This window comes from Gymnodraco acuticeps, unplaced genomic scaffold (assembly GCF_902827175.1).
Source record: "Gymnodraco acuticeps unplaced genomic scaffold, fGymAcu1.1, whole genome shotgun sequence".
Taxonomy (NCBI): domain Eukaryota; kingdom Metazoa; phylum Chordata; class Actinopteri; order Perciformes; family Bathydraconidae; genus Gymnodraco; species Gymnodraco acuticeps.
Window position 1 is genome coordinate 3,873,223 of NW_022990047.1, and position 288,358 is coordinate 4,161,580.

Genomic DNA, 288,358 nt, shown 5'->3' on the forward strand with positions numbered 1-288,358 from the left:
ACATACAGGGCGTCCTGGACATACAGGGCTTCCCGGACGTACGGGGCATCCCGGACGCACAGGGCGTCCCGGACGTGCGGGGCGCCCTGAGCGTGCAGGGCTTCCCGAACGTGCAGGGCAACCTGACTTAGCAGGGACACATTTATACAGACCCGAAGGTTTACGACCTGGACATACAGGGTTAGACATGGCAAGAATAAACATGAGCCGCGGGGCGAACATACGTGCTGACATGCTAAGAACCACCACCAGTTATATGCATACGTACCAATTTTTAAGGTTGGAGAGACCTTTGGATAGCCAGCACGGCACTGAGGTCCGGGCGAATGTAGGATGAGAAAGCGGAGGAGGACCACAGTCCGAGTTGTTGCAGGGATGAGGATGAGATGCCTTGATTAGCAGCGGAAGTAGCTGCACCTATTCTAAATGAATGCCCTGTGTATAGAAGGGGTGATAACCTGGATTTAATGAGAACTTGCTTTAAATAGTGATTGAACTGTCCTTGAGTTAAGGGAAAATTCCCTGAGATAAGAAATAATGGTGAGAGAGGATTAGAGGTAGGTCTAAGCTGTAGGAATTTGATCATGGATTTATAAGGGCAGAACTGGGAGTCGTTGCGGGCGGCGATGACAGAGCAGGCGCCGCCGCATTTGGAGTGTTTAAGATATAAGCTAAAATGGCTGGCGTGAAAGGATATGTCAGAAAAGCTGATGTCTCGATTGGAATCGAACGTAAGAGAAGCTGTGGTAAATTCACCTGGTCTGAGGAAAGCATAAAAAGCTAGGAGAAATAGAGCATCAAGTAGCGCATTGATATAAGGGGAGAACAACCCACTTCTAAGTTTGGAGAGCATAAGGCGTAAAGTGGAGAGTGTAATAGGACGTCTCCGGTCTAAGACGGGGGGAAACGTTTTAATAAGACCTTTGAGAATGAGTTTGACTGACTGGTTTGCGAACAGGCTGGGAAAGCCGGGATCGAAACAGCGAACATTAAACTGAACTCCTGCTAAGAGGCCCCGGATGTATTGGGGTTTGAGGTGGCGATCAGTGGCGCAGTAGCACATGAAGGCGCACACGGTGGAGATGAGAACAGGTTTAAGTGTGATGCCTACGGAAAAGCAAAATAACGCGAACGTTCTCCAAACGAAATCGTATGTTTTGAGGGTGGACGCGGCTAAGCCCTTCCTCATAAAAAACCTGGCGGATTCGTGGTGCCTTGCTAGGGGGCTTCTATTTAGAAGAGAGAGAGGAGATGCAGGGGAGGAATCCTGACAGGTTGAGCGCTGGCTCCTGGGCAGAGGTTCCGGAACGTCTGGAAGTGGAAGCGAGAGAGGGAATCAGCCACTGAGCCACACGGGAACGTGACGGGAACGTGACGAGCGGAGATGCGGAAGTTGTGGGTGATGGGAGACCACGTGATGCTTCTCATGAACGGCATGATGTCGCGGCACGGGGAGCGCGCTTTATTAATCCCGACCACTGATTGGTTGTCACAGAGTACTGAGATCCGCTTCCGGGGCCAGAGGTGACCCCACACGTGGCAGCAACAGCGATCGGAAAGATCTCATGCAGAGCGGAGGAAGAGCATGGCTGGGGAATGACGGAGGCCACGAGCCTGCGAACCACTCTCTCTGGAAGAAACCCCCCCAAAACCCACGGATGGGGCAGCGTCCGTGAAGAATCTCATGGAGTCGGAGGAGAAGGTGACGCCTTTTCTTCTCGGAGTATTGCGTGTAGCGACCCCTATTGGGCTTGTCCGGAACACTGGGAACGTAGAGGAATGGAAAGGACCGATTAAATATCCTTTGTAGAGCTCTTTTTTTTTTTTTTTTTTGAGCTGAGAGACTATGGTGGGTTCTTTGGCGGCTGACTGCAGGTTTTTTGCCACTAAAGTCACTGAGAGGGGAGAAGGACCCCTACCCTGAACCCTTGAGAGAGCCCTGACAAAGATAATCAACGAACGCGGGATTTGGGTGAGTCGAAAGCGCAGCTGCTAAGTGTGTGGTGTTAATGGGAGTCGAGGGGTGATGTTTTAAAAGGTTTTTCTGCCACGTTGATTCTGGCGCGGGAAAGGGGGCCGGCGCCTGGGGCAAACTGAACTCGGGTGAGCATCCCTGCAGGTACTGCAAATGTGAAGAAAAGTACAGTAAGGGTAAGAACACACGTTCTCATTAAAAGAAACGCAAATCTTGTTATCCCTTTGCTTGATTGCCTGAAGGTTTGGTTTATTGTTCCCGGAATACTGCGTGGGGAAGACGCTAGACCCGGAGAGGGGCACTGAGGGGCAGAGCGGAGAGGTGTGGCCCTGCGCTCCGCAGCTAATGCACGAGACGACTTGTTGCCCGCCGGTAGCCATTACGAGCAGCTCGGTATCCAGCACGGACCAGTCCAGGCGGATGTTACAATGAGCTAAGTGTTGCGCTGCTTTGCTGGAGAAGCTTTTATGGTATTGATAGAACACAGATTTCCCGTATTTGATGTGAAGATCGCCAATCATGGCCAGATAAGCATCTAACTCCAATCTCCTTCCAGGGTAAACTGCGCAGAGGACATCGCGGAAGATGCTAAAAGCTACCAGGAATTGCCCTATAGAAAGGTCTTTGAGGAGCCGGGGGTCTGCGGATTTAAATACCGCAGTAATGCTTCCTCCCGTGGCGATGGCTTTGTCGCACTCCGGGGAAGGCAGAATAAGGCTAACCAAATTAATGTCTTTCCCGTCGAGGATTTTTGCTCTGAGCCGTGAGGAGATGTTAGCGGCTTGGGGAATGTAGGGCCTACCTGAGGGAGGAGCCGGGAGGGCGGAAGCCAGAGAGTGAGAAGGAACTACCGTGCCAAATGCAAGATCCTGACCCGGCGGGGCCACCGAAGAGGTTGATGCTCCGGCCTGGCCTCTCTCCATGGACTGAAGGCGAGCGTCGATTAGCAGCATAGAACTTGCCAGAGATTGCAGTGTGTTGGCTATAGGCTGCCATCGAAGAGGGGCTGAGTGCCGGAGCTCCCGGGCTGAGCGGCGCTGGGTTGGGCGGCGCTGGGCGGCACTGGAGTGAGCCTGAGGAGTGGAGGATTTCTTGGCCGAGCGAGCTCCTGGAGGACTCGCTTTTTTAGACCTTTTGCCCCCGCGGCCACAAGAGCGCCCTCGCCCTCTTCCGGGGGGGCTGGCTGGAGCTGCTGGCCTGGGCTGGGAGACCGCACCGGAGGCTTGGTCCGACAGCTCACGGAGCTGGGAAAGCAGGAGATCTGGGGCTGGGGTGATGCCCTGCTTCCGGAGATGGGCGACGAGGAATTCTGCCTCTGCTGTGCGAGAGCCGCTGCGGGCGCTCAGACGAGAACTGAGGCGACGGTGGCTTGAGGAGTTTGACGCTTCCTCTGGAAGTGCATCGGAGACGGGATCGAGATCCTTCGAAAAAAGTAGGTCCTCTGAAGAGTCTGAATTAGACATGTTTGAGGTTTTTGGTATCGAGTGTTTAGGCGTAAGAGGAGTGTAAGCTACCAACTTACGCGTTGACACCTGGAAGACAGCTGATAGAAAAGGGGAGAGCATATATAGAGGGATTAACAGGTGCGATAATTAGGCTTGTGAATGGAGGGAAGTGATAGGTTAGCTAAGGAGTGGCGCTCCCTGTCATCTAGTGAAGGGAGCGAGTATTGCCATGACGTGCAATAGGGAGTGATAGGTCTTCCTGCCTGAACTTGTGCTAAGCTTCACATAGCCACAGGCACAGTTCAAATGTAGCCTACTTTATAATATTTAAATAATTTTTTAGCAACCTGATAATTTTCCTGAATGATGTGGACCGGTAAAGAGTTCCAGCTGACCCATGGCTCAGTACATGACTGTTTTCTGTCCCATATTTGATTTAGATTTGGGTAATACAAACCTTCCTTCTATTGTATGTCGTGTTTGATAGTTATGTTGAGCATATTGCGCTATAAACCTTTGTGATAATATATGTGGTGAGTGAGTCACTGTAATATTTCTGACAAAATTTAACAAAATATAAATTGACCTCTGTCTGACACTGAACCATTTCAGTGTCTCCAGCATTTCAGTTACTCTGGTTCTGTAGGAGCACTGCAGTGCACATCATGCTGCCTTATGTTGTGCTACTTGTAGTTTGTATAAATATTTTTCTGCAGCACTAAACCATATAACCAAACAATAATAAAGCTGCGACAGAACCAAAGCATCCAGAACTTGTCTACTGACATCTATTGGCAAATATTTTACAATTATTTTTACAAGTGACACACCCCTTCCTATTTTACATACAACATTATCAATTTGTTTAGACCAAGATCATTTATGATCCAGGGTTATACCTAGCAATTGTGTCTCCTTGACCTGTTCAATTTGAATATGGTTTAAATGTAGTTGCAATTTTGGTTTACCTTTAACTGATGATTTGATCCTATTAATAAAGATTTAGTTTTTCCCGCATTAAGAACCAACTTATTATTTGTAGGAGCCATTTTGTGGGTGATGTTGGTGTGTCAGTTTATTTAAGTTATATGTATAGTGCAATATTATTTATGAACACTGGGTGGCGGGGTTTAGCTGCACCGGGTGTATATAAGGAGGTCATAGGTGACAGGAGATGGGGGGGACACAGTAGGAGAAGAGCATACCGATTCCACCAGCCCGGCAGATGCTCATAGAATCACTAGAACGCTAAATTAACCCTGGTATGTAAAGACGAATAAACACCATCATAAACCACAACTAAGGACCGGAAAATCATCTGTTTGTGTCTGCGTCTGGATCACTTTTCAACCCTTCTGTGAAAGTAACGGCAAAAATATATAGGACACAGGAAAAGGAAATTGCCATTACATTAAGTGGAATCGCACTTTTGAGTGAAACTGGACAATTGGATTCACTTCAAATTGGATTAAGGATCGTTTTCGGGGAAAACAAATAATTGGATTATTGCACCATCGACTTCTCATCACGGATCAGCTGCACACGCCACAATCAGCTGGAGATTGTTCCCACCTGCGAGGACCGAAGAGGCTGAGAGAGGACTGGGAAAGCGGCCGGGTATGTGCAGCGTGATAAGTAGATTGTAAAAGAGATATTAAGCTGTATTGGACAATGGCTTCGTAAATGGATATGGTGCTGCAACATTGTCAGCTGTTTGAAACAGCGCGCTGTCAGCTAACGGACAATTCCTGAGAACGAAACTTAAAGGGACAGTGAACATTAATCATGTCTGTGACATCTGACGTTACGTCACAAGATGGCGCTGTTGGACTGCAATCTGTGAGAGAAAAAAGGATTATCACTCACACTGCCAAAGGATTGGAATTGTTTATTGCAAACTGCCAAAAAGCAAGAAACTTCAGTTACAAACAAGTAAAGAAGTTAATGGAAGTACTGAAAGAGCTTATGAGCTCAGAAGACAATAGAAAGGAAATACAGTTGAAACTGGTTGAATTTAAGAAGTTGTGTGATTAACTAAAAGAAAATCACAAATCATTAACTGACCTTCAACTGCCTGAAGAAGAAATGGGAAAGCAAAGGCAGTGGCTGCAAGAAAAGATGCATATATTTGATGGATTTATACAAGATGCAAATGTGTGGTTATCTGAGAGTGGACAGGCAATTAGACACTCTATTGTGGGAAGTGCAATAGAACAAAGTGTCAGCTCAGATGATATCGGACCTGATGACAGCATTTCAAATGCATCACACCCTCAGTCAAAATACAAACCTGGTTCATCACACGCATCATCTACCTCTTCTGCTCGAATTAAAGCCCAGGCAGAAAGGGCGGCTTTAATCGAAAGGGCGGCAGCACTGAACAGTCAACATGAGCTTGATGTACAAGGGGAACAATTAAAACAACAGTTGGAACAACAGGTGAAACGGAAAAAGGAACAACTGGATATACAAACTAAGCTGGCAGAAGCCAATGCCAGGCTAAACGTGCTCAGCATGGGATCAAGACACACCTCTAGAGCATCAGATGGGATGAGCTCTTACTACAGAAACCCTACAGCAAGATTTAACGTACAGGCCACTGAATTCTTGCCTCATCAAGCCCAAACCTCTATTCCCAGACAAAGTATACAGACACATGTGCAGGGACATGTTGACATCACACCACCTGTAATCAACAATGGTAATCAAGGTGACATCTATAACCTAATCCAGAGGCAAAATGACAACACTGCTATGCTGGCTCAACAACATCTCACTTCTACTTTACCTCCAAGAGACATTCCTGTTTATGACGGTGACCCATTGCAGTTTGAAGCTTTCATCCGTGCATTTGAAAGAGGAGTAGAGTGGAAAACTAATGATGAAAGTGACTGCCTGCATTACCTAGAGCAATACACTAGAGGACAACCACAGAACCTAGTGCGCAGCTGCCAACATCTGCCTCCAGCTCAAGGTTATCAAAGGGCAAAACAGCTGCTTAAAGAACACTTTGGTAATGAACATAAGATCGCCACTGCATACATGAACAAAGCATTTACCTGGACAATGATCAAAGCCGAAGATGTGAAAGCACTGCAAGCCTTCTCTTTGTTCCTAAGAGGTTGTTGCAATGGAACATCTCACCTATATGGATGAAATGAATGTTGTTTCAAACATGAAACACATACTTCAGAAACTACCCTACAAATTTAGAGACAAGTGGAGGAATAGAGCATGTCAGGTACAGGAAGAGCGTGGGCATCGAGCTACATTTCCTGACCTTGTTAGCTTCATAGAGAGGCAAGTGAAGATACTGTCAGATCCTCTGTTTGGAAGCATCCAGGATGATAAACCAACTGCAGCTATCAAAACTGTTATCTCTACCTTTTCAAAGGGAAAACCAAGCCTAAGAGCAAGTAGTTTTGCAACAATTATTACCTGCCCAAGAACACCAGTGCTAGAACATGCAACAACGAATGGAATGAAAATACCTCCATCAAGCCACAACTCCCTACATTTGTGTTTGTTCTGCAGAAGAAGTGGTCACTCATTGGAGCAGTGTCCACACATCCTGAAGAAAACACACAGAGAAAGAATGGACTTCTTGAAAGGAAAAGGGGTGTGTTTTGGATGCCTAAAAATAGGACACATGAGCAAACACTGCCACAGTCGTTTGACATGTTATGTGTGCAATCAAAGTCATCCTGAAATACTCCACATTGAACAAAAAGGCAAAAGAGAGGAAGCAGAACACACAAAACAGAATGGGAAGCCAATGGAAAGTAATAGTGTCATCTCACCTCATACATGTGGTCACATTGGGGCCGGTGATGAAAACTCCATCTTCTCCATTGTACCAGTACAAGTAAAGAGCCACAAAGGGGACAAAGTGTTACAAACTTATGCATTTCTGGACCATGGAAGTTCATCCACCTTTTGCACAGAAAGTTTAATGAGGAGGCTAAACCTCACAGGACAAAGGACTAACATTCTCCTAAAGACAATGAATCAGAGAAAGATTGTGTCTAGTCATCATATCTCAGGTTTGGAAATATCGAGTCTGGACGAAAACAATTTCCTTCAACTATCCGATGTGTTTACACATAAAACCATGCCTGTTTCCAAGCACAATATTCCTCTACAAGAAGATCTGGAAAAATGGCCTTACTTAAAGGACATCAAGATTAATGAAATTGCTTCTGGCATTGACCTACTCATTGGGACAAATTCTCCTAAGGTATTGGAACCTTGGGAGCTGATCAATAGCCAAGGAGAAGGACCGTACGCTGCAAAGACCCTACTGGGGTGGGTCTTCTATGGTCCCCTAAAAGGAAGCAACGACAGCAGAGATGTTAATGGCCACCCTGCTGCTGCTGTTAATCGGATAGCCATGGTACACCTAGAGGAGCTATTGGTCAAACAATACAAGCATGATTTCAAGGAAAATACAAGCAAGGAAACAGAGGAAATGTCCAGAGAAGACAAACAATTCCTGAACATTATGAATCACTCTGCAAAAATGTCAGACGCCAAAGAGGATGGCGATGATGTAGCGGACGCCAAAGAGGATGGAGATGTTGTAGCAGACGCCAAAGAGGATGGCGATGTTGTAGCGGACGCCAAAGAGGATGGAGATGTTGTAGCAGACGCCAAAGAGGATGGCGATGTTGTAGCGGACGCCAAAGAGGATGGAGATGTTGTAGCGGACGCCAAAGAGGATGGAGATGTTGTAGCAGACGCCAAAGAGGATGGAGATGTTGTAGCGGACGCCAAAGAGGATGGAGATGTTGTAGCAGACGCCAAAGAGGATGGAGATGTTGTAGCGGACGCCAAAGAGGATGGCGATGTTGTAGCAGATGCCAAAGAGGATGGCGATGTTGTAGCAGATGCCAAAGGAGACAGTGATAGGGATGTTGAAGGCAAAACTGAGGCCCCCCAAGAAGAAGAAGATGAGGGTCGGGATTCAGGTGTTTACTATGAAGAGGCAGAAGACGAGCCTTTTGAAAGCCAGCCGACTTCAGACTCCTGTCACAGCATGCCTGACTTCACAGCAGATGTCGAGTTACACCAATCTGACGCAGTGCCTGAGGAAGAAGCGAAGCCTGTGGCCGAGAAAGTGAAAATGTCAGATGGACACTACTGCCTAGACTTGCCATTCAGACAAGAAAATCCCAGCTTGCCTAACAACAAACACGTTACCGAGCAGCTCATCTGCGATGTTGCTGCTATGGTAGCAGGGCACCGGCTGAACCCAAGTGACAGACCTGAAGAAGTGACTGACTCATCAATGCAGGAGCCCTATAAGGAGAGGCTTGGAATTGGGTGAAAATATAACCCACAGGTTTTCTCGACGCTGGACGGGATGGCAACACTACTGCTTCAACCTAAGAACAGCAAAGACTGATGACCCTTAAAATAAGGGAGAAGAAAATAAACTAAAAATTATTTAAGAATGACATGCTAACACATACACACCATTTGTATAGCTCCTTTATTATTTATTGGTAATTGTTTTTGTTTTCATACTAAAGCCAATTAGGTGTGTAGGAGCCATTTTGTGGGTGATGTTGGTGTGTCAGTTTATTTAAGTTATATGTATAGTGCAATATTATTTATGAACACTGGGTGGCGGGGTTTAGCTGCACCGGGTGTATATAAGGAGGTCATAGGTGACAGGAGATGGGGGGACACAGTAGGAGAAGAGCATACCGATTCCACCAGCCCGGCAGATGCTCATAGAATCACTAGAACGCTAAATTAACCCTGGTATGTAAAGACGAATAAACATCATCATAAACCACAACTAAGGACCGGAAAATCATCTGTTTGTGTCTGCGTCTGGATCACTTTTCAACCCTTCTGTGAAAGTAACGGCAAAAATATATAGGACACAGGAAAAGGAAATTGCCATTACATTATTTATGACCCACTCGGATATCAGTAGTAGATATTTTTTCACAACATTTGTCAACTCTCTTGTAGTTGATGCTGCATAATATATTGTTGAGTCATCTGCAGACATTACAATTTTAGCTTTTTCTAACACTAATGGTAGGTCATTTGTAAAGATCGAAAATAAAAGTGGTCCCAAACAACTACCCTGAGGTACTCCACAAGTGACTGTCTTCATCTTTGAGAGACTTCCATTTAAAAAAAACAGTTTGATTTTGATTTGTCCGGTAACTTTTGAACCACCTCATATCAAAATTAAAACCATATTGTTCCAGCTTGTGTAACAACAAAGAATGGTCAATGACATCAAAAGCAGAACTAAAATCAAAAATCAATCCATTAACTTCCTATTATCTAGTTCGCTCTTCCAGTCATCTGTCATCTGTCATTTGTCGGTGCATGTCAAATGACCAGGTCTGTAAGCATGTTGATACAGTGTTAAGTCAGTTACCTTCAAAGTATTTTTGTATTCGATTGAAAATTATTCTCTCCATTATCTTTGCTAACGCTGATAACACACTTATTGGGCGGCTATTTGTACCAGAAAATGGTCCAGCTGGATTTTTGGAATCATTTTTGCTATTTTCCATGCCTGTGGGCAAATACATTTTTCAATACTCAAATGTATAATATGGCAGATAGGCTCTGCAAAAAAATTAGCAACATATCTAAGAAATGTACCAACTAAATGATCCACTCCTGGTGGTTTATCATTACATTTACCTAGTAGACATTCAACATCTGTAATTGTCACTTTTTCTATTTTATATGTACACTTCTTATTTTTCATAATTAAATCATTTATTAGAAATGTGGAGTTACTATTTATAGTTTGATTCATATTTCTCCTCAAATGATTGACTTTATCAAGAAAATAATCATTCAGATAATTAGCTATTTGTACTGGTTTAGTCAAAAAATTCCCTTCCACCTCAAGATATGTTGAGGTGGATTTTGGCTTACGGCCCATCATGCCATTTACTAAACCCCACAGTTTTTTCTTGTCATCCTTTATATCTTTAATTTTATTTCCACAATGCAATTGTTTTTTATTTGTATTTAATGCTGTAACATAATTCCTTAACCTTCTATAAATGTGCCCATCTGACTCATAACTACATTTTTTAAATCATCTCTTTGTTTAATTAGATCCCTTAATTCCTCATCTAACCAGGGTGCTCTAAAGTTCCTAACTGTTTGCTTTCTAAGTGGTGCATGTTTATCAATCACCTGCATAAATAACAAATTAAAGACATCAAGAGCATTATCTGGATCGACTTTCTCAAAAACATGTTTCCTGCATATCTGTTGAACATCCTGTATAAATGACTCTTCACAAAAATATTTTTTTGATCTCACAATTACTTTTGGTCCTGCTTTTGGCACCTTTGTCTTTCTCACAATAATTATTAAATTATGATCAGTACACCCTACTGGAATTGATATTGCCTGTGAACATACATGGCTAAAATTAGTAAATATATGATCAATACAAGTTGCACTTGTAGTCATATTATCTCTTCACATAATATGACTAAAAATATAGTAAAGCATGCATGTATACATCTCTAGAATGTTAAAATATCAATCAATCAATGTTTATTTATATAGCCCAATATCACAAATGTTACATTTGTCTGATTGGACTTCACAGTTTTGTACAGAATATCAAATAAATTACAAGATACAACCTAATCATTTAAAAGCAACTTCAATTGCAGCAGTGGGCTATAATTACTGGTAAATGTTTATTTAATTGATGATCAGCGGATCAAAGTAATTCTAATTAGTTAATTCTCCTGTTAATTCAACCCATGTTATATCTTAGTATTGTTGGTTGTTTATGCTAGGTCTTAGAGTCAAAGGAAAGCAAACTATTCCGTTTTCTTGCAAATTCATGATAAAATATAAATGTCCCTTTTGGGTGCACTTGCTAGTAATGCATCATATTCTGGAGTGTTTTTATTTTGTAAATTGTCTTTCCTTTTCTAAGGTGTAGTAGTATGGAGAAAATGTAGTACGCGAGTAGGGAGTGCATTGACTGCAACATTTACAAGAGCTTGTATCGTCTGTGGTTGTTTGGATATTTGTAGTAGGTGATGTATGACTCGATGGGTTATCGCATGTGTTGTTCAGTATGTCTCTGGGGGTTGTAAAAATATAGGGCTTCATTGTTATAATTAAATAAACAAACAAACTACTGAGGCCAACAATGATGTCATGCAAAAGTAGTTCCACTATCCTGAGAAATACTGAAAACTGCAGTTGAGGCAAAAGTATTGTTAAGCCGTTTGGAAAATATTCAAGCACAACACATAGTGGCTGTTTCTACAACTTTCAACTGGCCTGATAGCAGTCTGAAGTGCTGTTGGAATAATGCAATGTTTTATGAGCAAGTCAGTTAATTTCTAAAACAAATGCATCTTATTCAGTCATTGAAATAACAGTTTTGCAATGCGTAATTAAAAACCGTTCTGTCCTAAAGAATGGTTAAAGCAAGCCTTTTAATCAAGCCTAATCGCTTACAAACATCGTTTTTTGCTTTTATAATCAGTACTGTCCTTTAATACTATTAAATCCACTCAGCTTGCGAGAGAAGATACAGATAAGCAGAACCTTTTTAACTCTTCTCACGTTGAATATTAATGTAACTAAAGCTTTAAATACATTGAAATTATTTAAGATTATAATGTAAGGCAGACATTGTGTTAATGGCTTTGGGAACATAAGCAGTGTTGTGCTTCATTACTGATTCATGCACTATTCACTGTGAAGAAGTAAACACAACCACATTGCATTATTAGCCAAGCTTATATACAATCAGAACAAAGCCAATTCTCCATATTGGAAGTAGCAGTCTGTGGCGGGGGGGGAAACAAAGAACCAGTTAATGTAATAATATGTAATGATTTGTGTTCAAGCTAAAAGGGTAATGGTAATGTAGGCTGCATTTGCCTAATTACGGTACACATTTTAGATTAATAAAAGAGCTATTACTTTATAACCAGAAATGTACATTGTTACCTTACTCATTAACTGAAATGGTTATTTTATTACATTATCAGACATTAAAAGGTCCCATGTCATGCTTTTCCGGTTATTACCCGTCCCCTTGTGTGTTATGTAGCTTTTTATGCATGTAAAAAGTCTGCAAAGTCACAAACCCTCAAAGTACACCCTGTAGCGAGTAAAACTCTAACACAGAAAATACCTGTCTATGCTGCCCCAGAACGCCTCGTTGGAGATTTTCTTTTTTCATTTTTTTCTTCCGGGAACCAAGTGACGTAACGACGATCCCAATGGAGCAATTGGTCCAAATGGACCAATCCGCGGGGCTCCTCACACACACACAAAGCCTTATTTGTCTCAGCTGCAGCTCCGCGGATTTCTCAGCCTGGACTCAGCCTGAGACAGTGGGACACGGAGAGGCCTGGCCAGGCTGCGGGTGTGTGTGTGTGTGTGTGTGTGTGGCCTAGCATTACTATACTTGTGGGGACCTAAATATGTTTACACGGTCACGTGTGGGGACTGGCTTCCCTTATGGGGACAAAATGGAGGTCCCCATAAGGGGAATCATTAATTTTAGGGTGAAGACTTGGTTAGGTTTAGGGTAAGGGTTAGGCATGTGTTGGTTATGGTTAGGATAAGTCTCCAAGAAATGCATGTAAGTCAATGTAATGTCTCCTGAAGTGATGTATACATGGTATGTGTTACAACCCGGCTCGTGGGCTGTAACATAAAGCAGGGAGGCGAGACGAGAGGTAAGAATATATAGTTTATTGTTTAAACACAACACTAAATGGACACCAGCAATAAGTCCCCGAAACTGGCGCAGAGAAAAATGCCCAGAGGAGTGAGCCCGACGTATCCGGCTGGGCTCTTTTGAAGGCTTCCGGCCAGGCTTATGCAGCTCCTCAAACAGGTGCAGCTCGTCAGGCAAAGGAACCTGCAAACACAAACACACACACACAACCAGACGGCACCCCACATGGTGTGGAGGGGTCGTCACACTCCCCCCCATAAGAAAGGAGTTCCACGAGAACACCGTTAACTACCTAAATAGCTAGGAGTGAACCCGGAATGTCCCTCCAGAAACCGCAACCTAGCCCCCGGCAACAAACCCAAGACCTGGCCCCCAGGTCGCTACCGAACAGGCCCACCCGTCCGACACGCGTGACATGATCTAACATGCCGAGACACATCTCTCCTCAACCCAGGCCAAAAGAAATACCGCAACAGGTAACCACATGTTTTACGGACACCCAGATGTCCCGTCTGCCCATGCGCTTTTCTGAGGACCTCCCTGCGAAACCTGACAGGAACCACAATCTGATACCCTGGCCCACCAATAAAGCCTTTCCCACGTGACCACCACTTTCTGACCAGCAATCCCCCATGCAGCTGACAACCCCTGGTGAGACTATTTCCATCCTCGGTGGAGAGAACCGCCTCAAAAAACGGATTGAGGGAGACATCCGCTTTCTGCTCCATCGCCAACTCACTGCGGGATACCGACAACAACAAATCAGGAATAACCACAGAATCTCTCGCACTGACCTCTTCACCCTGCTCAGATCCCTCCTGTGCACGGCTCACAGCCCGTGTCACAGAACAAGCCACAAACACTGCAGGAGAGCACCTGGCATTCTCCTCTGCCTTAACAATCACAGTAGGTGAAGGTAACTTCATGGTAGGCGGTGGACCCTCAGCCCACACACGGCTGCCAGCCAGGCCGTTACCCAGGATAACATCCACACCACCAATTGGCATTACAGGACGGACCCCCATGGCGACCTCACCCTGCACCAGACGTGAGTTAAGCACAACAGAATGCAGAGGAATGGGCACAATATTCATTCCCATCCCTCGCATCCGGACAAAATCCCCAGTTCCAGATTTGTCCGAAAATGGTAACACAGAGCTCAGAATGTATGAGTCATACGATGCAGTGTCTCTGAAAATCTTTACCGGCACGCTGATATCACTTCCCACCAATGACACGTATCCGGTTGACACAAATGCAGAAAACACTGGATCCTTCCACCCGCATGGCTCATTAATCTGCTGACAGGGAGAGATGACAGGTAACGGCACCACAGACACAGCACAAGCAGCAGAGTTAAACTGGCCTACACAATTCCCCCTTTTAGCCTTAGCTTTTGGACAGTCAGCCTTCCAGTGCCCTCTCTCCCTGCAGTAATGACAGATTTCCGAATCACCCTGTGGCTGACCTCGCATCTCACTCTCACCCCAGTGCGGATTAGCTCTCTCTTCCCATCTCCCTGCACGATACATACCCCCTTCATCCTGGACCCTGAAGTCGCGACCGCCCCTGTGCGTTAACACATAATCATCTGCCAGAGCAGCAGCCTCTGCAGCAGTTTTCACCTTACGCTCGCTGATGTAAACAGTAAACAGCATTTTTAAATTGCTCCAACACCATCAACTCACATAATGCGACATACGTACCCACTTTCAAAGAGTTACATACCGAAAAAAGTAACCAGATCCCTGGCAAACTCAACATGGGTCTGTCCGCTAGACTTCTCCCAGGACCTGAACTTCTGTCGATATGCCTCAGGGACTAACTTGTATGCCTTTAACCAGTGGTGTAGTGGGGATTTTTTTTACTGGGGGGACGCTATTTTAATTAGGTAATCCCAAACAATGCCACACAAGTGCGCACGCGCGAAGTGCACTCACAACACGGGCAGACAGGCCCAAAGAAACTACCGGCATGCTTAGTCCTATAGTTGCTGTACTGCAAAAAGTAGACGGCGCTGCGCTCAACACACACACAAACTCAAAACCATGGACACACTGGCATATAAATTACATAAACAATGTATAGGCCTAAATTGCATAAACTACAGTATTGCAACTAAGCAGACGATGATCTGGACTTGAAATTATTCTGATTAGGCCTAGCCTACATTGCAAATAAGCAGACAGCGCTGCTTTTCACACACACACACACACACACACACACACCTTGCGTTTTGAAGACTGATAAATCCGAAATGGATGAACAAACTTTGCAGCCCAGTTTCCCAGCTTTGCAGTCTCCACTGGTATTCCTCTTGTTTCCTCCGCCACATCTCCTCCGTCCATACCTCTGGGAAAGGTGAGCTTGAGCTAGCTAGCGGAATGTTGCTAGCGCAGCTAACGTTGACGTTAGTGCTAGCATTATCCACGTCTTTAGGCGGCTCTTCTGATGATGTAGTGCTAGTAGCAACTTCACTTGCTGCTAGCCTTTTTCTTCTTGTGAATTATATTCTTTTTAGAAAATAAGTCAAGTAAAAAATGTTTGCCTGCCATTATAGAGCTTTTTCGTTAGCATTCTTGAGGGAAAGAGCTACCACAAAATCGGCGGGCAGTGAGTGGGACACACCCCCAGCTCGCCGCGGGGTCATGAGCGTGATGATGAATCATAATTCTTTAAGGAAATCGTTTTTATTTTGTATTATAATTACTGTGAAATGTATTATGTTTTTGTCATTATTACAACAAATACACACTTGCAACTGATAACACTGGCAATGATTTTATATTTATTAGACTATTAAAAAAAAGATTGTGCTCCAAATAAGTGGGGGTACGGCGTACCCCCGCGTCCAACGCCCACTACACCACTGCCTTTAACACAGCAGTCTTAAGAGTCAGATAAACCTTGCTCTCTGCCACCGTCAGAGCAGAGTAGGCTTCCTGGGCTTTACCCGTTAACCAGTGGTGGGCCGTCAGGGCCAGCAAGGCCTTCTCTGCTGGCCTAAACATCATCAGAATATAAATTTAATTTTGATATATTTTTTCCACAAATATGTATTAAATTATTCCCCATAGTCTATTCTTTTCATTTCATAGCTTTCCTCTTGGTTGCGCTGCTTCCAGCCTCAGAACAAGATTTGGAGGGCTGGCCTTTATGTTAGAGCTTGTATCCAATCATATTTCAGCCATAATGTGTTGCCAGGGTCCAAGAAATCTGCCCTTAGGCCTTCAGAATCAACAGTGCGGGCGCCTGTAGCTTAAAGTGAACGGAAACAAAACTGTGGCGTTAACCAATCAGATTTTGAGTTGGCGACAACGGGCCAGCAAGCAGGCGTACGATGACGTCAGCACGTGCACGTCTTTTGATTGGATACGCACTATTGAGAGGCAGAGCTATGTAGAGCTAGCAAACTGAACTTGAATTTGAACGAGCTAATTTGTGTAGATTTCTACAAGCTGTTTTTTTTCAACCCACAATGGCTGAAGGAGGAGAAGAGATCGATTTGGTCGCAGATATAATTACAACGCCATTTTCAAGACGAACTTTTCAAGAAAAGCTAGACATTGTGAGAAGAGAACGGCCAACCCCGACGCTAGCGAGCCTATCACAGCGGGGAAAAGGGTTTGTCCGCCACTTTCAAATCACTAACTACGAGCGGTACCCCTGGCTCACAGCCTCCGAGAGGCACTGCAAATTGTACTGCTGGGAATGCCTGCTATTTGCAAATGATCGATTTGGTGTTTGGAGCCACACTGGATTTGCAAACTTGAGTTGTCTAACCAAGGCAGCAACGAGACACCAAAGCACGGCTGGGCACTTACAAGCAATGGTGCTTTTGAAAACCTTTGGGGACACCCGAGTGGATCTACAGCTCAACGAACAAGTGCGACGGGAAACGGAGCTCCACAACGAAAGGGTGAACAAAAATAGGGAAATATTGAAAAGACTAATTGATTTTGTCCTGTTTTTGGGTAAACAGGAACTTTCATTTAGGGGACATGATGAAAGCGCCGAGTCCAGAAACAGAGGAAACTACGTGGAGCTTCTTTCTTTGCTTGCTGAGAACAACACAGACTTGCATTACCACCTGTCCACAAACAATAATTCAGGTAGGACGGTGTCGGACATCACTGAAGGCCTAGGTGTGAAATGCACGGCCCGCCACTGCCGTTAACACCAACCCAGTCTCACGGCATTTCGTGTTCACCAACACGATTTTTAATCTATTGATTCGTGTTCACCAACACGATTTGCCCCTTTTTTTCGTGTTGCACAGCACGATTTTAAAAGCAATGTATTTCTACTGCTTGCAGCACGTCTTTTTCTCCGGTCGGGTCGAGGAAGACCGGAAGCTGTGTGGTTCATAAAAACATGTTCTTACTCAATATCAAGCCACAGTTATTGTTTTTATTTGAAATCGTATAATTTCGGACTTTTGTTGCCGTCTGTGAGGAAAATAAATGGGGCTCAGAGCCTCAGAATACGGAAATCTGTATTTTAAAATATTTTTTTCCTTCTAATTCGATATTCTTTTCAAAATAACACACTGTTATTTACTCACCAATAACACAATTATCCTTGCTTTTATTTATTGGTTTAATTCCATAATCTCTGGCTTTTTTGGCTAATTCGATATTCTTTTCAAAATAACACACTGTTATTTACTCACCAATAACACAATTATCCTTGCTTTTATTTATTGGTTTAATTCCATAATCTCGGGCTTTTTTGGCGTCCGTCAGGAACTGAATTTCAAAATAAAAATAACCGGAAACAGACGTAGGCCTATAAGGGACATTTCGAGCATCATTGCGATTGTCAACATTTCTGAGTTTAGGATGGCCGAAGACACTACACTACCCATAATCCCCAGCTATCGTTTAGGACTACAGTCCCTGTAAGGTTGCAGAGCGTCAAACAGCTGTGTGAAATGGAACGAAACCACGCCAGACTATCCAAAACTGGAATCGAACGCCCCCCCAGAACTACACATGCTGGCTATTGTGTTTCGCAAAATGTTCTATGGGACGTCTCTACTGAACATTTTCGTTTTTCCCACAATTAGAAGTTGCCAGTATTAAACACATTGGTGTTATCAAATGTAAAACATATAATTAATAAATGGGTGAAAATCGCTTGTGTCCATAATGCGCAGCATTAATACCCACATGACAGCTCATTGTTACTTTGTAATTCTACTCCACTACAATTCAGAGGTTAACCTGGTATTTTTACTCCACTGCATTTATTTGAGTTACTTTGCAGATTCTGATTAATTATGTGAAATATAAACAACCCTTAAATCAGACTTTAGTTACACCTGAGTAAAATGCAGGTAAGGTGATTGTCAAGTGCCAACAATCAGGAGAGATATTTGATAGTTGGTGCTTGAGAAGACTAAACATGTATCTGCAATTGACATGAATGGAAACGAGTAATAAAGTATATTCATTACTCGTTATTCTCTACTAATAGTTAATTAAAGACTGTATATTATGGCTATTTTGCACATCCCTTTCAAGATTTTCAAAGGTGTATTGACATCAGTGGCGAGCCGTCAGGGCCCTCTAGGCCCTCTGTGAGGGCCTAAGATATTCTAAAAAATAATATTTGAGAACATTAAAAACATTATATGTTGTTACATTTTTCATTAGTTTTACCAAAATAACTTGATTTAATTGTATTTAAAATAATATTTCCAAATAAATAAATCCTTCGAATCTGCCTGTTCAGTTTCTGTTGGAATGTGAAGGGTTAAATGCCGTCTCTGCGAGTTATGTGAAGACGGGAGAGCTTGTTGGTCCCTCTCTACATTCACAGAGGGCCCGCTATAGTAACTCAACGAGAGAGTAATGTCAAATGACAGTACAATTGACCAATCATATCTTCCCTTTAAATGGGCGGGCTTTATTTTCGCGGACTTTATGACAAGTTCCGCCCACTGTGAGGTCTATAGAGGCTTCTCAATACTAAAATGTCCCCTCCTCGACTCCCCTCCTCGGTTCCCCTCCTCGAGACTTAGACCCGCCCACAGGAGATGCGAGCGGAGGACCGAGGAGGGGAACCGAGGAGAGAGGAGGGGAAGCAGCAGACGTTTAAAGAAATGAGAACTCCTCTCCTCTGAGCGGTCATTTTAAAGAGACGTCCGTTCATTATTACGTGGCAACAGCTGTCGAGTGTTTTGTCATAGCACTGTATCTCTGTTAGATCAGCTGAACATTGTTCCCCCACATATTTACTTTGAATTCATTGAGAGTGCGGTATAATGAGACAATAACAGGCTACAGATGCGGACACACACACACAAATATATGTATATAAATATATACAATTTAAAGTATGAGAGCACTCTCATAATAACGTAACACAATCAGAGACTCTCTCTGGTCGCTGAAATGGGGAATTGAAATTACGGGCCAAAAGTTGTATTTACAAGTAGGCCTATTAAAAGTAAGCAGAAGACACCAAACCAATTGAGACCCGTCTGTCCGCCGCATTTACGCACTGTACCACACACACCTACACACTGTACCACACACACCTACACACTGTACCACACACACCTACACACTGTACCCCACACACACCTACACACTGTACCACACACACACCACACAGCTCCTAAAGCATAAGCCGTTGTGTATTTTATTATGTGAAGCAATGGTCTTAGAAAAATATCGACTCTTTGTTTGTAGATATCTACTAAACTAAAGCAAATAAAGAGAGTAGGCCTGTTATACTGAGTGATATATATTATACACACTGCTCTGCTTTCTGCATGGACCTTACAGCTGTTCTCTCTGGAAACATCGCGACGCGATGAAAGCAGTTTCTAAAATAATATCCAGGGGATGCATGCAGAGCTGTCATTGGCTGAGATAAGTCCGGCCGTGCGTCACGCCTCCACCGTTGCCGGAAATGCATCCGTGGAGGAGCCGTGGAGGAACCATCAGTGTATCCTCGGGTTAGAGCTCCTCCAGAGAGCCTCCTCGACGCTCGATTCTCGGTCCTCTGTGTGCATTTAGAGAAATGAGACGTCCTTCAAAATGGCGCGCTGAAATTCATTTCCGGGTCACTACCGGAGGACCGAGGACCGAGGAGTCGAGGAGGGGAAATTTGAGTATTGAGAAGCCTCTTAAGCAAGTGGTGCAGTGACGCGTCCTATAACCCGGAAGTAAGCTGCGCTCGGATTCCCTCGACAGAAAGCAATGGCATTTCTCCATAGGATTTTGGAAAATAGCTCGAAATAAGGTCTGTGGAAAACGAACCTGTTAGATAAATGCACGTTTTGTTCAGCCGGATAATATCCACATGTCACTTTTATTATTTTCGAATCATAAATCTAAATGATAGATTTATGATCGATAGATTTATGATTAGCATAAGTTCGTTCATGATGGCTCATGTCAGTGATAGTGATGACATCGTTGCGAAATTATTAACCGAGTCATTTTCAAGATTGAGTTACAATGATAAACTGGAGTGGCAAAGGATCAGCTGCATGACCCGCCATCAAGTGCTTCATCCAAAAGGACAGGAGGATGGACTTTGTGTTTAAGTGATTTGATCATCAAAGGTAGGCCGAAGTCATTTTCAATGTGGGCCGCCGTGCCGACTTAATTCATTTGCAATTGTTACTTGGCTGTAAGTAAGGGAGCCTGTCATGATAGGTGTTTATATAAATGGTGTTGTTTTGTGTGGTAGAGGGTCGCTGTCATTGATGCGTTTTGCACCCCGGGCAGCTGTTTTGATATTCCGCTGAAGTATACGCTGTGACGTAATATCTCTCCTTTTTTTTCGAGGGAAGGGGGGTCAGAGGGCCTAGGTATAAAAGTCACGGCTCGCCACTGATTGACATATCATATACACAACTACGGTGTAGTTATGCAATGAATGAAACACTTGGGTCACAGGTTCCTCAACAGTGCATTACAAGACATCTATCAATATGTGTGTACCTCCACCATTAAACTGTCATATTATGCACATTTCTTATTCTATCTACATACATAAGAGTATAATTCATATGTATAATATCAGTTAAAATAAGTGCTTCAACATAGTTAACATTGCAGGAAAGCAATATATTAGACATTAAGTACTTTGTCAGGCTTAATATTTATCTGTAGATAGATACCCCCAAAGTTTTTTTCTTATTTAAAAGAAGACCTTAATCTGTTATTTAATGTTTAAATAAAGGTTAATTCGTTTTTCTGTTTTGCACCTCCTCCTATTAATATCTTTGTACATTCTGCACTAAACTGTTTTATTGTAGAGATCACTTATAGTATCTTCTTGATTTTTTATATTCTATATTTATACTTTCCCCCTATGAAAGTATGTACTCTTAATATTTTTTTAATCAAATAAAACACAATAATTCAATAACGTGCTTTAACCACTAGGCGGTGCACACAAGGTACACACAGCCATAATAACTTTGTATTATTAGTATGGCTGTCAAGTTAACGCGTTAATAACGAAAAAAAAAATTAACGCCACTAATTATTTTAACGCGATTAACGCATGTGTATTTTTTGTCCTCGGTCGCTCCGTAGTTTCAGAGCGTATCGAGTTTAAAATACCATCTACAAGCTGATGCTGACAGCCCCGCTCCTGCCGCCCGCTTGTGGCAGACTACACTTCCACGCTCACCGGCAGGCACCGACTGGCTGTTGGGAGGACCGGGAAGGTGTGTGTATGTGTGGCCCGAGCGAGCGAGAGAGAGACCTTACGTGCATTGTTGTTGTTAGCATCTGGTGCTAGCTAGCTGCGCTAACGGATATGGAGCTGTTTAAATGAAAACAGAGGAGCGACATTTCGCCACAACTGCGCCGAGCACTTGACTTTATGCAGGAAGCCAGACAGTGGGACATTGTACGAAAAGTCAGCACACTCAGCACGGATAGTGCGCAACATGATTGCAGCGTCCAGGCAGCTCCCGTTCGAGCATATGAGTAGTTATACACATACCACTTTCGTCTCATTAGTATGCATATAAAGTGACAGGTGGTGTGACAGGTCACACCTCTCCCTACTTATTAAGCCCCGCCCCTTATGGCTAAGCCCCGCCCCCTCCCGCGGAAGCCCTGCCCCATAAGGTCCAACGATTAACAGTCCGTGGCTTCAGCTGCGGGAGATGCAGTTTACGCATAGCTCCCCCTCCACAGGCGTAACGTATTTACGTAATTTGAAACTGCTACTCGATTCGATTGGCTCTAACGATTCAAAAAAGGTGTCAATCACCCAAATCGACCAATGAGTTCCAGAGATAGGAGCTTGCGTAAGTATAAATAAAGGCAGTATAGCTGGTTTATGCACGCCCCACTCTTTTTACACAGCATACTAGGCTATAGCATAGCATAGCATGTCCCCCGGCGACAGGAGAGCAGAGAATGGCAGATCGATCAGCGAAACAGCAGGATTTGTTTTCTTTGTCTTCATTGTAACAATGGCAGCCAGAAAGAAGACTTTTTTTTGTCCGTCGAGGAGGCATTGGACATCGTATTTCAGGACTCTCCGTCGGAAGATAGTGATCTCGTCACGCACAAAGGGGACAGTGATTATGAACCTCCGTCACCGGAAAGGTAATCTCTCTGTTTGTATCTATTACTTATTTATCTGGTGTAAGAGTATTCATCTGTTTTTATCTTTTTGTTATTTATTTGGTGTAAGAGTGTATTCATCTATAGTAATTTCACACACGTGACAATAACACGACGGCATCCATCTTGTGATATAATGTTCTTTCACACACTCAACAACAAAGAAGATGGATGATTGATTGATTGATTGAAAAGTTTATTAACAGCTTGTATATTGGGTACAGTACAGTACAGCTCAAAACATACAATTGTTAAGGGGATGCAGACCAGAGAAAGACTTTCGTCTTGTTTACATCAGGGTCCCCCATTTCCAATTCATCATGTCATTTAAGACATATAAGACATATTTGACATACAGATGGCTTATTTACAATTGACATACAGGTGGTTTTTTTACATACAGATTGCTTGTTTACAATTTTCATTTTAGATTTCGTTCTAATACATCCTGACCGGACATTTAAGACATACCAAGTCTACAGATATACAGTTAGTAACAGAGTCTAAAATGCAAGTATATACATAGATGGGGGGGGGGGGAAGCTGTCCATTGAACGACAGGTTGAGATTTGTACCATTACCGGGGCCAGTTTTGCAATGCTCTCCCCCGAAGGTGCTCTTTAAGAGAGGTTTTGAAGGTAAGTATAGTTTTACTTTCCTTTACAGTTGTGGGAAGAGCGTTCCACCTTGATGTGGCATAATTGCGAAACGTGTATTCCCCCTTTTTTGTGCCAAATCTGGGTTTCACATGATTTGTGGAGCTCCCTCTGGTGTTATGATCATGGTATTCCTTGACCTTTGGGAAGAATTTTGACATGTACATGGGTACCATAGAGGTGTAGTGGATGCCGTTTCTTGTTCTTGTTGTTGAAAAATACAAGACATGTTGAATTTAACACGGTATTTCATTTAGCTGACGCTTTTATCCAAAGTGACTTACAACTATATATATATATATATATACACACGCATATATATATACATATATATATATATATATATATACATACACACATATATATATATATATATATATATATATACACGCATATATATATATATATATATATATATATACACACGCATATATATGACAGACAGAATATTAATGTTAAATATTGAACAGATTATATGAACCCCGTCTCACATAATTTACACGGTATACATTTTGAGTGATATAATGTTATTTCACACACTCAAAATTGATTTTCTGCTGTTGTTGTAGAGAAATTATTTCTGATTTGAGTTACATTTTTGAAAGTACAAGCCAGAGAATGAATCTATTTGTTTTTTCCACATTTGTTTTCACAGTGAGGAAGGCGATGAGGATATGGCTTCTGGATGCCCGAGTATTATGGGGAAGATGCCACCAAGGTCAGGAGGTACTGCAGCAGGTGCTCTGATGCTGGCAACTGAAGTGGGAAGACACCTGTGTACTGCAGGAAGTGTCAGGTCCCTCTGTGCTTCACTACCAAAAATAACTTTTACAGGGCATGGCTAGACTTACTGGAGTAATACTGTAACATTCAGGATTTGTATAAAGTTTTTTTTACCCAAAAAATGCTTGTTGTATAGTGTGTTGCTATTTTTTTTTAATAAATCTGCTCCAGTTGGAGTCAAATGTTTCCTAAGTTTCCTCATTTTTATTGTGCAAGTAACATGCATCTCATGCAAAGAGGGAACTTCCCACACACTCCCCACACACACACACACACACCCACTTAATTTGTTTTTGTTTTTTTTAACAATAATTATTATTATTTTGTTATGGAATGAATACCTATAGTGATAATTAAATGTTGTACAATGATTTTTACAGTCTGGTACCTGAAAAAGGTTAAATGGCACTGATGGAACCAAATGTACCCAAATGTGCCCAAAGCTTAGTCCGCTTGGACTTTTGTTTGCTAAATCTCTCTAAAAAGGTCAATTCTCACTTGTTTTGCCTCAATCTTGATACAGGGTACTTATTATATGTTATACTTTGGATTCCTAAAGCTTTTAGGCTACTAACCCATCATTCAAGGGTGGTTTTCACTATAAGTAATGGGTTTTATTTGGGCAGAGACAAAAATGTACACTTTTTGACTGTTCCATCTGGATTTACTCTGACACTGAAACATCTTTATTGATTCTGACACTTCTACATCCAACTCACAGATGTGACCTTGCTTTGATAAAAGAAATTATTCATATAACCCTTTTAGAAGTTAAGTTATAGTCCTTTGTTTTGGGTATGTCATTTTCGAGCCTGAAACCTGAAAAACAGGCTTGGGGCTTAAGAGGTTAATAGTGATACCTAAGGATATTCTCTTTTAGTTGTATGGATTTGTGAACTAATGTGTAATTACTTTTATTAACTATAATTGCACAGGATCATTCTAAGAAGAGTGAGGGGGCTAATGAGCCAGCACCATACCTCTTCTATGCATTTTCTTGACCTGTATCTGATCTTGAAAAACTTGACTCTTTTTAAAAAAAGTTATTTTTCATCTATCATTTTCAACCATGCAGCAAGAGATCAAATTTAAGAATAAGTAATAGTTTGTCACGATTTTACGGGAAATAGTCAGTGCGCGATGTCACATCTTAAAGACAGCTTGAACTGGATAAATGGTTAGTCTTTTTTCAAACATACCGTACGTTCTGCATGTTAGTATATCTGGTCAATCGATTTAGACCCTACTGCCCTCAATAGGGAAGTCACGCTTTGGGAAGAGGTGTTTCATTTCACAGATCCACCTTGATTTGTTGTTGTGAAGGAAGAGGGACGGGGGAGGAAAATTCAGAGGATGAAGAAGCAGAAAACATAACTTGTTTTGTAAAACGGACAGCACGTCAGTTTCAAGAAAGACGACAATAATTAGTAGTTAGACATTTTGGATATCGTTCGTTCTGGCAGTACTATTCCGGGTCATTGGGAAACTTTTTGGGACCCATTTAAAACCATTTAAAAGAGAAATGTTCTCTGTCGTTCTTAATGCAAAAACAAATCATCTCTACTCCCTTTGGGTGAAGTCCAGGAATGTTCTCGGGGGGAGTGGACACTTGCTGTTACATGGCATAAAGCTTCTGCAGTGTGCCAATAAATGTATAGTTTCCCTAAAGCTCCATACATTCACACATATTGACTAATGACTCAGCACATGAGGGGTAAATACAAAACAAATCTAAATATCACCAATTATTCCAGAATGTGACTAGAATAGAGTCTAGAGAATGGACCCAGGCTTTGTCTTCAGCCACCAACTAAATAGGGGCGTGCTTTATTGAATCACCAGTATGTTACTCACCATTGAAGACAGTGTTGAGGGGGGCAAGCAAAGTGTACTCAGCGGCAGATTGCATGGAAGCAGAAAGGCATAGCTCAGACACCATGTCTCCAAAGGTTGACTGGGAACTTCCAACCAGTTCCATCACCTGTTTAGCTTGAGGCACAAAGGGAATTTAAACACCATTAAAAATATGGATTACAGAAAAACAATATATGTATTAATGTAGTAAATCGGGTAATCATTAATAAGGGGAAAATGTGCAAGTCTAACCTGAGTCTGGCATGAGCACTTGATCAATAAGGTGGATGACACCATTGGTGGTGACAATGTCCTTCTTGAGCACCATCTTGATGCCATTGACTGTTAAACTCTCACCATCACAGCCTTGAAATCAAAGTAACGCTTCTAAAAAACATATATTTTAGAAAAGTAATGTTAGTCATGTCAAGTTATCAAGACTGCTGTGTTTCATCGAAACAGTGTTAAAATCACAAACATAAAGAAAACGAATTCCTTACAAATTAATGAATATTTTACCTGGTTAAAAAGGTTTGCATCCATTAAAGTGTAACTAAAAGTATCTTAGTAACACAAGAAAAGAGAATAAAGCATTGATGTCAACAAAACTGGATTGCTCCATTATAGTAATAAATGTTTAAGGTTTTGCATACATAAAAAGTGTATCTTACAGTTCCTTTTGTGAGAGAATTACACACAAATATGCAGAGTGTCACTAAAAAGTTTTACACAGGGACTGACATTCTGTATGGGGGGTTTCACACCTGAGCTGCTGCGGGGGGAGGGCGTTGAAAAGGGGGTGACTATGTTTGGCTCTCGGGGGGATGGTGGGTTAAGAGTCACAGTCTTAAAGAAAATCTGGTCAGAAAAAGTATTTAACTTTCTACCAGTTGTAAGTTGTCATACATATACAAAAAAAAGTAAGAGACTTACTGTTTCCTTTGTGAGAGAATTACACATAAATCTGCTGAGTGTCTGTAAAAAGTCTCAATCTCAAAAACTGCAGACAGCTCAAGGAGAGACTTGAAAAGATCCATGCAGAGTTGGGGGGGGGGAGAAGAAGAAGACTAATAACCAGCAGTTGACTGAAGCCAGGCACTTTTTTCTTTAAAGTAAAATAAAAATGGGAAACTACTATGCAAAACGCTCTGTATATATTGATCAGAATGTAGTCAATACCCTTTTAATAAGTGTGGTGATGAGGACGATTGAAAACAGAACGAGTAGTGAGCCCTGTGTAAACAGAATGGCTGAAGTTTGTAAACTGGAAGACATTTTAGATATCGTTCGTTCTGGCAGTACTATTCCGGGTCATTGGGAAACGATTGTAAACGAAACATTTAAAGTGGTCCTGGAATCTTCATTTTCCGAAACATTCTGTAACATTATCTCAGAAATTAAACAAACATCAAAAGTGTATCATGTGCTCTCAGTGTATGCTCTGTTTGTAGATGTAATGCATCTATGTGCAGAAAGCAGCATACACATGAATATTCTGACTGAAGTGAAAAAACTCCATCACGATATCTCCAGTAATATGGGGAATTCTAAGCTGGAGACGGTCCTGCGGATGTTGCAATCAGTATAACTATTTGATTTTTGTGTGTGAAAAAATAAAAAAGTGTTTTTTACATTTAAAAACTGTTGTCTTCATTATAGCAAGGGGGAGCATGTCTGATACATGTGTATTACAGTCCTTCTTTTTGTGTTTTTCAGTGTTTTTCTGTGTGTCTGTACACAAAAAGCACAAATCATTTCAAACAAACCCTGAATCAAATTTAGAGAGGACCATTAAGAGTCAGATTCTTAATGAAATCTACGGACACAAAGTACTTCATTATCTACTTTTCAGCTTTTATACACAAAAGTGTATCCTTCAGTAACTTTCTCAGAGAATTTAAGCATACATCTGCCAAATGTTTCAAAAACAGCCTTGTTTCACTGAAATAGCCTCAAAATCACAAACTGCCATTAAGAGTCAGATGCTTTTACGGAATCTAATAAAACAGAGTATTTTCTACAGATGACTCCTCCCACTCAACGCAATAAGTCCCATCCCACTCAGCAAATCATATAAAACTAAGGACCCCCACTAAGACGACCGTTGAAAGTAGCCATGAATCTGAGAAAAACCAAGTCTGATGTAGCCTCCCCTTATTATCACCAGGATAACGGATATGGGCTTAATGACTGGATGTTACAAAGTAAGGGAGAGGATGTTCCCGAAGAAGAGCCCGCCTCTATATCATATCCATGTAAGGTCTTTAGGACAAAAGAGGACCACGATAACATGACATATGAAGAATATCTTTCTTTAAAAGAGGGTATTATAGATAACCTTTATAGAAACAGTATATCTCATACCACTAGCCAAGATCGCAAATGACAATTAGCAGAAAAGAAAAGAAAAAGTAAAGAAAAACGAAGAAAAATGAAAAGGAGAAGAAAAATGAAAAGCAAACGCAGAATGCGAATGAAAAGAAAAGGACGGAAAACCAAAAAGACAAAACGAAGGAAGGTGAAAAGAAAAAGGAACAAAGTGAAGAAATGTAATGGTGTTGTTGAGTCATTACCGGATCATAATAATCTTATAGATCATCTACCGCTAACCGACTGCTGCGAATGTGTTGAACAAATACCAAAAGCAATGGCAGAGCTTTGCTTCAATATAATGAGAGAAAAAGCACGATACTGTGGAATTGCCCAAATTGGTGACAGTGCCAGAACATGCATTAAAAGACTGTTGAAGGATCTCTATTCTAGTATCGGTTGTCATTACATCGAAGGATATGCCAAAACGTGTGACGACATAGACAAAGCTTTTGAAGACAATTATATGGTACCTGTCCTTACAGCTAAACAAATCCTACGCCAGGTATTCAACAGACCACAGGAAGCACAAGAAGCCCCAGAAAGGATTACATTCAGAGCTAATAACGGTGAAACCGAAGAAGAAGCAAAGCAGATTATAATCGTTGCGGGTGAAAGGATAGAGAATTTGCATGTGATGTTAATGCATTTATCTTATATAAAAAATGCATTTGTTTACTTCCAAGAGACCCCTAAACATCTACTTGGGCAATGTGAATTGAACGATAAACCAATCACTGTCAATGAAACGCGGAGAGAGGCAGCAGTGCAAATCGTTAAGTCTATTACCTTGTATGCACTACGACATTAACTTGGTAAAATGTAATGTGTTTTTTATGAAAGTGTGTTGAATGTTGTGTTTTCAATTAAACAACCATTACAAAATGAAAATGTGTTTTATTTTGCTCTCATATATAGTAATAGTATTGTAAACGAAACATTTATAATAAATCTGTTGGTGTCTTCGACAGGCAGCCTGCAGTCCGTTGACTACTTTCACTCTATGCCGCACATGCGCTGAGCTTAACAACCAACAGGGGCCCTGCATGCATAGCAAAGAGGAAAGAGCATTAACAGGGGTTTGGGTGACCCCAGAATTCACCAAAGCCCTGGACATGGGGTACAAGATGACTCAGATCAGAGAGGTGTGGCATTTTGAGAAGAAAAGTGACAGCATTTTTGTAGACTATATACACACATTTTGAAGGGTAAACAAGAAGCATCAGGCTACCCTTCAGAGGCAGCAACTGTAAACATACTTGCACTGTAGAGACCAACTGAATTTACAGTCATTCGATCTGAGTTTTCACACCATGAGACATAGTGAGAGACAGGAGAAACATTCAAAACCGTTATTCATCTGTATGATCAGATTCTTTGACAAACATGAATCACAGTAACCACAACCTTTTCAAGTGGCAATCCAGTAAGTTGAAATAAAGATGCAAAGTCTCTTTTTCTAGTTTGTAGACATTTTTTATTCAAATGTATTCTTATTTATTTAATGTACTGAGAAAACAAAATGTACAATATCAATTGAACATGTCGATTTTAATGTTAGTTTATTTTTCTAAGTTTACAAAATGGATTTTTGAGTTACTGTTTAATATTTAATTCTGTTAGTTTTACTTACCTACAAGTGATTATAATATGACAGTGATCATTTTGGTGTTTATTCATTTCAAATACTTGATGACTTTTCACTTTGTGCTTAGTTCTTTAAGGTTAAATGACCTTATATATAAACGAAGTGTTTTCACTTATCTTTTTATGTCTTGAGTATATTGTATGTTGCATTATTGGAGAAGCTTAGGACCCAGGGTTAGGTTTAGGGTTAGGATTTTCATTGCCTAAACAACGCTGTTGTGCATACAGTATGTCAATACAACTTGGTATGTTGAATTGAAACTTGTGTATATGTTGTCCAACAGTATAATCAACCAGTGCTGCTATAAGCTGCCATCACGTCTCCCCCTGCCACGGAGCGTCAGGGCATTGGAGATGATGGACAACCTGAATCCCTCTAAATCCATCTGCCCAAAATGCTATGCGAGATGAGGCTCAAGCCACACCTGCAGGAAAAGTGCATAATAAATAAATCACTAAAAGTCAATATCACTCTGTTATTGACACTTCTGTTAACAATGTTACCATTGAATGTCTTAACTTTAAAAAAAAAAATGGTTTAAAGGAGTATGTATGAGGAATTATCAGAATACCTTTATTCGTCCCACAGAGAGGAAATGCATATTTGTTACAGCAAGTGAAGAGTCAAATATAGTAGAGGAAATAAGTATTTGATCCCTTGCAGATTTTGTAAGTGTACCCACTTACAAATAAATTACTGGTTTATTTTAACAATGAGAGTAAGAATATCAAAAAGAAAATCCAGAAATTGACATTATATAAAAGATAAAAATTGATTTTCATTAAACTGTGGGAAATAAGTATTTGATCCCCTTGCAAAACATGTCTTAGTACTTGGTGGAGAAACCCTTGTTGGACAGCACAGAGGTCAGATGCTTCTTGTATTTGGTCACCAGGTTTGTGCACATCTCCAATGCCCTGACGCTCCGTGGCAGGGGGAGACGTGATGGCAGCTTATAGCAGCACTGGTTGATTATACTGTTGGACAACATATACACAAGTTTCAATTCAACATACCAAGTTGTATTGACATACTGTATGCACAACAGCGTTGTTTAGGCAATGAAAATCCTAACCCTAAACCTAACCCTGGGTCATAAGCTTCTCCAATAATGCAACATACAATATACTCAATGTTGTGGAATATTTTCCAAGACCCATAACTTTGACCCAGTGTATCAGTTCAAACTGTCCTGACTGAGCACAGGCACCTGTAACCTTGGCTGCTGTGCTCTCAGTGTTTTGTCTCCCTGTTCCTGCCTGTTGGCGTCAGCTGATAGAGGTGTTATCATTCTATCTTGTTATGTAGCATGTTGATGATGCTCTCTGAACTAGCTAAATACATGGGTCTGGGGTAGAGTTCTTCAGAATTGACGTGGCAACTCTACCGTGAAGTCAGAACCTCTGACTCTTGGACTTGTGATGTGAATCCTCCGGCCGTTAACTCCAAATAAACCATCATGTGTTTGACATCAAAGCTACTGCTCTTCCCGTGTCTCCTTCCTGAGTCGGTGACTCCATTGCATGCTACACAGAAGTTTCCTCTACAAATTGGCGTTGTCGGCAGGATGCCAATAAATCTACAGATTCTGGTAAGTGTGATTTTCAAATCTACTTTGGACATTGCCTTATCAGAATCTGTGATTGACGGTATCCTAAAATTACCTGTGAAACTGAGGCGGCTGCGTTTCCTTTTGGTTAATGAACATTTGGGGATGATAAACCCAGGGAATCAGTGTCTGGGGACTCAGTCCTGGCTTATTTCCTCTGTGTGTGCTGCTCGGGACGGAAGTGCCATACAAGCATGCACAGCTCATGTTTAAAGAGACCTTAAAGAAAGGGCATCAGTGAGGTGGAGCTTCTGTGTGAATTGAAAGCAATGCAAAAGATTTGTACTGGACAAATCGCCGGATTTTGAGGGTCTTAGCGGCCAAACATAGCAGTTGAAAATAAGCAGCCAGAGATATTTACTGCTATCACCTCTCTGTAAAAACACGGCTCCAGCTGCAGCCTTGCGTGTGTGTGTGTAAAAACCCTCACCGTGTGTGTGGGGCTGGAGCAGTGCAGGCTGAGAGGAAGAAAATCACAGTTTTTGTCTAGGTTTTAACTCACGGCACCACCGTCCTTCAAACGGGACGGTCTAAAAGCACTCGTTGTTTAGGACCGCTTTTCTCATGGTTAGACGGGCCAGCGCGAAGTGCGTGCATCACCCGATGCGCTACGGCTCTCTGGAGCAGGTAGCGGTCAGGAGTGCATACATACAATTATAGGCTAATTGATCAGAGGTGTGTAGTGGCAAGCAAGCATAGGCAAACTGTGTTTCACCTTGAGGTGAACTCGATGGCGAGTAGATATAGGCTGGTCGTACGGACTACAGTCAACTGAGCTGTTGTTTGGATAGAAAGGGCAGGGAAAAAGTCTGTGGGCTCCGATCGGGGGGGCACAGCGCCACTAGAAACAAATAGCCTAGTGGTTGTCGCAAGAGGATAAGCTAGTTACCGCTCTTGGACGGCTTTCAGGCACCGATAAATCACTTGTATACAAGGGTGAGGCGTGAGAAGACGCCCCACTAATTCCCCACCCCCTCTAAGATCTCTCTAAAATCCGGACTAAATTGAGCTGGATGAGCTTTGCTGTCGCGCTGGTGTTTATTACGAGTTCATGTTTTGTTTGTCTGATTGTTTGTATGGGGGGTCTATATTGGTTTGTCTCGCCGTCTTGTGTATGTTTTGTAACAACTAATAATGAATCAGTCCATAGACAGGGTAAAATGAACTAAACTTTAATTATCTCACCAAAAGTAAATGACCTGAGAAAAAAAAAAAGTGTTTTTATGTCCTGCCTCTGAGTGTGCAGGGAAAAATGTAAACAAGAAGCCCACTGTTCAAGGTGATCGCTAGGTGTAAGAAGAAAATAAGATTATATTGCTTTAAGAATCCATTCTTAGATGGTATTGCTGGTATGTTAAGATATCTTTGTGACCTTGTATAAACCCTATGCCCCGTCCTGCGCCCCGAGACCCTCAGAGACCTGCCTGAGGAGATCAGAGTTGCAAAATCTGTTTTTGTAGGTCAATGTTGTATTATTTGTTTCATTTATTCTTAATCTATGTATTGTATAGTAATAATGAATAAAAACGTAATGTATTGAACACATTCCGAAACAAAGCAGATAAGCAGAACAAGACTCAGACATAATACTAATTGTTGTTGAAACCTTTTGCGCTGTTGCAGCAAAATGGAAACTGTGTTAATTATTCTGTTCCAACTGGCCACTGGAATCAGGTAATTAATATAAGTTGAAGTTCAATTACAGTTTTAAAAATTGTTTAACATTCTTTATTAAACTGCTTCAAATTATTTCTAGTATCAACCAATTGGTCTCCATAGACAATACTAAAATTAAAATAGTTGTTAAACTACTGACAAGTTTTCTGAAACCGAGCTTATGAACAACAGAGTAAAGGTTGCTGGTTAAGCCAGGATCAATATATTTGTTGAAGTTTTTATTGTGTGCATAATAAATGTGTTAAATTAATTGAGCAATTCTTTAAAAGTATAATGTTGCAATTTCTTTAAAATAAGTAATTACAGTTACAAAATAGGTGTTGTTTTCTAAGGGCCTCTCTTTCACAGGCACTTTGAATCATAACATTTCCAAGTCCTACAGAGATCAGTATCACTTTGTGTTGCAAGCCAAATCCAGGGGTTCTACTCGAGCCCAATTTTAAATACCATAAAGAAAAGTATTGAACCCAGCTCGAGCTAAATGTATTTAATTAATGTGCAAGTGTTTTGATTTATTTAAAATGTTCCAGTCTAGCTTCCTTCGAGTTTAATATAAACAACAGATTGGTTCTCATAACATTCTCACTGCTGTGCTGTCCCAAATGTTTTAAACCTTGGGCAGACAAACACACACACACACACTTTGGATGAGTAATCACTTCATCCAAATTGTAAATTGTTGCCTTCTTTAAAGTTATTAGTAATTCAAGATTAATTATTAAATTAAATTAGGTACATAACATATAATAAACAAAATAACTTTGACTTGATCATTTTGTTCACAACATTAGACCTTGTCCTCTAATCTCTACTAGAATAAGATAAGTGTGCATGTTTGGGTGTGGAACACTCCTGTGATGTACCTAATCTTCTTATCCTTTTCATTACAGAGCTGGGGAAATGGTGTATTGCTTAGATTCGGATCCGTGCAAAGTCCAATTATGACTGACTTTAGTTCTAATGTTAATTTGATTTCAACCCATAAGTAATTATTTAGATTAACTCAACATTTCACATGATGATGGATTAGTGCTCCACATTTTTCCCACTAATTTGTTGTGCAATTAGGCCAATGGTATAGAGAGACATTGATGACCTTGTGTCCCTTTTGTTGGTACGTGGTTCCATTCTGTCTATGGCCTTGGACGGCTTCACTAAGAATCACCCAGTTCTGACACAGTTCTGAGTGCAGTCACAGAGATGCTATGGCTGCTCTACATGAAATGACATTAATGGTCTGGTCTGAGAATGGACACCATTACCTGCTTCCAGAGACAATGCCGCTCCTCAAACTGAACAATACTGTCTCACGTGGGCCACTCCCCCCACCAAGCCATGAACTGAAAGATTGACATCTGCTTTGAACACCTGGAAGCCTCCCAGTCACACCAGCACCAACCCTTGGGTCAGTCAGATGGGACTAACGGCTTAACTTAGGGCATTTGGTTCAGAAATATGACTCTCGTTACCGCAGAGTGGGTTGTTTTTTTAAGGCTATTCATACTGCTATGCAGAGGATGCCTGTAGGTTGGCAAGCTGTTAAAAGCCCCTACTATTTTTAAAATAGGTCTAATGTCAGGGGCCTCTTAATGTCTAGTTCTACATGTATTCACATTATATGGACAATGTTTCCACCTGGTGAAACTGAAGGCTGCACGGTACTCAGGCTACAATACGACCATTCTGTTCTGCTCTAACAATTCAATTGATAGATTCTACATCAAAACAATTAGCTTTTATTGTTTCCAATGATAACGTCATTTTAAGTGGAGGAATGCAAACCAGTTTTCAAATGTAAGGCTTTGAATGTGTTTGACATTTCTCAGTAAAAACACCCTCAGACACCCACTATCATTTATGCTATGCCTTCAGTAATAACTCAGATGTTAAGGGGAAGAAGCTTTTCCTCCCAAATCAGATATGCTTTGTTTTTTTAACAAAGGTATACAGTTCCTGCATAATATATGTTTCTCACAATTGTTTGTTTTTTTGTAAGCTGCACACAGGTGATACTGAGTCTTCTCGAGTAATAGATTACACCATGCTTAAATAGACTCCTAAGTTATTATTTCATATGAGACATATGTAAGAAAAGGGAGGGAAGAGTCAATTATATTGAGTAATTGATTTTATATTGGAACATTTATTTCTCAAACCTGTTTAATGGAAGAGGAAAATATTTCTGATAAACTAATATGTTATCAAACGGTAAATGGTGAATTAATATAACATTTAGAATCATTGAGAAGGGGTGATATCCGCAGGGACTAGCTCACCTTTAAATTACAATAACATTTCTCTACTTTGGACTGATGAGTTTATGATTCTTGCATGTTAAATGACTAACACAAACCTTAAATTTATGCATGTGCATGTCTCAGGAAGGCTCCCAAATAATTCTGAGGGGCCTATCCTATTTTTGTATTTAAATGATAATGTGCTAATCCATTACCTTGAGTTGTCTGCACTCAGGAAAACATCCCTATCAAGTGTTAACCCAATAACTACAGTAGGACAGCTCTGAAGGCCAAGGGTCAGAGAGAGAGCTACATGGGTCCACGCCAGCCACTGCAAGGTCTTAGTCACCAACAAAAGTAGATGACAACAAGTGATGTGTCCTAATCACCAACAAAAGTAGATGACAACAAGTGATGTGTCCTAATCACCAACACAAGTAGATGACAACAAGTGATGTGTCCTAATCACCAACTTGCACCACACTTGCACTAGATACACCAAAACACACTACACACAAGGTGTCACAAGTGAGTGCCAGCTGAGCGGTTTCATATGCTCTCTGGTTCCTCGTTTGTGTTACCGGTGTGCGGAGTCTGACTGTCCGTGTCACAAAATCGACCGAAGGAATACACACACACACCCCATGGAGCATTCCCACCTCGTGATGACGGCTCGCCTGGGAAAACGACAACGCAACCGTGAGCAATACAACTGGCCTGGCCCAGTGATGCGGGGTTTAGCTCGCCACAAGATTACGTTTGGTTGTGCGGCGACAAGCTCTATCAAGTTCTGGCTCCCCTCTGGATAGGTACATGCACTCTAGTGGATGTACATTTGTGCATTTACAAATGTAATAATTCAAGGTTTAAAAATGTTTAATCCTTCCTTTCCAGGTTTTTACAAACGTCTTTGAATATTTGCCTAACTTTTCCTTTTCAGATTTTGAACAATGTACTTGACTAAAATGAATGTATTGATTTCACTAAGTGCCTTACTCTTGACTAAAGCGTATTTAAGTAAACGTAAAAGTAATCCTAAAATTGAGGACACTGCACTTTTGCAGATTACAGATTGATCAAATCACCAGTGTGAATTATATACTCTAACTGTGAATGTTTAGCTGGATCTCTTACGATCCTGAGTTTTAAAATGCTTTTGACTAGTGATTGCCTTGAAGTAAATCTTTAAAGCGGCAAGCTGGTTTTGATTTTATAGTTTGATGAATGAAATTAACTAATGGTAAATGATAAAAGATATTAGTTTAAAAACAAATATTTAGCCATTGTGCACCTGTGTTTTATGTGTGTTCATTATTATGCTTTTGACAAAAGATGATCAAACACTGATGAGAGATGATTTTTCCTATTATGATTGGCTGTATCAATCATTGTGATTGAATGTTTCAATCTTAATGTGATTGTTATTGATGTAATTGATGTTGTGTAAGTCCACACTCAAATATGAAGATTCCCATTGATTTAAGTATTGAACTAAATATTATTGGACTAAGGGTTTTAGATTATCAAAATTGATAAAAAGAAAGCAACTTTAGATTATCAAAATTGATAAAAAGGAAGAAACTGTTGTGGAATATTTTCCAAGACCCATAACTTTGACCCAGTGTATCAGTTCAAACTGTCCTGACTGAGCACAGGCACCTGTAACCTTGGCTGCTGTGCTCTCAGTGTTTTGTCTCCCTGTTCCTGCCTGTTGGCGTCAGCTGATAGAGGTGTTATCATTCTATCTTGTTATGTAGCATGTTGATGATGCTCTCTGAACTAGCTAAATACATGGGTATGGGGTAGAGTTCTTCAGAATTGACGTGGCAACTCTACCGTGAAGTCAGAACCTCTGACTCTTGGACTTGTGATGTGAATCCTCCGGCCGTTAACTCCAAATAAACCATCATGTGTTTGACATCAAAGCTACTGCTCTTCCCGTGTCTCCTTCCTGAGTCGGTGACTCCCACTGCATTGCTACACAGAAGTTTCCTCTACACTCAAGACATAAAAAGATAAGTGAAAACACTTCGTTTATATATAAGGTCATTTAACCTTAAAGAACTAAGCACAAAGTGAAAAGTCATCAAGTATTTGAAATGAATAAACACCAAAATGATCACTGTCATATTATAATCACTTGTAGGTAAGTAAAACTAACAGAATTAAATATTAAACAGTAACTCACAAATCCATTTTGTAAACTTAGAAAACTAAACTAACATTAAAATCGACATGCTAACCTCCTGTTCAATTGATATTGTACATTTTGTTTTCTCAGTACATTAAATAAATAAGAAAATATTTGAATAAAAAATGTCTACAAACTAGAAAAAGAGACTTTGCATCTTTATTTCAACTTACTGGATTGCCACTTGAAAAGGTTGTGGTTACTGTGATTCATGTTTGTCAAAGAATCTGATCATACAGATGAATAACGGTTTTGAATGTTTCTCCTGTCTCTCACTATGTCTCATGGTGTGAAAACTCAGATCGAATGACTGTAAATTCAGTTGGTCTCTACAGTGCAAGTATGTTTACAGTTGCTGCCTCTGAAGGGTAGCCTGATGCTTCTTGTTTACCCTTCAAAATGTGTGTATATAGTCTACAAAAATGCTGTCACTTTTCTTCTCAAAATGCCACACCTCTCTGATCTGAGTCATCTTGTACCCCATGTCCAGGGCTTTGGTGAATTCTGGGGTCACCCAAACCCCTGTTAATGCTCTTTCCTATTTGCTATGCATGCAGGGCCCCTGTTGGTTGTTAAGCTCAGCGCATGTGCGGCATAGAGTGAAAGTAGTCAACGGACTGCAGGCTGCCTGTCGAAGACACCAACAGATTTATTATAAATGTTTCGTTTACAATACTATTACTATATATGAGAGCAAAATAAAACACATTTTCATTTTGTAATGGTTGTTTAATTGAAAACACAACATTCAACACACTTTCATAAAAACACATTACATTTTACCAAGTTAATGTCGTAGTGCATACAAGGTAATAGACTTAACGATTTGCACTGCTGCCTCTCTCCGCGTTTCATTGACAGTGATCGGTTTATCGTTCAATTGACATTGCCCAAGTAGATGTTTAGGGGTCTCTTGGAAGTAAACAAATGCATTTTTTATATAAGATAAATGCATTAACATCACATGCAAATTCTCTATCCTTTCACCCGCAACGATTATAATCTGCTTTGCTTCTTCTTCGGTTTCACCGTTATTAGCTCTGAATGTAATCCTTTCTGGGGCTTCTTGTGCTTCTTGTGGTCTGTTGAATACCTGGCGTAGGATTTGTTTAGCTGTAAGGACAGGTACCATATAATTGTCTTCAAAAGCTTTGTCTATGTCGTCACACGTTTTGGCATATCCTTCGATGTAATGACAACCGATACTAGAATAGAGATCCTCCAACAGTCTTTTAATGCATGTTCTGGCACTGTCACCAATTTGGGCAATTCCACAGTATCGTGCTTTTTCTCTCATTATATTGAAGCAAAGCTCTGCCATTGCTTTTGGTATTTGTTCAACACATTCGCAGCAGTCGGTTAGCGGTAGATGATCTATAAGATTATTATGATCCGGTAATGACTCAACAACACCATTAAATTTCTTCACTTTGTTCCTTTTTCTTTTCACCTTCCTTCGTTTTGTCTTTTTGGTTTTCCGTCCTTTTCTTTTCATTCGCATTCTGCGTTTGCTTTTCATTTTTCTTCTCCTTTTCATTTTTCTTCGTTTTTCTTTACTTTTTCTTTTCTTTTCTGCTAATTGTCGTTTGCGATCTTGGCTAGTGGTATGATATATACTGTTTCTATAAAGGTTATCTATAATACCATCTTTTAAAGAAAGATATTTTTCATATGTCATGTTATCGTGGTCCTCTTTTGTCCTAAATACCTTACATGGATATGATATAGAGGCGGGCTCTTCTTCGGGAACATCCTCTCCCCTACTTTGTAACATCCAGTCATTAAGCCCATATCCGTTATCCTGGTGATAATAAGGGGAGATTACATCAGACTTGGTTTTTCTCAGATTCATGGCTACTTTCAACGGTCGTCTTAGTGGGGGTCCTTAGTTTTATATGATTTGCTGAGTGGGATGGGACTTATTGCGTTGAGTGGGAGGAGTCATCTGTAGAAAATACTCTGTTTTATTAGATTCCGTAAAAGCATCTGACTCTTAATGGCAGTTTGTGATTTTGAGGCTATTTCAGTGAAACAAGGCTGTTTTTGAAACATTTGGCAGATTTATGCTTAAATTCTCTGAGAAAGTTACTGAAGGATACACTTTTGTGTATAAAAGCTGAAAAGTAGATAATGAAGTACTTTGTGTCCGTAGATTTCATTAAGAATCTGACTCTTAATGGTCCTCTCTAAATTTGATTCAGGGTTTGTTTGAAATGATTTGTGCTTTTTGTGTACAGACACACAGAAAAACACTGAGAAACACAAAAAGAAGGACTGTAATACACATGTATCAGACACGCTCCCCCTTGCTATAATGAAGACAACAGTTTTTAAATGTAAAAAACACTTTTTTATTTTTTCACACACAAAAATCAAATAGTTATACTGATTGCAACATCCGCAGGACCGTCTCCAGCTTAGAATTCCCCATATTACTGGAGATATCGTGATGGAGTTTTTTCACTTCAGTCAGAATATTCATGTGTATGCTGCTTTCTGCACAGAGATGCATTACATCTACAAACAGAGCATACACTGAGAGCACATGATACACTTTTGATGTTTGTTTCATTTCTGAGATAATGTTACAGAATGTTTTGGAAAATGAAGATTCCAGGACCACTTTAAATGTTTCGTTTACAATCGTTTCCCAATGACCCGGAATAGTACTGCCAGAACGAACGATATCTAAAATGTCTTCCAGTTTACAAACTTCAGCCATTCTGTTTACACAGGGGTCACTACTCGTTCTGTTTTCAATCGTCCTCATCACCACACTTATTAAAAGGGTATTGACTACATTCTGATCAATATATACAGAGCGTTTTGCATAGTAGTTTCCCATTTTTATTTTACTTTAAAGAAAAAAGTCCCTGGCTTCAGTCAACTGCTGGTTATTAGTCTTCTTCTTCTCCCCCCCCAACTCTGCATGGATCTTTTCAAGTCTCTCCTTGAGCTGTCTGCAGTTTTTGAGATTGAGACTTTTTACAGACACTCAGCAGATTTATGTGTAATTCTCTCACAAAGGAAACAGTAAGTCTCTTACTTTTTTTTGTATATGTATGACAACTTACAACTGCTAGAAAGTTAAATACTTTTTCTGACCAGATTTTCTTTAAGACTGTGACTCTTAACCCACCATCCCCCCGAGAGCCAAACATACTCACCCCCTTTTCAACGCCCTCCCCCCGCAGCAGCTCAGGTGTGAAACCCCCCATACAGAATGTCAGTCCCTGTGTAAAACTTTTTAGTGACACTCTGCAGATTTGTGTGTAATTCTCTCACAAAAGGAACTGTAAGATACACTTTTTATGTATGCAAAACCTTAAACATTTATTACTACAATGGAGCAATCCAGTTTTGTTGACATCAATGCTTTATTCTCTTTTCTTGTGTTACTAAGATACTTTTAGTTACACTTTAATGGATGCAAACCTTTTTAACCGGGTAACATATTCATTAATTTGTAAGGAATTCGTTTTCTTTATGTTTGTGATTTTAACACTGTTTCGATGAAACACAGCAGTCTTGATAACTTGACATGACTAACATTACTTTTCTAAAATATATGTTTTTTAGAAGCGTTACTTTGATTTCAAGGCTGTGATGGCGAGAGTTTAACAGTCAATGGCATCAAGATGGTGCTCAAGAAGGACATTGTCACCACCAATGGTGTCATCCACCTTATTGATCAAGTGCTCATGCCAGACTCAGGTTAGACTTGCACATTTTCCCCTTATTAATGATTACCCGATTTACTACATTAATACATATATTGTTTTTCTGTAATCCATATATATATATATATATTTTTTTATAAATGGTGTTTAAATTCCCTTTGTGCCTCAAGCTAAACAGGTGATGGAACTGGTTGGAAGTTCCCAGTCAACCTTTGGAGACATGGTGTCTGAGCTAGGCCTTTCTGCTTCCATGCAATCTGCCGCTGAGTACACTTTGCTTGCCCCCCTCAACACTGTCTTCAATGGTGAGTAACATACTGGTGATTCAATAAAGCACGCCCCTATTTAGTTGGTGGCTGAAGACAAAGCCTGGGTCCATTCTAGTCACATTCTGGAATAATTGGTGATATTTAGATTTGTTTTGTATTTACCCCTCATGTGCTGAGTCATTAGTCAATATGTGTAAATGTATGGAGCTTTAGGGAAACTATACATGTATTGGCACACTGCAGAAGCTTTATGCCATGTAACAGCAAGTGTCCACTCCCCCCGAGAACATTCCTGGACTTCACCCAAAGGGAGTAGAGATGATTTGTTTTTGCATTAAGAACGACAGAGAAAATTTCTCTTTTAAATGGGTCCCAAAAAGTTTCCCAATGACCCGGAATAGTACTGCCAGAACGAACGATATCCAAAATGTCTAACTACTAATTATTGTCGTCTTTCTTGAAACTGACGTGCTGTCCGTTTTACAAAACAAGTTATGTTTTCTGCTTCTTCATCCTCTGAATTTTCCTCCCCCGTCCCTCTTCCTTCACAACAACAAATCAAGGTGGATCTGTGAAATGAAACACCTCTTCCCAAAGCGTGACTTCCCTATTGAGGGCAGTAGGGTCTAAATTGATTGACCAGATATACTAACATGCAGAACGTACGGTATGTTTGAAAAAAGACTAACCATTTATCCAGTTCAAGCTGTCTTTAAGATGTGACATCGCGCACTGACTATTTCCCGTAAAATCGTGACAAACTATTACTTATTCTTAAATTTGATCTCTTGCTGCATGGTTGAAAATGATAGATGAAAAATAACTTTTTTTAAAAAGAGTCAAGTTTTTCAAGATCAGATACAGGTCAAGAACATGCATAGAAGAGGTATGGTGCTGGCTCATTAGCCCCCTCACTCTTCTTAGAATGATCCTGTGTAATTATAGTTAATAAAAGTAATTACACATTAGTTCACAAATCCATACAACTAAAAGAGAATATCCTTAGGTATCACTATTAAACACACCATTTGACTGTAGAGGATGTCGGGGGTTTTATGATTTCTCTCACACTTGTCCTGACTTGTCTTCAGAACTGTCCAGACTGTTCACAAAACTTTTCACGGAACTCTTTAGAGCAAGGAGGGGTTAGAAAGATTGACATTACTTTTTTTTAAATATATGGTTGCTATATTTCATGTTATTTGCAAGTATTTGTAAGTTACAGTCAATACTGTATACAGGATTAGGGGCACAGGAAGTGGTTAGGTGGCGGGACATTGATCCTATGCATACTAATGTGATTTATTTTTAAATTATTTTGTAAAACCGGTAGGGGCAGCATTTTTATTTCTCATTTTTAAATTATTTTAATATTTTATTTTGAAAACCGGAAGTGGGGGCGACCGGTAGGGGCAGCATTTTTATTTCTCATTTTTATATTTTATTTTGAAAACCGGAAGTGGGGGCGGGACATCCGCCGGAAGGGGGCGGGACTTCCGCTGGAGGGGGAGGGGCTTAATAAGTAGGGAGAGGTGTGACCACACACACACACATATTGTTGTGTATAATATTCATGAGAATATTTGTCATTGTTCAAATGATAATAAACATTAGCATAAAGCATATTTGTCCACTCATATGTTGATAAGAGTATTACAAACTTGAAAAAATATTCCTCTAAGATACATTTAGAACAGATCAAAAATGTGCGATTAACTTGCGATTAACTATGGACAATCATGCGATTAATCGCGATTAAATATTTTAATCGACTGACAGCCCTAATTATTAGTGTAGGACACTTTTGTTTTCGTACAACATCTGAAAATGTGTAGTTGTATGCATGCTTTCACATAATTTTACAGCATATTGCTATACTATTTCAGACTCAGTATTTACATTCAAAGAAAATCAGTAATATCTTTAAAAACTACAGTCCTTTTATATCAGCTGTGCACCGTTATGGTGTAAATATAACCTATCTGTGAATTAGATCAAATGTAAAAGTCAGCCGAATTAGTGTTGATACTGCAAGGAGACTTATTGTGTGAAGAGAAATTGAAGATGTTGTTTAATTGTTGAATATATTTATGATCCACGTCAAGTATTCAGTTTCGGCGGCATTTTCTCAGTTTTTCCAAAGGTCTTCTCATCAGGGCTCTATAAATAAAGAACTACGGCAGATCTGTAATATACAATGCAGCCGAACAATGTATTACAATGCCGTTATGTGATGACTTTCAAAGAGAAAAGCAAGAGCGCTCGGAATTAAGTATTATTTTAAAAGGTTTTCCGGATTTCATATCATATAAACACCAAATCCCAGCATGCATTGCGGCTAAAACATCCAATAAGCGAGCTTAAAACCATAGCTGAGGATCTTGGGTAATCGCTCGAAATGCCTACGTCTGTTTCCGGTTATTTTTATTTTGAAATTCAGTTCCTGACGGACGCCAAAAAAGCCAGAGATTATGGAATCAAACCAATAAATAAAAGCAAGGATAATTGTGTGTTATTGGTGAGTAAATAACAGTGTGTTATTTTGAAAAGAATAACAAATTAGAAGGAAAAAAAGATTTAAAAAATACAGATTTCAGTATCCTGAGGCTCTGAGCCCCATTTATTTTCCTCACAGACGGCAACAAAAGTCCGAAATTATACGATTTCAAATAAAAACAATAACTGTGGCTTGATATTGAGTAAGAACATGTTTTTATGAACCACACAGCTTCCGGTCTTCCTCGACCCGACCGGAGAAAAAGACGTGCTGCAGGCAGTAGAAATACATTGCTTTTTTTTTTGCTGTGCAACACGAAAAAAAGGGGCAAATCGTGTTGGTGAACACGAATCAATAAATTAAAAATCGTGTTGGTGAACACGAAATGCCGTGAGACTGGGTTGTTAACACACACTGTAACAATAAGGTCCCCTAAGCGTCAGACCACTCTCTGGTCTCAGCTACACGTTCGAACAGCGAAAAACGGAGGCACTACCTGCAAATTACTGCCAACGTCAAATGGAGTAGCTCTACCAGGGATATTAGAGGCCTGACCTGCACCACCAGCAGGAAAACCCAACCTCCGCTCCTCTAACTCAAGCCTTTTAATTTCTACATCCCCCCTTATTTTTTCCACTGCCAGCTTCTCCATTTCTGTTTGAAACAGCAACAGTCTCTCTCTTTGCTCAAACGTCAGCCCTGCATCATGGCAGCCAGACGTACTGCCACTGTCTCTGCTAGGATTAACAGTACGTTTTCCCCCTTTGAAAACACTTAACTCAAACAAATTTGCTCTAATAATCCCTCTTATGTTTTCCTTCATCCTCTTATCCCCAACATCCAAGCGGAAATGTTCAGCCACACAGACCAGCTGCTCACGTGAGAAGCCCTCCAGTAGCTCCTCTGTAGGCGCTCTCACAAACTCCTCCACACTCTCCATCATGACAACACTGAGTGCACGCTCACGCTACTACACAGTCACGCAACCGCGGCCCGTCCCTCTAACTGCCTCACAAAACCTAGCTAAACTCTCCGCTAGTCTTCAGGTGCTAGTCATGGCGGGTACTTACGCACTAAATAACGTAAACTCGGCGAAGCGACCGAAAAAACCGGCACCCCACCCGCAGCCTCGGCGTGCTCCTGAGCCAATAGCTCTAACCACTTTCACACCACACTAATAGCCCCCCCCTGCGACCTCCAAGGGAGACCGTACTGAAACCTAACAGGGACAATACCAACGGTACGTGACTGCCGTGAATACAATAATCTGTGTGCCACCCTTACTGTCGTTCACAACGAAATACTTACCCTCGTCAGGCTACTCCCAAACAATCAGCTGCACTCAGTGACAACAGCTGCGCGCAATCCATCCCCACAACGGACATCCAACACCAAACGCTCTCAGGTCCAAAGCAACGAACCCCCATATGTTAACCCGGCTCGTGGGCTGTAACATAAAGCAGGGAGGCGAGACGAGAGGTAAGATTATATAGTTTATTGTTTAAACACAACACTAAATGGACACCAGCAATAAGTCCCCGAAACTGGCGCAGAGAAAAGTGCCCAGAGGAGTGAGCCCGACGTATCCGGCTGGGCTCTTTTGAAGGCTTCCGGCCAGGTTTATGCAGCTCCTCAAACAGGTGCAGCTCGTCAGGCAAAGGAACCTGCAAACACAAACACACACACAACCAGACGGCACCCCACATGGTGTGGAGGGGTCGTCACATATGTGTGTGTGTGTGTGTGTGCGTGTGTGTGTGCGCGCGCGCGCTCCGGCCAAGCTCGGGCCAAACTATCACTGATATTCCGCTGTAACGGTGGTGGACCCATGAGAACGGAAAATTATTTAGAGAATACAAATATAAGATTATTTTGAGATGTTTTTGTTGTTGCAATAGTCGCACATATACTGTAGGCTACAACAGTGGTTCCCAAACTTGTTGTGCCCAAGGCACACCAAAGGACAAGTAAAAATCTCAAGGCACACCTATTGTGCAAAATAGCCCTTATAACACGTGTTATCACTAATATCATGTAAAATATCTGTAAATGTGCATAATTATTTACTAATGCCAAATAAAATGTGACAAAGACAACTATATTACTCATGAAATATTTATTAACGAAATATTTCAGATATTAATTTGAAATTTTATCAAATTGGCTTCATCAAAGCAGCAACACACTCATTTAAACCAGACAGGTCACAACATTAAAAATGAGGCAAAGGAAACTCAGCAGAAATTCAGCACAGAGAACTGTCAATGCAAGGAAGCTGCATTGTCTATGGTCGTGACTCGTGAACTACAAATTATAAATGTAACATTTCAGCAATCAGCATTGAAACATGTGCTATTGTAAATATTTTTGCCGACTTACAAATTAGTGAGATACATGTGCCTGTCGGGGCGCGCAGAATTTTGTAATCCTTGGTGGCACTGAGGAGAGGGCCACTCGCAAGTCCTGTTCAACAGAGAGCCGTGACCTCCTGTTGTTCTTCATGTAAACCAGAGTAGAGAACGCCAACTCCAGAGATGGGGTCGTTACTAATTTTTTTAAATATATTACATATTACTTAAAAAAAAAATATATATATTACACTACTTCGTTACGATCTACATAAAGTAACTCGTTACTTTACTCGCCGAGCACGTACAAACTGCACATGCGTGAGTGGCAATAACTTTCCTTACCAGCAGGCGGCGGTAGTGTGTATTTGTCATTCAAAACAGGCAACAACCGGAAGACAGAGAAGAAGAACAGACTGCGTGATATAAACAAACAACAAATAGCTGTGCGGTAGCTTCACCTTAGCATGTGTTCTTTGCAGGTGCTTGTTGAGGGTTGACGTGGTGTTTGCAGCAGTGGATAACAGCTTCTGGCCTGGACACAGTTAGCACCTCACCGTCACATTCCTGTCTATTCTTCGGACGAACTCAAAATAATGGGCATACCTCCACCCCTCGAAAGTTATCGCTGACTCAGCCATGTTTATGCAGCACTGCACGTGGAGATGTGGACGCGCAAGTCGCAATCTGGCAGCGGGGGTGCACTGACGTGGTACTGAAATAGCCAAATTGTGGTTTGAAAAAAATAACACCAGCTCACTAAATCATTCAAACGTAATGTTTACTTATATGTGAACTGTAACAAAGTTCAGTCAAAATATTGACAACAAAATCGGAGAAGCCGCTTGATCATGGAGGGCGAGGGGTGGTGGTGCATATGTTGCCACCCCAGTTGGCAGCTTTGTTTTGAAAAAAAAGTTTTGGCTCATCGGATATTTATGAGAGAAAATCCCTAATGTCAAGACAAGACGCGAGCCTTGTAAACCCTCCCCCGGCCCGAGCATGGAAATGTGATTGTCATTTGAACGGGACGGCGCAAAACGTGAAGCATTCGGTCTACAATGACAGGTTTGAACGTGTCACATGTTTTCAAGTTTTATTTATATAGCACATTTATAAACGATTTTTGGTCGAGCCAAACTGCTGTACATATAATAAAAATAGCCTACAGTAGAGACACTTTACAGCAAATACAACAGCACAGATTGTTCAGAATATCAGTATGAGAAAAAACGACACCCTCTATCCTTAGACCCTCACATCGTACGAGGAAAAACTTCCAGAGAAAACCCACAGTTTAAGGGGAAAAAATGGGAGAAACCTCAGGGAGAGCAACAGACGAGGGATCCCTCTCCCAGGACGGACAGACATGCAATAGATGCCGTGTGTAAATCGAAGAGATAATACATTTTACAGCATATAGACCGAATGTTAGGAAATGCATGTGTCTGTAATAAGAAGATGAATCCACGAGGATGTCAGCTACAATCCTGTGGAAGCCATCAGGGAAGCAGCATGACGAGACCCAAGGCAGGACCGCAGAGACAGGTTCAGCCACGACCCGAAGTCCACGACTTAATCCAGAACTCAGGATAGAGGATCCAAGACACAGGACTACAGCAAGAGGATCAGCCTCGACTCCGGATCCCGGCGTAGATATAGATACAAAACAAGAAAAAAGATTTGGCTGGGTTAATCGGAACAAGATAATACACAGACAGAGAGGGAAAAGGTCATTGGATAAAAGTTATTCTTGATAACCCTCTAGAAAGATCTCATGAACTTCCCCACTCAATCTATCAAGACCCGAGCAGTTCTATTAGATATAGGATAAGAAACGGAGATAGGGAGCACAACAACCTATCTCTTCGTCAGATGCACTCCCCCGCTTATCTAAGTGACTCTTTACCCCGTTACCCTCTACAAGGCCATAGACCAGCAGAGGGAAAATGGGGGGTGGGTAAGGGTTTTTAAGAATAAACCACAAGGGTCTAAAGGGAACAAATATGAAATATAAGGTACTATATTTTAAGTAATCCTATCTACTATTCCTATATTCGAATAATGTATAAACTATTTTATAAATACTTTATGAAATCCTATGTGATGTTATAAATATTAAAATAAAGAACTAAATGAATAAATAAATAACTAAATAAATAAATGAATAAATAAATAGATAATTAAACAAAAGCCAGAGAGAAAAAGTGAGTTTTAAGTGTTGATTTAAAAACCCCCAGGGTCTGGGCCGACCTCACATGGAGGGGCAAAGTATTCCAGAGCCTAGGGCCAGCCGCTGCAAAAGCTCGATGCCCTCGGGTTTTAAGCCTGGGCTTAGGCACTATCAACAGCAGCTGATCAGCCGACCTTAAGGCTCTGCCTGGGGTGTAGCGATGGAGGAGTTCGGCTATATAGGCAGGAGCCAGCCCATTTAGGGCTTTAAAAATAGAATTGGGGTGATATGGTCGCACTTTTTATGGCCAGTGAGAAGACGGGCAGCTGCATTCTGAACTAGCTGGAGGCGTCTAATTGAGGCCTGGTCCATACCCACATACAGGGCATTGCAGTAATCCTGTCTCGAGGTAACAAAGGCGTTAATAACCCTTTCTAGGTCTTTAAAAGATAAAAACGACTTGGTCTTAGCCAATAGTCATATTTTGAAAAAGCAGGTCTTGACTAGAGTGCTAACCTGCTTATCAAATTTAAAGGCGCTGTTGAAGGTCACTCCAAGCTTCATAACAGAGGAGAGGATATTTTTATTGAGGGAGCCCAGAATATCAACCGGGGAGACTGTTGGTTGGGGTCCAAAAAAGATGACCTCAGTCTTGCTCTCATTGAGGGTGAGGAAGTTTCGGCTCAGCCAGGATTTAATCTCCGTTAAGCAGTCCATCAACTGCTGTAGTGAGTTGGCATTTTGATTGAGAGGCAGATAAATCTGTACATCATCAGCGTAACAATGGAAGGGGATATTATGTTTTGTGAGAATTGAACCTAGGGGCAGTATGTATAATAGAAAAAGGATGGGGCCCAGAATCGAGCCTTGGGGAACCCCACAGGTAAGAGGGGCTTTGGCAGAGGAGAAAACACCTAACTGCACTGAGAAGCTACGATCCGTCAAATAAGACCTGAACCATGCAAGGGCAGAGCCTGTAATGCCTACGGACTGTTCAAGCCGTGACAACAGTATACTATGATCCACAGTGTCAAAGGCAGCAGTTAAATCTAACAGCACCAAGACAGCTGGGCTACCTGAGTCGGCGGCTAAGAGCAAATCATTAAAAACTCTTAAAAGGACTGTTTCAGTACTATGCATAGGTTTAAAGCCAGACTGACATTTTTCATGGAGACCATGCGTGGTTAAAAATGACTGCAACTGGGCGTAGACTACTCGTTCCAGGGCTTTAGATAAAAAGGGTAGCTGGGAGATGGGCCTGAAATTTGCGAGAATGGAGGGATCGAGATTTTTATTTTTAAGTAGTGGCTTAACCATGGCATGTTTGAAGGCAGCTGGGACACATCCTGAGCTAAGAGAGATATTTATAAGTAATAAAATACTTGCTCCAACTGATTCGAAAACATCTCTGAGAAGGCGAGAGGGAATGCTGTCTGAGGTGCAGTTTGTCGGCCGCAGGTGCTTCACTACATCCGAGAGAGAAGAGAGGGATACAGGCTCAAAATGGTCGAGGACAGCAGGGCACAGAAAGGGAGCAGGATCTGGGGTAGCACCAGTATAGGCTAGCCTAAGAACGGATACTTTTTCGATAAAAAATGTAAGAAATGTATCGCAGAGAGTAGTTGATGGCACAATTGGAGAAGCATCACAAGGATTAATGATCGAATTGAGGACATTAAAAAGAACTTGAGGTTTATGGCTGTTTTTGGAGATTAACAGAGAAATATACTCTGTTTTGGCTGCTTTGACTGTCGTCTGATAATCGGAAAGGCAAGCACGAAGAATTTTTAAGGAGACATGAAGTTTATCCTTTTTCCATTTTCTCTCTGCACGCCTGCAAGCGCGAGTACAATCATTGAGCCACGGCTCTAAGAGAACTTTGTTGGGTCTAAGCGTAAAGGGAGCAACGGAATCCAGTATTAGTGTGCATGTCGAATCAAACAAAGAGATAAGCTCATCCGCACTAAAAGCACAGTTCACCTCTAATTTACAAATCGGATAAGTATTAAAAGCATCTGAAAACTGTGAGGCAGTCAAGGGGTTAATTGAACGCAGGCAACGCGCAGGAGCACGTGATTTGACTCCTACAGAAGGGATCGAGGTTGTAAACAGAACCGGTAAATGGTCTGAGATACGCGTTCCTGCACAGATTTCATCCACAGAGATAGACAATCCGAACGATAATACTAAATCTAAGGTGTGTCCTTTATCGTGTGTTGGGCCAGCCACAGACTGAATAAGACCGAAACCAGAGGTTTAGACTTGCAGCACACATGGACATTAAAGTCTCCGCAGATCAAAACACGATCATATTTCACCATGATCCCGGACAAAAAGTCAGAAAAGTCAGTTATGAAATCATTATTGTACTTTGGTGGACGATACACGACTGCACAGAGTATAGGCGAGGCTGGGTTCAATTCAAAAAGCTGCAACTCGAAGCTAGCATAGCTAGTTACTGGGTGAAGCAAACGTCATTGGAGATTAGCTCTAAACACTGAAGCTATACCCCCACCACGGCCGGTGGTACGGGGGGAGCTGAAGAAAGTACAGTCGGGAGGAAGAAGTTCAGAAAACGGTACATACTCGCCGGTGTGGACCCAGGTCTCCGTCAGGAACATTAAATCCAGATCATGAGAGGTGAAGAAGTCGTTTAACAGGAACGTCTTGTTTGCTATTGACCTAGCATTTAGCAAAGCCATGCAGAGTTTTCTCTCCGGGCTAGCCGAAGGTATAGTGCGTCTCAACTGACGAAGATGTGCGTGTTGAACGCCGCCCGGACCGGGAGCAGTCAGTCGGGCAGGAGGAGCTGCCAGCGGGCCCAGCTCCGGAAAAACAGGGCGAATCCACCGAACCCTCGGATGGCGTGCAGCGGGAGGGCCATGACATCTGATGCGTGGATAAGTCACGGAAGAAGCCGTCAGGTGTGCTTTTTGATGGACAAGCGCGCCACCACGCTTTCCCTGTCGTTTAAAGCGCTTTCGGTGAGGCAGGATGCAGGGCAACCGGCGCAGGTAGGTGGGAATATCTGACAGTAGAGGGGGGGGGGGGGGGGGGTTTACGGTTGCCAGATATAGGTTTGGGCAGCAGTATAAACTCCAGTGAGGGTCTAACGGGCCGGCCACACTACAAGCGTAAAATTCGCTTCCAACGCCCCAAGATTTACGCTTGGGGCGTTTCTTCGAGCCCCGCGACCAACAACCAATCAGAATCTCCATGTGAATCTCCCGCCCCGGACATACAAAGAGAAAAACCCCGGTTCTTCTCCACTATTGCTAAAATGGATGCCGTCTACAAAGGGGGGAATACCACCTTCTCGTCCAGGAGCTCCGTCTCGATGACCGCCTTTTTCAGAGGTACTTCAGGATGAGCAAGGAGGTGTTCGACGAGTTGCTCGGAAAGGTGGGCCCACTGATTACAAAGGTGGACACCCATCTGCGTATGTCAATCGGCCCCGCCGAGCGACTCGCCATCTGCCTACGGTACGTTTTGTGTATTTCTACTTCTTTAATCTGACTCTGTATAGAAGGAGAGAGAATGCACGAATGATGACTGAAGTCTGTGATTTAGTTCAGATGGGTAACATTAATTAAGATATCTAGGTAAACACAGTATTGCTCCCCTGTGTACATGGCGTGTGTGTCTGTGTCTGTGATCAATGTGTGTGTGGGGATCTGTGTGTCTGTCTGTGTTCAATGTGTGTGTCTGTGTGTCTGTGTTCAATGTGTGTGTCTGTGTTCAATGTGTGTGTCTGTTCAATGTGTGTCTGTGTTCAATGTGTGTGTCTGTGTTCAATGTGTGTGTCTGTGTTCAATGTGTGTGTCTGTTCAATGTGTGTGTGTCTGTGTTCAATGTGTGTGTCTGTTCAATGTGTGTGTGTCTGTGTTCAATGTGTGTGTCTGTGTTCAATGTGTGGAGGGGGGGATCTGTGGTCTGTGTGTGTGTGGGGTCTGAATAAATATATTTTGTAATCATGTATATATCTTTTTTTCTCAGGTACCTGGCAACTGGTGACTCGTACGTGACGATAGCCTTCAGCTATCGGGTCGGGCGTTCTACAGTGGCAGTCATTGTCAAGGAGGTTGCGGGGGCCATCTGGACCGCCCTGGTCGAGGAGTGCATGCCGGTACCACAGGTGGAGGATTGGAGAGCCATCGCTGCTGGGTTCCAGGAGCGCTGGGAGTTTCCCAACTGTGTTGGTGCCATAGATGGGAAGCACGTCGTTATCCAGGCTCCAGCAAATGCAGGTTCCCTCTACTTTAATTATAAGTCCACCCACTCCTTGGTACTGCTGGCTGTGGTGGATGCTGAGTACCTGTTCAGGGTAGTGGATGTTGGAGGCTTTGGGAGGAGCAGCGACAGTGGGAGCCTGCGGAATTCTGCATTTGGAGAGAGCCTCCGAGACGGCAGTCTGCAGCTACCACCTGACACCGTCATCGCAGGATCAGAGCGGCGGGGCCCTCTCCCCCATGTCTTCGTTGGAGATGAGGCATTTCCGCTGCTGGACAACCTTCTGCGTCCATTCCCTGGACGTCACCTCACCCGTGAAAGGAGGTTATTTAACTACCGCCTCAGCCGTGCCAGGTTGGTGGTTGAATGTGCGTTTGGCATCCTCTCAACCCAGTGGAGAATGCTCAGGCGTGTCATCACCACCAGCCCCGAGGTGACGGAGTTGTGTGTGAAGGCTGCCTGTGTGTTGCATAACTTCCTCCGCAGGAAGACCATTGATATGCCATCACGCACACCTATCGCAAGGTCCACGGATGAAGTTACTCCAACCCTGCGATGCACCGAGGATGGGCTCCAACAATGCCACACGGCAATCCATCCAACAGCGGGAGACCTTCTGCTCCTACTTCAACGAGGAGGGGGCAGTGCGATGGCAGGCAAATGTGGTGTAGGCCCATATTTGTCTCCAAACCAAAAAGCTCTTTTAAGAGCTACCCATTTTCTTTAAAAAGCAAATATTCCAAATGAGCCATTTTAAAATCAACCATTCCTAATAAACATGTTTCTTGAATTGATATCATGATATAACTAACAACCTTTTTCCTTCAGCCCTGTTTTTAGTGATAAACCACTCATAATTTTCATCAGGGTTTCACCTGAATAATTACAGAAGACAGCACATTATATATCAACATACAAGAAGCTCCTGGTATGTTGTAACTGACAAACCACATGAACAAGTCAAGACACAGTATAGCCATAACATACTTTTAAATAACTTTTATTTATGTGATGTTGTGTGTGATGAGTGATGAGTGTAAAAAGATGTAATGTGGATCAGTATCAGTATCTAATTAATTAATTATTAATGTCCATTTCTGTGGCCTCCAGGACCGCCTCTTGTAGCTTCATTTTCAGTCTCATGCTGCTCGTCCTGCTCAGCTTTTGCATTGCAGGCCAGAGACTCCTTAAAAAAAGGAGGTCCTCGTCTTCCACCTCCACCACTGGTGGTGGGGGTGGTGGTGGTGGTGGCATGGCCAGCATCGGGCCTACGGCCGACAGCAGGTTCTCCTCAAAAGGGGACATCTCCCTTCCCCTGCTCTTCTTCCCCCGGAATGCTGGCACACTGGCCGGCACACCGTCTGGCACACTGGCCGGCACACTGGCCGGCTGACTGGCCGGCTGACTGCTACCTGGCTCTGGCTGGCTTTCCAGACTGTCATCCAGGCTGTCACCCATAGAGTCTTCCTCTTCTTCTGCTCCGGTGGGTGGAGGCAGGGGTTGCCGGGGGAAATTGCTGGACGTCTCACGGTCCAGCATGAAGGGCTTTAAAAAGCTCATTACTGCCGCGAGACGCCAGGGCTTAGATCCCCCGGAAGCCCCTGCCCCGCTACTTTTCCCTTCCTTCTCCAGGATCCTCTCCCTGCGGTATCGGTCCCTGAGGGACTTCCAACGCTTTTTGCACACTTCGTCTAATAAAATGAAAATGAAAGAATACAGTTAATTTCTTGAATTTCAGAAAATGATTGCTCCATTAATGAAAACCAAATCCCTTTCAATTGCATACAAGGTTTTACATGTCACACTTTATCAGAATCAAAAACAGGTTTATTGCCAGGTAGCTTTGCACATACTAGGAATTTGACTTGATGTCATGGTGCATATATACAAAACAAGAAATCTAATATAAAACACAACATGTATTGTACAGTTAAATTGCAAAAAGATAAAAATTAAATAAAGCAGTAATTTACATGGAAATAGAATGCTAGGAATGAATTTTTGCATATATATATATAACTAAGAAATGTGAAAGGAGTATGACTGTGTGCATTAATGTAATGCAATATAGTCTATGATGTGGCAGCGGATGATTAACATGTATGTGATTAATGTCTATGGCGCTATTTTATGCTAAATATACCGGCTATGTTTCATTAGCTATGTTAACATGAAGTAAACTGGATATAAAATCCCCAAACAGGCGAAAACCTACCAGTTTCCCCCACTGTCTCTGCCACCTCCTTCCATGCCTGGTTCCTCTGGTTTCTATCCCGGTAGGTGAACAGGGTCACATCAAATAATACAGGGTGATTCGCTACCGCTACGATTATAACCTCGTCCATTTTATTTCAAATATAGACATGAACGGCGGGATATCTCAGGATATCTCTCCCAGCGTATGCGCGGTTTTTGATTGGCTACGGCTTGAGCTGTCAGATTTTCTGAAACGGGATTTGATTGGCTTACGCTCACTTGTCAGGAACGGAGAGAGCGTTTCGTGCGTAAAAAGTTCAACATTGTTCAACTTTTTACGCGCGAGACGCTCTCAAAGTTACGCTTGCCTTCCCGTGATGCAGTTCGGCGAAAACGTGAGCGGACGTGACGTCACCCCATTCAAAGTGAATGGGCAGACGCACTAGAGGCGTAATTTTACGCCTGAAACGCTTGTAGTGTGGAGGGCCCGTAGGTGGAGGAGAGCTTGGCAATCATAGACAAGCAGAGCAGGGACATTCTGACAAACATAAAACAAAAACAGGATAGCTAAAGGCAGAGAGCTGAGGGAACGGCATGCCGACACAGTTGCCATCTTGAAAATCTAATGTAATGTTTTAACAATCAATTACTTAAATAAGCCTTTGATTATGTTCCGGCCCGCCATCGAGTGGCTCAGAAACAATTTTACTTACAAACTTACTTGCCGACCCCTGGCCTAGAGGGTAGTTTTAACTTCTTTATAATTAGAAAGCTACGCATGAGAAAGTTGTATATGTTACTGTCTAGCTATTAATTCAGCTAATGTCAGGTTTTTAAAAATAATGACTGCTTTTCTAAGCTTTCTGTAAGAGTCACTCCATATTACCAGGCCACAAGCTAGCTGGATACATACTTCTGTGTATTATAACTGTCACTGTATGTTTGTGTTCCATAACTGTTTTGTTTTAAATAAGCAGGAGATTTCATGTTATATAATTCCCCCAGTAATCATTTTAATAATATTTTGCTTTTGTATTCTCTAAAAAGGAAAATCATGTATACCAAGCATTTGTTATTTTTGTATGGTAGTGATATTTATTTGAAAGACTAATCACCTGTTCAAAGAGCAGACATTACATTGAAGAGTTAGAGGTTTACACCAGTTTAATTCCAGGCCTGAGGGTGCAAACCCTTTGATCTGGACATTCATCATCCAAATGCATTTTATTCCTGCATGGAGCCTGAGATTAATGAATTGGCACTGTTAGGAGGATTGTGCCTCTTAAGACCTGACCTTCAAATGCAGCAGGCTCACGGTTATTCAACACATTGCAGACTATAGAAGAGCTTTGCTATAGGGCAAAATAAGTGTAATTTATACGTTAATAAGTGGACTACTCAGTGATGAACTGAACGTATGTACAGTTCAAGTGCCTGACGTATTTCATCAAGTGGATTAGTTTTAATGTAAGATCTACAGAGCGCACTCTGCATGACAAAATGGTGATACTCATTGTGTAATACAGATACTGATACTAATTAATAAGTGTAACTAAACAAAATGTTATACAATAATTAAATACATTTAAAGATCCTTCATCATCAGTCCATAATGTAATGTAATTAACGTTCCAATTGTTCAGCCAATAAAGGCACTGTGATGTCACAACACTATCCTGCAAATATTTCAGAGCGAAAATGTTGTGTTAACAAGTTCAGGAATTTTGTCCACAGAAACAACTATTTAAAAAAAGGGGCACTTTATAATTTAACAGGACGCAAACCGAAGGCTGAGTTTTATGCCACATGATTAAACTGTGGCAGATATTGTAACTACTGTGCAACATCACTACTAGAATATGAAAGGGGTGGAGTAGTACTGATGAAAAATTATACTTTTAGCTTAATTATGGCGTTACCAAACTCCAGCTAGTCAAATTTGGCGGATAGCTGCTTAACACAGTGGAGATTTTAGCAACTAAGAAACCATATATTGCTTTCCCAGACCAAACCAGATCTTAAAAAGGTATGTAAATATTGGACTAAATCCATTAAGTGGACAGAAACACGAAAGCAAATAAAGACTAATGTAGATGCCAGTTGTGTATCTTTAGAAAGTGTTTGGTAAAATGTTTGCTATATCAACTTTAAAACTAGCAAGATGTTTCCACTGCAAACTAACTTCAAAAAGTTCCCTCTCCAGTGTTTTGAGATGAAATACACTTCATGATTAATCAACACACTCTCACTCCCTAAGCGTCCAGGAGCGACGTTTGGTCAGTGTCCGTGGCCTCCAGTTGTGACGCTCCTAGGCTCCTTCAGCGTCATAAAGGGACGCAAATAGCTTTCAACTGATTGCAATGTATTCCCATCTGCGGCGGGATTTGACGCTCATGGAAGCACGGCATTCGTTTGTGTCGGCTGCCCTTAAAGGCAATGTGAGCGTCCATTCCCATTGGATAACGGAGAATTGTACACCCGGAAGTAAGTATTCCTCTTACTGTCGATTGATTTTACAGTGATATCTGCACTACTCATTGACTAAAAAACACCAGATTATCCTTGATAATTACACAACATTGATTGGTTTAAATTGTGTGCAATGCTTTTGTATTTTTCCCCTTCGATTCGGAGAAACAAATATTTTTTCGGAGTAAAGGATAGCAGAAGACACTACACTACCCAGAATCCCCAGCTATCGTTTGGACTACACCATGTGCTCTGTTTGACAAACCCCGTTTTTTTCACTATTCATTCCAATGGCTGGCGTCTATGTCACGTGATCTTCAAATTTCTCCCTGCAGAAAAAGAAAACATGGCCGAATTTCGTTTTATTCTCGGTGGAAAATGCCAATTTTAAAGTTAGTTTGGTCATTAAAATGCGTTTTGATGTAATTTGATGCGAGAAATATGAGTTGTTATTTCAGATTATGTGTGCAGTGGATGTCCATGATCTTTAGTTTGCTAGTTATTACGAAGATTACTTCAGGAAATCGCGACGTTTTCATTGTTACCAAGGTGGTTGCTAGGGACGCTGCTATCGATATTATTTATGTTATGTTGTGTAACTGTTTAATGGTGTTATCTTTATTGCTACCCCCTTCCCCGTCAATGTATAGTGTTGGTCCACAGCGCAAACATATTAGTTTAACAAAATCCGCATCTAAAGATAGCCTACGTTATTTCCCCCTGTGCAATTTCAGTCTCACATCTCACAGCACATCGTCATTAACAAATACCGGAAACAGACCGAAAACGTTTTTTAAAATAAAATAATACTTTATTCCGAGTGTGCTTGCTTTTCTCTTTGAAAGTCATCACATAACGGCATTGTAATACACGGTTCGGCTGCATTAAATATTACATATCTGCCGTAGTTCTGTATTTATAGAGCCCTGATGAGAAGACTTATAGACAAACATGAGGAACTGAAAACGTGACGTGGATCATAAATATATCAGCCATTAAACAACATCTTACATTTCTTTTCACACAATACGTCTCCTTGCAGTATCAACACTAATTCGGCTGACTTTTATGTTTGATCCAATTGGTAGATAGGCTGTATTTACACCATAAAGGTGCACAGCTGATATAAAGGGACACCTAGTGGTTAAAGCATGTTATTGAATTTCATTATTTTTATTATTAGATATTAATAGGATCCCTATAAAGTATATTCATTACTCGTTATTCTCTACTAATAGTTAATTAAAGACTGTATCTGATGACTATTTTGCACATCCCTTTCAAGATTTTCTAAGGTTTATTGTCATATCATATAGGCCTACACAACTATGGTGTAGTTCTGCATTGAATGAAAAACTTGGGTCGCAGGTTCCTCAATAGTGCATTACAAGACATCTATCAATATTTGTGCATACCTCCAGCAATGTTAACTATGTTGAAGCACTTATTTTAACTGATATTATACATAATGTATTATACTCTTATAAGATGTATGTAGATATTTCATCTCCGGCCTTGTCAGGTATTGAACAATCAATAAATAAAGAACACAGAATTGTTAAATATAAAACACAGAATTTGTGTGATTATACTAAATGATTTACAAATAAACACCACTGCATATTTACAACTGTTACACATGCTGATGTAACGCAAATGTTCCAACTTGGGATCAATAAAGTATATCTTATTTTAAGCTGATCGATGGCTACTGCCATATTTGCAAAATTTGCCTCTGAACCTTGACAAGTGCATGTTTCAGGCTTATCAATTAATGTAATGTAATGTTATCAATTAACAACAGGGGTCACAAACATAAGACCAGCTGTTAAATAAGCTCTTCTGACCTTAGCTGGCATGTGTGTATATATATTAATGCTGCCCATTATGGGCACAAGCAATTTTCACCCATTTATTAATTATATGTTTTAAATTTGAGTGTTTCCTATCCCCTAAACCTCCAGGGATGTACACAGTTTAATACTGGCAACTTCTTATTATGGGAAATACGAAAACGTCTTTTAAAACTACAACTCCCAGTAGAGACGTGCCATAGATAGAGAACATGTTGCGAAACAGAATAGCCAGCATGTGTAGTTCTGGGGATGGGGTGGGGGAGGGGGGGACGCGGTGGACCCGTTCAAATCCAGTTTTGGACAGTCTGCCGTGCATGGTTCCATCCCATTTCAAGTGCTGTTCGAGAATCGGCGTAACCCTCGGAGCACACTCTCCAATCACAGAGCTTGAGGACTATCACGGGGTTTGTCAAACAGAGCACATGGTGTAGTCCAAACGATAGCTGGGGATTCTGGGTAGTGTAGTGTCTTCTGCCATCCTTTACTCAGAAAAAACATTTGTTTCTCCGAATCGAAGGGGAAAAATACAAAAGCATTGCACACAATTTAAACCAACCAATGTTGTGTAATTAACAAGGATAATCTGGTGTTTTTTAGTCGATGAGTAGTGCAGATATCACTGTAAAATCAATCGACAGTAAGAGGAATACTTACTTCCGGGTGTACAATTCTCCGTTTTCCAATGGGAATGGACGCTCACATTGCCTTTAAGGGCAGCCGACACAAACGAATGCCGTGCTTCCATGAGCGTCAAATCCCGCCGCAGATGGGAATACATTGCAATCAGTTGAAAGCTATTTGCGTCCCTTTATGACGCTGAAGGAGCCTAGGAGCGTCACAACTGGACGCCACGGACACTGACCAAACGTCGCTCCTGGACGCTTAGGGAGTGAGAGTGTGTTGGATTAATCCATCTACTACTAACATAACTGCAGTGCCTACATTGCAACATGAATAGAGTAGTCAGTTGCATAAATTCTGTTGTGTCCAGTTGTACAGCAGTATCAATGATTTTCCACATGTTTAACTAATGTTTTTTGGCCTCTTTCTGTCATACCCTCAATCGGCTATCTAATAACAGCAACATGCCAGGAGAGATATACATTTAGGATTAGGGCACAGCATGGTGTATGGGTTATCCACTTGTTTCTTTGACTGTGCCAGTTGCCAGAAAACGCATTTGTAAAACTCATGAATGTATTTTCTTTGCACCTGATATTTCGTCTCTGTAGCCAATTCACATAGATCCAGGACATTTGCTCTTCGGAATTTTAAGCATCTCATTTGCCGGTCATCATCATGTGCAATAAAATCAATACAATCTCTATGCTGCACCTCAGTCTTGCATTGGCAATGAGCTCAAACAGTTTCAAATCACTCAATGTGTATCATTATGCAAGAGCATTATGCACACATATTCAGAACCATTTAAGTTGAATGTATTATACTTGAATAATTCATCACTGTAAAAATGGTCATTGTTGTTGGTGCGCATTACTCAAAAGACCTACGGTGACTAATCGATTCATATTTTCAGGAACGTTAGTGGGGTATACCAAAGTCTGCATATGTTATCCCACTCTAGTAAGAGGACAGAATACTGAAAACATCCAACAAACATAATATCAGGGAACTTTATGGCCAGTAAAACAGAAAAACTAAACGCAGAGAGGAACAGAAAGATGGACTGATAGTAATGGACAAAGCAGACGCGGAGTCACTCCAGCCAATGTTCTATAAACTGTCTGGGAATGCAATTCATTTATCTGATCCCTGATCAGTGAAACCATTGCATGGTCTGTATGGGTGAGAGAGTTCAGTGAGTACCTCCAGTAATAATGGCCATCTAAGCTTTGCCTCACTGGCAGACCATCCATGCGTTTGTGTCTCTTGATGGATAGGGAAATCTAGGCCGTTTCTCAATGTCGAGTACCTGCTGCAGAGCCACTATTTCAAGTATACTACGTCATCGAGTGGCGGGGCGGACTGGGGGGAAAAAGTGGCCCGGGGATGAATTGACAGACAGGCCCACTTAATGCGCGGCATGTATCGGCCGGCCGGCGACGAAAGTATATTACTTAACAAAAAACCCTATGCATTTTATGTTATTTTGGACAATTATAGCAAGATAGTTACGCCATATGTTTAGTGATTTTAATGTTATCAGATCATTGATGCAATAACATTTTGACCCAATTTGCCTGACTTGACACATGGAATAAAACATGGGCGTAGGAAGCATCCTCAATGTGGGTGAGACAATTTAACAGGGGGTGTGGGCAGGTGGTGGACCTTACCTCCTCTAGGGGGGTCCGGGGGCAAGTTCCCCCAGGAAGATTTTTTTTTAAATGTTGAAGTTAAATGCATCAATCTGGTCCATTTTGAGAGCAAAATTAGGGACTACATCTATGACAGTCAGTAGGGGCTTGGACTGTGAGCCACACGGCATCTATTGCACGTCTGTCCGTCCTGGGAGAGGGATCCCTCCTCTGTTATTCTCCCTGAGGTTTCTCCCATTTTTCCCTTTAAACTGTGGGTTTTCTTCGTAAGTTTTTCCTTGTACGATGTGAGGGTCTAAGGACAGAGGGTGTCGTATTGTCATACTGATATTTTGTACAAACTGTAAAGTCCACTGAGACAAATGTAACATTTGTGATATTGGGCTATATAAATAAACATTGATTGATTGATTGATTGATTGAGCCGTAGGGTCGCCGGTTCAAGTCCCCGACCAGACCTATTTGGAGTGTGGACTTCTACTTGGAGAGATCCCAGTTCACCTCCTGCCGTGGTGCCCTTGAGCAAGGCACCGGACACCCCCCTTCCCCCCTCACTCCCATTGCTCCGCGGGCGCTGTACAATAGCTGCCCTCTGCTCCTAGTACTAGACTCCTGGCACTAGGATGGGTTAAAAGCAGAGAACACATTTCACTGTGTGCTGTGTGCTCTGCATGTGTGACCATTAAAGAGGGTTTCATCCCTCCCAATTCTTCTTCTTCTTCTTCTTCTTCTTCTTCTTCTTCTTTTTCTGGTGCATGCTGGGAGATTTTGAGGTGTGAGAGAAAGAGAAGAGCGAGACTTTTTCGTTATATTTTCCGTTTATTTTGGTGTAATGGGTGTTCATTTAATATAGTTTATCGGTGGTGGTTTGATTTGCTTTACTTTTCGTGCTTTTTGGTGGTGTTTTGTGGGCTTCTCCTGCCGGTGTCTCGCCGGCCAGCGTCTGACGCCATGGTAAATGGAGAGTTTGCCAAACTCACGAGGAAGCACGGCATTAAAATCTCAGCCGGCTTCCCATGCACTGTGGAGGAGATCGGGCTGGCTGTGGGAGAGAAGGTCGGGCCACAGCAGCATTAAGTCCCTGGCGCGGATGAACAGCGCGGTGGTGATCTTTATGGATCAGGTGGAGAAGGTGAACCGCGTCATCGAGACGGGCATCGTGGTGAGAGAAATGTTTTTACAAGTACAGCCGCTGATGCTTCCCGCAACCAAAGTTGTACTGTCTAATGTCCCTCCCTTCATAACTGATGAGTTCCTCAGTAGAGAACTGTCCAGACACAGGAAACTTGTTTCTCCCGTAAAAAAGATGCTGTCTGGATGTAAGTCTCAGTTACTGAAACACGTAGTGTCTCACCGCAGACAAGTGTATATGATACTGAACAATCGGAATGCGGAGCTTAACCTCCGTTTTTACGTTAAAGTAGATGATTATGACTATGTGATTTTTGCAACATCATCAGTTATGAAGTGTTTTCGTTGCGGGGAGGAGGGGCACACCATGAATGCCTGTCCGAGGCGCGGGGATCCGGCTCCGCCTGGTCCGGATGACCCGCAGGCTGGGCCGGCCAACGCGCCAGCGGCGGGGTCGTCCACCGCTGCGCCGGGACCCCCGGCTGTGCCGGGGCTGTCCGTTGCGCCGGAGGCGGACTGCCGCGCCGGCGGCCGGTGCGCCGGTTGTAATGGAGCAGCAGGTGGCTGCTGCTGAGGGAGGGGTGTCATCCACGGTGGCGGCCGCTAACGCAGCCGCTACGGTGGTGGAGGGCCGCCCTCTGGAGGCGGCCGCTGCTGCTGACGGCAATGCTGCTCCTGAGCAGTCAGCGGTGGCGCGCGATGTGCCGTCGCGGACGCGGAGCGGGCGAGGGCGCGCTGTACAGCGCGGTTCTGCTGCTGTGCCCGGCTTGCGGTGCGGTGGTGTTGCACAGGGTGTGGACTGTGGGTGATTATGTCCAGGAAAATGAGGTGGTGGTTTTGTGTGAAGCAGAAGAAAAGGGGGATGGGAGAAAAAAAGATAAAAAAACAATTACAAATGGTGAAAAAAAACCTGGAATAATCAATGAACCACAAGGTGATTTGGTAAAAGAAAATGTAGGGACAGGTGAAGTCAGTAAAACACAGGAGGAGGATATAGATAGGGAAACACATTTGGACAAAACAAGAGAGGAGAAGAAAACATGGGGTGAGCAGGTGGAGGTTGCTGAGATGGAGGAAGAGGAGGTCGCAACAGAAATGATAAATAAAAAAAGACTGCTACTAAACGCAGGAAAAATAAAAAGGATGTATCAACCGTTGCAAAAAACAGTAAAGTAGTGAGTGAGGGAAAGGAAGAAAGAGAGCAAGAACAGGCGGATGAGAGTTGGGATGATTGTGTGTCTGACAGCAGTGATGTGCCAGGTTTTTTGAGCAGTAGCCAACAACAAAAAATGTACTCGGCTGAAATGATAAAAAATTACCTGGTGCAGACAAAAAACCAACATAATGTAATCATAGAAGAATATTTCCCAGATTTGTCCGTTTTTTGTGCCTCAGCAAGACTCCACATAAGCCGCAAAGAGCAGTCTGTCCTGGATGAGCTGGAAATATACAGACTAAAAATAATTGTTACTAAAGTAAGGAAGCAAATGGGCAGCGTTGATTTTAAAAACCTCAATGTCTGTGTTTAATTTATTTGTTTTTATTTTTGCTTTTAACATCTCACTCGAAATGGATACTTTTAGAGTGGGAAGTTTAAATGTAAATGGAGCCAGAGAGGAAAGAAAGAGGGCTTTAATATTTCAGACTGCAAAAATAAAACATATCGATGTCCTCTTTTTACAAGAGACGCACAGCGACGTTTTTAATGAGACGGACTGGAAAAAGGAGTGGGAGGGGGAAGTTATTTTAAGCCACAACACCTCTCTTAGTGGGGGGGTGGGCTTCCTCCTCTCCAAGTCTTTTAGTCCTGTCTCTCTGGAGGTCGAGCATTTTATCAATGGGAGGTTGCTTTTAATAAAAGCACGGTTTGACCTTTTTACAGCTGTTTTTATAAATGTGTATGCTCCAACAAACGGTACAGAGAGGAAGCTGTTTTTACTCAAAGTTAATGATGTTTTAAACGGTTGTGCCACGGAGGATTTTTTATTCTTGGGTGGGGATTTTAATTGTACAGAAAATGCATCTTTGGATCGCAACCATGCAGAGCCGCATCCAGCATCCCAGCATGCTCTGAGGCAGCTGGTCCACTCCCAGGGCCTGGTGGATGTATGGAGGAGGATGCACGCAGACAACAGGCAGTACACCTGGTCCCACATCAGAGAGAATAGAATCATCAGCTAGACTAGATCGTTTTTATTGTTTTAAGCATCATTTTAATATTTTTTAAATGTGCAGCATATCACCTGCTGGTTTTACGGATCACTCTTTGCTTTTATGTAATGTTTTTATTAGAAATGTTTTACCCAGAAGTGCATATTGGCATTTTAACTCGGTTTTAACATTTGATAAACATTTTAAAGAGGCCCTTATTTATTTCTGGAGTGTTTTTAGGCAGAGGAAGGGAGATTTTAGCAGTCTTAGGCAGTGGTGGGACCATGGTAAGACTGAGATAAGATTGCTCTGCCAACAGCACACCCTCAATGTCACACAAGACATCATTAGATCTATGAAAGGCCTAGAGAGTGATATCGTGGAACTAGAAACAATAAGTGAGACCACAGGAGATCGAGGATATATTGAAATCCTCAAAGAGAAAAAAATGGCTTTAGCCAACCTGCTGGACGTCAAAGTTCAGGGTGCACTAGTCAGGTCCCAGTTCCTCAACACCAATGAGATGGATGCTCCCACTAGCTTCTTCTTCGGCCTGGAGAAAAAGAATGGGCAGAGGCGAGTGATCCACTCACTGCTGTCAGACACAGGGCAAGAAATAACAGAGCCAAGCCAGATCAGGAGGCGAGCTGTGAGCTTTTATTCCACCCTCTACACAAGCGAGTATGAGGAGGGGGAAACTCTGTCCGAGGGGTTCTGCAACGAACTACCTCAGGTCTCCGAGGAGACCAACTCACAGCTCGAAGGGCCGTTAACGATCCAGGAGCTGCAGACCGCCCTGCAAGGCATGCAGGGACGGCGGGCTCCTGGTATCGATGGCCTCTCCGTAGAGTTTTATAAAGCCTACTGGGACGTCTTGTCACATGACATTTTAGACGTTTTTAATGAAAGTCTGGCCTCTGGCTCGATGCCGATGTCCTGCAGGAGAGCGGTGATCACGCTGCTACCAAAAAAAGGAAACCTGCAGGACATCAAAAACTGGCGCCCTGTGTCTCTGCTGTGTGTGGATTACAAACTTCTGTCCAAGGCTTTGGCCACCAGGCTGGGGAGGGCTGTGGAGCAGGTCATCCACCGGGACCAGACCTACTGTGTGCCCGGCAGGTCCATGGTGGACAATGTCCACCTAATTCGAGATGTTTTGGAGGTCTCCAGCTCATTGGGCATTAATACTGGTCTGATTTCTCTAGATCAGGAAAAGGCTTTCGACCGCGTTGAGCACAACTTCCTCTGGAAAGTAATGGAGAAGTTTGGGTTCAGCGCTGGTTTCATAGCCAAGATCAAGGTGTTGTACAATACGATTGAGAGTGTGCTGAAGTTCAACGGTGGGCTGTGTGCTCCGTTTAGAGTGTGTAGAGGGGTCCGACAGGGCTGTGCTCTGTCTGGCATGCTCTATGCACTCTCCCTAGAACCCCTCCTAAACAAAATACGTTCCAAACTGCAAGGGCTGTTTTTACCTGGTTTTAGTAGAGGCATGGTTTTATCAGCATATGCGGATGATATCATTGTTTTTATTAGAGACCAAAAAGATACAGACATTTTAGTTAACATCGTGAGGGATTTTAGTTCAGCATCGGCAGCGAGGGTGAATTGGAGGAAAAGTGAGGCCCTCGCTGTCGGTGAGTGGAGTGGTGGTCTCCCAGTTCTTCCCCAGAACATGATATGGAAGAAAGATGGGCTAAAGTACCTGGGTGTGTTCCTGGGTAATAAAAGCATAGTCCTGAGGGACTGGGAGGACGTCATAGGAAAGATAGAGGGAAAACTGTCCAAGTGGAAGTGGCTGCTCCCTCAGATGTCTTTTAAAGGTAGAGTGTTGGTTTTAAACAACCTTGTGGCATCCCAACTGTGGCACCGTCTTACCTGTGTGGACCCTCCCTCAGGCTTACTAGCTTACTTACTTATTTTGTGAGGGTCTACACTGGGTGCCACAGGGGGTGCTGTTTTTATCTAGAGAGGAGGGGGGACAGGGCCTTATCCACCTGGCCAGCCGAACAGCCACTTTTAGGATACAGTTTTTACAGAGGTATCTGACTGGCCCGGCTGATTTGGTGTGGAGAGATGTGAGCACCTGCATTCTCCGACGCGTGAGTAACCTGGGGCTGGATGCTGCTCTGTTTTTAACTGATTTAAACATTTTAAAGTTAAGTGGGCTACCTCCTTTTTATCAGGGTGTTTTTAAATCTTGGGCCCTTTTTAACCATAAAAGGTGTCCAAAGACTGACTCTCTGTACTGGTTGTTGAAGGAGCCTCTGATTCACAAAGCCAGCTTGGACGTCAGCAGCAGCGAAACACCCGGCCTGACGGTGGCGCTGTGCCGATCCAAGACCCTGTGCCTTCAGCAGCTGGTGGATGCAGTGGGGCCGGAGCTGAGCGATGCCCGGGCCTTGGGCTCTCTGCTGGGTCTGCACTCTGTCCGGGTGGCCGAGAGGATCCTGCAACTCTGGAGCCAGATCCTCTCCCCTGATGACAAAATACTTTTAAGGAGCTACGGACAGGGAAGAGCCAAGCCGGACCCAGCAGACCCTTTCCCGGAGATCTACCTGAGCCCAGGGCTCGGAGAACTGACCGGCCCCCTGCTCAAGGTCGCAAACCAAGGACAAATGACCATCCACACAGTTGACAAGAAAACAATATACATGAACATTGTAAAGACGACCAACAAAAATGCACTGAAGGACAGGGCCTCCACTGTGTGGAGCACCAGACTAAGTGCAGGAAGCGGACCAGGCCCACAGTGGAGGATTTTATACAAACCTCCCATAAAAAAACGTACTGCCGACCTCCAGTGGAGAATTTTACACGGTGCCATCGCCTGTAATTATTTTATCTCCATTATTAATCCTGCTGTTTTTAACAAGTGTCCATTTTGTGGTTTTAGAGAGACTGTTTTCCATGTTTTTATAGAGTGCAAGAGACTCACGGGTTTCTTCTCTCTTTTAACATTGGTTTTTAGTCTTTTTAGTATAGCTTTTACCGAGAGTGTTTTTATCATGGGGGCTCCATATAAAAAGACGAACAAGGAAAAGTGGCAGCTCCTGAATTACCTCTCTGGCGAAGCAAAAATGGCCATTTATTTAAGTAGGAAAAACAGGGTTGAAAATAAGAAAGGGGAAGAGGCAAAAGCGATCTGGCTGTGTAACATCAGAGCCAGACTCTGGCTGGAGCATCGTTTTTATAAACATATTGGAGACTTGGATGCTTTTAAACAGCGTTGGTGTTATGAGGATATTGTGTGTTCTGTGGTGGATGAGGATTTGCACTTTGCACAAGTTTTTAAGACATAGGTTTTAATGTATTATTTTAAGTGATTCGTTTATTTTATTGCACAATGAAGCACTTTATTGATCGAATGTATAATTGATCGTATGTAAATAAAGTGTTTTTGCAAAAGTCAAAAAAGTCTTCTTCTTCTTCTTCTTCTTCTTCTTCTTCTTCTTCTTCTTCTTCTTCTTCAACACCCATATAAAACAGAACTGTAAACAGATTTACTTTTTCTTTCAACATTGATTTGAACAGCAAGTGGAGGCAAAAGTGACTGCACCCAAAACAATAAACCTGCTAGCTAACTAGCCTAAACTCAGTAACAGAATGTGGGCAACACGTTCTTCTCCACAGCCTCGCGACCTCTGAGTCAGACGTCACTTCCCCCTTTTCTATCCTACGGGTACAGCCGTACAGCCACTCCCCCTGAACCCTGTTGTAACAACATAATACACTTTTTGGGGATGCAGCTTGGGATGTGAGGACATGGCTTAGAAAGGGCGTGTCGCCTGCTGTCCTGCCAGTGTTGGCAGGACATTAATTAAAATGTCGAATTCGGACTTCATTTTAAGGACATTTCGGCCAGGGGTGTAGAGCTATATTTGTTTAAGCACCGGATTGGCAAAACAGGAGAGTGTGTGCACCAGTCTGCCTTAATCTATGTATTCATGTCTGTGACTCTCACAGTATCTGCTGCCCGCAGCTGTTTTATAGAAGGAAAACCTCCTTCACTTCATTAAATCTCTGCAGCACCAGGAGGGTTAACTCAGCCTCTGAGAAGAGGAGCGTGCCGTGCCTTTCACGCACCGCCTTCAATGTGTTTACCTTCAGAATCATTAGAAAGGCTAAAGAGCGGTGTGGCTGATGTGTTTTAACCACACACACCTCTACACACACACACACACACACACACACACACACACACACACACACACACACACACACACACACACACACACACACACACACACACACCTCTACACACACACACACACACACACACACACACACACACACACACACACACACACACACACACCACACACACACGATTTAAACGCAGACTTTTGTTCCTCCATGTTACGTTGTTATTGTTTCACTGAGCGGACCCGCACATTTTTTTCAAACGCTCCACTTTTTGGTCCATCTGCGCGGTTGTGTGCGCTGTGATGATTCGGCTGTACCTTTAGTAATGAATATTACATGTTGTGAGGAAATCTTTCCACCAATAATTCCAATAAGTAATCCAAAATGTATTCACTTCAGGTTTACGAAAGTAACTGTAATCAGATTACTCTTTTTTCAAATGTAACGCGAGCTGAATACAGTTACTTGATTTTTGTATTCTGATTACGTAACACCGTTACATGTATTCCGTTACAACCCAACCCTGGCCACACCCCACTGGGCTGGGCTGGGCCGGAACACTTACAAAGGTGGGCCGGTAGGATTTAGGCAAAGAAAAAAAGAAAAAAAAATTGTTGTCCTCCGGCCCACACACAGCACCGGCCCACCGGGGTAACTCCCGGTATTCCCAATGGCCAGTCCGCCCCTGTGGCGCCGAATGCTGGGCATTTAACATGCATTTGAAATAGTAGCTCTGCAGGAGGTTTACTCAACATTGAGAAACGGCCCTAGTAAGCTAAACGGTCATTCTTCTTCTGGTACTTTTTGGAATATAATAACAAACACTTCAGCTGCATTTGCACCACCGTGTGGACTGGAGTAGGGCCAACCCACATTCACACTTAAAATGGGAAAAGCAACAATACTGCCTTTTGCTGTCTTGTTTTCTAGAGTTTCATGCTCAAATGTCAACTACCCATTAAAGTTACATTTGAAATGGACATTTACATTTGTAAGCAATGATGAGGAATAAATGGCTTAGTCTTCATGGCACGCTCAGGCTGAGAGTGAGTGCCATCCCAGCCCTGGGCACACGCAGCATATTACACACTTAACCAGAGAAGGATGGCATTCAATGTATAGTATCGTTGACTTAGCTGGAACCTTTTTTATCTCTACTGTGGCACACATTTACTGTATCCGTACCAATCTTGAAGAAAAATAGAAATTCAGTTTGACTTTACTATACTATTAATTTGAAAATAATTAAATTGTGTATGACATTATAACAGACAGTTACTTTGTATTGTTGGCTTTTATCAATGGTCCCTAGCATTCAGTATTTATATTCAAGGTCATGTTTAGTCAGAAACCTTAAAGTACAACTGTATAATCAGATGTAGCTTTACTTTAATATGTTCAATAACCACCTGACAAAAACCGATGGTTTATATTTCCTTTATGTGCAGCTACTGACCATTCCTTACCTGCAATGACCCATTTTCACTAGATGACTATCAATTACTCAAGATTTCCTCACACAGCCTCAATGAGATTCTAAATTCAATATGGGAATTTCTTTGCAGCACTGTGAATGTTTTCACAGATTGAAAGAGTCTCAAAAAAGTTAAAACCATCATCAGTTGTTTTGATTGAATAAACAGTGGATTCTGAGATATGCATAGCTGCAGGACAGAGCTCCTTCACTGGGACCACAGCATTGATTTCCACCTCCATATTAGGGGTGTAACGGTACACGTTACCCGTACCGAAATTATTCGGTACGGGCCCTTCGGTTCGGTACAGGTGTGTACCGAAGTGTACCGAACGAATATAACGTTAAACGTAAAAAATTGAGAACGTGAATAACTTCTTGGAAGTAATCTCAGGTGCTGCGTCGCAGCATTCAGAGTAAATTGCTCACATTGGGTTCAACGCGTCATAGAGCGAGCAAGTCATTTCATTGGATGAGAGGAATACTATGAGAGCTGGTCAGAGGGATGCGTTCCAATGTAGTCAGTAATTTGAGGAACTGTCAAAAATTAATGGCGAACGCAGATAAAGTTGAGCTCGAAAATCCTCCAGCATCATTGAAGTCTCCGGTTTGGGAACATTTTGGTTTCGCAGTTACGTACAAGGATGACGGACAAAGACAGGTGGACCGAACCAAAGCTGTTTGTCGGCATTGTTCAACTAAAATTGGTTACGCGGCTGGCAATACATCAAACTTGCACACTCTTGAAAAGGCATCACCCGAACGTGAATATCACCGGTACCAAAAGAAAAAAGACTGAAGTGCAAACCCAACCCCCACTAGCATTTAAGCCTCCACCACTCGCAGAAAGATCAGACCGAGCCAAAGCTATTACAAACACCAAATATCCTTATGTTGCCATGTTAGCAAAGCGCTACCTGGCTGTATCTGCTACCTCTGTCCCTAGCGAGAGGGTTTTCTCCACATCAGGAGACATTGTTAGTGCCAGCAGATCTGCCCTTTCGGCAAGCAATGTGGACAAGTTAATTTTTCTTTAAAAAAACATGAAAATACAATGACAAGCAAGTCCTAATGTCAAACTGGCTGCTTAGGTGCTAGTACAGTACAGTTCAAATACAGATTATTTCAGTTCATCGAAATGCTGCACCTTAATGTTCATTTTATTATATTTTGTATTTATTTGAGTGAATATTCACAGTTTAATAATAATTAAAAACCCAAAACTAATAGTTTATGTTTTGTGAGTACTAGTACAGTAAAGTTCAAATACAGATTATTTCAGTTCATCGAAATGCTGCACCTTAATGTTTATTTTATTATATTTTGTATTTATTTGAGTGAATACATTATTCACAGTTTAACAATAATAATTAAAAAAAATATATATATGTTTTGTGAAAAAAAATTCTGCTGTACCGAAAACGTACCGAACCGAACCGTGACCAAAAAACCGAGGTACGTACCGAACCGAAATGTTTGTGAACCGTTACACCCCTACTCCATATAGATGACATGCAGCTGTGCATTGTCATACCACCCAATTATATCAGCCCTAAGTAGTTCACATAATTGATCACGTCAACTTCTGAATGTCACAGAAGCCCTGTGAGCTGCACAGAGGTAAAACAATAATTGTTTTTACTGCCATAAACTGTCCGTAAAATTTGAAACCAAACCCTGGAGCCACAGATTTTGAATCTGTCAACAAACAACTGAATTACTGTGAGATGACTGCAATTATTCAAAGATCCAATCATGATTGGATACTGAAAAAAACAAGAAAAACAGTACACCTGTTCACAAGTTGCTTCAATGGCTCAAACTCTGGCTGCACTATGTGTCAGCATTCAAAGGGCATGTGAGCTGAGCATTTATATCATAGCATATGTCGCTCATTCCATGCTACATTTTCTCAATACTAGCCCCCACACAAATTGAAAGCCCTGTGTAGAAAGGTTGCGTTCAATGGTAATCATGGCCACGGTTATTATTTGTGCTTATTTAATGTTTTATAGATATATGACTAGCATAGCATACAATTTACAACAGGCTTTAGAAGGTACATGTAGAGTAGTGTAAAGGTAAAAATAAATATTATTATCCAAAAGAAAAAATAAACCAGTGAGTGTTTAGGAGGGTTCAGAGCCAGAGTTCCAAACATTAAAGAGATTACATTAAATGGAGAACAGACTTCTTGAAATTCTGATAAAAACACAAGAATTCCACTAGACTTGATGTCTAAACTGCTTAGTTGTTCCTTGGCTGAGCGTCAATGTTCCTCACCTCTGAAAGCAACTTCCAAGGACCTGAGGCACAATCTTTACAAATTCAAACAAAACCTTTTGACAGGTCTTATCCGGTTAGGATTTAATGTTAAAGTCAAACTATAATGTATCACATTGTATGTATTTAGCAGTCTCCATATAAGTTCCAAATGTACAATTTGACATGGAAGAAATGTTGCCTGAAAGGTGCTGAAAAAATAAATGAAAAGATGACTTATTAATTAAGTACAACAATCTGAAATATGTAGTTAGGGTGAAAGATCTTGAAATGCACACATTTTAAAGACAATGGTTCTATGCATAACTAACGCATGATGAACAAGGTCAGTCAGTGCATCCTACTATCACAGTTTCCACGGGAACACAGACACAGTGCACTAGAGCAGCCGACGCCGCCTCCAGTGAACACCAACACAGAAAAAGCCTGAACACTATAGTTTTTTCTTTGTTATAGGTGTGCATGCATTAGTATAAGAGAAACAGAGAGAACAAGGAAAATGCACTATAGCTGGTTACCCACATCTACCATAGTGGAGCTGTATGTTTTTCTTTGCTGCTAACTACAAGCATGACACACCCCCCAGAAGTAGCTCTCTATATAGGCAAGAGAAGCTCTATGATGGAGACTGGGTTTTTTCAAGAGTGCGTGCTCAGAGTTTGAGTATTCCTGGAGAGCAAGAGGATGACAGTGGCTGCATTGTGACTCTACTCTACTCCATTATCCTCTTACAGACGTGTCCTGGTTATAAGGACACAAGCTGCAGTCAGACATATCAATTGCCTGCACTGGCGGGCAACTCTTAATCTACTAAAAAGACTATAAAAAGGTCAATTATAACAGTATCATGTGTTGTTCATATGTAATCCCTTCTGCAAGAAACTTGAATTAAAACAGTTCTTTGAAGGAGATCTTTTCAGAGCATTAACCAATATTTGAGAGATTAGCTGCAAGCAGCGTTAAATACATAAGACTGACTTCAGGGAGGTTTATACACTGAACAAAAATATAAACGCAACACTTTTGTTTTTGCTCCCATTTTTCATGAGATGAACTCAAAGATCTAAAACATTTTCTATATACACAAAATAACCATTTCTCTCAAATATTGTTCACAAATCTGAAAAAAACTGTGATAGTGAGCACTTCTCCTTTGCCGAGATAATCCATCCCACCTCACAGGTGTGGCATATCAAGATGCTGATTAGACAGCATGATTATTGCACAGGTGTGCCTTAGGCTGGCCACAATAAAAGGCCACTCTGAAACGTGCAGTTTTGCTTTATTGGGGGGGTCTGGGGGGGTCAGAAAACCAGTCAGTATCTGGTGTGAGGGGTAGGGTTAGGGTTAGGGTAATGTTGTGAATCGAGTGGCCCATGGTGGTGGTGGGGTTATGGTATGGGCAGGCGTATGTTATGGATGACGAACACAGGTGCATTTTATTGATGGCATTGTGAATGCACAGAGATACCGTGACGAGATCCTGAGGCCCATTGTTGTGCCATTCATCCACGACATCCATGAAAAATGGGAGCAAAAACAAAAGTGTTAAGTTTATATTTTTGTTCAGTGTATTATGTTAAGAGTGGTAAAAAGATTAAACATTGCACTCCTGTCCATGATTCCTAACGACTGGCCTGTCTGGACCTCATTTTTTGATGCTATGCTTGGCACAAACCACATCTTTGTGTTGGACAGCGCTGTGGCAATAATTACTTGTTGCCCTCTGCTGTAGTGATCCGGGGCCACCAATGAAATATGCCCTGCACTCACTTTGCTCTCCTATATGTCTGCGACCCTTTGGAAATGAACATCTCTCAGAGCCACAGTGCTTATTATTTCTCATTTTTGATTTTAACTAAAATCTCTAAAGTGCAAAAAAAGATGAGCTTAGATTTTTTAAATTTTAAATTGCCACATAGATGTTTAGGGGAGACCTGCGACCATAAAGAAAAAAATGGTGCAACTCAACCTGCATTGTGTATAGGACTACTTTACTGTATGTATTTCATTTCAAACCGGAGAGACGTGATGTATGGAATACATATTTATTGTTACACGTCATATGAATGAAATGATTGCCATGATAATACAACAGGAGAATGTAATGGTGTTTGGCGATTAGGCCCCGGTTTGCAGGATAATCATTTAGGAGGGAAAGAACCGCTCCGATGAAATCCCCGGGGTCTAGACACTGGTGGTGGTGATAAGTAGGTGGGACCGGTCTGAAGGACGAAGGTTTTAGCTTTGTCCTGGAGGAGACGGGAGGCGAGAGGGGTGGAGGAGGGTTGCGTGTGGTCACCTGAAATGACAACTGACAGGAAGGAAGAGCAGGCATTTAAGGAATTTAACATGTGCAGCAATTGGCTGCTGAGGGGTGACGCCCACATATTTAATGAGGGGGGAGAGAGCAATAGAGTGACGTGTAAGTGACTCATTGTTAGGTCTTCCTTATTGAACTTGCGCTAAAGCTTTAATTTCAAACCGGAGAGACGTGATGTATGGAATACATATTTATTGTTACACGTCATATGAATGAAATGATTGCCATGATAATACAACAGGAGAATGTAATGGTGTTTGGCGATTAGGCCCCGGTTTGCAGGATAATCATTCAGGAGGGAAAGAACCGCTCCGATGAAATCCCCAAAACCAGTGAAGTATAGAATACTGAGATGAACTGAGTTTCTTACCTTGTAGGGTGACTGTGGTGATCTGGGGATGAAATAATAGATTAACATATGTATGTGGCAGGAGGCCGGAATCACTGCCGGAGCTTACGGGTCATGCTGAGACTCTGACGGCCGAAATCAGTGCCGGTCTTATCTGAAAACGACCTGAGGGTCGCCTGCCTGGCTAGCAGGGCTTGACTACGCCGCCACGAAGGTCGAACGTCCTACCGAAGCAGGGATCTTGTTTTTTTAACAGAGACCGAAGTCTACGGTGGCCCACAGTCCACGAGACCGAAGTCTACGGGGACCCGCAGTCCACAAGACCAAAATCTACGGGGACACACGGTCCACACCTGACGTCGCAGGGTATACATTTTACACAGACACATTTGAGCACGGGCCTGGGATTAGATACCTGCGTGCAGGAGAATGTAGCCCGTGACATGTAGATGCAGCGTGAGACGAGACATTATTCCCTGTGGGCGGGGGCCCGCGGATTAGGACAGGAATGCAGTTTGAAATCCGATACCATAATGAGACATGTATACGTGTAAACGTGTTATGAACCACCACCAGTTATATGCATAGATATCATAGTTAGGGTATGAGAGATCTTTGGGAAGCCAGTACGGCGCTGATGTCCGGGCGAATGTACGTTGTGAAGGCGGAGGAGGACCACCGTCCTAGTTGTTGTAGGGATGAGGTAGAGAGACCTTGATTAGCAGCAGAGGTGGCTGCACCTATCCTGAAGGAATGTCCCGAGTATGATATAGGTGATAGACCGGATTTAATGAGAACTTGCTTGAGGTAGAAATTGACGGGGGCCATGACCCTGCAAACCACTCTCCCTGGAAAAAAAACCCAAAACCCACGGATGGGGCGGCATCCGTGAAAAACCTCATTGAGTCAGAGGAACACGCGAAGTCATCGTAAAATAAAGTAACTCCGTTCCAGTGGCGAGCAGGAGGGACCTGAACGTAGGTCTGAGCGGCAGCCTTCGTCTAAGAAAACGCAGTCATGGAGGTTGTCGACCGCCGATGCTGCGTCCAGGAGGCGAGAGATGAACGAGCGCCCCTGGGGGAAGTTGAGGTGTCCGAGAAGGGAGAGCAACTGTTGTGTTGCGATAACTTGTTGCTCGCAGTATGACTTGGTGATGTCCCGGATGCGCTGCAATTTGTCGGAGGGGAGAGACGCCTTCATGTCTATGGAGTCGAGGATGATGCCTAAGAACTCTAAGCATGTGTCGGGACCTAACGTTTTCTCTTTGGAGAGAGGGACACCTACTCCTGAAAGCAATGTTTAAGCTTGGCCAGTGAGATCCCTGAGCTGTCCTGTGGCGGGTTTATGGGGAGGAAGTCGTCCGGTAGGTGAAGGGTGGAGGGGATTCTGACGATGTTCAGCAGGATCCAATAGAGCGCTTACGAGAAGGAATTGAAAATGCAGGGGCTGCTTCTGCACCCGAAGGTCAGGCGAACGGCGAAATAGAGTTTGGACTCCCACTTAATACCGAACAAATTCCACTGAGACGGATGAATGGGGATGATTTTGAAGGCATCGGTAATGACCGCTTTGGAGAGCCAAGCTCCGTGCCCTGTGAACTTGATCATCTTTATTGCATTATCCACTGAGGCATAGTGAAGGGAAAACTGATCTGGAGGGATGATACTATTGACGCTGAAGAATGGGAAGGAGCGGGGAGCGGACAGATCGAAAATCAGCCTTTTTTCTTTTTTTTCAAAGTATTTGCGTGTGGCTATTCCGATGGGATTTGAACGGAACACTGAGAAGGGGGAGGAGCTAAAAGGACCGATTATACCTCATTCACACCAACGCAACTCCGGTTCAAGCTCCGTGCTAGAGCTTTTCAGGTTCAGAACCGGTTTCTTCGGTTTAGCGGAGGCTCTTTTCACACCGCCCAGAGTCCGACTGGTGCTGCGTCATTGCGTCATCGTTTGCGTCATGACGTAACCGTTTGCGTGCCTGCTTCATAAAGCCAAACCGCGCGGAAACCCCTCACAGCTGACACCGACAACAACAACAATGGCCGATTTGTGCTACAGCTTCCTCTGTACCTCTTCGGAAGACCAGATTCCCAGTAGGTAGCTGGTCTCTTCAGTGGACCACTGCTGCTTGTTAAGTTTCTCCATCGTTGTGTACAAGCTGGATAAAACGCGGGCTTATTGTTGTTGTTCAGGAGTTGATCCTGCCCCTGCCCCTGCCCCCGCCTCGACGTAAGCGTGACATATGTGGTGCTTTTGCTCTGGCCGGACAATTTTTTGGTGCTTGAAACGAACCGGATTCCGGAGCTAAGAGGCTGCTCCGCTGCGGTGTGAAGAGGAAAACCCGGTGCTTTTCAAGCTCCAGCTCCGAACCGGCCCCGAAACACCGTTGGTGTGAATGAGGTATTATATATCCTTTGAGAAGTTCTTTGTCGATGAGCTGGGAAACTATGTTGGGTTCTTTAGCGGCTGACTGTAAGTTTCTTGCTACAAAAGTCACTGTGGGAGATGAGAGGACCCCTACCCTGAAGCCTTGGGAGAGCCCTGACAGAGATAGTCAACAAACAAGATTTTACTTCCGATTGCATCCTTCTCTGGCTTTATCTGATGATGTAGGCCTGGAGATCCGGGCATACTTTTACCTGCATGCAACAAACAACATGGAATATTATGAATATGTTTTTATTTATCCGTTTCCTTATACTCCAAAACCAGCTTTCATTTATCAAGTGTACTAGAATGTGTGTATTTCTGGCATCATACTTTCCACCTGAGCCACCTTTGGCTACATTTTCCAGCAAAGCTCATATTTTTCTTGTATTTATGTACCTGCCGTTTCTTATTTAGTTCATGATACAATTTGTAACCTCTGCCATGCAGTATACTTACAGTGTTTTCTTCTCATTGATGAAAGAGAACACACTTTTCTTTGATCTCATTTTGAGCTTGTCTGCCATGATGCAGTAGCTGAAGGAGAAGGGCAGCTACTGACCTCAAAAGTGGAACTGTCATCTCTGGCTGCTTGAAGTCCCAAGGCAGTGGATGTTGTGAATAAGGGCACATTACATAAATTAATCATATAGAGATGCCTCTTCTCTCCCTTTTTATAAAGTTTTGGCTTTTGTGTTTACGAATGTAGAGTTTGTCTCTGTATTTTAAGTTAAGCAGAAAACTTGTAAAGCGGCCTGGTCTGGCCTTCTGAGTTTTGTGCTCCAAGTCTATACAAGCTTCCTTATTTCCTAGCGGATTTCCACTCCAACTGTATTTTTGGGGCTACATGTTTATCTGTTGGTTTTCTTGATGCCTAAACAGTGGATTTCATTATTCTTGTCGGGAAGTCTCAATTGATGAGGCAAGATGTCTCACTGTATAGTTAAGAGCTGCCATGAATATACAGCTACTCAGGAAACTGTGCAACTGGATTTTGTTTCTGCCTCTCCTGCCGGCAATTGCAAGATAGATAGTTTGCCATTGAAAAAGAAGACTTCATCTGCCCTTTGCTTCTAAAATAAATATGCATTCTGACTTTAGGGAAGCAGTTTGAGCAGTAGGGGAAGCAGTTAGGCAGCTTTTGGCAGTGATCTTTAAATATTTTCAAATGACACTGCTGATTAGGTTTCAAGACACCCACTGCTTCAGGTGGAGACTCTGCGACCTGCTTTAAATGGGAGTTATTATCTCAAGCATACTAAACTAAATATATTTTTAGTATCTTAGGCACAGGAATTAATAAATGGTTTCCTCTCGTAATACTCTTTAACTTTATAAGAAATCCCAAAAAAAAGAATCACTGCCATTTGCAAGGTGTAACTTTCTAAAAATATACGATAATATTCTTTATTTATTAACAGCACTGTATCTAGTCTAGGTTCCTTCCTACATGGAATATGGTTTAACAACATGTCTCTTAGCCACAGGACTGATTTTGTTGGTATAGCATTAGCAAATTCAGCCACATGGCATCAGTGCAAATTGCATTAAAACATAAAACCAAACCTATATCAAAAACATAACTTAGAAGAAAGAGTATAGGTAACAGGACTGTATGTCAATCTTAGAATTGTCTCAACAATAACATTTAGAAAAAAACTTACTTTAGCTGTTGTACTGTATGCATGGTTGCATGGCCTTCAGAGACTCAAATGATGCTACTTCCTGTATATCATGTGAGTTGTGTCACATGATCAACAGGAAGAATATGTCAGGGAAACGGGACTGAATGAATGGGGGCATGGGAACATGACTACATCTTTATTTGTATATAGTATGAATGTCAGACTGGTAAAATAATTGTATGTCCACATAGAAAAAGAGGCACACAATAAAACAGGAAATAGGCCAATTAGGCGTTAACACAACATGCTTTCTCTAAGCAGGCATGTACGTCTAGCTTGAATGTGATCATTTGAAAATTATTTTTAGAATTAAAAATCATGAAAATCGGGATTTATAAATCCTGATCTAACCCTGATATAAAGAGAGTATAATTACCTACGCTTTAACCTTTTTTGACAGTGACACACATTTTACAGACAATTTTCTATACAATTTAAAAATTATAATTAAAAAAAAAGAGCATACCAAACACTGTGCTGGAATTAAGTAGCCATTAATTTACTTGAGCCTCAGGAGCAGAATAAATAAGAAAATGAGGAGTTTAATGGTGAATTAGTGAGGAGCTAGTGGAACAGGCCCTGGGCTGTGTTTTGCATAGGCAACTATTATGAAAACCAACCTGTCACACACTTGAAAGGACAAACCAGTTGGCATTACAGTACACGTTGTAACACAGTGTTTCCTCAAGGTGGAGACTGCATGCTTTCGCTTGTTTATGAACAGATGACGAAAAAATGCTCCATAAATGTGAGGGGGTTGGATGAGCTCACCCCTTTGGTATTTAATTAAATGAGAACTTTTAATTTAGTTTAAGATCTATGTTTCATTCTTGCCATAATGTGTATGGTTTAAACAATGTTAGAATAAACAAATAGGACATACGTCATAGATACATGACTATACTGCAGGAATATATTTGTTTCATTCTTGAAATTATATAACTAACACATATTTTTCCTTGCTGAGGTTTTCAATTATTGGCTGTTGGGTTAGAATATCTGATTACAGATGTATTCCTAAGCAATTTAATTTTAACATTTTCGCGTGTGAACATTATTCTCATTTCAATTATCATATTGATGTTAACAGCTTTGTATTTCGACATCACACATACCTTTTTATATTGGTTTGACTGATGCTGCCAGTTCAGCAGCTTTACTCCTGATGTATTTATCTAATCATAGGCTCCTGTTAATTTGCTTCAACCTCCCCCTCTCTTTTTCACTCACTCTCTCACAAATATGAAGAGGAGTGAGGAAATGTTTTTCCGGTACATGTTAGTTGAATATCAGAAAATGTTCTTCCTAAAAGCTAGCACACCGAAATACTCACTGCATGTATGTTCAATATAAATGTATATACTATTGGTGGATGAGTTCTCATTCATAACACTCCGTTCGATGTCTCACTATGGGATGCGCCTCATCGCGGAGCAAACAGAAGCATCAATCTCATTACGCCAATCCTGATTGGCTGGTGATCTTGACGTCAGCGTCAGGGAAATCACCCCCTATAAGTAGCTTGCGCCACAACGCATGCGCCATTCAAACACCTCTTCTCGCTTCAGAGCACATCTCTATGGTAGCCGGACAAGCTTCACGGTCCACAGACTGAACCCAAATATCCATTTCGGTCGACGGGCGCTTGCCGGCTACTCCTTCTGCTTCGCAGGAAGACGGTAATTACTAACGCTAGTTATTGTTGAAATCGACCTCGCCGCTCTCTTTCCCCGGAAAGTAAGCTAGGTCTGACTTTTTTCAAGCTAGCGTTAGCTTGCTCCCTCACTACCGACACCACGGTAGCGAGGAAGTCTTTTCTTTTCTCTTCCCCACGGAGGAGGAAAGGATTAAAAGGAGCATACTGCCACACCAGTCAGTATTCTCTGGGAATAAAAGACCCACACCGTCCTTTTCTCCGGATTAAGGACAGGGTGGTTACCTCTTTTTCTCCCAAACTACCTGTTGAGAGCGGGTCCTCTCCACGCCACGAGGCGAACAAGATGGACGCCCCTCTCCCTCACACCAGAGGAGTCAGGGACTCGGTGGCTCGACTCTGCGGCTGCGGGTTGAAGATCTCGGGCACAGACACACACCAGGTCTGCTCGTCCTGCCTCGGGCTGGAACACGCCCGAGGCGCTATCGACAACCCCGGCTCGTGCGGACATTGTGTCCGCTTCACCGTAAAGAGCCTCCGCCGACGGCTAGCACGCCAAGCTAGCCTGTCGGAGCAGGAACCCCCCATGTCCTCTGACCTGCCGGCCGGCAGTCAAGACGCGGGGACATCTGCCACAGAGAGTGAACCCCTCTCCATGTCGGTCTGGGGCTCAGTATCTGAGATGGCCGCAGAACTGGATTCCCGCGCCCTGGCAGGCCGGGACCCGGTGGCGGCAAGACACGCGGGAACGGGACCCCACGCTTTACCGAGCTGGGGCTCCCGGTTAGACCTCACCATGGTCTCACCCGCGGAGGATGTCCTCGAGCTTCACTACGACGAGGACGAAGAGGACGCCTCGGTGTTCCTCCTGTCCGAGTCGGATGAACATGAAGAGGACATCTTCATGTCATCGGCTCAGGCTGCAAAGCCTGGAGCGAGGGCTGCTCTCCCAGACGATAGCACACCAGCTTCGCCCTGTCTGAGTATGGACCTGCAGGCCGTGTGCAAACGCGCTGCGGCCAGACTCGACATCCCGTGGCCTGAAATGGCCAAGGAGACCTCCAGGTCCCGCTACGAAGGGAAACATTTTCCCCAAGCAGCGCGGACAAAGAGGCAACTCCTTCCGGTCTTCCCGGAGATGTTGGATGAGGTGTCGGTCTCGTGGAGAGACCGGCCCTTCAGCAACAAGGTCCCAATCCAGGGTGCCTCCTCCCTAGACTGTGACGGAATGGAGAAGCTCGGCCTGCTCCGCATACCGCCCATGGAACCGCTGGTAGCAGCCCACCTCCTACCGAGGATGGGCCCGTCACCAAGCAGGAACCCCACGCTGCCGGCAAAGTCGGACCGATTTCAGTCGACAATGACTGAACGGTCCTACAAAGCCGCAGCGTTGTCCGCCAGGGCCCTGAATGTGGCCTCGCTGCTAACCGCTTACCAAGCGGAGCTCTGCGAGGACCTGTCGGGTAACCCGGGGGCAGCCACTCTGGACGAGATGGCAGCGGTCACAGACATCTATCTCCATGTCCAACGCTGCACCGTCCAGGCCACAGGTAAGGCAATGGGGATCATGGTGGTGCAGGAAAGAGCGAGATGGCTCAACCTCACCAACCTCCCAGACCGGGAAAAGGAGGATGTGCTGGATATGCCCATCGTTCCCGAGGGAATTTTCGGCTCCGCTCTTGCTTCCATGCAAAAGAGGTGTGAGTCGAAAAAGAGGGAGGACGAGGCACTCCACCTCTGCCTCCCTCGAAGGGTCCAGCCGCTGCCTTCGCAGCAGCAGTCCTTCGCAGCAGCAGTCCTTCGCAGCAGCAGTCCTTCGCCCAAGCTGCCTTGAACCCTGCTCGGTTTAAAACACCGAGAACGCAGAGGTCGCAGCCCGCCCCGAGTCCCCAGCCCAGGCTGGAGACGAGGGCGAGCTGGCCCAGAAAATCTCCGGTTCCGGCTGCAGCTCAGGCGCAGCCAACCCAGAATTTCGGCCAGCAGGCGAGGAAGAAGAAGCGAGCGGCGTGACAGCCCCTCCTTCTCCCCTCCGTGACAGAGCTGGAATTCCACGGTTCCCCAGCTCTAAATGTGTTACCGCCGCCTCGAGAGATGCCTCAACACCATCCTCAAGTCCGCAAAAACACATGTCACAAATCTGTTTGTTCCTCTGTCATTAAACATTTGCCGCTGACGCATCCAGGCTTCAGGCCGAGGGCGCAGCTCAAAAAAATGATAAGAAAAACAATAAAACCAATAAACAGCCCGTCAACTGTTCCCCTTCTGAGAGCAGCTTCGGCATCTCTCAAAAGGCGGATTACAGGCGGGTCTGTGAAGGCACCACCGTCACGCGCATGCGCAGTGCCGGCTGGGGTTTTAAAAGCACCACCGCCACGCGCATGCGCAGTGCCGGCTGGGGTTGTGAAGGCACCACCGTCATGCGCATGTGCAGTGTCGGTGGGGATTGTCGAAAGGGGGCACCACTGTGTTCAGACACTAGAGGGCCCCATAACACAACAAATAGAGACTCAGAGGGGAAGAGATGTGACATCTCCACTGGCTCTAAGGAGCATGCAGTGGAAGATGCTCACATCATCTGCTTGGGTTTTCAAGACAGTAACACAGGGCTACAGACTCCAATTCGCTGTCACCCCCCCTCGCTTCTCGGGCATTCTGCATTCGCAGGCCCGAGGAGAGTCAGCCCATATTCTGGAGAAAGAGATTCTCTCCCTCCTAGAAAAGAGGGCTATATCTATTGTACCCGCCGAGCAGAGTCAGGGCGGCTTCTATTCCAAGTACTTCCTCGTTCCCAAACGGGGAGGGAACGGAATTCGGCCAATACTTGATTTGAGGGCTCTGAACAAATATCTAAGAAAATATAAGTTCAGAATGCTCACTCACACATCTCTGCTGCGGCTCGTGCGACAAGACGACTGGTTCACATCAGTCGACCTGAAAGATACGTATTTTCACATCCCAGTATATTACCCACACAGGAAATATCTGAGATTCGCATTTCAGGGGATCTGTTATGAATACAGAGTACTCCCCTTCGGTCTGTCTCTCAGTCCAAGGGTGTTTGTACGATGTACGGAAGCCGCGATAGCCCCGTTAAGACAACAGGGTATTCGCCTGGCGACCTACCTGGACGACTGGCTGCTTCTCGCACAGTCGGAGCAGGAGGCTGTTACGCAGACAAATGTCCTCGTAAAGCACCTGCTCAACCTGGGTTTCATAATAAACACAGAGAAGAGCATGTTGTGCCCCGCGCAGACTATACTCTTCCTGGGTTTACACCTGAACTCGGTGCCCTTTTCAGCTCGCTTGTCAGCGGATAGAGTGAAAGCTTTCAGAGCTTGTCTCGCTCTTTTCCGGCTGCGCAAACATGTTCTCTTCAGATCATGCCTGCGATTGCTGGGGCTCATGGCGTCAGCCATCCTGGTCGTACGACTGGGACGCTTACACATGAGGGAGTTTCAGCGCTGGGTGGCCGCCCTAAAACTAAACCGATGATGGTGAGATGAGAGTGATGGTTACTGTGAAATGCGTAATGGCACTGCGCCACTGGCTGCACCCGACTTTTCTAGTACGAGGTGTGCCTATGGGTGCTGTCCTTTCACGGAAAGTGGTCACCATGGACGCATGTCTGACAGGTTGGGGAGGTATTTATGAAGGTCACCCGGTGAGGGGTCTCTGGAGCAGAGACCTCCAGCGGGCGCACATAAATTACCTGGAGCTTTTAGCGGTGTTTCTCACCCTAAAACGCTTTCTGTCTTTCCTCAGGGGACATCACGTCCTAGTGAGGACAGACAATACGACCACAATATCGTATATTAACCGCCAAGGGGGTTTGCGTTCTCTCCAGTTACACACACTGGCGCGCAAACTTATCCTATGGAGCGGTAGGCGTCTCCTCTCTCTGAGAGCGACGCACGTACCGGGAGTGAGGAACCTCGGGGCAGATCTACTGTCCAGAGGTATACCACTTTATGCAGACTGGACTCTACATCCAAGGATTGTGAGCCAGCTGTGGGTGCGTTACGGCAGAGCCGCGGTGGATCTGTTCGCATCGAAAGACAACGCTCAGTGTCAGCTGTTCTTTTCGATGCGCGATCTAAATGCACCGTTAGGCGTGGATGCACTCGCGCACAATTGGCCCCCGGGCCTTCTGTACGCGTTCCCACCCCTGGCTCTGATACCCCCAACTCTGGCCAGAGTGAGAGAGCAACGCCACACACTTATCCTGATAGCTCCGCACTGGCCAGCTATGTACTGGCTAGCGGAGATATATCAGCTGCTGTGCGGGCAGCCATGGCAGCTCCCACTACGCAGGGACATACTGTCCCAAGCGGGGGGGGCGATCTTTCACCCACACCCAGAGCGCTTGGCTCTATGGGCCTGGCCCGTGAGTGGTACAAATAGAGTGTGACATGACGCTGACCCTGGCAGCTGCCAAGCGAGCCAGCGGCACTCATGCACTATCTGTACAGTTTTCATGCACTCAGTTCGCCCCAGGGCAAACAGAGTGTGGTTGAAGCCTGACCCTGCCTTTATCTTAAGGCGGTCGGTTCGGGTACCACATTTGACATTAAGGCATCCTCCCCGCCACTGTATTCCTCCGGGGAACAGCGGCCGGATTTTCCGTGTCCAGCCCGTGCTTCACGCACGTACAGGGACAGATCAAGGGTGCTTTGTCATAATGACCAACCCCTTGTGTCCTGGGCTAACCCTTATAAGGGCAAGCCTGTTACTAAGCAACGGCTCTCCCACTGGTCTGTGGAAGCAATTGCTTTGGGGCTCATACGAGTCAGAGTTCGCAGGCACCCTCGGGTCCGCGAGCTCTTTCGACTCAGAGTCTGGCTGCATTCTGGACTCTGTCCAGGATGTCTCCCATCAAAGACATTGGTGCAGCGGCGAGCTGGTCCTCGCCGCTCACTTTTGTCTGCCTCCTAACAGGTTGGACGTTCTGCTCCCAGTGTGACTCAAGCAGTGCTGGGCACCTGGTTGAGTCAGAGCTCTACCTGTTAAGTTCTGGTTGGTTTGGTGATTTTCGAGATAAGCTCGTCTGGCAATACGGGAGCTACAATTTCCCATAGTGAGACATCGAACGGAGTGTTATGAATGAGAACTATAGGTTACTTACGTAACCCCAGTTCTCAGAGTAACATGAAGTGAGATGTCTCACCAGACGGCCCTCCTTGCTATGGTGAAGCGAGAAGAGGTGCTTATTTTGAATGGCGCATGCGTTGTGGCGCAAACTACTTATAGGGGGTGATTTCCCTGACGCTGACGTCAAGATCACCAGCCAATCAGGATTGGCGTAATGAGATTGATGCTTCTGTTTGCTCCGCGATGAGGCACATCCCATAGTGAGACATCTCACTTCATGTTACTCTGAGAACTGGGGTTACGTAAGTAACCTATAGTTATGAGCAATGTTTTTACACACCAAGTCAAGGTTGTGTCAAGGGGTCCGGGAGGAGTTTTGGAGAAATCTAACATGACATGTTACTTGTTAGATGCTTTTATCCAAAGCAACTTACATACTCAATACTGTGGACAATCCCCACAGAAGCAATTTGGGGTGAAGTGTCTTACCCAGGGACACAACGTCATGCTGACTGCAGTGGGGTTTGAACCTGTGCTCCCCTTATCCGAACACCAACACACTAGTCTCTATCCACTGCGCCACACACCTCCCTAATAAAATTGTCTGTCATTTTGTGAGAAATAATGTTTTTTTAGTTGGCAAATTTGAGAGAAAGAAAAAAGAGCCAGCCTGCCCAAGCAATATTATTTATGTAACAGGCAGCATTTTTTTAACTTTTTAATCGTTAAGACAGTGAGAACTGAAAAATACTAAACCAGATCCATGTTGCGATTGTATCACACCAGACATAAATGTTGCCAGTGGTGTGAAGTGGTTGGGTAAAAGCACACCCATCTCTACTATTACTTAGTTTTATTCCCCTTTTATCTAGGCCCTTTTTGTATCTGTTTTATGTATTTCAATCAGGAGAGACTTCATTTTGTTAAAGAACATTTATTGACACATGCCATAAGATAAATGTTAAGTCTTTGGCGATTAGACCCCGATCCTGAAATCGTATATCTAAAGGGGGAAATGCAGCCGTGAGCATATAGGGAACCCCCCCGGGGTCTAGACACATGGTGATGATGCTGAAGATCTGGATTTGATGAGGAGATGGGATGAAGAGGGGATGTGATGAGGTCTTTGGATTGGCTCTCCTGGCACTGGATATGATGAAAGGAGGTGGATGGGGAGGAGGTGGTCGGCAGCATTAAAACCTGAAATCACGCTGACTGCAGGAGAGGAACCATTTTAAAGTGTGGCTGCAGCACGGTGATTGGCTGCTGTAGATTGAGGTGAATGTAATAGGTTAACAGAAAGCCCGTGATGAGCTGATTATAAGCAGCTGCGGAGTGAATGTATACCAGTCTTCCTGAAAGAACTTGCACTGAGCTTCATATATGTCACACTGTGGGACTGCGAGAAACGGTATTTCAAATGTCTGTATGTATAACACATGTAGAATTATTGACAATAAAGCTGACTTTGAGTTTGACTGAACTCTTAGATTATAATTTCAACTAAAATGTTAATGTGCTTTCATTTATGAAGCGATTGATCCACCACTTCACCATTGCTGTCTTTTACTTTCTAATGATTGGCCCCAAGAGGATATTATTACTCTTTAGTCCAAATATTGACTGTTGCCTTGTACTTTGTGATATGACTTAATCATGTGATTATCACAATCTTATGTCAGTTGGCTAATTATCAAGTGGAACAAAAGCTCAGGGATGTTAATGATGAAGAAATTAATTGAAATTTGCAATCCTCTTGTTTGTCTTACTCTTAAATCTGGTCAGGATAAGATCACAATCAAATAATGTTTTACTAATACAGTTGTATTAGCTATCCATGAGATAACACAATATTACAATAGATTTTAAAATGACATGAGTAATTAATGTCATTAAATGTTCTTTGAGTGTTTGAGTAAGACACATATATTGATTAAAAGCATCAGATAGAAAATGCCACTAGATATTTTTTTTAATAAGTTATAGGAATGCTGAGTAGCCTACTTACATTTTAAAGGTAAGGAAATAACAGAATAAGACGGTAAATGTACCGTGTGTATCAGTAGTGCGGTGCATCATAAATTGTCTCGTATACTCAACATTGTATGGTCTTCATGGCTTTTCATGTCACTACAGTATGTCCCTAGAGCAATGGTAGAACAATGGTAGATGAATGCTTGAACTATCCTTGTACTTGCTGAAATAATTCTGGTTGCCATGTACTATATGGGTTGATCTCTGTGTTAAAAAAGTATATGAGTTGCATCATCACTATAGAGTGCCACAGTGACGCATCCTAAAACCCGGAAGTAAGTTAGCATTTTACCACGTCCGGTTCCTTCGACAAAAAGCAATGTAATTTCTCCATAGGAATTTGGAAAATAGCTGGAAATAAGGTCTGTGGTTGACAAATTTAAGACATATATCACGTTTTGTTCAGCCGGATAATATCCACATGCTACCCTACTTTTATAATTTTCGAATCATAAATCGGATTATCATCTAATGGACCCATGTCTTTCTATGGGTTACAAATGTTACAAATGTGCTAATGATGAAATTATAAAAGTAGGGTAAAAATCCTATGGAGAAATTGCATTGGTTTTTGTCGAAGGAACCGGAAGGAGTTTACTTCCGGGTTTCAGGATGCGTCACTGTGGCACTCTAATCTACACAATGAAACCATGTATTATAAATAGGTAGAAAAATATGAAATCACTACCTCAAAGATTCAGAATTGTTGCTATTTTTGATGTGCAATGGACACATTCATAAAGAAATAATAATCTGACCAATTGAAATTGCAATAATGGCATTGTAGATATTTAATAGTTTAGTTATGAGAATTTCAATGTTGGATCTCTATCAATACTCTCGTGGCACAGGGGGTGAAAGCAAGAATCAGACAATACAGAAAAACAACAATAGTTTATTTTTAACCATATTTTGTGTATGAACTACAAACTCTGGTCTCTATGATTGATCTCCATATCTTTTAAAGGTCATGAAATAATGTTTACATGAAAATCAATCTGATATTCTTATACAGTATTTTTCTCGTTTTCACTTTTAGAACAAGTTGTTGGCACATGTAAAATCAAAATCAAAATGTTTTTGTTTTTATTCTCAAAATGTATTTTTAATATAAATCTACCACTAAAACAGCATTCCCTCTCAGAAAAAAAAGAAAATAATGTGAAAAAAATAATATTGACCAACAATATTTAGATATCTTACATACATGAGACAGCTCGACCAAAATGCAACAAATTTACCATTTACATTTTCAGACAATTTACCTCCAACTAAAGGCAAAAGGGAGGATGGTAACACTCTTATGCAAACTGAGCAGAATTGTGATCCACATCCCACCACTAGGAACTCAAACACAGACTAATGGACACAAACCCATGTCTTTCTATGGTTTACAAATGTGCCAAACTCCACAGAAGTGTAATTTTGGGGAAAATGGTGAAAAAATGGCGAAAGCTTGATACAGGGTAATCAATTATCTCATTCCGTATGGACTACAATATCTGGGGACCCCATGTTAAGAATCTACCCCCCACATGAATCTTATATGCAGCACATTCAAAGTGAATAAATCAATGTAATGAAACATCTCCAAAAATATCTTGATAAGCAAATTGATTAGTGGGTCTCCATACTGAGTGGATACGATAACCTCCTTAATTTGCATCCCAGATAGTTGTAAAGCTCCAATTAATAATCTCCATGAAAGACTTCAACATTTGACGTGGCAGAAGAAGAAAAATGTGCTGGAAAAAAACAAATAAAATGCTGCTGTTTCCTATGGGACTATACTTATCAACTGACCTGAGGTGAAATTTGAAGTGTTATTGAAATGTTTACTTACCAGATTACATCATTATTAACCCCAATATTATCTATGTAATTAATTGTATCACAGAGTAGGAGCCCTGCTTGCATGAGTATTGTGGGAATAGTGCTTTAGATTATTATCTTGTTGTTCAATTTACTTCACTTTTCATATCCTAGCCATGATAGTTCATATCCTAGTCATGAGGACTGCTACTGTTTCTCATTTATTCTCCCAACTTGGAAAATACTGACTAAGCTAAGGGAAGAAGCCTACTTGTCTTTTAGGTCAAAGATCCTTTAGAGTAGAAAGCATTCAATCCATATAGGCTTTAATGCTGGCTGTAATAGGTTTATAGATAGATTTAATTTAGTTTAATTGTCTTTATTATGCAATGTGGGACAGTGAACTGTTGTTAAACTCATCTGTACTCTGCTTTGTTTAAAGATGATCAGAGGAAGGCGAGCCAGAATGGTTGTGTGTGGTTTTGACTTCTAGAAGGGTGGGTAGTGGGTGCTGTAACATGCATGGACTAACAAAAATACAGCATATAGGCTTGACAGTGTTCTATTTTAGCAAACAAAATGGTAAAATGTTACTCTTTGAAACCAAATGAACATACAAGTGGACAGCAGAGTCCACAAGTGCAAGTATGCAGCTGGGTCTTTCAGATGTTTCAGTTGATATGTTGATACTTTATTTCTGCTGTGTATCCACCATTTCTGTCATTCTGTTAACTGGAGTTCATGGTGACCCCAAAGAAGGTGCATACCAATATCTATCTATAATCAAACACAAACTGAATTAAGCGTGACAATGGCCTAACCTCTCATTACATATTACTGTAAAGGAAGCAATACCTGCCATTATTCCCTCAAACATAAACCTTGGGGCATCTCCCTCAGTTTTGGATCCGACAAATGTCTGCCTAACCTCTGAATTGTTTGATGCCTGACGCTTTTTTTCACAGTGGAAACCTTAAAATGGTTTCCAGTGGATGGGTGCCTGCAGAGCTGTGTTCTTCCAAAGCCCATGGACACATCAATTAATATGAAAATGGTGTTGTCGCAAAGGGAGAGAGGCAGGTGCAACCCAAACATCTGGTTGATGCCCAATCCCACACATTCACCCCTAAAGCATAAGCCCCATTGCCCAGGGCCAAGTCATTCGGTTGGCAGGGGCAGGGTGTGTACATCTGGGGCTGCCAGGCACAGTCCATGTGGAAATATGGCACAACGATGACAGGCAATTCTTCACTCCATCAGACTGCTTCTGACAGCACTCCTGCAGTAGTGCATATGAGGTAAGGGGTCCCAGCATATAAAAGGTGGCTTCAAAGCAATCATCTGCATATGCCACAATACAAACCACTGAAAGGAAAGAGTGAGGCCATGATACATTGGAAACAAGTAGTGGACTATTGCCAGAATTCAACAGCATCTATATTCAAGATTTCCCTATTTTTGCAATCACAATTATGAAGAATCTAAAGTACCTGTTAATTGCGCTCAAGGATCATGGCCCTCAGAATATAAATTAGTCTTAATGCAATTAATGGAATGTTCTTTATTATAATGAGAAGACGTCTAAGAGAACTGGAGTCAAAGCAAGTTGAGATTAGGAACACAAAGACAAATGTGTTTTTTTTCTTCAGAGTAAATCAATAGAATTTAATTTAACTAAAATGCACTTCTAATAGTCACCCTTGACTTTTACAACAGCAGAACGCAGGACACAGTTCCTTTATTTAAAAACTTCAGTCTATTGATGACAGAGCAGAGAATGCCTTATATGTATGTGACAGATATAATTTAAACAGTTAATTATGATTAAATTTCATCACTGAGAGTTCTGTCACTTACTATAAAAAATGAGCAAGGGTTTGATTCATCTCAATTACAGATGGTCACAAAAGATGTCATCACTTAATCCACAGCAGGAGAAAATCACTAATGTGCTCTAGATTCCTTTGATACATGGGGAAATGAAGTTGCTATCTCATCTGATCCAAATACAGCAGTTTACCAATAAGAACAATAATTTACTTTAGGAGGTTTTCTTCAACAAATGTCTTCAAACCGAGTTTGAAAAGCATATTAGTAAACCAATCTGTGAAATGAGAGGAAGGGCAAAACAACATTTGGTGCTGAAAAAATAATTGCAGAATACAGTTTTTTCTTGATTTAACCACAATAGTTTTTTCTTAAATAAATAACTTCTGTTTTGTAAAGACACTTTTTGAAACAGTAGACATACCCTAATTCCCAAAGTCATTGAATAAACATCACCAGCCACTGATTTGCCAAACACACACGTCTATTCCTTCGTGTTTGAGCCACAGTTCCACAACCAACTGTCAGTAATGTCCTTCCATTATACTATTCCAAGTTTTATAATGTCTCATTTTGAAAAAAATAATAATAATTAGATCTGGGTCTCTTGTACATTGTCTTTTGAGCTTGCCCGGATTAGCAAAGGTTCGTGCGCTGAGCTGTGTATGGAGTTCATAGTGGAGGCATGGTTGTATGCAGTCTTATAGGCGTTATAATGGTTGAGGTGCTCATGCTCAAGAGGTGGCAGGGTCAGGTGGCCCTCCATGCCCGGGCCCCCTGTTACACAGTCCTCGTCCACGTTGATGATCTCTATGGTGCGAGTGGTTGGGTGGTGGTTCTGCTGGTGGTGCTGTTTGCGCATCTTGTAGAAGATGATCAGCATCACCGCTGCCATGAGTGTGATTGCAACAAAGCAACCAATGATGATCTTGGTCGTCTTCATTACCTCATCCAAACCGTTCAGCAAATCCTCCCCGCCCTGCTCCGTGACAGGGATTGTGTAAGTCTTCTCTGTGGCACGTGTGGACAGTGGGGTCCGGACTGTGGTGGTCGTTGTAGAGGTCAGTGAAACAGACTCCCACGTACCAGCAGAAGGTGTAGGGCCCATTTTCTGTTGCACAGCGGTGGTGAAGCCTTCATGTGGTGTTTCTATGGTCTCCACTGTCACTGTGGTGAAGTAGCTGAAGCTGCTGTTCTCTGTAGAGGACACATTGAGCGTGGCAGAGGCTGTTGTGTTACCTGCAGAATTACTGACCATACATGTGTATGTGCCTGTGTCCTGCATGGTAACATTAGTGAAGTTCAGAGTTCCGTCATTCAGCACTGAGATTCGGATCTTGTAAGCACCGTGTGTCATGATGGAACCATTGGGTGTAATCCAGCTCACCGAGGTCAAGGAGTTAGCTCTGCATTTCAGCTCTGCAGCACTTCCCTCTGTCACATTTAGGTCTGTGGGGGGCTCCACAATAACAGGAGCGTAACAGTGAAAGTAGTTCTGGTCCAGCTCGCCAATGTATCTTCCCTTATGGTTGGATGGAGAGCTGCAGCGGGCACAGCAGCTGGTGTTTGCTGGTACCATCTCCTTAAGCCACCAGCTTAGCCATAGGATGTCACAGTTACAATTCCATGGGTTGTGGTGCAAGTGCACCCTCTCCAGGTGATGTAAAGGGGTGAATAGATCATGGGGCAAAAGGGTAAGATTGTTATGGGCTAGGTTGAGCTCCACTAGTGACTGCAGGTCATCAAAAGAGTTCCTTTCTATTATCTGGATCTGGGCATGCATCATCCATAGCTTCTGCAAATGGATGAGCCCTTTAAAAGAGCCGGGTCGGATGACAGTTAGCTGGTTCCCCGACATCTCCAGTTCATCCAGCTTCACCAGGGGAATAAGGTTGGGAATTTCCTTCAGATTGCACATTCCCAGATTTAAGTAGCGCAGATTGCTCAGCCCTTCAAAGGCCCCCTCAGATATATATGAGAGTCGCTTGAGCTCCCCAAGGTCCAACCTCCGCAATGAGGGCACTCTGTTGAAAGCATAGGAGGGAATGCTCTCTATGGGGTTATTCCTCAGCCAAAGCTCCTTTAGTTTGGACAGGTATTCAAATGCCCCGTTTGGGATAGTGGTGAGGCGGTTATCAAAAAGCTCCAAGGTATTGAGGCTGGCCAGTCCATTGAAAGCCCCCAGTTCAATTTTGCGTATGTGGTTTTTGCTCAGCTGCAGGATCTCCAGGTGTCTCAGATGCTTAAAGCTGTCTACCTTTATGACCTGAATAAGATTTTCTTGCAGATTCAGGTAGCGTGTGTTGGTAGAGATGCCATCAGGGACTTCCCGCAGGCCTCGTCGGGTGCAGATGACTTTGCTGAACTGGTTACTACAGGAGCAGGCAGAGGGGCACGTCTGAGCACGTACCAGCCCTGCCACCACCAGCAGCTGGAGGGCCAGAAGCAGCACAAACAAAGGGTCGGACAAGGCCCGGTTCCACCTAGGACCTCGCATCGTCTGCTGCTGCTGATAGGAGGTCATCTTGTTTAACATTCATAATTCATTGACTGGTCTTTCACTCTTTGGAATGAGGATAGGGGCTCACTGGAATGAAAGAGAGACAAAACGAAAGGGAAACACATTAGAAACTGTAGAATCGTAGAGATTATCAATAATTACCACTTACATTTTTTGAGAATTATACAAACACTTCTGAAAACAATTAATTATAATGTTTGGACCTAAATGATTTATTTAGGTTTGTGAGTCAGCTGCAGCCACTAATAATCACATATATAAACATCCACACACACGAATGTGCAACCTTGATGGAATGCCTCATATCCATCTCTGTTTCTGGGCACACTGTCCTCCCTGCACTCTCAACCTAGGATATATCTACCTTGTAGAGTAAGTCATTCGTTAGTTGTGACCACCTCAACGTTGTTTGCTTCCTGTAAAACTGGTGGATGTATTACATATTATTTTTCATCGTTGTCGGAAAAACAGCCTTTTTACCTCTTTAAGCGAAAGGGAAAAACACTGTGCAGGTCGGAAGTGAGTCACAGAGCTAGCACAGATAAAGAGAAACATTTATAGAGCCTCTAATCTACCTGACCTGAATGTTTTTCAATGTGGGAAGAAAGTGGAGCACATTGAGAAAACCAATGTTAACATAAAGGAACAAATATTTGATCTTCAACAGAAAGTGCTAGAAGTGAAATGACAGTAATAAACACTGTTGTTTAACTGCAAATTGATACAGTAAATATGACAGACAGTTACACACATATCTAGAAACAGAGTAATCACACATTACAGTATGAGATGCATGGTTTCTCTTGGATTGTGTGATGAATGAAACAGCTGTCATATTTAGAAAAGGTAATCAAAAGTAAGCAAAGTTATCAGGAGTCAATTGTCACTGACATTGTGAACACAAATTAACACATTTAGAAACATGGGAAAAGGGATTATGACATTTTGAAAAGGATCATTTTTCAGCCCTGATCCTTCAAATTGCACAAATCAGGACATGAAAGAACACAAAGGTTAACGGTGATTACAAAACACAAAGAGACAATTACAATGTGATTATACAAACTTATAGGAGTAAAACAGTTGTAGCAATTTCTGAACAGAATATAAGAGCTGTTGTGGGATTACAGTAGTTTCTGCTTCTAAACAGTATTATCAACATATAGCCTACTCTGAAACAGAAAGCTCTTCACGTAAGTACGGGCAGGCTGTTTCTGTAACTACTGATTAATTGCTTTATTACTGAGTCCATTCATTTTCCAATTACATAATTTAAATTCTAAGCAGAAATGCCTGAGGGTGAACAAAAAATGTGTTTCCACGTAGGGGTCCAGGCAAATGTGACGGGGATCACAGAGAAGGCTGAAAATCACATTCCCTTACGGCAGCTGTAATTTGTTAGGAATTTAAACCTTGCATTAAACAATTGATTATGGCTCAATCCAGAGTACAATATGAGGTTAATGCTTGCGATTTCTACTGACCTTCTTAAATATAAATGATTTCGAACAAACAATGACTTAGTTTTGAGACAAGAAAATGCTCTTTCAAGGTGAAATTTCATCAACACTATTTATGATCATTTACAATATCTGCTGCAAAGTTTAGAGTGATGAAAACAGATCCCAGTGAATAAGAAATCCATGAAACTTATTCCATTATTCACTCATCCTTTTTTCTTTAAGAGATCCAACCTTGGAAGAGATGAACAATGAATCAGCAATCCAAATGATGGCAGCAGAATAGATGGAGTTGATTCATAAAGCAAAACAATGCGTCAATGAAAGCGGCAGAAATGGATTTACATAGTGCAGTGAAAGAATTAGATGAAATGAGATAAGGAAAATCAGATTAAGACAATAATGAATTTTCAAACTTTTGTCCTAACAGATTATCAAGTGCCAGCTTTGTCTTTGTCTGGCAGAGAGTACTAAAGCCAGACCCAGATTATCAGGACTGCACACAATTGAAAAGCACAATTCGCAACATTTCTGAATTAATTTCTGGTTTATGAAACAATTCACTCTGTAGCCAACCAAACTAAGAAACTCTGCAGTGTTATTCATACAGCTGATAAGCAGCACAGAGGAGGAATAAGCACAACATCTACTGTAGCAAATGTCACATCAAATGTACACCGGACACCTTTGTAAAGACCTGTATTTTGTGTCCAAGCTAAGCACCCCAACCCATTCGATATGTGGACTTAGGCAGCCTGGTAAAAAAAAAAATTGGAAATGGAAAAATCTAATTTATTCCAGGAGAGAAAAAAGAAATAACAATGTGGTTTTGTTGAGGGAATACAATTAGGCTGATACTTGAGAAATGAGTTGCACTGAGCCTTATATAACCTTACCTATAATGGGTTGTTTTGTAAAATCTTTATTAATAGATGAGCATCATTTATTTTTGTAAATATGAAAATGGTACACAAGCAACAGTTTGTAATAATTGTATTGTAAGAAAAAGAAAGGGTTTGTGGGTCGACTGTTTTCATTGGTATAAAGGGTACCCTAGCTGCACTACCTTATAATGATATGTGTGCATATGTCTCTGTTGAGAACAAAGAGCCTTTTAAAATATAGTTACAGTGCAGCCTGTACGACTCAAACACTGTGCAGAAAGCTTTTTCAAATGTGGCTTTGTATAGAGTCTCACATGTCACATGAGTCCTTTCATCAGGGTGTAAATACATGAAGCAGCTCTTCACTTCTTCACTGACAAACACTTCCTAAGGATGTGCCATCAGATCACTTATAGGTGACCAAGCTGAATTACATTTGGAAGCCATACAAACAAGAGACTCTTTGAATGACAAAACTAATGAATACAAATACTGCATAAATACAATGGCTGATACGGCTGATGTCCTTCTCATCCAGGAAGTACACACTTTTCAGTCTTATTATCAGCTGCATCTAACATCATACATCAGATACACAGAAAGTGATTTCATTGTGTATCTCAGATGAAACGTTTCTATCAATATGTTGATGTTACACATAGAGCTGCTGTGATGCAAGTCCAATTTCAGACTTGATCTGACCATTAAAGTATTATCGTATCGTATGTTGAGTTAAAAAAAGGAATACACTTCATATAGTGTTACTTTTCTTATGATACACGGGATTTTGAAAAAAAAGACAAATCTAGCCCATAAATCTACAGATAAATGGGGGCAATACACCTGAAGCTCTTTCACAAACTTATATTTAAATACAAGCTGGTCTTATTTCTTTGTGAGAGAAGAGCATGTGTTTTAATCATCTGAAGCACTGACCCTAATAGCTTACCATCTTTCACAAGCAGTGAAAATATTCAGCTAGTTCCGAGTGTCTCTACACTAATGTTCTAAATATATGTTTTACTTGTAGAAGTCCCATGTTTCATCATACCATTCTTTTATTTTGTGTGGCCAATTGTAGAGCTGCAGATTCACCATGCACATACAGTACTGTGCAGCACAGCAGTTTCCACTGGGTCCTCCTCCCAGCACTTTTGATGGGTACAGTCATTTAGGAGTCCGTATCGTATGTTCGTATTATAAATCAGCCAGAAAAGGCAAGAATTAATTATTTAGTAGGGCTACAGGAAATTATAGTGGGGCTAAAGCCCCAAAAATAGGTCTGTTGAAGCCACTGCCTGGCAAAAAGCACTGAGTGGTTTTCTTCTGCTCTCTTTCTGTGGTCTACAACATGTGTCTATCTTTAATCTTTACAGAAACATGCATGGCTTCTTTTTAAAGGTGAGGAAAGTGAAAAGGGGCTTGTCCTAAGGCTTGTGCACACACTAAATGCTTGAGCGCCCACTGATTATGAACTTTTAGTGAGGAGTGACGGACAGAAGATTTGGCTTTCACACTTAATGGCATGGAGGGGGGGTAGACCGATAAGAGATTGTGCGACAGTCAGAGGAAGGTTGGCATGTGTGCAATGGAGAGAGAAATGGATAGAGCGAGAGAGAAAGATGGAGATTAATGAGATATAAATCAAATCAGGTCACTCCTTGATAATGCCAGCAATCTTGCATCAGTTCCAAATATAAACCAGAATCCTTTATAGATTCCTGTGCAGGAGGGATACCCACCACAAGCCTTCTTCTCTTTTCTTATCTACAGTCTCACAGCATAGGCATTGCAGTACATCGACAACCACTACTGCAATGAATAGATTGGATGAAGGTTTATATCATATGGGTATTTTTTTTGGGATGCCATATTTTGCATTCAGTTTTGTTTTTACAAAAAAAATGTAAGCTGTGTATCAGGATTTCAGTGAAAGCAGGACACAGCATCCTCATTTGAGCCAGTGTCAGGAAGTGCTGTGTGACTGCTGAGACTGTGAAAATGAGAAAGCTGAAAGCAATGTGTCACTCAGCATGAGTCAACGGCTTTGCTTCTATATTTGTAATTAAATATATTTTCAGTAATTTATTGTTTTGTCTTCTGGATCTCACATGTTATCCGCTTTCTGATCCGGTAGAAATTATATCTCAATTATATATAAATGCCGCCTGATTGTCTTTACAAAATTGTGAATTGTACTGCAATAAGGATTATCAAATAGACTTGTATTTCTCTTTTCTTTATTTAGCCTCGAGCGCCTCATACTGACCAGTTGTACTTAAGTGATTTTTCTCAAATTACTATTGCGGTACTCTCCCAACAACACCTTTAATGATTTATCTAGGTGGATTTTAGTCATTAATACACAACAGGAGAACATCAGAAATAAGGGGTTAACGAAAGTCTTTCTCACAAAAAGCACATGTTAGGCTCTTTATACTTGTACACACACACACACACACACACACACACACACACACACACACACACACACACACACACACACACACACACACACACACACACACAAACCATTAATAATTAACTAAGTGTTTCATCTGCAGATCACCTTTTGATCCCATTAACATAGCACCAACCACCTACATGTGTAAACACATCAGCAAACTTGCTTAGCAAGCTGTATTTATCTGTAGCTGTTTACTGAATAATTAACCAGGCTTTTGCAACAGATTACAGTCAACCTTGAGTCCGGTTTCTTACAAAAATCACTGCATGAAAGTTGCACTACGTTGAATTATTCTATACTGTCATTACACTGAGAATAAAAACATTTCACTGTCCTATACATGTATTTCATACATTTTGAATGTGTTTTGATTTAGGTACATTTTAATTTTGCTAAATAATTTTTACTGGGTATTTTGCCTCGCTACAAACACCCAATGTATATTACTGTAAGTGCAAAGGCTTTCATCAGCTGGCAATATGCTCCATTTATATTGTGTAAGCTTATTTGGCTATGGACAGTAACTTAAAATACTTTGATTTAAATTAAAACAAAGACATTAGTAATGTAAGATACAGATCAATGCCTGTATGCCTGTAAAATAGAGTGTATAAAACTGTCTAGGGAAAAACTGAAGATGGTCTTACTGTAGCTCTTTATCAGTGTCTTTTATTTTAACCAGCCAAGTGAAACAGACAAGCCATGTACTTTGAATTGGTGCTAACTAGCCAAGTGAGACAAACTGACAGCTGCTCCCCTGCCCACAGCCTGACGTGCTTCCACTCACAGCTTGGTTGTCTCATCCATAACAAGATGGTAAAATTAATTTGATTCATCCAAAAAACAGCAATTTAACAAGCAATTCATCCATGAAAATAGATTGGGAAGTTACTGTAAAAATGAAACAATCTTCATTTAAACGACTTCCCCCCCCTAGGTAATTCCAATGATACCCACACTAATCCACATCTTATCCCATTTGTGTGTGCTTTTTCTCCAGTTCCTTGATTCAATCCTTGGTTCACCAATAACATCAATAGTGTCAAGACACTGTGCATGGATAATTAGATAGACAGATAGATATATACTTTATTATCCCAAATTGGGAAATGATTTAGTTCCAACAGTGTCAAGCATTACACAAGTTAAATGTACAAATAAGATACAAATGTAATATCAAAAGTAATTTAACACTATGGAGCTAGTATATATACATATTAACCATAGAAAATACATGATAGGCATGTACTTCTAAAGGTTTTGTGCTTCCTGTTTTTTGCTTTTCTTCAATTCACAGTCTGGTGTGACCATGGAAAAGGCAGAAAAGGTTTCAGCGAGCTCATTAGCATCAGCATAAAGTCCTAATTGGAAACAAATACAATGAAGGGGGAAACTAAGGGGAAAAAAGCCATTAGCAGAGGAAGACGCAAGCTCATCTAATGAGCCACTGTAACGTCAGCCACAGGTAAGCATTCTGTCTCAGCGTAAATGATTACCTCAGTCTCTTTCTTACAGTTAATGCATATGAACTGGCAGTCGGAAAAGCCTTAGAAAACGCATAAGATCAGAATGTCACGATTGTTACGTGCTCCCCTCCTGGTGTTCTCTCTCCGTATTGCAGGCACACTTTATCTGCCCCTGGCTCCGCCTCTGCTCAGGTGTTCCCAACTCCAGCTAATCACGGGGGATAAAAGGAAGGCTAGAGGAGAAAGATTCATTCTCTGACACTCTGACACACTCTGCTGCCTGACACTGTAGCAGTCAGTTATCTGTTGTTAGGATTTAGCGCTCTATTTGGTAATGTATTTTTGTTTATCCCTTTAAGCCTGGAGGACCTGGTAGTCCAGTTTTCGCGGCTTTATTTATTAGTTTAGCTTATTAATTTGCCCTTTTAGTTTAGGGGGGAGGGGGGAGTTCTTGGTCCGACGGCCCATGGTGTGGCTGGCCCTGGCTTCCATCTTTTTGTTCATTTTGGCCAGTCCTCCAGACCCCTATCATTTAAGGTTGGCTTGTTTAAAGAAAGACAGCTCATTTTGGCCATTTTGCACTTATTCTCCTGACTTTATTACAGAAAACATGCAGAAAATAGGGAATGCAGGGCAGATAGACACATATATCATTCAATAAGGGTCTCCAGAGCTGAACCTTGAAAGTAGGGGTCACGTGGCATGGGTTTCAACTTCATGCCTGCCGGACACTTCCTAGAAGTCTTACTTTTAATTACCCTGACAACAAGCTCAGACAAAAAGCTAATTTACTGCTGATTGTTGTGTTTATCTAACCGTTTATTGCACTGTGTTAATTTAAAACACTTAAATGGACTTATTTGGTAGTTGAGTTAAAAAAACAAAACAACATAAATCATTTTGAGATAAATGAGACAAGGGATCCATTTAGTAATTTCTGTTTGCATAGTTCCGAACCTTACACCTTTCCTGCAAGACTGCAATTGTTGAAAAATACTGAGACCCTTATAAGCAAGACAGGGGTCTCATATGAGCAAATTAGTTTGCTTTCCCTCTGAATTAATCTATAACCTGTATTAACTTTTGTTTGTTTTTGCACCATCGCAAAATGAAAACCTATTTTAGCAAGCTTTAACAATTGGGGAAACACATTCTCACTCCCAACTCGGCCTATGTTGACGTTATGTCAGGCTTCCTGTCGTCACTTTCCAACGCAAGGGGGGCCCTTTAGCGTCGAGTTTCAACTATCAGGGAGTCCCATTGACTTGCATAGAGCTCCCTGAACGAGTTGGGATCACGGCGTAAAGCTCTCCGCAGATCCATTCTCACAGCGTTTATCAACCTTTTTCTTACTCAATATCACGCCACACTTATTGTTTTTACTTCTTTATTTTAATTAAATAATTTCGGGCTTTTGTTGCTGTCAGTTAAGGGCAGAGTAGGGGCTCAGAATACTGAAATCTGTATTGTTTCATAGTTTTTTCCTTCTAATTTTGTATTATTTTCTAAACCACACACTGTTATTTACTCAAAAATAAGACACAATTATCCTTGTGTTTATTTATTTGTTTGATTGTATAATGTCAGACTTTTGGAGTCCGTCAGGACCGAGCAGCTCATAGGCTGCGTCTCAGGTCGGTTAAATGGAATCCTTGCGTCCCTCACTTGCGTCGTTTCCCTGCGTCTAGTCCCTCCCACCAGGGAAGCATGGAGAGACGCAAGAAAACCACGAGAAGCAGGGAAATTAGTTTTAAGAGCAATGGGTCATCGTTTCCTCCGGAGCGTCACGTGAAGCAACGTCCGTTTGTGATGACACCGCACAGCTGATGTCTGACAGCAGGTTGTTTTCACACACACCCCCGCCTCTGTTAGTACACATTTACTGACATATACATTTGTATCATCTGTTGTAGACCCAAATGATCCCAACTCGCCGCGATCCCAACTCATCTATTACCAACGTTCAGGGAGCTCTATGCAAGTCAATGGGACTCCCTGATAGTTGAAACTCGATGCTAAAGGGGCCCCCTTGCGAAGTGACGACAGGGACCCTGACATAACGTCAACATAGGCCGAGTTGGGAGTGAGAATGTGTTGATTGGGGAGAGGACATCTATAGTTGAAGGTTGCACGTATGCTAAACTCAAACATTTTTGTTCAAACAAATGTAAAAAATGGGAAAACTCCAGACATGTTTTTTGACATTGTTTGAAAAAAGTGCAATTACCTAATATATTAGAACCAAATACAACATTTAGAATAATGTCAGTATCGTTCATTTCCACAATTTAACTACTAGACACAATGAGTGCTATAGGGAAAGGTCTATTCTCAGAGTATTTACACTGTAAGTTTCAAGCTTCTACATAACATTTCTTAAAGTTAAGGTTGTGAGTTACAACTTTTTGGAACCTCATACATTGTCAATGTAAGCCCCCACGAGTTCCCCAGTGTTCATTTCTGCAAACATAAGCTGAATATGACGCATCTTTCTCTATTTTTGAATGAACTAAATATTATTAGTGACAATGCTTTACTTGTGAGTCAACGTTTCAGTATCCGCTAGAGATAGAGGTGTGTCACCACAGCGTGATGAAGTCGGTGTATCATTATTTCAGTGCATCACACTTGTTATTCAGGTGCCGTCCAGTTCTACACAGAGACAGAGCAATTGGCCTCCCCCTCAGTCAGAAGATGACCCCTGAGCCGAGCATTTTCCTGACAAATGAGCCGCAGTAATGTCAATTGGCCTATGCAGACTAAAGTGCCCTACGAGAACCTTGTTTAGAGCTGCTGGCCTTGAAAACACATGCAAGGTTATATACACATGCTTCTCTATGGGCTGGTACAAACATATGCACGCAAACAATGCAAGCAGGAATGTGCAAAATCAAATATTGTTCACACACTTACAATAAAGGTAAAGTATTAACATACTGTATGTATCAATACAGTAGAGCAAATGTCTAAACGGAGTCATTAATTGGGATTTTTTGATTTCTTATTTTGTCCTTTTGCACAGTATTTTGATTCACTTTACTAAGGATTTGCAGCAACTGCCCAGATTTTCAACAGAAGGTGTTTTTCTATGGCAGAACGTGTCCGTGATGTATGCTTTTAGCATGTGAGAATCTTTACAAGCTGTGTACGTGACAGCCTTCTTGTTTCACACTGAGCAGCGTGTTGGCAGTGGGGGCTTGTGGGTGACAAGAGGTATTGATAAAACCATTCTTCACCCTGTGAACATTTCAGAGAGGCTGTAGGCAGAAAATAGCTTCCAACCACGACCCTTTCAAGGATGTGGGATGAAGGAGTCAGTCCGTTATACCACTGTCTTTGCGGTGTCCAGTTGAGGTCAGGGTTGGCATGCATCACATGGAGTCTGACCGAGCCACGCAGAGGTCATTGAGAGGCTGCAAACCCGGACATCCAGGCAGCGCAGCCTCCCTGTGATTGAGCTTGGGGCTTGAGAGAACATGTGAGATAAGAGGGTGATAGGGAGCACGCTGATGATATCTACAAAACCAGAGGCTACAGTGTCAACAAATATAATAACATTAAGAGCCTGTTAAGATTGAAAGTGTGATTTAATTCATCTGGCTTTGAGATTGATTATTGTACACTTAAAATCCGTTTGAAAAGACACTGGGACACTACACCTCTGTTCTGAAGCCATTTGACTGATTGTAACATCTGTTCAGTGTGGACATGCTCAAGGACACATTCTTGTAATGTCTCCTGGATTGATGTGTCAGTGTACTGGTAACATCAGTTGGACTAAAGGTCAGATGCTTAGACAAGTTATCTAATTGACAGTAAAAAAATGTGGCCACAAGGACAATTGGTATCATTAATATGGTAACATTGAGTGTGGGGAGACCTCTGGTGGTTTGGAAACATGTTATTACAACAAATAATTTGTGCAATAAGTAGACTTCCATCGCTTATTTTGATGAACTTGAATATGAAATGATGCGTGTGGGTGGCTGAGTTGTATTTTCTAAGTATTGTTTGATGATTTGAGAATTATTTTTTGTGTATTTAAGAATAGAAAAAGATTATGTTGAGCTTCGTCATGTGTGTGTGTTTGTTTTCAGAGGGGTTTGTGTGTCGTTAGAAATGAAAATAAACAAATTGTGTTCCTCATCAGGGTTTAGGCAATTGACTCAGTACAGTATTATTTGGTCATACTGGAAGATTGTGGGATTTGTATTACAATTGCAGTCAACATTGAACAATTTAGAGCCCTTGTTGAGCTCACAATAACAACACTCTTGTTCCCCTATTGATTCGATACACACAGGAAAAAAACCACCTTGAGGCTTCTCAGTTCTGAATGCTGGATTTTATTATCGTACCACAGGATGATACAGCGGCTAAGTGTTTATAACCACACATTGAGACTGATCAAGGACTTTATAAAACGTACGTCATAGTATTTTGTTATTGTATGACCTATTATTTATACCACTGTAAGTTCACTAAATAGATTTTTTTTTTAAATGTATTCCGCCAGAAAAAAAGTATAAGACTTACAAAAGAAGAGTACATTTATGAAATAATAAATATCCTCACTCTTTCATACCAAGCCCTATTTTATTTTACTTTCTCCCTTCATATTCATGCACCCACTCGTATAGTTTGGAGATGCTTACAATCACATCTCAAAGGAAAATGCAAAGAATAAACGGTGCAAAGAAAGCAGAGTACACTCATTTTGTTAAGGACTTCAATTAACTGTGCTTACACATTTTTCTTATAAATGTTATATTACAAGACTATTGGATTGCTTTGCAAAGAACAGTAATGCTCCCAGACAGCCTCTGCAGGTAGGTGTTAGTTTAATCGTAGTTTCAATAGTCCTGTAATAGTGTTTGACAAGTTATCGTTTTCTCATTCAATAATTCTTCACAACCTGAGACTACACATTGTGAACATATATGTAATTATTCTTGTTGGACAAAAAATAAAATTTGTGGATTGATTCCATTGCGCAGATTCAATATAATGTTCATGCAGAAACACCATCTCCTGCACCACATGTGAAGGGTGGATACAATATGAGAAACAGCACATGAAAAGGAGCTTTGAAGTAATAGCAACTATTCATGCCAGTCATATTGAATAAGATGAATGCCATTGAGCTTTCAAAGAGGTCTGGCAATCATCACTTTTATATGTGAGTTTCCATCTCGACAAAACAGATTGTTAAAGAGGCCACATAGTCCGGGTCTTATATGCTTCTGCATCGAAATCTCCAGAATGATATATTGTGGTAGGGATAATAGACAAAAAATGATGGCCACATGTGGCCAACACAGAAAAACAGCATCATCAGCCTTGAGTAACAGTGGTTGCAAGTAAAAGCTCCCAGATTAGAGCGATAGTAGTTCACACCAAGAGCAGGCGTGTAGTGGAAGTTACATACATGAGTTCCACCAGCACTGTTCAGACCAGTGGCGTATTTCTGTGTGCACTCCAAAAACCTGATACAAAGGTGAAATATGAGAGAAGAGATACCAGCATAGAAACACTGCTTGAGTCATACAGTTCTCCTTATTTTTCCATCCTTACTCCCTTTCCATTTTCTCCATAGACTTCAAAGCAACCATGGGTAATTTCTCATTCACTGAGGTGATTGGGTAAAGCCTATACGGAATACTTTGCTTGATGTAGTTAGCAACACTGGAACCACAGACATATTGTGAATCTCTCTCTGTCATTGTCATTGTATCATCTAAATAATTTCTAGGCAATTCAATCCCTTAGTAACGGAGCTGATATTAATTTGGTATTTCATCTTTTACAGAATTAACAGTAATACATTTATTGTTTTCAAACTGTATTTTGTGCGATTCATTGCATCAGCATGTATGTTCTCTTTGCTACTATCTGTACCACAAGTGGGGGACAACCATAGTGTATGCTTTTCCTACATATAGTAATGGAACTTGCTAGACAAAATGTAAAGTTAAGGCCTCACTAATTAATCCAAGCAGTGACACAGACTCGAACATATATCTTGTTAAATATACTATACACAGCACTTGTGTGTATTTTGGCCTTGGATACAGCAGCCTTGCCATTGTGAACAAGCTTGTATCAAAGGCTAAAAGAAGATACAGAATGATTAAAAAGCCTAAAATAGTCTGATAGTAGTTCCTTCTACAAGATGGGTTTATTATGGGAAAAGTCAAAATATGCTCATATTAACCATAATACATGTTCTACCTGTTAGTCATGATTGTGAAAGTGTAATAGTGGTGTAGGCTATCTTGTGGGAGCCAATATGTTGAACAAATACTCTTGATGATTGTAAAAAGGCCACAGATTGTCTGGGTATTTTAAAGGACCAAGAGCAATATATTAGAAAAAAAAAGGTTTTCTCATGATGTCCCCATTTCCCCCAAAAGTATTATTCCAATGGACAACCTGCTAAACATGCTACACATCCACAAATGATTCTGTCTTTATGGATTGAACAGAAATGTTCAATTCATATTTACTTTCAAGGTGTTCTCCTCTTAAAGTAAAGCCCAATTGCTCATTAACAACTTCCTTTAACTTAAGTGTAGGCATTTCGAAAAAGAAGCCGTTTTGACCAAACCCTAAATAGCATAGAAGCAAATGTGCTAAAAGTATTTTGAGGCTCACTTGTGAAATAGCCACAACACATTTGTGTAAGGTGCAGGGACAGAAATAGCACAAAGTTCATTAATTAATTCCGCCATTTATTTATTTTCCCAACTAAATCCTTTTCATGATCAAAGGGGGCTGAGGCTTATACCAGCATTCATTGGTCAGAAGACAGAGATATATGCTGGTAAAGTATAGTTTCCGATCCACCAATAATTAGGCACCTTTGCACTCTGCTGTGTTCCCACATTTTAAGAAGTGCAGCTTTCAGCGGTAATAAGAGTGATTTATTCTGGCTGAAAAGGTCTATTCTCAGGCGGTTCAGGTACAGTTTTGAATAAGAATATGCCATATTTGTCTCCTAATTAGAGTTTCAATCAACCACATACACCTCTGACATGAAAAAAAGCTGAAAACAAGTATTTTCTTTCAATCCATCTGTTTTCTGAAAGCATTATGGCACATTAGGATGGCTTCTGGGTTTGTGTCATTTCTCACCTGCCAATTCAATCACTGTTCCAAGGGGTTCTGGTCGTCCTCAAGTTAACTTCAAATCCACCGTAAAGCTGTCCCTGAAAAACACAAGAGACAAAACTGTAAGAATATTTTCAAAACAGACTAAGAGTGATACAGTTGGTTGCTTCTGCAGTTCCACTCAGTTTCATAAGATACAGGCCTTGAATAATGTGCTGTTCTGGAAAGTTTATGATGTATCTACTCAACTACCAAAAATGCAGTTTATTAAACCCCCAGGTTACAGTATATCTAATTCAAAATTCTCTTTACTGTTTCTAAATAATCATCGAGTCATCTTGTTAGTTTTCCTTTCAACCACTTCCACAGCAATCTCTGCTGATGCTGATATTTGTGTGCCTTTTAGAACCTTGATATAACAAGAGGAACTTCACAGTACACAAGTGAAAGTCGGAAGAGCTCATTCCCCAGGGACGAGGGGACATGCAAAGCCATAACGCATCACACACACACATTTAGGACAAACAAACACACACAGGAACACACAACACAGAGGGCAGACCCTGCTGAATAAATTATGGGTGACAAAAGCAAACCGAGATAAAGCTCTCCATCGCACCTGCCATCCATTAGTGCAGAGCAGGAACTGTGAGAGCAAATAAGCGTGTGTTTGATCCACAGGAGCATTACTGTGTGAGCCTATCATGACCCCAGTCTTTGTTCTACGATAAGGGGTTCTGCTGTCTCCGTCTCATTTATGCAGCATTGCCAGTGAGAAGTATTTTCCTATTACAGTTGCATTACACTCAGAAGACCAGCAGCGAATAAACTGCAAACATATCTTGACCCATCTAATACAATATTAAACAAATGAATAGAAAGAATGTGTCTAAATTAATAAGAGGTTCTCATATTATTCTCTCTTGGCTAGTTAGCCAATTGGAGTGAAATAAAACAGTTTCTCAACAGATGTCCTCTCATTGCTTAAACAAGTTAAGCAAGGCCTAATTGCTATACAAAGATACTGTAAATACATTTAAATGCAGAGTCTGCAGAAGACAGGACAATATTTAGTTTCATGTTTCTATTTGTAGTCCATGTAATATTGACCAATCTCAATTGAGTTGGCAGGTAAACAGTCGGTGTAGAGAGCATGCATTCCTGGAACCCATCAGCTAGAAGATTAAGATATGTATACGTTTCTATAAACAGGTACGGTCTGGATAAAGATGACTAGAAATGGATGTCTATCAATTGCATTGTACAGTAAACAATGATCAGGATATTGCAAATACAATTTCGTCCAATATAGCTAAATCATAACCTGAGAAATATTTGCGACAAAAGGCCTACAATATAAAATAATACTAAAAACACAGGCCAAAACTAAACATGTATTAGCCTTTCTATGGTAGACCAACTCCTGAATAACTTTGTTTCTTTCGAAGATGCAAATATTTTAAAACGTATAACAACCTATTATTTGTACTGTAAATAAAGCCCAAAACAGCTTTTTTGTTACAGCAAATGTTAAAGTGAATTGCATAATTGTTGGTGACTGTCTAAGATTCGCTGCTCAAGTGAGTATTGAAGGCTGCACCACAGCATATGTTAGATTGTAGTACAGTGCTCATGTTTATCTAAAAAAAGAACACTTTGGTTACCTAGGCAATACTTGTTAGTAGGATCAATCTTCTTTTTTTTTTAATGAGATTTATATTAATTGATGAACATATAGAATATCACAGACAGGACTTTGAAGTCTCAACTGAACTCATATATCCACTCTACAGCTCTAAGCTCTATAATTATGGCAAACACATACATTGAAATACAATGTTACAATTAAATTAAAATAAGACATCAAACTAATTTACAAAATTACCTGGTTACGTAAGTTACACAATTATTACATATTGTGAAACCTCATAAAGTGCAGCAGAAACAACTTTCTGGCTTCACATCACTAAGAATGACAAATTATGCCCACAGATAGCGATGATGGATTTGGGCTCTGCCGGTGTAATCATTATCAATGTTGTTATTATCAACAACATCAATATTGCACCCCACACACACATACACCCCCCCTGGCTTTCCTCCTTCTTTGACAAAACACTGCATCATTGCATTTTTCAAAGCTTGTCAAGAGCCAGCGTTTCAGAACGTGTCTAAAAGATACATGTTCTTTATAATTAGAAGAAAGGACCATACTCTTATAATTACCATCAACTTAAACATGCAGACAGCCTGGTCTGTCAGAGACAGCTGCTGCTTCATTTGTGGTTGGGTATTCTTCAGGACAGACATGAAACAACATTTTATGTTCTTCCTGACGACCATTTTTGTAAATATATCTAACAAGTTTTGTTATTTAACTACACTATGGACTACTATGTTCCTCTTCCTACAGGGTGTGAGTGCAGAGCTCTAACCCTAGCCTTCCTTTCATTCCTTTTACAGTAAACCACAAACAAGTTTATCTATTGAAAAATAATCCATATCAAATATTACCTGTTTTTAAAAGTTTCCTTTAGTGTTTCATTTCTTTACAAAAAGTATATCCACACAATTTGTGCAGCACCACACAACTGAATGGCAGTTTGTGCCATTTAACCCGGGTGAAAGGAAATTATCACCAACTTGAAAGTTGTTGCAAATATATCAGATTGCATCTGATCAACTAACATGACTTATATGTCACTGCCACTTTCAATGAAATTAAATAGAACGGAATATTAAACCAAATGCTGACGGTCAGCAAGATGCCTGCTATCTTCTGTGGGGCATATTCTGAACCACAAAATGAAGCAGCACTAACATTGTAGGTAAAGTAAATTGGGAACAAAATATATATAGAAAAAATGTTGCACTAATCACTTCTTTCCATAAAAATGTAATGCCGGCTTACATGTTGCATGGACACCAGGTCAGTGTTTATTATCTCATCACAACTTCAACATCAGTCAATCCAATACACCTCTAGTTGTGTATCTTAAGGTGTCTACAAGACATCAGTGATCGCTAAGCCATTTATTTCTGCTTTCTTTATCTCCAATGAACTCACAGAGATAAAGTCCCTCCGTGGAAGAGTAGTAGTCCAACAAATCAAGACTAATGTCAGCGCCTTCTGCTCCAGATCGCAGCAGAGTTTGACCTGCAGGTCACACTACATCACCCACTGGAAATGACCAGAAATGCATGTCAGGCTGAATCAATTGGCTGCACAGCCACTCGTTCAATTAAGATCTTGGGTGGGGGTGGTCAGTGTGGTTTGCAGTGTGGTGAGTACAAGCTCCCAGAGGAGCAGTAAGTGCTGAAATCAGCTCAGCTGCGCCTGCCATTTGTCATTATCTAATGGTAAATCCATCTGTGTCCTGAAGAGGGCCTTGCCAGGACAGATTACTAAATGGCCAGACTGAAGAGAAAAAACAAGTATATATAGAAAACAGAAAGATAGATGTAAATTACTCAAACGTTCAAAAACAAGTTTATTAAAGTTATAGTGTACAATATCTTTGTTAAATCACTATATTAATATAATAGCTCGATTTCATGGTTTTGTTAAAACAAGCAGAGATCATATCAAGAAGTTTAAAAGGATCCATGAAATCTCTAAGCTTTGACATGATGCACAGGCAGGCACACAGAGATTCCAGGCCATATTTTCCATTTAAAGAAAAAAGTCTTAGCAGAACGATGATGAGATAAAATAAATGAACATACTTTAAATCAGGCATTAAGATGGAATACCATTATCTTGAACAAAGAAAGCAATTTTGTAATTCTCTCAATTACATAATCCGTAACTTAATTAAATTAGAATATGGCTAAATCAGTAGTTTAATTAATACTTGTCTCAGCTATGTACACCATTTGTTGGTAGACAATCTTAGAGCTTATGGGCTTTTCAGGCATATTCTGTTTATCTCTACATGTGTGCGAGAGTATGTGTTTGTGTACATAAATGTGTGTTTTCACTGTGTAGTAAAAATACTGTCAATATTCACTGCAACATACAACCAGCCTTTTGTGAAAAACAAACAGATATGCCAACATACCGTGCCATATAAATAAAAACAGTGGACATTGTTGCCATATTTTGTATTTTGTAACTGGCCAATTTGTGCAAGAAGGTCCATTTATTTTAATAGGAAGGCTTCATGTAATTCTTCCCAGGATGACACAACACATACTGTACTTGTCTAATGGAATTAAAAAGGCTGTAGGGCAGAAGGATAACAGATACATGATACAACACAGACTGCCCCATGTAGAGTCGTGACCAGCGTATTATCCTTGCATTACATTTGTTGTCAGAACATGACATTTGTTTTAAAGTAATGTTTTTACAAACCTCGGTTAGCACCCCATGTCAAAATTCAGCTGCAGTGAAACGCTTTGCTCAGTGGAATTAGTGCAATCAGGGGAGATATGGAATTAATATGTCTGATTAAGTGCCTGACTGAATTAGCATTTGGAGTCCAAAGAGAGTTCAAGCAGGAAGGGAGGGATGAGATATGTTCAGCAGGGAGGGAGACAGGCTGATAGAATGGTATATAGAAGGAAAATAGATGAACAAAGACAAGAGGCAAGGGGAAAAAAATAGAATGACTGTGATATGGAACTGTGCATTCCTTTGGTTCTTGGCTTCACTCTGGCCAGTCTGGTCTGTTTGATTCATTATTTTCCCCAACACATTTCCCTTTTCCTCACCTATGAAACACATTCATAGTCACCATTCTGTCTCAGGTATTCACTTGTATACAGACCAGCTGTCATTTGTTCATGATGGCGGAGGTAATTGGTTTGGCCCTATTAAAGATGTTGAAGTTGTTTAAGAATGGCACAGAGAGGGGCATATTCAGAGGGAGGTCAAAAGGAACACAATACAGTACCAACGTTCAAGGGAAAATTCAGACAAAAGGTAATTTGAGGAGAAGCCTGGGAGATGAAAGAGACAGACTGCATGGTTTGCACCAAGGGAGAGAGAGGGTAGTAAGTTACTGATAAGAAATATTTTTTATATTTCAAGAAAGCAGTTCATAAATGTAGTGAGGTAAGAGGAGAGGGTTCAGAAGAAATTGTTAGAGAAATTGGATGAGAAAATAAATCTTGCAGTGGGAGAGAAGAGGAATACCAATCAAGAAGAAACGGCAAAGTGGTATATAGAAATCTTTGGGGCAAATTAGTGTGATATGCTGGCAAGGAAGGTGAGAGACCTTTCTTGGGGAAAAAGAAAAGGAGTGAGAAGTGCAGTAGAATATATTCCGGTGATTATCATTCATTTCCTTTTGTCATGTACCGGACATAAGTCACTGTCTGTGTCTCCAGGAAGAGCTGGGAGCAATAGCTACCATGATGCATCACCAAAATAACATGGCACATTGGAAAGGTATTTCCAAATGTACTTGGGTCAGAATGTTATCAATCTAGATCCTCCAGGAATGGAAAAGCAGCTTCAATTGGTGACCCATTTGGTACAGTAAGAGACTTCCTGGTAGAGGCACATTAGGTGTGTTCTTATGATGCCTGTGTCTAACTATGCTATAAAAAGAACTCTGAAAATCTGGATCATTATGTCTTTAGGCAGTAAGAGTGTGAGGACTAAACTGCATACAACATTTAATAGTTTGTTGTGTCAGCACAAACATGGTCACTACAATTGGATGTTTTACTCTGTTATTGACAAGGTGAACACATTGCAATGTTAGTTGGTCGATAAATACCAATAACTGGATAACAAATGACTTTATTACTGTGATATTTAGTATCAATATTTATGATTCCCAGAGAACGGTACGAGTTGATTTTGCTGTTCTTGCTTATCTTTTGTATTCAGATATCACTTGTCTTCCTGCATGCACACAGTTCGACTTGTACACTGGAAATATTCAATCATGATAGTCAGATTGAAAAATGTCTTGGCAAATATATGACCATACTGTAGGACCTTCCCTGTCTCTAAGGCAAACTTTACATAACATACATTGGTTTCATCAAACAGCATGGCATAGCACACATTACATTCTCTTGTGACAGCTTCAGGGATTGAGAATAAGTGTTGGTTATAAGTGAGCATGAGTGTGTTCATTTGAGTCTACACCATTGTCTATAATTGAATGCATGCCTTCAATGTGGGTGAACAAACACTCCTCAAACACAGCACAATTAGGATTTGAAAAATGTTACCTTTCATTTTTTCTTAGCCTCAAATGGGATGAGCCAGCATAAGAACTTCTTAGTGCACGCATGTCTGTTTCCCCATAGGGAGACAATTCTTCACCCAGCTTTCTGTAAATCGATGTGGACACAATTCATTGTGGAGTGCAAAATCACACACAATACCCGTCATCACAGGCTACAGCTATGAACCATGTAAGAGAGAGAGCATACAGGAGTGCAGCTACCTCATCCCCTGTTGGGCTCAACGCTTGGGATCCTAAGCGGATTTACAGTGCGATATCAGCACTAAGCAGAGCGCTCATTACAGGTATCAGGAATGGAAGTTGATTGTAGAGTTAAGAAAGAAAATACTGCCATGTAACCCGAAAAAATATGTAATATGACGGCCAGATTAAAGTGCTGAACATTATCATCCTTAGTGCAGGCAGTGGAATAGACACATAGAAAAGGAGAGGAAGACAGGAAGTGAGTATTTGTATTTTAGAACATGTCTCAAGGTGTGCCTTTCTAGAGTCCGGATATAAAACTGTTGTCAGAACATGTAAGGTGTAGAAGTGGAAAATCAAAGTATAAGATGTACATCATTTGAAAAGAAAGGACACATTTTGCCAGCAAGCAAAGCACAATGATTGCTGAATTAACAACAAAGCTTAATACTTGCATCCACACATACAAAATGGACACTGACACCAGACATGCGCCCAGGGAGAAGCATCAGATACCAGGGAGCACTCATGCACAATCGGCCATGAGTCTCTCTCTTGATGAGGCCATCAGCCTTACAATGCTTTCCAGAACAATCTTGCTCACAGGGTTGAGGTATAATGATGAATCTAATACTTTAGTGTATGAGTCATCATGAAGCTGAATGTGAACAGGCAAAAGGAGTGAATGTAGAAAATAATACAACTTCCCCAAAACCACCATTTGCGTACCAATTACTGACCCTGTGTTTTTCTCACATGCCACTTCTTGAGCATAAACAGTACTTGCATGGAAGAGTAGCATGCCCTCACAAGTGTGAGACTCTCAGAAAGCAGTGCGCATCGACTAGATAAGATAAACTTAAGATTATACTACAGGAGTTTTGTGAAATGTTTACATGCATGTTTTGATATAGTTGTGCTGCTGTTAATCGTGTTCCTCATTAAATTGAAATAATAAATGTCTCCACTTTATTCGTCGTTCAACGTTTTGGCATGTGAGAAAAAGTCAAGGTAACATTTGCTTTGTTTGTTGATAAACAGACTTAAAAGTAAAAATGTGTAAAATATAAAACAGTATTGCAATGTTTTCTAATTTGACATGTTAAAAGATGTAAATATAAATGAATTATGAGCGCCAAAGTGTAGTTAGCATGGGTACGTGTCTGTGAATGCTCTCTGAATAAATGTTTTACACATGGTTCCCTCATGCATTATAAACATACTATGGTCATCTACATCCAGCATACATGTGGACACTGTGAACATGTGACAGTGTGTGAAGAAAGCCTCAGTTAAAAAGGGGGAGACAGAGAGATAACTATACGGAAAATGAACACTGCTCTTGGGAAAGCTCTCTCTCTCAGAGGAGAGGGAGGACGTCTGAAGAGGTTATTTATTTTTCATCTGGAGATGGAAACTGAAGTGCGGTGAGGAGAGCCCCAGTGGAATTACTGACTGGAGATGTACCCTCCTGGGGCTAGTGTCTCTCTCTTCTCCCTCTTTCTGCCTCTCCCACTCACTTTCCATCTCCCACCTTTCTGATCTCCACCAGAGAGCTGCCATTGTCTCTCTGGGAGATGGGGGAAGAGGAGAAGAAAAAGAGGAGCCACTCATTCTCCATGCCATCTTTGCCTGCCTCACAGTCAAACTCTATTCATCCCACACTCCTGTGGTCTGCAGAGCTCGGTTAGGCTTTGCTCGGATGTAACTGCATTGAGCAAGCTGAGTCGGGTTGTTCTCCAAGCTCCTCCCAGGCTTGTCTATCTCTACGTGGGAAGCAACACTTCTTATCCCAGCCCTCCTCATTAACAGCCTTCCCATCAAACACCAAAGTCATTAAAAAAGCCACTTGTCCTCCCCCATCCCCTCTGGTGTTTTCCTTTCATCATTCCATTTCTCTGTTGGGATGAACCGGCGGTGTGAATGCCTTGGCTGACACCTTTACTCCACCAGGACCAGAGTGAATTATAGGGAGGCAGAGAAGTAGGGCTACATAATCTTTGTAAGGCTGCCTCTCTACGGCCTGTTCCAGACATTGTTGCGTTGTCATGGGAGCCTATGAAAGGCTACCTTTCTGCTACCTATTTCTCTTAATGAACAAAGGTGTCACATGCATCCTTACATTTAGGTCATTTGGGAGGTTCCCCATAGCTGCAAAAAAGTCAAGATACTAAGAAAAGGAGCGCTGCAAAAAGCATGCTAGAGAGCTCATTTTTTCATACTGATGTGAGGTAATCCCTTCCCCTTTCTACCTCCTAGGAAGGGAGCGAGGCTTTGTTTCAGTGCAGATTTTCAGCAAGCGCATCATTAGGATGACTTTGTTGCTACAGTAAAGTAAAGTGCTCCTCAGCAGCAAAGCAACTCTGTAGGCATTCTCACCTGGTGAGTGCGTGGTGCCCCACGAGTTTAGCATTTCCACATGACTTACTTCCACATTCTGACTGCCGTGCCACCACACATGTCCACACTGCTGTTTTATTTTATAAATTGGATGAACACAGGATGTGTAATCTATTGCATGCTTTTACATTTCATTTGAGTGAGAGAGGATGTGTGAGAAAGTGGGGCTGATAGAGTACCTGCTGCAAGAGTAGAGTATGCTTTGTATAGGCAGACACTCTTCATTATTCCTCAAATAGAAACAAGCCCAGCCTCTGCTAATCTCCATCACAACAGAAACGAGAAAATGGACTCTGCTTTTGCTGCCTTTCAAAGCCACTAGCTAACAATGGACGTAGAATAAATCTAATTTGCAGCCCCCCACCACAATTTAACCTCCTTATTTGCTTCCTCCTCACTCTGCCTGTCCCTCCCTTTGTCTCTCTCCCTCCCCTCTATCTTCCTCTGCACTCCATACTGCGCCTAGTTAACTTCATTGGTTGGAGAGGAAGAATGCTGAGGGTGCAGGAATAAAGATAAACCAGCATCAATTAGACTCTAAAGTGCACTTTATTTATTTTTTCCCCACCCCATGCCAAATTAAAAATAACGCAATGGAAAAGCAATGAACTTTAATTATCGAAGCAGATCCTCAGCATGGGTCACTGCTCACTACAATCCAGTTCACCGTGTGCTCTCACACTGCACATGTGCTGGCTTTGATCACTTTCTTTGTATCTGTTCATAAACATAAATTAACATAATCAGCCTCACATGTAATGATCTGACCTGTGTGGTGAGGTTGCACAATAAAATACACACTCCCTACATTGTTCCAAATTAATATTGGTCCAATAATGGGAATCAAAATGAAGAGTCTGTATTTGTTTACATCACTGCAAACAGACTTTAATTACTGACAACAAGCATTGAGGAAACATCCCTCTTTTATAAAGTGATGTTTCCCTCTTATGTTCTTTTTCTCACTTGGTTAGCATATGTAACAGAAGAGATCAAACCGCTTTGATAATTCAGCTGAGATCACCAGAGACACAGTGGGAAACAAATTAAACATGATAACTAAGACTGTGCTTCCTCCCATGTGGATTGGATGGATGGGGTAATGTCTGTCTGGAGGCGAGCGAGACACAGAAAGGGGAGTGAGAGCACGACGCAGCAGCTGTGAATCCCCTCTATTTCTTTTTTGGGAGGACTGCCATGTCAGATGGCATGGCACAACATGACCTGTGTTAAATGTTACTTCCATTTGCCAGTGTTTTATCTTTCTATTTTGAGTGTGCAGTGGATCATTCTGACCCGTACTGAAATACATGTGGATGGCCTGCAAGGAATGCCAAGAGCAGACTTTTGTTTTAATCAACTCATCCTTCCTGCATCAGTAAAGTCTCAATAAAGAGTAGACAAACCTGAAAAAATCTAATTCCTAAAGGCATCTAATGACCTAAAAATGCACTGTGTTACACGGCACATGGTTGTGTAACAGTTTCACTGAATAATGGGTCCTATGAGGATAATCATGTACATCTCTGATATTGCTCTGCATATGTGGTTGGGTATGATAACACCTGATTGATTGTTGACAAAATAATAATAACTAAAACACATAAACTGTGGCCTGGACGATCAAAGTGGATTTTTTTCACTTCTGAGACACCATTTTATTGCACAGGAATTGGGTTGGCCCTTGTTTTTCTGATTTCAGTCTATAGCTCAATAAGACGTATTCTCAACAAAATGAATATGACTGAATGGTGTCGAATTTTCCAAGTCAGACCAGAAGGACGTTTAGAGACGGTTGTTTAACAATAAACATTTAATTTTTCAAACAAGTCAATTCTTGAACCACGTTATTTTTGTATCTTTAATTTGCTAGTATTTTGGCTGTATTGTCCTTTTGTGAGATATTGTACTGCCCCACATTCACAAAACCCAACGTTTATAGTATGAGGTAAAAATTGGGCACAAACCTTTAATAATAATACATGCCACTTATATAGAAAACTTAAATATGCTTTGACAGAGAGTAACACAAAAAACTAAGAAAATATATAAAGAGACAAACAAAAACAGAAAAAGGGGGTCAGTGGTTTTGAGTGATTGACACCTGAATTGTTTTTTTCAAAAATGTTGAAATACATTCTCCCTCAAGCTCTGTCTGTTGGTTCCCATGGTAACCAGATCGACAATGTTTACGCGTGACTTTTATAACACAGCTCCTTTTAGTGGTAATTTAAACATATAGCCAACAACAACATTATGAAAAATGAAATATTAACTTATCTGAGAATCTAGATTGCTTGTAGAGAATATCAACAGGAAAGCACTCTCCATGTGAAAAGTACATGTTCATAATTACGGCTCCGGGGTAGGAAGGCTTCATATAGATTGCAAGTCTAATTAGTGAAGTTGTTGTTATAATATTGTTTCTGTCTTGGCATAACAACAACAGCAACCCACACATTGACAATTTTGCTGCGTCAACATGACTTACAGTCACATAAGAAACAGTGTGGTGACACGTTATTGGACATAATTCACCTTTAGGCTTGTGTTGCAACACGGACCCGTTAGAGTGGGACACCGGAAGTTAGATTCATTCAGGCTAGCATGACATGCAGTAGCAACAAGTGTATTCCAGTCTTGTGTTTCAATGTATAATAAAGTGTGGAGTTCCATACTGAACACACCGCCTCCGACTCCCATTCATCGGCTCTACAACAGTCGCAATGAGCAGGAAATGAATCAACCAATACCGCCCTCCGCTTACACAGCCTCACACGATCTGATTTCCTTGTCAAAAAAAGGCCTGTTATACAATTAAATGATGGTGAATCATTATTCGTTGGTATCTTCTCCCGGTGGTTTACATAACCAGGATTTAATAATATAATAATAAATGCGCGCAAATTCTCTCCCACAATGCTACTGGTGCACCCTGACCAAGAAACAGTACTCAGGTTTGAAGCTCTATTTTGAATGTGAGTCACACAGAGAGCCATAGAGAAAGAAAGAGAGAGAAAGAGAGAGGTTGAACGAAATTAACCGAAGAAGTGCATTTCCCTGCCACATGTCTCACCCTGAAGTCACAGGCATATTCGCCTCTGCGGTTTTACAGATGCATAAATGTCCCAAAGGCTTGTGCATTTAATTTGGCATCAAAAACACGCATCAAAACATCGGAGCACACAGCTTTGTTTAAGATCCTCTCCTCCTTCAGGGTGATGTTTCAGTGTGAACTCAAACAGATATCCGATTACCGATGATGCCTGATGCAAGATATTCTCAGAACTATTTCCGCAACACAGCATTGTCAGAGTGTATGACTTCAGCCAGTAATTAATTCTTCCATACTGAATGTGTGAAGAGAGCCAACCGTCACAACCACACACACAGAACAACTACAGTATGTGACCAGTAAAAGGCTGGATAAAGAAGCATTATACATTTAAGAGTACTTTAAGAACTAGGTAATTGCATTTATTAAAAAAATATAGGTGATTAAAATGTAAGATGATTTAAATTTGTGAAAGTCATAAATAATTTAACAATGATTCAAAGTGTGTGTTTTTATGCAGAAGTACTGACAATGTTGGCAACCTGAAACCTTTACTCCTGACGAATAACTGGCAGACAAATAACTGAGCTTCAGCTGGAGACGAACAAAAGCCTGACTGAGGGACAGGCTCAGCTGGCAGACATTTAACTTTAGCCGAAGACCCTGGGAGAGTGTGTGTGTTGTGTGTATGTGCCTGTGTGTGTGTGTGTGTGTGTGTGTGTGTGTGTGTGTGTGTGTGTGTGTGTGTGTGTGTGTGTGTGTGTGTGTGTGTGTGTGTGTGTGTGTGTGTGTGAGTGGGAGAGAGAGACACAGAGAGAGAGAGAGAGAGAGAGAGAGAGAGAGAGAGAGAGAGAGAGAGAGAGACTTTATGTTAGCAGTCACATCACATCACACTTTGCAACCAAATTGATTAAGAGAGTCACCATGCAGACTTATTTGGACATGGAGCAGATTGAACAATTACAAGCGACCTCTGGTTTCATGTGAGGACATTAAAATACTAATTGTTATTGCAGCTATATATATTTAAAATGTTTTACATTCTGTATGCACATATGTGATTTTATATATGTAGATATTTAAAATAATCTCTTTAGTTAGTGTATGTGTGTGTGTTTGCATTTATCTGTGTGGTTACAAAAAGAAAGAAGATGATACTTTATTAATCCCCAACGGGGAAATAATTGTTTTCCCTCACATTACAAACACACACACAGGTTGATATACATGAACAAATGCAGAAACAGAACCACATGCAGGATGAGGGAGGGAGAGTGAAGGGGCCAGTTTGGTGGTGCCCAGAGCAGTTGGGGGTTCCGTGCCTTGTTCAAGGGCACCTTGGCAGTGCCCACGAGGTGACCTGGCACCCCTCTAGGTACCAGTACACGCTCTGTATTTGGTCCGATCGGGACCCATCAGTTCAAAGTCCAAGTCCCTACAGACTGAACCACTGTCTGCGGCCCCAGCGTAGAGAAATTGAATGTCAGTGTATGTACTATATGTGTGTGTGGGGGTGTTTTGTTTATCTCTCTATTGAGGAGGCAGTCCTTTGAGGGACTCAAAGCAAATACTATTGTAAACCCCAAGCTACTAAGGGACTGCGAGAGCCAAAGCCATCCATCAGAGCTGGACATATCCCCCATATGCAAACAAATAAATTAGAGGACTCGTGTCCAACCGGGCCCACGCCACAGCAGAGCAAAATAACGTGCAAGATGTGAAGGGATGCCATATAATAAACTTGAGATTAGAAAAAACCCTCTTGAGGCGCCAAAGCCAAAAGGACAGACATGAATAAAGGATAAATGAATAACAAGGTCAAGTGAATTGGTTCTGAGAGAATAAGAGAAGGCCCAGACAGCACCTCAAATATATTCACTTCTTCTGATACGTATTGCGCTAAAGATGGCTGTAAGAATACTAATACTAAAATGGGAGGCGTGTGGTGCAGTGGATAGATCCTTGGTGTTGGGATCAGGGGAGCCCAGGTTCAAACCCCACTGCAGTCAGCATGTCGTTGTGTCCCTGGGCAAGACACTTCACCCCAAATTGTTCCTGTGGGGATTGTCCACAGTATTGAGTATGTAAGTCGCTTTGGATTAAAGCGTCTAACAAGTAACATGTAACGTAAGATCTCTGGATCTCTTTTAAGGGGTTTGTTATCACTGCATGTGGGAGCACAATAACCCCACTGCACACAGCTGTGTGTCACTTTTTGCAGCTCTGTGGTGCTGTCGTCCTCTAGGAATGATTAACCCAGAAGAGCTTAATATAGAAAGAGAGCAAGAAATAGATGGGAGAGAAGGATGATAGGTAAAGAAAGAGAGAGAGGGGAGGGCATAGAGGACATTATAGTATTCCATGGAGAGTCTTCTCTTTACCTCTGCACATCAAACCATGTTCACCACCGTTTAGCAATCTGTCTACTAATTAATCATGCACTGTAATCAGTCAGAGTCACTGAAATACTCTGCGTGTGTTCGTGAGGCTTGGGGTACATCTTCTGTGCGGGGGAACGGGTACATACTGAGAATAATAGAGACACACAGCATGCCGTTTGCTGCTGCAGTGTTCCCGTTTGTGCCGACAATGTTAATGCAATCAGGCTTTGACATTTAGGGTATGCACCTAGGTTTCTATATTGCTCTGGAAAATGCAGTACAGTTTACTTTACGTATTCTTGGAAGCCTAAGAAATGAAAAGTGTGTCTCCTGATTGCGGCAAAGTATGTCATCTAATAGGTGAGAATGGGTGCAGTATCTCCAGAGTGGTGATATCACAGTGATTGGATAAGTATTGACTGCATTTCCACCAGGGCGGGCAGGCGGGCAATCATGCCTGCAACTATTCTGGTTCATTGTGACATGGTGGCAGTGGCAGGAGGGGTGGGCTGGGTTAGCATCCGACACAGAATACCAGCCAAGCCTGCAAGCTCACATACAGCCATCAGCGCTAATCTCCCGCTACGTGCTAACAATAGCGCTGATGTGGTTGCTTTCTGGAGAAGCTTTGCTCCCCCCGAGCCTGCCTTGTTTGTGCAATGCCCCAGCAGCCAGCCGTCTTTAGCTTTCCCATTACTGAGGGAACAGTGGAGCTGAAATCAGCCGGTGTATTGTCACACCTCAGGAATAGCTGACTGATTGAAGGCACACAGGTTACCGGATTCTGCCTCACATGAGCTGGGAAATGTGGATAAACATTTCTCTGAACCAATTACTTTGCATAAAGCACATTGGGATTAGTGACAGAACTAAATGTGTTAAGCAAGATAATGGAGATGGGAGAGGAAGATAGAGGACTTGCGTTTAACCTACTGGACAGAATAAGAAAGTTTGGAAAGAGAGATGGAGAACTACATTACAAAATAAGAGAAACACCCTTTAAACATGTAAAGTCAGCAGACAATGTTAGTAATGCTGGTGCAAGTGTAAACAGATGCAGTTTAAAAATATTTCCACAGGAAGACGGTTTTGCCTACTTGAAATACAATTAAAGTATACATACTAGTTCCACATATTCATTCGCAGTACAGCAGTGTTTTACTATGTGACTGAAAAGCTCCAGCATAAGATGAAGCCACATTTCTGAATGATACCTTACCTGAAAATGACTACTCAGGAATATATGGGATAATTGTTTTCAGTTTGTATCAACTTTCCCCATAAACATATCGGATTTCCTAGATTGTTCTGTTCCCTATGTTTAAACATGTTAATACAAGAAGATATAGTCACCACATTTCACAGTAAGCAGGGCCATTTCATAATCTACTTTGTTAGTCTGCATCCATATCCATAGTTTCCTATTACTCTCAATAAAATAACAAATGCACATTTAAATTATCTTTAAATTGTTAGTGATGATTTGTAAATGATTTGCTTTTTACTCTTTAATGTTTTTCCAATTAACAGCCTCATTTATGTTAAGCATTGTGATTATACCATAGACTGTATATATAAATGGACGTAGGGTCCGTGACATTACCCATAGGATTCTGCAGAGTTCAACTCCCGCCTGTTCCAGCCTGCTCCAAATAAGGGCAAAGAGGCGGAGCCGAGGCGGGACCTGCTGCCTCCGAACTGGAAGTAAACAGAGCTAGCTCAAGCTAAGAAGCTAAGCTAACATGAAATACATGCATACCAAGTTACTGCTAACAGTGTAGTTCTCCTATATAAACGTTACATTCATCTGCAAGAGAATTAGCTATATTTTGTTATTCTTAATGCTTGTCATTCACACGTTAAGAAAAGAAGTACCGATACATAGCAGAACAATTGTGGCGATGTTCAGCTTAATAAGCCTTGTTCAACATAATTTATTTAGCTAATACTACAGCAGGCGAACCTAGTCTGCGTTTCGCTGCATTCCTTGATCTCGTTATAACGACGGACTCCACCGCCCGGACCTAACGGAGCCGCAGTGGGCTAGCTCCGGGACGCCGGCTGGAGCTAGCCCCCTGCGGCTCCGTTAGCTCCGGCGGCCACCACTGGGATAATTGGGTCCCCTATTAACATTTGCTCCCGTTTAGCATTATGGGCGTCATAGCCATAGACTATAAAAGTCTTACCCAAGGCTGAATCATAAACTAAAATGTATAGGCCTATGTATGCATAAAGGGTTACGTCCTTTGCTGGCTAATAAGTAACAAGCTAAGCTACCAAGCACACCAACACCTGCGAACGGGGTTAACATGTATATTATCATTTTAGACTTCTTGGAAGTTCTGTTAGTACATTCAAGCGCACAGCACGACATTTTAATTGTCTGGTATTTGTAACAATATTCCCTAAAAGGCACAATCACCACGAACACGGCTAAAGCTAAAGGGTCAAGTACAGTACTATGACTAACTAACGTTGACGTTGTAGCCTAGCAGAGTGGACAAGTTGCTGTTAGCTGACAGTGAGGCATGTCCGTGTCCATCAAAGTGACCACGCCCTAATTTATGCGAAAACTTTAAGACCTAATATAAATAAAAGGGTCGTGTTAGAAAACAATTCACTCACAGATTCATAATCATGAAGGTGGAATCTAACTATATCGATAATAATATTATTATAATATTAATATTATTGCATCCATGGGTAGAAACATGTTTTTTTCTGCTGTAAAGTTGGGCATTTTAACATGGGGGTCTATGGAAATTGCTCCTTTCTGCAGCCAGTCCCTAGCGGCCCATGTATGAACTGCAGTGTGTGGCACTTCCGTATTGGCGTCCTGGCTGTTCCCCAGAGTTTGCCGCTTGGAGGATTATACACGTCTTATTTGTACTCTACTGTACTGTGTATATGCTCTATCTAAGATATGATCCGTCTCTTTCTCAGTCTTCCACCCTGTATTTACCTTTCTATTTGTAAGCACATGTTGTCTGGCACATCAGAAGGTCTTTAAATTGTGCAACAGCCTTGAGCATTGAGCTTAAAATATGGAAAATTACATTGGACCTCAGCTGCACTGAAAAGGGGAGGGCAACCCCCACAGTATGTCAAAGTTGAATCCTTCATTTTAACACACTTCCTTATTTGTCCTCTGTACTTTCTCTTCCTGCACCTTCAGGATATTCAAAGGAACTGTGGGTAATATCTGAGATATAGTGGCTTCAACATATTTCCTTCTAACATTCTAGAAACTGCAACCGGACTGTCATTCAAAATGCTATTTTCCTGGAAGCAGGAGCATCATTATGCACAACATTTCTTTGATTGAGTCGTGAGAAAGAGAGAAGGTTTCACTAAACCGCTAAGCTGAATGACACAGTTAGAGAACTGGGACTGCAATGTGACACACAACGGCAGGTTAGTAGGAATCTGGCAAGAGGACTTAAACTTGTTGTCAGAGTTCATGAGTGGGTCCGACACCTAAAGCCACAGGAACCACAATCCGTACACAGGCCTTTGGCACACACCACTCTTCTTAGCCAGTTACCCATTTTCAAGGTGAGAAAGGCCTTACATTAAATTGGTGAGACATTTCACAATCAAATACATGGAAAAGGATAATATGGCCAATTTGTTTATTTGCTTTTTGCAGTTGCAAGTTTTACTCTTGCATCTATTCAGTGCCAAAATGCAAGGTGCTGACAAGGTTCCTCAAAGGTAAATCGTTATTCTTAATACAGAAAGGAATCCAAGCAGTTTTTTGTATTTATTTAACTCCGTTTGATGAATTTTAAGGTGCTTTGGAAGTTATTTACAACTAAAATAATATACACATCACACAGTTTACTACTCTGCTTCAAAGATTGCACCAAGTCAGCCTGAATTATGTCATTCTCAACAACTGGCTGTTGGGTTGGTGCTTGATAAACATGTGTTTCCTTTTTAATGTATGTCAGTATTGTTCTTCTCTGCCAAGGTGACACTTGCCAACATATAATGACATTTAAAAATGTAACATAGCAAAAATAAAATACATCCTGTTGTATAAAAGATGGAATGGTTTGCGAATGAAAATTGTCATTCCACTTCAAAGATTCACGCTGAACTTTCTCATTAAAGCATATAAGACAATACAGTTCTTGTTAGCAGGTTCCAGCATTGCTCCATCAATTAGTTTGGATTAGGGTCTACTTCACAGACGCTGTAATCCCGATGCAGTCGATGCTTTGATGTTTGAACAAATGAGTACAACAATTGTGGAACTGTCTTATGAGGATTTGTTCCCCTATTTCACACCAGAGAACACTAGATCTTCTCTAAGTCAGTGAATGTCTTTTCCTTCACATTGATGAAATCCTTCATTGTCACGTTAAATGAGATAATGGAGGATCCTAGCTTCTAGGGAGGATATACAAACCGTACTCTACTCTTTCCCAGTTTGCCCTACCATCTATTTAAGTCTATTTGCATTTTTGACATTTATGGGTGTGCATCTTACACATGCAGTAAAATATATGACTTTTACAGCTTATCTACTGATTGATAGCTGCCATTCTTAACTGGGTATAATGATTGCCTCGTCCCACCACAAAAGTTACTGTGCTGGATCTGATGTTGTGCCAGAATCTCCACAGAGTCACTTTCATTCTTCATTAAAAACTCATTTGTCTTTGGAAGACACAAGCCAGCCAACACCCTTAGTCTTTGTATGCATCATTTGACTCTGCTGCGAGGAAAGATCATTTTCAAAGCTGAAATGAAACAAAAATAAGAATTCAAATAAGGTAATATTCCCATTGAAAGTCAAGAGCAGGGCAAAGTTTGTGCCTGATTGCCCCTAATACACACAGCGATAAAGAAATGGTGAGGCAGCGCTTCCTGACTTATACTTCCCATAATCAGGATGTGTTTGTCCTCCAAAAGACCTTGTCCTTTTCTTATCAGTCAACCTGTCAGGTCCATTGTGATCTTGTCCTGACTACAATAGGAAGAACTTGTTTCTGTTCTGTCTCCACACTGAAGTGGTTTAGCCTGCTTAGCCATAAGGGACACCGCACATTCATATGACCTCTTTACCATCAAACTCCATATTCCAAATCCAGCATAGAAAAAATAAGTAGCACGGCAGAAATGTGCCTTAGAGCAGAGACATATGCAATATGATGCCCAGGACATGATAGTATACAATAAATAACCACCTAGAATAGAAGCTAATATAAACAGAATGAGTCTGACTCTTTTATGCTCGGATTAGTGTCATGCTAATGCAGAGCACACTGGTGGAAGGAGGAAGAGGAAGAGGAAGGATTGCGTGCCAATGACTGTAGGGGTCCCACCTGTTTCATCATGCACAGAAGAACCTTTTAACCTGTCCACACTGTCCTTAAAAAACACATGTCTCCCAAAGGGCTTTGTCATCCTCTCTGAAAACAGCTCATTCTGGATAAAGCGGATGATTTCACATCGACCACCTGGTTTCGAGTCTGTTTTCCAACATTACGATATACAGCATTTCAGATGCAGATTTAAAACAACACAAACCTTTTCATGTCAATGGCATTGGGAACAAGAGGGACCTACATCACAGAAATGATTCTGCAAGCACTGTACATGCTTTTCAGGAGCACAAAAGGATAAATTGAAGATGAGCTGTACACAATGATCAATATATTTCCCTTTACCCATGTGCGCATCCACATTAACATAAAAACGCTATCTTTCTCACACATACACACACATATAAACCTCCACACTATGCATTCCAACAGAGAAAAAGCTCATGAATATTACAATGAGCTGGATCTGGGTCATTAATATGACACAGTAGTTACACTGGAGCCCAATTAGCAGTTAACATAGAGCCTGGAATGTTCCCCTGTTACTGCACATAATCACTATATCACAGCGACAGTCTTCAGATCAGCGAAGGATCAAACCACACCATCACGTACAGGAAATATCAAGGACTTTTTTACAGAGAGCTTGACTAAATGTGGAGGTATTGGTTGCTTGAGATTATTCTCTCCAAATCCAAAAAAGTGTACCTGGAGTGCCGTGCTATCTGGATAGTGACAGAGAATATCATGTAAACGCGACGTCTCATGCTCAATACCTAGTGTGGGACCATTGTTTCATGTCATAGCCCACTCTCTTTTATTTCTAGTCTGCCGCTATACTTTTCAACAGTCCAAAAATGGAAAATAGGGTAAGGCAAAACTCCAGCCACAACTTAAAAATACATGACTTAAAAACGCAGGCTAAGATTCCAAACATTCAGCATGACATAAGCGAGAAAAACATAAGAGATGTAAAATACCTGAAATGTGATTATTTTAACTTTATAATTTAAGTCAGTTATGAGTTATTAGCAAAAACGACATTACATCATCCATATATGTTAAAGTAAGAAATTAGTTCTTCCTTCAAGTTCACAGAGGTTCACAGAAATCCCACCAGATCCACTTAATAAGAACTGTTTTGTGGTTCAAACATTTGACACAAAGCACCTACAGTGCTTACATTTCCCTTGGAACATATCTGCCATTGGTTAAGCTATGTTAATGTATTCACTTTAACAAAATGAAATATGACAAGGCCTTGAATTGTGTGCGACCTTTTTTCTCTCCTCAGCGACAGACAGGCTGCAGCCAAATGCTGAGGAATCTGGCACGGCTACAGGAGGCCAGCCATCGGGCTGCAGACACACACACACACTTTTTTTTCATTATAGCTACCCCACTGTTTTACACAACAGCAGTTGCTTTTTTGTAAAAATGTGTTCACTTTTCTTAATTATTATGTTTTTCATAATTGCCTTTATTGCTGCTTTATGTTGAGCTGAGTACATTTGAAAGACCAAGAAGCCGTGACATTCAAACTTTAAACATTCAAAACGTTATTGACAATGAAATGTATTTACTGTTTATCTTGGTTCTTGATAAGCTTCCTGTTTGGAAACAACTGCAATATGTTCATTATATGAGGGGGCATCTGTTTAGGATTAATTATTGTAGTTTATAAGGGAGATTACCCATTAACAGGGCATGCATGAGCCCCCTTAATTTATCCAAGCCTTTCTGCAGCTAGTGTTTCAGAACCGAAAGCTTTTATTTCCCTCTCACACATGCAGTGGAGGAGCAGACTGACAGCCCCTGTCACAAGGCCTTGACCTAGCAGTGAAACAGACTGGTACCTCAGCAGACTCCATAGAGACAACTTGGATTAAATCAAGTGTAAGTCTATCCTTGACAGATCAAAACTATCATAGTAGGGCAGGCTTGCCTACATGCAGGTGTCAGAATGATTGACACATTAAGGTCAGAGACTAACAGGGGGAGTGTGTGAGTGGGTATGCGTAAAAAACACTTACAGTTTATACACACACAGATAAATACATACATTACGTCCACATGCATTCATGAGTGATAACTAATAACTTATTGTAAACACATAATATGTAGTCTGATCTGAAATTGGAGCATTATGTTTCTGTAAGGTTTTTGTGTGAAATATTTAAGAGTAAATGGGTTTATCTTTGTTATTTAGCAAATTGAGTCTTAATACTGTATGTGTGAGTATCAGTGGTCAAGGACAAAGAAAGTGATCAAAGGTACAATGTCTGTATAGTTCCACAGTCTGAGATATGTGTGACTGCTGGCAGGGGTGTGACCACGCTGCGGCTTTGACTGATGACCAGATTCCTGCTGAGATGCTGAGCTAAGCTACCAAGTGATTGCTAGCCTGATTGTGTTTATGAGTTAAAAAGCAGATCTGGGAGACAGACGGTAGAGCTCGACCCAGATGTCCAGATCACAGACACTCATTCTGCACCCGTGGGTCTGCAGAAGGCACCGGTTTAGGAGGGCACATGCATGAGCTTTCACACACACACAAACATTACAATAGCAAAATGGACAGACAAAAACAGGGTTAATTTTGAGCTTTCAGTTTTTTTTTTTTATTGTGTTCCAGAACAGACAACACTTTTGATTATCGGACATTTGATTTAAATAAATGGTTTAACCATCTATAAAAAATGTCTGTCTCTTAATTTTTTTATTCAAGCTACACATATTGGATTTCATTTTAAAACAAGATACAACGACGAGAAAGTGATGGTGTTTTTGTGTTTTTTCTTAACAAATGAATGAGCATCAGCCTGTTTAATAGTCACAGCATGTTGAGACTAATTTACTTGCTGGTGTTACTGCCGCCAAACTCAGGGTCAAACCCTGAGGAAGGCTGCTGAAGTGCATTGGCTTTTAAAATGATAGCTTTTGTAAAGTGTTATCAAAGGGCATCTGTTTTTTTATTTCTCTCTTACATATATTTTTGCTTGATTTTGATTCAAGCCAATTGCAACAGATGGAAGGATGCGGCATATTTTTTTGCCGTACAGTAAACCATATTTCCAGGTTTTCTGTATTTTGATGATTTGACCCGAGGTAACTTCACCATAATATAACATATGTTCAACTACCCCTGCAGATAAAACAAGCACATTATTATGGACAAAGCACCATTTTAGAGAAAAGCTTCCTCTCCGCCGGGAAAAGCCCACCAGCTCTATCAGGTCAAGTATCCATTATGGCTACAGGGTATTTTCTTTTCATCTCAAACACAACACAACCCTTCAAGTTAAAAGGTAAACAGTACATTATGTTGTGTGCACATGCTAACATCCTCTATGAAAGAGCTCTTTTCTCTGTCTTCAAAAACCCCTCTCAGACTGAAAAGGGAGTCATTTGGTTCACAGGAAAAAAAATGCATTAATGAACCTAGGTCCTAACTTAGAATCACTATCATTTGATAGTGATTTGATATCGTTTGAAAATGTGGTTTCTTAATGTTTTTGTCACTGAAGGCCAGTGTCAATAGAATACATCTATTTTAGCTAGCAGCTCATAAGCTGCCAGGGGATGCGCTGGGCATAACTCTGTTGCTATGCGACCACTAAAAACCTGTTTGAAGGGCATCTCTCCAGTTCAAATGTTTTTAACTTTGGGTGTTTAAAGCACAGCGACGAGCATGCTCGGCTCACTCTAAAGTCAACAACAAAAGATTGGGAAGACAGCGCCTGGGAGTAAGGTCTCCTTTTCTAACCTGCCTTCAATTTTCTTTTTTATTGTCTTTTGATTTTTTTCTTAGGACTTAAATATCTTACCTCTTTAAGGCACACTCTGGAAAAATAAAGGAATTCAGTGAGCAGCCTTTCCAAGCCCATTTAACCTTTGAATTTAGCAGCAGGAATAAATGTGGCGGCTGGGTCCGGTATCATTTTAAATAGTCACTGCCTCGTGTCCCGGAGGCAGGAAGAATGACTCCTCTGTGTTGCATATGTGCATGTTTCTGTTAATGTGTGTGTTTATATTTGTGTATGTTTGTTAGAGGGAGAGAATGCTGTTTTGAGTACAACAATAATGCAAGCAGTTATTAACAGAGCCCTCGCACCAGTCCTACCTCGGGTGCTGTCACTTTCATTTAGTAACATGTGACTTTCCAGGAAGGTCAAGAAAGGAGGGACTGGCAGCAGAGAGGAAGGTGCGGATTTCTAAGTTGAAAAGACACCATCATAACAACTGGCTAGGTGGGTGATGTAAGGCAAATGGTGAGTAGTGATGCACCCTGAATTCAGGTCAGTGCTTTGAGCTGAATTTTACAAAAGGAAGCGAAGAAACAGGGAAATAGTGGTGGAGTGGAAGAATTCCTTTTAAGCCCCGAGTCACAGCAGCAGCAAAAAAATGATAAAGCTGTATCGTTTCAAAAATAGCCAAGAACACCCCACAATGTTACCACACCGAACACCCTTATCTATATATCCCATTTAATCCACTTCTGTTTCCACTGTAGGAGTTGTAGTAGAGAGAAAGATATGGCAACAAAAAAGAAAGAAGCAATGCTCCCTGGCCCCTAGAATGACAGAATGGCACTTTTATGATGTCTCCCAGATTATTCCCTGAGATGGATGGGTTGAGCTGGAACACCAATTGATTAATCCATCGACTGGCGGAATGTGCAGCGGCCGACCCCCTGCTCAGCTGTTCTTTCCCCGGACAGAACATTCAACCAGACATGCTGGAGAGGATGACTAATGAGTGGGACTACAGCACATACCGTTCACGTCTGTCTGTGTATGCGTGCTATGCCCAAGATGCTTGCTTGTGTCTGCTCGATAGGGTAGATTATATTATACAAGCATGAACAACATACAATCTCTGGTTCAGATGATTGTTCACATTGGTGTAGCAAGATGAGAACAACTCCCTTTTTTCTGCTATAAAGATTAAACAGGGATGCTATAGTGACAGAGAGCTTGCAGTGACAAAGCAGTGACAAATTGCTACTTTTTTTAACAGCAAATCTATCTGAGCACAACACTGTCTTCAAAGCACTGCATTCATCATTTAACAGCAGTGCACTTTAAAAGAAACTGAGGTGTTTCTTTTATCATATTCACAACATCTGCCTGGGATGCAGACTTGCAGCAACGTGTCAGTGACCATCACGTTAGAGCTTACTCATTCGCCTGCTTATGACAGCATCTTCCAAACGCCAATCCCTGTAAGGTGACTATCTTTCTGCCTACCTTTGAAAGTATGCAGAATGATCACCATGTGCATGGCCTTGAGTGTAAAAGAAGCAATCATCACCGGTGATGCACTTTTTTAAATGCTTTCTGCTCTAACCTCAAAATCATTACAAATGTTCTCCACTGAGGGCTTATGAAACATTGTGTAAATAGATAATATTTGGAAACATTTAATGCTTTCTTTGTGAACTTTATAAGAGATCTATATTTGAAACCTTTGCCAAGGTTCTTTCTTTTTTTTACAATACAAACATGTTCTGCCAGCTATTGTGGAAAGAAAAATGCAACAAATGGAACATTGTATTGTGTTCTGATAAAGAAACGTACAGAACTTCTTGTAATAAAGCCAACATATATTGTTTGGGCTCTGATTTTGCTGTATGTAAACCATTATGTGGATTATGCCCACTTCATTATTATTTTCGTACAGTAAAGGCCTCTTTCACCTCCAATATTAGGGCTTCCCGCTCCTATTTGGCCCACCACTTCAGACTCCCCGCATCACACTGCCTGTCTCCAATACAATAGGCAAGAGAGTAGATAACGGATCATTGTACCAGTTCCCTTTCTCTTAGTATGAAACCCCCTGAGAGGTTTCATACCCAAAGAAGATGAAAAATGTAGGGGTAGCTCCATTATTGATACAAGTCCCCAGCAGTGAAGAAATGAATGCTAATGGTGTCCTAAGCTGGGCTTTAGAGAGATTAATCCGATTTGAGAAATGAACATTTTATTATATGGCACACAGTGCTGGCCCTGATCTGAACTGAGTCACCGGCTGAGGAAGGGACATATGACAAAGGCAGTGTGGAAGGGGAACACGGGTATACAGTCTGTCGCTTCACAAGATTCTGGCACCTCATTGCAGTCGTGCCCTTTTCCAGCTGACAAGTTCATTAATTTTCTGACACAGCTGCTTGGAATGATTTTCAATAGATAAGACACACAACAATGGCTGGAGAAAATGGACATGAAACAGGTATCTATGGTAGCAACATTATCAGCTGAGGACTGGCTTTGTGTGAGCAACAGTCCCTCGGTCCCAGTGCAGAACCTGCTCTGAGGCTATTTCTCACTGTTTAGAAGGACTAATAGGGATACACTGGGGAAACAGCTGTTGTCACTCTAGCATAGTGAAATAAACAAACACAGCGTTTCCCAGTTAATCAGTTCACTTTAAAGTCATTTGCTCCTTATGTTTGCTCGATCTTTATATAGCCTATGACATCCCAAACCTACAGCCCACATCCATCTGCAAGAGAACCTCCACTGGGATAAGAAGGTTTGTGAAGTGTTAAATGGGGAGGAGGAAAAGTCTTTCTACTTATTACTATGAATCATGCTGCACTAGTTGCCAACAAATAACTGCAATCTTGGTAATATGTAGTGGGGGATTTATCATGCTAAAGCCTCTGACAGGGCAAAAACATAAAATGAGCAGTCTAATTTGTCTCCCCAAGGTGATGTCACTCCATCATGGGCTTTTCTTTCAGAGGGTGAATAATGAGAGATGCCATTCATTCTTTGTCTGAGGAGTGACAGTCACCTCTATTTATGCTGTTACGACCAACACTAGTTTATCAGTAACAAGGCAGACATATATTTTTAAAGCTCACCGTCAATGATATGGAAAATGTAACATCAATTTAGTGGCTTGATTGTCCTAAAATACTCTTAATCCTTTGCTAATATGCAAGTGAGGGTAGGTGGATAGAAAGATAGATAGATTGATAAAAGACACTTGAAAACCTATTGAACGTTTCATAGGCATAAAGCCTACAATGTTTCATATGTTGCTTCGTTGCATAGGAATGGATTATATTCAGCTGCCAGTGGCTCAGATATTCGAACCATTAACTACAAAAACCATGTCTTCTCCAACTGAGGAGAGGCAGAGTGAGGACGCTACATTTTAATTTCAGCACCATGCAAGAAGGACAGCTCTCTCACAGGCTTACACAGAGGAAGCAAACAAGCGTTCTCTGTGTAAACCATGCAAAGAAGAAGTAGAGGGGGAAAAGAGGACCAGTTTCACGTTTTAAGCATTAGTGAGAGATTCCCGAGACGCAACCTTTGAATTTTAAATTCAAACACTAAATATTTTATAAACACCATTAATTATTTCTCAAAAGTCACTATAGCATAAAAATACCCAAATATGGCATATTTCCAGATACTGAATGGGTTATAGGGCATGAGGGATGGCTGGATTGCCATGTGCTCACTCAGGTTGTTACAATGTATAACATAAGAACCACGCACATTAACTTAACTTTCTTTTACAAATATATCTCAGTTTGCTCTATTATGTAGAAAAGCTCGATGCTCGCGCACTCAACTCCAAGGGCGCGCAATGAAACGCAAGCAGACCGACGCGAGCGCACACATCTTGTCCTTATCCTTCAAATCACGCATGATTAGAGATCTATTAGTTACAGGCCGCAGTATCAATGAGGGTAAAGCCTTGGGAATGATGTGTCCTGATTTAGTTAATATTTAAATACATGAAAATAAGAACAATTATCACATTTTGTAAATCCAAAAAGAAGAAAAGGCTAAGGGAGTAGTAATGTTATAGGGATGATTGAGGCAGTCCACCTTCATGTATTTACACCACAAACACTAACTTACTTGTTAACGAAGACGCCGATGTCTGCAGGATCCCTGCTTAGACGGAGAACGGTCCTTCTGCCGCTCCCTCCCCAAAAACTGCATCGAACAAAAAACATCCGCAATTATCAGGCGATTTTGCAGAATCCGTGCTGATATTTTCCTGTCAGACACATTGTGTTCCTACTCTCAAAACGACGTGGCATGTAATCCACACATCGGTCAGGATGAACGTGCTCTCACAGTGATCATAATGCATCCGACATTTCCTCTTTCTTCTCAGGACGCACATAATACGAAGACACCCACAAGTGCCATTCTTGAAACTACTCTCCCGATGCCCACTGTGGTCTCAGGTTTTCTTCAATTGACGAGTTAGGTCAATGTAACGTATTAATGTTTTTTCTTATTTTCTCTCAGATCTAAATGCAATGCTGAAGAAAGTAACCTGTATCCAACATGTAGAGCAGGGAGAGCCTTGTGTGGTCAATTTCCAGGTAGATACATCGTGAAAAAACAGTCATTTGACTCGATGACAGACCATCATCCATCCATCCATGGACGGTCAGAGGGGGGGATGTTCTAACGTCCCGCTTACTGTCGTTTTCAAACGTAGGCTAACTTTTCTTCAAGTCCGTATTACTTCTTAGTCATCAGCCGTGCTGAATCTGATTAGATTTCACCTCACAACCCAGTGCGGATTTCAAGATTCTTATTTCTCTATTCCCTGCTGGTTATGTCGATAAAATAAGTCCCGTTGTTTAGTTAGTTAATTAATATCATATGCATTGGATACACTATAAAGTTGTCGAGATGACACAATATATCTATTATCTCTTTAAGTTGCTCCGTTTTCCATTTTCGAGAGGATGAATGTGTAAATCTCGCATCGAAAAGAAGAATACAAATCCAGCAGGTGCCTAGTCCTCGAAGTGCCTTTTAAAACTCCATCAGAAATAAAGGCTTCAAGTGTGAAAATCCTTCGTTGTAAACCAAAGGTTGAATTCTTAAATGTTTTCCGCGCGAAGCTTTGATTCACCCTGTCTGGATGGGAGTTATAGTTCACCAAAGCCAGTCATCACTTCTGCGCCCTTCGTTCCATGTTTGCATTCGGCCACTCAAGCCTCGCCTTTTAATGGATGTGACACCCACGAGGATAAGAAATGACTCAGCGGGTTATTATCCACGGTGTGTTGCTCGTCCAAGCCCCCTCTTCCTGTCTGTCCACTGCAGTGTGTTTTAAGCTGCTTCAGATGTGATCACAAATCACCCCGTTCCAATACGCGCACACAGGCATCGTCTATCGGGGCGCTTCACAGTACCTCAGTGCGCTCGGCATTTACGTACCCCAATAAAACGCACGGCGCAACAGCACGGACGGGCGATGGATTGATACGTATACGAGTGGGGCATCATGTAGGTTACCTCCCACTGACAAGCTGTTCTCTCCAAGTGAGACTGTTCGGCGCCGCCGTCAACCGCGCGATTGTAGAGGTGAGGGCAGAAAATATTGTTGTACCTCTCTTTTAATCTTCATATCGCTCTGTTTGAACTTCGAGGGCTCCAGGTGTGCACAAATCTCACCCCAAGATTAACTCATTAATGTCTGACCTTTGTCCTTCTTATTGGTCAGTTTTAATAGGGGCAAACAAATGCAAATTATCGTTTGAGTGCGCACCCGTTTGTGTGTGCATGGAGGGAAAAGAGATTCCACATGTGTCTCCTGCAAATGGGACATGACTGCCACCTACCGACTGCCTTCGACTGATTTTCTGTATAATAGTGGCCTCAGGTTGATTGTGGGTCTCCCATGACAGACTGCGTTTTGTTGATATAGGATTTCATATACTATATGTATTTTAAAATGCTGCAGGGTACAATAGGAGAAATAGGCCTACATAATATATTGAAGATAACACCAGTAACCAAAAAGCCACAAATGGAAAAAGTCTCACAACCTAGAAGATGGTGTGTTATAACTTATAATCTTGCTCAGTCTTCAGCACTGTAGACTCCATTTATGAAAGCTGGCTGTGTGTTATGAATTATGAAATACACGTTGCAGGTTTTTAGCACAGAGGCTGACACAGGAGATTTCAGGTCTTCAGAAAGATTATTGCTTGTGAAACGTTTATCTCAGGCAACCTGCTGTACTGCACTTATTCTGCTCGACTCAGTCATATTATACATGTTTAATGGAGTAAAAATAAATAAAATAGGGATGCATTTGCAGATGGGAGAGTGAGAACATGTCTAATCTAGGAAGAGGATGCATTCACAGATCATAGTAGATGTGAGAAAACATTTGAATGCCAGACCAGGGATCTGTCCATTGCCCTGTCAACAGTTGATCTAATTTCTGTGTGTGCTGAAGGCGTTGCATCATTCATCTGTCTTCATAACTGTCGACCTGCCAGTCTGTGCCTCTGCATTTGGTAGTAAGGAGCACCGCCCTCTTGCTTTCTAGTCAAGGGAGACATCATTAAATAAGTCATTTTTTTCACTCTATTCTTCTAGTCTCATATTTTCCTCTCATGAAGCCAAGCTAACAATTGAAACCAATTAATGTGCAAACCCTCTTTTCTCTTCAAGATAGTGGAGCAAGTCTTTGTTTAAAACCCTTTGAATCTACAGCAATTTGATGTAATTCACATGTAACTACTGAGGTCACTTTTGAGTGCTCTCTCCCGTAATGCATGTCAGGTTGCTCAATTCAGCCTTGCCTAATGGTTTTGATATAAAGCTGTACTTTGCCATCAGAAATTGTGGATCTCTGGTCACCATTCCTTACTACTTTAGGCCTTATATGCTGAGTGGAAACCATCACTGGAGGAGATCACAACCTCCAGTGATCTATGAAGCTTTTTAGACTTTGCTGGTGGAAACACTTGCTTCTTCAAAGTGAAGCTTTGGGACACATATTGTTGACGGACTCCATGACAATAACCATACGCACGTGTTAATTGTAAAATACATTATTCAACATCCTTTTAGCTGACATGACACATGAATTTACATTTTAACTGATGTGAGATCTATTCAAACATCACAATAATAAAGTTCAGTCTGTCCTTCGAGAACGTTAAGGAGCTGTGCTGCCATCGTAAACAATGTGACCTTGTTCCTGGAAAGGGCAAGACACATACAAGACTCAAGGGGCCAGTTATTTCTGGAGTGGCAAGGACGAGTAAAAAGCCTTACTTGCTTAAATGCTTCTGTATAGATTATTGGTTATGCTTTCAGTATCCATGTAAAAATGAGCATTGCTTCACATTAATAATGTGAATTGCAGACGCAGCAGTGGTGAAGGCTTTAAAATGTTCATGTTTTTTTAACACCATGCTCTTTAACGTCACTTAACGCAAACCACCCCGAAAAAGCTGGTGTTTTGACAGAAGGGAGAAAAAAAAGCAATAAAGTGCCATTCAGATGCGGCTTAAGGCACACATATCTTTTCCTTTCCCTGAGAGTATTATGTTGTCAGGGCCTGAATAATACATGTGTTGGGATGCAATTAGATAATGTAATAATCATGTTGGGCATGCCATGTAGGTCTCATCCAGTGATCAAAAGGAATATACATACCACACTTAAGTCAAGAGTACTTACCATCGCTGTTTGCTCTGCCAAGATTCAGTTTTAGCTGACAGATTAAAACATGAAACATTTAAACGCAGCGTAGGTTTGTCCAAACATAACGTATTACAAATATAAGCACAAAGCTCCATGTAATGCAAGTGTTATCATAGCGATGAAAGTGATGCAATCTGGAACTTGATATGCATAGGATATTCCATCTCAGGTACTTGCTCTTTTTGTTAAAATAAAAAAATTGTGGTTTTCTGGTTTTTAGTATGTAGTTCATATTTTGTTAAATACAAATAATGACAATACTCTCTCCTCTGTCTTACTGTATGTTCCTCCCAGAAATAATTAAATTAGGAACTGAGTGAGAAAGGGGTTTCGGTGGCACCTGCCCCTTTTAAAGCAGGCTCTGAATACATTAATAATGTGTGTTATTTATTTTGAGATCACACATTCTTTATTCATGATGTTGTTTTTGAGTGTATGAGACATCCCTTCTAATATCCTTCCGGGCTCAGAGGCAATGCAATAATGCAGGCAGGTGTGTTGTGAGAGGTAAGATGGAGAAGTGAGTCTGTGGGCCGGAGAATGTGTCACACACCGCTCCTTTCCATTGTGCTCCATCAGTCTTAGTACTACCTCAGGTGGTGTGGCGTAGGAAGCTTGTCTCAGTCTACTCTTTGATATCCCTTCTTGCTTTTCCCTGTTTCCACTGTACTTGCCGTGCATCACATAATTCAACCACAGAATTGTCTCAGAGTCAATTAGAGAAATTTTACAAACACCACAGTGAGGACATCTCTGGGATTTAAAGCATCACATTACACAGACTTGATCATTAGGTACATCATGTGTTTGGCATCCTATTAAATCTCCACTTTGATCCACACTAATCTGCAGCTGTACTTCTGATCCAAGGCTTCCTTCAGCCCATGGGGGGTAGAGATTGATGATTTATTAGTTTCCATGCTAGGCCACCTTTGGCTCAGGTTCTCGGTTCAACCCTGAATGTGTGGTAAATTAAAATAATTCGAAACATGCTTCACCCTAATCACACTCTTTAAGCCGCTTCAACTGCATAAAAAAAAATGGTGAAGGAGCGGGAATGACTGGCTTAGTTACTGGATATTGGCTGCAGCTCAAAGCAGTATCAAGTGATGAGACAGCCCACACTCACTGAAGGATGAATCCGTTGATAATCATTATATAATCAGCATATTAGTTATCGTATCATGGAGCATAATTATCTGCCAGCGGTGTCCTTTAACATGTACACCCAAAGTAATATATGCAAAGCACACACGTTATCATCTTTTTACAAATGGATGCCCTGCTCAGTCTTACGGCCCGTACACACAGCAGCTTTTGGCGATTTGTCCACCGCTTCCAAGCCCATTGACTTTGAATGGGGATGACGTCACTTTCCCTCGCTTGTCGCCGAACTGCATTGTGGGGGGGCGAGGCGAAGATTTCCAGGATTTCCAGGATGTTCAGGATTCCAAAGTTGAACAATGTTCAACTTTTGAGGCTGAGCTGGAAGCGACAGCCAATCAGATCCGTTTATGCAAATCTGACTATTGGCGCTAGCCAATCAAACCGCGTGCAAGCTGGGAGAACCAGACCGCAGTTCATTCTATATTCCTAACAAAAATGGAGGATAAGTTAGTTATTGCGGTAGCAAATCACCCGGTTCTTTATGACCAGTCCCTATTTACTTACCGGGATACAAACCGGAGGAACCAGGCATGGAGGGAGGTGGCAGAGGCAGTGGGTGAAACTGGTAGGTTTTCGCTTGTTTGGGGATTTTATATCCAGTTTACTTCGTTGCTAGTTTACTTCGTTGCTAGCAAGCATAGACAGTATCATTAGCCAGCATGGAATGTAGCATAAAATAGCACCATAAACATTAATCTCATAAATGTTCAAAATGTTAAAAAAAAAAAATGTTCATCATAGCCTTCCTATTTGACAATAGTGTAGAAGAACCGGGTTTTTTTGCTTTGTATGTCGGGGGCGGGATATTCATGTGATATTCATGTGATTGGTTGTTGGTCGCATCCCCAAGCTGTCAGACACGCCCAGCTCCAGGATTTTCAAGATTTGGTCAAAGCTGCTGTGTGGACACACCGTGACGGTGTGTCCACACAGCAGCTTTGACCAAATCTTGAAAATCCTGGAGCTGGGCGTGTCTGACAGCTTGGGGATTTCGCGACCAACAACCAATCACATGAATATCCCGCCCCCGACATACAAAGCAAAAAAACCCGGTTCTTCTACACTATTGTCAAATAGGAAGGGCTATGATGAACATTTATTTTTTTAACATTTTGAACATTTATGAGATTAATGTTTATGGTGCTATTTTATGCTACATTCCATGCTGGCTAATGATACTGTATATGCTTGCTAGCAACGAAGTAAACTAGCAACGAAGTAAACTGGATATAAAATCCCCAAACAAGCGAAAACCTACCAGTTTCACCCACTGCCTCTGCCACCTCCCCCCATGCCTGGTTCCTCCGGTTTGTATCCCGGTAAGTAAATAGGGACTGGTCATAAAGAACCGGGTGATTTGCTACCGCAATAACTAAGTTCTCCTCCATTTTTGTGGAATATAGAAATGAACTGCGGGTCTGGTTCACCCAGCTTGCACGCGGTTTGATTGGCTAGCGCTTGAACTGTCAGATTTGCATAAACGGATCTGATTGGCTGTCGCTTCCAGCTCAGCCTCAAAAGTTGAACATTGTTCAACTTTGGAATCCTGAACATCCTGGAAATCCTGGAAATCTTCGCCTCGCCCCCCCACAATGCAATTCGGCGACAAGCGAGGGAAAGTGACGTCATCCCCATTCAAAGTCAATGGGCGGAGACGCGCTGGAAGCGGTGGACAAATCGCCAAAAGCTGCTGTGTGGACGGGCCGTTACGCCTTGTTAAGCTCAGTTGAGCTTTTAAAAAAAGTGTTTTACATTTATGTATGTCTTCTTAATTATTTGTTTATATTTATTCAGTAAGAAACTGTGTTTATTTTTCTTAGTATTGTTTAATGATGCTTCACTCACACAAAGAGTAAGCAATGGTCAGATAATAAGGAAGAATTGAGGGAATACTTAGTCTCTCATCAGTTTGATCTACATCTTCCCTTGGGGCTGCACACAATAAGTAACTAAAGACCAAATCATTATTAATGAATGAGTGGTTTGTGCCACTAATCGACTCTTCCTGCTGGACAGTTATGTACTAATCATTACCAAATTACCCATTTATCTACCAGTCTGTTCGCCATTACTCATCATAATCTGCTTTATTGTCTTTTTATTAGAGACAGGGACTACTCACTAAGAATTAATAGATGATATAGTTGGTCCTTTCTCACACATTTTATTGTAACTGCTCACAACTGTATGTACTGTTTTCAAATGTTAACAGTATTTGTAATGGCTTCTGTATTTTTGCAAAACAAAGTGAACCATCACAAATTGGCAATCCATCCGTTCAAGCATACTTCCAACGATGTAGATACACAAATGCAGAAAAAGCCCTCTCCAACTGTGCCAGTGTTGTTGAGTGGTATATCTAAAATGGCAATGTGCTTGGTTGAATACAACAGAAAGGATAGCAATTGCACTAAGTAATAAAATATATCAGCTTGTATGATGTCTCAGAATGAACACAGCAAAAGGTGTAAATACAACTGATAATACTTAGAAATATCCTAATTAAATACATATGATTAGTAGTGCTGTAGCGACGCGTCGACTTCAAAATATCGTCGACGACATATTTCCGCGTCGACGCGTCGCCACCATAGACTGTATGACGCCACACACACGTGGGTCACCCAAAGCAACAAGCAGTTCGCAATCGCACTTCTAACACAATGGAGACTGAAACGGCTACCAACTCCTCCTCACAGGATTGCGCACGAAGCCCTCAAACGAAAACATCTCGCCCCAGGTCTTCAAAAGCATGGGAATATTTTAAAGTTAGTCCAAAACGCAAAGATATTTATATATTTATATCTCACTGAGACTGCTGCTTGACCGGAAGCAGCAGCTAGCTGTGGTGGCAACCATTAGCAGCTAGCATTTGCTCTCCGATTTAAAATGAAATTATGGATTATAAATTCAATAATTTTTGTATACATAGACGTTAAAAACCTATGGATTAACCGATTCAGCCGCGTTTTTTCTCATTTTAATGCCATTGAACACGTATTTTGATCAGATTGACAGCTACGGCGGTGAGACGATCTCCCTAGAAGCTCTGTGAAGGTACGTGTTGTGATGACTGTATTTGCTTCCCCTGTCGCGAGTCCGGATTACTCAGTGATGATACTATGTACCTACATAATCTGTGGAGTCTCAGCTTTAATCGGATATATTGTATGTGCAGCTACGATAAGTAATAAAGGTACTTTTATCTTGAGATCTGTGCCAATGTCCGTTAGCATTTTTCGCTCAGGGGTCATTTAGATGCTTCTTATGAGACTTGTGTTTTGTTTTGGTAAACATGGTTTGTATCGTCAGTTAGCTGAGATTATTTCCGTTAATCTGGTATAACACATTAATAGGTTCTTAAATATTAAGATCCCCTGAGACACAGTATCGTGAACAAAATTTTTTTTACATTACGTTTTTTATGAATTGAACAACAGAAAAATAATCGTTCGATTAGTCGACTAATCGATCAAATAATCGCCCGATTAATCGTTTTCAAAATAATCGTTTCCCCCCAGCACTAATGATTAGATTATGAGATGCATAAATATGGGGAACATTTGTATATCTATACATATAAAAACAATTCTGAAGAGAGGTTTCTGAGTGAAGTTGTAAAGGAGTCAAGCTTTGTGATTTAATCAAATTTCAGCTAAGCAGATCTGCAAGTGAAAAGTAAATTGCAACATTCTCCTGTTTGAATGTAAAGGAAATTACAGTGTAGTAGTAGTGATATTTGTAATGGTAGTTTTGACAGTTTAATGTACAGTGCAGGCGATGTTGACCCATCTGCAGCCTTATTCCTCAAAAAGAGAAAAAGGAGACATAAAGCAAACAGACGGTGAAAATAAAGGTTTGATTCATGGTTTGGGAAGAGCCCCATTTCTCAAAGTAAGAACACATTTCAGTGGATGCTCTGTACCGGCCGATGAAATGTTGCAAGACATACTGCCATTGAAACTTTGCCACAGTCTGGCTGCATGTAAACTACAGCCTTGTCAAATATGATTTGATCGACTTTAAGCCGTTTGGTGGCTGACACGTGTGGGCATTAGACAATTATGTATTCCTTTCAGGCTGTGTGCAACTTATTTTGTGGTTCATGACTGTAGGAACCAAAACGTTGATTTATTATTTTGATTATTTAATCATTCAATGTATGTAATGGAATATAATTGATTGGTGTAATTTGATCGGGATCCGCAGCCACGGTGGGGCGGAGCGGCTGATTGGTGCTGCGATTGCCTCAGCTGGTTAAAAGAGTCCTGCTGATTATACTCTGGGTTCTAGTTTGGCTGTGAAGCCACAAGTTTTTTTGACCGCTGCATTGCACTGCAGAGAAGAGAAGATTTGTTTATTTAAATGACGAACACTGTTTCAACATCGTCTGGTAAGATACCTTCATGTGTGTGTTTTAAAGAAGAGAACGACCAGTGTTGAAATGGAAACGATAACATGGAAAAAAATGTACCAAAAACAGTGTGTAATTTGTACCTGTCTAAACATCAGAGCAGTTCACCTTGAACTTTTACACAGTCTCAACTCTGACTCTTGTATTAATGCCATCAGGAGATTCATTGCAAGAAGAGGCCCTGTCAAGGTCATGAGGTCAGACAACAGAACCAACTTGGTTAGAGCTGAACGTGAACTAAAAGAAGCAATACAAGAGTTAAACCACACACAAATTCAGAACAAGCTTCTTAAAGAGGAAATAAACTGGATATTTAACCCACCAGCAGGCTCCCACCACGGAGGAATCTGGGAAAGACAAATCAGAACCGTGAGACGCATTCTCAGTGCCCTCACGCAAGAACAGAAGCTTGACGAGGAAGGACTCGCCACACTTTTCTGCGAAGTGGAGGCGATCATAAATGATCGACCCATAACGACTATTTCCAACGACCCTGGAGATTTAGAGCCCCTCACTCCAAATCACCTTTTGCTGCTCAAATCAAAACCATTTCTTCCGCCTGGTGTCTTCAATCCGAGCGACTGCCACGGGAAGAGAAGATGGCGCCAAATTCAGTACATGGCCAACTTATTTTGGAAGCGATGGACCAAAGAATACCTACCGGAACTCCAAATAAGGCAAAAGTGGAACAGGAAAAGGAGGAATTTTGCAACCGGGGACATTTTCCTTATCGTCGACGAAAATGCTCCAAGAAATTCCTGGCTCATGGGACGAATAACGCAAGTCTTGCCAGACTCGATAGGTTTTGTACGACAAGTGGAAGTACAGACAAAAACCAGCACACTCCGTCGACTCATCACAAAGCTGGTACTGCTGGTCGAGTCCCAAAATGAGCTCTAGCCCCCTTCCCCTCTTGCACCACACAAGCACATTTACACCCACGGACTCATGTGTTAATACACATTCGCCCTACAAAGGGTCAGAAGCCCTGAAGATGGACACTATATCGCAGTGGACTTCATATGAATTATAGTAGTTAACAAACAAATGTTTTTTATTGGCTCTCCATTTTGTGTTTATTAGTAATTGTCATGTGTGATTCCATAACAATTAGGGGCCGGACTGTAGGAGCCAAAACGTTGATTTATTATTTTGATTATTTAATCATTTAATGTATGTAATGGAGTATAATTGATTGGTGTAATTTGATCGGGATCCGCAGCCACGGTGGGGCGGAGCGGCTGATTGGTGCTGCGATTGCCTCAGCTGGTTAAAAGAGTCCTGCTGATTATACTCTGGGTTCTAGTTTGGCTGTGAAGCCACACGGTTTTTTGACCGCTGCATTGCACTGCAGAGAAGAGAAGATTTGTTTATTTAAATGACGAACACTGTTTCAACATCGTCTGGTAAGATACCTTCATGTGTGTGTTTTAAAGAAGAGAACGACCAGTGTTGAAATGGAAACGATAACATGGAAATAAATGTACCAAAAACAAACAATATATCTCTGAGTGATGTGTGAGCGCGTCGGCCAGGCGCTAAAACCAAAGAACAGAAAAGAGCTTAAGAAAGGTGGAAAGAAGGCTCTTTTAATGACTAAGTGCCAACACATTTGTGATGCAAAAATGATGTAGGAAGTTGAAATATACTGTGTATCATTTGATGGAGGAAGGCGATGGGGAACAAAATGATATGGGTGCTACAGAGCATGATGAAATATGGTTTGGTACAATTTAGGGGTCCATCCAGAATGAGTATCTTAAGGTTTGTTGCACCAGCAAGCTAGTAGTTTTGGTACACTTCACCAAACTTCATCTCTAGGAAAATTATTGCAACTTCTTAATTTATTCCCAGAAAATTGTGTACAAAACACTGTTTATACAGTATACGGATATATGTGAAGCTTACTTAATCGGACTGTTGTCAGTGTTTGGATTTCTGCATCACTGATCATTTTATGTAAGATGGGAGTGGACACAAACCTGAAGATGAAATGTGTCAGAAACTACACATTTCTACTGTATATTGCATAGAACCGTCCTCCCATGCTATTTACTTTCAATGAAAAGCACTGCCAGATTATCATTCTGGAGCCAAAGCCACCCAACCCCTTTAGTTCAGGAATCAAGCCTGAATATATTAGTCATTAGCAGTTTCCTCAATAATTAATTTCATATTTTTGATCCCCCAATTCCAATGAATATTTTGAATATCCTCTTCTCGAAATGTAGAGCGCTCAATGGACATTCATATTTATTTTTAATCTGATGTTCAACCATCTATTTGTGCAAAAAATCACATCAAAATAGTTGCTGAAACGGATGACTGACAAAAGTGCCTTGAAAATATTAGATTTACAAATGATTGTCCCTCTCTTATCATAGTGATAGAAATATGTTTAGAATGAATTTAACCTCAGAAGTTTATTTTCTGCTGAAACGAGCCTCAAGGGCAAATGTCTACCTGATCATAATAGGCATCCACATAATGTAAATAGATGTTTTGAAAAAGATGAGTATATATTTTATGTGATGGTTTGATAAGATACATGCACTGCAGAATAAGGAAGAGTCCCCACAAAGGGCCCATTATGAGCTGCAACCACATACAGATTAATATGTGTCTCTTCCTTCCTACTGACAGTTCAGAATCAGTAAGCTGTACATCTTTACAACACACATATTCCTGCTAGAATTGTCTATTAATGCACAACCATTTAAAAGCTTACTAAATTTGCGACTGAGGATATCTTGACTGACAATCAGAGGATAAAGCTTTAAGCATGACATAAACCTTGTAATCCTGTATCATGGCAGATTTAGACTGGGTGTAACCTCAGTTTCAGCTTGTTTATCTCCTTGGCTTTGTCTCTGTTCATGCAAAACAAGCAGTGCTCTAGACAATGGTGTACCTTTTCACATGTGAGGCAGGGAGCAGATTTGCAGCATCTGGATGTGACGGCCGATCCTCTCTGTCTCTAATCTTCCGTGTGGTTTTGTTTCTGCTCAGACACATAGGGGATCAAGTGGGCCATCCGTTCACATCCTGCCTGCCATGGGGCAGATACACAGAGGGAACACAGTAAATAGGCACATAATTAATAAGAAAAACTGTAACGGAAAGCACATTTCATTGGCTGTTTTCACATCTTGTTGCAACATTACACTGCTCACAATTGGTGGGATGGAGGTTGATTAGCTTTCAAAGTAAGTGTCTCTTCAGGCTGGTTTCATAAACACTGTAAAATGCGTGGGAACATGAGAGTTCATGAGGAGTTATGGATATAAAAGAATGTGTGATTGTGATACAGGCTTCACCTATTGAGTTACAAAAACACAGCTGACATTGTGTATGCTTAAATGGCATTAGGAGGGCAGCACTTTAACTCTCCATATAAAACATGGTTTATAACAGCCCATAATGTGGTTACATGAATATATTGCTTATAAATACTAAGCAGGGGGACTGAAAGCAAAGAAGGAACGACTGAAATTATAAATGCCAGAAACCTTTATCTTCTTGATGAAGCAATATGCGACTTTAAGGGGGGGAATGAAGAGTCCGAGCTTTATTTGGCCACTGCAAGGTATCACCTTGAAAGGTCGGAAATAATTGAACACCATTAGATTCATTACTGATTACCTTAATCATCTTTCTCCTAGAAAGGTCATTTTAGAGTCTGGGTAACTACGGACAATAAGAATCAATGACTGGTAAATGATGACTTTCCTAAGAGCCGCTTGTGGTAATGTATAATGGTCAAGCTAACACTATTTTAAAGAGATTAGCAAGATGAGGAATATAATATGTAGCCAAACGTGACAAACGTTGACCATTAACAACATTGGATGACTGGAAATTAATTCACCACCTCTGGTCTTGGCGTAGTTACTAAATGGTCACATCATGATTACGTTTTAACCTTTTTAACCATTCGAATAAATCTGACAAATCGGTTGGTGGCTGCTAAGTAATTCCAGTCAATCTGCATCAGCAATACATTAGGAATTAGTACACAGATGGCTGTAGTTAAAAGCTTGTGTAATCAAACACTCGAAAAGTTCCAGTAGCTTTGGTAATTGTTTTTAGAAGATTTTCTGATAATCATTGCACATGATATGTAAAAAATCTGATTCTGTACAGATACCCTATCCCTTTTTGATATTGACTCACTGGTACACACACATGCACCCGCCCACACAAAAACACTCTAACAATATTATTAAATCTTCCTCACACATTAAAATAAAATTCAATCGCACTGATCCGTTATTGTTCTGTCATCAAGACATTTTTCATCTCAGGCAAGACGGGTACAAGGAAAATATATTTTAGTGATATCCTTTCTAAAGCCCAATTTATTCAAAGTGTCCTGCAGTACACGTCCGCACTTAATCAAAAACACACATGAAATCCAGGATTTTAGATGAGTTCCCATTTCACCCTGAGTATACATTACTTCTGCAAATGGTCAATCAATATGATGAACTGGAGTCAATGCGGCCAGAAATGTGGTGGGCATTTTGTAAAGTGTTCCCAATGAAATGCTTAGAGAAATTCAGCTCACAAGACAGATAGCTCTTGGCAAAACAACAAACACGAAAAAAGACATGATCTCTGCCACTTGCAGTATAAATAAAACATATTTCTTTATTAAAATACTGTATTTTAGTGTGAATTAGGAAGCCAAAAACTATTTTCAAGTTGTAAGTGAAGACATATATGATATCAGCCAAAGTCAGAGTGCTTAGCAAAACTCTCGGTGACCTGTAACTCTCTATCAGTATTAATTGCAGACAAATGTTATGCAGTTTTTGAATCTAAGTTAACTTCTGATCAAATTTCACTTGTGTTTAAACCACAAAACTATTGATGTTCAGTGCTCAATAATTGTTCTTCAACAGTATCGGACAGAGTCCTAAAGGAAAGAAAAATGTAATCTACTATTAAGTAAATCGACTTAATTATCTCAAAGGGTCTGAATATCTCTAAGGTTGTGGTGACTGATGTTGCACTCTCTGATCATTCCTGTGTGTTCTTTGAGAGCTCTATTTCTGTTCACAAAAATGTTCAAAAAGAGGTAACCACAAAGCGATATTTAACTGAAAATACTAGGGAAATGTTTACTCAGAATTTCTCTTCCACACTTGCCCCTGCTAACATCTCAGTAAATGAGCTAGTAGATCATTTTAATTCAAAAATTAAAAATGTTATAGATGCCATTGCTCCAACTAAGGTAAAGGAAGTGACTGGCAAGAAAATATCTCCATGGAGAAAGGCCATGAGCGTGAAAACAGAAAAAAGAGAATGTCGAAAAGCTGAACGTAGGTGGCGAAAAACAAATCTCCAGGTTCACTTTGAAATCTATAAAGACAGACTTGGCCTTTATAATTTAGAATTGAAAAACGCACGACAATCGTTCTTCTCTGACATCATTACCAAAAACGAAAACAACGCACGTGCCTTGTTTGCTACCGTCGACAGACTAACTAACCCCCCAGTGTCAGTAGCCTCTGAATTTCTATCCACCAGCGCGTGCAATGATTTTGCCTCCTTCTTCACTGACAAAATTCAGAAAATCAGACAAGCAGTCAGTGCCTCTGCATCAGGTACAGCAAATGTTTTGTCCCTGTGTCCACTTAACATCAATTCAAACACCATGACACAATTCCATCAGATTAATGATAAAAACCTAGAGGACATTATACAACTTCTGAAGTCCTCCTCCTGCTGCCTTGATATTATCCCAACAGGATTTTTCAAAGATGTTTTGCCTTGCATGGCCTCAGATCTACTTCATATAGTAAACAAATCTCTTCACTCAGGTATTTTTCCACAGGCCCTGAAAACTGCAGTCATTAAACCGCTCTTAAAAAAGAATAATCTAGATGCTTCAGTAATGAACAATTACAGGCCCATATCAAACCTGCCATTTCTAGGTAAAATCATTGAAAAAGTTGTTTTTCAACAGTTGAGTAATTTCTTGCATTTAAATAGTTGTTAGTTAATAGTTAATAGTTAGTTAATAGTTGTTTGTTCTTTTAAATCCAGACTAAAGACTTTTCTTTTTGCCGCTGCTTTTAATTGAACTATTCACATCTTAAACTGCACTGTAACTTTTATCCATGTATTTTTTCTTTTAATGTTTATTTTATTATCTTTTCTTTTTAATGACTGATTTTAAATGCCATTTTCTTTATGTCTTTCGTTTTTTGTAAAGCACTTTGAATTGCCTTGTGTTGAAAGGTGCTATATAAATAAACTTGCCTTGCCTTGCCTTGCCTTACTAAGCTTTATAACTATGGGATATATTACAGGGCTGGTTAATTGGATTGTATTATATGTGGCTGTGTATTAAATATAACAAGTTAATGAATTGTGGATTTGTGCCTGTTTGATGAGGCACAGAAGAGGCAGCGAAAGAGGAAAAAGACTACAATGCAACAAACAAAACATATATAAACAGAATCAGACAAACAAATGGTAGAACGATAAATGATCACGTTTGTCTACGGCTTTCGTTTCACTAAATTAATTAGGCTTGGCAATCTTTAATAAGCAACACAACTACTTACTGCAGGTCTGTTTCCGCTCTATATTGAATCTAAGGAGCAGCTCAGACTGACCCTGTGTGGATAGCATTGTGCAAAAGCCCACAGACACCAGTGATAAGCCGTTTCTCCAAACTCTCTGCCAGCAATTTAAGCTTTGCCCTTTGTCATAATCCCTCCCAGAATCATACTGGCTGACATGCAGAAGAGTATCCATCTAACTCAAGTTCCCAAACCTGCCCAGCTGAAAATATTCTGGAAGCCAAATGCCGACAGAGCAACTAGTGAATGAAGTGCTACCTCCATGTTATTGCTGTTGTCCATAATATGAAATACTTGTATTTGAATGCATAGAAAACCATGACATTCTACACCATAAAAAACAACATATATTAAACAGTAAAACAATGTTACAACGTCTTAAAAGCTTTAAATAAGCGCCAAGATAATTGTTCAATTGATTTATTTGTATGTCAGTCCTTTGCTCAAACCATAACTATTTTTACGCAAGAAAAACATCCATCTTTAACAAATGCATCACCTCTTTTTTACATTAACCAAATTCTGACGTCAACCAGATTAAAGGTTCGATTTTTAATAATTTAAAGCCTTTTCATTGTTTACAGTGACCCAATTTCCACTTCACGCATTATTTTCCAGTGGTATAATGTATGTTATAGCCAACAGAAAATGATTATTGAAGCCTCACAAAACAATAAGATAAGTCAGGGAATGTTTACGTTAGACAAGCTACTTGTTGATAGAATCCACTCTTTACCCCCGGCGTTGAGATGGTATGTGCACGGATCAAAAACACTGAAAGAATCAATGTTCAAGCTCAAGGTTCACACATCCCACAGTCTACAGTGGAAAGGAATTCGTCTTTGGTGGCCAGTGGTTATTGTCTCTCTGATTTCAAGCGTATTAGATCCCTGATTGACAGTCTGGATATGTTGACATGTTGTAGTATTAATGGGTGCTACTCACTTATCCTGTCAAAATCAGTGACACAAACATTTTAAAATGCAGTGCAACACGATGTTCTTAAACACAAACCAACAGAGGAAGGCACATGTCTTTGAAATGTTTAATTTAATCAACAAAGGGTGTTTGAGAGGAAGTTGTTGAGACTGTTGGCTCATTCATTCATATAAACAGATTATTTTTCATCAATAGTGTATGACATGAAATGTAAAAAAAAATGTTTTAATTATTATTGTGTAGTAGATGGAATAATTGATTAGTCGCCTAATTGTTTCAGCTCTGCTTTGCAGTAATACAAGAAACACACACGTGCACACACAGATTAATAAATGTTGGCAGCAATTATGTAACTATGTTTTAGGACAAATGTCAACAATGTTCTGAACCAAAAGCTCCAAAACAACTGGCAACACTGAAAGGCTCAAACAATATAATACTCTTCTTGAAGTGTATTTTCTGCAAGAGCTGTTGTTGGAGCTCTACCACCCTGAAAATATACAGCTGAACCCTCATCGTTCTTTTTAAAAAGCCCTTTGGACTATGTGTCACAACACATCTTCTTTGATATCTTTTTTCTTTGTCTGCCTCTTCAGATTGATGGCCTGGTGACTAAAGCGTAAAAGGAATCATAAAAAAGCCACCACCATGTCCAGAGCCGAGCTGGGTTGCAACTCTTCACTGTACTTTAAAGCGGAGGTTAGAGCTGTTTACATATCAAGCATAAGTGCTATCCAGGCATGAATCCTGCTTAATTTAGCTGCTCTCTGTCAAGGACTTACACTTCAGTTCACTTTATGCATCAATTCTCATGATTTGTCTTAGGTACAGCCAATAACCACTGAATAAAAACTCATTCAGACAATACAATAATGTTTCATGTATTATTTCAGAACAAGCTGTGGGAAGCCCTTGAAACATAGACAAAGAGAAAGAAAAGCCATTACAATAACACAATATGTAGTCTGTGTGAAGTGTTGGGGGGAAAAATGCTGTTACTTGCATCCATCTCTTGTGTTTTTGCGGTGCCAAGATGTGTGGCCCAGCGCTCAGCTCTGAGACAGAGAACACATCATAAACACACACAGCTTGAATCAGCTATGTAGTCTGCCAAACTACTACATTTACCTCTAATGCATCATTTACAAACCTATGACTTTGTTCCGAGATTCAACACTTTTCCAAAACTTGAATTCAAAAAGTATGTTATTGAGTTAGGTCACACAGGTCAGAGAGGCCCCATCGTCTTGTTATATCAGTCTTATGCCTAGTCACATGGTTAGTTAAAGATCAAATGCAAAGCTTCCAAATATGCTACATTTTTATAGAAATGTTGTTTTTAAGACTGCCTGTATTTTTTATTTTATTTAAATCGAGATAATACACCCAAAGAAAAGCTTTGTATTGATCCAAAACTCGACCCAAAGCCGTCTGAATTTCTGACATGTAATTCCCAGCAGCCTCCGCGCGCGTGACGTAATAGTGGCCAAACAGTCTCTGGACCAAATATCCCGACTCGGCAGTCTCGGTCACATGTTTTTCGAAAAGAAAACTGAATTAACATGGGTTATTGTTGAGCTTTTTGTTGTACGAACGGTGCGGGATCTGGGAGAGTTTTACATGCATTTCCCAAAGACCAAATCATCCGCAAAAAATAGATTTTTTTAGTGAATCGTGTTGGATGGCAACCGACAAAATGGAGCAAGTTGTGTTCTGACCACTTCGCGTGTGATGCATACGACGTTGATCCTGCTATCATGAAGTCTGTTGGTGGAGAAGCATTAATAGCACGTCGGAGGCTGAAACCCGGAGCCGTCCCCTCCACATTTCAGCACAAGAAACCACTGAAAGAACGAAAGAGCCGGGCGATGCAGAAACGCCAAAGAATTGAGGTAAACAACTTTTGATTAGATTTCAAAGCGCACGGAGCACAGCAGATAACGCAGATAACGGAATTGCAGTTTTATTGCTTATAGAGGTGGGCACCGTTAGATTCTGTGTCTTTACGATCATAAACAATGTGTTGGATAGGATAAGTAATAAGGGCGCTAGGAGTGATAGGTTAGCATTTTTCGCTCGGGGCTAATTCACTGTTAGCATTGTAGTTTATCTGCAGCTCATTCATCGCTCCTCCACTCATAACGGAAAATGTCGAACGTCCTACAGTCGGTGATGCAGACTTCTTCTCCCATCTCTTCCTTCACTTTCCCATAGTTGTGGCAGCACTTGTTTTCTCGGCTTGTAGGCATGGTCTGGCAGTTTCCACATCTACACCAATTCTCAGCACCCTCGGCCTCTTCCTCAGATGGCGAACTTGAATCATCGCCATCAGCACTTTCATCGGTGATATCAGGTGACGTTTCCTTGTATTTCCTCTTCGACATCAGAGGCTCGTATAGATATGGTTGGATGTCGACAACATACTCCAGATATTGGGTGGCCTCCGACTCAGAATCAGACATGATAGACGAAACTAAGTTGTACTATCGGCGGAAGCCGCTGTGAGCCGCTGCGAGCATTTTTCGCTCGGGGCTAATTCAGAGGCTCACTCAGAGCGCCTGGACTTTATTTTTCTAAACCTCTCTAAAAAGGTCACATTTCACTTGTTTTGCATCAATCTTGATACAGGGTACTTATTATATGTTATAGTTTGGATTCCTAAAGCTTTTAGTCTATAGTCTACTCAGAATCAGACATGATAGACGAAACTAGTTGTACTATCGGCGGAAGCCGCTGTGATTGATAAGCCAGGTGGAAATATGTTTGGCACATCTGACGTCACGCGCCGCCATCTTGCGGAGGAGCGGCGGAGAAAATAAATCGTCGGACTTGGTGTTGGGGGTTGAACAAAATTAATATTGCGCATTGCCAGACTCATATTATCTCCGATTTTAATACTGCAATATCTTAGATAGTGTTGTAGCTATATGATTTCGATTGTACTGGCAATTATACAAAAAGCTTTGCATTTGATCTTTAAGGTAAATGTATATTTGAGTTAAGTTTCCAGAGAAGAGGCCCCATCGCCTCTTCCGTAATCATTAGGGGTGAGCGGAAGTACAGAGAGGGCCTGAGGTGATAATACAGTTAAGCCTTTGTTAGTTAATTACTCCTAAGGATGTCATGAGATAAGGGAACTTTCGACATCTGGAACATATACAAGTATAGCATTCATAGGGAAAACATTTAGGTTTGTGTGCTAGCTAAATGTAAGGAAAATGAGGGTGCGTCATTTTAGAATCCTATATATTCCTGTGTGAAGCTTCTCGTCGCGGGGTTGGTTGCTGTGAAGCAAGGTGATGTAACTTCCATTATTATTTGTTTGTTGCTCAACTGAATAATAATTAACCCCAACCATATCTGTGTTTTAGTTTTATTGATCTCTCTCTCTGTGTTAACATTTAAAGTTGGTGAGCAATTAATTGCACTAACAACATTTCACACATGATTGTAATTATGGTTAAAGATGACTTGGACCCACAGAAAATGTCCTTCTAAATTGAGCTGACACCTTGAAACCTTCAATTAAATACACAATCAAGCAGGACATAACAGCAGGCATGAAAATAGTAAAAAGCAATGGTAACTAGACACACTTAGAAAAAAAATGACTTCATTCCTGTTACCTAAAGTACTATCAGTTTACATTCAAAGCTTGCACTTTATTATACTGGCTTTGTCTTTCGAGAGCACATTTTGAGAGTGAGCAGTCGAGAGAGCTCAGAGGTTACACAGGGTGAACACCGTGAGCTCATAACTTGAATTAGGCTGGGTTTTTGGGGTTTTGTTGATAACTGCATTGGCTGGTAGAAAATAAATGATGAAAATGCATCTAAGGAAGTGCCTGTGTAACCCCTTAGGCAGGCAGTAGGATCATACAAAGGATATTGCTGATCACAGCAACCGATATTGAGATGCAAAATTCATTGGGGATAAAACGTTTTTGGTTTATTTGTGTCATACTGAAAATATTTGTACTGAGTCTACAGTAAGTAGCACGTTCAACATTACACATATTGTTTACAAATAAGAGCTCCAAAACATAAGTATTTGTTCTCTGAAGTATTTAAAATGAACATATTTACTTGATACAGCAAATATTATTTGCATTTTCTGGATCATGTATTCTGTTCCTCATTCTGTATAATGTTAACCTTGATTCGGGTGGACAGGACCAATTAGAGAACGTTATCTGCTGCTGTTCTATTGTGTTTTGCGTTTGACCTTGCTGACAAACCTCAAGTCAACTGCAGCAGTCAGAAAACATACGGCTGACGCCAATGAGCGCTTTGCACTCACTAATAAACCACCATATTTGTTTATTGGAACTCATTATATACACAAAGTACAGAGGTTATATTATTCTGAGGGTAATGCTTCTTACAATAGTGCAACAATAATGAACCGTTCTAAAAAGAAATGTAGCATTTTATGCCGTGGCACATTTTAAATAAACGTTTCTATATCCAAAATACAGCAAAATCACATGGTAATTTTCCCATCATTCCATGACTCTAAGTTAGTAGATGCAACCAGAAATGCATGCAAGGGAAACATTAATAAACACTGACAGTTTCATGGGATAACAGCATGTGAGTCAAACCGCTTCCTTTTCTCAGCTAGCTCACTGACCCACACACACACACACACACACACACACACACACACACACACACACACACACACACACATGCTTCATAAGCGTTGTACACTTAAAGCAGATGTGTTTAATACTAGCTTTTGTCCCACAGCTGCTGCCATGCAGAGCTTTTTATAAAAAGCAATGGACTTAGATCTGTAATGTCACAAACTGAATTACTTTGCAACAGAAGCCCTGTGGCCATCCCTTACCACAATGCAGCAGCCTGCAATAACAACACAGACTCAGGGCAATATTGTGCTTTTGGTTTAGTGAGTGTGCTGCAGTTGTTATAATACAGTTAGAGACTTGCATTACATCAGCTGGTTCAGTTATTTTCCCAGGAAAAATGCATACTTTGTATCAGGTTTTTTTCAATATTTACCGTTTGTCAGTCAAATAATTATTCTCCAACGAGTAAGAGCCGTACAATTGCAATTTGTGGCCTAGATTTTATACTATGCCTGGTGGGAGTTCCATCTAGAATACCATTATATGTAAATTATGTTTTTGTTTTCATTTAATAAAAAAGAAAACATCAAACACAGTTTTACTACAAGCCATCAAGTGACCTATCATAAGGTCCTAAACCCCATGTGTAGTTTCAAGCTAAGTCCAAATAAAATAAGACTTTTATTATGAAGACAATAATGAGATGAGATGTCTGTGAAGTTTTTTTTTCAAAATACCAAACAGATCATGCATTTTAGCCATGCCTCATTTCGCTCTATTTGCTCTTTTCCAGCACTGTATTTGCAAGGGCTGATTCTGCTTTTGTGGCAGACTACAGCGCCACTTACAGGCCTGGCATATGTACTACAGCGTCTCCAGCGCTTTCGAGCGGTCTCTCATTCCCCTGATAGGTGGAGAGTTGCCCATATAGGCGGAGCACCCCTTTTCTGACGTCAGAAAAATTCAAATAATAATCAGCTCCGTTGCAGCCCCGTGTTTTTAGATTTGGGTATGGAGGAAAAGAGAGAGGGTTGTGTTTTCTGACACTTGGTGAGTTCCCTGACACACCGGGGACACATATTCATGTACAGTGGGGCAAAAAAGTATTTAGTCAGCCACCAATTGTGCAAGTTCTCCCACTTAAAAAGATGAGAGAGGCCTGTAATTTTCATCCTAGGTATACCTCTACTATGAGAGACAAAATGAGAAAAAAGAATCCAGAAAATCACATTGTCTGATTTTTAAATAATTTATTTGCACATTATGGTGGAAAATAAGTATTTGGTCAATAACAAAAGTTAATCTCAATACTTTGTTATACACCCTTTGTTGGCAATGACAGAGGTCAAAAGTTTTCTGTAAGTCTTCACAAGATTTTCACACACTGTTGCTGGTATTTTGGCCCATTCCTCCATGCAGATCTCCTCTAGAGCTGTGATGTTTTGGGGCTGTCGCTGGGCAACACAGACTTTCAACTCCCTCCAAAGATTTTCTATGGGGTTGAGATCTGGAGACTGGCTAGGCCACTCCAGGACCTTGAAATGCTTCTTACAAAGCCACTACTTTTTTGCCCGGGCGGTGTGTTTGGGATCATTGTCATGCTGAAAGACCCAGCCACGTTTCATCTTCAATGCCCTTGCTGATGGAAGGAGGTTGTCACTCAAAATCTCACGATACATGGCCCCATTCATTCTTTCCTTTACACGGATCAGTTGTCCTGGTCCCTTTGCAGAAAAACAGCCCCAAAGCATGATGTTTCCACCCCCATGTTTCACAGTAGGTATGGTGTTCTTTGGATGCAACTCAGCATTCTTTCTCCTCCAAACACGTCTAGTTGAGTTTTTACCAAAAAGTTCTATTTTGGTTTCATCTGACCATATGACATTCTCCCAATCCTCTTCTGGGATTTTTGCTCACCGTTCTTGTGATCATTTTGACCCCACGGGGTGAGATCTTGCGTGGAGCCCCAGATCGAGGGAGATTATCAGTGGTCTTGTATGTCTTCCATTTTCTAATAATTGCTCCCACAGTTGATTTCTTCACACCAAGCTGCTTACCTATTGCAGATTCAGTCTTCCCAGCCTGGTGCAGGTCTACAATTTTGTTTCTGGTGTCCTTTGACAGCTCTTTGGTCTTGGCCATAGTGGAGTTTGGAGTGTGACTGTTTGAGGTTGTGGACAGGTGTCTTTTATACTGATAACGAGTTCAAAGAAGTGCCATTAATACAGTTATCGAGTGGAGGACAGAGGAGGCTCTTAAAGAAGAAGTTACAGGTCTGTGAGAGCCAGAAATCTTGTTTGTTTGTAGGTGACCAAATACTTATATTTACCAATTAATTCATTAAAAATCCTACAATGTGATTTCCTGGATTCCTTCCCCCCATTCTGTCTCTCATAGTTGAAGTGTACCTAGGATGAAAATTACAGGCCTCTCTCATGGGAGAACTTGCACAATTGGTGGCTGACTAAATACTTTTTTGCCCCACTGTATAAAAGACGTACAAAAGTGCATTTTGCATGATAGGTCCCCTTTAAACGAAGTTTGCACTAAATAACAAGACAATAATATAATATAAATCAATATATATAGACAGTATATAACATCATTTCTAGTTGTTAAATACATTATTTGTAATGTTATGAATATTGACTCACCATGAGTTATTTAAAAAATATATATTTATAACATATTATTGTTTTGCTTTCTTTATGGGGAAGATGGTCTTCCGTGCTTTAAAAACAGTGTAGAACATGATGCACGCACAGATCATGGAATAAAAAGTAATATTTAATGATAATTCATTAATAAGGATGTTGTGACTATGTTAGCATACTCATTGCGTGTACATCTTAAGTTGACACACAGTAAGGAGACCGATGACTCCTTGGAGACGTCTCCTACAGTTTCAGAATCTAAACACATGTGTTCCTCTGATATTGCCTCTCCCCCAAGGTTAAAGGCAACATATGGCTGAATTACGTGCTACATTACTTCTTAATTCCTCTCTTTGCCTCTTCACGTCTGTGCCTAACACATAAACCCTTTGAAAATAACCTGATGCTGAATTGATGTGCTTCGCTGCTCTTTATACTCTATCTCTCTCTTTATTTATCTCTCTGATGCTCCTTCGCTCACACACACATCCTCAAGAGAGACACATCATGGAAGATAATGGCTTACCCCTCATGTAGACACTTATTCATATCCTGAACAACAAAGTTGGCCAGCCGATAATCACTACATGGTGTGGGCAAACACTCCGCAGACATCATCCTGAGGGGCCATAGCCTGTTGTGTGTAACAGGTAGTACAAATCAATACCACCAAATGGCAGCTTGCAGATCCCAGATAATTAGACTGAGACATGGGGAGAGGGAGAGGGCTCCACTCTCAGGGAAACGTGAACATTAAGTGTTTTTATCCTGCTTCCTGCCATGTTTCACCAACATGCTTTGCCTTGAGTAATGGAACTCTCCAGGGACAGAAGTGTTGATTGACTGGCAGTTGGAGTTAATCCAAAGGATACAGATACATACATCCCAGGCTAAACAAAGCAGTTAAAATAGCAGAGCCGTAGCATGGAATGCTAATGAAGGATATCATCTATTTCCCGCTGTGCTTTTATCTGCTTGGAGTGATTAGGAATCTCTTGGAATACTGGAGGCTTATACAAGTTCATGTCAACTCCTCTGTGTTTCTGTTTCTCCTGTCAATGAACCCTGGACACTGTCGCATGAAATTGAAGATACTGAATATGAAAAAAGTTAGATGCAAGGTTTCATATTGTTTTCCTTTATTTATATCCACTACAATATGTTTACATTACATTACATTACATTGCATTTAGCTGACACTTTTATCCAAAGCGACTTACAATAAGTACATTCGACCAGGAAGACACAACCTTGAAGAAAACAGAATCATATAAGTACATCAGGTTTCATAGAGCCAAACATTTCAAGTGCTACTCAACTGGCTTTAGATAAGCCAGTCCTTTATTAGTATATAAGTGCTTTGTTAATAGTTCTATCGCTCGAAGTGGAGTCGAAAGAGATGAGTTTTCAGTCTGCGCCGGAAGATGTGCAAGCTATCTGCTGTCCTGATGTCAATGGGGAGCTCATTCCACCATCTTGGAGCCAGGATAGCAGAGGTTTAGAACAGGTTTAGCCTTCTTCATATTTGGTGAACTGTTTATTATGTAACAATTAAGAGCTAGCTTATTACATTAACTTACCTAGCATACCTATATCTTACCTATATTCATATATATATAACATAGATACTTATTTTAACCCAAACATAATATTTTCCTTAAGGCGAGACACCCCAGGTGAATAGGGTAATTTTTTTAACTTAAAGGTATCAGCTAGAAATTTCTCCAGTTAATTACTTACAATAAGGCAATTGTCTTTTGTATTACAAGTTTTCTGAAATAGCATGTTTAAATATGCAAATTATTCATTATCTCATTAAATATGCACATATTTTAACACATTTCAGGAATCGAAATCTGAACTTTGGATATAGCCAGATTCAAAATTCTTGTTTCATTTTGTAGTCATATTAGTATCTAAGGCTTTTACAGAAGGGATATTGAATATCTCTTTTTATCACTCCATAAATCAGAAAATACTGTCAACAGCCCTAAAATATCCATTTTTGCCATGTTTTTAGTTATACAATGTTGTATAATTCAGGCTATGAATTATATATGAACAAACCCTTCTGTAAAAGCCTTCATAATATTGATAGGAATATAACTGGAAGGTTTGGTGTCTCTACGTGCTACTGAAGTTGAAATTTCGAACTCAGAGTAGGAGAAAAAACTCATTTTGAGAAAACGACCTTTAAAGATTGCAGTGAGGCGCTAGCTAAACCCTCCTGTTCTTTGTATGACAGCTTGCGCATCGACGCACTCCGTGAAGGTATTTCATGTTCGGGGTCATTTTTTTTTGTATAACCTTGCTTCGTGCAAGTGACAATTGTTATCGTCTTCTCTGTGAACGTTTTTTTCGCCGTTCTTTTGGCATTTTGAGATTTCAATTTCTAGCTGAAAGCTAACCAGGAAGTGTTTTAGCACACCACGTGACGCATCTGAACGAATCACGTTGTCAGAAATTGACACCAGCCAATGAGATTTCGTTTCTTGGTTTAAGACCCCTTTGTGCTTTCACGATTGGTTGCTGATACAAAGGAAATTACCATATTTGGATCCGATGAGATTGTGCAGGAGAGACACAGCTTTCCAGCGTTGACAGGGTGCACACAGCGGTCGCGGTACTTTATGTTACGTTAGTAGAATGCTAACTTTTGGTGAATTTAGGAGAAATCTACAGACGCAAACTATAGTAAAATAAACACTTAAATGTGTATTTTGTACGTTTTCCTTCCAAAAGCCTGAAAGAAAACATGTTATGGAATCAAAATAGCACAAAATCTCAAAATTGACCAGTACTTGAAAAACGATGTTATTGCCTGCCGTGTCTCGCCTTAACCTTAGTTAACGAGTAGTTTTGTTTCAATTAACAATACCATAGTCAATGAAATGTTTACAACTGGTAAGTGCAGTCTTTTTACACATTGTAATGGGACTGATAACAACTGATAGGGGCAATGTAATGGCTCCATGACATTCAAAGTGGTGTCTCTTATGTCACTTTCACTTGTTTTTACTACCACTCACTGCAGGTGTGTGTATGAAATGTATTTCATTAATAAAGAGTAGCACTATTCATACACAGTCACTCAGACAATCATACTTCAAATCACAAAAAGTATTATGGCATGCTGTAATGTGATAGTCCAACTACCAATCCATCCAACATCACCATGTGCAATGTATAGCCTTTGAAACTTCAGTTATGTGTTGTGTCTTCAGTTCACTAGTGCTCTAGGTATTTCACTGTGCTTGCCAGCTGCAACTAGCTCTCTTTTTCTGTTTCTTCTGCTCTACTTTCACTAATTCCCTTAGTTTGGGGATGTTGCTAAGAGTATGCAGACATGATAGCAATTCAACTCATTTCCTGTGCTTCCATTTTTGCATCAGTGTTTTCAAACTTCTAAGCCCTCTAATTAGCTCCTGCTCAAACTCTTCTCAAGGCATGAATCGTATCATAATTGGTAAATTAAGCAGTAGTGTAAACATATATGTACTTCTCTGTTTAGTACAGTTTGTTTATTTATTTGTGGCTCTGTCACTGTCTTTTAATTCGACTTATTTAGTAATTAATGACATCTTCTGAATGCTATGAATTATTACATATATACATATAAGCATATGTATATGCATATTTTCATTCGATTTAGTTACTGTTCAGACACTGGAATCGTTTGATCAGAGCTGGGGCCTCATGTATAACGCCGTGCGTAGGATTCACGTGGGAAGGTTGCTTACGTAGTAGAAATCCGAAAAATAGGACCATACATTTTCCGCCACTTCCCGATTCACCAAACATTGCGCACCGGCGAGGAAAGTGCGTACAGCGCTTCCTACGCCGGTTTCCCTTTATAAATCACACCCGACTCGAAATGCGGTGCAGCTTTTGCGGGCTTCACGTAACGCCCATATTTGCCTATAAATAGTCAAAGAAACGCCCATTCATTCATTCATTCTGACTGACTTTATGAAGAAGATCGCAGGAAATGACGACAGAACAGCTAAAAAAGACATCTCACGCCGTGTCAGATGTGGGTTATTTTGGGGAGGTGGAGATAAATCATATTGTTTGGTGGATGCAGTTTGAACCAGAGTAGCAGCATGGAGGTCGGATCGTCACCAAAATAAATAAATAAATGGCCCGAAAAAGGTTAATGACAAAAACAATACACATAGCCTTCCTCAGGCAGTGTGTTTGTATCGGGGACAGGAGACCCCCCTTGATGAGAGACTGTAATAAGTGATCGGGGAATCCCTCCGGAGTGGAGTCATGACGACTGGATCTGAATTATGTTTTTGTATTTGGTGGTTTGTGTTCCAGCTGTCGATCAGCTGTGCGCAGCGTCTCCACTGCAGCCTGTGCATCTCAACCCCCCCCCCCCCCCCCCTGCAGCAACCCTATATCCACCAGTTAAAGGAAATACAACTAATGTGTTGTGTTATATCAGCTGTACAATTTACCACATATGGTGTTCTTAGCTTCCATACCTCCTGTGTTTTACGAGCGACTTATCAAGTCTTGGCAAACGGCATAAAACACGATTAAACGTAATAGTATATAAAACCATGCTCGTATACAACCTATATAAATGCAACACGGCGTCAGTTTAAAGTAATGCTGTCCTCCTGCTTACCGCATAATTTATGAGAAAACATTTCATAACATTAACACAACATATTCGAGATGGTTTTCAATAACATATCCGTATTTATTTATTTCTCCAAGTTATGTTTTTGTGTGCACTGAGGAGTCTCAAACAGGCGTTTGTTTAATCATTTTTAAATAATACAATTTTAATAACGTGCTTTGACCACCAGGTGTCCCTTTCTATCAGCTCTGCACGGTTATGGTGTAAATACAGCCTATCTACCAATTGGATCAAATATAAAAGTCAGCCGAATTAGTGTTGATACTTCAAGGAGACGCATTGTGTGAAAAGAAATGTAAGATGCTGTTTAATTGCTTATATATTTATGATCCACGTCACATCTTCAGTTTTGGCGGCAGTTCTCCTGTTTGTCTAGAAGTCTTCTCAGCAGGGTTCTATAAATAGAGAATTACGGCAGATATGTAATATTTAATGCAGCCGAACCGTGTATTACAATGCCGTTATGTGATGACTTTCAAAGAGAAAAGCAAGCACACTCGGAATAAAGTATTATTGTATTTTTAAAAAACGTTTTCAGATTTCACATCACATAAACACCAAATCCCAGCATGCATTGCGGATAACCATCCAATCATCGAGCTGAGGATCTTGCCTACGTCTGTTTCCGGTTTCGTTTAATGACCGATGTATTTTGTTATACACACATTCCTTCACATTTACATTTTAATGTGCATAAAAGTATTTCGTGAGGCCTTCTAACATGTTTTTAAATATAACTACGGTTGTAGTTGAATAGTTTGTAAATTAACATGAACCGAAGCTGTTGCTTGGCAACTCAATCGCACAACGTCACGTCCGTTAATTCCACATCCACACGCATGGATTAACATCGATTTAATACATTAATGTAGCCTTTGTTTCTGCTAAAAGAGGTGTCGACCAGCTGGGGCAACAAGAAAATCGCTGTAATCGAGTGTGACTATTAAAAAATAAATCATTACGTCGGGGTAGCATTTGCTTGGTATTTCCGGTTATTTCTCCACTGGTTAACATGGGTTAACAATACCGTGTAGCTGTCACGTTTGAAGGGGACGAAACCGTGACATCTTCACGTCTCCCAGCATGGTAAATCGTCACATGTTCACGTCTTGCCGTGATACCGGGTTGGGTTTGTCAGCAGTTGGTCATTGTCACCTTGGCTACCTGAGTGCATTATCAGTGGTGCTTGTATAAATTATATCTGCATTGAGCTCTCCAAAAGTAGAAAGGATGCCAGAAAGCTGAAAAATCAATTTGTCAGGCATTAATAAACAATGTATTGAACCATTTACTGTTCATAGGTCCACGGATAGATATAGTATGAACAGGACAGTATGAGAAAGGAAAGAAAAGACAAATACGGTTGCCCTGGAGACTTCAGAGGAGGGATATAAATCTCCCTTTGCTAAATCATACAAGAGAAGCAAGCCATGCCCGCATTCATAACACTTTCATCTCCCAATACAATATTGGCCTTTCAAGTAAATGACCTCAATGTTTCAAATGTGACAAGCAGGTTTGGAGCTAATGCATGGATTATTTTCTCTTGCATTATTACCTCCGTTCTCATTCACTTGATTTCAGTCCACATGAAAAGTGATCTCGTTATTTCAAAATATAGTAAAGGCACACAAAAGAATAGTTTGCGCAGTATCTTTGAAAAAAAGTCAATTTACCCTTTAATCATACATCCTAAAGTCAAAGTAAAATTATAATTATGCAAGGACATGGTGGTTTTACTAATGTGCCGTGAAAACTCCTTTTACCACAGTGACCAGATACTGTTTCACATAATAAAACACAGTATTACACTTTACATAAATGTTTTACATCAATGCAGTTTTTAAATTGAAAAAAAAAAGTAATAAATAACACATTCCGATCAACAGCAAATTGGAGTGGGAGAAAGAAGCTTGAAATATTATCCACATGAATCATCTGAGGCAGCACATGTCCTTGAAATGGAAACATGGTATGACCAGGTGTTATACAAAGTAACTGGATGGATTGTGGCAGTGCGGTCTGACCATGCAAATCATAACTTAATATAAATAAATCAAAAAAGCACAACATCAGGTCTGTAAAAATGGGGCTTGCACTAGATATTTGTTAAACTCAGCATGTTCAAACTATTTCTTGGCATTCTTCTTGTATACAAGTAGAGCCATCTGTTTCATAACTTTACAATTCAAGTTGTTTGTGAGACAAACTTGTGTAAGGGTGGGAAGAAAACTGACAGTCAGTGTGTAAACCAAACCAGAGCTGCCATGGTTGACATTGGAAGTCAAAATATGCCACTTATGAAGGAGCACTGACTATGGAGAACAGAGATTTAACAATAATGTAATGGTAGTAAAGATTGCATTTGCAAAGTTTAAATTAGTGAGAAGCATTGGTTTCTTAAAATGAGGGATATTCGATGCTTCAATTACTTACATCTAACAGATAGACTTAACTGTTATCTGTACAATGTTTTTTTCAACAAATAATGGTGCTACATTAATTGTAGTTCCTTATCCAAGCCTTTCCAAGAAGTCTCCATGTACACTGTAGTACTAAAAAGAGGTTGCATTATTAACAAGAATACTTATTTTGTTTAGTTGTTAAGAAATACCTTAGCATTTTGAAGTACTCAAGGTTGGATTCTGTTTGGAATTTAAAGGTTTTTCCTGTTGGATTCGAAAAAGGATAGAAAGTAAAACAAAAGGTCAAAGTAATCCTGTTCTTACAACTTAATAAAAAATAGCTTTTTATGCTCCATTTATTTCTTCCCTATTTCTTGTGTTTTTTGACAATAGCTGTCCCAGGCGGTCTCCGCAGTGAAAGCCGAGGTCACGATATAAAAAGGTAAATGGTTTGTCTTTACTCTTATAGACTAGCTGCAGCAGGTTCTCACAAAGTAGTAAAAACGAAACCCAACCCCTGGTGCACAGAGAAGTTATAATACAAAGAACTGTACTCCAAGCCATTTATATATTATGTATTGAATCACTATACAATTGTATAAGATGATGCACTAATAGCACAGTCAAAACATGATAATGCTAATTAATGCAACTATGGTTAAAGCTCCACTTAACTATTTGTTGGGAGAAAAACAGAAAAATGTATTAATTTTACTTACAGATGCATCAGTTGAACTATCTCTTACACTGAGCATGGCTACCTTTTTTTCACGTTAACATTACGTGGATTACGTCAACCCAATGACTCAAGTAGTGCATTATGTCATAGTTTCCAAGGTGACAACAGAAACAGAAGAAGATCATTTGACTGTTTCTACACGGACCACTATTGCGGTAAGCATGTTGTAACTTCCGGTTGTTGTCATCTCCGGGTATCCCGTGTGCCTGTTCTGTTGCTGATAGCTTATTATCTTAACTTAATCGATCGTTTTAAAACTCTTGATCACGGCAACTGCCTGACGTTGTAATCACACGTTACTACAGCTTAAGCACTCACAACTCTCCTTCTCTTAGCGACTGTAACTCCACAGTTGCCTACACTCTTTTCGGGTTTGCTAACGGTAGCTACTTTAGCTTGATAGCTAGCCATGGCTCTTTCCCCACCCTCGGGTGCTATTTCCTGCTCTAACTGTCTCATGTTTGGTTACTTCCCTGCCTCCTTTACTGGTACCGATACATGTGTTAAATGTAGTATAGTTGTTAGGTTGGAGGCGGGAATCATAGCCATAGAAGCCCGGCTCCGCATCTTAGAAAGTAACTCAGCTACAGTAAAGCCCATGTTAGCCGGTGCGGACCGGCAAAAGGTAGCTCCTATTAGCCGTCCCCCGGCAACTCCCGAGCAGCAGGGAGACTGGGTGACTGTTCAGAAGGGGCATAACGCGAAACCCGCAGGTCCCCACCAACCCGTTCACGTATCTAACAGATATTCCCCACTCAGCGAGACACCCGCTGAGAAGCCAACTCTGGTTATTGGTAGCTCTATTATGAGACACGTGAATTTAGAGACCGAAGCCTCCACAGTCACATGCATTCCGGGGGCCAGAGCGGGCGACGTTGAGGCGCATCTTAAACTGCTGGCTAAAAATAAACGTAAATACAGTAGGATTGTTATTCACGTCGGTGGTAATGATGTTCGTTTACGCCAATCAGAATGCACCAAACTTAATGTGGAGTCGGTGTGTAGTTATGCTAAAACAATGTCGGACACCGTAATCTTCTCTGGTCCCCTCCCCAATCTGATCAATGATGACATGTATAGCCGCATGTCATCATTTCAGCGCTGGTTGTCTTGGTGGTGCCCAGCAAACAATGTGGGCTTCGTAAATAATTGGACAGCCTTCTGGGGAAAACCTGGTCTGATTAAGAGAGACGGCATTCATCCTACTTTGGAAGGTGCAAATCTCATTTCGGCAAACATTTCAGGGCTTTGTGGACTTAATCCATGATGACAAACTGGAGTTGAGACCAGGAGGCGGAGTCGCAGTCTTACACGCTTCTCTGCGCTCTCTCCTAGGCAGTCATCCATAGGAATCCCGAACCCAATAAAATACCCAATATTAGCGGTGTGTGTGTCTGCCCAAGGACAAGTTAAGGTAAAACCTAATAGAGGTGTCATACATAATAACCTAATAAAAGTAAATGTAACAACTACTACAGTGCAACAAAACAGGAATATTAAATGTGGTCTCTTAAACATAAGATCTCTAGCATCTAAAGCAATATTGGTAAATGATTTAATATCAGATTATAATATTGATATATGCTGTCTCACTGAAACTTGGTTGAGACATGAAGAATATGTCAGCATAAATGAGGCCACTCCACCCAGCCATATCAATACTCATATTGCCCGAGGCACGGGCCGAGGAGGTGGAGTTGCAGCAATCTTTGACTCAAGTTTACTTATCAATACTAAACCAAAATTAAATTATACCTCCTTTGAAAGTCTTGTTTTTAGTCTTACGCATCCGACCTGGAAAACTTTGCAGCCAATCTTATTTGTTACATTGTACCGTGCACCAGGTCCTTATTCAGAATTCTTATCTGAATTCTCTGAGTTTTTATCAACTTTGGTTCTTAAAACAGATAAAGTAATTATCGTAGGTGACTTTAATATTCATGTTGACGATGATAAAAATAGCCTTACTGTTGCATTTAACTCTATATTAGATTCTGTTGGTTTTTGTCAGTGTAAATAAACCAACCCACTGCTATAATCACACTCTCGACCTTGTTCTGACTTATGGTATTGAAATTGAGCAACTATTAGTCGAACCGCATAATCCTGCTTTATCCGACCATTTCTTAGTAACTTTTGAAGTACTGTTACGAGACTACAAAGCATTAGTCAAAAGCTCCTGCAGCAGAAACCTATCTGTTAGTGCTATAGCCAAATTTAAGGAAGAGATTCCACCAATACTTAACTCGATAGCATGTCTGCATGTAAGGGAGGAAACTTATACAAAATGTACACCACCCCAAATTGATCATGTTGTTGATAGTGCTACAGATGCGCTGCGAATAAAATTAGACTCTGTTGCTCCTTTGAAAAAGAAGAAAATAAAACAACATAGATTAGCTCCATGGCATAATGCCGAAACCCGCAAAATAAAGCAAAATTCGAGACAACTTGAAAGGATATGGCGTTCCACTAAACTTGAAGAATCTCGTTTAATTTGGCATATTACTCTCAATGAATATAAGAAAGCACTGCGTAAAGCGAGAGCAGCCTACTACTCTTCATTAATAGATGAGAATAAGAATAATGCAAGATTTCTTTTCAGCACTGTAGCCAGGCTGACAGAGAGCCATAGCTCGATTGAGCCTTCTATTCCCATAGCACTCAGTAGTAATGATTTTATGTGCTTTTTTAATGATAAAATTGTTACTCTTAGAAACAAAATTAATGACCTCTTGCCTTTGACCAGTATAGTGTTATCAACAGCTCCCGGAAACGTAAGTTCTAATATTACACTAGATAGTAAACTAGAATGCTTTTCAGCCATAAACCTTGAACAATTAAATTCAATGATTCTCTCTTCTAAACCATCAACGTGTATGTTAGACCCAATTCCAACTAAGCTGTTGAAGGAAGTTTTTCCATTAATTAGCACTTATTTATTAAATATTATGAATATGTCTTTATTATCAGGCTATGTTCCACAATCATTCAAAGTAGCAGTGATAAAACCGCTTCTTAAAAAGCACAACCTCGATCCAGAGGTTTTAGCCAATTATAGACCTATTTCCAATCTTCCGTTCCTCTCAAAAATTCTTGAGAAAGCGGTCGCAAAACAGTTGTGTGATTACTTAAAAAACAATGATTTATTTGAAGATTTTCAGTCTGGCTTTAGAACACATCATAGCACAGAGACAGCTCTGGTTAAAGTCACAAATTACATTCTAATAGCCTCTGACAAGGGACGTGTCTCTATTCTTGTTTTGCTCGATCTCAGTGCTGCATTTGATACTATCGACCATGATATCCTATTGCAAAGACTAGAGCACTTAGTTGGCATACAGGGAACTGCTTTAGACTGGTTTAGGTCCTATCTATCTGAACGCTCTCAGTTTGTACGTGTCAACGATGAATCTTCCACGCAAACCAAAGTTAGCCATGGAGTGCCACAGGGCTCAGTGCTCGGACCTATTTTGTTCACATTATATATGCTTCCGTTAGGCAATATTATAAGGAATCATTCTGTACATTTTCATTGTTATGCGGATGATACTCAACTATATTTATCAATCAAGCCTGATGAAATTAATCATCTAAATAAAATTCAAGACTGCCTTAAGGACTTAAAAACGTGGATGACCTTAAACTTTTTGATGTTAAACACGACCAAAACTGAAGTTATTGTACTTGGCCCGAAGAATCTACGAAACAAATTATCTAAGGATATATTAACCATGGATGGCATTAATTTGGCCTCCAGTGAGACTGTAAGGAATCTTGGTGTTATATTTGATCAGGATTTATCCTTTAACGCCCACATAAAATCAATTTCAAGGACCGCCTACTTCCATCTACGTAACATTGCAAAAATCAGGCATATCTTGCCTCAAAACGATGCAGAGAAACTAGTCCATGCATTTGTTACTTCAAGGCTGGATTATTGTAACTCTTTATTATCAGGGTGTACCAAGAAGTCAGTCAAGTCGCTTCAGCTGATTCAAAATGCTGCAGCTCGTGTACTAACCAGAGTTAGGAAAAGGGACCACATTACTCCTGTTCTGGCTGCCTTACACTGGCTCCCTATAGAACACAGGATAGAATTTAAAATTCTTCTTCTCGCCTACAAAGCCCTTAATGGGCAGGCGCCATCTTACCTTAAATAACTCATTATACCCTACTGTCCTACTAGGGCATTGCGTTCCAAGAATGCAGGGTTGTTGGTTGTTCCTAGAGTCTCTAAAAGTACAATGGGAGCCAGAGCCTTTTCTTATCAAGCTCCACATTTGTGGAATCAGCTTCCAGTTTGTGTTCGGGCGGCAGACACCCTATCCGTTTTTAAGAGTGCGCTTAAGACCTTCCTTTTTGATAAAGCTTATAGTTAGGGCTGATTAGATTCAGCCCCTAGTTTTGCTGATATAGGCTTAGTTTGTCGGGGGACATCTTACTTCTTCCTTCTCTCTGTCTATACCTGTGTACTCTCATGTTCCGATTAACCCAGCTTCCCCAAATGTCTTTCTTTTTGGTGTCTGTATACGCCGGGATCCGGAGTCATGGATGATCCTGCGCTCCTCTGTCCTGGATCTTGAGTCGTGGCTGTGGTCCTGGATCATAGGTCCTGGATGGATATCCTCGTGGATTCATCTTCCTATTATACACACATGCATTTCCAAACATTTGGACTACCTATGTTGCAAATGTATTATCTTTTCAATTTACACACGGCATCTATTGCACATCTGTCCGTCCTGGGAGAGGGATCCCTCCTCTGTTGCTCTCCCTGAGGTTTCTCCCATTTTTCCCTTTAAACTGTGGGTTTTCTTCGGAAGTTTTTCCTTGTACGATGTGAGGGTCTAAGGACAGAGGGTGTCGTATTGTCATACTGATATTTTGTACAAACTGTAAAGTCCACTGAGACAAATGTAACATTTGTGATATTGGGCTATATAAATAAACATTGATTGATTGATTGATTGATACCAGATGAGTATTTAAAAAAAGGAACAGATTAGTACACGGCTATGTCTCAGTCCCTCAACAGATGCTTCAACTCTTTGTAGCATGAAACTATACAATTCATGAAGAGCAGGCATTTTATTTGCATCTATATACGAATTCAACTGCTCAATTAAGAGGCACACTCAGACCATTTTTTTTCAAAACCAGAAAAAGTGAAATAACAGTTCTTGCCCAACAGAAAAAAACTAAATTATTTCTAAATATTTGATTTGATTTATTTTACAAAAATGTATTCTGTTTGAATCGATTTGTTGTAAAATAACTGATGCTGTTTAGTATAGTTTCCATGACACAAGAATGATTTGCATTATTGGTTGTAAGTCGCTTTAAACACATTTAATATTGTGCCATACATCATGAGATGGAATCGTGCTGCCTATGTGTGTGATTCTACTTCTGATGATGAAGTATGACGCATTTCATTTAAAATGTGTACCTGTGATGCTATTGTCTGTAGCTAGGATGGTTGGTGACATTGATTTCTGTGTTCATTAATGTTACCCGCAGGCATTACAATCAGCGAGTAACACTGTTTTTGTTTTGTGACTTAACATTTACACAGGAAGTAAGCCTTGTTCAATGCACTGCTCATTCAAAAGGCCAAAGACTATGTTAGTGTCGTGATAGTCCTGCTAATGTGTCTAAGCCTAACGGAGCTTACACACGGCGGCGTGCGTTGAAGCTTGCCGGCGGGCGTGTCTGACGCTCGACCAACAACCAATCACATGAATCTCCCGCCCCGGACACACAAGCACGCGGTTTGATTGGCTAGAGCTTGTACTGGCATATGATTCGATTGGCTGGCGCTTCCGTCAAAGCTTCAAAAGTAGAACATTGCTCTACTTTTGAAGCGAGCAACGCAAGCAAAGCTACACTTTGCTCCCACAATGCAGTTTGGCGAAGCGTGACGTCACCCCATTCAAAGTGAATGGCCAGAAGCGTTGAAGCTTCAACGCACGCCGCCGTGTGTAAGCTCCGTTAATGGCGGACACACAACCGTTTTGGGGGAGGGATCCCTCCTCTGTTTCTCTCCCTGAGGTTTCTCCCATGTTCCCCTTTAAACTGTGGGGGTTTTCTCTGACAAATGTAACATTTGTGATATTGGGCTATATAAATAAACATTGATGGATTGATTGATTAAAAAGGCCAAAGACTATGTTAGTGTCGTGATAGTCCTGCTAATGTGTCTAAGCCTTAATGGCAGACACACAATAACAGCTGTGAGTCTTAACACTGTTTGGGTTCATCATGAGTTTAGTTGTAGAGGACACCGCCCAAAGCATTCCAGCTTGTAACAACAATTAGAAAAGTGAAAACATTTTCCTGGCAGTCTATCATGTTAAGCTTGGAAAGCCTCCATTGAGGTTCTGGCACATTTTCTTTGCCATGATATGTGTTATACAACAGAAAAAGCTAATTGTCTTACTTCAAAAGAGGATGGACACATATTACACATTAAACTGATGCTTTTCATTTGTTCCTGTATTGAGACTTCAAATGCTGCTCCTCATGACAACAAACTGCAGCAAAGCAAAATCAGTCAAATGTCTTACACAGAGAATGTAAAGGAAGCATCTCTGTGACAAATGGTATGGAAGTACACAACCACTCCAGTCAAATGGTTTAAATGTGTACAGACTTTCTCTACTAAGGCAGATTAAGTTACGGAATTCTGAAACAAAATAATGGGTTATACGAAAAGTGACAGTATAGCAATGCTGCAGGAAAGGCATTGACACTATGCAAATATGTTTTATATCATGACAGATTGTTCAAGTCTTAAGCGACAAAAAAGGGTACAGTGTCCTGCATATAATGAAACTATACATGCGTCTTCGTTTTTGTTTTACACCTTGTGTGTAACGTATGAGCTGAAGTGATTTTAGGGACAGGCTAAAGGCATACAGTAAGTCTGCTCAACGTGCTGTCTGACTGCATCTAACAGAACAAGTGTTAATGGCTGCAAATGTGGGCAGAACATATGTCATTGAGAGAGGGCGACACTGGATTATTCATACAAATGGGGATGATTGTGCCCAAATATGGACAATTCACCACTTATTTGACAGAATAAGTGGTGAAGGTAGTTGTCTAAAGAATACAAATCTGCCTTTTAGTGAAAAACATTTCAGAAGCAGCATGATTGGGGGTGCACACTGTCACCATGAAGTTACATTTATGGAATGAATCCAACCATTTTATTTCAACATAGTCTTTTAAGAAAATGCACTCAATTGCTGTCTTACTGTAGATGAGACGATCAATATCAGTTTAATTTCTGTTCAATCAGTAGACAGATCTTGATTAGCTTAATAAAGGAAAGCAAAGGGAAAGTGCTAGCGTAGCAAAATGCTTTCCAACTGCTCCATAGCATTCTTCTTTACACTCTGTATCTCGTTTATTTAAATTAGAGGAGATTCTATTCCAATATGTTGCATCGTGTTAGCTTAAGAGTCAGAATCAAAGAATCAGCCACTTGTTAAACATTACTGTGAGGTATACTGTACCGCTGTCTGCCAAGCTGGCGTCGTACTACAGATGCTTTCATGTTTAAACTAGGGCTGTCAAGTTAACGCGTTAATAACGCGTTAACGCAAAAAAAAAATTATCGCCACTAATTATTTTAACGCGATTAACGCATGTGTATTTTTTGTCCTCGGCCGCCCCGTAGTTTCAGAGCGCATCGAGTTTAAAATACCATCTACAAGCTGATGCTGACAGCCCCGCTCCTGCCGCCCGCTTGTGGCAGACCACACTTCCACGCTCACCGGCAGGCACCGACTGGCTGTTGGGAGGACCGGGAGGGTGTGTGTATGTGTGGCCCGAGCGAGCGAGAGAGAGACCTTACGTGCATTGTTGTTGTTAGCATCTGGTGCTAGCTAGCTGCGCTAACGGATATATGGAGCTGTTTAAATGAAAACAGAGGAGCGACATTTCGCCACAACTGTGCCGAGCACTTGACTTTATGCAGGAAGCCAGACAGTGGGACATTGTACGAAAAGTCAGCACACTCAGCACGGATAGTGCGCAGCATGATTGCAGCGTCCAGGCAGCTCCCGTTCGAGCATATGCCTTGAGTTGCACATAGCTCCAATGATCCATCACACACACACACACACATACACACACACACGCACGCACACACACACACACACACACACACACACACACACACACACCAACACATTCTCAATCCCATCCCGTCACATATTGACGGACGGTCAGGGCCCCTCCCCGTCGCTATATTACGTACAGCGGACCCCTTGACCGTCAGGCTTCTACGGGCAGGGCGTCCCATAGACCTTCATTGCGGACTACGGACCCCTTGACCGTCAGGCTTCTACGGGCAGGGCGTCCCATAGACCTTCATTGCGGACTACGGACCCCTTGACCGTCAGGCTTCTACGGGCAGGGCGTCCCATAGAGCTTCATTGCAGACTACGGACCCCTTGACCGTCAGGCTTCTACGGGCAGGGCGTCCCATAGACCTTCATAGACCACGTGATCAACAACAATGGCCGACCTTCGTGTTATTCTCGGTGGAAAATGCCTATTTTAAGGTTCATTTGGCCAATAAAATGCGTTTTGATGTCATTTTATGCTTTTAATATGAGTTGTTATTTCTGATTATTTGTGCAGTACATGTACATGATGTTTAGTTTGCTATTTATGACGAAGATTACTTCATGAATGTGTACACATGCATGGTTGCTAAGATGGTTGCTATGGACGCTGCAATAGCTCCCAGACCACGTGATCAACAACAATGGCCGACCTTCGTGTTATTCTCGGTGGAAAATGCCTATTTTAAGGTTCATTTGGCCATTAAAATGCGTTTTGATGTCATTGTATGCGAGTAATAAGTTATTTCTGATTATTTGTGCAGTACATGTACATGATGTTTAGTTTGCTAGTTATGACGAAGATTACTTCATGAATGTGTACACATTCATGGTTGCTAACGTTTTTTTGGTGGAAATGTGTTTTTTCACAAAGTCACCCTCTGTACTTGGACTTATTGGGAGAATCTAAAGGCAAGAACATCCCAAATATTAATTTAGGTCTTTATTTTAGACCTTTAGTGTTGCCGTCTGTGAGGAAAATAAATGGGGCTCAGAGCCTCGTATTTTTTTAATCTTTTTTTCCTTCTAATTTGTTATTCTTTTCAAAATAGCACACTGTTATTTACTCACCAATAACACACATTTATCCTTGCTTTTATTTATTGGTTTAATTCCATTATCTTGGGCTTTTTTGGCGTTCGTCAGGAACTGAATTTCAAAATAAAAATAACCGGAATCAGACGTAGGCATTTCGAGCGATTACCCAAGATCCTCAGCTACGATGATTGGATGTTTTAGCCGCAATGCATGCTGGGATTTGGGGTTTATATTATATGAAATCCGGAAAACATTTTAAAAGAATAAAATAATACTTAATTCCGAGTGCTCTTGCTTTTCTCTTTGAAAGTCATCACATAACGGCATTGTAATACACGGTTCGGCTGCATTGTATATTACAGATCTGCCGTAGTTCTTTATTTATAGAGCCCTGATGAGAAGACCTTTGGAAAAACTGAAGAAATGCCGCCGAAACTGAATACTTGACGTGGATCATAAATATTTCAACAATTAAACAACATCTTCAATTTCTCTTCACACAATACGTCTCCTTGCAGTATCAACACTAATTCGGCTGACTTTTACATTTGATATAATTCATAGATAGGTTATATTTACACCATAACGGTGCACAGCTGATATAAAAGGACTTGTAGTTTTTAAAGATACTACTGATTTGAATTGGATTGAATTTTGAATGTAAGAATGTAAATACTGTGTCTGAAATAGTATAGCAATATGCTGTAAAATTATGTGAAAGCATGAATAAAACTACACATCTTCAGATGTTGTACATACAAGTGTCCAACACTAATAATACAAAGTTATTATGGCTGTGTGGACCTTGTGTGAACCGCCTAGTGGTTAAAGCACGTTATTGAATTATTGTTTTTATGTGTTATATTTGATTAATATAAATATTAAGAGTACATACTTTCATAGGGGGAAAGTAGAAGGTATGTGATAGAAATATAGAATATAAAAAATCAAGAAGATACTATAAGTGATCTCTACAATAAAACAGTTTAGTGCAGGATGTACAAAGATATTAATAGGAGGAGGTGCAAAACAGAAAAACGAATTAACCTTTATTTAAACATTAAATAACAGATTAAGGTCTTCTTTTAAATAAGAAAAACACTTTGGGGGTATCTATCTACAGATAAATATTAACCCTGACAAAGTACTTAACGTCTAATATATTGCTTTCCTGCAATGTTAACTATGTTGAAGCACTTATTTTAACTGATATTATACATATGGATTATACTCTTATGTAGATAGATAGAATAAGAAATATGCAGAATATGACAGTTTAATGGTGGAGGTACACACATATTGATAGATGTCTTGTAATGCACTTTTGAGGAACCTGTGACCCAAGTGTTTCATTCATTGCATAACTACACCGTTGAAAATCTTGAAATCTTGAAAGGGATGTGCAAAATAGCCATAATATGCAGTCTTTAATTAACTATTAGTAGAGAATAACGAGTAATTAATATACTTTATTACTCGTTTCCATTCATGTCAATTGCAGATACATGTTTAGTCTTCTCAAGCACCAACTATCAAATATCTCTCCTGATTGTTGGCACTTGACAATCACCTTACCTGAATTTTACTCAGGTGTAACTAAAGTCTGATTGTTGGGTTGTTTATATTTCACATCATTAATCAGAATCTGCAAAGTAACTCAAATAAGTGTAGTGGAGTAAAAATACCAGGTTAACCTCTGAATTGTAGTGGAGTAGAATTACAAAGTAACAATGAGCTGTCATGTGGGTATATATATTAATGCTGCGCATTATGGACACAAGCGATTTTCACCCATTTATTAATTATATGTTTTACATTTGATAACACCAATGTGTTTAATACTGGCAACTTCTAATTGTGGGAAAAACGAAAACGTTCAGTAGAGACGTCCCATAGAACATTTTGCGAAACACAATAGTGTAGTGTGTAGTTCTGGGGGGCGTTCGATTCCAGTTTTGGATAGTCTGGCGTGGTTTCGTTCCATTTCAAACAACTGTTTGACGCTCGGCGTAACCTTGGCGCACTGCCACTCCAACATCCAATCCCAGACCTTGAAGATTAATCACGGGGACTGTAGTCCTAAACGATAGCTGGGAATTATGGGTAGTGTAGTGTCTTCGGCAATCCTAAACTCAAAAATGTTGACAATCGAAATGATGCTCGAAATGTCCCTTATAGGCCTACGTCTGTTTCCGATTATTTTAATTTTAAAATGTTTTCCGGATTTCATATAATATAAACCCCAAATCCCAGCATTCATTGCGGCTAAAACATCCAATCATCGTAGCTGAGGATCTTGGGTAATCGCTCGAAATGCCTACGTCTGTTTCCGGTTATTTTTATTTTGAAATTCAGTTCCTGACGAACGCCAAAAAAGCCCAAGATTATGGAATTAAACCAATAAATAAAAGCAAGGATAAATGTGTGTTATTGGTGAGTAAATAACAGTGTGCTATTTTGAAAAGAATAACAAATTAGAAGGAAAAAAAGATTAAAAAAATACGAGGCTCTGAGCCCCATTTATTTTCCTCACAGACGGCAACACTAAAGGTCTAAAATAAAGACCTAAATTAATATTTGGGATGTTCTTGCCTTTAGATTCTCCCAATAAGTCCAAGTACAGAGGGTGACTTTGTGAAAAAATACATTTCCACCAAAAAAACGTTAGCAACCATGAATGTGTACACATTCATGAAGTAATCTTCGTCATAACTAGCAAACTAAACATCATGTACATGTACTGCACAAATAATCAGAAATAAAAACTCATTACTCGCATACAATGACATCAAAACGCATTTTAATGGCCAAATGAACCTTAAAATAGGCATTTTCCACCGAGAATAACACGAAGGTCGGCCATTGTTGTTGATCACGTGGTCTGGGAGCTGTTGCAGCGTCCATAGCAACCATCTTAGCAACCATGCATGTGTACACATTCATGAAGTAATCTTCGTCATAAATAGCAAACTAAACATCATGTACATGTACTGCACAAATAATCAGAAATAACAACTCATATTAAAAGCATAAAATGACATCCAAACGCATTTTATTGGCCAAATGAACCTTAAAATAGGCATTTTCCACCGAGAATAACACGAAGGTCGGCCATTGTTGTTGATCACGTGGTCTATGAAGGTCTATGGGACGCCCTGCCCGTAGAAGCCTGACGGTCAAGGGGTCCGTAGTCTGCAATGAAGCTCTATGGGACGCCCTGTCCGTAGAAGCCTGACGGTCAAGGGGTCCGCTGTACGTAATATAGCGACGGGGAGGGGCCCTGACCGTCCGTCAATATGTGACGGGATGGGAGTGAGAATGTGTTGCACACACACACACACACACACACACACACACACACACACACACACACACACACACACACACACACACACACACACACACACACACACACACACACACACACACACACACACACACACACACACACACGCACACGTATTGTATTATTGTATGAGAGAGGTTCCAGGTTGAATTGAGGCGAATATTTGTAATGTTCAGAGGTTGTTGTGTTTAATATTCATGAGAATATTTGTCATTGTTCAAATGATAATAAACATTAGCATAAAGCATAGTTGTCCACTCATATGTTGATAAGAGTATTAAAAACTTGAAAAATATTCCTCTAAGGTACATTTAGAACAGATCAAAAATGTGCGATTAATTTGCGATTAATCGCGATTAACTATGGACAATCATGCGATTAATCGCGATTAAATATTTTAATCGACTGACAGCCCTAGTTTAAACTAATTTCTTTGTTGAACTCTTTTTCTTTTGATAGCAGCTTGGGCAAGATGACACAAATGAATTCCTTGAAACGTTTCTTTGCTGTATCCCTCAGCATAAATATAAGCTTCTGTCTTTCCTATACACCATTTTTCAACAGGTTACTCAGTAACCAGCCATTGGTGTAGCATCCCAACTCTATATGTGGCATGTTTCTCGTCCAGCCTAGGTTGTCTTGGTAATCACTGTAAAACATCCTGGAGCAGTTCTTTGATTGGCCTACCAGAGCAGCGCTCTTGGCTGTCATTTCTTATTTAGGAAAAAGAAGATGTTCATGCCCACAGACAGGACAAGAGTTGATTGGAATAACACTGGTGTGCACCGGGCAGGCCGAAATTTCCAATTTGACAGCGACTGCAGGATGCTTGCCTGAAATGCAGCTGGAATTGTAGCCTGCCACATGGAGCACCAACATCGACTGGTTTTCATTTAAATGTGTGGAAGAGAATGTAACAAAAACAGAGACGTGAGAATACACTATTTAGGTTGGGACAAAAAAAAATCCAGCACATCCAAAGATTGTCTTTCTTCACTGAAATCTAGTTTCCATCGTATCAATTTGTTGGTTTTAAATAGAGGGACTCCAGCTATGGTGGGGTCTATTGTGTGTGGGAATAAGTGTGAGATCATTGGATTACAAAGGGAAATAAATGAAAGAGCTTTGAATATTTATAGCATGACCAGGTTCAAAAGACAGTGGCCAGCAACAGAATACTGCTTGCATTATTATTCTGATCCCTCGATACACGTCTTTCATTATTCAAACAATATTCTTCCTCCATTTAAAGATACAATTATTTTTTCAATTTTATTTTCCTTTTGTCCCAGTCTCTTTGAATTCTATGGAGTCCTGTGGTCACATGAATGTCCCTACAGTGTGTTTTTAATCACAGCTTATCAGAGTCTGGAAGACCTCCAGTGTCAAGCTTGTTAATCGTAACGCTCAAATGAACTTAAGATGTTACATTTTCCATATTCATATTCTATATCCATGTGTTTCTGGTTGAACACAGGAAACGTATTGAAGACAGACTGTGACACACATCTCCAAAGGGCAACTACCCCACGACGTTGATTAATCAGTCTCATTGAAATGATGTCACATGTTCTTTATTTTCTCATACAGAGTGCAAGCAGAACAGATGGTATCTGGGAGTAACATATTCTCATTAGGAGGTCCCGAATCTGCATATCTGAAAGGGAAAACGAGATGATAAAGGCGGAGGGAGGGAGGAAAAATCCTTAGAGTTTTGGCACAGATCAACTCTCTGACCTTCTGTCCAGTCTGCTGGCCGACAGGCAGGAATGAAAGGATGGAGCAGGGAAGGAAAACTGACAGCCTCTCAGTAGCAGAGAGCTCCAGATCTGAGTCGGCCTCATCAGAAATCACTGATATGTTGCTTTCACCTTTTAAAGGACCTTTGTTACAGGAAGAAAAATCAATAGGCAGTCATACTCTTGATATAAATAGAAAGGTTGAGGTTCTACTGTAACTACAATCAGAACAATCCTCATTGCCTTACTACTGGAGTAGGTTTGTGCATTTATTTCAGCGTAAGGGAGAGGGTAGAAGAGAATACACTGTGAAATCAAAGGATGTTTTATGGGTGAGTTCATTACCATTAAAAGATAAAATGCAAAATAACACATTCTAAAGCTGCTTGCATCGAGGAGCTTGAAAAACACAAGGTTTCCCTGATTATCAGACAGAGAAATAATCGAAAAAAAATCAGTTTCTCTTCAGCTCAGCATGGTGTGCACATTAAATCTTGTCTTTTCATTTGGGCGTATATGTTTGAGTGTTCTTTTAAACTTTTCCAGGAGAATGTGGTGCCCTTTTGTTTACCCAACACTACCTGGCAGCTAAATGGCATGGCATGTTACTTGACTGATTTGTCAGAATGGGAAGATGGCTGTCAGCTCAAATCACTGTCACCGTTTTAAATTCATCGCATCACTTTCAGCAAGTTAAGTTGGCGTTTCTTGCCGTGACATGTCGTGGAATATTGAAATGTTTGCTGCGACTGCATCATCGGCATATAGGTCACGGCTGCTCTCAGTGGGAGTTGGACTCTGCCAAGGTGGTGGTTCGTCATATTCTCTTTGTGACTTTCATGGCAATGCAAGAAGCGTCTGTCAAGAATCAGAAGTAGTACTGCTACTGGTTTCATAAGACGAGCAAAGTGTAGATTGGAGCAATTTGTAGCCATGTGTAAAGTAGTTGAAACAAGGGTTTTAACTTCAGAGTTTAAAGGCATTGTTTAAAGTTATTTGCTGACCATTGTAAATGTGCACAATATTCCTCAGATTTGACAAGGTTAAAATGGAGAACAACCATAGGCACATCAATGCAGCTGCTAGTCAAGCCAAGAAAGAGCTCAGCATAAATGTCTGTTGAGCCTCAGGTTTCACCAACCCAGTCTCACAAAAAAACGTGTAATAACTACGTTGGTCCACAACTTGGGACGTAGTATTTCTACAAAAATGCGGTTTTTTTTCACCATTCATTCCAATGGCTGGCGTCTATGTCACGTGATCTTCAAATTTCTCCCTGCAGAAAAAAAAAACATGGCTGAACTTCGTTTTATTCTCGGTGGAAAATGCCTATTTTAAGGTTAGTTTGGCCGTTAAAATGCATTTTGATGTAATTTGATGCGAGAAATATGAGTTGTTATTTCAGATTATGTGTGCAGTGGATGTACAGGATCTTTAGTTTGCTAGTTATTAGCCTATGAAGATTACTTCAGGAAATTGTGTCTATACAACGTTTTCATTGTTACCAAGGTGGTTGCTAGGGACGCTGCTATCAATCTTATTTCTCTTATGTTGTGTAACTGTTTAATGGTGTTATCTTTATTGCTACCACCTTCCCCGTCAATTTATAGTGTTGGTCCACAGCGCAAACTTATTAGTTTAACAAAATCTGCATCTAAAATTGTGGCATAGATAGGCCTACGTTATTTCCCCCTGTGCAATTCTCCATTTACTCAACAATAACACATAATTATCCTTGTATTTATTTATTTGTTTGATTAATAAACACAAGTTGGAGTCCGTCAGGACCGAGGGTCGGAGCAGCTCATTTGCTTGAGAGAATAGGCTTGTTTGAGACGAGCTGCGGCTCGCCTCGAAAGTAGACGAGAATAGCCGATCGCAGCCGGGGGAGGTCTCAAAAAGCTCGCCTGAAGTCGGACAGCTCGGAGTTGGCCTCGTCTTCTTCTTCTTCTTCTCTCGGGTTTTTGGCGGATTGCAAACAGCTTGAAGGTGCATACCGCCACCTCCGGAGTCGGCTTGACTCGGTTTGCATTTATAAAGAATGCACACATGTGTTTAATCGTTAATGTCAGATATGTACTCAAGATTAGATTCAACTTTATTGTTATTGCACATATTACAGGTACTGAGACAACGAAATGCAGTTTAGCTTCTAACCAGGAGTGCAACAAGCAGTAAAGTGAAAAGTAATGTACACAATCTACAGAATAAAATATAGAATGAATTGAATGATGAATAAACAGTGAGGGGTATGAATAGATATACACAGCAGCCTGTGAGCAGTATGAACAGTGTGTATGAATACACTACACAGCAGCCTGTGAGCAGTATGAACAGTGTGTATGAATACACTAGATACACACAGCAGCCTGTGAGCAGTATGAACAGTGTGTATTAATACACTAGATACACACAGCAGCCTGTGAGCAGTATGAACAGTGTGTATGAATACACTAGATATACACAGCAGCCTGTGAGCAGTATGAACAGTGTGTATGAATACACTAGATATACACAGCAGCCTGTGAGCAGTATGAACAGTGTGTATGAATACACTAGATATACACAGCAGCCTGTGTGAGTAGTATGAACAGTGTGTATGAATATGCTAAGATATATAAAGTATGAAAATGGTAAGCAGTGCAAGTATAATATAAAATATATAGATATTAATTTCATGATGATAAACATTGTGGAACAATGATGAAAAATGTGAATGGAAGTGGCGACGTAAAACTGACACAAAACAACAACAAACTTTTACCGAGCCAATTGGAGAGTTTCATCAGCAGCACGTGGTAAAAACTACCAATGAGCGCTCAGCTCACACGTTTCCCATCAAACATTTCGCTTCCGTAGCCCGTGGAGAGGAACTGCGCCGCCTCGCCGCGCCTCGCTCTCAAGTCTGCGGGCGTTTTTGTCCCGCAAGATTTCAACGTCTCATGTAGGCGAGCCTCCAGAGCAAGTCGGACAAAATGACTAACCATCATGCAACGTACTAGCAAGACGTTGATCAGGTCTGCGCAGGTCTCGCTTGTCTCAAACAAGCCTAGTCTCTCCGCTTCGCTTGACAAACCCAAACCCCGTGATAGTCCTCAAGCTCTGTGATTGGATGTTTGAGTGTGCTCCGAGGGTTATGCCCATAGGTTACGCCGAGCGTTGAACAGCACATTGAAATGGGATGGAACCACGGCAGACTGTCCAAAACTGGATTTGAACGGGTCCACCCCGTCCCCCCCTCCCCCACCCCGTCCCCAGAACTATACATCCTGGCTATTGTGTTTCGCAACATGTTCTCTATGGCACATCTCTACTGGGAATTGTAGTTTTAAAAGACGTTTTCGTATTTCCCATAATTAGAAGTTGCCAGTATTAAACTGTGTACATCCCTGGAGGTTTAGGGGATAGGAACATCCATCCATCCATCTTCTTCCGCTTATCCGTGGTCGGGTCGCGGGGGTAGCAGTTCCAGCAGAGAGCCCCAAACTTTCTTTTCCCTGGCGACATCAACCAGCTCTGACTGGGGGATCCCAAGGCGCTCCCAGGCCAGCGAAGAGATATAATCCCTCCACCTGGTCCTAGGTCTACCCCTTGGTCTCTTCCCAGCTGGACGTGCCTGGAACACCTCCCTAGGGAGGCGCCCAGGTGGCATCCTAACTAGGTGCCCGAACCACCTCAACTGGCTCCTTTCGACGCGAAGGAGGAGCGGCTCAACTCCGAGTCCCTCCCTGATGACCGAACTTCTCACCTTATCCCTAAGGGAGACACCAGCCACCCTGCGGAGAAAACCCATCTCGGCCATTTGTATCCGCGATCTCGTTCTTTCGGTCATGACCCATCCTTCATGACCATAGGTGAGGGTAGGAACGAAAATGGCCCGGTAGACAGAGAGCTTTGCCTTCTGGCTCAGCTCCCTTTTCGTCACAACGGTGCGGTAAAGCGACTGCAGTACCGCTCCCGCTGCTCCGATTCTCCGGCCCATCTCACGCTCCATTGTTCCCTCACTCGAGAACAAGACCCCGAGATACTTGAACTCCTTCACTTGGGGTAAGGACTCATTCCCTACTTGAAGTGGACAGTCCATCGGTTTCCTGCTGAGAACCATGGCCTCAGATTTGGAGGTGCTGATCCTCATCCCAGCCGCTTCACACTCGGTTGCGAACCGATCCAGTGAGTGCTGAAGGTCGCAGACCGATGAAGCCATTAGAACCACATCATCTGCAAAAAGCAGTGGTGCAATCCTTAGTCCACCGAACCGCAGACCCCCTCCCCCATGACTACGCCTCGAAATCCGATCCATGTATATTACAAACAGGATTGGTGACAAAGCGCAGCCCTGGCGGAGGCCAACCCTCACCGGAAATGGGTCCGACTTACTGCCGAGGACCCGGACACAGCTCTCGCTTTGGGAGTACAGAGATTGGATGGCCCTGAGTAGAGACCCCCTCACCCCATACTCCCGCAGCACCTCCCACAGTAACTCCCTGGGAACTCTGTCATACGCCTTCTCCAAGTCTACAAAACACATGTAGACCGGATAAGCGTATTCCCAGGCCCCCTCCAGGATCCTTGCGAGAGTAAAAAGCTGATCCGTCGTTCCACGACCAGGACGGAATCTGCATTGTTCCTCCTCAATCTGAGGTTCGACAATCGGCCTGACCCTCCTTTCGAGTACCTTAGAGTAAACTTTCCCGGGGAGGCTGAGTAGTGTGATGCCTCTGTAATTGGCACACACCCTCTGATCCCCCTTTTTAAAAAGGGGGACCACCACCCCGGTCTGCCACTCCTTCGGTACTGTTTCCGACTTCCACGCAACGTTGATGAGACGTGTCAACCATGACAGTCCCTCAACACCCAGAGCCTTCAGCATTTCCGGGCGGATCTCATCCACCCCCGGGGCTTTGCCACTGTGGAGTTGTTTGACGACCTCAGTGACCTCCCCCCGGGAGATTGGTGTTGATCCCCCGTCATACTCCAGCTCTGCCTCTAACATAGAGGGCGGAGTTGTCGGGTTCAGGAGTTCCTCAAAGTGTTCCTTCCAACGCCCTAACACTCCATCAGTTGAGGTCAACAACGTCCCATCCTTACTGTACACAGCTTGGATGGTTCCCTGCTTCCCCCTCCTGAGGTGTCGGACAGTTTTCCAGAACAACTTTGGTGCCGCCCGAAAGTCCTTCTCCATGTCTTCTCCGAACTTCTCCCACACCCGCTGCTTTGCCTCGGCCACGGATGAGGCTGCTGCCCTTCGGGCCTGTCGGTACCTTGCAACTGCCTCGGGAGTCCCCCGGGATAACAAATCCCTGAAGGCCTCCTTCTTCAGTCGGACGGCTTCCCTGACCACCGGTGTCCACCAGGAGGTTCGAGGGTTACCGCCCCTTGAGGCACCTAGGACCTTGAGACCACAGCTCCCCGCCGCGGCTTCGGCAATAGAGGCTTTGAACACCGACCACTTTGGTTCAATGTCCCCAACCTCCACAGGAATGCCCGAAAAGCTCCGCCGGAGGTGTGAGTTGAAGGCCTCCTGAACTTGGGCCTCCTCCAGACGTTCCCAGTTCACCCGAACTACACGTTTGGGCTTACCAGGTCTATCCAGAGGCTTCCCCCGCCACTCGACCCAACTCACCACCAGATGGTGATCAGTTGACAACTCCGCCCCTCTCTTTACCCGAGTGTCCAAAACATACGGCCTCAGGTCCGATGATACGATAACGAAATCGATCATGGACCTTCTGCCTAGGGTGCTCTGGTACCACGTACACTTATGAGCATCCTTATGTTCGAACATGGTGTTTGTTATGGCCAATCCATGACTAGCACAGAAGTCCAGTAACAAACCACCACTCCGGTTCAGATCAGGGGGGCCGTTCCTCCCAATCACGCCCCTCCAAGTGTCTCCATCATTGCCCACATGTGCGTTGAAGTCTCCCAGCAAGATTAAAGAGTCCCCTTCCGGAGCCCCATACAGGACTCTTTCCAGGGTCTCCAAGAAGGCCGTATACTCTGAACTGCTGTTGGGTGCATAAGCACACACAACAGTCAGAGTTTTCCCCCCCATAACCCGCAGGCGTAGGGAGGCGACCCTCTCGTCCACTGGGGTAAACTCCAACAACGAAGCACCTAACCGGGGACTTGTGAGTATCCCCACACCCGCCCGGCGCCTCACACCTTGAGCAACTCCGGAGAAGAATAGAGTCCAACCCCTATCCAGAAGTAAGGTTCCAGAGCCGACGCTGTGCGTAGAGGTGAGCCCAACCAGATCCAACTGGTAACGCTCCACCTCCCGCACAAGCTCCGGCTCCTTCCCCCCCAGAGAGGTGACGTTCCACGTCCCCAAAGCCAGCTTCTGTTGCCCGGGTCTGGTCCGTCGAGACCCTCCGCTTTCACTGCCACCCTTCTGGCAGCGCACCCGACCCCATCGATGTTTCCCGTAGGTGGTGGGCCCGCGGGACGGATAGTCTCACATCTCACATCACATCGTCATAAACAAATACCGGAAACAGACCGAAAACATTTAAAAAAAAAATAATAGGAACACTCAAATTTAAAACATATAATTAATAAATGGGTGGAAACTGCTTGTGCCCATAATGGGCAGCATTAATACTGTATATACCCACATGACAGCTAAGGTCAGAAGAGCTTTATTTAACAGCTGGTCTTATGTCTGTGACCCCTCCTGTTGTTCATTCTCTCTAGGTCGTCCTCAGACGAGCCCTCCATCGTTGCTTCCAGTCATCCCGGTTCTCCATACATCTGGCCAGTTCATTGGTACTTTGTGCTCCTACGTCATTCTTGAGTACGTCCACGTATGTTTGTGCGGGACGTCCTCGTGACCGATGCCCGTGTGTTTGTTCCCACAGCACCAATTTGCCGGCTGGCAGCTCTTGATGCCTTTGGCAATGTCCTGCTAGTCTCATTCTCCTGGCTGCAATTTTCTCGCTCACCCTTGGTATTCCCTCGTACAGGATCTTGTTGGTTACATGTACACTCTTGCTGATGTTAAGTACTGCTCGCATCATTGATAAGCCTGAAACATGCACTTGTCAAGGTTCAGAGGCACATTTTGCAAATATGGCAGTAGCCATCGATCATCTTAAGATAAGATATACTTTATTGAAACATTTGCGTTACATCAGCATGTGTAACAGTTGTAAATATGCAGTGGTGTTTATTTGTAAATCATTTAGTACAATCACACAAATTCTGTGTTTTATATTTAATAATTCAGTGTTCTTTATTTATTGATTGTTCAATACCTGACAAGGTCGGAGATGAAAAACTTGGGTCACAGGTTCCTCAACAGTGCATTACAAGACATCTATCAATATGTGTGTATACCTCCACCATTAAACTGTCATATTCTGCACATTTCTTAAACTATCTACATACATCTTATAAGAGTATAATACATATGTATAATATCAGTTAAAATAAGTGCTTCAACATAGTTAACATTGCTGGAGGTATACAAATATTGATAGATGTTTTGTAATGCACTGTTGAGGAACCTGCGACCCAAGTTTTTCATTCATTGCATAACTACACCGTTTTCGTTATATGATATGTCAATAAACCTTAGAAAATCTTGAAATCTTGAAAGGGATGTGCAAAATAGTCATTATATACAGTCTTTAATTAACTATTAGTAGAGAATAACGAGTAATGAATATACTTTATAAGGATCCTATTAATATCTAATAATAAAAATAATGAAATTCAATAACATGCTTTAACCACTAGGTGTCCCTTTATATCAGCTGTGCACCTTTATGATGTAAATACAGCCTATCTACCAATTGGATCAAATATAAAAGTCAACCGAATTCGTGTTGATACTGCAGGGAGACGTATTGTGTGAAAATAAATGTAAGATGTTGTTTAATTGCTGATATATTTATGATCCACATCACGTTTTCAGTTTTTGCGGCAGTTTCTCATGTTTGTCTAGAAGTATTCTCATCAGGGCTCTATAAATAGAGAACTACGGCAGATATGTAATATTTAATGCAGCCGAACCGTGTATTACAATGCCGTTATGTGATGACTTTCAAAGAGAAAAGCAAGCACACTCGGAATAAAGTATTATTTTTTTTTTTTTAAATGTTTTCGGTCTGTTTCCGGTATTTGTTTATGACGATGTGATGTGAGATGTGAGACTGGGTTGGAGAATTGCACAGGGGAAAATAACATATCTATGACACAATTTTAGATGCGGATTTTGTTAAACTAATACGTTTGCGCTGTGGACCAACACTATAAATTGACGGGGAAGGGGGTAGCAATAAAGATAACACCATTAAACAGTTACACAACATAATAATATCGATAGCAGCGTCCCTAGCAACCACCTTGTTAACAATGAAAACGTTGAATGAACACAATTTCCTGAAGTAATCTTCGTAATAACTAGCACATGTACATCCACTGCACACATTATCTGAAATAACAACTCATATTTCTCGCATCAAATGACATCAAAACGCATTTTAATGGCTAACTAACCATGGCCATGTTTTTTTTTTTCTGCAGGGAGAAATTTGAAGATCACGTGACATAGACGCCAGCCATTGGAATGAATGGTGAACAAAAACGTAGGGATCTTACCATTTCAGAGGCGTTTTTGTAGAAATACTACGTCCCAAGTTGTGGACCAACGTAGTTATTACACATTTTCAAAGTACACACACTTGTTCCCATTGAGAACAACAGAGACATAAGGCACTGAAGTTGGGTTCTTACATGTGGGTGTATATGTATGCTTATATAGTAGGCAATGTGACCAGTTCACACATCCTGAAATAGCTCACAGAAAAAAAAAAATTATACTCATCAATCACGCATTGATTAGGATGGCTTCCAGGCACCTACTCCCAGCCAGACTGAATATGAATGCCTTGTGCAAGCAATACAACGGGAACTGTAGCTTAACAACAAACATGTTGTAAATATATATTTTATATAAAAATATAAAGCATTTAGGGTTCAAGTAGAACTCAGCATTTTGCAAATAGCAAAGACACAGAGGATCATGCAATAGCACAACCCCAACCATGATGTAAAACCTCTGTCCTGTGTTTGTTTCTTCTTCAGAACGCAAAGCCCGGGAGAGAAGTGACTCTTTGCCCCAGGACCAGCCAGTGGGAAAGTGGCCTTGCAAAGCCCTTGTAGTTGAGTCTGACTCATTCTGTCTCTCACATAAGAGCCAAAATAAAAGCCACAAACCACAGGTTCTCTCAGGTAAAAGTCAGACAGATAGAAGCTTTGGTGCCAGCGCTCACTGGAGGAGAAAAAGCAGACCCCATAACCATCTCTGACCCCTTTTACTGAAGGAGAAAAGGCAAATGGCTCTTTTTTACTCTGTAGCTGACATCAAAATAAAAAACTGAAAAGATGTCCAAGGGCATTTGGTCTAAAACATGCATGTTTTTTTGGTAAAGATACATTTCTATGAATTTTACCAATCCAAAAGCTCACAGCTGATACTGTAGATTACAACATTATTGTTCAAATATTTAATTGTTTTACTGCACCACTCTCAACAATTGATTACATTTGACATCATTTAACAGTAATTTAACTTTGTATGCTTTCTACTCCAAAGGTATATGAAAATATTTTATATAAACATTATGTGCATTTATGTTCACAAATATCACAACTATGGCTTTAATACTTGGGGATATGGGTTCAAGTTAACACTTAAAAGCAACTACGATGGGTATGCAAAAGGTTTTGCTGGATTTACAATTAAAGGTGTCACTAAATTTCATAGAGAGATCGACAGCAGGATATTTGTGGACAAATACGATGTGCACAAACATGGCCTTAGTGACTCAACTTGTTTTCATTACCTTTTTTGTACACTGTCTTTTTAGAAATCTAAAATGGGTCCCTGGAATCTCACCGAGTAGCTACAGGCCCTTCTCCTAATCCCCTCACAGTTTTAGAGAAAAATGAAAAGCCAATACCTTTTATGACCCACCACAAATGTTGAACGAACTACAGTTTCTCAGACAGTTCTGCAGGCAGCCCTGATCCCAGTGTCTTCTTTCAAGATAAGTAACAGCTGAACAATAATTTAATCATTTCAAACCTTTGTGGCGATCAATACAATGCACTCTGGCATTTTGCCTCAAAACACAGACCAAAAAAGTACTTAAATTGTTTATGTCCCAATTCACCAGCCGACCTTCTAAGTAGCACTGAGCAAGTCTCCATTATCACATAATCCCTTGCAGTACACTGCATTGGCCTTTCCATATATCTATTATTGTCACACACTTTCACCATTATGTCTCTGTTATAAACCCGAGAGATTTGTAATTTAAATACCCGGCGAATCATCTTAGATATCTAAATGATTATGAATCTACACCAAAAAGTCAGTAAATCATACCATCTTTAATAATGACTGAAGTTAATCATAGCCCTCAAAGTAGTTTAACACTTGCATGTACCTAATCTACAAACAACCTACTTTGTTACTTCTTTGGATGTATTGCTCCCCTTTGTCTGGCTTTTTCCCCATCCTTAATTCTATTTTCTGCTGCAACAATACCTCAGTACAAAGATATGTTATTACATAACCCCCCTTTTCTTTTCAACTTCCCTTCTGCACTGGTTTGTAAACTCTGAAAGTGATTTTACATATTCCAGAGATTATTTTTAAGGCACAACTATATCCGGCTGCAGGCTATAATAGACCCTTTAATCCTGTAGGAGACTAGGGTTTTGTCTGAAACTCAAGAAAAAGCAAGAAAGCTGCCTTGAAGCAACAAAAAATGAAGGCATGGGAAATGTTAGTCTGCCAATCATAATAAACAAGATCAAAATGATAACAACAATGTGTTGGATTAATCAGAGATTCTATGATAATGTGAAGCATAGTATAATCGCCCCATGCCTAAATGCCCCTTTTCTGTGACAGTCTGAAATACTCCAGCCTCAGTGGCGGCCGGCCCATAGGGCCGCTAGGGGCGTCGCCCCACCTCTTCCCACATTAAAAAAAATTTAATTAAAAAAATAAAAATGTATTATTATTTTTATTATTTTATTTTATATTTTTATTTTTAATGAACAAGGTAAATATCATACAATTGGTATCAGTAAAATGTATAATCTACAATAAAATCTCGTTTAAAATTGTGTTAGGATGTCTAAAGTTACTGATAAGTCAGATGTTTCCTGCCTGGCCTTGCCCATGGCATTAGTTTATCATTACCGGGCGGAATCCCCGAGACAAACAGCAGCAACCAGCACGTTGCAAAAGTCTCAATAGTAAACTGTGCCGCCGAAACATAATTTCAGCCAATCAGCGCCGTCAAATATTTTGGTCACGAGGGCGCTCACGTTGGCGCCCACGTTGCTTACGTGACGTGAGTTGTTGTTTAGACTCGTGAGTGACCAAGGTGACGCAGTATTTAGAATGGTGTGCAGGTGGAGTCGCCGGACCTCGGTCCGCACCCAATTCCGTGCAAGAGCTACTCTCCAATCCTTTCCAAAGGAGAAGTTTGGGAGATAAATTGATACTTAAAGACCTTGGACCGGACCAACCCGATTTGTATATATCACAGCAAGCTCGTGAAAAAGACAAAACGTATCAACGAGGCTAGCTGGATGCAAACGATGCAAACAGGTAAATGCTATCTTTTGTTTCCCATGCTTGCTCTTCAAACAGCCGGGGACAGATACGATCTGTTCAGAAACTAGACAAAAGTTAAACAAGTACAAACCACAGACTGTCTGTGTCATGGAGAATACAGTCGCTGGTTTATTTATGTCTGTATAGGCCGTTGTTGTGAGTGTGGACGGTCGGAACATATATAACGTTAGCTTAGCCAAGCTCCATTCAGAAAACAAGCATTCTAAAAGGTTTTTCGCCTGCCGTCTGTCTGCAGACTTGTCAAAGCATTAATTCATGGTTTTTACTAACCGGTAACAGTATGTTGTTACGTCGGCATCATTTAGAAACGTGTATTACAATTTAATCACGGTAAAATATGTTCATTTTGTTGTAGTTGTAGCTCCCGAGCCAGCGCGTCTTGTTTGAATGATGCGAGTAAACACAGCTGGCAGCCGCGGTGAAACTCGAGCGACTAGAGCGATGCGATAGGAGCGTTTAGAGCGAAGCGAATATTCGCATCGCGTCCGGTCTGAACGCAGCATTAAAGCGAGTTCTGCGCTGCACTGGAAACGCGCCATTACATCACCAGAAGTCCTAATTTAAGGGGTAATTTCTCCCAAAAAAAAAATTTTTTACTCACTATATCAAAAGCCCCACCAAAAATATTTTCCACCAGCCGCCACTGTCCAGCCTTTTAGCTTGTCTATGATACAAATACAAATGTTCAAGGGAGGATGAGAGATGTCGCTTCCGTCCTAATTGCATAATTTTGATGGCTCTGATATAGACTTTTGTGGTTAAATCAAATCAAATCAAGTTTTATTTATATAACACATTTTTAAAACGATTTTTGGTCGAGCCAAAGTGCTGTACATACAATAAAAACACTTTACAATAAAAACACTTTACAACAAATACAACAGCAAAAATAAAAAAAATCACACACAGGGAAATGTCAGGAGTCGTGCTCCGCTCTGACTAGAAGGCCAGAGAGAAGAAGTGAGTTTTAAGTGTAGATTTAAAAACCCCTAGGGTCTGGGCCGACCTCACATGGAGGGGTGTCTAATTGACGCCTGGTACCCACATACAGAGCGTTGCAGTAATCCAGTCTATCCAATCCAATTATTTGTGCCTTTTTTTAGCCTTGTTTTCACCTCGTTAAGAGTGTCGATAATTTTTTGTAAACCTATTTGGAATAAAGTATTTTACTCATACTTTACCTCTGTCTCCCGGGTCGTGCATTTGAGTCATTTACCATATTGTGTTTCCAAGTTCATGACAAATCCATATGTATTAGTATTACCTAAAGTACTGTAATTCCTAAATCACTGCTTTATTAATCTCAGATAATATTATAGATATGAACAATGGATAAAATAAACAAGATATATTAGCATAATGGATTCACTGAAGGTAGAGGGAGTGCTTTGTTGTTTCCCGTTTCTGTTCCCTTGCTTCCTATATTTCAAACCTCACTCTCTGCCAATTCTGTTACCAATCTTCGCACGGGAGGGGAACTAAGCACTGCCATAACTTGTTCCTCTTTATCTTTTCTTCACACATGTACAAAGCTTCATGCTGGCTCGATGGGTTACCTACTTGCTTGACTATTCCTGACAACCTAATCCTAACATTTAAGCCTGGCGCTGCTGAGCCTATGCAAGTATTACACATTTTCGAGAGGCTTGAGGACAGGGTAGCAGGAGTGACAGCAGCTGCTTTTTCTGACCACAACCTGCAACATTATCATTTATTTATTTATTTACTTGTCAAGTCATTGCTGGTTCGCTCTGGTATTTTGACAGCTACCTAATTTGTAGCATGACAAGTGTAATTTAAATGGATATGGTATAGCAATGTCAAAAGTGGCCCAATTTCACTGTCCAAACAGATGTAAACGGTGTCAGCGTTATATACAAATGTGTTAGTTCTGCATTTGTTTCCTTCTGTCATGCAGATTCTGTAAGGATGTGCAGTTTTCCCTCCTTCTGCTTCTCTTTTTGTTTCATGTTTGTTTGTATCTGTCTGTCTTCCTGGCTGGGCGTGGCTGACCTACTTTCAGTTCCCGTCAATTCACCTCCGCAGCTGCTACTCATCTTCCTGATTCATCTACTCACCCACACCTGCTTATATACCCGGCTTCCTCATCCAGTATTCACCAGTTCGTCGTCAAATATACACTGAATCCGTCTACTCCTCTGCCTGCCACGTCCAGCCAACACCACCTCGTCAGCAAACCTCGGATTATCTTCACTACCAGCTCCAGCCTGCTCACTCTATTCAACTCTGATTCCCCGGCTCATCTCACCCGTGTTCCGCTGCAAATCTCCGAACCCCGGCTTCAGCCTGCTCTCTCCGACATCCTCCGGATCTTCAACTACGGACCTCCACTCTCCCCCCCCCCGTAGTAATTCCCCGATCCGGATTATTAATTCCACGGCAGTATTGTTTGAACTTTGAATTGGAAATTAAATTATTTTTGCTTCCATACTCACGTCTCCTCCCTTCCGTGTTTGTATTGAGGGTTCAGCCTGTAAGCGCTCTTTGAGCGTAACAGTATGAACTGGTCACTATGAACTCCTCAAACACTGGATCGGATCCCTCCGCTGTTCAGCACGCTCTGACTCATCAGGGAAATCTTCTTGGCCAACATGAACGGTTAATCCAAGTTTTAGTGGAAAGCAATCTTTCCATGACTGAAAGCATCACAAACCTTACTGCCCAGATCTCAACCCTGACATCTTCCGCTACAATCCCTGCCACCTCAAGTCATCCTCCTGTATCCACTCCATGCCGGGATTTCCACATCACCGACCCAGAGCCTTTTCATGGAGAGGTGGAGAAATGCAAGGGATTCATTTTTCAATGCAATAATGTATTTCGTCAGCGTTCCTTGACCTTTCCTTCGGATGTAACCAAGATTAATTATGTTTTGAATTTGCTTCGTGGCAAGGCATTAAACTGGGCTGAAGCACTGAGTTCATCTGTGGATTATGACACCCCTTCCTTTAGAGTTTTTTCTGAACAGTTGTCCATTGTTTTTGATCACCCTGACTACTCCGGCTCTGCTGCTAATCGTCTGCTAACACTACAACAAGGGAATCGAACCGTGGCGGATTACTCTATCGAGTTCCGCACACTGGCGGCAGAGGCCCGTTGGGACGAGGCGGCTCTAAGGGCAGTTTTTGTTAAAGGGTTGAAGGATCAACTAAAGGATGAGCTGGCTGCACGAGACGAGCCTGCAGACCTCCAAGCCTTAATTACCCTGGTGTCTCGCCTCGCCAGACGGTTGCGGGAGCGCCGTGCGGAGAAAGCGCAACGTTCTCCTTTTGCTTTTCCAAGTAAACCAAGCTACTCACCCAGATTTGCTCCTTCTGTTTCCATACCCTCTGGATTCACCTCTTCAGCTCGCGTGCCTCCTTTGGCTAAGGAGGAACCGATACAGTTGGGACTATCTCCTGAGGAACGCCTTCGACGTATGAGGTTGGGTGAGTGCCTGTATTGTGGCAAGTTTGGCCATGTCGTTGCTGGTTGTCCTGTTCGCCCAAACGCAGAAGCTCGTCAGTAAGTTTGGGAGTCCTGGCGAGCTCACTTTCCCTATCTATTGTTGCCCCAACCCTGCGCCGATTTCTCATTCCTGCCAGACTCTGTACAAACTCTCAGACCTTGCCCCTCTCTGCCCTCATTGACTCAGGCGCTGAAGATAGTTTTGTAGACCTAGAACTTGCCAACCAGTTGGGACTTAAGTTGGAATTATTACAGGATCCTATGACTGCTTATGCCTTAAACGGTCAACGCATCTCTAGAGTAACTCAGCAGTCACAACCTGTTACTCTGATTATTTCAGGAAATCACAGAGAACAAATCCAGCTTAAGGTTATTTCCTCTCCAACTACTCCTTTGGTACTTGGTTACCCTTGGCTTTGCACCCACAATCCTCATATTGATTGGGCTGGAGGAAGGATCATTGAATGGAATCAGAAGTGTCACCTTAACTGTCTACAGTCAGCTGTGCCTCCAGTTCCTGTTAACCTGTTACCTGCTCCATGTGTCTCTCCAGATGTAGATTTATCCGGCGTTCCTAACGTTTACCACAACCTGGGTGAGGTCTTCTGCAAGGATAAGGCTCTCTCTCTCCCTCCTCACCGTCCATATGATTGTCCCATTGTTTTGCTTCCTGGGGCGCCGTTACCCACCAGCAAGCTCTATAATCTGTCCCGGCCTGAGAGAGAGGCCATGGAGAAATATATCAGTGATTCCCTGGCTTCTGGAATAATTTGTCCTTCTTCCTCCCCTCTGGGTGCGGGGTTTTTCTTTGTGGACAAGAAAGATAAATCTCTTCGACCCTGTATTGACTTCCGTGTGTTAAATAACATCACAGTTAAGAATAAGTACCCACTTCCCCTGATCAACTCTGCTTTTGAGCCACTCCAAGGTGCCACCATCTTCTCAAAACTTGATCTCAGAAATGCCTATCACTTGGTTCGTATCCGCCAAGGTGATGAGTGGAAGACTGCCTTTAACACCCCCCTTGGCCACTTTGAGTATCTCGTCATGCCCTTTGGACTCTCCAATGCCCCAGCAGTTTATCAGTCCCTGGTAAATGATGTCTTGCGTGATTATCTCAACCAGTTTGTCTTTGTGTATATCGACGATATTCTGATCTTCTCCAAGAGCCTGGAGGAACACCAGAGACACGTCAGTCTGGTTCTTCAGAGGCTGCTTGAGAACAAGCTCTACGTCAAGGCAGAAAAGTGTGAGTTTCACCAGGAACGGATCAGTTTCCTTGGATACATCATCCGGCAAGGCAGGTTGGAGGCGGATCCAGGGAAGATTCTCGCAGTCTCAGAGTGGCCAGTCCCCACTTCTCGGAAGGAGTTGCAAAGGTTCCTGGGGTTTGCCAACTTCTATCGCCGGTTCATCAAGGATTATAGCAAGGTTGCTGCTCCACTCTCCAGTCTCACCTCTATCAAGATCAAGTTCTCCTGGACCCCTGAAGCTAACAATGCTTTTCTTAGACTTAAGGCTCTGTTCACTTCAGCCCCCATTCTCATCCAGCCTGACTCAAGCAGACAATTTGTGGTCGAAGTTGACGCCTCTGACATCGGAGTTGGCGCTGTTCTGTCTCAGACTTCCGGGCCAAGCAACAAGCTTCATCCTTGTGCTTTCTTCTCTCGCCGTCTCTCCCCAGCTGAGAGAAACTATGATGTGGGCAACAGGGAGCTGCTGGCAGTTAAGATGGCATTGGATGAGTGGCGGCACTGCCCCGAGGGCAGCGAGCAGCCATTCCTGGTGTGGACTGACCATAAGAACCTTGAGTACATTCAATCAGCCAAACGGCTAAATTCTCGACAAGCCAGGTGGGCTCTCTTCTTTGGACGTTTCAACTTCACTCTTACCTATCGCCCAGGTTCCAGGAATACTAAGCCCGATGCCCTGTCCAGATCATTCACGTCTGAGGGTCCAGTCTCTACATCGGACTCTATTCTTCCCCAGAGATGTGTTGTGGGAGTCGTCACCTGGGAGATCAGTAACGCTATCCAGGAGGCACTGTTGGAACAACCAGACCCTGGTAGTGGTCCGCCTAACCGTCTGTTTGTCCCAAACTCAGTCCGTTCCCAAGTCCTGCAGTGGGTTCACAGCTCCCGTTTCTCCAACCATCCCGGTGCCAACCGCACACTCGCCCTTCTCCAAAGACATTTCTGGTGGCCAACAGTCGACAAGGATACAAGGGAATTCGTCTCAGCCTGTACAATATGTGCCAGGAGTAAGGCCTCTCATCAGAAACCTGCAGGTTTGCTCCAGCCCCTTCCAATCCCTAGTCGACCCTGGTCACATATTGCTCTGGACTTTGTCACCGGTCTGCCCCCCTCTCATGGTAATACGACAATCCTAACTGTTGTTGACCGCTTCTCTAAGTGTGCTCATTTTGTTGCTCTACCCAAGCTCCCCTCAGCCCTGGAAACCTCCCAACTTCTCACCCAGCATGTTGTCCGCCTACATGGAATCCCGGCTGACATCGTCTCCGACCGTGGACCTCAGTTCACCTCCCAAGTTTGGAAAACCTTTTGTCGTTCACTTGGGTGCGTCGGTCAGTTTAACTTCCGGGTACCACCCCCAGTCTAATGGTCAAACCGAAAGGGCCAATCAGGACCTGGGATCTGCCCTCCTCCGGACTGCCGCCAAGACCCAGCAATCAGCCAACCGCCGCAGACTTGTTGCTCCCCTTTACGTCCCTGGACAATTGGTTTGGTTGTCCTCCAAGAACATCCCCCTCCTTACCGAGTCCAAGAAGTTGTCTCCCCGGTTTATTAGCCCCTTCCCCATTGAGCGCATAATCAACCCCTGTGCTGTCCGCCTGAAGCTCCCCAGGATCATCAGGATCCATCCAACTTTTCATGTTTCACAAATCAAGCCAGTTCACACCAGTGACTTGTGCCCTCCGGCCGTTCCCCCTCCTCCCCCCCGAGTTATTGATGATCATGCTGCCTATACCGTGCATCGACTCTTGGATGTTAGACGCAGGGGCTTACAGTACTTGGTGGATTGGGAGGGTTACAACCTGGAGGAGCGTTGCTGGGTTCCTCGATCTCGGATAATGGACCCCGTTATGGTGAGGGATTTCCACAGGGCTCATCCCGAAAAGCCTGGTGGTCGCCAGTAGGCTCCCGTTGAGGGGGGGGTACTGTAAGGATGTGCAGTTTTCCCTCCTTCTGCTTCTCTTTTTGTTTCATGTTTGTTTGTATCTGTCTGTCTTCCTGGCTGGGCGTGGCTGACCTACTTTCAGTTCCCGTCAATTCACCTCCGCAGCTGCTACTCATCTTCCTGATTCATCTACTCACCCACACCTGCTTATATACCCGGCTTCCTCATCCAGTATTCACCAGTTCGTCGTCAAATATACACTGAATCCGTCTACTCCTCTGCCTGCCACGTCCAGCCAACACCACCTCGTCAGCAAACCTCGGATTATCTTCACTACCAGCTCCAGCCTGCTCACTCTATTCAACTCTGATTCCCCGGCTCATCTCACCCGTGTTCCGCTGCAAATCTCCGAACCCCGGCTTCAGCCTGCTCTCTCCGACATCCTCCGGATCTTCAACTACGGACCTCCACTCTCCCCCCCGTAGTAATTCCCCGATCCGGATTATTAATTCCACGGCAGTATTGTTTGAACTTTGAATTGGAAATTAAATTATTTTTGCTTCCATACTCACGTTTGTTTGTATTGAGAGTTCAGCTCTTTGAGCGTAACAGATTCAGCCAGGGAGTACATGTGCATATAATCTATAGAGTGTGTGGCAATTGAGATTTAACAACATTATAGTATTTGTGCTGAAGTGCTTGCCGCGGCCAGAATTATTAGCCTGCCTCTCCATTTAATTTTCTCCGTTTCCAAGCCAAGTAATGATATGTATTTATAGCTGCTCACAGCAGGAATCTATGGAAAGCAGTCGAGGACTCTTTGATTTCCATCATGGCCGAAAGCATGGAGAGACCTGTGTGAAGCTCCTCTGATTTTACCAACACTTTGTGGCTTAAAAATACAAAATAAATGGCTTTTTGACCATGCATAGCCCAGCAACTGACACATTCAACAGTATGTGAGGTAGACTCTGTTTTTTTAATGCAAAGTTTAAGAGTTGGCTGAACAGAGTATATCTGTTAGAACAAAGAGCAATGTGAACATATTTAAAAAAAAAAAAATCTGCTTATTTGGCTGAAGTGCAAGTTAGCAAGCGTATTGTTTTGTTATGAACACCTGGAGGATGTATGACGAGACTGTGAACCTGTTCCAGGAATAATGTAACCAAAGGAATGTCATGGTTAATTACTCCCTGTGTGAGGACTAGCAGAGCCATGGCCTGTGTGCAGTATCCTTCAGTGTCCTTACTGAGCTCGTTGCCATCACTATAACCACTTAGTGCAGTTTCCACTTTTTGGTCCTGTGTCTATAGTTTCCCTGGTTCTTGCTCAAGGTGGCAAAGCAGCAGAACAAACAGACTGACTGAACACATTAGCTGATAACTGAAAGAACAATCCAGAAGAAGCCAGTGCAGATGTAACACACACATGGACTTGACCACAATATGTTTCAAATTGGGCAAATATAAATGCCTCACAAAATATCAGCTTTCTTAATAAATATATTTCAGGGTCCTCTCTTTTGACATCAGTCCTACATTTTTGACCATTTGGTTTGCCATTTATTGATGGCTTAATGCCAGCAATAGTTTACAGTCACATTTGTACACATATGAAGTTTATATTAAGTGGATTAATGTAAGTGTTGTAAGTGCTCAATACAATCTATAACCATATTATTTTTTCTTAGACAATTTTAAATGTATTTAAAAAGTCTTGGCCATAGCTTACTTTAAAATGGCCTAAAGCTCTTCTTTTTTATATCACATTTGTTACCACAGAGCATAAATATTCATTAGGTCTCAGACCTTACTTTGAACAACAGAGGGGCAGAGCAGCACCATCCAAGGTCCATGTTTGAACTCCAAACAATCACTGTTCTGATTTCTCTTTGGCTTGTTGATCTTTCACTGACGGAGGAGATCTCTCCCAGGGAACCGAAGACATTTTGGTTTAATGTTGTGTGATTGGCAGACTGTGGATTTCCTCCTTTGTCTGTCTAGAGTTGGGTTGGCAGTGAAAAGGGGCCAATACAAAGTAACTTTGAGAAACTAACAATCAAAGTGAAATAAATAATGGTTGCCTGAATTGAAGTTTGCGTGCAATATCTAAAGAATCAAGCTATACAGATAAATCAATTGTACAATTCCAGGCAAAGAATATTGGAGCAAAGGCCTACACATCTGTATCCAAGCATTTTAATTTTAACTGAAATAAATAAGCCTTCTTTTTCATTACTGAGCTGTAATCAGTTGCCTAAATGACCATTATCAAAAGTTAACCACAAAGATGAACTCTGATCATTGTCAAATGACTCATTAGATAAATCTTAAACTGTAACTCTCCTGAGGCATTTTCTCTTGGTTCATTAAAAAAGATAGCCTTTTGCTGCTTTTAATGCAAAACTTGATTGTATTGTGTGTCGTTCAAAGAGGATTTTCTTAGGGATGAAAACTCAAGAACCTCAACATTGAATTTAATGTAAACCCGGACATGGTTAATTTAAGCTGCTGTAATGGAAACAATTTAGTGTTTTCATTGTATTAGGATTATTCATCATCCTAAGCAAAAGGGCAGGATATATAATTCACAGACAAGATCTAGAAAAAGACCTACAGTTGAATCCCTGCGGGACATTAAAAAGTTAATGCTTGAGTATGTCTCTTATAACATCACTATTGATTTGAACCAAGAGAAAGCTCAATCACACAGAATAAGGATGTACACATACACTGCACATTGGTTTCACCAACTGGGTTTATCTTAATTAACAGACAGCCCAGACAACTAAAAGGCTGTATAAGCTTGGAATTAAGAAAAATGAATAAACCAGCATGACTCATACACGCTTGGTGTGGAGTAAAAATCTGCATGCAGACCCACGGTTTTCATTGTATATGTGTAGCATGTGGACATAAACACTAAAATCATATGTTTCTGTATCACTAGAACAACAGATCACTATGCATGTTCACCCTGTAATACTGCAGATTGTTAATGCCACATGAATTAAAGCAAAGCTAAGCAAAAGCCATCAGTGACTGTACGGGACATATGTTAGTTATTAGTGGTTATCACCACCACTAAAGTTGCATTTGTTAGGTTTCACTATCAACTATAGGTTAAGGCAACAATGTGGCAAGTCTTGGGAAAGGTTTTAATTAAGATAAGTATGCCTGCATTGTAACAATGCTGTAAGAATATGCCACCAAAAGAAAAGTGAGTGTCTATGAGTTTTCATAAAGAGAAACGGCTCAATCAAAACAATAGGAATTGACTAACATCAAAGACAATCTTACAATTTGCTGCCTCTTTTGCATTTTCTTACCTTCGTTTTTTTTGACGTTTTAAAGAGATTTTGTAAACTGTGATTGAAACCTGTAATCCTGTGCAGAAATGCAGTTCCAGTAGAGATAAGTACCCCTGTGAGACGACAGCTACCACAGTAATTCCAGCAAACAAGCAATTTAAGCAAATATGTTGGTAACTGAACAGTGTGAAACTGCTTAGATTGCGGATTACAGTCTCTGCTATGTAATTTTAATCTTTTAAAAAAACCATGACAAAATATAAAATTGTAATGTGCAAATGCATATCCTTCATAAAATACAAGATTTGTATGGACAATCTTTTGCTCAGAATAGATTTTAGGATACGAGTCAACGAAGAGAAGTGCTCAGATCACACACAGGGCTAGACATTATAAATAACGTACTTTCCACTTGCCTGCTCGGGCCATTGAAAATATTGGTTTAAAAAAACAAACAAAAAGAAAAACAAACAAACAGTAAGACATAAAACATTGCCTGCAGGGCCTCGCAAGGCTTAGTACAGTATAGTTAGGCCTTGGTAAGCCAGGCTCACTTTATGCTGCGTTTCCATTACAGTTTAGGAACTGGGGTAGTAACTATAGTAACGCAGTGTGTAGGCGGAGCCGTGATGTCATCTTCAATGCGGAAAACAAAACCAACATTAGCCGTTAGCTGTTAGCCCTCAGAGTTCACAGCTACTCATATCTGTTCAGAAACTAGACAAAAGTTAAACAAGTACAAACCACAGACTGTCTGTGTCATGGCGAATACAGTCGCTTGTTTATTTATGTCTGTATAGGCCGTTGTTGTGAGTGTGGACGGTCGGAGCATATACTGCGTTAGCTTAGCCGATCTCCATTTAGAAAACACGCATTTTAAAAGGTTTTTCGCCTGCCGTCTGTCTGCAGACTTGTCAAAGCATCAATTCATGGTTTTTACAAAAGCCCCTGTCACACTGTCCCGAAGTTGACACCCGATGGACACACGAATATGGAATTGTGAATTTCGCACGAAGATGGCCCCGAACCACACACGAAGGGTTGTGTATGTAATGTAGGGTCTACATTACATTTAAGACATACAACTGCAACGAAAGTAACAAAAACAATTATGTTACAGTACTATGATACTGTACTGATATATTCAGACTTTGTTCTTTACTTTATCCGTCTTTATATGTAGAAAATATTACGTTTTCTCCGTAATGTTGTTTCCATAGGAACAACAACTTCCTGTCAACTCTCCTTCAAAATAATATATTATATCCTTTTCAGTTTCACAGAACACAAATTGGGTTATTTACATAATATGTGATTTTGTTGTGCAATAAAACAACCCGATGGACACACGATAAAGGAAATGTTCAAATTCGGCTCTGATTGTAGCAACATCGGGCTATTCGTGAGGGCATCTTAAGCCATCGTATGACTGCCGGTGTTGTTTCTCAGGCTCCGGCAGCAACTTCGTAAGCGGTGGGAAAATCTTTGGCATGCCAAAAAATTGCCGAAGGACCTTGCGAAGGTTCATTTTCGTGTTGAATTTGTGTGTCAATTTTGCCCTTCGTAAGGCCATCGTGAGGGCATGTTGTTATCATCGGTGCCATCGGGCATTCGCCCCGATCAGAGTGAGGGCGAATGCCCGATGGCACCGATGATAACACGAAGATGACACGATTCGACAAGATGTCCTCACGAGTGCCTTACGAAGCTGCCGGAGCCTGAGAAACTCCACCGACGGTCATACGATGGCTTAAGATGCCCTCACGAATGGCGCGATGTTGTTACGATCAGAGCCGAATTTGAACATTTCCTTTATCGTGTGTCCATCGGGTGTCAATTTCGGGACAGTGTGACAGGGGCTTAACCGGTATCACTATGTTGTTACTTCAGCGGTGGTGCACTTGGCCACCATGCGCAACGAAGGTTTCCCGCCGGGCTGTGACAGGTCGTGCAACGTCCCGAACACGGAACACCTCCAACTGGCCCGTGGAGACATCGCACAGGAGAGTAACGCCGTGTCACCGAAGACCACGTCTTCCAGGCGCAGCCCCACGTCATCACCTTTCAGGGCCTGGACACTGGGATCTGTGACCTGGTCCGCCGCCATGCGGGTATAGTCGAGGCCCAACTGGACGGCCCTGATGGCGACCTTGGAGAGGCAATCTGCGACCAGGTTCGACTTGCCAGCCACGTGCTTAATGTCTGTGGTGAACTCCGAGATGTAGGAAAGCTGCCTCTGTTGACGAGCAGACCAAGGCTCCGCCAATTTGGACATGGCAAACGTGAGCGGCTTGTGGTCAACGAACGCCGTAAATTCCCGGCCTTCTATCAAAAAACGGAAGTGCCGCGCGGCCAGCCAGATTCCAAGGAGCTCCCGGTCAAAAGCGCGGTACCTTCATTCCCTGGGCGTCAGCTGACGGCTGAAAAAGGCGAGTGGCTGCCAAGCGCCCTCCACCCACTGCTCATGCACCGCACCGACGGCGTAGTCCGATGCGTCTGTGGTAATGGAGATGGGAGCCGCAGATGACGGATGCGCCAACAGGGCCGCCTGAGCCAGCGCAGTCTTGACCTCCTTAAAAGCAACCTCAGCTTCCGCCGTCCAGTCGATCTCCTGGATGGGGCCTTTCCCCTCAAAGCCTCATACAGCGGCCGCATAATGTGGGCGGGCCGGGCGATGAAACAGTGGTAGAAAGTCACCATCCCCAGGAACTCACGGAGCGACCGGGCCGTGTGCGTGCGAGGAAACGCCGCAACAGCCTCAACCTTCGCCGGCAGGGGTGCTGCCCCGTCTGTGGTGCCCGAGGAAGTCAATTTCAAACACCCCGAACAGGCACTTTATGTCCAGGTAGACGAACACAAACGGTAAGTCCCGCAGCACCGAATCCATCAGGCGCTGGAACGTTTGAGCGGCATTCTTGAGCCCAAAAGGTATCCGCAGGAACTCGAACAAACCAAACGGCGTTATCACTGCAGTTTTGGGAATGTCCAGGGGATGGCACCTGGTGGTATCCACGCACCAGGTCCACCTTAGAAAACACCAGTCCAAACACAAGTCCTGAATGTGCGGCACCGGGTAGCGGTCGGGTGTCGTGGCGTCGTTGAGGCGGCGGTAATCCCCACATGGGTGCCAACCGCCGTTAGGCTTGGGAACGATGTGCAGAGGAGAGGCCCAAGGACTGTCAGACCGGCGGATGATACCCAAGCGTTCCATGGTCGAAAACTCCGCCCTTGCTACTGCAAGTTTAGAAGGATTTAACCGCCAGGCCCTGGCGTAGACTGGGGGACCTTCGGTGGTGACGTGGTGAGCGCGGAGAAAGTGGGCAGCGTCAGGTCCGGAAATTCAGCCAACAGCCTGAGAAAACTATCTGCCCCCGACAGCGAGCCAGACAGCCCGTTGTACGCCGCCTTGCCAAGCGTACACACCAGGGAGGAAAACGTCAAGGCATCAACCAAGCGTTTGTTTCTAACGTCCACAAGGAGTCCGTGAGCACATAAAAAATCTGCCCCGAGGAGGGGAAAAGAAATGTCTGCCGTCACAAAATCCCAGTTGAATCGCTGTCCTCCAATACATAAACACATAGGCCTACACGCCGTAAGTGCGGATGGGGCCGCCATTAGCTGTCGTCAACTGCGGTCCGTGTCCCCCTCGAGCGACGTCCTCCCTCGACGCAGGAACCACGCTCCGTTGGGCGCCCGTGTCACAAAGAAACCAGCTTCCCGAGACACGGTCGCTAACGAAGAGAAGCCTGCTCGTGCCGCCAACGCTCAGGGCTCTCTCGTTTCCCGGAGGTTTGTAACTGCAGGGAGCAATGGACTTCTTTGCCCGGAACCGCGAATAAATCCAACCAACCTGGACGACGTGGAGCTCCCCAGCGCCGCCACCACATGAAAATATTTCAGGTCCCCGTCACGGACACGGCGGCAGGAAAAGTGCGCCTCCACGTGTGCGAACCACGCCGCAGCAGCATGCTCCCAAAACTCCGGCAGTTTAACAAAAACATCGCGATCAGCCATGTTCCTTAAGTCTTCGGAATCTTTCACGAAAACGTCAGGGTCACCAGTGTAGAGCCGATGAAAGGGAGTCAGGGGCGGTGTGTTCAGTATGGAACTCCACACTTTATTTTCCATTTGTAACAAGACAAGGCAATGCCGACCTATGCTGACAAGTAAGTGAAGAGTATAACATATAAAGGTATATTCGCTATAGGGAAATGTCCCAGCAGTTTAGGATAATGAAGGTTCTAATCAAATCTATTACATAGCCATTACATTTCTAACTCCTGATAATGACAGGAAGGCAGAAAGTGTATTATAAAAATAATAATACTCATAGCAGAAATGTCACCCTCCTTTTTTTCTTTTAACAATGACCACAATATAACAATTTTAATAAACCAAATATGAACAATTGAGGAATATGAGGAATGACTGATTATTCAAATGTTGTAGTACAAGTAGGCCTAGTAATGTAATTTGTGCATGAATTACTATTGCAACAAATGTGTTAATTTTCTTCATTATTAGAGTCGATTTTTTGGACGAATGCTCTTGGGCCAGTGGTTACAATGGTGGGGCCAGTGATAATGAAACTATACTGGCCCGGAGGGTCTACCCCTGACACATATTAGGTGGATTAAAACAATTTAAAACCCTGCTGGTACTACAGAGAAAACTACACTGTGTGCATTTTTATTTATATCATACCAGGAAAATAATATATCAGACAGTCAGACAATGTATTAACACATTTTCCACATTGAGAGGTCTAACTGTTGGGTTGAGATTCTGCTTACTAATATCAATGGATCATCAGCTATACTGAGGATATTACATTCAGAGAATCTAAAATCAGGACAATAACGAATCTGCTGTTTTAGAAACAGAAGTATCCTTGTTCACACAAAAACCTCAATACTTCTTAAATATCCCGGCACAGATCCAGCACAGCTCACAACTCTGTACAGATCAGTGGCATTATAATACCAAATGTTGTGTGGATTTAAAGCTCATACTAAGATGAGTTTCAGAAGTTAGCTTTCAGAAGTTAGATTAAGAAGTTAGGGTTCCCGATATGTTGGCCAAATAATCCTTGAATTATATTACTGTAGTATAAATTGGGGAAATAGTCAAGTATGTTACCTGCATGTTTTATTATTCTCTATACTCAACAAATACACCCCCTGTAGTATTAAAAACTGGTTGCAGACATGCAAAGGTTATGGGTGTACATGAAGAATGCATCATGAAGCAATTTGCTTCTGCATGTATTAGTGTAGGTGGAGAGAGGATTAAAGTGTATTACTTGAGGGATGAGTACATCTCAGAAATAACTCTTCTGCCAGCTGCTTAAAATGCACACATTTCTGCAAAGAGGAGAAATGTACAGTGTGAGACAAGCTAACCAAAACATGGCCCAGGGTCACCCATAGACACATTTAGATAAACTGTCTTTCTTTTTCAACATCAGCACTCTTTATTTATTTGTTTAACCATAACAAGGATTACCATTTAATCCTATGGTAAATCAGGAAGGGGCTTTTATAATTGCTCTTTTTGAAGGGAAAAATAGATCGGTGTTCTTCCTGCTTTTGCACACCTGTGCCCTACTGAGAACAGCAAAGCCTTTGATCTGGGCTCCAGAGAGCCTTTCATTTTCAACAGAATTATGGATTAGCATCAAAATGAACAGGGGAGGCCGTTCAAATAGTTAGGTATGTTATACATGGAGAGGATAGTGGAAGAGTCACATTCAGACAGAAAATCTAACATTTATTGTTCAACTGTTAGAGAATTGTGATAACAACTGCCAACTTGAGAAGAGAGGACATGTTGATATCAATTTACATCCACAAGTGGTGGGTCACAATGGGGAGAAAGGCTTTTTCTGACAACGCGTTATCCTCAATGGAAACAGCATAAAAGTTCACAAGCTATCACCCAAGATCATCATGCTTTGCTTCAGACGAGCCTTACGGATGTTTCACAGAAGATAAGGTCCATATCTTTAAATTGCATTGCAATAAGAATCCTAAGAGCTAACCTCTGAAACATCTGACTATTATCACTCATTTCAGACACTGAAAGCACCATTGTTGTATTTATCTAATGACTTAGATTAGGCAACAGTAAGAGACTCAGCACAATTTATTTTTTAGTAAATAAATTACATGAATTTTAATAATTTCTCTAAAACCCAAGCAAACAGAAGGCAATCCTCTCAAAACAGACATCACATAAGCATCACACAAGACCCTTGAAGTGCAGCAGGGGTCCCAGAAAAGCAATTTCTCCCTTGACAACACCAACATCACTAACACTGTGTGTACTGACTACTCTCTTATGCACATTATATCGCAGTCTCAAACAAATGTTAGTAATGGCATCACATGTGAGGAAAACTCCCATGTTAGTATGTAACACATTTAACCCCATTTCCATTTGTTTTAGAATGTTAGAGGAATTGCCAGATGATAACATAATATGACAAATATGTCAACAAAGGAGGATTTATTTTCCAGAATCAATGTTTAACACTAACATCACCCTCAGGGAGCAATAGGAAACAGATGTTGAAGGAGCTTTACATTCTCAAAAAGAACCAATCATACTTCAATCAGATTCCCCAAAGGCCTGCATGCACTTAATGCTCACAAGAGAGAATACATCACAACTAAGATAGAGAAGCAGCACAAAGATGCTCAGTGTATTGATGCAGATTGTTTGATCACTGCAGTCTTTAGACAATGGGATGAACAGTACAACTGACGAATGGGATTGACATCAGACTGTTAAAAGATGAGTGCATCATGCATCACCATGGAAGTTATTGTGAAACTGTTGAGTCATTTGTTTGCATTAGAGATAAATGCATTAGCTACCAAATACATAGACTCTGTGTTTGGCCCGACTGTTGGACAAACTATTTAGGACAAAACTATTCAAATCGGAGTGCAAATTGGATCAGGTTAATATGACAACATTGGCCTAGGTTTTAAAATTCCAGCCTCATGTAGATGGTAGAAAAAACATTCTGAAACACACTTTTCAACTGCATTTTGTACAATAAAATTGGAGAAAATAATTGGAAATAGATAATAAATAGACACTGTAAAACTCAATGTAGCTTTAACTTTCTACAGTATTGCACCATGATATGTTTTGAGTATTTCATAACTGTGGTTTATTTTCTACATGAAGTAAAATGCATGGCATCATAAAAACAATATACTTTGAAATCGTGTTTCAAATGGTAAACAATAAGCCACAATGAGTCATGGCACATAAGGCTGTTCATGTTTACACTTTAAGTAATAGAGGGACTTTAAGCAATATGCTCTCGAGAAATACAAATATCAACCCTTTAGAATTTCATACAAGTAGGATGAAATAGCTGCTTGTGGTATGAACCCATTGAAATCGTTCATAATGAAAGTGAATCTCACATATATTTGGGTCCTATTTTAAAGAAACTGCAGCATATAAAACCTCTAACTCCTTTCAATGCTTCCCTTGCTTTTCAGCCAAACCCAGCGCAAGATATTCATTTAACCTCTCATTCACTAGGCGTGTATGTATATGTCAGATAGAACTGCAATTTGTTTTGTATTTTCAGAAATCATTGTGGGCCATTCAACAGAGGTACAGCATGAAGCATTTAAGAGGAAATTATGAGAACTACTGAAGTTGGAGGTATCATATTTCATATACAGTATATGGTAGAAATATTAGTGCAGTATAGCAATAATACTATCCTTAATATAATGAGATTAGGTCTGTAGGTCAAGGAGAAAATAGTATATAAAATGTATAAGATGTTAAAATATGTCTTTATGTTTCACCTTTTTGAAAGCACACTATTTTTATATTTGCACTTTGTTTTCTTAACTAGTAAATAGAAATGCAAAAAATCAGTAATTTCAACATAAACTGTAATTACGAGTGAAAATAACTTCCTCAAGAGCTAGAAATACAAAATAGTATTAGTCCTCTTAATTGGGCTTTTCTAGCAATAAAAACATAATTGTATACATTTTGTTAGAGAAAATGTTTTCCCGAATGTTCTTCCGACTTGAAAAAAATCACTCAAACTTATTAAACCATCTAAAAAACTATGTCTCTAAACGTATTGTATACACCTTAAAAGCAGTTGCGACTTACTGACCTGCAGAGCACCCAGTCTGGCACTTCTCAGAGGAGTTCTGTTTTTGCCTATTGTTGCACACTCAAAGCAGTGAGGGAAATGAGTGGAGGGGCTCCGAAAGGATCCCCAGTTCAACATTAGGGTGATAAAAGATCTTGTAAAAGGTTTTGAACAAAGTAGTCAGAGACACCTATCCCCCTCCGGAGAGAAGAGGTGGAGATAGATAGCGTAGCAGTTCAGGAAGCTCATGTCCTTCAGCGTCTGCAACACACTTCTCTACTTGTTCAATCAGTCAAGTGGCAAGTGCACTGTTCTTTGTATGGTGTAAGAAGGATGCAGAGGAAAAAATAACAATGAAAAAGAAACACTTCAGAGTAACGGCCCCTACACACGGCGGCGTGCGTTACCGCTTGGCGGTGGGCGTGTCTGAAGCTTGGGGATTTTTTACGAACAACACGACCAACAACCAATCACATGAATGTCCCGCCCCGGACATACAAAGCAAAGCATTCATGCTACATCCATGCTGGCTAAATATACTGTCTATGCTTGCTAGCTGTCCATTCAAACGAAGTACACTGGATATAAACTCCCCAAACAGGCGAAAACCTACCAGTTTCACCCACTGTCTCTGCCACCTCCCCCCATGCCTGGCTCCTCCGGTTTGTATCCCTGTATGTAAAGAGGACTGGTCATATAGTACCGCCACGATCATTTTCTCCTCCATTTTTTGACATATGGGAAATAACTGCGGTCTGGCTCTCCCAACATACACGCGGTTTGATTGGCTAGCGCTTGTAATGTCAGATTTGCATACGCGGGATTTGATTGGCTGATGCCTCCGTCGAGGCGGCAAAAGTAGAACATTGCTCTACTTTTGCAGCGAGCACCGCGAGAGAAGCTACACTTTGCTCCCACAAAAAAAAAAATCGGCGAATCGTGACGTCACCCCATTCAAAGTGAATGGGCAGAAGCGTTGAAGCGGCAACGCACGCCGCCGTGTATAGGCTCCGTAAGACACGTTTTTAGCTCTGTGAAACTCATCTAAAGAGTCCTTGGAGTTCATAACCTGACTGTGTATCCTGCAGCGTTTGAGATTGTTACTTATGTCTCTCTCTCATAGGTGGTCTCATCATTACATGTAATCACGTGTTCTTTATTTAAATGACTTGTTTTTACTCATAAAATGTGTTCTGATTTTGGAAGGGATGCTGCACAGAACATATCAGTTCATTTTATTGGGTATATTGCCTTCATGTTATTCAGTAAATTACCGTATTACGGAGCCCCCTAGGGGACATGGAGAGATCTCGCAATACTTTTGCGAGATCTCGCAATACTTTTGCAAGATCTGCTCGTTGCTGCAATGCTTTTAAATATTTTTCAGGCTTTTTTATTTCAAACAATTTTAAATTACTTTAACATTTTACAATGTAGTGCAACCAAACCCCTTTCACACATCAATAGTACATTGCTATTCCCCAGGCAGTAGTTGGGACAACCCTGATGTAGTATGAGCAGCAATGTACTATTGATGTGTGAAAGGGGTTTGGTTGCACTACATTGTAAAATGTCAAAGTAATTTCAAATAGTTTGAAATAAAAAAGCCTGAAAAATATTTAAAAGCATATTTATTCAAAATAAGTGTTATACTGTAACAACAACATAACCATTGATGTGTTAAGAGATTTTGGTAGCACTACATCTTAAAAAAAATGAAGTTATTGAATTTTTCTATGAGTATATATTTTCGGTGTTGCAGTTTGTAGACCACATGTGTCAAACTCAAGGCCCGGGGGCCAAATCAGGCCCTTGGTGGATTTAATTTCGGGCCGCAGGATAATTTCTAATTACTATTAGATCTGGCCCGGCTGTATATTGCACGCACACCTTCACTCAATCCTGAGGATTTCCTCAGCTCAGAGCCTGACCCCAAACATTGATGAACTTGCACCCAAGATGAGATGCCAAGTATCTGGCTTGAACTACTGTAGCATCACAGAGTAGCAAACAGAGTTTCAATGGATGTTTCCTTCCTTCTACACTTTTTTTCTTGCGACAACAGGGCACGTTTGGTTTTTTCTTTGAGGGAAATAGTTTTTTTGAAGCTGTTGTTGGCCTGTGGAAAAATGTAATCATAAGAAATGACTCGGGAAAAGCTACAGATAGAGCCATAAGAAATTAATGCAACTGATTATTTAATGTTTAATGTTGTTTTTATAGGCAATTATTTAAGCTTTGTTAGTTCCAGGTTTAATATGTGCAATAAGTTCATTTCAATAAGTTTTGCAATAAACATTGAACCAGTCCGGCCCTTGACTAGTACCGATGTTTTTATTTTGGCCCACTGTGTATTTGAGTTTGATACCCCTGTTGTAGACGGTCCCTAAGCACTCCCCTCTCCTCCAGATGCAGATTGTGACCAATTCTTGATGTTTAGCTCGGATGACGGCGCATATCGAACTGTTCTGATAAAAACTACTATGTAGCTCGTTGTCTACCTTGCTATGATTGTAAAGTCATGTTGTTTGTATTTTTACAACGTTCATGAGTTATTGATCCGCGATATTCAAATCTGTCAATAACTCAGCTCAGAGTATGCTTTGCGATGTGCATGTCCCCTCGCTCTGAGTGTTCTCTTGAGGTGTCTTTCACTTATGTGATACCCGTGCCTATTGCCAAGCACTGATGTTATATCTTTATATTTTAGGCCAAGCTCAAAGTAAAAATCGATGAACCCCGCCATTGTTGTGGTTTCTGTGTTGCCGAACTGACTGAAATAGCCTACATTGAGCTAAATGAAAAGTTTTGCGAGATCTCGCAAAGGTTTTGCAATATCTCGCAAAACATATATATTGTCTTCTCCATGTCCCCAAAGTGGCTCCGTACTATCTCACTGGATGTATTAACCTTGCAAACATTTTCCCAATGGTCTCAATTGCTGGTTTCAAGTATGCTCAAATACATAATGATGTTCATTTTGTACATGATGGTCCCTTTTAGAATGTATTCAAAAACACAGCAGCGTATGCTTAAGGAAGGATGGCTTCCTTGTAATTGAAAGTTTGCTACCACGTTGTCGTTTAGTGTGGGTGTAGTCTGTGTTTTTTTCTTAACAATGTGAAGTCTTATCAGTTGATTTGAACTGTTTTGTTTCCTAAAAGCGTCTTTTTCAGCACAAGGGTTGAACTCAGAATCGCCCTTTTGTGTCAATTCTGGTTGCAAAAAAACGAGATGGCTACGGCTAAAAACATCCAAAATGCCAAACTTGAGGCCAAAAAACTGTAGCCCACAAACCAATTGGTGTTTTCTATATGACTACATCCACTTCTTAAACACATCTAATATGCTAACATTTCAACAGTTTCAACAAATCAGATGAGCAACAGTGGCTGTTTTCGAAGTGGCTTTGGGACATTCTTTCTTTACGGCCTTCATCTCAAGCACATCCCATGTTACTGTAGATTTACAATACGGTTGTGATCGGCCCAGCACGTCTCAGGCAGCTGGAAACCTGTCCAAAACGGAGGGGGACCACAGGAATCTGCCAGAGCAAATGTAAGAGATTCCTCTGGTTCCCAGGCAAAACCTTATCTAGATTGCTTGAGAAATGACTGCATATGTACATTTCGTGGTTAATTATCGATTTGCTTTTATGAAGCCTCCTCCTGTATTGCACATAAACTGGAAGTTACTGACCGCTATGTTATTTAGTATGCATGGTTAGGGGCGTGCGTAGGTGACGCATAGGTGTGACGCTGCGAACCCCGGAATCATAACAACTCGTGTTTAAACTGTTGCCGTAATCGGTGTCGCAAAGTATCAAGCGACAAAAGAGGCTTCTCAATACTCAAATTTCCCCTCCTCGACTACTCGACTCCTCGATTCCTCGGTCCTCCGGTAGTGACCCGGAAATGAATTTCAGCGCGCCAATTTGAAGGACATCTAATTTCTCTAAATGCACACCGAGGACCGAGCATCGAGCATCGAGGAGGCTCTCTGGAGGAGCTATAACCGAGGATACACTGATGGTTCCTCCGCGGATGCATTTCCGGGAACGGTGGAGGCGTGACGCACGGCCGGACTTATCTCAGCCAATGACAGCTCTGCATGCATCCCCTGGATATTATTTTAGAAACTGCTTTCATCGCGTCGCGATGTTTACAGTGAGAACAGCTGTGAGGTCCGTGCAGAAAGCAGAGCAGTATGTAAAATATATATCACTCAGTATAACAGGCCTACTCTCTTTATTTGCTTTAGTTTAGTAGGCTAGATATCTACAAACAAAGAGTCGATATTTTTCTAAAACCATTTAGTGCTTCACATAATAAAATACACAACGGCTGTAGCCTGATTATGCTTTAGGAGCTGTGTGTGTGTGTGGTACAGTGTGTAGGTGTGTGTGTGTACAGTGTGTAGGTGTGTGTGTGGTATACAGTGTGTAGGTGTGGGTTGTATAGTGCGTAGATGCGGCGGACAGACGGGTCTCAGTTGGTTTGGTGTCCTCTGCTTACTTTTAATACTTGTAAATACAACTTTCGGCCCGTAATTTCAATTCCCCATTTCAGCGACCAGAGAGAGGATATATATCCAGTCTCTGATTCTTTCACACACACATACGGGTATTGGGCCGAGGGCGACACCGTACTTCCGGTTTCCGCCATTTTACGCGAGGTGCAAGCAGGCCGAGGGTTTAGCCGTAGGCTACACCGTCTAGGTGTTGCTAAGCTTTCTGTACTGAATATCATAGTCTATTGCCTTAATCAATATCTAGTCAACTCTAAAATACCACATATATGCAATGGCATGATAATATTATTGTGACAAGTGGGGTATTCAGCTGGTGTTTCCAGAAATTAGACGTACAGTAGATGCAGCCAAAATCGACGAAGGCCACTTTCGAGGGTCGTTTTTCCATACATCTGCAGGCAGTCTGTAAGGGCAATCCGACAACCCACACAGCTCTAGTTTACGCTGGTAACGACCTAGAGCACACCCCTCAAGTCCAGAGATGTAATCCGAAGACATGCAGCGATTTCTTCGGTCGTTAATTCAGAAAAAAAACCTAGTGCGCTCTGCCTGGCAATGTTAGCTAGCTGTTTATATTTGCACCTCCAGGATATTTGCACCTCCAGGAAAATGGCGTATTTATATGGCGCGCGTTGCATTGTGGTAGCTCGTGACGTCACTGTGTGTGAAATAATTGTGTTACGTTATTATGAGAGTGCTCTCTTACTTTAAATTGTATATATTTATATAAATATATTTGTGTGTGTGTGTCCGCATCTGTAGCCTGTTATTGTCTCATTATACCGCACTCTCAATTAATTCAAAGTAAATATGTGGGGGAACAATGTTCAGCTGATCTAACAGAGATTATAAAATACAGCGCTATGACAAAACACTCGACAGCTGATGCAGCTGTTGCCACGTAATAATGAACGGACGTCGCTTTAATATGACCGCTCAGAGGAGAGGAGTTCTTATTTCTTTAAACGTCTGCTACTTCCCCTCCTCTCCTCGGTTCCCCTCCTCGGTCCTCCGCTCGCATATCCTGTGGGCGGGACTAAGTCTCGAGGAGGGGAGTCGAGGAGGGGAAATTTAAGAATTGAGAAGCCTCGGTCTAGTCTGTGCTACGGACCTCTCAAACGTACATGTGAGTTATCGAATACTATTGCCACGAACATTCTGTGATATTATCTGGTTTATATAGGTTTTCATTGAAACTGTGTGTGTTGTTCTTTGGCCAAACTGTTCATAGTGCCAATTGATCTAAGAGATAAGGACTGCCATGCTTGACGTCGCACATTTTTGCACCCTCGGTGAGCGGAGCGAGGTACGTTAAAGAGACTTTGTTACACGTGGTTATTTGATCTGGCAATTAATACAGTTGTGGTTTAACCGAATGTTTTATTGATGTTTTGTAATGACAATTAAGTACCTATGTCTGTGTTTATATTTTAGTTTTCACAATGCTTGAAAGACCAATAAAGAAACTGCATCCGTCGAGACTCTGCTGTGATTATTGCCAAGGGCAGCTACACTGGAATAGACATTAAAAATAAGGTATCATAAGCAACCCGATTGTCATTATTTGTTTATTACATTTTGGTATTTTGTTTTGATGGAAAGAATATAAAAGAAAAGAATAAGAATGAAGCGTTAAATCCAGAGTAATAATAGCGCAAGAGACAATCTTATCCCACCCCACTGCAGAGTGTCTTATTTGTTGTACATGAGTGTTATTTAATGCAAACATTTGGTAATTCTTTATCATGGCTTTGCCATCTAGGCTGCCAGTGTAATAAATAAATGTTTGTCTTATAATTTATATCATATTTATTATATTTCTAGCAGTACCTTTCAGGAAATATCGCATTAATGTACGTCCCAATGGAATTTTCTCATGAACAAACAAAGGATAAACACTGATATCCTTGAGTTTAAAAAAATATGTCCACGGGTTTTCTTTATGTTAACAAAAGCTCCAAAGCACTATTAAAGGTCAAATCACTCCACACAGAACCTTCCCATTAATGTGTTCATTAGTTTATATCATCAGCCCATTCGTGAATCCTAAAAAAGATTTTTTCCCTCAGGGGATGTGATCAACTTATGACCCTGCACACAAATACTGTAAAGAGTCAGTCTGCAACAACACTGAGCACTACACAAGCCCCACACAAATCCTACTCCAGATGGCCTGTCCTTTCCCTGGCCTTGCCTAGCCTTTTGGCTTGTTTCCATGCAGGGAACCTGCAGTAGCTTCAGTAGAGGTGAAGCAACAATTAGCCAATCTCTGCACATTGCCTCAGCTAGTGCAACCGACTGAAAGGACGTTAACACAAGGTACAAAAAAAGACTATGTTTAGAAAGTTGCTTCATAAAAAAAGAACAGCCCTTTATTTGGTTTGTTCTTTCTGCCAGAAGGCAGAGGGAGCTGTGGGAGTATGAGCTCTAACTTGACAGCCATGAGAACCACTGAAGCAGCAACAATTCAATTGAGATTGGCCTAAGAAATACCAAACCCAACATGCAGACATGTGGCACAAAGAATGGCTCCCTTGGCTTACTGTACAAAAAAAAACATACCGGCACATGAGGAGCAAGGTTATAAGGTTGTAGATCTTTATTATTTTTTCTGACAAGTAAAAAGAATCCTTACAAAATCATGTTGAGTGTCTAGGGTTGAAGTGTTCACTACAGGTCCTTTTGCTTTTAAAGTGGGTTTATCCATAACCCCTTTTTAGAAAATGACTACTTAGTCTTTTGCAGAGTGACATCTGAAGAGAGAGGTCGGAAAAAAACATAAAAGAATAAGAAGGAAGAATACATTATAATGCTTAAGTGTTTAATTGTGGCATTTGTGAATGTATACATTCAATGTTTCACAAAAGGTAGTGTATTTTCGCAGGTGCCATGTGAAAAGAAAAACGATGGGAATAGACTTGAATTAAAGAAGAGAGCAAGATCAGTACAGAAATATTTCTGGGGTTGGGATGACTCAAATAACACAGACACTAGAAACATACTATCTGTGAGTGGAATGCTTCTCACGTCTGCCCTAAATTCAACCGGTTAAGCCCCAAGGTCCCCCTCGGCGGGTCCTTTTTCTTTTCTTTTTCACGACACTGTGTCTCAGGGGATCTTAATATTTAAGAACCTATTAATGTGTTATACCAGATTAACGGGAATAATCTCAGCTAACTGACGATACAAACCATTTTTACCAAAACAAAACACAAGTCTCATAAGAAGCATCTAAATGACCCCTGAGCGAAAAATGCTAACGCACTTTGGCACAGAACTCAAGATAAAAGATACCCTTATTACTTATCGTAGCTGCACATACAAGATATCCGATTAAAGATGAGTTTCCACAGATTATTTAGGTATATATATCATCACTGAGTGATCCGAACTCTTCACAGGGGAAGCAAACACAGACATCACAACACGTACCTTTACGGAGCTTTTACGGGAGATCGTCTCACCGTAGCTGTCAATCTGATCAAAAGACTTGTTTAATGGCATTAAAACGAGAAAAAACGCGGCTGAATCGGTTAATCCATAGGTTGATAATGTTTCTGTGTAATAATTTTTTTTTTTTATAATCCATAATTCCATTTTTATGTAAAAATCGGAGAGTAAAAGTTAGCTGCTAATGGTAGCCACCAGAGTTATCGCAGCTTCCGGTCTTGGCTATGCAGCAGTCTCACACACACCCATTACCAAAGTATGTGGGAGTTCCCCTTGATTCCATTGGCTCTGACGGTTAGAAGGAGATGTCAATCAGCAAAATCGAGCAAGGGGGGCCAGAGATAGGTCAAATCCACCCAAATGACCCCAGAAGTGGGTTTTTTTGTGCTAAATCTCTCTAAAAAGGTCAAATTTCACTTGTTTTGCATCAATCTTGATACAGGGTACTTATTATATGTTGTAGTTTGGATTCGTAAAGCTTTTAGTCTACCATCCCATCATTCAAGGGTGGTTTTCACTATAAGTAATTTTTTTTTGGACGGACACAATAATTTACATTTTTTTACTGTGTTCAATCTGAATTTACTTTAAAATAAAAACATCTATATTGATTCTGACACCTCTACATCCAACTCACATGTGTAACCTTGCTTTGAGAAAACATATTATTAATGTAACCCTTTTAGAAGGGAAGATATGGTCATTTGTTCTGGGAATGTCATATTTATGCTATAATACCTATAAAAAAAGGTGAAATATTAGTTTTTCTAATTTTGTATTAAGATAACCTAAAACTAATTGTTCAACCCAGATGATAGAGCCTAAACAAGTATTTATGTATTTCATGAAATCTTTTAAAATCCAGAGAAAATACATACCTCTATCTACATATTTCCCTTTCCTTTTATTTGTAAAATAACATTAAGACAATTGCAGATTGATATAGTAAATCTTAGCAATGTCAGAGGTAACATCTCAGTCAGAACTGCTCTTGAATGCAAATAATGCTGTTCTTACAGCTGCAGTGCAGCCTACACTATAGGATCAGGGCCAGGACCAATTGATCTATCCTGTAATTATTACCTTAAGATGTTCTGTGTGCAGCATCATACCAGTATGCAATCAAATCCAATTAACATTGGTGGCCCCCACCGAGAAAACTGCACTGTGGAGGGATTACACATTTATTTGTGCTAGTCTGATTAATGGCCGCAGTAATTAATGCTGAAGGGGTCTGTCCGAGTGCTTCAGTGAGGAGGAACATACAGCAGGGAACCAGCTGCAGCACAGAAATAATACACACACACAAACCCAACACCTGGACCCTCTCATGTGCGCATATGTTGAACACAATATGTGTATTTTTTCTAAAAGTTGTGCTCCTGATACATATGGACGAGTACTGTTTGCAAAAGTCTGTTCCATATGTGTTGATGTTGCACAAAAAACTACAAAAACATAACAGTTGCAACAACAAATCAAAAGGCTTGAACAAAGGTTGTGTGACTGTTTCTCATGTTCTTGTTCTTTTCAATAATAATGCACCAAATTGTGTCGCAGCCTTTTATCATAACTAAGCATTTGAGTGCTCGATTAGTCAACACACACTCATGCAACGTGCCCACAGTCAGAGAGAGTGGAGGAGGCACACTGACTGAAAGAGTTTCACAGATGTGGAATGACAGTTGCAGAACCGAGCTAAATTGGGTTAGAAAACCCTTTTCATTTCAAAACAGCAGCATGTTTTTGACTTACTGTTTCATAAGATGCTTATTATGTGCATGATAATAACAACAACAAAAAAGTGTAGATTTCAAATGTCACACACGTTTCCATTCTCGAGATTGCTTTAAAAAATAAATGTATATTTCTGTAGTTTTTTTTATATAATTGTGATTTAAGTAAACTTATGTCAAATAAACCAAATGTGACCAGAATTGTAACAGGAATTTGATACCTGTGCATTAGACTGTTAATACTGTACAACTAAAGCTATCATAATTATTTAGTACTCTTAAATGTAATTATATTACGAGTTATGTCGCTTTTACTGTCACAACTGTACAATTCAGAAACAGGAAAATCCGAAACAGACACTCCACTGGAGACTTGTCTAGCAGACTTTCTGTAATGTATAATTGAAATACCAATCCAAATAATTCATAAAGCAATCTACTTTCAGCGTCCGCTTCCAGAGAAAACAATCTTCAGCATCGTCAGCACAGCATTATCACAGGTGGTTGAAGGCCTTAAACCTAATCTCCAGGATGTGTCATGCAAATGTGAAGGCTCTCCCTTTGCCTCACAGTGTGCATCAATCAGTTTCTTTCAACATCAAATGTTCTATCTCGTGCAAAGTTATCTCATATTTCAAAGGCTGTGGTTGATATGGCATGACTCCAGCCTGATAAGAGCACAAACACATGCTTGCTCTGCAGGCGTGCTGCTTGGAGAGCCCTTTATATTGGTTGTGGATTGCTTTGCTGAAAGACAGGGTTTAATCTCTCTGTTTTTCACCTGCCTTTTCAGATCCTCTTCATGTCTTTCTTCTCGTGCTGATGCGTAGTATTTTTTCTTAAATTGTAGCACAAAGGACAATCAGAATACTCGCAAACACTTTGTGAAAATTGCATTGACTTTAAGTATTTTGGGTGTCCTTTCATTTTTGTATTTCTTATGTATCTGTTTTATAGTTTTTAATAGATGTTTGTGTGTGCGCGTGTTTGTACATTGTTCACTTTAGAAGTTGTAGAAACTGCTATCACTTCAGTCTATTATCCTCTGTAGGTTAACCACCACAACAGAGCAATTCACAATTCATGAGATGAAAATACTCAATTCTGAGTATTCTCTGAAGGCCATTTGAAGAGGATGTCAAATGATTCATGAATGATGAATACAAAACTGTTCCTAAAATAAAATGTTAATCAATGCTCTACACGTCTGTTGAATTGATGGAGTGTGTCACAAAAGCTTTTACAGTATTTTGTGATTTTACAAACCCTTTAAATAAGGACTGAAGATATTGGCACATTCTGGCACACAAATGAGAAAATAAATTGCAGTATGAGATTAGGGATTGATCAAAGGAAGCGTTTCCCTACATTTTAATAATGAAACACTTGGGAATAAGTCAAAAACAGCATGAAATACAGCCATGCAAAGGCTTTATAGTTGTGTAGCTGCAGGTACACAAGGGGTGCATTTGGAAACAACATGGGTGCCGAGAAATGTATCAGCATTTTCTCTGGGTTGGTTAGGGTTGGTTACAATTGGTAACGGCAAAACACATCAATGCATCCCTCTGAAGAGTGTGGAGTAATTGAGACGTTTATACCTTCAACCAGTCACCAAAATACCAAACTAAAGCAGAAGAGGAAAAAATATATATACAAAATACAATCCCATATCACTCCTGCTGCTGCTGTTTTCTAAAGTATATGGGAAATTAGGTTGAAGCAAAAAAAAAACAATTGTTCATTTCACTCCTAAACACTGCAGTGAATTTAAGTTGACTCCACTGACTGAGAAAGGGATCTTAAAGCACAATTATCGATAGCCTTGGTCTTTGTGTTGGTTATCTCTTCTTAAACTGTTCTGTAAGAAATCCACCGGCTTTCTAGAACAGTAAAGAGTGATGCAGAGTGATTGCCGCTAAAGAGAAAAATCGGGATTGATCAACTCACTGTTTGAATTTCAAATGTTGAGGTTTTCATTCATAGTCCCGACCAATTTTCAGTGGATCCATCCCTTTCATGGACCTACAAAAACAGAAAAATAAAAGGCTCATATAACTGTAAATGCAAAAAGAAAATCAATAAACACACATTGATAAGTCGTTTGTAAAAAACCGTTTAGTTATATCCAATATTCCCTGGTTACAGTAGGCCCCGGCATATATGAGATAAAAAATGTAGAAAAACGTTATTTAAAAATATATTAATATGAATAAAATATATTAAATGTAAAACTATAGAAGGGTTATACTTCAAAATGTAAATAACATGCCAACAATTGATTCAATAATCATATTACAGCTATATGAGATACGCATTATAGATATGTAGACATATTATAGATATGTGAATAAATCGTCTTCACATAAGACGTGTTTGGTAGCTGTAAGCTATGCAGTAATTACATGTAAGTTATTCCCTGTGTGACTGTGTTAGGTTTAAATCTAAACATACTGTGTGAAGAAAAGCTTTATTATGCATGATCTACCTCCTTTAAAGAGCTGGTATGTCAAAACACAAACATCTTACAAACCAATTGGTTTTGTCCAATCAAAATCAGATGGACATTAGGCATACTGTGGCCACATTAAGCCTAGATGCAATCAAGGCAGTGATAGTTTTGTTGTCGGTCTCACAGGAAATGGGTCGTAATAAGGATGTTTGAAGATATGAAGTGGAGACTATTGATGTTCCAGGCTTTTGAGACAAGCAAATAGATTTATTTTTTTCCCCACTCGATTCCCCGGCTCAGGTTTCCATCCCCCATAATTAATACTGCTGTCTAGTCTTTAAAGGGATAGTAGAATACAAATGAACTGCAGTGATTGTCATCATGTGGCAACCAGCTCTGTTCGAGGATGGTCAGGGTAACTTGGACTTTCTCAAATGTCAACCATCTATGCATTAAAGTTATCATGTATGAGCATGCAGTGACACACAAACATTTCCAGAGTCGAATACCAAATACTGTTTTTAAGGCCGAGAGCAAAAGGAAAACGCATACCCACACATTGAGTGTGTAAATATATCTTCCTGCTAATGCATGTGTTGGCTTAATGATGAGATAGCACAGGGCAGAGAGTGAATCTGTTCAGTTTGATATATTTTATAATTCCTACATTATGCAACCATTGCTAAATGTCATGTAAATGCTTCAATGAATTTCAATTGAACATTAAGCCCCAATTTGTACTTTCAGATGATAAAGTGAAATTGAGGGATGAGAAGAAACTGGTGGGGAGAAGAGACTGCATGGGACACTTTGCTGAGAGTAGTACTATCCAACCATGAATGCAGAATGTCATTGGCAATTTGTCAGTTGTATCAAGACTTTGACAGTAATTCATGTAGAAACAGCAGTATTGTGATTAGCCTTGCCGAACAAGTGCAAGATAGGAAGTGTCCAAGTATGTGGTGACTAAACCTTCAACATCCAAAGATGTTCAGGAAACAAAAAATGCATATGATAGTGCTGAATCAAATAGTCAATCATATTGAAGTTCAGTACGACAAAATCTAAATCACACTCTTAACCACAGCATTTTAACCGCATTATTTGACTTCAGTTAACTAAAGACATAAGTACATGTTGAGCAAAACATTGCACAATGTAAATATTTTATCGGACCAAGTTCCACAAGTAACCACGATTACACTGAGCACATTTGACATTTAGTTTATAAAGATATAGACCGAGTTGAGCTATATTTGCGCAAGTATAATCATTATACTGCATAAGCCACGAACTTTGGCTCTGAAAAGTGAGCCAGAGTGGAGTTACATAAACCTGCAAAATATTATATGGACAAGCCAGGGGCGACTCCACTTGCAAAATGAATACAGATTGTAGAGAAGACTATGAGAACATTTTCTCATTCGATTTATTACCTCAGTAAACCTTGTCCTAATATGTTTATTTTCTCAATCACTAGCTTCACTGCACCATTATGTCCATTTTGTTAATTATGATACCATTGAGAGTAAAATACACAAAAAAAGTAACCTTAGTAACCTGGCCAAGGTTGACAGGTTACTAAAATGCAATTGGCCAGTGTGGGTGATGTCCATGTTTTTGGCCAACAATGATAATCTGTTTGGCAAGTCATAAATTATCAAATTTGCCTTTTCACAATTCCTACTCACTATGCAATCTTAATGATAGCTTTGGTTCATTATGTATTCATCAATATCTGTAAACATGTGAATGTATGAATCTGTGAAAGCAAGTTTCGGTTTATCTGTTGTTTTGTATCACAATAATTATAACTGTGTGTGTAGATGGATCACCAAATAAAGCCAACAAGATAAAGGACTGCTAAAAATACCTGGGTGAGATAGTAAGCCATGTCTATAATTTCCTAGAAGGCAAAAAAAAACTCTGGGATACATGATGTTCACTTAAATTGCTTCAAAAGTGTTTCTTGTTTATGTCAGCAAGAGTAACAATCAGCATTTTTATTTTTTAGAGGACTAAGGAAGAAACTAGAATCTTAATGTAGATGTGCACTTTTCGCCCTAATAGAACTGACTTCAAAATCAATTTGACAGATGAAAAATCAAGTTAAGAAGCACTCATCCAGAGAGGTTTATGGTAGGTAGGTTAGGTTCAACATAAAGCTTCCCATAACTGTGTAACAAGGGAATATACTTTTGTTCGTGTTCATTTACATAAAAAGTCCCATTCATCAGCGGGTTAAGAAAAGGTCAAAAGTATTAGTGCTTGCGTTTGACTCATTTCACTGTCTTTCATGCCTTGCCACAAAAGCAGTACCAGCTGGCCACTGCCTGCTCCCTGGCTGCTCACTTCACTGACATGTATCCCAGACACTAAATGAGCACAATGAGATACATTTAAGTAACATCAATTACTGAGGAATAATTAGTACAATTAGAGGATGAAGAACTTTGCAGTAAAGCGCAATTGCAGGATTATGCTCGACAGACAGCAGAAAACAAAGATGAACTTGAATCAATGTTCTAGATGGTTAGAAGGTATGGGTTGATTTAAGAGCTCTCATCCTTATACTTGAAACAAAGCGATTAGAGGATGATGTTTGTTATTAGTCATCAAGGTATGTATTCAAATGTACGCGGTGCGGGCTCTATTAAAAAAAAAAAGGAACACTCAGTAGGCTGGACTGCGTGACACAAAACATTGATTGATAAATAAGTCTATGATGGATTTGTGCTTTCATAGTCACCTTGTGGGAATTACATTTTAATTCACAATTAAGGCAAACTGGTTATATGTTTGAAATGTACTTAAAAAAAGCCTGTTCCCTATGGTTGGTATTCAAAAATAATTCCATCCTCAGTTACGTGTGAGAATGTTGTTATTTGCCTAAATGGTAATATGGGTGGGGATAATTTTCCAGTCATTTCATTTTGTTGAACAGAGATGTATTGTGGAGAAAAAAAATAGCAATAGAAGGCTGAAGAGGATACTGAATGTTACTTTCCAAATGCAAGTATTAAAGAAAGGTGCTTATTGTTTCCATATACTCCAGTTGTGTTGCGTTGCAATAGATCTCCAAATCATCTCACATGACTTAACGGAAGTTTGTACTGAGTAAAGGTAATTGATTAGCAAAATGATTTACGGTTTGAACTTAATATTAGAATAAAACTTTCCAATAAAACTTTTTTTCAACCACCCCATTATTAAGTTTGTTGGCCCTCAATTATAGAGGAGATAAATCATCTACGTAATTGGAGTATGGCACATGACTTGCAGTGCTTTAGGGTGTATGCAGTTAAAGCATTATCCCTTCAAATTGAATGGAATCATTGTCTATTTTGAAATAAGGACCTCTTTCTTTAGAGGAAAGTTATTTGTATTTTCTCAAGAAATCTGCCTTTGGATTTTAGCCAAACCCCCTTGGAATTGTTTGAAGCAAATTAAAGATAATTATAATCTGACCATTAATTTGGGGTAATTTTAGTTGTTTCCATGTTCATGTTTTATTGTTTTATAGTTTTGTGGACTAACTCTTTCTGTTTCTTTTTTTTATAACTTGTTCTAATGATGCTTATAACTGTTTATTTTGACTCATTGTTATCTTGCTCTGTAAAGCACTTTGGGCTGCATCTTGCATGGTGCTAAATAAACAAAGTTAGGATTTGGGTTAAATTGTCAGTTTAGTTTATTTTTTTATTGGACATGTTTTTTTAAAGGTCTTATCCAAAGGTAGAGTGAGAATCGAGTATTCAACAAAACCTTGTAAAAAATCTGAATAAAAAGCCTTGGAGTGTCAACGACAAACTGCCACAACAATGTGTCGATAGATTCATATCCCTCACAGGCAAGGAAATTAATTACCATTGTTGAGATTGTTTGCAAGAATAAAATAACAAAATAAATATTGTACTTCTGATTAAAACATGTATGATCATCTAAAGAAGGGTAAGGACGTGATGAATTCATTTCCAGCTCTGAGGGCTTTTCCACCGTTTCCTCTTTAATGTCCTGAAATGTATCCATTTTCCATCTTGTGGATGTGGCAGTGTCACATGGGATTGCCACTTCCATCATCACTGTCTTCTGTTCCTTCTCTATTACCACAATGCTGCACGGTATACCAGTAAGGCAAGGCAAGGCAATTTGATTTATATAGCACTTTTCAGCACGTGGCGATTCAAAGTGCTTTACAAAATAAAAACTAAAGACATTTAAGAACAAATACAGCATAAATACATTATTAAATGGCATTTAAAAACAGGCATAAAAAGCAAAGATAATGAAATTAAATAAATAAATAAACACAGCAGGTCATAATACATTACTAAAAGGCATACTGTCGTGTGAGTATGAGCAGCTCAATTAAAAGCAGTGGCAAATAGATGCGTTTTTAGTCTGGATTTGAAAATAGGAATTGTACTTGTTCATCTGTCTGGATCAGCAGGTCCCACAGGATGTTAGCTCTGCTTTTCTCAAACAGCTTGCACTGACTTGGCTCCTGATTAGCTGGTACCCAAGATAAGGTGTAGGCTGAGACTGGTGGCCTATACTGTAATGTACATATTTATAATTGCATTTATTTTTATTTCAGTGGGCTGCTCTTGTAGAACCGGTAAGTGTATGTAGATTGTGCAACCTTTGTTTCAATTCCATTTCCTGTCACACTGGCACTAGAACATGAAAGTGACATACTAACTGATTTGCCATGACCATGACAAAGGAAAGCATAAATTATTATGTATGTTCAGCTTAGAACAATTAGAGAAATCTTAGAAAAATTGACAACAGAGGGAGTGGAGTGAATGCTGGTGAGACATTGTGAAAATGAACATCAATCACTGATTCTCACTCTTGGAGACATAGTGGTGGAGAGAATGGAATCGGGAGCAAAAGGGGTTATTTTCTGTCAGAGAAGGCATGTTCTTCCCAAAATGAAATTCATCTCATATACAGTACATGCGTACATCTCGTCATCCCCCATCTCTCTCTTGGCGGGAAAAGCCGTTCAGAAAGACAGCTGAGATAAATCAGTGTGTGGGGCCCGACGTAGGCTGTGTGGGCTGGGACAGAGATGAAGCCACTGCAAGCAGCCTCTGGCTTTAATGATGTGCAGTGAGCCAGTGGAGGTGTGTAAATCTGCAGCTGGCATCTCATTATCTTCAGCCTCAATTCCTTCCCAACCTCTGAGATATCTCTGTCACAGTCACCTCTGTGCACCTGTGGCAGGTTCAAGTGTAACAATCTCCAGTGTAGGTTAAGGAGATACAGTAAAACATTCCTCAGATGGTCATAATGTGCTGCCCCATGTTGCAACCTCACACAAATTCATGAATAAATGATGTTACACTGCTATGACAAGTTTTTAAAAATGAAGAACCTTCATTACAGGAATACCATGGTTTTAATGACACAGATAAATAACCCTCATGATGGAGATCAACTGAAAATGATTATGTAGGTAGGCAACACGGTGATGTAATAGGTATTTTCATCACCAAATGTTGTGTCTCGTCACATTTGTTAGTTATGTTTATGTATTTTGTCTGTCATTCCAAGTCTAGTCAAGTCTTCATGTTATTTCACGTCATGTAATGTCTGTCTATTTATGTCACGTCTCGTTTTCCATATCCTGTTTCATTTTGTACATACCTCTTGTCTCTCATTCCAGGCCCTGTTACTTCCTCCATTTGTGTGTTTTCCCGCCATCGTCAGCGTCTGCCCTGCCCCTGATTGTTTCCACCTGTTCCCACTCACCTCATGTTTAAATAGTCCTGTCTTTCCCTGTCCTGTGTCAGTTCGTCTTGTTTGTTTGCCACGAATGGTCATGCCAGGCCTCAGCAAATAGAGGATTGAGTCTTGTCAAGTGAGGTTGTGTTATTTTGCTATTTTTGTAGACTTAAGTTAATCTTAAGTTCCTTTTTTGTTACCCTTTATTTTTTCCTCCTTGTGAGCGCTTTTTGTTATTCTAGTACCTACTCTGTTACCTACTCTGTTAAGAGGGATTTTTGTTCTTTGAAATTAAAAATACATTTTTGTTGCATTCAAGACCTTTTCACTCACAAATTCATTCATTTATCTCTCCCATTTAAGTTATGTTTTTTGGTTATGTTTATTGAAGCTTTCGCAAAATTGTGTAAACCTATCAATTATGAAACAAAGGCAAATGCCAATATTCCATTGCTGCAATCAACTGTAAGGGATTTGTTTATAGACTTCCAAGTAATTAAAAGCAGGAGCTCATTGATTTGTTAGCAGTAGAAAACAATAAAGGTTTTAACACGGAGTTATAACTGAAAGTAACAAGTAGGAACCAGGAAAGAATGGCAATAGCAGTTTATATTGTGTCAACAACAGAATACATACCCATCTATCTGGTAATCCATATGTCCTTTGATTATCAGTGTACCATATCTCTTAATCAGGGCTGTGGAAGGCTTTGGCTGCTAACACAAGCATGAACTGGGTGAAAGACAGGGACAAATTATAAACCAATAGGCTGTCTATTGAAGGGCTGTAAACACCAGTGGTGAACCGTTAGGGCATTCAAGGTATTCAGAGCTACCTAAGAGTTTCAAATCTACTGATCTATGCATCTTTGGACAAGGGGATGACAGCCACACACACACAGAGGAAAGTTGCACATCACTTACTGTAGCTCAGACATAAGTAAGACCGCATTTTACTTTTACTCTGACACCTTGTCTTGTTGCTTTCAACACACGCTGTCAATGTTAAGGAGTACCTTTAAATGTTTCATTTTAAACAAGACTGTTCTCATCTGAATAACAGCAGCACTGGTGGTTTGAATGCACAAAATAACATATGTTCACCTCTGACAAGTAACCTCTCGCAGTTAAGCATCATTCTGTATAACAAAATAAAATTGCCAGTTGCAAGAAAATATTACTGAAACATAAAAGGGAGGAGATCAACATAAATACAGAAAACTCATCTATTGCATGGAGAGAAGCAACAACTTAAAAGTTTGCTCCTGCTCTGTTTTAATAAAAATAGGTAACATTGAACATTACGAAGACATTTGAACCAATTCAAAATGTGTGTCCTTTTGTCTATTTATTTCCTCCAAATTGAAACATTCTGTCATTTTGATTACATTTTTCTGAGTGTGCCCACTCACATTACCGCAAAATATGAAGTCTGAACATTTTTCATGAAATTGCACCTACGCAATGAAAGGAGAAGATCTTAGGTCAAGGTGAAGGAATGTCACTAAATGGGTTTCTCACATGTTTCCAAAATGTGTCTAATTTGTTTTGTATGCAGAATAACACAGAGGGAGATGTCTTTATTACATTTTTGACCTTGTGCTTTCATGCAGGGTTTGCTCTAAGTAGAGTCTTAATGTAGTTTAGATGCTTTAGATTTTATGTTTTACGTCATCCTGTGTTTCCTTTGCATGTTTTCACTTATCTTATTGCCAGCCAGAGCCCTCTAAGGACCATTTTATTGTGGTCTTCAATGGAGGTATTGATGAATTTGGCAAGCTTGGACTGATCACGCTGACTTGTTCAACTGACATGTTAAAAAGGGCAACACAATATGAATATTCTTAATAACTACCATTTTGCTGTACTATATGTCTGCTGAAATCCTTGGAAGATATCAAAGCGACTGTAAAGTACAGTACAAGTGTTTATTTGCTAAAGTTTTTGGACGTCTTCATAAAGACAGTGCAGGCTGGCTTTCTCAATAGCTGTTCTCCCGAGGGTACCTATCAAAATGAGCTCAACTCTTAGCATACTTCACCTTTAGACACAGGGGTAAGAGATAGATTTGGCTCCAGTGGACATGCCTGCCTGTAATTGAATTGGCCTTGACACCGTGGAGGTTGTGATGTATATATTGCTTTTTGGGCAAAACCCAAACAATTTACCATGCATTGCATTTTCTTCAAGCAAGAAAAGCTGGCAGTGCTTTTGAGGAATACGCCGATTTTCCATTTGTTACATTGCAGTCAGTTAAAAGAGCCTGTTTCAAATATGTGTATCTTAATGTATAAGTGGTTCCCCTCAGTCATTCCTATAAGATTGGATATAAGTGTTGTCTTCTATTTGTTTAGTCTAACTATGCAAATGCTCAAGTTTTCCTAACATTTTAAGTGCTCATGTGAGTTTTGAAAGATACTGGCAGACTGGTCAGTCTGGGAAGGTGCTGATGTGTTGACACCATAGACATAGACACTGACACTGAACAGCAGTTGTTAATGTGTCCTCAGATAAGGTCAGATAAGCTCCAGATACTGTAGCTCTCATACAGTGCAAGTGCTGACATGTGGAACACTGAACCCTTCACTGTGACTTAGTAAAAGCCAACCTCTTCTCGCCGCCCACCCTCTTCCCACATGTTTGATTGTCATTAAAAAAAATATATATATATATATTTTTTTTTTAAATATATATATATATATTTTTTTTAATGAACAAGGTAAATATTATATAATTGGTATCAGTAAAATGTATAATCTACAATAAAATCTTGTTTAAAATTGTTTTACGATGTCTAAAGTTACTGATAAGTCACATGTTTCCTGCCTGGCCGCAGCGTGTATCATTACCCTCTCTGGTCCGGGCGGTAGAAAGGAGACCTCAGCCAGAGCAGCAGCAGCCAACAAGCTGACTGTGGCGCTGACTGTTGCTATCTGTAAACTATGCCGCCGAAACATAATTTCAGCCAATCAGCGTCGTCAGATCTGATGCTCAAAGGGCGCCCTGTCAGCGTCCTGGCCTGTGTGTCTGTGAGTTGTTTGGACTCGTATCCAAGGTGACGCTACAGTAGTTGTCTGCAGGTGGAGACTCCGGTGCTAGTGGATCGCCGGAGCTGTAGATTAACATTTACATGCTTATTGTAGTTGTAAGGGCAATGCCTGTAGCACCTGGAGCATATGTGTGGGCTGGACCTGTATTTTACAGGAAAGGAGTGAGCAGAGGGTGGAGTTGTCGACTCTTGTTCAGTTTTCATCTTCCTCACCCTCTCAAACTTTGAGTTGCGCGCTGCTAAAGAGACGCGCTACCATGGAAACCAAACAATGGTGTAGCTGTATTAAAGTCCGAGTGGAAACAGTAGTGAGTAAATCTGATTTGGTCAGAAATCGGGAGAAATATGACCCCGGGAGGAAACCGGGGAGAGGGCAATGAAATCGGGAGTCTCTCGCGAAAATCGGGAGGGTTGGCAAGTATGACACACACACACACACACACACACACACACACACACACACACACACACACACACACACACACACACACACACACACACACACACACACACACACACACACACACACACACAACGTTCGTATTTAGTTTCCTGATTTTAAATGGGAATTAAATCATTTGAATGTTCCCAAAGCACCAGTGTTCTGCAGTTTGTGTGGGCCTACTGTACTGTTGCACAGTTTTGGAAGATTCATAGCTAACCACACTGAAGATTATGGATTATCTCATATTTTTAAACCTCAATTTGTCCCCCCGCCCCCCTCTAACATCACCAGATAATTCTTAATATAGTTTGGTCCCTATTTCCATAGCCCCACCAAAAATATTTTTCCACCAGCCGCCACTGCTGTGTACGTGAATGTAACGGTCTAACTATGTACCCTGCCATTGAGTAGCAACCAGGTGGATATCTGTTTCTCTCGGCGTACACTGAGATAGACTGCAGCCCCCAATGTGACCCTGAAAGAACTATAAAGTACAGAAAGGAGATGACAACAATTTTTATGTTTCCCAAAAAAAAAATCGACAGAAACATGAACTGCCTCAACTCCAAATAATTTTCAGGTTTTGCTTTTTGAGTTCTCTATAGTGCTGTAAGGTGAACAAAAAGGGCCTATTTAAAGCTGTTGTTTGGATGCTGACATCATTGTCTTGCTTACCAACCTTACCAACATGTAGGCAGAGGAGAAAATCATTTTGACAGCATTGTTTCCTTACTTCTTCAAATGCCTCAAAAGACAGATCTAAATTTAGTTTATTTCGAGTAACTGTAAGCGTTCAATTTCACTCACTATCTTATAAACTCCTAATGCATAAAACAAAGAGGCAACAATTAATTAAGTAATTAATGTGAGAATAGATCACTAAAAAGAAGAGAATAGTGTCACGATCTGTCTTTGTGGTGTTTTGTCTTGTCTAGATCTGTTTTTGGTTTTCTGTCTGCGTTGTGTTTTGTCTTGTTTGGATCTGTCTGTGGTTCCCTGTCGTTAGTTTCCCTGGTGTGTCTGATTACCCGATTGTGTTCACCTGTGGCCCCTGTGTTTTATCCTCCCTCCTCACCTGTGTCTTGTTTGTGTGATTAGTCTTGTGTGTAATTAAGTTCTGGTTTTTCTGTCTGTCTTTGTCGGTTCGTCTTTCGTTGTTGACTGTGTTCACCGGTGAGTGTTCTGTCTGTCCAAGTTCTATTTTCGTTATCCTTGAAATAAAGGTATATCAGTTTAATCTGCATTTGGGTCCTGCTTCCTTCGCTCTACCGTGACAAATAGATTGAGAAAGAGAAAAGGGAAGAACAAATTCCCGATGACACAATTGGGAATAATGCAAACAGCTGGAAGAAAAATAGAAAGTTAAGTAATTGAGAGAAAGACTGAGGATTAATAACTGGGTGTTATGAATGCTAACAGCTTCACTGTGACATCTTTCTCGCTCAGAATAAAGATGTTAAACTAGAATATTTGCTGTAGTTAGGAAGAAAGTGAAATTACACAGAAATATGAAAAATGTTTAACATGTAAAATCTTAGGGGCTTATTACCATTTCAACAGACAGATATTTTATCAAATAAACTGACTAATATTCTCATAAGCCTGTACAAATAAAGTTAACATGTTGATATTATTAGCAATTGTTCGCAAGTTTTGATGAGACTAAGGTGCAGATCCCTTGAGGCATAACATAAATTAAAAAAAAATACCGGTAGAGAAAGTCCAATAAACACTGACACAAAACACATTAAGGTTTGTCAGAGCTATTAGACATAACTTTAGAGAGCCAACATATAGAGGACATTTTTTTTAAATTATTTATATAATGAAATGGTAATGTTGCAGTGGTTCGAAGTTGTTTATGGTGAAAAAAGAAAGTCAACCACTGCACAACAGTTGCATTTGGTATTCCATAGATTATATTTCCACACACAATGTAATGACAACCCCCTCTGTTCCTCATTAAGGGGAACATAGTACCTAGAGAGGACCTTAAACTCAGACTTAGAGTTACAAGATCCTTCTGACTGTGTTTTTTCAAGAATTGCGCTCTGTCATACAGTACATACAACAATCATATGCATTTACTATAATATAAATCACCTGCAGTGCAGCCTATGAATCTGAATATAATTGTATTCATGTATACCACTATGAGGAGGGTTATGACTCAGTAAGAGAAACACAGATACCTTTGAATTGATTTTACACTTGAAAACCCTCTGTTGAATTTTCTAAGCTTCTATTCACATTTCTTAGCTAATATGCAACTGCACCTGAGATTACAAGGAACAGCTCTCAAACTCATGTTAACTGAACTCTATTACCCTGCTGTTTGTTCACTGCCCTCCAATCAGTTTTGGAGGACTGCCAACATGGGTTCCAAAAAAGTAACAAACTCCTGTATTGAACCAGATACAGTCAGGGCAGTTATTTATCTCCAACTTAATTATCCCCTTCAATTGGCAATATAGAAGAAACCATGGGTTGCATTTCCTCTATAGAAGGACAAATTAAATGTCAGGGTGTCATCACAGAGCTATAATTCTTAGAAATTACATTAATAGTCAGGGATGAAACTTACCATCTTGACAGTTTGTATCTTAATGTGTTAAAGGTGATGGAAGCTTACCAACTCTTATAAAATACAGTTATATGATGTGGATATTTTTCAAGGACAAATGGTATTAAACTTGGTGCTACTGTATAAGCTTTTAAACAGAGTGGTTCTGCTTTGCATTCTGTTCTTTGTTTTCCAAAGTTTCCCAGAACAAGATTCATAAACAAGCAAACACTGAAACAGGTGAGATGTCGCATATCCTGTGTGGGGGCAGGCACATCTAATCCTGCTGTTGTTGGTTACGTTCGCTTATCGCAACTCACAGAACAGAGATGGCAAATAAAGCTGCAGTGGTATGTCGATGCAAATGAAAGCCATCCCATTGCACGGCTCTCACCGCTGTGCTGTGCCTTTCTAAGGTATTGTGAGTGAGTATGTGCAGTCTGACTCTGGTGAATCAGTCGATGTCAAGTGTAAGTGCAATACACAAGCTGGACATTCTTGTAAATACCACCTAATCTACTAAGGACGTGCTCAGCATAACATGACTTTGATATTGGAATAAGTTATGGTGATGAGTCACTCCATTTCCAGGTGTTTGCAAAGATATACAAATGTTCAGGCATTACTTATTTAAATCATAAAATTACAATTACGGAAATGTCAATTTTGGTATTTGAGTGAACATTTTAGAAAGAAAAAAATATATATATTGGAGTTGTTAGTGAAAGCATTCACTTTCCAATTCCTTTTTATTCCTGTTATTAAAGATCAGTATTTTCAAATGATTGCTAAATAATATTTATTTTCAAATGATTGCCAAATATGCGTACATAAAAACAAAAACATCCGGTACCACTTTACAATATGCTGACAATGCTTAGCAATTCTTAGCTGGCATAACTTTTAAAATGTGAACAATCAAATTGTTAGCATGCTAACATTATTACAAAATATTATCACAAAACATTATCATTTATTTACGAGTATACTAACATCTATAACTGCCAAAAGGGAGCCTTGTAAAGTGTTAAACAAATCACCATTTATTAATGAGTTACTACCATTTATAATTTGTTTAAGTTATATTAAGCCTTAAAGTTATGGATAAATTAGGGCGTGGTCACATTGAGTGACAGGTATGTCCAGCGATCTGCTAGCAGCTCCGTGATGCTACCGGGACTCTGCCTGCTCAGCTCATCCGGGGAACATAACTTGAACTCGGCCGTGTTTGTTGTGCTGGTGCCTTGTGGACTATTCTTCATGCTTATATCATACTATTGAGACTCGCTCTGCGGTTAAAACAGACTGTGCATGAATGCGGTTTTGCGGTAAGTGAAATTTGAGTACTTTATTTATGTGTTGCTTATGTTTTTAGTCAGCTAACCTTAATGAATGTTAAGGCTTGGGTTAGCATGTGGTAACGGAGTGGTAGCTATATCTGTGCTACCGATGCTAATCGTAGCCTCCAAGTTAAAACGTAATTGAGAAATGTTAAGCATTAAGTGGGATAACACTGTAAAACAAACGGCTTCTGTTTGAGGTTAGTAAAATAAGGCCATCCTTGTAAGTTAGAGAGATGTTTTATTAGGTAGGTAACTTTATGCATTGATAAGGTTAATTTAAATTCGCTAGGATCGATTATGTAGACAAGCTAACGTCAAAGTAGTGTTGAAGAGCGGCGTAGTATATGTGAAATGAACCTCGCAATAAGATGTGTGTATGTTACAAATTAACATTATAATTACTTAGATATTACAATATGGTTTGTTGAGCTGGAGTTCATTATTGAGCTTACACGTTAACGTCACTGTCATATCTGAAGAACGAACCCAAATCTTGTTCTTTTTATAAATTTGATTACCAATGCTGAAAAAGTAAACTATTGTATTTGAGTATTTGTGTCTGGGATAAGGTACTCTACGCAGTTCCAACCCAGTCTCACGGAATTTCGTGTTATAGTCACGACATTTAATCTATTGATTCGTGTTCACCAACACGATGTTCCCCTTTTTTTCGTGTCACACAGAACGATTTTAAAAGCAATGTATTTCTATTGGTAGTATGTTTCGTGCCTGCAGCACGTCTTTTTGTCCGGTCGGGTCTTGGAAGACCGGAAGCTGTGGGGTTCATAAAAACATGTTCTTACTCAATATCAAGCCACAATTATTGTTTTTATTTTAAATCGTATAATGTTGGACTTCTTTTGTCGTCTGTGAGGAAAATAAATGGGGCTCAGAGCCTCAGAATACTGAAATCTGTATTTTTTTTAATCTTTTTTTCCTTCTAATTTATTATTATTTTCAAAATAACACACTGTTATTTACTCACCAATAACACACAATTATCCTTGTTTTTATTTATTTGTTTAATTCCATAATCTCGGGCTTTTTTGGCGTCCGTCAGGAACTGAATTTCAAAATAAAAATAACCGGAAACAGACGTAGGCCTATAAGGGACATTTCGAGCATCAATGCGATACACAGCCACTGAACTGATTACCCAAGATCCTCAGCTATGGTTTAAGGTCGCTGATTGGATGTTTTAGCCGCAATGCATGTAAGGACATGGTGTCAATGCGAAAAACATTTCTGAGTTTAGGATGGCCGAAGACACTACACTACCCATAATCCCCAGCTATCGTTTAGGACTACAGTCCCCGTGATTAATCTTCAAGCTCTGGGATTGGATGTTGGAGTGGCAGTGCGCCAAGGTTACGCCGAGCGTCAAACAGCTGTGTGAAATGGAACGAAACCACGCCAGACTATCAAAAACTGGAATCGAATGTAAAACATATAATTAATAAATGGGTGAAAATCGCTTGTGTCCATAATGAGCAGCATTAATATATACCCACATGACAGCTCATTGTTACTTTGTAATTCTACTCCACTACAATTCAGAGGTTAACCTGGTATTTTTACTCCACTACATTTATTTGAGTTACTTTGCAGATTCTGATTAATGATGTGAAATATAAACAACCCTAAAATCAGACTTTAGTTACACCTGAGTAAAATTCAGGTAAGGTGTTGCGACCTGGCTCAAAAGGCCACAACAAAAAGGAGACACAACATGTCAACGGGTAGGTAAAGGTGTTTATTTTCACAACACTGGTCAATTCAACACATTTATACTCATCAGAGCCGGGTGCCTGCAGGAAAACAGAGCGAGAGAGCAGACAGGAGCAGAGAGGCTTTAAGATAGCTGCAGAGCACCAGACCCAGGTGCCCTGAGTTACTGCAATCGGTGCAATCACTGGAGCCAATGCAGCACAGACAGAACAGCCACACCCTATCTACTGATGCACCCACAGGGGCATCACAGCCCCCCCCTTAAGACGGGGCCCCAAAGGGGTCCACGACAACCCAACATCCTTCTTCTTAACTCCAGCTTTTTACTTTCCATCTTAGGACTGGAGGACGCTCCTCCTCCGCCTCTGTCTTCGAGCTCTTGCCTTGCGATTTCGTACTGCTTCTTCGATTCCACTGCCTTTACGTCCCACTCCTCCTTGGGTTGGCTGGCGTTGAGCCACAGCATGTAGGCGCTCATCGGCCTCTTGGGCGCGCTGACCTCCTTCGGCCTCCTCTTCTTCGCTTTGCGGCGTTTCCTCTCTTTCTTCTCCTTCACCTTTGTCTCGATCTGAAAGTCAAAGGACCGTGTTGGGCCCCTTTTTCCAGACTCCGAAACAGGTAGGTCAGTAGACATCCTACGGCTCTGCACACGCGTAATAGTATAAAAAGGAGACACACTTGGAAATTGCAAACCACTCTTATCTGGCTCTACAGATGCCAACGGTCTGGAAACCACCACAGGCGGTGGCACACCTGCCCACACCACACAACCAGCAAGATCGTTGCCCAAAATCATCTGTACCCCATCAAGTGGCAATGCGGGACGCACGCCGATAGACACAACTCCCCGTACCAGCTCACAATCCAGCACTACTGTATGACGTCGCACAGGAATCAAGCCCATCTCCATTCCCCTCATCAGCACAAAATCCCCCGTCTCTGTCTCTGACGAAAAAGGCAACACTGACTCAACAATAAATGAGTATCTAGCTGCTGTGTCACGCAACACCTTATCGGAACATACTTGTCACTACCAACTATTGACACAACGGCTTCCGTTATGAACGGCCCAAAAACAGAACCCACATCCAAGTCGGCACAAACCAGCTTCTTATCAGGCACCATGCCCGATCCTACACCCTGTGGCTTTTTAACCAACACGGCAGAACAACACATGGCTGGAGCATGTGGTGACAAACGAGGCTTCCCCTTCGTTTCCAGCAATGGACACTGCTCCTTCCAATGACCCCCACCTTTGCAATAGTGACATTGGTCCACTTTGGCCCCCTCGGGTCGCCCTGTACCTGCAAATCTACGGGAGGAGCCTGGTGAAAACTTTGCACGGGCATCTCCATTGTCTTCTCCACGTTTCCAATCACCCCTAGAATATTTCTCCGCAAAACTGCCCTTATGTATCAACACAAAATCGTCCGCTAATTCAGCAGCTCTAAACGCGGTGGGAGGTTTCTGTTCATTCACATATGTGGCCACACGCTGAGGGAGAATGTTTTTAAATTGTTCCAAGACAATGAGCTCACAAAGACCGTCAAAACTTGCAACCTTTGCTGCCGCGCACCACCGCTGAAAATGAGAAGTTAAATCACGGATAAACTCCACATGTGTCTGCTTATCTCCCTTGACCCCACTTCTGAACCTTTGACGATACGCTTCAGGAACCAGTTCGTAAGATTTCAACACCGCTGATTTTACTCTATCATAGTCCAAAGTATTTTCGCCACAAATAGCTGAATAGGCTTCCTGTGCTCGCCCAGTGAGTACACACTGAAGTAACAGCACTCTGTCCGAATCTGACCAGTTTCTTGCCTCTGCTATGTGTTCAAATAGAGTGAAAAAAATGTCCGGGTCACGCTCATTGAACTTTGGCACTAATCGCAAGTAAGAAATTATATCGCCACTGCCTGATGCTAACCTAGCACCACCATCCTCCCCTGGAGAAAACTTGCCCTCTCCCATCAGCCGTAATCTAGCATGTTCCACCTCACATTTCATCTTTTCCACCTCCAGCACCTTCTCCACCTCTAAACGCTTCTCTACCTCCTGCTGCTGACCCCTCATCTCCAACTGCAACTTCTCCTGCTCCAATTTCATCTCCAACTGCAATCTCTCCTGATTAAACTGCATGGCCAAAAGCTCCTTTTGCTGTTCGAATGTCAAACCAGCTGTCTGAACCACTACTGGCCCGACCCCTGCCACACCAGACTCACTCTTCTGTAACACTCCCCGCTCAAACAAAGATGACACGATGACAGCTTTAATGTCATCTTTCCGCTTGCTCCCTACAACAGCAATTTCATATTGCTCTGCTATTTCGATCAACTGCGCCTTCTGGCAACCATCCAAGAAAGATACTGAGGGCGCATCCACAAACGCTGACAAAGAAGCCATAATATATTGCCTATACCCAATCAGAAAGCAAAGTACTCAACTGTCAACACGCCTGGGCGAAAAGACAAAACCCAACAGAGAATTCCCCCCTAACTGCCTTACGAAAATCTTCCTAATCTCACCTAGTCTTCATGTGGCTTGCGGCGGGTAATTACGCACTGGAACCCGGCGGATTTATGGAGCGACCTGCACGCAGGTAACACCAAGAAATCACGCGGATGTGCCCCCGAGACAGCTGTCCGAAAACAGCTGACACCAACCACGTCGCCACAACACTATGAAAAAAACAAACAGACGGAACCCAAGGGGAAACGCCACTTAAGCCTAGCGGGGAAAATCTCTTTTACAAAAGCGTAACAAACAGCAATATCTTACCTTCTGATTGGCACACAAACCCTGATGCCATGTCACACACTAAAGCATCCTGAAACCCAAAAGACATGATGTGTCCCCCAAATAGCAGCGCAGAGCCAGCACACAGCTGGACCACAACAATGAATCAGCTGCTCAATGAGCACTACACAAACTTTTTAAATAAATAACCCGTTGGACGAGCCCCCATTTGTTGCGACCTGGCTCAAAAGGCCACAACAAAAAGGAGACACAACATGTCAACGGGTAGGTAAAGGTGTTTATTTTCACAACACTGGTAAATTCAACACATTTATACTCATCAGAGCCGGGTGCCTGCAGGAAAACAGAGCGAGAGAGCAGACAGGAGCAGAGAGGCTTTAAGATAGCTGCAGAGCACCAGACCCAGGTGCCCTGAGTTACTGCAATCGGTGCAATCACTGGAGCCAATGCAGCACAGACAGAACAGCCACACCCTATCTACTGCTGCACCCACAGGGGCATCACAGCCCCCCCCTTAAGACGGGGCCCCAAAGGGGTCCACGACAACCCAACATCCTTCTTCTTAACTCCAGCTTTTTACTTTCCATCTTAGGACTGAAATTCAGGTAAGGTGATTGTCAAGTGCCAACAATCAGGAGAGATATTTGATAGTTGGTGCTTGAGAAGACTAAACATTTATCTGCAATTGACATGAATGGAAACGAGTAATAAAGTATATTCATTACTCGTTATTCTCTACTAATAGTTAATTAAAGACTGTATAATGGCTATTTTGCACATCCCTTTCAAGATTTTCTAAGGTTTATTGACATATACACAACTATGGTGTAGTTATGCAATGAATTAAAAACTTGGGTCGCAGCTGAGGTTCCTCAACAGTGCATTACAAGACATCTATCAATATGTGTGTATACCTCCACCATTAAACTGTCATATTCTGCACATTTCTTATACTATCTACATACATAAGAGTATTCATAATATCAGTTAAAATAAGTGCTTCAACATAGTTAACATAGCAGGAAAGCAATATATTAGACGTTAAGTACTTTGTCAGGCTTAATATTTATCTTTTGATACCCCCAAAGCTTTTTTCTTATTTAAAAGAAGACCTTAATCTAAAGTAATATTTAATGTTTAAATAAATATTAATTTGTTTTTCTGTTTTGCACCTCCTCCTATTAATATCTTTGTACATCCTGCACTAAACTGTTTTATTGTAGAGATCACTTATAGTATCTTCTTGATTTTTTATATTCTATATTTCTATCACAGACCTTTTACATTCCCCCTATGAAAGTATGTACTCTTAATATTTGTAATTCAATAACGTGCTTTAACCACTAGGCGGTGCACACAAGGTACACACAGCCATAATAACTTTGTATTATTATTATTAGTGTAGGACACTTATGTATGTACAACATCTGAAGATGTGTAGTTTTATTCATGTTTTCACATAATTTGACAGCATATTGCTATACTATTTCAGACTCAGTATTTATATTCTTATATTCAAAGAAAATCAGTAATATCTTTAAAAACTACAAGTCCTTTTATATCACGGGAGGCGTGTGGTGTGTGGTGCAGTGGGTTGTGAGTTAGTATTCGGATCAGGAGGTCACAGGTTCAAACCCCACTGCAGTCAGCATGTCGTTGTGTCCCTGGGCAAGACACTTCACCCCAAATTGCTCCTGTGGGGATTGCCCACAGTATTGAGTATGTAAGTCGCTTTGGATAAAAGCGTCTAACAAGTAACATGTAATGTAATGTAATATCAGCTGTGCACCGTTATGGTGTAAATATAACCTATCTACGAATTAGATCAAATGTAAAAGTCAGCCGAATTAGTGTTGATACTGCAAGCAGACGTATTGTGTGAAGAGAAATTGAAGATGTTGTTTAATTGTTGATATATTTATGATCCACGTCAAGTATTCAGTTTCAGCGGCATTTCTTCCAGTTTTTCCAAAGGTCTTCTCATCAGGGCTCTATAAATAAAGAACTACGGCAGATCTGTAATATGTAATGCAGCCGAACCGTGTATTACAATGCCGTTATGTGATGACTTTCAAAGAGAAAAGCAAGAACACTCGGAATAAAGTATTATTTTCTTTTTTAAAAAAAGTTTTTGGGATTTCATATTGCATTAACACCATATCCCTACATGCATTGCGGCTAAAACATCCAATCAGCGAGCTTAAACCATAGCTGAGGATCTTGGGTAATCAGTTCAGTGGCTGTGTATCGCAATGATACTCGAAATGTCCTACGTCTGTTTCCGGTTATTTTTATTTTGAAATTCAGTTCCTGACGGACGCCAAAAAAGCCAGAGATTATGGAATTAAACAATTAATTAAAAACAAGGATAATTGTGTGTTATTGTTGAGTAAATAACAGTGTTATATTTAGAAAAGAATAACAAATTAGAAGGAAAAAAAGATTTAAAAAAATACAGATTTCAGTATTCTGAGGCTCTGAGCCCCATTTATTTTCCTCACAGACGACAAAAAAAGTCCGACATTATACGATTTAAAATAAAAACAATAATCGTGGCTTGATATTGAGTAAGAATATGTTTTTATGAACCCCACAGCTTCCTGTCTTCTAAGACCCGAACGGACAAAAATACGTGCTGCAGGCACGAAACATACTACCAATAGAAATACATTGCTTTTAAAATCGTTCTGTGTGACACGAAAAAAAGGGGAACATCGTGTTGGTGAACACGAATCAATAGATTAAATGTCGTGACTATAACACAAAATGCCGTGAGACTGGGTTGCCAGTTCCTATGTTGTACAAGAGAATAAAAAACAATACAAAAAATCAATATGGACCATTACTGTTTAATTATCCTTAAATTATGTTGTATAATGCACCTAATAAACAAGTATGGCATTTTGAAACATGATGTGCAACAATTGTTACTGTAATTTGTGTGCATTTTGTTGTTAACTAAGATGATGTTATGATTTATTTTGTGTTAGTATGCACATGGACGCTTTGGACATACCTGGAGAAGGAAGAAATGGGTCTTCGGAATGATGGGGGTTAAAGACAACAGGAGGAGACTAGTGTTGAAACTAGTGCAGAAACGATCAAGATGCCACCTTGTCCCTCTGATTAGACGGCATGTTAAGTCAGGCAGTAGCATTAATAGTGATGAGTGGAGGGCATACAGGAGAGTGCTGAGTAACATGGGGTACAACCACTACACCATAAACTACAGCAGGTGGTTTGTGAGACTGGCAGTCATATCCAACATATAGATAGAGCTAGGTTGACCGTCAAAGGACATGTCCGTAGACTGAGAGGAAACCGTGCAGAGAGTTTGTTGGAGGAACACCTCAAGGTTCTTGAATGGTCATCTTGGCTTAGCTCTGCTCACCCCGATGGACTGCTTGGACGCTTGTTCAAGGATATACACAAAGCCTTTCCAGTCTGAGTACCATTATGCCTTACCAAGTTTTTCATTTATGTCTGAGAAAAGCTTTTATGTTTAAATATGTGTATCAGTCATAATAAATTGTCATTATTTTGAGTCCTGATTTTCTTCATGTGTGAATAAAATGTTTTGCTTGGTTCTGTTGCATCTTACTTTGCATTTCATGTGAACAATGTGTATTAGGTCAGCGTGAATGTTATAACTCATTCATAAATGGACATGTGTATTAAACTTAAAAACAATGCACCCTTTCAGTAGTTATACATGTTAGTGACTCATCAATAGATGGTGATGTGTTTCACACTTTACAATAGGACTCCCTTTTGGCAGTTATAAATGGTAGTAACTCATTCATAAATGTTCATAAGAGATGCCAAGAAACATCAAGATGGAAGGGGGGAGAATCAACTCAACACAACGATCTGTAAAGCCGTTGTGTCCTTGGGCAAGACACTTCACCTGAACTTGCTCCTGTGGGTATTGTCCACAGTAGATGATCATTACATGTATATATGTACTGTACTGTACTGTATGTGTAATGTGTATTTGTAAAGCGCTTTGAGAGTCATTGATAAAGCGCTATAATAAATATAAGGATTATTATTATTATTATTAACTCAGTGAGCAACAGATACCAAGGATGCTGGCTGATGAAGAATATGAAGTAAGCTAAGTAGCCAATATAAGGCTTAGCAGTACAGAAAAATGTTGGCTCACTATTTGGCAAGCAATCAGTCACAGTTGCCCTGTTTATCTCATGTCTTATAAAAGCTTATTAATGATTTATAAAGTGTTCACAACCTAATTAATAAATGAATTACAAACTATTCCTAAACCCTTTATAAGGAAGTCTTATTGTAAAGTGGTACCAAACATCCCACAATTCATTTCTCTGGATGTGCAGTGATTATGTGGCCAGAAATATATGATGTGGTGCATTTTAGGTAGAAAATAGACTTTACTTCATATAGCAATGCAACACTAAGTTGCAGCAGCCTTGATTTATGCAGCGATGATGCTGCCACTCTCAAAACCAGTTTGAAAATAATGTGGAAGTGGAACACTTTGGAAAGAAAAGGAGTGTTAAATGTAACCAATGTTATGGAGCAATACTTATAAAATAATTATTAATTCATGCAGTTAAAGAGTGTTACGAAACACAGCAGTGTTTATCGTTTCAAAGCAGTTTTGGCGCAGACGTTATACATGATTATAATTGGGATCATTATAGAATGGTTTTCACAAGAGGTTTCACATACTGGCAGGGTTGAATAGGATACAAGGAGAGCGCCTATGATGACACGTGCTTTGGCAATCACAAGCAGTGAGCAATGGCTCATCTAAAATGCTGATAAGTAACACCTGTGTCAGTCTCCATTAGTGTAATTACACAAGAGCAAAAGCCGGCAGTCCAGAATGAGGGTGTGAAAGATGGAAGCATAAAACGGTCATTAATATAATGACAATATCAGCACTTCTGTCTGAGGCAGAGAAATACATCACGGTAAAGAGAAAGGATTTTATAAACATATTCATAAAGCACCTGTGTGTAGTTTCTGTTGAGTAACTTTAGTGGAAAACGACTCGGGCATGACTGTAATACTTTGTGACCTTCATGTCACAACATATCAAAACACTATTCACAGATACCTACAAACACGAGGTATTTTTTATTTATTTTTACATTCATCAGGATGCAAGTCGATTTCAACCTTTACTGGCCAAAGAAAAACACCTTAGAGATGTTTTCACTTCTTTGAATACACAGTTTATTTCAGCTGATGAAAAGGAAGTTGTCCCTTCATCATAACCTGCATCAAGGAACATCGTGCATTCACACTATGTCAAGTCAAACGTTTCACACTGTGTTTTGCAAAATATTCAATTCGCAGAAAGTCAAGTACAAATGTATACAAAGCCCTAACATGCTTCTTTGTAATTGATGAGGAGGAAAGTTATTATTATACAACAACACTGTTTCAACATGCATTTAACTAACTGCCAGTAAGTGTTGATCTATAGATTTTACAAAAAGTGTCTGTTGACTGTCAACATGTTTTTTGCAACAGGTTATTAACCGATATTCAACCTTACTATCTGTAGATTGTGTCAACATCTTCAAAATTGACAATCAACTACTCAAAATCAATCCGTCAGTTGAAAGTCAACAGGGTCATGTCGACTATCTGTTGATAATCTGTTGAGAGTCAAGATGTCAACTAAAGATTACATTAAGCATTAGTTGATGATCAACATAAGCAACTTTAGAGTTTAATCTAGAGTTGACTATCAGTATACTTTTAGTAGGCATTCTCCACTAAGCGTTTGTAGGCATGTGTTAGGAATATCCAATTAAAGTGAAAAACAGTTGAGAACAGTAGAAAGTCTATAACCTATCAACAGAACACATACATTCATCCACTAATTATATGCAACAGAGATGGGAATAAAGCGAAATGTTTTGCACAACTGATCACGAACACTGGATAACTGAAGTCAATACCAGGCTATAAAGCACAGTAAAACAAACACTATATGCAGCATACTGTATCAGAGAAAGAAAGCTTTTTTATTTTAAGAATATGATAATACCTTTTATTAAAATGTTATTATTTCAAGTTTGTTTAAAAGCACAACACATTAACATAAATGGAGACACATGGTTATTACTTGATGGTTATTCCAACTGCATCTGGCTCGTGGGCAACGTATAACGTCATGCTGTGCATCACGAGCCTGTTGCACTTAGACCTCTGCTGTTCCCTGTATATACAAATGAAACACTAAATTGAGTACAAATCAGTACACACCATGTGTTTTCCTCAACAACAAAAATCACATCCGTCTTTAAATCATAACAAGTCAGTTTACATTAGCTGTTAACAGACGGTAACAGAGGTGCTATTCACAAGCATTACAAGGGGTTTAAGCCATCAAAAAAAAGGCTGGTTTGCTCATTCCCTGGCTCTCAAAAGAGTTTGGCTGGCTGTTTAATCTATGGTCACACTGAGACAGTACAACACAGAGAACAGTACACCTATTGTGTAAGTACATACAAGCAGGTCACACAGTATGATCACACACATACATAAACTCTGTTAAAAAAAATCAGTTTTTATTAAAAAGTACAGGCTGCATATGTGTTCTCAGCCTTGGAGAAACTTGACATGTTTTGGTATGTGTCTGAACCTCACTTTAATGGTTAATTAATAAAATAGATATTTCAACATGTGCCTACTTTGTTCATGTGCTGTTGAGATTCATTTCAGTAGTTGTGTGCTATAATGTATTTACAAAGTGTGAAGAGGAGGCAACTTTAGAACAGGGAACCTGTTCAGGTCAATTAGAGTCAAACTACTAGCTTATTGGTTATGAACAAGACTTCACTTTAAAATAGCGAACATATTCTTAGATATAAATACCTCATTTTGAGTTATTTAGATTTAATTAACACTTATAGTTTCATGTCTTGTTACAAAAGAATAGATATTTGTTAAGTGTTATTATGGGAGAATTACTATTCTTGTGGTACTACTGCCTTATTAGGCCCATATTGAGCAGCGCATAAATAAGCACTAATTAGAGGGTTATTGAGGAAAAACTCTCAACTAATGGCCTATTACTTGTAGAATATGATCATGTAGAATTAGGCATTAATAAGTGTTTTATAATGACTAATAAAGAGCCAATATACTGCTAATATGCATGTGAATTAACAACTAGCTGATGGTGAATTTGTGTACCTTAATATAAAGTGTTACCAACAGGATATAATGTCTCAAGCAACAATGTACAGCAATAATCATATAATAGTGTTCCCACGAGCAGGTACGAGTTTCTTTGGACAGGGCAACATACTGCCTTCCTTGTTTAACCATGTGTATCTCTTATTATTAATTATGTCCACTGAAGTCAGTTTGTTTTGTTCCCTCTCTCAGAGGAATTGTGTGTGCAAATGTTTGGGCTTGTTTGAATTCTCCCAAGCTACCTCAGGGAGGATTGTGGCTGACAAGACGGTGGAGGAGGTCCTGGTGTATTCTACCATGATAAATCAGAGAGCAGGAGAAAGCAGTCAAACAAACCACACATTACAATGACCCAAGGCTGAAAATCGCACAGAAAAATATCTGTATACACAGCTAAATATTATTCAGTCTGACTATGGTTACAGTGAGTGAAGAAAAATATACATTTTGGGGAGATTTGGTGCTTTTCATAGAAAAGCTTTGCTTCTACCAATGTTTGCAAGGCTGCAGTCTGTAGGCAGTGATGTGCAGCTCTCACTTAATGCAATGCTCTCTTGGCCACTCCAGAGAGTAGCGGGTGAATAGTCTGCCATTCACTGTCTCCATCAAAAGCCATTTGTCAACTTTTTGTAGTGCACATCAGTACACAGAGCTTAGAGGGTCTAACCCTCTGCCCCCTCACCAACTGCAGACATACTGCATCGAGTGGAAAATGGGCCGGAAATCTGCAGTGGAATGACAAACACTGTGAATATGTTTGTGGAGAAATTGGATATTCTGCCCTTTATGATAGAGGTATGTCAGTACTGACGGAGCATTTGTGATTCAATAACTATTGCCTATTGTTTGCCTTAAATGTTTTCAAAAACATGAACAAAATAAAAAATGTGCTCAAGCAGGTGAGTGGTACTTCATTTTGGCTGTTTTCAACATGGATGCTGGGTCACACACTTTCTCATTCCAAAGCTAAACAGTTCATTAAAACATGTTTCTGCAACATTTGAGAAATAGGCAATACAATAAAATATTATCATTCAGCAATGTTTTATAGGAACGCATGCTAATTAACACTGCGATAGAATTTCCTCAGTTAGATACAAAGATACAAACATAAAAGTGAATGAATTAAATGAGTCATAGAAATGTGGTCTCGTTATCTTTTGTGTGTCACATTGTCAATGCAAAAAGAGAGATACAAAAACTACATCACACTACTGATAAATGATATAATTAAAAACAAAAGGAATGTATAACTTATCCGTGTTGATTGAAATAATGTCAAATATAATTGTTTTTATAAATTGTGTATACAGCAGCATTTTGAAAATGTGCTTTTATTGCAGAAATTAATATCTAAAAACAAACAGTTGATTATAAAAAGTATTTTAAAAATGAATTTTTACAGATTTAATTGCTCACTATCTTTACTACTTTTAATACTTCGTTTAGCTTTGATGTTGAATAACTTATGATAGTAATATGCAAAAATAGTTCCTTTTATATATTTCTAAATTTGTACGCAGTGTGTTCCCCTAGAAACTTTTGAAAGAACGAAAAGTAGAATCTAACAAAGCAAATACAGTTTCAACAGCACATTCATCTCCAATCTCCTTCCTCTTTTTTGATTGCTTTTTTATTCCATTAATGTGAAAAAAAGATAAGAAACTCAAGCTACGGAAATAATAATGTGGATGCTTGTTTCTTAACACATCTCTCACCCTAACATCCATGCAGATTATAAGATCTAAAAAGAAGCCACTTTTTAAAAACCTATACATTGTCTCACGAAAACTTCACAATGGTTGAATGCAATTGATTGGTTGCTGTTGAACTCATGATGGTAAATGATCACTAAAGGAGACGGCAATACCCACGCTGACAGGGGATGCCAAGGGACTGTATGTATATGCTGTCTCTAATAGACAGCATCAGTATTTCCTGATGGAGCAGTGCCGTCTTTTGAATGGTTCTATGCAGAGCTACACTACACTGACATCTTCCTCATCAAAGTAGCGTGCACACTCCTCATCCTTGCGACAGGTGCTGCATCAGCCCTGCTGGGTGTCTAGGGATTGTGTGGGAATATCTTAAGCATTCCTGATGCAGCTTGTAATGGCAGCTAGCAATAAATATGTGAGACACGGATGTACCCAGAAAAATAATCAAAGACAGATTCCTCAGTGCTTTGGGATTTTAAAATATATGTATGGGAGCACTAGGGTGTGGAGTTGAATTTGTATGGTTACAGGAAAGGTGACATTCCATGAGCAGATTTAATTAGTGTGACATGCAAAAACAGCCTAAAGTTAGTTTATGGATGAGGTTACCAGCTTTTGCCTGGAATTATTCCTGCATGGCACTTTCCTAGGTTGTCCTACTTTCAGTGAAGGAAAACAATCTAACTAATCATTGATTGATTCGGGGATTTCAAATATCAAAATATCCTAAGACATTAAATTGGATTTTAAAATGTTTCTTCAAGTAATACTTCAAGTCAAGATCTCAGTTCAATCTTGGTGTGTAGACTAAGCAAATCTCAATGAGAACTCTAATGTATAAAGGAAACAACAAGTCCTCCAACTCATACGACCAACTAGGTCGATTGTTCAGGCCCTTATTACGACCAAATAGGTCGTTTGTTCAAGCGCTTATTACGACCTATAATCACGTTTTAAAGTTTTCGACCTCTAGTGCTCCCGTTGATTGCAAACGTTACAGAGGGTCGTTTATTCACAAATAACCCTCTCTGTAAAATCCTAAATTGTAGGATAGTTTGGCCATTAAAACGCTTTATGATTAGATTTCTAGCGAGAAGTATATATTGTACTTTTTGAATTCACATCCAGTGGATGTGTAGGATCTATAGTTTGATAGATATTACGAAGATGATTTGAGGTTTCACCAGGAGAACGTATATGCATATGTATATAAAGTTAATAGTAATATTATGTTTGATATTATTATTATGTTTTATTAACTAGACCACTGTTTTTTTAACCCGCACGGCCTGGTTAAAGCACTAGGCGATAGTATAATGAGCACTGCAGTTATTTTCTGGTGTAATCTAAGGCATTGCAATTCACACTAGACCACAGTTTCTTTCCCGGAAAAAACTGCTAATTAACTCCCCCAGAGCCAGGAGGCATCTCATCTTCATATATACATTTTACTAAATAAGTTCAGACTTATGTAACCATAATTTGGGAACATTTTGTCTCCTGCTCCAGTTCCTTCATCACAAATTAAATGCAGTGTGCTTGGCAAAGAAGATGACTAAATTAAAAATGTTAAAACGCAAAATGCCAGTGACAGGCAACTACAGGAGTGACAGCAACAATGATAGGCATGTAAGACGAGGACTAGAGATGGATATTGTTGCTTCTAGGCCTTCAAACAGGGAGTGGAACTCAGAGACACGGCATATTCATTGTGCAAACACCACCTGCTGAAAACTATTTGGTTGCTGCAGTTTCCACTCCAGGCTGCTCAATCTCAACAGAACACAAATATAAATAAACATGTGTTTCATATGTGTACACATGTAAACAGACAGCTTTCCATCACTGACAAAACTACCACTGGAATGAGAAACAACAATGAGCCTCATGCATGAAGTGATAAACGTATGTCCTCCTATTTTCTTTACTGTGTCACGATTTGTTTATATTTTGTCAGTACCCAATCTGATTTTACCAATGCTTTCTCTTAGACAGAAAATCAATCCTACCAAGTTTAGAAAGAAAACCTGTATTTTTTTCCACACATTGTTTCTCCAACCGAAGAACAAATCATTTGAGAAACATAAGAATACAAAAATATCATATAAAAGTGTAAAGTATTTGCACATGGCACACCTGCCTGTATAAGGTTAAGAGGGCATTCTAAGATAATAATAAATACATATTTGTCATCTGGACATGTTTTTAAGAAAATCATGAGAGTACAATTATAAATGTTATATAATAATAAGAACATTTTAAGAGAATGCTTCATTCGGCTCAATGCTAACTAAGGAATGGTTGTACTTTCCACTAGTTCAAAGCACATTACTGCTTCACACTTTAGTATGTGCTGTGTGCAGCAGATGGGAAAACGCTTGTTGAGCACATGCAATGAGCTATGAATTAAGTGCTGCTGATTTTGAACATGTGCAGGCAGGCTATACTTTAATTACACACATATTCAGACACTGTATATATCACTTTAAATCAATTTAAGTGTAACAACTAGGTTAGCTGAATAGCAGGGAACTCCAGCAAATAGGGGGGGGATTGCAAATTCCTTTCAAGCTACCTTTGTGTTTTAGAATGTATGACCTATTTTCATCGATTAAACCCAACTAAACTGTTGGAGAACATGTGTAAATTTAGTGCATTAATAAACCTTCTACAACTTAATATAAGGTTGGATACAGTTGCAAGCAGATACATTTTAACTCTGTATCGATTAGTAGGATTACTAATCGATACAGAGTTTTAATATTCATAAAATATGTATTTAATGCTAAATACTGAGATTGTATTTGTTATTCCACATTCTAAGTTACAAGTCCACTTTAGCTAATAGCAATAGATTGTTAAAACAAAATCCCATATTAACTATATAGTGAGTAATGGAGACTTAAGCTGAAAGCGCATTTTGTGATGGAGTGCCAGCATTCTAAATGCATTTGTTGTTCCATATTGAAATATTAGCTCTGCTTCCCTTTCTGCACTACTTATTTGTTACTTGTTTTCTGTGGTCAGTTATTGGCTACCACATACGCATTGCTGATGCCAGCTACCATTGCTGATGCCAGCCACCATGAGTAGACATAAATAAATATTCATAAGTGCTTTAATAGACATTGTTGACATTTAATTATTACTTTAACTGCTTTTTTCATCTTTAATAAATGTAGATACAGCTGAGCAACTTCTAGAGTAATGCATGTCCTATGGAAATTTAATAAATTAATAATGCTTAATAACATAAATTAATAAATGCCCTTGAAAGCACTAACCTACTTTGCCTTTAATTTAGCTGTAAAGCAGGGAAAGTTCACAACCAGAATCTAATGCCAAGTGCATCAGCTGATGGCTTCCAGGGAGGCCTGAATCAGGATAGCCGGTTAATTTAGAAGACTGTAATTAAAGGTCACAATTATTAATTCAAACATGATATATCAAATTCCACTGATCTAATATAAGATATATAGGCAGGATTTGATCTCAGCACTAATGTGGCATGTAAATACTTTAATTCTGAATCACGAGGCAAACTCTTTACTCAGTAAGAATAAAGGTCTTCCAGCTATACCGGCATATGAGTTTCAATGTCCGCATTTCTCACACGTTTTTTTTTGGCAGTATGTTTTTGGCCTATATCAAACACACACTTTGTGGCATTTCCCTGCGTTTACAACCCTAAACGCTTTTTTCAAAATATTTACTCTGCCCTTATATTGTCATAGTCCAACCCAGTCTCACGGCATTTCATGTTATAGTCACGACATTTAATCTATTGATTCGTGTTCACCAACACGATTTTCTCCTTTTTTTCGTGTCACACAGAACGATTTTAAAAGCAATGTATTTCTATTGGTAGTATGTTTCGTGCCTGCAGCACGTCTTTTTGTCCGTTCGGGTCTTGGAAGACCGGAAGCTGTGTGGTTCATAAAAACATGTTCTTACTCAATATCAAGCCACGATTATTGTTTTTATTTTAAATCGTATAATGTCGGACTTTTTTTGTCGTCTGTGAGGAAAAGAAATGGGGCTCAGAGCCTCACAATACTGAAATCTGTATTTTTTTAAATCTTTTTTTCCTTCTAATTTGTTATTATTTTCTAAATAACACAGTGTTATTTACTCACCAATAACACACAATTATCCTTGTTTTTATTTATGTGTTTAATTCCATAATCTCGGGCTTTTTTGGCGCCCGTCAGGAACTGAATTTCAAATTAAAAATAACCGGAAACAGACGTAGCATCATTGCGATACACAGCCACTGAACTGATTACCCCATTTTAAAGATATTACTGATTTTCTTTGAATATAAGAATGTAAATACTGAGTCTGAAATAATATAGCAATATGCTGTAAAATTATGTGAAAGCATGAATAAAACTACACATCTTCAGATGTTGTACATACATAAGTGTCCTACACTAATAATACAAAGTTATTATGGCTGTGTGTACCTTGTGTGCACCGCCTAGTGGTTAAAGCACGTTATTGAATTATTGTTTTTATGTGTTATATTTGATGAAAAAAATATTAAGAGTAGCCTACATACTTTCATAGGGGGAAAGTAGAAGGTCAATGATAGAAATATAGAATATAAAAAATCAAGAAGATACTATAAGTGATCTCTACAATAAAACAGTTTAAAAAAAAGCCCGACATTATACGATTTAAAATAAAAACAATAATCGTGGCTTGATATTGAGTAAGAACCAAGCGGCAAACTCTGGGGAAGAGCCGGGACGCCAATACGGAAGTGCCACACACTGCAGTTCATATATTGACCGATAGGGACTGGCTGCAGAAAGGAGCAATTTTCATAGACCCCCATGTTAAAATGCCCAACTTTACAGCAGAAAAAAACATGTTTCTACCCATGGATGCAATACATATTATTATGAATATAGTTAGGTTCCAATTTCATGATTATGGATCTGTGAGTGAATTGTTTTCTAACACGAGCCTTTTATTTATATTAGGTCTTAAAGTGTTTGCATAAATTAGGGCGTGGTCACATTGAGTGACGGCTCTGTCAAGTGACTGCTGCTGTTAGCTTCTTGTCTCTCTGCTACCTGCTCTGTGAAGCTAGCTACAGGGACTCTGCCTGCTCAGATCATCCAGGGAACACAACTTGAAGCCGGCCGTGGTTGTTTGTTCTTCCTGCTTATATCAGGGTTGCCAACTCTCACGCATCTGGCGTGTGACACACGCTTTCACTCTCAATCTCACGCTCTCACGCTGCCCAAACTATTCTCACGACAAAACAAGAATACCGAAGACTAGAAACGGTTTTGAAAACTTTTGTCACGTAGTGATCGTCTTCTCAATAGAACATCTTTGATAATGTCTTCTGGCCAATCAGAATCAAGACAACGGCATGGTGTTGTTGCAGGAAGTCCCGACGGAGAATACTTTTGCGGTAGTACATCTCTATATACATCGATACAACATTACGTGTTGATAGAAATCAACACGTAATGAAAAAAGACTCCACGGTTTGATGATTGATAGGTGTGTGGGCTGTCTTTCATTTTGACACGCAGAACAATGGGGGCTATCCACCCTTATCCACAATGTAAAGTCATTCACACAGCCTCTTCCCTCTTCTCTCTGTGAGGAGCAGCAGGTTCAGCTTTCAGAACAAAGTAACAAAAAACTAAAATGGCATTCATTTTTTAAAATATGTCGTGTAGTAATAGATTTATTTATTTTTCTTCTCAAGAGAGTACCAGAATGTGTATTTTATGTTAGTATTTCAAAAAATCTCCTGGGGGAGAATCCCCCCAGACCCCCCTGCAGGGGTTGGGTTTTCAGCATGTCAACTCTTTCACCTGTGGGGAAATGGCAAGATTGGCTCCAGGTCGCCCTTTTTATTTACTACAAGACAAATGTGCCTTTTTATTTCATACAGTTCAATTTGGATTGAGACAGGGAAATAATATAAACCTCACACGTGGCGTTTCACTGTCAAGCGGAGCGTGTATGTAATTACATTGCAAATACTGATTTGAGCCCCACCACTGGGGTTAGCCCTACCATAGATTATCCAACAGAAATACTCCGGAGCCGCCACTGCCGACCCGTATTGCGCATGCGCAGATCTAAGATCCAGTAGAAATGATAAAAAGTAAAAGTCTGCTGCTTATTGTTCTACTAGGCCAAAATAGAGTCAAAGAGTATATGAGAGTGAGAGTGTGTTAATTAATATATATGTTTGGAGTAAGTCTGTAGATTTGTTTGTGTGTGTGTGTTTCATGTCTAGGCCTCTCACGATAATTAATTATGTCGGATACATTTTCCCGGAAATTATTGCGATAAACGATAATATTATCGACACCGTTGTATGACCATTTTAGACCACTGACATAATGATAATATCAGGGTTGCCAACTTTGGGTACCTGGCTGGAGTGAGATTTTGATATCATGGGTTTAATTACACGTATGCGCACGAAATGACTGCTATCGTGTCAGCAGCGGGACCATAGCATATATATAGGATATATATACAATATATACAAATACACAAAATTGGACACAGACTATAAAGGACACACAGTTTAATTCACTAATGAAAGTCAAACACATGTTTGTTTCCACTGTTTTATTGTGTGCATAGGCCTGTCGCGATAAGCAATTAATTGACTTATCGTACGATAAATAAAAATGAACTCGATAAATTCCATTTACATGAGGATGTGACTAGCAGTTTAAAAGGATGTACTTGAATTATTATTATATATTATCATTATGTCAGTGGTCTAAAATGGTCATACAACGGTGTCGACAATATTATCGGTTATCGCAATAATTTCCGGGAAAATGTATCCAACAAAATTAATTATCGTGAGAGGCCTATACATGAAAACACACACACACAAATAAATCTACAGACTTACTCCAAACTGCCAAACATATTAATTAACACACTCTCACTCTATTTTGGCCTAGTAGAACAATAAGCAGCAGACTTTTACTTTTTTATCATTTCTACTGGATCTTAGATCTGCGCATGCGCAATACGGGTCGGCAGTTGCGAGAGAGTATTTGTGTTGGGTAATCTATGGTAGGGCTAACCAGTGGCGGCGCCAGAGATTAAGGGGGTGCTGTGGGGTAGCTTGACGTTTCATAGAGGGTGCTCAAACATTACCAGCGCTACAGTTGCATTTTCTACTGCAACACTCCCCACACACACACACAGTGCACCCGCGACTGTTACAATGAAGGCTCGATAATCAGCTCACGGCATATAGGTGTAAGCAGGGCTAAAGTGCTATTTTTATAAGTGGGGAGTGGACCTCACGTCCTCTAGGAGGGACCTCACCTCCTCTAATGGGATCCGGGGGCATGCTTCCCCGGGAAGGTTTTTTTTAAATATTGAAGTTAAAAGCATCAATCTGGTGCAATTTGAGAGCAACGTGAAGAGATCTATGGATACATCCCTCAACACCCAGATGAAACAGAACTGTAAACAGATTTTCTATTTCTTTATAGATATTTTACAACTCCCCTTTTAAAACAAACCGTTTGAGACCCACTGAGATAACTAGACTAAAGATAACTATCTAAACACTGAGAGTCCTTTACTTCACCTGAGCTGAGGTTATCTGAGACTCTCAGTCTGACAGGAGAGAGTTCTCCCTCCACCTTGTTGTTGAAAAAGCTCCTTATATCCGTTAGCTTGGCTAGCTAGCACCAGATGCTAACCACAACGATCTCCAGTAGATAGGCCTACCCACCGGTGCGTGAGCTCTCTCGCTCGCGCACGCACACAAAATGGCTCGTGCCACACACACACAGAGCAGAGCTTGAATGAAACACAGAGACCCAGAAGTAAGCTACTTGTACTCAGTGGCGTTTTCTCCTGGAGGCCAAGGGAAGCCAGACTTCCCCTGTTTTTTCGGAGTGTAGTTATAATTTTAATAAATAAATAAAAACACTTTGTTTAGTTTCGGAAATTATTTGTTGTGTGTTGCTGCCGGTCCATCTCTCCCCCATTCTCATTGAGTAGTTTACAAAGCGTGAAACAGCGCCCCTCTAGATGTTATGGTGAAACAGTAGATTGCACTCTCTGCTGCGAGAGGAGGCTAGCCGTAATGGGCTTCCCTTGGTGAAAAAAAATGGAGAGATTGACCAATCAGATTAGGCTCACGTGATGCCCCTGCCAACCTGTGATTGGTCAGGGCCATACCAAGGGAAGTCAGAGGCGGCTGGCTTCCCTTGCCTCACAATCCAATCAAATCGCATCAACTTAGTGTTGCAGTGACGCATCCTAAAACCCGGAAGTAAGCTGCACTGGGATTCCCTCGACAGAAAGCAATGGGAGTTCTCCATAGGATTTTGGAAAATAGCTTGAAATAAGGTCAGTGGAAAACGAACCTGTTAGATAAATGCATGTTTTGTTCAGTCGGATAATATCCACATGTCTACCCTACTTTTATAATTTTCGAATCATAAATCTAATCGATAGAAGATAGATAGCGTCACTGCACCACTCTCACCGCCGTTAGAAAGTAGCAAGCAACTGAAGCAAGTGCAATTATGGAGGGTGGAGATTTGGAGTATTTAATCAAAAATAATTGTACTAAACTTCCGCTACAGCAGCAACAACAAATACAATCTGATGACAGGCCGATGCCCAAACTGGAGCTGTGTACAGCGAGGAAAAAAGGAGCGAATCGGACGTAAAACGTTAAAGGTCTCCTGATGTAGTTTGTGAATGAATGCTTATTAGAGTTTGGGCTGGAGAGTGCGTGCGGACCTGTCGGTTAGATAACAGGCGTGTGTAAGTCCTGCATCTGTATGATACAAATGTGTGTAAAATGATACCGGGTGCTGTAATCACTCACCTGGTTACGTTATTGCATTGACCACCACACCCCCCCGACCCAAAAGAAAGGACGTATTATTGGCTTCCCCTAATTTTTTTCCCACGCCACGCTACTGCTTGTACTCATGAGGCTATGCTATTATGTGCAGAATCCCTCTCGCTTTCAGGTAGTTTTGATTGAGTGTCCACACGTGGACGTTTAAGGACTAAAAAACGATACATTTTTCACTTTGCTGTTAGCAAATAAGTTGGCGCTCTAGCTAACAGGAAGTCACTCAAGTGTCACAAAGTCGTTTAACCTATGAGTAGGTCAAAAATCGAATCGGTGCTGGCCATTGGCCTAATCATATCACCTGTGTTGGCTTTATGTTTTTGGTCAAAAATATGTAATCAATAATATTTCTAATTTAATACAAATTATTATTATTATTTTCGAAAAAAAAAAAAAACATTTCTCGGGGGTGCTTAGGGGGTGCTTTGGCAATCCTGGGGGGTGCTTCAGCACCGCCTAGCTCCCCCCTGGCGCCGCCCCTGGGGCTAACCCATACAGTGGTGGGGCTCAAGTCAGTTTTTGCAATGTAATTACATACACGCTCCCCTTGACAGTGAAACGCCACGCGTGAGGTTTAGACTATTTCCCTGTCTCAATCCAAATTGAACTGTATGAAATAAAAAGGCACATTTGTCTTGTAGTAAATAAAAAGGGCAACCTGGAGCCAATCCTGCAATTTCCCCACAGGTGAAAGAGTTGACATGCTGAAGACCCAACCCCTGCAGGGGGGTCTGGAGGGAATCTTTTGAAATACTAACATAACATACACATTCTGGTACTCTCTTGAGAAGAAAAATAAATAAATCTATTACTAGACGACAAAAAAATGAATGCCATTTTAGTTTTGTGTTACTTTGTTCTGAAAGCTGAACCTGCTGCTCCTCGAGAAGAGGGAAGAGGCTGTGTGAATCACTTTACATTGTGGATAAGGGTGGATAGCCCCCATTTTTCTGTGTGTCAAAATGAAAGACAGCACACACACCTATCAATCATCAAACCGTGGGGTCTTATTTCATTAGGTGTTGATTTCTATCAACACGTAATGTTGTATCGATGTATATAGAGATGTACTACAGCAAAAGTATTCTCCGTCGGGACTTCCTGCAACAACACCACGCCGTTATCTTGATTCTGATTGGCCAGAAGACATTATCAAAGATGTTCTATTGAGAAGACGTTCACTACGTGACAAAAGTTTTCAAAACCGTTTCTAGTCTTCGGTATTCTTGTTTTTGGCGTGAGAATAGTTTGGGCAGCGTGAGAGCGTGAGATTGAGAGTGAAAGCGTGTGTCACACACCAGATGCGTGAGAGTTGGCAACCCTGTAATATATAATAATAATTCAAGTACATCCTTTCAAACTGCTAGTCACATCCTCATGTAAATGCCAATTTATCGAGTTCATTTTTATATATCGTACGATAAGTCAATTAATTGCTTATCACGACAGGCACACAATAAAACAGTGGAAACAAACATGTGTTTGACTTTCATTAGTGAATGAAACTTTGTGCCCTTTATAGTCTGTGTCCAATATTGTGTATTTGTATATATTCTGTATATATCCTATATATGCTAAGGTCCCGCTGCTGACACGATAGCAGTCATTTCGTGCGCATATGTGTAATTAAACCATGATATCAAAATCTCACTCCAGCCAGGTACCCAAAGTTGGCAACCCTGTTATATATCGGACTATTGTGACTCGCTCTGCGGTTAAAACAGACGGTGCATGCATGCGGTTTTGCGGTAAGTGAAAATCGAGTAGCCTACTTATTTATGTGTTAATGATTTTAATCGGCTACGTAATGAATGTTAAGGCTTGGTTTAGTGTGTAAGCGAGTGGTAGCTACATCGGTGCTAACGATGCTAATCGTAGCCTACAAGTTAAAATCAAAGACTGTGTATATATAAAGGTTAAAACGAAATAGACAAGTGTTAAGCGGGATAATACTGTAGAACAAACGGCTTCTGTTTGAGGTTGATAAAATAAGGTCATCCTTGTAACTTAGAGATATATTTTGTTATGTAGTAGGAACTGTATGCATCGCTAAGGTTAATTTAAATTGGCTATGCTCAAGTATGTAGACAAGCTAACGTCGAAGTAGTGTATGTGAAATCAACCTCACAATAAGATGTGTGTATATTACAATTATTAATGTCATATTTCAAGATGGTTAGTTAGATATTACAATATGGTTGGTTGAGCTGGAGTTCATTATCGAGCTTACACGTTAAAGGAAGGCTCCAGTCATTAGATAGTTAATCAAAACTTCAGTATTTAGTGAAACATTATGTTTAAACCATACCCTGAAGAAATCAGCGATATTCCCCGGTAAATAATGATTTTATAGCTCTTTTTTATCAAAACCTGTATATTCCGTCAGGCAGCTGCCATTTTGGCCATTTTCAGTAGTCACATGATCCGAAAAACTAGGTCGTGACGTCATCTATGCGTTAACTTTGTAAACACACGACGAAAACATGGCGGAGTATTTGAGTTCGGACTCGTCAGCCGAGGAAGAAGTTTAGAAAAATAAAGTCCAGGCGGACTTACTTTGAATTATCACTATAGGTATTCATTCCATCCAAATACAACTGTAAAAAAAATAAAAAACATACTCTGTTATCCTCTTAGGCCCCACGGACCCGGTTCCGGGGCCGAAATCGTGTCATTTGCAGGAAACAACGTCTAAGGAACCTTACTATTTAATAAACTATGAATATTTTATATCCATATAATGGGAAAAAAACAAATTTAACTGATCTTTTTCATTTTTTTCTTCAAAAAAAACACATAATGCTAACAGTGAACCTCTGAATTAGCCCCGAGCGAAACACGCTAACCTATTACTGCACCGAAAATCACTTCTAGCTCCCTTATTACTTATCCTAGCTGCACATCCAACACATCGTTTATGATCGTAAAGACACAGAATCTAACGGTGCTCACCTCAACACTGAAAGATACAAACTCGCGACGTTATCAACAAAAATGTACATCAAAACAAGTGGCGGTAGGTACTAACATGCGCTAGGCTAACATGGCTTACCTTGATCTTTGTCTGGTCTAAACTGGTCTTCAATGGCATTACAACGATAAAAACGATGATGTAGTTAATCCATAGGTTAATATCCAATGTGACTGTGTCCCCTTTGAAATGTTCTGATAATCTATAAGCAATAAAACTGCAATTCCGTTATCTGCTGTCCGTTCTGTGCTCCGTGCGCTCTGGGTCCTGCAATTCCTGCTTCCTTACGTAGTAAACAATAAGTAAAGTCTGCAGCGTAATGTGCTTACGCTGGCTGGCATTGGCAGTGCACTGCATCCCCATTAAGTAATGGTTGATTAATAAATCCCATGTTATGTTTCATTATACTCTCTCACGGACCGTCCACACAGCGGCGTGCGTTGACGCTTGGCGGTGGGCGTGTCTGAAGCTTGGGGAGTCAACGCGACCAACAACCAATCACATACATCTCCCGCCCCCGACATAGCAAAAAAGGAAAAGCCCGGTTCTTCTCCACTATTGCCAAAATGGATGCCGGTTTTGTAGCAAGGGTAGCACGGGCAAGTGTAGTAGCAAGGGTGGCTTTAGTGTATGCAATGTCTCGCAGGAGGCCATGTAGTGTGCGTCGCTGTTGGGTACATCCGATACTCAGAAAACGTCTGCAACGGGGGGAATACCACGTTCTGGTCCAAGAGCTCCGCCTGGATGATGTACTGTTTCAGCAGTACTTCAGGATGAGCAAAGACGTGTTCGACGAGTTGCTCGGAAAAGTGGGTCCACTAATTTCAAAGGCAGACACCCATATGCGTTTGTCAATCTGCCTACGGTACGTTTTGTGTATTTCTACTTCTTTAACCTGACTCTGTATATAAAGAGAGAGAATGCATGCCATGGATGAATGATGAATGAAGTCTGTGATTTAGTTCAGATGGATGACATTAATTAAGATAGCTAGGTAAATACAGTATTGCTCCCCTGTGTACATGGCATGTGTGTGTGGGGGGGTCTGTGTGTGTCTGTTTGTGTGTGTGTGTGTGTGTGTCTCTGTGGTCTGTGTGTGTGTCTGTGGTCTGTGTGTGTTGGGGGGGTCTGTGTGTGTGGGGTGTGGGGTGTGTGTCTCTGTGGTCTGTGTGTGTTGGGGGGTGGTCTGGGGGGGTCTGTGTGTCTGGGGGGTGTGTGTCTCTGTGGTCTGTGTGTGTGGGGGGTCTGTGTGTCTGTGGTCTGTGTGTGGGGTCTGTGTGTGTGTGTGTGTGTGTGTTGGGGGGGGTCTGTGTGTGTGGGGTGTGTGTCTCTGTGGTCTGTGTGTGTTGGGGGGGTGGTCTGGGGGGGTCTGTGTGTGTGCGGTGTGTGTCTCTGTGGTCTGTGTGTGTGGGGGTCTGTGTGTCTGTGGTCTGTGTGTGGGGTCTGTGTGTGTGTGTGTGTGTGTGTGTGTGTGTGTGTGTGTGTGTTGGGGGGGGTGTGTGTCTGTGGTCTGTGTGTGTGGGGACATATACTTTTTTTTAATCATGTATATTATTTTTTTCTCAGGTACCTGGCAACCGGTGACTCATACAGGACCATAGCATTCAGCTATCGGGTTCGGCATGCAACCGTGGCTGTCATTGTCAGGGAGGTTGCGGGTGCCATCTGGACCGCCCTGGTTGAGGAAACCATGCCGGTACCACAGACCGAGGACTGGAGAGCCATCGCTGCTGGGTTCCAGGAGCGCTGGAACTTTCCGAATTGCGTTGGTGCCATTGATGGGAAGCACGTGGTGATCCATGCTCCGGCAAATTCTGGGTCCCTGTACTTCAACTATAAGTCCACCCACTCCTTGGTACTGCTGGCTGTCGTGGATGCCCAGTACCTCTTCAGGGTAGTGGATGTTGGAGGCTTTGGAAGGAGCAGCGACAGTGGGAGCCTGCGGAATTCTGCATTTGGAGAGAGCCTCAGAGATGGCAGTCTGCAGCTACCACCTGACACCGTCATCCCAGGAGCAGAGCGGCTCGGCCTTCTTCCCCATGTGTTGGTTGGAGATGAGGCTTTTCCGCTGCTGGACAACCTGCTGCGTCCATTCCCTGGACGCCAGATCACACGCGAGAGGAGGATGTACAACTACCGCCTCAGCCGGGCCAGGTTGGTGGTTGAATGTGCGTTTGGCATCCTCTCATCTCAGTGGAGAATGTTCAGGCGTGTCATCACCACCAGCCTGGAGGTAGCAGAGTTGTGTGTGAAGGCCACCTGTGTGTTGCACAACTTCCTCCGCAGGAAGACGATAGGAAGGACATCACGCACACCTATCGCAGAGTCCACGGATGAAACTCCAGCTAATCCAACCCTGCGTGATGCACCGAGGATGGGCTCCAACAACGCCACACGCAGATCCATCCAACTGCGGGACACCTTCTGCAGCTATTTCAATGAGGAGGGTGCAGTGTCATGGCAGCAGAATGTGGTGTAGGGTAGGGCTGTGCAATTAATCGTATTTTAATCGCGATTACGATTATGGCTTGCGACGATTATGAAAACAGCATAATTGACAAAATACGATTATTTTGCTGGGTGCGCTTTCGCCCCTTCCTAAAAGCCCACTCGGCCACGTGGGAGTGACAGGTGTTGTGAGTGTTCAGCGCAAGCGAAGATGTCAGAACAAGAGCAGCAACTCGTTAAAAAGAAGGGTCAAACTATTTCCACTATTTGCCATTACATTTCACATCGCTAAAGATATGTGCCCAGTTAGCACTGTTAGCAACCAGGGCTTTAAGCAACTTGTCAACACGTTGGACAAGCGTTACGCGATGCCGTCTCGGTATTATTTCAGCAGGTCTGCGCTGCCTGCACTATATGACAAATGCCGTGGGGAAGTTGAGAGAGATGTGGCTTCAGCTGACTACTTTGCCACCACAACAGACCTATGGTTTAGCCCAGGGGTGCCCAACCAGTCGATCGCGAGATGTGTCTAAAAATAGAACAACAATATTCTGTTTTATCGTTAATGTCCTGTAACATAATCTTCCTGTGCCAGAATAATGCACTTGAACGCATCAAAGCTTTGTGATTGGCCGGCGTCACCCCTGTGTCGGGGCGTGGCTGAGGGTCTTCAGTACAAGTGGCAATATTGTCACCTGCCTGCGCTCATCTCTGAAACCAGACCATGTAAACAGGCTGGTGTTTCTTGCAAAACATCTTTAATAGATTACATGAGCAGCCCTACCAGCATTTGCCATGGTGGCCAAAACATTTTTATTTGGTCTTAAATTGTAGTTCAACATTTATTTCCTGTTACTTCTGGACCATGACGGTTGGCCAGCCTTCAACGTTTAACTGAGTGGAATATGTTGAATATGTTTTACCAAAATGTTGGCTATATGTTAAGGAGTTTTCAGTAGGTTGTGACACTGTGCACTGCATCATATTTGATTTCATTTATTTTGGTCTAATTTATTTGTATTTATCATATTAATATATGTTTATATGGTTTTGGAAGTGCGCTCCAACATATTTGTTGACCTTGTTTATTGGTAAAATATTATTTGTTTTAAAGTTCAATAAATGGTCAATGAATAACCGTCAAAATAATCGTGATATCAATTATTGACCCAAATAATCGTGATTATGATTTTTGCCATAATCGCACAGCCCTAGTGTAGGGTCACCATGGCTCTTTTAAGAGCCTCCAAACCAAAAGCTCTTTTAAGAGCTACCCATATTTTCTTTAAAAAGCAAATATTCCAAATGAGCCATTTTAAAAACAAACATTCCTAATAAACATGTTTCTTAAATTGATATTATGCATTGCTAACAACCTTTTTCCTTCAGCCCTGTTTTTACTGATAAACCACTCATGATTTCAACAGGTTTTCACATGAACAATTATACAGAAGACAGCACATTATACATCGACATACATGAAGCTTCTGTATCTTCCGTATGTTGTAACTGACAAACTACATGAACAAGTGAAGACACAGTATAGCCATAACATACTTTAAATAACTTTTATTTATAATAATGTATATGTAATATTGTGAGTGAAGTGTGTGCAGTGATGAGTGCAGTGATGAGTGTAAAACATGTAGTGTGGATCAGTATGGCTGTAAATAACAAAAAAAAAGTGATTAATCAGTCTTCCTCCTGCTCTGCTTCAAAAAATGCCTTATGAATGGCAAATTTCAGCCTTATTTTCTTTGCCATGGACATCCTTCGCAATGAAGGCAAGAGGCCCCGGAGAAACAACTCGTCCTCGTCCTCCTCCACCACTGGACGAGGTTGAGGTAGTGGCATGGAGAGAACAGGAGCGATGGCTGACAGCAACCCTTTCTCAAAGGCGGACATCTCCCTTCCCCTTCTCCTTTTTCCCCGGCCCTCAACATTATCCTCCTCCTCTCCTGTCTGCCCTGCCTCAGCTTGCTGGCTGCTGGCTGGCTGAGTTTCACCAAGGCTTTCATCTAGCTGGCTTTGGCTCTCATCCTCTGGCACCTGGCTGGGGTCAGGAGTAGTACAGGGGGGTGGAGGCAGGGTTTGCCGGGGGATATTGCTGGACGTCTCACGGTCAATGAGAAATAGGGTTAAAAAAACCATCTTTGCCGTGAAACGCCAGGGCTTATATCCCCCTGCCCCGCTTCTTTTTGCCTCCTTCTCCCTAGCTTTCTCCTTCCGGAACCTGTCCCTCAGAGACTTCCACCTTGTCCTGCACAATTCCTCTAATGAAATGAAATAATAAAGTTAATTTGTTGAACTACTTGAAGAATTGACTAAATTATTCCTACATTAATGAAAAGCAAATCCCTTTATCACTGTCATTTGCATAAAAGGTTTTACATTTATGACATTAATGTCTATGGTGCTATTTTATGCTACATTCCATGCTGGCTAAATATACTGTTTATGCCTGCAAGCTGTCCATTCAAAGTTAAAATTAAGTACACTGGATATATCAAATCAAGTTTTATTTAGATAGCACATTTATAAACATTTATAAACGATTTTTGGTCGAGCCAAAGTGCTGTACATATAATAAAACTAGCCTACAGTAGAGACACGTTACAGCTAATACAACAGCACAGTTTGTTCAGAATATCATATATAATATAAACTCCCCAAACTGGCAAAAACCTACCAGTTCCACCCACTGTCTCTGCCACCTCCCTCCATGCCTGGCACCTCCGGTTTGTATCCCGGTAAATGAACAGAGACTGATCATATAACACCGGGTGATTCACTACCGCTATAATTAATTTCTCCTCCATTTTTTGGAATATGAGGAAAAGACCTGCGTAGTCTCTCCCAGCATCCCTAGGTTTGATTGGCTAGCGCAGATTTGCTTGAACGGGATTTCATTGGCTGACGCCTCCGTCGAGGCGTCAAAAGTTGAACATTGCTCAACTTTTGACGCGAGCTACGCCAGCAACGCTCCACGTCGCTTCCTAAAATGCAGTTCGGCTAAAAGTGACGTCACCCCATTCAAAGTAAATGGGCCGAAGCGTTGGAAGCTTCAACGCACGCCGCTGTGTGGACGGGCCGTCATACCTCATTCACACCAACGCAACTCCGGTTCAAGCTCTGTGCTAGAGCTTTTCAGGTTCAGAACCAGTTCTTCGGTTTAGCTCTGGCTCTTTTCACACCGCCCAGAGTCCGACGGGTAATGCGTCGTTGCGTCATCGTTTGCGTCATGACGTAACGGTTTGCGTGCCTTCATAAAGCCAAACCGCGCGGATGAAATCAGTTGCATTAATTTCTTATGGCTCTATCTGCAGCTTTTCCGGAGTCATTTCTGTGGTTTAGTTATATTCCTATAAAAAGTGTACTCGTGTCAATAAAGGTTTTTTTAAAACACAACTGCTTCCGAGGTCGGTCTTATTTCTTAAGGTGGACTGAACCATGAGTGTGGAGTAACGTTGTATCTTTCATTTAAATGAACTGTAACCTTCACCCAGGTATGTAACAGCTGTTCTCAAATGAACACGTGAAGTAAAGTTTAATATTTATAGTTTTATAGATTTATAATGAGTTATAATAAGAGGTGATCAACGTGAATGCTCAGGTTCCACCTTAACACGCAGACACGTTGCTTCACCATGAGCAGAAACCTTTATATATACAGTCTATGGCAGAAACACTGAAACTCTTGTTAAATTTCTCCATCGTTGTGTACAAACTGGATAAAACGCGAGTTTTTTGTTGTTGTTCAGGAGTTGATCTGTCTCTGCCCCCGCCTCGACGTAACGGAGCGTCCACACAGCAGCGTGCGTTGACGCTTGGAGGTGGGCGTATCTGAAGCTTGGGGATTTTTTGCGAGCAACGCGACCAACAAGCAATCATATGAATCTCCCGCCCCCGACATACAAAGCAATAGCAATGTTAAAACGAAGTAAACTGGATATAAAATCCCCAAACAGGCGAAAACCTACCAGTTTCATCCACTGTCTCTGCCACCTCCCTCCATGCCTCGCTCCTCCGGTTTGTATCCCGGTAGATGAACAGAGACTGATCATACAGCACCGGGTGATTCACTACCGCTATAATGAATTTTCCCTCCATTTTTTGGAATATGAGGAAATTACCTGCGTAGTCTCTCCCAGCATACACACGGTTTGATTGGCTAGCGCTTGTACTGGCAGATTTGCATAAACGGGATTTCATTGTCTGACGCCTCCGTCGAGGCGTCAAAAGTTGAACATTGCTCAACTTTTGAAGCCAGCAACGCTCCACGTCGCTTCCCAAAATGCAGTTCGGCTAAAAGTGACGTCACCCCATTCAAAGTGAATGGGCAGAAGCGTTGGAAGCTTCAACGCACGCCGCTGTGTGGACGAGCCGTAAGCGTGACGTATGTGGTGCTTTTGCTCTGGCCGGACCATTTTTTGGTGCTTGAAACGAACCGGATTCCGGAGCTAAGAGGCTGCTCCGCTGCGGTGTGAAGAGGAAAACCCGGTGCTTTTCAAGCTCCAGCTCCGAACCGGCCCTGAAACACCGTTGGTGTGAATGAGGTATCAGAGTAGTCGTCCGGAAACTTGAAATGTTCGCTGCATACATGCGCCTGTGGATCTTTCGGTTCGGGCCGAGCACATTTCGCTAGCCACTGCCTCCGAACGTACTTCCTACGCTTACCCGTTGGCAATAGATGGAACCGAGCATTCCGTGAATTATTGTTCCTATCTGAATTGTGGCAATGTTTCGCGATACAATGAGGCATATTTCTATAGAATTGTGAGAGTAACTAGAGTAAACAACATGAACAAAGCACATCCGTCAATTTGTCCTCGACACCAAACGCATAGTTCACGTCACTTCCGGTAAAATAAGTCATGTGACTCGTCAAAATGGCGCCGCCCACAGGGTTGATGTTATTTCGATAATTAATCAGTTTAAAATAACTGATAACGTCATCGGATTAAAAAAGAAAAAAAAAAAGACTGGCAGAGACAGGTCTGTTTTATCGGATGATAATTATTTAAAAATGCGTGTCATGAGCATTCCCTCCCTTTAACGTCACAGTCATCTGAAGAACGAACCCAAACCTTGTTGTTTTTATAAATTGCATTACCAAATGGGTATCAAATAAACAGTAAGCATTGGTAACACAACTTCCAAAGTCACAGTAAAATAAAAAGGACCCTGACTCGGACAATACACAATCCAACATGTTCAACAGAAGAGAATCAGTTATATTGTTTGTACACATGGTACTTTACATATCTGTTTGTTTAAGGTGTCCAGGTGATGCAGACAGGCTGAACCAGAGAGTGAGAGACAGAACTGGACTCCTCACAGCAGTGAACTTCAGCACAGGTACAAAGACTCTATTTTTACTGTACAAAGAATCAAGAAAGATATTGGTTTAAATGAATGAAGTATTGACTTTAATACACTGATATTCCATGAAACAATACTAAATACTAGATCACCTACACATCAGTTAAGTTGAGGGTTTTTTCCATGCAAAAAGTTACATTTTAGATATTTAGCAATATGACTTTGTCAGCTTTCTAATTTAATGTATTGAAGGCAAAGATATATAACACCTAGTGAGAACTGCTACTATTTATCTCTCAATATTGTCTGAAAAAACGTGGTAAAAGTTATTCTTTCAGTGAGACAACAGAACAAGCTTCTACAGTTGCACTACGTTTTGATAACAGTTAAATATTATTTTGATAATAACATATATTTCAATGTTGATGAACTTCATACTGTTCATTCATAATCTGATTGTCTTTGTAGCTCTGTTGAAATAAAAAAAAAAACATTACAATTACAAAATAATTATATCTAAAGCCCCTAAACACACAAACACACCTCTTTCATAAATAACACACTTACTTGTTCTGCAATAATATGTTTTATGTTTCCTGTCATTTTTGGTAGGAAAGGACATGCCTGAAAGACACGACATGTTCTCCTTCTCTGAGGGTCAAGAAGAACATCCAAGAGGAACATTAAAAGCTGATGTTATGAGATTTTAAGACCAGTACAGGACATTCACTAAGAAACTACTTTGATTGTGAAAACACAGTCAGCTGATCGAATGCACCTATTTCCACATCTACACTCCATCCGCTGATTATTTCTATTTGCTTCGCTTTATGAGCTTCACATCACTTGTGCCTTGTACCGCAGAGTTTGCAACCTCACAAATAAATGGGGCCAATCTTCAGTCAGATGTGAATGTGTAATATAACATTTTCAGTAAGAATAATGGACGAAAGGAGTGCAAATACAATTTACTGAAATGTGAACCAAAAGTTAATCAAACATGTTTTAAATAAAAAGCACATATGGACAGAAGGAGTAAACCTATTAAATGTATAAGTAAACATATTTAGTCAAATAACGTGACAGACTAGGCCTGTGCAGTTGGTATCAGCTATGCCCAGCATGGGCTCCTCCATCAGGCCTGGTCCTCCTCGCTGAGGAAAGATCCTCAGTCCTCTCCAAACCAACAGACAGGACGTCCATCACACGGAGGTTTCTCCCTGAAGTCTCTGCAGCTCTCTGGACACCACGCTGTCTCAATCCGTCCACACTGAATATTAGAGGGGAAAAATGAAAATAATAAATGCTTTAGACAATAAGAAATATAAAGTTGAATTGCTCAGTTTTTTTAGATTGTCAATACTATTACTGTATAACTAATATCTCAGGTTGAGAGGCACATTCAAATAAAGATTGGTCTTTAAATACATTTTGTCTTTTGAATTGTTTGTCTAAAGTCAAGGATCTAGAACTGGTACTTAGTTTTAATGATACAGTCTGGTTATTATGCTGTTTGGAGGAGGCCTCACAGGTAAGAGCACTAACTAGCTACCATCACATGTACCTTAGCTTGACTTAAATGTATTAAACGTATAATTAAGTGATATCAAAATATAAATAACTAATGTCATGCAAACATATTAATATTTGCTTGATTCCAGTGTTGAATTTAGCACAATTGCATACAAACGTTAAGGGATTTTAAGATTCTGAAGTATTAAGCTAAAAACTCAATAACTTAGATTATTATTTATAATTTTGCTGAATAGTTTCATGTCCGCTTACCTTAGAAACGTAAAATGCGACGGCAGTGTGCAGATGGGGAGCATGTTAGCTTAGCTTGGTAGCTTCAGCTAGCTCTGGAACTTCCAGCTCTTTGCCCTTATTTGGAGCAGGCTGGAACAGGTGGGAGTTGAACTCTGACGTCACTGTCGAGCCGTTAGTGGCCGACTCCGCCTACTAAGGGCAACTCTGCAGAATCCTATGGGTGACGTCACAGACCCTACGTCCATTTATATATACAGTCTATGGTAAGAACATGTTTTTATGAACCCCACAGCTTCCGGTCTTCCAAGACCCGACCGGACAAAAAGACGTGCTGCAGGCACGAAACATACTACCAATAGAAATACATTGCTTTTAAAATCGTTCTGTGTGACACGAAAAAAAGGGGGAAATCGTGTGAACACGAATCAATAGATTAAATGTTGTGACTATAACACGAAATGCCGTGAGACTGGGTTGCATAGTCTGCTGCCTCTCTGGTTTCCAACCAAAATAAATCCACTGTAGTGACAGTAATCTCTAATCCCTGGATATCAGTGTGTTCAACAAAACCTTTTTATTGAACACCTGGAGACAAGGATGAAACCATTCTTTGAGGGCTTACCTCGATTTCCTCTTAAATTAGTTATTTAATATGTGCCACTGTACGCTCGCTCCATGTTTAATTTCTATTGCGTTCATCATGCAGTAAGTGCATGCATCATTAGCATCGTTGCTCCCAATAGGGATTAAACTTCTAACACTCACAGCGTTAGAGCTTTGCTCAATCAACACACGCACCCACACCCACGCAGACACACACCAATAAAGAATGAGGTGCGGGAGTGCACCCATAACCTTATATCTTTGAAAATATGTTAGACTTAGTCCATCATATTATTATAATATGCTCTAGTATTCTCTTTGAGCACAAAGCTGCATGCTTGAACATTTTTAAATATGCTTGCAAGAGATCAGACTAGGGCAGGGCGATGTATGGATCTGTGGATGCAGGATTATAGTATTATTCACAGATACACTCATCAAGTATGATGGATCTGGAAATAGATCTGTGTGTCTTTTCAAAAAAAAGTTCAGTTATGTGTTGGTAGTAGGATGAGACCTTTCAGTCGCTGTCATGTTGAAAACATTCAATGTTGGCTTGTTTTTTCAAATGGGATTCATGATTAAGGTGTGGTTTGCTCCCTGTTTGTAGGGTACAATTCTTCAACGGTAAAAAAATATGGACAAGAGAAGACCAGCAGTTACCTCTCAGAGAAGCAATTACAGGAAGCAATAAAGACGTAGAAGTGCATTCAACAGAAGCAATTGTTGGTACCTCTCTCCCTTTGGCAGTCCACTTGTTCTCGCTTGCACATAGAAACAGAGAAAGAAGGAGCAATGGGGTTACAGTTTCTGAGATGTCCTCCCTCCCTTTCTACCTGCCTGCAGTTGAAATTGAAATACTGCATTGTTTACTTTCTACAAATGTGGGCAGAAAAAAGCGAAACAAAGACAAGAAATGTGGACTAACTATTCTACAGAGAGCTCAATGGGGTCATAGTAAGGCAATTTGCAAAAGCGGAGATGTCCTGTGCATCGGATAAGCGTACGGCAGGAGAGTTACTATGGCAAAGTATGAAGCACAATCTTACAGAGACTACAACACAAATTCCATTTATAAATCATATAATGCTTCTGCTCATCCTGTATAGTTTAGTATTGGTCAGGTAAACATCGTGCAAGTATTTGTAAAGAGGTCAGCTCCACCCTACTTTTAAATAAACTTGTTTTTTTCAGTCGTTTACTACATTTCTGTGTACTTTGATGAAGGAATACACAATATCTTGTGAGACACATTAGAGACACATGTGAATGACTACTACTACGTTATTTAAAATGTATGGGAACAGTATCTGTGGGCTCTTTTCCCAAGTCACTGAATAGAATACATCAGTAACATTGTTCATAAACCCACCATATACATTTTACATTTAAATGTTACTCTCACATCTCCGTTGGGACTTAAAACACAGTATTTTAAAAGAGCACACTACCATCTCTCATAACACCATTAAATATTGATTGCTCTGTTGTATTTAAACCATGCATACCTTGCAGTGTATCCAAACATATGTTAGTATTGTTTTATTGCATGTATGTTTTACCTATCAGTGAGATAGATAGTGTTTCATACTGTATGATATCAGTATAATATAAAGGTAGGACTGTCAGTCTCTGCCCAGTGCCCAGAATTGGCGAAAATGAAAGTCACCACATGCAGTCGGATGTCACTGACATCCGCTACCTGTTAACCAGCAAGAAACAAGAGGCCATGCAAGGCAATAATCCACACAGTGACCTGCCAAATGGCAACAGTGCACGGTCTGAATTATTTGTCAAATAACCACAAAATGCACAAAAACCATCTTAACTACAGACACTTTTCATTATTAAAATGATTTTGTTAATGCTTCTTAAAGTATTTAATTCAATTTCTGTGATATAGAATTAGTAAATAGTGAAAAAATGCCCATAGAGGTGCAATTTCCAGTGTAAATAAGGAAAGGAGCGCCAAAAAGAAGGATAATGAAATGGCAATGTCAAAAAGGGAAAATGAAGAAATATTGACAATTGAGAACAAGAAAGAGGTTATCATTGTTGCTTGATCAATTACCAAAATTGTTGTTAATTACTCATACATTGACTAACCAACAATACATTAATCGTTTCAGCACAACAACATAATTTGGTTCCAGAAAGTAGGTGGCAGTGGATACAGAGGGATGGCACATATAACATAGCATAAAGACACACAGATTATTTCTCTTTCAGTGGTCACCAACTTGGTGGGGATAACTTATTCTACATTTTTAGAGGCTTGTCTATAAAATAATATATGACCACATCTTAGTTAAAGAGGAACTACTCTCTACACTACGTGCAGAACACATTGTTTGTTTCCTAGAATAGAGTTTGTCAAATCAGTGAATAAAAATAGAAAAACAGGAAATATTGTAGTGAGAGCATTATCCTCTCCATATTCCCTCAGGCTTGTTTTTGCAAAAGATTGATGTTTGTACCTCTTCTTGCACTTTCCCTTTGGAAATATTCATCACAAGTGCTGGCTGCTCTCACTTCATAACCTCTTCCTCTATCTGGCTCTCAGTATCTTTCCCTCTCCCTCAATCTCACTCCCTCTCCTCTAATGGCTTAAGTCTTCCCTGGGGGAACGATAGCCAGGGATGATGCTTCTGTGGATGGGTTTAGAGTTGCTGAAGGTCTTTCTTGTCATGGGAACAATATAAAAATGATAAAGCTGGATTTTTCAGGGCTTTCTTGATGTATTTCATTTTGTCAAAGCCAGATGACGGCTTTCTGCTTGGAAATGGCCCTGGTCTGGTTTTGAATCATATTCACAAGCCGTCTCTCCTAGTTATCTTGTACTTTATAGCCTCTACTGTATTACTTCTTGCCTTAGCTGGATGCCCAAGAGAATTTAAGCCACCTGATGCACATTAAACACATGTATACTTTTTCTTCTAGAAGTAGAGATGTGTTTGATTGTATCATGAATAATAGCATTTAAAATTCAAGTGTGTCACCTTCTAACAATATGTAGATATATGTGCTAGTGCCACATGGTATTCCAGTCTTTAAATCCAGGAAATGTCAGTGTTGTCAGCTAAATGTACCCTTAATGGAAGACATATTTACCTCTAAATAATGATTTATCCTTAGCTTAAGCAACTCTGTCATCGGCACACTCCCATTACATGATGTAACCCTAAATGAGATCCTCTTTGCAATTAATTACCTACTAATATTGTACTCTCAGATTATAATGAGCAGCTTTATGAAATGAAGGTGGGTCAGGTTTTTAATTTCAGATGGCAACCAACTGGGCTGTAAATGAGTAAGCACTCATGATAGCTGCATGCAGCGGTGATCCAGAGCACTAAGTGAAATCTGTGACATTCAGAGCCAGTGTCTCTTTTTCACTTCAACTGGGGCTGCCGAAATGTTCTATATGCTCGCATTAATCTATAAACATTATTGGAAATCATATACAAATATACAATAAATATATTGACCAGTACTTCTCAAATGCTACAAGATGGGAATGATGTCAAATCTGATGCCATACTATTAAAACATACCCGACTCTAAAGGTTAGCTTTTAACCTTATCCTTATTATATTATACCAAATTAACACAATATTCCCTTTGCAAACAAAAAGGTGTCCTTATTAGTAGGGCTGCACGATTTGGGGAAATAATCTAATTGCGATTTTTTTTGACATATATTACGATTTGGATTCGATTTGCGATATTAGTTTTTAAGCGACCCAACGGAAGTTTATTGTAAAATGCGGCCATATCTCAGATGGATTGTTTCACCAAACCATCTAGGAAAGCTCCATTGGAAGCCATTTGGAAAAGTATTTCAAAAATACTTGGCAGGTGATTGGATCAATCTGTCTATCACCTACTATCATGGGCCACTTCTGATTGGTTAACAATGTACATGTGTACATGTGGAGCACAGCACTTCTGATTGGTGTGGATGACTGACACACAAGAAGAACAAAACTAAAACTAAAAAACTAAAAGAAATCGCAGGCTTTGCGATTTGATAATTGCATCATTTCAAATTGCGATTTCGATTTAAAATCGATTAATCGTTCAGCCCTACTTATTAGTGATACAATTAGATGTGCTGCTACAGACTTCAGTAGTGCTAGTGTGGGTAATGTTAGTTTGAGTTTTAGATAAATGTTGTGTAATTTACATAATTTACTGATTTGTGGGACAATTATATCACATTTGATCATGTACCATTTTTAAACTGGTCTCTTTGATATTGATTTCAGTTCCACATTCACCCGAATGTATTAGCAGTACAGCTGAACACTTCATCTGAAATTGAATTTCTAACTAGAGGAGGCACATGATTAGTTTTAGGTCAAATATGTGTCAAAATACAATTTTAAATTAAAACGTGTTGTGCTGCTTTTTGGTACAGCCCCACGCATAAAATCATACCATAATAATCTTTTGGGGAAAATAATTTGTTTAACAGCCTTGGTGCTATTTGTGGAGTCCAATGCTTTCTATTGTGTGTTAGCAACATGTTAATAACACATTTGATAGCATAAAATTATCGAGGCAACAGCATAGTCTTAGCCATCTGTGCTGATTTGTCAGATGATGCATGAGGTTAGATAGTAGCAGAGAAATTAGATGTGACTTTAAATATGACTGAGACCCGCACTCACAGAATAAAACAATGTTTGATGAAAACAGGTTAAAGTGAATACAACTGAATGGCCAAATGATAAGACTTGTTTTTCTCCTGCTCCTTGCAGAGCACTTTAAAAATCGAATTGCAATTCAGTACTTTTTAAACGTGGTAGCGCTTTATTCATTTAATTTGCTTTATCCGCGTTCTTCCATCATGCTTTTACTGTTAACTCTAAGAACTTATTTAACCTTAATGGCACCCTGACAAAACTGAATTAATATTTTGTTATCAAAAATATTATTTGATTAATTCTCCACATAATGATAATAGTCAAACACATTTAAGTCATGAATTAAAAGTGTAGGTTGTATCTCATTTGCCAGAAAATAAAAGTTGAACAGAACAAATTATTGTTGTTTTAAAGAGGTTAGAATATTAATCTATTGAACAGGCTTTTTATGATTCTTGTTTTTCAATTTCCTTTTTCCTTTATATTTACAAAAATGGTTGTCAAAATGCTCCACAGACATATTTTCTGACAAACCTCTCAAAGACATAACCACACCAAAAATAGTTCAGCTATTTAAAAAAGTTTGCTGTACTATATTTGCAGCAATATAAATGCTGTAGGTATTTTTCAGCATGACTCACAGTGCCTGAAGGAAAATAACGGAACGTTTTCTAACCAGTTCGTCTTCACTCTCTGTTTATTGCGCATTTGTGAAGCTGAATCTCTCACCTTCTCATTTTTATCTCAGAAAAAGGTGAACATTTAGGAATTGAAGTTTCTGCATGCCATCAAGTTAATGTCATAAGTAGTAGATCTATTCAGATCATCCGATGATAACATTGAAACCACTGAAAAATGTAAATAGAAAAACAACAACCAATATACAGTATTACTCCCATGCATGCTTTAACATGGATTGGATGGTCTAAAAACAGCTGTGGTCCTTCATAAGGTATTTCTTTAGGCAGCAATTTGAAATTGTGGTAACATTGTCTAAGTGTATTCAGAAAGCTTGAGTATGTTTTTGTGTATTTACCAAAGCAACATTATAGGTCCTAGCAAAATCAAATATTCAACAAAGCTATTTAAAATACGTAAAAGTGTCTGTTCTCTGATCTTTAAAAAACACAAACCCCCTGTATTATGCTATGATAAACACTTGTTTTCATATATGCATGCCTTTAATCCGTAAAGTGTATGGGGAAATGTATATATGTACTCAGTTCAGTGAATGGAATCTAAAATAATGATATTTGATCCTGAGAAGACTTCAACAACAAGGACACACACAGTGACGAGAACAATGACAAATGTAGGGCATCTGATTCAATATGAAACGTGGGAGAGCCTTATGGGAAAAGAGCATTGAAAGCAGCACAGTAGGGCATTACAGAGCGTCCCCTATAGGCCCATACCACGTCACCCCTGGGCTGTGGCTCCACCACCATACGTGTCTCCACAACAGAAAGGTAGCCTCCTAACCTTGCCCACACAGCCTTAATCTTCCAAATGCTGCTTGAGCATTTGAATTTCTGCACATCAATCTCAGGAACCCGTCCTGCCTTGATTAATGGTCCCCATCTATCACAGCACCATGTGGCGCTCAGGCCTTGCCCCGCTAGACAGCTTTGCTTTAGAATAATGGGCGCACTCCATCCCAGGCCCTAGCATGCAATGATTGTGCATCTTTGTGATCTATCTGTCAAACTGCTCTGTCAAAAGGGACAGCAGGGGACAGTGCAGGTGGAAGCAATCAGGGCGAAGGAGGCATTGCTATGCGCCAATTACGTACAGTATGCAACAGAATGCCTCTTATGGTGGCTTACTGTGCTGACTGATAAACACAGCAATATTTTCTCACAGAGGAAGCCGTCTCTCTTATTCTGTCACACATGGGTGCATGACGCCTTGGAGACATTCCGTCTGCCATCAATAACGTTGGCAGGGAAACCAAAGCAGCTAATGGAGACTCCAGGTTCTGTTCATGTATGGCCACTTTCTTGCTTCTCTAATATTCCAAACTAAATAACACACATGCATGTGATCGAATGTACATTTGCCAAAACTCAACGTCTTACAAAGACACAGGATGGCGGAAGTTAACTGCAAGGGCACCATTCCAATGGTTTGAATGTACTTCCCTCTGTTCAGGAAACACTTGATTTAATCAACAATCTGAAAATAATTAGCTGCAATTATGCATGTCCCTCATCAAAGCAATTACATGCCACATGATCAAGCCCCTTATATGGGCACACCAGTATTCTGTGGAGTTGAGAGCTATTCATGCTTTTAAACAAGCCATTCATCACTGTCATGAGCATTCTTCACTTTTGATGGTGCTTTTGTGTGTGCTAGTACAGGCAGACAGGAGAACAAAAACTCTTGGTCCCTATGCAAAACACACAAACCCTGCAGAAATGTGTCTTTCTTTAATTGAGCATCCATTACATAACAGCATTAATTAAAAAAGCATTTTGCATGGCAAAGGAACAAGTGTGACCCCAATTGCATGTCGGATCTAACTAGTACATCTTGGTTGGCCGATATTCTCTGTCATTGTTTTTTAAATGTCGCAGCTCTATTACATTGCCCACTGGGATCAGCGCCGATATGTGGGAGTATTGTGTTGCTGCCTGTTGCTGACATTTCAACAGGCTGGATATTGCTGATGCATTCCACAAACATCACCCACTGGTCCGCTGCTCAGTCTATTCCAGGCGTGAAAATAGTTCCCCCAATCTCTCAGAGAAGATCATAGAACAAACAGGGATGGAGGGGAGTTATAAGGGCTAAATTGCCCTTAACGACACAAAGACTTCACAGCAGTGGTATCTTGATATATACCATGAAAGCATCTAAAATAACAGTCTGAACATGTAATTTCCAGCATCAATTTACAAGCCTTAGGTGCTGTGGTCATGTGTGGAAGAATACCTCACAAATTGATTCAGTTGCTTTATTCGAGAGGTATATAACAATACAGGTAACACTAACAATATTGGACAAATACAATTTGGGTTTTGTTATTCTGGATGTCCTGTAGGTGCATCTCTGACAGCTGAAGTGTGAAAAAAAACATGCATGCATTCACTGCTGACCTTGACTGAGTTTGTGTGTGGTGGAGGGCACATAATGTATATATATATCAGAAATCCTGCACCACTTTGGCAAATGGAAAGTTTATGAAATACTTTATGTGCGGGTTGGGAAAACAACACCTCTGTGCATCTGGAAGGCAAATTGTATTATGTCTTGCCTGTATGAAGCTGAGGCCACGAAAGTAAAGAGAGAATATGTTGACCCAAATACAGCAAGGCGCTTGGCTCACTTATACAGCCATATTCCTTTCTTAGCATTAGAAACAACAGCAGCAACTGTTTTTTGGAAAAGTGACAGATCTAATAAGCATGGCCTAAAGCTTGCCAGAGTTAACATTTCAATGCATGCCATTTGTTTGCCAGTATAGAACCTATTTTGTTTTCATTTACAATTCAGTAGGTTTGGGAAAAAGTGTGTTTCATGTGAGCTTGGCACCATTAAATGGTGAATTCCATACCAGCATACATAAACCATTTACAAAATAATGAACAGGGCAGATAGCGGGCATAGACTGTGTGAGTGAAGTCAGAGGTGACTACAGGCAATACCCTGATGCTGGCTTAGTGTCATCTAAATATTTGGTATTGGGAGAGAGAATAACCACATGAGTCAGTGGATGAATACAAAATAATAATGAATCATTATGAAGGTATATGAGTAACTAATATTGATCCATGTGGTGTTTCCTTTCTGAAAAATGTGGTTTTACACTGCCTCAATAAATCACAATTTGCTCTGTGCACTTAAAGTAAAGTACTACAGGTAAATTCCATTCAATACTTTCTCCAAATGCCAGTTTAAAACAGTAAGATTATAATCCAAGTATGTTTTTCTTGGTTGGATACGAAGGTCTTCTTTGTATTTAGCAACCTGCAATTCTCTGTCTCTTCTTTATTTTTAGGATAATTATGATGGCCGATAGTAACACAGGTAAACATGTTAACTTGGAAGACAATTAGTGCAATGTGCTCTTTTAATGAACATTATTTGTAACCCTTGATGTGGAAACCTTTTAAATGTTGTGTATGCCCAGCTTTAGAAGGTAACTTCGAGTTGTGGAGCTCTCAAAAGGTCTGCAACGGGGCTTTTAGCGGTGAGGGAACTGTCCATGGTCAAAACAATTCACTCTGACACTGCAGAGCTGGGCCTATAGCCGCATTCACACCGCAGGACTTTCCCTGGTACTTTGGTTCTTTAGTTCCGTTAGTACCAATAATGTCGCGTTCACACCGCCGGGACTACTAAGTGCCGGGAACTCTTTTGGCCATTTTCAGTCCCTGCTAGAGAGGTGGTGATAAAAGAGTGCCAATTTATATTCTATTTCTATTGGCTGGGCGAATTGCAAACCACGCCCCGTTAGACTCTGAATTGTCTTTGTTAGGCAGCCATTTTTTTCCTCGCTACAAAACCACATCCACACCTGAACGAGTAGTTTTTTTGTACTTTAAAGCAGTTATGACCACACGTACTACAACACCGGAGCGGTGGAATGATGAGGAAGTGTCGGTGCTTCTGGCAATTTACTCTGAGGACGGGATGCAGCAGCTTCTACAGAAAGCAGTTCCCAACTCCAAATGTTTTGAGCGATGTTCGCAAAAGCTACTTGAGCTGGGAATCGTGCACAGTGCACACGGATGCCGGGTAAAAATAAAGAAACTCAGGCAGGACTATAAAAAAATTAAAGACCACAATAATAAGAGTGGTAACGATTTTCTATTGTTATTATATATATATTGCCACTGTTTTTTAATACTGACACCTAACTTGCACTAAGGTGTTTCTGCTGCTATATATATTGCCACTGTTACATTGTATTGAAACTACTTACACTTTATTTTACATTTCACACTTTTATTTAACTTCAATTTACATGCATACGACACACCTGGAACAGCGTGATGCCGTTATTGTTATGTCTTGACTGTGCAATAAAACAAACAAACTGGCAAAGCTTTATTTATTGTGTCCCATCCCAAATTTGCAGAATAGAAGAATGTGAGAGCAGACAGGTGTCGGTGGTTGAATGTATCTACAATGTTGCAACCTTGTGCAGCAATGGCACGGGTAGAAACACAAGTCTTACACACATAAACACAAGTAATATATCATGTCATTTGTTTTAGATAAACACCAAACAAGGGTTAATGTCCTTTTCCAAAATCAGCCTGAGGGGGTAATATATAATAAATACATAAAGATAAAGTCCATTGTTATAATGGGGTATTTTATTTGTAAATTACCCTTATGAACTCCATCATGTCTGAGGTCGGAATGTAAACAAACGCCTCATACAGCGGGTGGGCTTTATACCCCCTCCCCCGTGTAGTTCTTCTTCTCTCGTTTTTTGTTGTACTCGCCGTGAAGTGGTTTTGCGGCCTGCCAGTAAACCCAGAGAAGAAGAAGACGAAGTGATGTCAGCGTAATCTTGCCTCAGGGAAAGTACTGCGGTGTGAATGCGATTGGCACTAGCCCCATGGCGGATTCAGTGCCGTGGTACTTTAGTGCCGGCACTAAAGTACGGCAAGTCCTGCGGTGTGAAAGCGGCTTATGACCATGCTTCTGTTATAGGTGGAGCAATGTTTGGCACTCTTTTCAGTGGGTACAAAACAGTGTGCACCTTGCATACTGTGTCATGGAACTGCCACCCCTAAATTGCAGGCTTGAGTTTTCCAATTACTATTTTTTCAACATATTAGTTAAAGTATAAACCAGTGTTGCCAGGGTGTAGTGTTTGCCTTTCTAATCATAATCCTCAGATGGTTTATTCATGAGGCATCACTTGAACCTCTGTCATCACTCTGTACCTGGGTCAGTATCACAGCCCCTGCTGTCAGACTTAGTTTTCTGCACTGACATGGCAGCTGCCGTGTTCACAGGGAGTAACAGACCAGGAGGCAGGTTGGACGACAGAGTAATTCATCCGCACAATACTCTATTTGGGATGTCAGAGGATAAGGGTGAAAAATAGGTGCAGGTCACAATGTCATACTGTCCTATCTAAACTGGAAAAAATAGGCATGCTATCGCGGAACAAGAGAAAGCTTGCCAGCCAAACTTCAAGCAACCCTTCATCACTTGGCCTTGAGGTCTTTCCTGCAGACAGCAGGGATGCAACAATCACTCTTGAATTGTCTGGAGTACGGAAGACAACGGCACAGGTACAGGGACAACAAGCAGTGTATGATCTCAACAAAAAGTGGATTCACTCTCTATAGCAGGGCTCCCACATGCCAGTTCATCCATTACTAGGAGGAGGAGGAGGAGGAGGAGGAGGAGTTAATAATGCAGTTATTTGCATTTTTACATTAAGAGAGTTAACAAATTCAGTGGAGAATGTTATAATAGTTTAAGATTGGCAACTACTGATAAAGGTGAACAGGTTTTATTTGTCATGGGATCTAACTAATGAAAAGTTGTTTGTAACTGAACAACACCATGAAATATACATTTCATTTTTGGATGCTCTTAACTGATACAGGTCAACAATTAATTGTATACTCAATAGTCGGTCTATTCCAAGACTTGTCATTTGTTGTCTAAAACTAACATCAAGGCAGGGTTAGGGTTAGGGGGTTTGGGGTTAGGGGTTAGGTTAGGGTAACACTTTATATTAAGGTACACAAATTAACCATCAACTAGTTGTTAATTAACATGTATATTAGCAGTATATTGGCTCTTTATTAGTCATTATAAAACACTTAGTCATTATAAAACACTTATACAATTAGTAGCAGTCTACTTATGGATGTCTACCATGCTATTCAGTTCACTTTCTCCTACTTCATGTAGGCCTACCCGGTTTCCTGTCTAACCTTCAGTACACATTTTAGAAATATATAAATGTGCAAATATGAAACATACAGGTCAATATCACCTTGTTATTGGTAGCTGAACTGTTAAAACATATTATTAGATATAAATAAATACCTAATTTTGAGTTATTTAGACACAATTAACAATTATAGTGTCATGTCTTGTTATAAGAAGAGATCCTATTGTTAAGTGTTATTATGGGAGAATTACTATTCTTGTGGTACTACTGCCTTATTAGGCCCATATTGAGCAGATCATATTAAGACAAAAACTCATGTACAACAACTTCCTTACTTGCAATAAATAAGCACTAATTTAGCTCTTACGTTGATATTGGAGATTTCAATAAATTCAATTTGAAAAAAAACGGGAAAAAACAAACAAAACGAAAATCCGAATAACGAAATTGAAACCCGAATAGTACTCCAACGAACGAATATTCGGATATTCGGGTACAGCCCTAGTGTCATCTGCATAGCTATGATAACTTCGGTCGTTGTTTTTCATTATTTGAGCCAGTGGTAGCATATAGATATTAAAAAGCAGAGGTCCTAAGATGGAGCCTTGAGGAACCCCATATGTCATATTTGTCAACGCTGATGTGTAGTTGCCTATAGAGACAACGTTTTTTCTATCCTTTAAGTAGGATTCAAACCAATTTGGAACTGTTGCCGAAAGTCCCACCCAGTTTTCTAGTCGGTCTAGCAATATGTTGTGGTCAACAGTATCAAATGCAGCGCTGAGATCTAATAATACTAACACTGAGATTCTGCCACTGTGTTGAAGTGGATGTCATTGAGGACTTTAACAAGAGCAGTCTCAGTGCTGTGGTTTGGTCGAAAGCAGTGGCGTCGCCTGGCCTGGGCATCCGGGGCTTTAGCCCCGAATGTTTTTTCTGTAGCCCCGGACAATTCTCCCTCAATAATGTAATACATTAACCATGCTTTAAGTGAACCTCATCATGACACAAGAAAGGACGGCAGGACTGTAATTTCTCGTGTTCAGTGAATGCAACAGAGGCATGACACCAGACCAATCAGAGAGTTGCATGGAAATAAACGTGTGCTTGTGCCATTCAAGCTCGGCTCTGTGTGTGTGTGGCAATAGCGCAATAAGTGTGATGGAGAGAGAGAGAGAGAGAGAGAGAGAGAGAGAGAGAGCGAGAGAGAGAGAGAGAGAGAGAGAGAGAGAGAGAGAGAGAGAGAGAGAGAGAGACCGTGTTGTTAGCATCTGGTTAGCTAGCTGCACTAACGGACATAAGCTGTTTGTTCCACAACAAGCTGGAGGAGAGTCCTCTCCTGGCAGACTGAGAGACTCAGGTGAGCTAAATTACTTTCTGAGTGTTTAGATAGTTAGCTTTAGTCTAAGTTATCTCAGTGGGTCTCAAACGGTTTGGTCACAAATTATTCAAAAGATTATTTCCGCGGCACACCTTCATATGATCATTATAGTTATAAAAAAATAAGAGAATAAAGGAAAAACAGTTATGAAATACTATATGGCAGTAAAACAAGAATACAGTTTGAAAGGGGAGTGATTTGTAAAATATCCATAAAGAAAAAGTAAATCTGTTTACAGTTCTGTTTCATATGGATGTTGAGAGATGTATCCATAGATCTCGTAATGTTGCTCTCAAAGTGCACCAGATTGATGCTTTTAACTTCAATATTTAAAAAAAAGTCTTCCCGGGGGAGCATCCGCCTCTAGAGGAGGTGAGGTCCGCCCCCCACTCATAAAAAAATAGCATTTTACCCCCTGCCTATATGCCGTGAGCTGATTATCGAGCCTTCATTGTAACAGTCGCGGTGTACTGTGTGTGTGCGTGTGAGGAGTGTTGCAGTAAAAAACTCCACTGTAGCGCCGCCGCCACTGTGGGCTAAACCCCGAATGTTTTCAGGTCCAGGCGACACCCCTGGTCAAAAGCCTGACTGGAACACATTAAAACCGTTATTTAAAAGCATTAAATGACTCAGCTGTTGAAAACAACTTTGTCAATCATTTTGCCTAAAAAAGGGAGGTTTGATATTGGCCTATAATTATTCATTACGGATGCGTCCAGATTATGCTTTTTTAAGAGTGGTTTAATTACTGCAGTTTTCAGCGCCTGTGGAAATACACCCGAATGAAGAGACTTGTTTACTATGTGGAGTAGATCTGGGGCCATGGAATGAGAAACTGCTTTGAAAAAACCTGTAGCTTTAATATCGAGGATGCAGGAGGAGGATTTCAGAAGTTGAATAATGTCCTCCAGGTATTTATCATTTATCATCGACGGAATTGTGTCATGATGTCTGAATTGATTTTAGGTGGACACAGGGACAACACATGTGCTGTACCCGATACAGAGGCACTGAGTGCTTGTCTGATTTTCAGAATGTTGTTAGTGAAGAAAGACGCAAATTCATTGCAGGCCCTGGTGGATAGAAATTCGGAGGCTACCGACACTGGGGGGTTTGTTAGTCTGTCGACAGTAGCTAACAGGGTACGTGAGTTGTTTTTGTTTTTGGTAATGATGTCAGAGAAGAAAGACTCTCGTGCCTTTATTATTTCCTGATTATAAATGCAGAGTCTCTCTTTATAGATTTCCAAGTGAACTTGGAGATGTGTTTTTCTCCACCTGCGTTCAGCTTTTCTACACTCTGTTTGTGCTGTTCTCACGGTCATGGCTTTTCTCCATGGAGATATTTTCTTGCCAGATACTTCCTTTATTTTAATGGGAGCAATGGCATCCATGACATTTGTTATTTTAGAATTAAAATGGTCTACTAGCTCATTTACTGAGACGTTAGCACGGGCAATTGAGGAAGAACAATTCTGAAGAAACATTTCCTGTGCATTTTCAGATAAATAATGTCTAGTGGTTACCTCTTTCTCAACATTTGTATGGACGGAAATAGAGCTCTCAAAGAAAACACAGGATCAAGTAGAATTTGTCTATGAGTCCAGGGCTGTCAATTGATACCAGTACGTCTAATGAGACAGTATGTGTAACGCTTTAGAATCCAAAGAGCATGCTAAGCAAATTAACAAAAAATACATATTAAAAACAAAAATTAGTTTGTGATTATGCAAGAAGGCTGTTTTTGTCTGAGTAGTGAAGCCCCTTGGATTCCCTGGAGTGGGCCTGGCTGTAAATTCAGTGTGGAAATGGGTTCAGATTAAAGCTTCATTAGTCAAGGCTTTAGAACCCTATGTACTGCTCTTCCCCCCCACTGCATCATTGTTTCTCTTTTTCAACACATGTATTAACAGAATATATAACATAACACATTCACAGAAAAGGGAATAAGGAAGAAAATATGAAATGTAATGCACACACAAGTCATTGTGAAAATGAAGTAAAAACAGACACGTGGAAGCTAATTAGTGCATTATCAAAAGGAGACGCCTGTGATGGCAGGAATTGAGAAGAGTATTCTCTGCCTGGACCCTTATGTTCTGAGTATGGTGTTTTGATTTTCCTGAGGCATGTTGCTTAACATCACATACTCCTACTGTGGCACACTTTTGCAATTTCCTCATGTATTTATTCTCTCCCACACAGAAGCTGGAAATATTTAGCCTTCTATTCTTTCATGATACTTTTCAAACTCATGCATGTGACAGGGGGGCTTGAAGAGGAGGCAGAGGCCATTTTTTTTTAAATCCGAGTACAACTCCCACTCCCTGCCAGCTGACTTAACGAGGCAGCCGTCAATGCACACACACACACATAGAGAGGGAAGAAAGAAAAGTAATGACAGAGAGCTACACGCCTGCTTTTGTCATTACATTTGCTCCAGATTAGTCATACCTAACATTTTTCCTATAAAATACATGGGGAAATATTGAACAAATCACTTCATGGATTTGGCTCAAAGCTCAAACATGCATCTTGCGTGATTGATCATTAATGAATCATTAATGATGATCATTAATGAATATTGCAACAACAGTAGGAGTCAGTTGATTGTTGTTTTATCATAATAATCAATGTTGTATTGTTTTGAAATATATTCAGTAAATAACACTTTGCCCTAGTGCTTTTGATTTTGGTGTTCTATCTTAACTGCTGTTCAGTCTTCATTGCTGTTTTTCGGTTTACACGCAACCTGCCTCATAACTGTATCTACAGGATAATATTGCAGTTGCTTGTGGAGACAGGAAAAAATAGGGGAACTTCAAAGGGAATGCAGACTGGTTCTTACACAGCCCTGCATGTTAAAAACGCATGCATAATACAATACCAAGAGCCTGAGAAAAAGATTTTAGAAGAATGTTCAGGGTCAGGTCCAACACAACACAGCATTAGAAGGCATGCAGCATCCTTTAGTCATGTTGTTACTGTGTGTGTGTGTGTGTGTGTGTGTGTGTGTGTGTGTGTGTGTGTGTGTGTGTGTGTGTGTGTGTGTGTGTGTGATTTTAGTGGATATTACAGTGACAGGAAAATATTCTTCATTTCATTCTCATTCTGTTACTCCATGATTTAGTTTTACTGAATAATACAGTGGTTGCTTCAGTTCTCTAAATATGTCTGGATAAAATGTTAATAACACATTTTACTGCGAGGAAATGGGAGTGTATGAGATGCTTTTTAGATTTGTAATACCTGCATTTGGCAAGTGAAAATGACGCCAGACACTTAAGTTTCCAGGAGTTGTACAAGGTCAACTGAAAGCTGATAGACTACCTCTTATTTGACACAGAGAAACCCTTATTTAACAATCATCAGCCGAGAGTAAAAGAAAATTGGGAGGGAGAGAACAAAAGAGCGAGTTAAGGTCACCAGGGAGCTTGCAGTTGGTAGCACTAATCCATCAGGAACCCACATAAAGGATGTATTTATTTATTTGAATGGAGTTTTGAAACA

General features: G+C 40.9%; 2 protein-coding genes across 6 annotated transcripts; both read right to left on the reverse strand.

Moving 5' to 3' along the window:
- Positions 1-53,962: 53,962 nt before the first annotated feature.
- On the reverse strand, positions 53,963-55,567 carry LOC117545691 (transcription factor Adf-1-like). The gene is made up of 2 exons (XM_034215574.1): positions 55,181-55,567; positions 53,963-54,656 (listed from the first exon to the last, which is right to left on the reverse strand). Exons 1-2 carry the CDS (start codon positions 55,308-55,310, stop codon positions 54,043-54,045), a joined length of 744 nt encoding a protein of 247 aa, XP_034071465.1. The 5' UTR covers positions 55,311-55,567; the 3' UTR covers positions 53,963-54,042.
- Positions 55,568-89,388: 33,821 nt separating this feature from the next.
- lrrc4ca (leucine rich repeat containing 4C, genome duplicate a) lies at positions 89,389-222,985 on the reverse strand. Of its 5 annotated transcripts, none has more exons than XM_034215772.1 (4): positions 222,911-222,985; positions 147,605-147,742; positions 108,081-108,154; positions 89,389-94,735 (listed from the first exon to the last, which is right to left on the reverse strand). In XM_034215772.1, exon 4 carries the CDS (start codon positions 94,682-94,684, stop codon positions 92,741-92,743), a length of 1,944 nt encoding a protein of 647 aa, XP_034071663.1. In that variant the 5' UTR covers positions 94,685-94,735; positions 108,081-108,154; positions 147,605-147,742; positions 222,911-222,985; the 3' UTR covers positions 89,389-92,740. The 5 variants fall into 5 exon arrangements, with proteins under 5 accessions (XP_034071663.1, XP_034071661.1, XP_034071660.1 ...); XM_034215770.1 differs by lacking the exon at positions 147,605-147,742 and adding an exon at positions 135,501-135,578 and having other exon boundaries at positions 222,911-222,940; XM_034215769.1 differs by lacking the exons at positions 147,605-147,742; positions 222,911-222,985 and adding exons at positions 135,501-135,578; positions 135,928-136,999.
- Between the last annotated feature and the right edge of the window lie 65,373 nt (positions 222,986-288,358).

What these genes read in the sequence shown, in the direction of transcription:
- lrrc4ca (XM_034215772.1), bottom strand. Translation starts at nt 94,684, where the DNA reads ATGTTAAACAAGATGACCTCCTATCAGCAGCAGCAGACGATGCGAGGT.
- LOC117545691 (XM_034215574.1), bottom strand. Translation starts at nt 55,310, where the DNA reads ATGGACGAGGTTATAATCGTAGCGGTAGCGAATCACCCTGTATTATTT. An exon ending in AGAGACAGTGGGGGAAACTG is followed by an intron (nt 54,657 to 55,180) that starts GTAGGTTTTCGC and finishes TCATTTTATTAG; the next exon opens with ACGAAGTGTGCAAAAAGCGT.